The following is a 235,095-nucleotide window of genomic DNA, read 5'->3' on the forward strand; positions in this document are numbered from 1 at the left end:
AACAAACAGTGCGTAAACCGCAAGACTAGAAGAAGCAGGGCTCATGCGTCTCCCGAAATGTGTTTTTAAAGCTGGTTATTTTAACGAACACGCGTTGCTTATACTCAAAAGATAATGAAACTGAACCCAACGTAATGGCCAAGAGAACGAACGCGCCTCCTCACGCAACGCAGGCCTAAAGAGTAAATATCTATGCAGGCCTTAATTTATTCAAGCTACACATTTTTATAGGTTACATGTGATGACCTTTGCTTTGTTAGCCCAATTATCTACAAGTTAAGCTACAAGAATGATACTTGTCTTAATCAAGCTTGTTTTTGTCCTCAGGCTTGTATGATAGAAGGTTGTTCGACCCTAAAACAAGAGGAGATGTGATAAATGCTTTCTCTGGATAGAGACAGATCCTTTCCCCTTTGGCAACTCCTTAATGGAAACATATGTTTAAAAAAAGTCCTGTTGGGTTTGATAAGAGTATCTGCTGTTTTAAAACAAAATGTCTTGTCAGGCTTGTCCAAACAAGAGAGACTGATGCAAATCGAACCCTGTAGTGAGAGATAGCAGCTTTATTTAAAAGATGCTTGATCAAAAGGTATCTGGCGTGGCGTTTGTGGATGTCATCCATTGCACAATAATCTGTCTCGTGTGGGTGGGTTATTTTTCATCTATGTTCTCATTTTCCTTTCCGCATTTGTGACGTGTTTGCAAGCAGGTGCTGCATTCATTCCTAAAATGCGCTTAGTCAAAACATACACATTCGGGTTATCTGTGACACCCAAGAAGGGTTATCTGTGGTTGTGATGGATTTGGGAGGTTTAATGACACTATTGTTTCTTCCAGCTGTCGACCGGAGCTGCTGCGATTGGACCCAGGTGCACACATCCAGACCTGATGACCTATTATTATGGATTCTACTTCCACACTTGAAAGGCTTTCTCTACCACCTCTGTTTGCCCACATACAGGTACTGTAGTGATGGATGTCCCGTATTGTTGTTATGCACGCACTCACGCTCTCAGTGGGAGACATTACACAATGTCTTACACTGACAAGTAAATAGTGACAAGAAGAGAAAAGGGGTTTCTCAAACCCCCGCCCGCAGTCGGTGGTCTCTCTTCACCGCTCCCAGGGGCTCTCTTGGGTCTCGTCAGGCTCTTTGACAGTGAAATACTCCTTCAAGTGTGTTATATATTTTAGAAGTCTGTAGACTGAAGACATCAACTTGAGGCTTAATGTCAGAAGTTAAGGCATTACCCATGATACATCTCTCTTTCTTGTGTGTGATTACAGGTGATAAGATTGGTATTCATGATGTATTGCCTTATCTTGAGAATTTAACACTTTGGTTTGGAAACCTTATAACATCTTGTTCAGTTCAGTACACACAAACACAGTTCCTTTCGCTCTTTTTGCATGTAAGTAAGTACTATAACAACTGTCTGGATTTTGGTAGATTGCATGATAACATCTAAGTCCAGTAATAAAATAAAATAAAATACTGTATATAATCCTATATATAATCTATATATAATATTACCTAATATCTAATCATTTACTGTATACATACAGAAATATTACATGCCAATTTTCAAACGTTTGCCTGTATTTGTCATAACTGCCACATTAGGCATTAAAAATAATTTATTTATTTTCTTTCTTTCTATCTTTTCTTTTTTCTTTTATTTATTTATTTCCTTACAGAAATTGGTATTGGGGTAGAAGGGGGTGTTTAAGATATTGATATAACCCAAAATATATATTCCTGTTGATTCAATGTTGTCTCCCAAGCACAAGCAGATCGTCAATGCATAAATGATACAGTTTTGTTTGTCTTAGTTAGTGCAAAATACCTTCAGGGAGAGCCGGGTGTGTAACTGCATGGGTTCCCTTTTATTCCGGTCCGTATCGATCTCTGTGTCCGAAAACAACACAAAGCAACTTCTTAGTGAACTTCCCTTCCATTCAGGCATTGCACAAAAGTCAACAGGATGGGGCATAGACCAAAAGGTCACATCGTTGCTTCCACTGGATTTTATTGGAACACATACTGTCTGTCTTTCAGAGTTCATGTTTCATTCATGTGTCTTGTATAGAATCGAATAGCATGCCTGATGGTCCGTCTGGGAAAGTGTCCAGCTCGTCCTCATGTTAGTTTATATGTGAGTCTCTAGAGGGCAATGTCGAGTGCCGGTGGCCCTGCGGAACGTGTCCAGCAGTGCCAGACATTCAGTCCTGGCTTCCTTTGGATGCTGATACAAATTAAAGCACAGCATGGAATGTCCGTCACATATCTTATTTATCACCTCAGGTTTTCAGTCACCTTTCTGAATCTTAAAAACTTGAGGAGATTGTATTCATTCTTTGCCATTTACTAGATCATTTTCCAGTCCTTTACGGTACCAAAAAGGACAAACCGTCTGGGCTAAGCCTAAAGGGATTAAATCACAGGTAATTTGATTATAATAAAAACAATAGAAAACAAAGAGAACATTTTTTCACAGTGTAGCAACCACATATTGATGCCCTGGCATTAATCTTCCTATGCAACCAACTACATGCAAAATATCATGTGAGAAAAGATACTGTACTGATTATCTTGTCAAATTGCATCATTATGTCTTAGAGAAGTCAGTAACATAGTACTAGTTGCACATCCTCTTTGTTCAGAAAGACAAAACCTTATATTCTAAATAAAAACCTTAATCTAAAGAAAGGGCTGTTCAATAAAATCTACTATAAGATGCCTGAATGTTACAAATGACACTACAAAAACTGCATAAGAACAATTTACTTGAAACCGGTTTTATTGGCAAATGGCAATGGTTTTGAGTGGACAGAGGTTCAAAGGCAGTGACCTATTCAACAAGATTTAGATTAAGCTGACAAACCGCTCAGAAGTGAAGTAAAGGTCGGAGATAAAGTTTACACAAGGAGAAATAACCTTGGTGTGTTGCGGAGAGAAAGAGAGAGAGATCTTATTTTCTCAGATCAATAGACAGTAGAACAAAGCACATCCAGCCAGGGAAGAAGAGGTTGTGTCCTTGAGGATTTCGGCTGCAAACTTTAAGAATACAACTGAGACTGTGAAAATCTCCACATCCTGCTTCCCGATCTCGTTGTGAGCCGTCAAGGCCGGATACTAACAGAGCTGCCAAGCGGTTTTCACCTGGGCTGAGAGCCCACGTATCCATTGGCATCCGTAGTTCCCTTTACACTTCCTCTTTTTTTACCTTACCATGGTCCATCCTCCTCTCTTCCTGATGAGAGAAATGGTGTGCTGCTGTCTGGCATTTTTTAAGTTTGGCTGTTGTGAGAGAAAGGAAGACCGTAAAAGGAAGTGAGGAAGAAGGGGAAAGATTAAACTGGACAGAAAATCATATACTGTAAATGATCCATTTTATCCCGGAAGAAGAGAATCTCCTTTTAAGATAATTGTAAAGGAGCAGGATCAGCAACAATGACAAAAAAACCCAACTAAAAATGACTTGATTCGCTGATTTTATTTAAAACTTTGTTTAATAGCTTCTTATAGACGCTATTCTATCTTCACTAGACGAAGCTGGGCCCTTCTCGGATCAGTCAATAAAGTGATTTTCTTTAGCCAAGGGATATCTACAGGGCTGCCAACAGATTATATAAACCAATATGTTTCTTTAATTTGGTCTGTATGCAAAAGGCCAGTTCATCTAAAATAATGAAAGTAATGAAATTATGTCAATGTCAAATGTTTTGACAATCACATTACAATTCTGATGCAAGGTTTTAGTTTACAACATTTTGCCATCCCATAAGCCGTAACCCAGCCCCAAATCCTCCGCAACCCACCCGGGCCCAAAAATCTCACTCAAAGCTGAACACAAAAGTTGGCAGCCCTGTATCTATAAACAAGCGTTCTCCAAAAACATTGACTCAATTTGCATTCCAAAGACATAACGAGCCACTCAATATGCCGAATTTAACTTCCTGTTATTGTGAATAAAACTTCAACAGCATGTTTCAAGGTTTATAACTTAAACACCGACACTTTCAAAAATCCCTTCTGTGATCTGTGAGTATTACTTACAACTTTTACAGCATTGACCATTACATTTTGGATAAATGAACATTAGCAAATGTTCGAAGAACAAAAATATCATTACATTAACCATTGTGTATAAATTAACATTAATCCAAAAAATAAATGCTTTATTGTTATGTTACGAGGCCCAATGCATTTCCTAATGCTGCAGAACTGTTGCTTCCTGTAAAGCATACAATGAAAAGTAGCTCTGACATTTCTATCATTTCTTCTTCATTTAAATGTTTTTAAACTTACTTAACACTTTAAAGACGCAATTATGCATATCAGGCGAACCCGAAAGATTAAAGGTTGTTTATAGCAGACAACGTCTGTTTCAACTTCTAAATTATAACGAAAACTTTCACTTCACGTCTTGAAGCTGAAACTACGAACACTTCTGGCACAACTAATCAGGATGGATGTCGTGCTTTGCCGAGGGTCTCATTAGGAACAACTGGTTTTACCCTCATCATAAATCTATGCACAGACTATGAACCCATAAACCAGTCATCCGGCGAATGACCAATAATTGAGTGTAAAATCAAGGCTTTGCGGGTCTAATGGGATTCTGATACTGGGGATCAATCTCTCTCGCTCTTCCTACAGCTCATTAATGCTCATCTTTGCACATTTGGAATGCAGTAAGTATATTCTCTCACCTGCAGGCCATTTCTAGCCTCGCTTGGCTTCTATCAGCCCGCTGTTGAGATGCTGCACACTATGCGACCGCAGTGCTCCTTTATTCTCCACACCCTCGCTGCGTAATTATGAAGACAAGCTGTGCACTTTTAAAAAAATATCAAGCATCTGTCCTGGGGATTTCCCCTCCGGTAGGGAAAACCAGAATGACCATTACGCACCACAGCTGGTTCTGACGGCGCGGATGGAGAGCCGGGTTGTTGAACACTATATTGCATGATGTTGTTTTAGGATAACAAACCCATTTTGTTCACATTACAAGCACATGGTGCATATAATATGAATATAAAATTGTTCAAATTCGAAATGGTGAATTAAAATAAGCAAATAAAAGCATTTAACTTTAACAATAAAACTATCCTTGCCTTGCATAAAAAATATCATTAGGAGCTGAATTTGCAACCAAGTTACATAGTTTAGGTATATTTTTAATGCCAGGCAGAAATCTGAGAAATTTAGGCTTTATAAAAAAAACGTAAGTAACAGTGCTCATCGAAAATAAATAAAAGATGAATTATTATCTATAATAAAAGAATAAGTACAATATTTGAAAATCAACATGTTCATATCCATTTTAAAAGGAAAACAGGAAACAAAAAAGCAATAAAAAGAAAAGAATTACAGGCCCTTTTTTGTATCCTGTTTGTTGAAAGCAAGACTCAATGCTTTCAAAATGCATTCAGCAGATGGTTAAACGGGATCACGCTTATCACTGTCATTCACATACAGAATAGACGATGGTAGAGGATAAAGAATGATCTGAGAAAACTATACAGGAATGAGAGAAAGTGCAGCACAGAACAACGTGTGTGTTTGTGAATTACCTGTACATCTCACTCCTGGGCATCAGTGACAGAGAGATGCGCTTGCTCTGGAATATTAATCATAGGGGGGGAAATCTTTCACATCAAAGTAAGAGGGAAAAAGAGAGGAAGTCTCTTTCTCTCTCTCTCTCTCTCTCCTTTCATCTAGCCTCCGTCACTCCATGCACATGCTTCAATCTGTCTTGTAATGTTTTTGACAAATTCGAGAAATTATAAACAGTGGTGTTTAAAACCCTGTGTAATGTTCATAAATATAAATATTTAAAGGGTACATAACATGTGACACATAACATAACAAGTAAGACCTTAAAAAAATCCTAGTTATGTACTATTTAAGAATCACAGAGTGACATTGATCACATTAACACTTTCGTAAAAAAGCACAATCTACTAAAAATGTTGCAATACTAAATACAAGGACATTTCATGCATTTCAATTTTTAAATTCATCTGTATACCGACAGTTATTTGCAATAACATATTAACTTGACAAGAATGCTAAATAAAAGTGGTCACTGGTGGTTTCAGATTTCTGGATCCCTCTTTTAGACATAATAGTCATAATCTGGTCACTTACTTCTTAAAATTGAAGAAAAGTGTTTTCTAGGAAAGAAATTTGAATATATGGCTTTTATGAACCCCCCAGTGAACAAACTGTAAACAAAAAGCAATGATTCCAAGTATAGATTTACCTTTTCAATTCAGGCCATGAATAGACTTCTTTTCTTATCATTCATGCATTTTATAGGTCTGGGCTGTTCACACCAGCTGCCTCAGGTGTCTTTTAGGCTATACCCAGACCATTCAGTTACTAGGACACAATGCCATAAAATATCAAATCACTGCCAATAACAGACTGTGATGGACAGTCTGAGGGACACAGACAGGAATGTCTGTGAGGATACGTAATAGATAATAAGGACAACATTACTGGACCCAGCAAGACTTAATAGCCTATGCTGGTCAAGATCTATCTTGGTTTTGTTGTATTTGGCACATTGAAGGAACAAGTAAAACTCATGCGTGCAGCAGAGCTTTCAGGCAAAGAAATGTTTTCAAAAGAGTTTTCAAGTTAAATTCAATTTGGTTATGAACATCCACTTAACTTCACTGAAAACAATGTAAAAAAACCTGATTTTTCTACAGCCTTCTATTCATGGGTGTCACGGTTTGCAAAAGGACTCAGATGCAGGTCAGTCAAAACCAGTTTATTTGCACAACGTTAACAGGTTCAAACAATAAATCGGCAGGGCACTCCTGACAGGAACAGAGTAGACACGGCCGTCAATAACCTCCGTGAGAGAGAAGACAGGCAGGGAAATCCAAACCGAAACACAGGTACTCCGTAATATAAGACTCCGTGAGAATAATCCAACTGAAACTGAAAGGAATTTGAGAACCAAAAGAGAGCCGTAAGGGAAAAATAAATCCAAACCGGCTCACAGGATGCCTCGATCCTATGTAGGAATAGAAGAACAGGTAAACTCCAGGTACAAACAGCAAAACACGGTACAAACAATTTACATCCCCACACGGAGAGAATGGCAAAACGAACTGAAATAGAGGGAACACAAATGAGGAGGAGGTGAGGGAAATCAACAACAGTAAGAGCCTAAATGGGGTACCAGACGTGAGACAAAGGCAAAGACAAACACAGCAAACTGGATAAGAATAATCCCAAAATGATATACAACAACAGGCAAAGCCTGACAATGGGCTATTCAATTATGTAGTACATATACAGTAACTATGATATACGATGTCAGCCAAACAAGGCCCAAGCATCGGGTAGCTCACACAAAATACGGATGACTACACTGTTCGCTGCCTTTTTGGGTATAATCAAATCGGCTTTTGAAGTAATTTTATTCAGTTTTTTTATATTAAAAAGGGGTGCGTTGCTGTAATTAATACAAATAAGTTGAAATCACTTATTTTTTAAGTTGGAATAATGTAAAAAGACTGTAAAAAATGATGTTCAAATCACACAAAGTTTATTGTCTCAATTATGACAATAAATCATACCAATAACGAAAACGAAAGGTTGTTTGCACTATAGCTAATGGTTTTAGTAAGAACTAAAACTCTTAAAGAATTTCTATTATTTGTACTCCAATAAAATATTTGCCTCCTTCTCTCAACAGGTATTGGTCTAGCTTTTGTTGAAACTAGTAGCTTAGCACCTATTGTATTATTGCTCCTGGAACTCTCTGTAAGTCGCTTTAGATAAAAGCATCTGCTAAATGACTAAATATAAATTAAAGTCTTATAACTTATAGAAAATTTTGCCTTAGAAATAAACTGAATAAGTAAGCACACTATAACTGGGAAGCTAAAAAGTAAACGAAAACTAAAACTGAAATAAAAACACATCAATGAGAAAAAACAGATGGCAATATTTAAGGAAAGAAAATCACATTAAAAATCACAAAAGAAGATAGCAAACAAATTCCATGAAAACTGCAGATCATAGCAAATTAATTCAAGTCAAGTAGTTTAATTATAATATTAAACAAAAAAATACAAGCATAAGGTTATCCACAGGTGCTAATGATCACAACCCATGGTAGAAGTTAGCAGTGTTCAATTAGTCATGTAAGTCATGTTGTGTAGATGTGATGAGACTTGCTGATGTTTGTGTAATCGATGCATCTGTTTGTGTTAGCAGATCAAGCCCTTCGGGTATTGACCTCAGGCAATGATCTGTGTGGTAGCCAGCTGAAGAGAAACTGCGATGTAGTCTCTCTCCAATCATTGACTTACACCGAGTCACTTTCTGTAAGAAGCTCAGTGTTATCTGCCTCTGAAAACACAAGGTTATCTCAACCTTATGTGTAGATGTATAGTAGGTTATGTGATTAAAATAACAATAATAATTATTAATGTTACCTGAATTAATTTGATATTTTATGAGATTAATGAAATTTGTGATCTAATTACATTAATAAGATTGACATCACAACAAAATAAGAGCAAGAAAACTGTATTCATTAAATATACAATATCTTACAAGCACACACATTTAATAATACAAAAGATTATTTACAAATCAAATTATAAAATTTTAGTTATTTGTTGGTATTACTATTTTTATAAGTGAGTGATTGTTATTGCTTCTCAATTAAATGTATTGTATTAAAGATAAAAACATATTTTATGGGACAAGAAATCGAAAACACTGACTAAAAATAAAATAATTGCACCAAAATAATTCAATGCATTAATAAAAAATGGATTCATTTATTAATTGTATTAATTTACTCTACTCTATCGTCAACCCTAGAAATTCAACCAGAGCGACTATTTCTATAACCACTCACATAACCAATGCAACAAACACAATAATGTACGTACATACTTCCCCCAATTTCAGTCTCTGAGTGGACGAGGTGGCGTCAGTTTCGGGTTGAATTGAGCTCAGTGAAGCGAGAAAAAAAGAGAGAGAAGTGGTAAAACAAGCATGAGTGAAAGATGGAGTCTCACAGTTGTAACGCCTCAGCCTGTGGCCGCACAGACTTAAACACTCTTCAGTGCCAGTAGTGGGTACAACAGTATGTTTGTATGTACACACACAACCAAAAACAAAAATATATTTAAAAGCCTGCAACACTGTTTAAACACAAGCCTTTGAATTGCTTTGAGATTGAAGAATCTCATTTGACATTTGTCTGCGGCGTTAAAGCGCTTGAGAAATATAAATTGTATATGAGGGTTTATGGTGCACTAGACCAAAGTATTATTTTTTTTCCATTAAGTCTGAGGTCTGTTTCAGCAAAAATTACTCACACATTTAGTTCCACTTTATTATTATCAATATCCACCATCTCTCTGTCTGTAAGAATTAAAGAATCTGTCCCCTGCATCAGTTGTGCTCCATAGAGGCGTGCCTCAAACCGTCACTCAAACTGGTTGCAGATGCACTTACACCGTGTCTACACCGGACAATAGAACGAATTAGAATCCATTATAATAAAAACATTGTCCACACTGTATTCAGCAAGGGGGAAATTTCTGTGCTTGATACACTCCACCAGGGATAGTATGGGTTTCAGACAGTTTTTTTCCAACAAGAGATTCCCTTACATAACAACTTATTTTAATCCGTTATTGAAAGATTCTCCTGGAATAGCACGCTCAACTAGCGAAAGCGAGATGATAGAGCATGCCCATGCGTCCACCATAGAGAGAGGGAGAAAGAGCACGCCCATCAATGTGCTCCTTCGTTCGCAAAATTCAGCTGTGTTTGTTTGTCTACTGGATTTGGGTGATGAATGTTATATAAACAGTGGATATAACGCTGGATTCGGAGATCATTTGAAACTGATAGATGGCGCAGTCCCAGCGCTAATGGACGTGCAAGGTAAACAACGCAAACTTATAGGGAATCAACAGTTATGTAGGGATAATGCGATGATCTATTGTGATGTGTGCTCGTTCTTTAGTTGTGCCCCCCCTGAAAGTGTTTGCGGAAAAAATCGTTTAGCTTTCTCTGTCTTTTAATCTGTCATTTAATTGTGATTAAACTAAATAATCTTTGAAGATACAAAGTATGCAGTACTACTGTATGGGTACTCAATATTAATATGAGGTTGGCAGAAACTGTGTGTGTTACTTCCGCTTTGAAAATTGATGATTAACCTTTTCAAATTGAAGGCAAGACGTCCTTTCACAAAAGTTCAAATTTTGCAACATTTACAGTACATAACAATTAAAAAAATTTGATTAAACACGAATTTAAAACAGTTACACAAAGTGGGGGGTACTGGGATGTGAAAGTGTCACAAACTATTACTTTTTAGACTTGGTCGTAACATTACAGAAAAAGTAGACTGCGCTATCTTTTTATTATTTATAATCTTTTGTCAAGCTGTAAAATAGTGTTTTGTTGATATGTAAATCTGGGTGGTTATATTTGTCATTTACTCACTGTCCTTCTTCCAAACGTGTATTAGTTTATTCTTGTCCTGGAACAGAAAATTAGATAATCTTAATAAAAACAAAATTCACCAGAGAGCAAAAATCCATTTTTGAGGTGCAAATGAGAAATATGACAAAATGTTTTTTGAGCAGTCTATGCCCACAAATACCTTCACAGTGGAATATAAACATCCAAGCGATTCTCTGAAGCTTCTCAATTTGTGCTTCATATAGGAAAAAATATCATGAGATTGCAACAAAATGAGGGCGAGTAACTATTTATTTGTAGTCTGAACTATACACTTTAATGATGTGTTTTTGAGCAGATTACCTGAAGCATTTCTTAAAGACGGTGACGGGAGAGTTACATTCTTAATGTTGGAGAATGTCTACATTTAACAAAAGCTGAAAAATTGAGTTTTTGTGATACTGTATGTCCCCTTTAAGCCATCATGAGCATTCTGCTCAAAGCAGTCCAGTGAAAGAACCTGTTCCAAATCTCCTTTCAAAAGAGCAACACTGTGCAATCCAAAGCTTATTTTTCCCCACACACACACTATTGCTAAGGCACCACATCCATACATTCACAACAACACAGTACACAGGTGTCTGTCAGCGTCTCTGTCAATACACCCGACTAATGGGGGCAGTACCACATCAGGGGTAAAAGAATGCGATCAATGGTGCTAATCTATCAGGAGCTGTAAAATGGTAAGAGGATAAATATGTACATTAAGTGTACATTAAGTGAAGGTAACATGCAGTCAATACTGGATTTAAAATGATTCACCCACAGTCGATGAAAGGTTGCAAGAGATGAACTGGGATGAATTATTACCAAAAGATTGAGGGAAAGAGATTTTTTCCTGCCAAACAAATTCTGCCTCCGAGACATGTGGGAAAGATCATGTCTATGTGATGAATGCTGACACAATGTGGGATGATGTTAATTTTATTTTAGTTGTGAATTTTCTTTCTGGAAGTGTGCCAATTTCAGAAGTAAACTTTTATTGGTCATAAAATTGAGAAGGTAATTATATACGAAAAGTTGTTTAGCAAAAACAGATGTTCAAAAGTCATGTTTTTATTGTGCATTCCAGGTTATATAAATCGAACTGCATATCGAAAAACCATGAATAACTTGTAACTGTGGGAATTATGTTGTGGCTAAAATCATCCCAAATAAAGGAAAACTATGTTTTAGTATCTTCAAAGTTGCCAACTTTTAAAATCTGCAAAACCACTTGTCATTTTATACTCTACCTATTGAGGTCTTACCTTGGGAAGCTTTAAAAACAACACTGAAGGTATTGTGGATTCTTATTAGATTATTTTTATTTGGTCCAAGTAATCCATTTCCAAAATATTTTTAGTAAATGTTCGTTTTTTAATGAAAGAAATTATTGTGCTTGTAAAATTATAATTTTGTCTGCAAAAGTCAAAAATTTAAACATTGACCTTCAAATTACTGTGAAAGACCGGTACTGTATGCTGCAGTATTTTCTACGGTCAATACTACAGAATACTACAGGTATGCAAGTTGTTGCACTGCAGTACAATTACCGTAATAGACTGCGGATTTACTACAGTTTAAATGGAACACAGCATAGATATTTAATTCTCTGTTTATATTTATATTTAAATTCGATTTTTGGAAGAAATAAAAGGTCAGCTTTTCAGTAGGACAAATAAATGCGACCTGTGGTAGGTTGAAGGAAGGTGTTCCAGACACACGGCTCATTTCTCTGACTGAGATAAATCTGCTGTCTGAAGTAAACAGATAAAAAGAAATCACAGATTCACTTTGATGGAAGAAAGGTGTGTGTGTTGTAGAGTAACAGTGTGTAAAGGGCACCAATGAGTCGTGAGACCACCGCAATCTGGAGATTCTGCCACCAATGAAGTCAGACAGACAGATGCGAAGCCCAAACCGCACTCTGCCCTACCTGGATTATTTCCGATTCTTGTTTCTCATCTGGTGGTATCTCATACGTCCATTGAATAATACGTGATCACGTTGTTTCTGTCCTGATTCTAATCTATTGAACTAACCCGCCTCCGCCTGCCAATATTCTCTGACCCCCTGAAGTTGTCAGGGTAGGGATCTGTTTGAAGCCTTCGGGGACATACATGGTGTTCCACTTTCGGGGTCTCTGGTTTTATTTAAAGGGACGGCCTGGCTCAGGTCAAGCTTTTGAAAAAGCTGGCAATTTTTCAGGCTGGGTGAGCAAATTGCAGGTGAAGTATTTTCCCCTTGAGCCTAAAGAGCTTTACATGGGTTTTAGACAACTTTTAAAGGAAAAAGTTTTTTTTCGATGATGCCGAAAAATGAAAACAAAATTGTGAATTCTTTAAAGCACCAACATTCTACAAACTTTAGCAATATACTATGATAAAAAACATGTCAGCATGCATTTGAGCCAGATTTAGCATTTTTGATCATCAGTGTGAAACACACCATATTCTTTCTTCTAATATAAAAATGTCAAAAAGCACACATCATCACGTGATACAAGATCAGTTCCAGATGTGCTTCTGCAGTACACAGTGAATGAAGCACACAGAACAAGAAAATAAATGCCCTCCGACCTACCTTTAAGATGTCCTCTCTGGAGGATTTCAAAGCCGTGTTCACCTGCTCGGTTGATCTCTGTGACAGATTGAAAAGGTGTCTGTCAGCAACTCACACTCGCTCAGTCTTAGATGTGGGTGTAGGATTAAGTTGCCCTTGTAGTCCAAGTCTTATCTTCTTCTGCTTTGCTTTGGCATGGCAGATAAGAGGAAGACAGCAGAGATATAGATATAATCAAGGTTAGTACATGATGGACAGTTCCAGCCCGATGGACGTGTGGACAGGTTGAGTTTAGTAATCTATGAAATGACTTGTGTTTTTTATAGACTAATGACAGCACTGCATTCAACTAGGATGCAAATAGTAACAATGTTGAGGATTAATTCACCCAACAAAAAAATGGCCTGTTTACTCACCCCTATATCATCCAAGATGTTCATGTCTGGGGGCACGGTGGCTTAGTGGTTAGCACGTTCGCCTCACACCTCCAGGGTTGGGGGTTCGATTCCCGCTTCCGACTTGTGTGTGTGTGGAGTTTGCATGTTCTCCCCGTGCCTTGGGGGTTTCCTCCGGGTACTCCGGTTTCCTCCCCTGGTCCAAAGACATGCATGGTAGGTTGATTGGCATCTCTGGAAAAATTGTCCGTAGGGTGTGAGTGCGTGAGTGAATGAGTGAGTGTGTGTGCCCTGCGATGGGTTGGCACTCCATCCAGGGTGTATCCTGCCTTGATGCCCGATGACTCCTGAGATAGGCGCAGGCTCCCCGTGACCCGAGGTAGTTCGGATAAGCGGTAGAAAATGGAATGGAATGGAATGTCTTCCTTTTTTCATTCAAAAACAATGTAACAAGGTTCAATAAAAGGAAGGAAGGAGACGGGAACCGGCAAACATTTAAACATTTAATCAAATAATAACAAAGTAAAAAGACCCCTCACGGACGACTGCCGGCAAATAAAACAAACCACAACTAAAATCCAGGCCTGGATTTTATCTCTCATCGATGGTCCGGTTGCTCGTTCTCTTATGCTCCAGATCTCCTCCGTGATACGAGATCGGTGCGCACAGCTGGCGCTCATTAACATTCACCGCCCGATTCACGTTCTGGCTCCGCCTACTCCACTACAAAGAAATAAAGGATTTTTCTTCAGGAAAATCCTGAGGAAATTTGCATTTTGGAGTGAACTAATCCTTTAATCCCATTCATTACTTTATATAATAAACAATTATATTAGAATCATTAATTAATTAATAATATTAAAGTGTAAAATTGTGTTAATGGTTATAGTAAGGCACTCAAAATGAGTTTCTGGCTGTATTTTGCTTGTTATGTGTATACACTGTACTTTAAACAGAAGAAGTGATCGACCAAAAATAAAACTGAAATGGTTTAATTTATATTTCATATTTATGCATCCAAAGCAAGTTGCAGTGCATTAGAGGCGTATACATATTTCTCTGAGACTCAAATATGTGACATAACACTTCCTTTAAAGTTCACCCAAAAATGTTCCCTATTGACTTCTCACAGGAATAAAAATGAATAGTCCTTTAGGCTCCTGAAGCAAAATCAATCTAATCCCATACGTTGCTGTTTTTTTTAAGACAAAAGTCTTATCATACAAGACACCGTGGGTTGACAAACTCGCCATAAAAATGTAGTTAATGCCTATATTTCATGCTTTATCAAACCACACGAAAAATCACTAAAACCGATGATAATTGTTCACTGATAATCTTTATTTTCACTGTAATTCTCGGATCAAATGATGCATCTATGCCGCAGGTAAGCCATCAGTCAAATGTAATCTTTTTTTGAGTGTCTTGTAACCAAATGTCAAGATGTCAGGCCTGCATTGAAAACATCGATTTGAGAGGAACAGCACATAGCAGCCGTTGCATGACTTATAAAGAAAAATTGCAATATGCTTTCTGTTAGATTTGGATGCTGACAGTGCAATTTAACAAGATCCACTTTTCCACTGACACTCAAAGTGAATAATGACAGAATTTCACTAGAATCAGTAGTACAAATGTATTTTCTGTATATATATACAGCCCATTTGCACCAAATGCGTATAAATAACACGCGCTTGTGCATTACCGTATAATACGGAAGCCAAATTGCGATTTTGCGTGCATAAATACGCCTTTTTTTGCGTGCATATGATACGCCAATTAGCGTGTTTGCATATTAAACAGCAATTCTAATTACCCTGTCCCCTAACCCAAACCCTAAACCTAATGTTAGCATCCGTGCATATTATAACCTCTACCCTAACCCAAACCCTAAACCTAACCTTATTATTTTAATTATTTCAGTGTTTCCTCTTCATGTACGTTTTAAAATGGCTGCTCTCCACCCAGGTATAAGCAAACATTGGCGTATCATATGCATGCAAAATCGCAGTTTGGCGTACGTATTAGACGATAATGCAACAGCTTGTTATTTATACGCAATTGGGTGCGATCAGGTAGCAGCATAATATGCAAACAGTATTATCAGTGTTCAAATGTGCTTGTTTAAGTCTATTGTCTAAAAAATCCAATAAAGGTGTTTCATCTACTGTCCTTTTTTGTATTATTACAGGTGCTGTGTGTCATTTTTGGAGGATTAATTGACAGAAATGCAATTTAATATACACAACTATGTCTTCAGAGGTGTATTAAGACATTCCATAATGAAGCGTTATGTTTGTATAACCTTAAAATGAGTTATTTCTCTCTACATACACTGTGGGTCTACTGATGTTTCTACAGTACCTAAACAGACAAAATGCCCTGCAGAGAGCGTTTCATATAAATACTTCTGCAGCAAAGAAGTGAAAACATGACAACATCTTAGTCCTGTGTCAGCCACCATAATGCTTCAAAAGGCGGGGGAGGGGTCAGCAGTGGAGTGAGCCGTTTGCAGCAATTCGCAACTTCACCACTAGATGCTGCTTAAATCTCCACATTGCTCCTTTAAATATCCACATCTTTTTGGCCTCTGAAGAAAATATCAAAACATAAGCTATTATATTGACTTTAATCAAGTGTCGTCATCTGGCTGAAATCACCGCCTCTGGCTCAAAGCCATGAATTCACCGTTGAGCAAAGCTGCACGGTTCGAGTCACCCCAAACCAAACAGCAATTCCTCTCCGTAGCTTCTTCAACTGTTTTGACCTCACAATTGCTCAGTTAATTACCTCTGCAACATTAAAATGCTGAAGTTCAAGACCAACACTGTGTTGTTGTTTATTGTAATGAGCCTGTCCTGGTTTGATGATGTTCCTAAAGCTTTAAACACTTAATGAACTGCAAATTGTGGAAATAAACCCTCGGTTTTCGGCAATTATGCAGGCAGGACTTTATGGAGGAAATCATCAAGCTTGATATAACAGAATATTTGGCTGATTCTTAAGTTTTATTGAACAAAAAAGACAATCAAAGTAAGGTCTGATACAGCATGTTCAACAGGAGGAAGTCATGTCTGTATTACAAGAAAAATTAAAGAGTAAGTAGCATATGATTTTTAAGGTCCTACTTTGGTTTATGGATTGTCAAACAACAAGTTTATGTACATAGAAGGTGTAAAAACACTTATGTCATAATAATAGGTAATTATTCTTACCTTACTTCTTGACTGACTCTCAAATGATTCGTTCCGCGATTCATCCTACTTATCCCCACATATCCGCTAGCCTAGTGTCATGTGATTGGTCAGGTGGTGTAGTCTGGTTTGATTGGTCAAACGTGTTTGTAACGAGCAAGGCGGGACTAGAGTGAGTGATGATAATAAGTGTCAGCTGCGCGTTGCACCGGTATCGCATTTCTTTGGAGGAGATCGGAAGCAAAAAAGGACGAGCGACCTGAGATAGGACCAGGCCTGGATTTTGTGTTGTTTTATTATGTGTGTGTGGCCGGCAGTCGACCGTGCGGGAGCTGCCGGCATTTAACTTTCGTTTTGGGTGTTGTTTAGTATGTGTCATTTGAAAATGAATTGAAACAATTGTTTCCTCAGAAGTTCTTCCTTTGGTAGTTTAAATAAGACGCACTTAGTTTTAGAACGTAGAACACAGGTTTTAGACGGCCACAGTGTTTTGGGGGAGGAGATAGTGAAGTTTAAGTGGCAATCCCAGCAAAACGTAGGCGGGACTATGTCTAGTGACGTAGATACGCAGCGGTTAGAGACACGTCTCGTTTGCATGATTCAGAGTCGACTCCCTTTTTTACAAGCCAATAACTTTTTTATTTATTCACCTTAGGACTTACCACTTGGCAGACTGCTTGCGTTCAAACACGCCAACATAACACACTGCATGAAATTTACTTTTCATGATCTAATGCTACTTACTCTTTAACATTGAAATTATTGTCAACCGCACGAAAACTAGCAAATGTATACCACCATAATATATAATTTTTTTAAATTGTCCATAACATCATTCCGTCGTCTAAAGATTTAAGATAGCTTTGTGTAAGAAACAGACCCAAGTCACATGTATTTAGAAGACTTGCATTTTATATTATATTACAGTACAGTATATTACATAATTTAAACGGTTGTAAATAAGACTAAATAAGATCCCATAAGAATAGACCTGTTAAAAACACTTCATCATACAATCTAGAACAACAGCATACAATTCATAAATAGGAAGTAAGTTATCTGAATTTGATAATAAATGAAATCCAAATGAATCCAAATTTGATAGACTCCTGACTGTGCTCAAAACATGCATTTAATTGTTGACAATAGCGTTGTTGCGTTGCTACTTATTGCAGCATTCTGTGTCTTTAATTGATTGCTTCCGTCACAGACATTCAGAGGCGGCTCAAGGTACCCTTTCCCTGTCAGCGTCTAATGGATTTGTTACTGCTGTTGACAAGAAGAACTTGTGTTTGTGGTTTAAATGCGGCATTTATATCTCTCATGCATTTAAAAACCTATGAGAGCTGACAACTCACAGAGCATTCTAAGACAACACTGGAATGCAGTTGTATAAAAACCTTTAATGCTTTTGAATAGCCTATAAGATACTTTTTAAATTAAAATACAAATATTATTTCTATTACAAATTAAATGAATCATGAAAACTGGGTTTTTTATGCTGGATGTAAAGATAAAATCATTTCAGAGCAGGGTTGCCAGTTCTGCAGTTTTCCCGCAGAGATCCATAAAAATATTGAATACTGTACTGTATAAATATGAAAGTATTTTCTTTAAGTTTTTACATTTTCCATTTTTTGCTTTGTTTACAGTGCATGGGTTAGAAGTGGCAGGATATGTTCATCAGAGGTGCAATTCTGTGAAAATGTCAACCTTACCACAAAAAAACGGCGGTTTTTACTATGGTAACAGAACATATTTTAACATTTGATGGTTCAAATACCCATGTGAGATCTCTCTTCAAATTTGTAAAGCCTTTTTTTATTTTTAGTGCATGATTTTTCATAGTCAGGTAAGCGCCATTGAAACAATTGTCATATCCATGACGTTATATATTCCTCATAAATGAACACATGAAAATTTAAATAAAGTAACTTTTTTATGTTCTATAAAGAGGCATCTACTTCTCCATTCATTGGGTATTGTTGTTTCAGGATTGTGCATTTTATTTTACAGAAATCCTACAAAGTTTATTGTCTCCCTAAAAACGCCTCCTTTTTTGGTCACATCCATACGTTTATTTCCAGTTTTTAAACATATTTTTTTTCATCGACTCAATCAACAAGGGTTCAGTCAAATATAAACAGATGGTTCAATATAAATAACAAATTCATTTTCTGACGATTTTTATGTCACGTTCATGACGCAAAATGTCACGTCAAATGTCACAGGGTCTGTAAAATGTGTATTTAAAGTACATTAGTGGCAATTTTTTAGTTTTGCGATTAGGGACGGGGTCGTTGAGCTAGTTTTGTCACGCAGATCTGGCACCCCTTTATAGAGGTTAAACTTCATATTGTCTGACATTGTGATAACATGCTACATTTACATTACATTTACATTTAGGCATTTGGCAGACGCTTTTATCCAAAGCGACTTACATTGCTTTATCCTATACATTTTAGATAGGTATTTCCAATCCCCTGGAAAACTAGTTTTCTAAAAAGACAAAACTGGTTTTGCAGACAAAATGTCTGTTACTGTATGCTCCAAATTGAATACAACACCATGCAAAAATGAACAAAATTGAATGCGTTTCATCTAGAAAGAGACCAGATGTCAAAAAAGCTATGAAATAGTCACACATAAAACAGGATTTTTATCTTTACTGTAAGTGAACCATACCTTTGAATAATGAAGAATGCTGTACAGATGTCCAGCAGATGCCCAATGGAATATAAAGAGCAGTGTTTTAATGTTAAAGTTGAACGTTTGACCCGGAGGTCTGAACATTCTGCATTGTTCATTTTGGTATCAGGGAGAAAACATTGTCCTCATCTTTAACACTCAGCACACAAAAATACATCAATCTTATACAGAGCTAATAGATAAGAGTAAAGGAGAGTGATGCAGAGATGGAATAAAAGGGTCCCTTCATTTGTAAAAGTGTCATGACTGTGTACATTTAAAGACAAAGTAGAAAAGCGCAGAGGAGCTATCAGAGGAGAACGCAAGTAACCTTTGGTGTACACTTCTTTCTCTGTTTCCTCCTCACGCACACACAAAGAATTATTTTCCCAGCGTCCGCCGAGACGTCCATGTAACTGAAATCTAAATCCCCTGTCAAATTCTAACTATATAGGCCCATCTCAAACACAGCAAACCGCAGTACACCAAAACCAGATTGTTCCTCTAATGATTTTTCCTGAAATCTCATCATCTAGAGTCATATCCATATATCCCCAGTGTGTTTGACTAACGGAAGGTGAGCCTTTCTTATTACATATAAAGTCAGTTTTAAAAGAATTCACCTCATCAGATAGCTGCGGATCAGCATTATTATGAAGAGGAGACTTTTTGAAGGAGCATCTCTGACTCCCTTTAAGAGTTCAATCATAACAATTGTGAAAAAAATCATAAAAACAGACAATACGGTTCATGGTTAAGTCAATTTCTTTCTTATAATCTCTTTTGGTTTGAGTACAAGAGACTTATGGACACACTGTACGGACTGTGTTTGTCTGTGTGTTCCTCACAATGTTTCAAATACTATTTATATAAGCCCAGAAGATTAGAAAATGTATTTTTTGTAGCTCTGGAGGCTTAAAACAAATTCTCTGTAATGTTTGATTTGAGTCTAAACTCTTTTCTCAGAAGTTTATTCGATACAAAAAATAGAAGAAAAAACAGATACGAAAGAGCATGCTGACTTGCAGTAAAAATACACAACAACAAAAACCTCTAAACTTTACAGAATTTGGGTCAAAGCTTCAGAGGTGACACATAAAATTACCTGGAATTTCTTAGAAGAAGCCGTGAGATTTTGTTAAGAGAATTTTTTTGTTCATTTAATCTCATTGATCTCTGTTTAGGAGAAATAACAGAAAGATAAAAGGCTGTTCTCTGTGAAAAAAAGCAAAGTATTTTTTATTCAATGTAGGGTGAAACTAATTGAGGAAAGTAAGTGCACTATACTACACTTAAACTGACTTTAAGTGCCCTTTTTTAAGCAGTAACTTTGCACTTAACATCTTTAGAGACAGTACACCATGAATAATAGAACTACATTTTTTTTGTTTTCAGTACACTCTTAAAAATAAAAGTGCTTAAAAGGTTCTTTACAGCGATGACACAGAAGAACCATCTTTGGTTCCACAAAGAACCATTGAGTTAAAGGTTCTTTAAAGAACCGACTCTATCTTACCTTTTTTTAATCTGAAGAACCTTTTTTCTCCGTTAAGAACCTTTTTTTAATTTAAATTATTGTGTGAAAACAGAGCGCTTTGGGCATATTATGGAAGTGGAAGTGTATAAGTGCTATAACTTATCATTGTATATATCCATCTGTAAATTTCCTGTTTATAGTAATGGCCACCTGTATATTACGGTCATTGTACATACCCCTCTGTAAACTACTTCCATAATATTGTTTTTTTCCTGCACTTATGCAACCGCTGTATATCCTACACTTGCTACTATTGCACTTCTGGTTAGACAAAACTACATTCCGTTGCCTTGTACTTGTACATCTAATCTAATCTAAAGTGTACTTATGTACTTATATTTTAAGAGTGTGCAAAATTAATGTGTATGACGAAAGAGCAATTTAAGTACATTATGGAAGGTACTTTTGTACTTTTTAACATAGGAAAGACCTTTGGGTTGTCCAAGGAGTAAGTTTAAATCACAATAAACATCACTAATATCATGATTATATACGTAGTGTAATATTTGTATATGTTTTTTTCTTTAAATTATGATTATTATTCCTTTTCCTGACTATTTTATTTTTATTGCACCTGCACTAGGAGTACACACTAAATTTTTATGTACATTTACATAACAATGACATTAAAGATGTTAAATACAAATTCAGTTCAATGACACATGTTCAAAAACCAGTGTCACGTTAAATTACAACGATTTCTGCGAGATTGAGTTGATCCAAAGTTTGAACACTGAGGCAATGAATAAAAATGTATATCATTGTGTAAAACTAGAAAAATTAAAACCACACAACATATCATTTTATAAATGATAAAAAGAAGAAGAAGAATACATTTTATTTGTAAGCGCTTTTCTAAATACTCAAAGACACTTTATATAGAATCATAAAAACAGCAAAAACAAAATCAAATAGTAAAAACACATGGAACTAAGCGAAAAATTAAAAGCAATTTTAAAAAGGTGAGTTTACAATGATTTGAAAGTTGAAAGGTCGGTGTAGTCACGGATTTGTTTGGGGAGAGAGTTCCAGAGGGAGGGGGCTGCAACAGAGAAAGCTCTGTCACCCAAGGTTCGGTGCTTGGTCCTGGGTGGTGGAGTCAGGAGGTTAGCTCAGATGAGCGGAGGCTACGAGATGGGTTGTGGCGATGGAGCAGCTCGGTGAGGTAGGAAGGGGCCTGGTTATGGAGGCTTTGTGTGTGAAGAGGAGGATTTTGAATTGAATTTGTTGTGGGACTGGGAGCCAGTGGAGATTCTTGAGGACAGGGGTGATGTGGTCACGGGTGCGGGTGTGAGTGTGAGTGAGCAGCCGAGCAGCAGAGTTTTGGAGATATTGAAGTTTGTTTAAGATTTTGGATGTTGTGCCATACAGGATGCTGTTGCAGTAGTCAATTCTGGAGGTGATGAAGGCGTGGATGAGGGTTTCTGCAGCAGAAAAGGAGATTGATGTGCGGAGTCGGGCAATGTTTTTGAGGTGAAAAAAACATATAAATAATAATATATATAAAACCATATAAAATATAAAAACAAATATCTACAATCTAAAAAAAAAGAGGGCGGAAAGAAGCTGGCCGTGTGTAACGTTTCCGGCAAGGACGTTAAACCATCGGGTGAGACAGAAAGCATTCTGACCCGGAGACGCATCACTAATGAGAGACGAATGACATGGTATCAGAGGCAGCAATCCTATTAGACCCAACAGATGCAGGGTCTGCTCATGAACAGGTGTTTGAGATACCTGCTACTGTGTGATGCAGATGTTCAGGTGACTTTGAGAAAAGCATAAAAGAATCTCGTTCACACCAAGGACTATAACTATAAGGTATTAAAAATCATTAAAAATTGAACAGAATAGCAGCATCCCTACCACAACTACAACAAGCATGGTTAGGGCGGAGGCTTTTTGTTCCTGATGAACGATAAAACTTTGACAGGCAATCAATATCCAGTGCAAAAAAAATTAAATTACAGTTCCCACATAAAGAATGGGCACTAAAAGACTTATCATTATAGTTTATAGTTATCATTCTTGGTGTGAATGGCCCTTAAGCCAGAGAAAGAGAGAGACGAGTAAATGAGAAAGAGGGGACAGAGAGACATAATACGATGTTCTCTGTATTTGTGAGAGAGATTTTAAGTATTTCTCATGGTATAAAGGTTGTTTTAGTTTACTCAAATTAAAACTTGAAAAAATGTCGAAATCCCCTGCGATGGGTTGGCACTCCATCCAGGGTGTATCCTGCCTTGATGCCCGATGACTCCTGAGATAGGCGCAGGCTCCCCGTGACCCGAGGTAGTTCGGATAAGCGGTAGAAAATGGATGGATGGAAAATGTCGAAATCAAATTCATTTGTTTGGAAAAACGTAAACTACACAAAACATTGAAATGTTTTCTTAGAAATAAACAGAAATAAGTTTATGTCACTAAAATTAGGATAAACCAAAACATAAATAAAAGTAATCTTATAAAACGGTCAGTTCTGGTCCTTGATTCGGAATGACTGAGCGGAGTTCTAAGCTGTTATAAAATACCCCGATATATAACGGCTGACCGCACCACATAGCCTAAATATAATTTTATTTACTTTATTCGCATCGTGCCACAAAGCCCTTAGCTGTATTAAAATGCACTGGAACCACTGCTGCTTGGGGCTTATTGCTTTATTATATAGCAAGATAAACAAATAATAAAATGACAAAAGAATATAACAAAATTGCTAAAATCAACATTTAAAAAATCTAAAAATAAAAGCTAATTTGAAATATTAATAAAACAAAATACAACTTCAAACAAAATAAGAACTCAATTTTACTACAAATACTATGGTTGAACTATAGTTGCAAAACCATGGTTAATTTGTGGTTACTATTGTTTTAATATAGTAAACTATTAATATTTTCCTATGGATACAGCCATATCGTATTGAAGTGTGCATAAGCAGGTTCTCATAAAAAACGGTTCACTAAAAAATTGTTGAGAGTCCTGAATTGTTCTGGACAGTCCTGACTGATCATCTTCACCTCCAATTAAAGTTAGTAAAAGTGAGTCAATCACGAAACAAACTCACATAGGCTACTCTAAAACGTTTTCTGGACACAAAAACCTTGTGTTAATTCTAAAGGTCAGAGATAGCAAAAGTCTTTAGGGGAAATTACAAAAAGTCCTAAAAAGTTGACACTAAATGAAGCATTAAGAGACCTGGACTACACAGCACAATAAAACTTAAAGGGAAGAAAAATTATGTACCAGTATGAACCAGATGTCCCAGAGTTTATTAAGACCTAAATTTAAATCTAAATCTAAATGGAAATGAGAGAGAGAGAGAGAGAGAGAGAGAGAGAGAGAGATCTGCACACTAAAGCAACAGCACCTGTCATTGACTTTAGTGTGCGTTTCACTACCTTCACGCTTTGCAGATTGTATAACTCTAAATTAAATGTTTCTCATACAATTTCATTTCACTTCCTGATTCCAAAAGTTTAACCGTCATGCCATGAGAAATCACTTCAATGAAAGTTCTGAATTCAATTCGAAGCACTGTAGCCACATCCGATGGGACTCAAGGAAATGTGATTTGAATAGCAATAGTTCTGAAATCAAGTCTGTAAAATCCGTGAAGTGAATCACTGCTGTTCCACAAGACAATTTATTCACTGTCACATTTAATGGGGTCCAAAAGTTCCAAGCAAATTGTTTGGGAGAGTCGTGGCACCTTATGGTCTAGGTTAAGATCTTACCGAGGAAGGTACAGAACAAACAGGAATTGCACCTGTGGCATCTCTTGAGAGCATATACATACCATAACTGCAAAAGATCAAACTGCATTAACCTTGAGAATTTCTTGTAAAATATTTAAGTCTCAGAGGAAATCAGTCCTCATTATATTTCCGACTTTCATCATTTCTCTCAAAATATTTCAATAAAATCCATCGGCCATAATTTATTTATATTTTTGTTGTTTATTGGTAATAAAAATCACTGCATGTAAAACTGACAAAATATTTTAGTAATTTATTTGGATCTGTTCTTGGCTGGTTATCTTTTTAAGGTTATTGTATGTGAGAACTTAAAATACATAATATTATGTAAGAGATAATGTACAGGCAGCCGGTTGTTATCGCAGAAATAAACCCCAACAGTGTGATCAGTACCCGAAACAGAGCGGAGTGTGATGTCTTGTATCACTTTGGAGGGGCTTATTTCGCGATTAAAGCCGGCTGCTTGTACATTATCCCGCTTATTACATGACTACTCACCACATGAGGAAAAAACCGATAGGAAATGTGAATTTTTAATATTTTATTAGCTAATTTTTACCGAATGCAGACCTTCCGCGAGGAAAAGCCTTTTACTTTCGGTAAGAAACGCCGTTCAGATATAACAAACAGGCAGTTTGATTTAATCATTTGTAAATATAATGTCATATATCTTATTAATAGATACATTTTTATTTATAACTTGGTTACCGTGTGTTAATAGTTTTGAGAGGTTGTTATCTGGGAAAAACAAACCTGCAAATGTATAGACTGGCCAATCAGAATCAAGTATTTCAACGAGTGGTGTCTAAAGAATAATAAAGGTGCTCAAAAGTAAAACAATCGTTCGCATGTTCTTTGCTCAAGTACACAAAATTATTTTTCTACTTGTGGAGCTGTGTTGTGACAATTTTTCCTATTTTATTTTTTATATTAATTTATTTGATATATTTTTATTTCATAACTTATATTATTTCGTATTTTATGTTTTTTTTTTTTTTTTTTTATTCCATTTTAATTTATATCATTTTTTTTTTATTTTATATCAATTTGTATTTGATTTCATTAGATATAATTTTATTTTATGCCCTCTAATTGACCTTTTTGGCAACTAGATGTACATTGCTGTTTAATTTTTGCAGTTCTTTCCAATATGAGGGTTAAGGAGATTCCCCCTTCGATGTAAATCGCTTTGAGTACCCAATAAAGCGATATACATATGTAATGAATTATTATTAATATTATCAAAAAAAGTGGATGAGCCAATAAGAGCTACAGAAATCTGCTTTACATCAATCACATCAGGTTAACAGACTGAAACATTTGGGGATCCCACATTGGGATGTGAAAGTGTTCATTAGCATATAACATTTATGAACATTAGTGTAGTAAATCTGTCTTGGCCAGGGTCACTGGTTACGTGATGTGCCAGCAGATTTTGTTTATTACGATTCTGCGGCTGTTCTCTCGATTCTCTAGATCTCTTTTACCTGCAGTTTAATTGTTGAAACAATGTTTGCCTTGTTGTCAGCACAGCCATGTCAGCATCCACTACGCCTAAGATTTACCTTTCTCGTCTTCATCTCCATCTGCCTACTGCAAATATTTGTACATTATTGGATTGTTGGGCTCGCTCACTCCATATTCACAAACACAAACAGGATTATGTACACGCACATACCTCCCCTAGAACACAATGAACATTTTATCAGTTATAACACCTGTCATTTCGTGCCTGAAACCTTCTGAATGACGAATGTAATTGAATCTATAAATAAAGAGTCAGTTTTCGCCTCTGGGTTTTGTACTACACGGCGCTCCTGTCAATCAATGACTCAGAAATCAATGTTCAAAGATGTTTATTCACCTTGTGGGCATTTAATCCCGACTGAGTGAGTGGATTTGTGTATTTTCGTACCCATCTATTTGTATGCTGCACATACACCTGTGCATTTACGCCTCTCCATCTGCTGTTTACTAGGAGCTCCCATGGTTGTAATTTGTGTGTGATGTTCCGCGGGTGTGTGTTGGTGTATTTGTGTTGCCCCTCTTGTCGGTCGGCTCTCAGGGGTTGAGTGGAAAATCCCTGCCGTTGAGCTGCAGTCGCATTAACATTCTCCACCACGGGCAGCCAGAGCGTTCACGCCGCAGGAGGAGAAATTCTTTAACGCTATCACTGATGCCTTTCTCTCGACATGTCTTTGTCAAAATGTCCATCTTCTCTCTCTCACAAAGACCTGCAGTTCACTTGCAAGCACATGTAACAGTTCTGGACACTGATAAAGAAAGAGGTAACGCCCTTGCACACTCTGTATATGCTATCTAGAAATGACATTGCTACACATGCTCCATTGAGTGGCTTACCGGGAAATATAGTCATTCAGACAAAAAAATGTAAAGTCTGTCACTCACCCACTTGTTGTTCCAAACCCATGACGTTATCCTTGCTGTGGGGATTCTTGAAGGAAATGGCCACTCTTTGTCATATAATGGAAGTTAAATGACGATTGGGGGTATCAAAGTTCAAAATGACAAAAAAGCACATTAAAATATCATAATAGTAGTTCATAGAGCTCATTTACATAAAACAGTATGCATCCACAAATGAGAAACATCACAAACAACACAATCTGCAATACAAACACTTCTATATCTGCAATATCATACTGCCAAAATCAAAGCAAATGGCAAAGATGCTAGAGGAGAAGAAAGAATGTTGACAAAACTAGAGGACACTGGTTGTCCTGAAGGACAAAATCAACACCGGCATTGTCTGTGCACAGTATTCAGTATCTCCTGAAGCCCAGCATTGGGTAAGTTACTACAAAAAAGTTATTTATTACTACTTTAAATTATACTAATTGACTTTTGCTGGTACAATATCTATATCATGTTGCATTTCATGCATTTTTATATGCATATATATTCTTTTAGATGACATATATTCTCTAAAACTTAAATTTTTTAAGAATGATTTTTTGTTAGTTTGTCTTATATTTGTATTTCTATTTTTGTCTTTTAAAGTATAACTCTATATATGTGTGCAAACTGTGGGGAAATCATACTGTACCATGTATAGTTGTGTATGTGACCAATAAACTCGAAACTAACAACACAGACTTATTATTCAAATAAAATTCTTATAAAAAAATCTGTCAACTTCACTTTAAGGTCCAGTGTGTCATTTTTTGGAATCTATTGACAGAAATGCAATATAATATACATAACTGTCTTCAGTGGTGTATAAAGACCTCACATAATGAAGCGTTATGTTTTGTTACCTTAGAATGATTTTCCATGTTGATATGAAATATGGGGGATTGTCCCTTTAAGGGTCCAGAGTATGAAATTTAGCGGCATCTAATGGTGAGGTTGTGAATTGCAACAAAACGATTTTGATATTTTGAGTTCCAGTGACACAAAAATTATTCATTTTTTTATTATATCTTGCAATGGCGTCAGAGTGATTCCCAGCAAGCTTTGTGTGGACTGTATAATGGAAGTAAATCTTGAAAGAAAGTGTTATTTTATGTATTAATGTCAAGATTACAAAGGAGGGCGGCTTATGATTGTTTAGTATTTTGTTCTATTCTGTTATTTAAAGAGTTTTGTAACATTAGTGATATTAAGAGGTTACCATTTTGCCGACGAGTAGAAAATTTGCTTTTGATGAAAAAAGACTCAATTCCAGCTCTTAATTGGTAGATCTGAAGGCATTACCTTGGTTATGCTACAGCTGTAATTGGCTGTTATTCCTTCATGACAACATTGATAATTGTTCAAAGTAAAACTGAAGTAAATGTAAAATGGAATGATGAAAAAATTAAATTGAAGTTGATTAAAAATTAATTATTTTGAGTTTACTGTTCTTATGCGTTTAGTGTTTTTTTACTCAAAAGAATTGAGTTGATCAACCTAAGTTTTGAGGTAATACATTTCCACAAATTTTTGGATTTATCTTAACTTATCGGGGATTGTCTATTTTTCAGTATCGTGACATAACCTGGCCTAGTAAAACAAAAAATGTTGGGCGGAACTTAAAAGGTGAAAGGTGAAATAAAATACTTATATCAAGGAAAAATATATTTCAGTACAGCACGAAGTAAACAATGCTGAAACTACACGATAACCCCAAACTTGTTTTCACTAAAACGGTTAAGCTTAACCTTCAAGTCATTTTTGTTGCTGTACCTGTTAGAACTTCATGTAAACACCCTCTTCACAGCAACAGGATTTAATGATTTCTTCTGATGGTTTATTTGATATATTTGGCTCTGGAGAATATATGCGCTCTATCTGTGGGATCGGCAAGTTATTCTGAAGTGCACCAAGGCATCGAAAAGCACATCATGTGATTCTGAGCTACGTGATGCTCGAGTTAAATCATGCTTGTAAAGCAGAGAGACCCACATAAAAACTGTGTACAGAGAGCTATGCAGAACTCTAAAGAACTGGATTTTCATACCGTATTTCTTAATGAAGTGCTCCTGCATACTTGTAGTATACTCAACTGTCTTTACACGTCATATAGTTTTAAATTCTTGACACAGAATGTTACTGTTTAAAACTGCGTCAACAACATCTGCTGATATTCTCATTCTCTTGGGTTGAAAAATGTCATTCCTATTATGTTTCTCTGGAATAAAGGCGTCTGATTTTACACACCTGACCTTTACAGAGGTGACAGTTTTCTGCATTCTGCACCGCAGCAGGTTCATAATGCTACAGGAGGAAAACAAGAATTTAATACGGAGCATACAAATTCCTGTGACTGATACATTTTAACGCCAATATATCAACATAACCTGAACGCAACTGTCGGGGATATCCTCACAATCTCATCCGCATCCATCAACTTCCTCTGACAAAAACATTTCTACCTACTGGTCCTCCACAAACAGACAAGCTGACATTTCGGACGTCGTAACTCACGATTCATAACGGCTCAATCCTTGACATGTGTAATGTACAACTCAATTCGTACCTTCATTGACCCTTACAAAGGTCTACACCATCAACCACAATCAGTTCCTGTTCTGATCACTCCAAAAGTGCTTTTTACCTGCGTGTGATTTGGAAATATGGCACGATTACGTCACAGACGAGAGGTCATTAGCTTTAAAAGAGTGCTTGAGATGCAACTGAATGATAGATAAAGTGTTCACCAGGACTTTGTTACATTCACGGGCATGTGGGACGCACTAGGTCTCCGGTTGATGGATCAGTAAAAGGTTAATGCAGGTCAGGCCCGAGATCGATTTCAGCGTGGTTCAGATGCAAAAGATACGGCTCATCCACATTGCATTATAACGATACATATCATTTCTCATCGAGTACCAATTAACCTCTGATATGGAACCATTAGGAACCGGTTAAGATCACCTTATATCATATCCAATGTAAACCATTAAATCCCTCTTGATCTTCACATTGTGATCTAATAAAATAATTGGTCATCTGCTAAATATAATGTTGAAAACACCTCTTCTTCATTTGTAATAACAGAATAATTCATCTCTATACTCACATATATGTTAATGTTTTATCAAAAAAATTAAGGGATAGTTTACCGAAAATGAAAATTCACTCATCACTTTCTGGATTCTGCAAAACACAAAAGCAGATATTTTAAAGAATGGCGGTACCCATTCAGTTCTATTGTATGGACACTAAACCAATGCAAGTCAATGGGTAATGCCGTTGCTCGGTTACCAACATTCTTCAAAATATCTTCTTTTGTGATCTGCAGAAGAAAGAAAGTCATTCAGGTTTGAAATGACATAAGGGGGAGTAGATTATAAATAAAGGAAGTGAACTATTTAATGTGGATCAACATCTAGTCTCACAGATTTATATTTATTTTGTAACCGATGTTTATGTGAAAAGAAAACTCGGTGTACATAAATATTTGACAAGTAGGCTACTGTGTGTAACATAAGTCGGTTTCTTTTTGAGATTTCGATTAAATAAAAGTAAAGGAGTAATTCATTCTTCTCGCCCTTGGTGTTGTTCGATAGTCACAATCATAGTCTCCCCAAATCACTAACCTAATAGAGGTGCAGGCAATGCGGTTCACTGCCCCTTTAGATATATTTCTCGCTTCTGAAGAAATGAAAATAATATCAAGCGAATCAAAGAATATAGTACTTTTTTAACCGAGTTAAGGAAAAAAGCCCCGGTTCTAGTTTACGGGCCGTGGAAACGTCGGGGGAAAACCTGTCCACCAGCTCAGCGGAAACATTAAAGGTAATATATTCCAATTAGCATGGGAGGACATTCAACTAGGGTACATTTGCATTCGGTAATGTGCCAACATTTGTGGATAAGAGTATGCGTGTGTGGGTTATAGAGAGAACGAAATCCCTTTTCACCAACAAATACAGCCACAGAAAGCGATAAGAACATAAATTAGCGCACAGCGCTTTGAGTTACCCTTCGAAGTCTCTTTGAGCAACACTTGAAATGATACAACACGTGCTGTTTTTCTGAATCAAATTTTGGATTTGGATAGCTGAATATCCCGTCTGAAAGGAAGCGGAAAGAACGTTTAACAACTTATGAATATCTTTTGATTCCGTTTTATTTGTTTTATTTTTCTGAAAAGCGGACGAACAGTATCATTGTTGAACCACACGCTTCCTTTCTATTGCTACGACATCACAAATACAATATTTTAAAAAGTTATTATTACTTAGCTACATTACTTCATCTAATAAATAAGCTGAAATTCAAAAACAAGGTTTTCACGGCCTGTCATCCACTGCTGTGTGGAAGAAGAGCTCTAACAATTTGAGATCTAGTGGTGGTTTGGAGTGTAATTCAGAATCACAGAGAGTTTAGAGCACAAGCTCTATTGCTACTTTCTGAGGTGGGTGATTAAGTTTCAATTGAATTACAGCCGTAATTGCAAACCACACTGAAGTTTTACCTAGCAGGGCTAAAGACTAGACAGCATGAAATGTGTTTGGTTGGGGCGCACATCTCAATGCTTTCAAAAAATATCCAAACTTTTGTCGGTATTGCATAGTCACTGTAGATATTGTGTTTAACCTGATGCAAATGAAAAAGGAGTTATGAGGGGCACACAGATGGACCATCTGTTTAGTGGGTTGTGCTATTGCATTGCTTTCAAAATACTTTACATTAAAAACAACATATACCCATAAACATGGGCTCAGTGTTATCAACTCTACGACTTTAATGACACCCCTTTAGTGACTTTTCAAAAGAGCACCTATAATTCTAGCAACTAATACTAAGTCATGCTAAGGTACTACTTCCTGCTTGTTCCATTGTCTGACAGTAAAAACAAAAACTATGTAAATGAGAACAACAGATAGCCTACAAAGTGAAGACACCATCCTTATGCAAAGGAAATACATTTTCCTATATATTAATTGTAAATAAAATACAACATTTAATATATTTTTGAAAATATATAGAATAATACATTGTTAATATAATACAATATTATGATATGTTGTATAATGCTTAAGAATTGTCGCTTTTCATGTGATGAAAAATACAAGAACTTGGTTTCAATATACAGTATCTCACAGAAGTGAGTGCACCCCTCACATTTTAGTAAATATTTTATTATATTTTTATTATATGACAACACTGAAGAAATTACACTTTACAATGTAAATTTGTGAGTGTACCTCTTGTATGACTGTGTAAATTTGCTGTCCCTCAAAATTACTCAACACACGACCATTAATGTCTAAACTGCAAGTAAGTGAAAGTAAGTGAAAATGTCCAAATTGGGCCCAAAGTGTCAATATTGTGTGTGGCCACCCTTATTTCCCAGCACTGCCTTATCCCTCTTGGGCATGGACTTTTCCAGAGCTTCACAGGTTGCCACTTTAGTCATCTTCCACTCCTCCATGATGACATCACGGAGCTTGTTCAAAACCTTGCGCAAACCTACTGTATGAGGATGCCCCACAGATGCTCAATAGGGTTTAGGTCTGGAAACATGCTTGGCCTGTCCATCACCTTTACCCTCACCTTCTTTTGGGGACGTTATCATGTTGGAATACTGCCCTGTTACCCAGTCTCCGAAGGGAATTAACATGCTCTGCTTCCGTATGTCACAGTACATGTTGGCATTCATGGTTCCCTCCATGAACTGTGCCGGCAGCACTCATGCAGCCCCAGACCATGACACTCCCACCACCATGCTTGACTGTAGGCAAGACAAACGTGTCTTTGTACTCCTCACCCGGTTGACTCACACACGCTTGACACCATTTGAACCAAATACGTTTATCTTGGTCTCATTAGACCACAGGATATGGTTCTTGTTATCCATGTCTTTAGTCTGCTTGTCTTCAGCAAACTGTTTGCAGGTTTTCTTGTGTATCATCTTTAGAAGAGGCTTCCTTCTGGGACGACAGCCATGCAGACCAATTTGATGCAGTGTGGCATATGGTCTGAGCACTGACAGGCTGACCCTCTACCCCTTTAATCTCTGCAGTAATGCTGGGAGAATTCATACGACTATTTCCCAAAGACAACCTCTGGATATGATGCTGAGCACGTCCCCTCAACTTCTTTGGTCAACCATGGCAAGGCCGTGGAACCTGTCCTGTTAAACCGCTGTATGGTCTTGGTCACCATGCTGAAGCTCAGTTTCAGGGTCTTGGAAATCTTCTTATAGACTGGGCCATCTTTATGTAGAGCAGCAATTCTATTTTCTGAGTTCTTTGCCATTAGGTGCCATGGTGGACTTCCAGTGACCAATATGAGAAAGTGAGGGCGATTAACACACCTGCTCCCCATTCACACCTAAGACCTTGTAACACCAAAGACTCACATGAAACCGGGGAGGGAAAATTGTTAATTGGGCCCAATTTGGACATTTTCACTTAGGGGTGTACTCCCTTTTGTTGCCAGCGGTTTAGACATCAATGCCTGTGTGTTGAGTTATTTTGAGGGGACAGCAAATTTACACTGTTATACAAGCTGTACGCTCACTACTTAATATTGTAGCAAAGTTTAATTTCTTCAGTGTTGTGACATGAAAAGATATAATAAAACATTTACAAAAATGTATATATAGTTCCTCTAGAATCCATTCTTAGGAACTAAAATATCGGGTTCCATTGCTTTTCAGATGACACACAATTATATCTGCCATTGAAACATAAAAAACTCTATAGCGCCACTTTTGTGTTGCCTTGAGGAAATTAAAGCCTGGATGACTGTAAATTTGTATAAATTTAATGAGGACACGTCGGAAGTTATACTGCTCTACCTGTTATACTCCTGACCTATACTTGGGTGTTTAAAACCATTTGTGAAGCCTTCTGTAAAAAACTTGGGTGTTTTAATGGATAATGATTTTAAAACGGACAAACAGATTAATCTGGTAATTAAATATAGTTTTTCCAGCTGAGACAACTTTCCAAGGTTAAATCTTTTCTATCTCTTAAAGAATTTGAAGGATTATACACATTTTTATTTTGTCCCGTCTTTAATACTGCAATGGACTGTATGTAGGCATTAGCCAGGCCTTCCTTACCAGACTGCAGATGGTTCAGAATGTTGCAGCTCGTTTGCTAACGGGAAAACGAAAGTGGGAACATATTAGTCCCATTTTGTCCTCTCTTCATTGGCTTCCTGTTAGGTTCAGAATTGATTTTAAGATTCTTATTCTAGTTTTTAAATCATTAAGTGGCCTGGCACTGTCATACCTGTCAGAATTAGTACAGCCATATACTATGTCGAGGGGACTTAGGTCCGCCGACCTTTCATTGTTAATTGTCCCCCTAGCAAGATTAAAGAATAGGGGTGACCATGCATTTGCAGTGGTGGGGCCTAAAATTTGGAATAGTCTGCATTTACATGTTAGAAATGCCCAAACACTCACTATTTTTAAGTCCAGTTTAAAAACCTGTTTTTATAGCTTGGAGTTTAACTCTTAACTTTTATTTATTATTTATTTATAGAAATTTTATTCTATATTACGCTTATCTTACTTACAAACTTTATAATAGTTCTTCTTTTCATTTTCTTATATTGTACTGCTTATGCTTGTACAGCACTTTGGTAAAAACTTGTTCTTCTTAAAGTGCTTTATAAATAAAGCTTGTCTTGAAATTGTGAGGGGTGTACTCAATTATGTGAGATTCTGTATATTTTGAAGAATTTACAAAAGCGAACCGTTCTGGGGAAGCTTTGACTAGTATTTTTTTTCCCACTATTGTAGTCAATGATGTCCCAGGAATGTTATTTTACCAAATAAAATCGTTTTTGGGTGCAGTATCCATTGCACAACTGGCAACCCCGTACTTCCATGTAGCTTCATTTTTTTCCATGCTGAAACAAACAAAGTGTGGAGTCTAAAGAGATGCATGGACTTACAAACTAACGCTATGTTTAAATGAAAAGAGGTAATGAAAGATTGTGCCGCTTATGAGAGCGTGTTAATCATGCCCGCTTCAAACTCAGCCGCACTAGTCATGCCACTGATAGGCCCTGATGAAACGCTGTAATAATTAAAACCACTCATGTGTTTAAAATAAATGTCAGCCTGTGTCCCTCGGCGGGCAGAGACGCCACTGGGAGCTGATGACAATTACAGTCAATATTTCTAATTTCCACTAAGCTGAAGCGGCAGAGAAGATTTCTCTGTGGTTTTTAACGGAGTATGGGTAAAATGAAATTCATCTGCCAATACGCACAGCAAAATAACTGTTCCAACAACCGTCTCCCAGCTAGCTGCTTTAACATCGCACTGAACGAACATACAGATAGTAAACAATGGTAGACCAGCCGAATGTCACATATGCAATCTGTAACTTTCCTTGGTTAGAAATAAGTCAGTTATTGAGCAAGTACACAAAAAGTAAAACATTCAGTGTTACCACTAGGATTTTGTTGAACTGTGGCACTGGATGACATCACACGCTAATGAACATATTTGTGACGTCATAAAGTAATACAGTGTATTGCCTAATAAAGCCATTGTCGTTGACATATTTTCCGTTTCTCTAGTCAGTTCTGATTTATAACAGAGTCATTGTCTGACATGCCCTTATTAACAGGTTTATATATTCAAACAGTCGATAACAGTGGCAGGTTTTGGAAAGTCAAAATTGTGCACAACACCGGTAAATTCCTACAAAATGAAAGCTAAGCTTTATTAACAAGACACTAGGTTTGTCATTTAACTAAGAGCGTTGGAAAAGCAGCTAAATCTAAAGACTTGCTAATTTACCAACACTGGTGAGATAAATTAGGAATGAATGGGAAACACTGCATTTACCGAGAAGCTATAGCCACAGAGGAATTTTGGTGTGGTGGTGTACAAAATGAATATAGCGGAAACACAGACATTTCCGAATTGTTCTTTTACTAGATATACTGTATATACATAGATGCATCATTATTGACTGTTTCTATAACCCGCTAGACTGGATTATTTCAACCCATTGTTGGGTCACAAATGGTCAAACCCAACCGTTGGGTTGTAAATTAACCTATACTGGGTTGTTTCAAACCCATTGTTGGGTTAAATGTAAACATTATTTGGTTTAATTAAACTCAACAGTTGGGTTTGTCCATTTTTTAACCAAACGATGGGTTGAAATAACCCAACATTTTTTGTGTACACTAAAGTACATTGGGTCGGTCAATGCCGGTCCTTGAACACTCAAAAACAGGTTTACTGTGCGTCTGCAACCATAGCTACATGCATGTATGAATAACAAATGATAACAACTAAAACGCTGACCATTCCAAGATGGTGGATGTGTCTGTGTGTCTAAAGCAAATGTGACAACGTGTACATACTTATGATCCTAGTCCCCGAATACAACTTCAGACTTATCAAGAATCAACAAAAAGCAATGATGATGATTGAAAAAACCGATCAACAGGTAAGAAAGTCAAAAACACACTGTGTTACATAAAATTCAGATAAACAAGATGCTGAATCAGGGTTGACGGGATAATCCCCCGTGACACACACTGACTCTGTGAACGTCTAATTAGGCCTCCGCATACGATGAAAACTGAAAACAAGTGCACACTTATGCATATTCTCTGCACCGGCTCACCATCCCTGCCCTCAGGAGTCTCTGCGGAGCAAGTTACATGTAGTGTGAAGAAACGGAAAATGTAGGTGAATTATAAAATCGTTGGTTTTTCATGCGTTTATTCAATATTAACCGCCAAAGTTTATATTCATTTTCTCAATGGATACGGCACAGTTATTAAAACAAGAGCCCAGACAGCAAGAGACTGGGAGAGAGAGACTCCGCGTGATGATTCTGTGAATCGTGAAAGTCTTACAGATTGCTCTTGTGCAGAATCCAGGTCGAAACTGCCGAGTTCTCCGGCTGGCTCAGGGAAAAGTGGGGCAGACTGTGAGCTTTTTATCCTGTGAGTAAGCGATATGACACACTCTCCCACAGAACGGCTCATCACTAATCATTCCGACAGCAGAGATTTAAGAGAAATAAACACGAAAAGACACTAATGAGAGAAGGAAAGAAAAGAAGGAAGATGATTGAATAAAAAAGCGAAAATATGGAAAAACTGAAGTGAATCAAAGGAGCGAGAAACTTTTAATGTTTGGCTGACAAATCCAAGATTCTAAAACAGTTCCAAGTTTATATACTGTGCGCCTTACAGACAGACAGACAGACAGACAGACAGACGGATATATCTTGGTAGATGCATGAAATCTATTCAGTAACAGTATGCAGCAAACTGCAAATGTACAAAGAAGTCGTAATGACACCACCATCACAACATGACGCGAAAGTGTCTAGTCATGATTAGCACGGACACACAAAAGTGGGCAAACACAGAGCAAGACAGAACACCAAGGATGGAAAAGAAGGCAATGTGACAGAACAGCATGTAAGCTGAGGTTGAGGAGATATAAAGAGAGAGAGAGGAGCTTTTGAAGAAGACAGCACAGCCTCTGAGCGCCCTTTTTACCCATTCATTGTTTAAAAATAGCGAGGTGAAAATACTGACAGGCGATGACATGGTGAGCCCAGTTTCCCGCATTGATGAGACAAGTGCATATGTGATGGCAAAAGCACTATGTTGAGGCAGTTATGAAAGAGAGAGCGGATTATCTGTCTGTGCTGTTTTCCATTCATCTGGCAGATATGATTTTGGGAATTCTGGAAGCTAAAACAAAAACAACGAACAGACAGGAAATCAGACTTGTGTCACTTCCATAGAAGGAACCGCACTGCATCAGTGAAGGAATGAATCACAGTTTCTCACATTGAAGTCCTGAAGTGAGTTGATCGAGGCATGCATCTGTTCAGACATATCTGCCCAGAAAAAACAAACATTAGATTAAGCAATACGGCTGTTCTGAAGCCTGGGGGACAACAACTATAACCAAACTACGCAATCTCCTTATGTCTCCAACAATGTAACGGAAGGTTGCACAAGCCGACAAACACTGCAGCAGTAACTTTACACAGGACATACTTTTCCTGAGCTTCTGAATGTCTTTGGAACAGCTGTGATGATATTAAAGGGACAGTTCACCGAAAAAAATATTTAGAGATTTAAAAAAACGTCTTTGTGTCATATGATATCATCTTTTGTGTAACAAAAAGTCATACAGGTTTGTAATGACATGAGTGAATGGGAATGATGAAGTATTTTTCCTATAGGGTGAACTATACCTTTATTATGTTGCTGATGTTTTACACTGATCGATAACCTGAGGGGTTAGTTTGTCCTGCTTCTGTAAAAGTTGGATTGGATGGGTTAAAAGGGTCTTAAACCCATTTGAAAGGTGTCCCCCAGAGATCATTCTAACAATTCATGGTTCATTTTAATAAATTAAGTTCACATAATAACATGAACAGTGCTACAGAATTATAATATAATGCTTCTGCTCTTAGGCACAACTAATTGCTGAATGGATAATACATTTCTCTCATATACACATGAATATTGAATGAGCTTTCACTAATACACCAGTCAACAGAAAAGCAAAACCCAGCACAGCACAGTATACCAAAATAAACAACAACATTTTGTTTCCCCTGAGATACTAAACAAATGAAAACAGTAGAGATCTGGTATTAATGGTTTGAAAATATATATATTAAAAGTGTAGTTCAGCTAAATATTAATATTTTCTCATGACATACTTGCACTCATGCCCTCCCAGAAGTGTGTGACTTTCTTTCTTGTGTTGAATTTTATATTAAACTTCCATCATTTTATCTACTTAGTTGGGACCCAAAATGTTGACGCTCTTAAAAGCACATAAATCATCAGTGAAGTAATCGAAACAACTCCACTGGGTTAATAAATGATGAAATCATTCATATTTTCATCTAATTTTGCTGAAACTACAAACACGCACATCTGAGAGCTAAATTAAAATAAGGCCACACGTCAATAACTTTGAATATCATTGCTTTCCGTGTCTCAGTATTAATCGTCATATGATATTAACTCATGAGACACGCAAGATCCCAACAACACACAACAATTTTACAGAGAAGTAAACAGACAGAACGACATACTGTAAATAATGTAAGCTTAATAAAACCTGTAAGAAGCCCAAACATACTTCTGTTTTCATTTTAACACAATGTCAACAGTAGAAAGGACACAACGGCCCCGAACGGCTTATTGCTCACAGACCATTTGCCAGCTACAAGCAGGTGTATTGACATATACACAATGTCAGACTCAGAATGCTCAGGTTCTGTATCAGGGTTATGTGATCGGGCTGCTACAATAAATGTTTTCAATCTTTTCCTGTCTAAAGGTACATATATCTAAGCTACAATGTCAATCATGCGTCTGGTGTTTAGAGACTAGATGTACTGTACAGAACAAGCCAGTTGTACTCACTTGAAGGTACAGCCAACCAAAAAAAACATGTATTTTATTTAGCTGCGAATATTTTTGACTCTTTCTTCTGGAACACAAAAGATATTTTGAGAATGAGTATCAACATAAATAAAATACTAGTAACTCTGTCGGAGATCAATAGTTTGAATCAAGTTGGTTTAGCAATCTAGTTGATGATAACACACAGGTGGTAGAGTAATGATATCTACTGATAAATACGTTCAGATCGAATTAATGTCAAATTCTTGTTGTAAATAACATACATTGCATTTTATTTCACGATATTTAATTAATTTAAAATGTCCTCCTATGTTATTCCACACAGGGACTCCCCATGTGCACTTTTCAGACAATGGCGCTTCTATTTATATTATATTAAATTTGAATTTGTATACATTTAGAATGGTGGATATGTAATGCACTACGTGTTGCTTGCTTGCTTTGATCAAAAGCTTGATGCATACAAATCTACATGTCATAATAATAAGGAACTCTAACCACAGCTCTAGACATGTAGTTCCAGCCATGCTAACTTTGCGTTGCTGCTTGTGATTGATCGTTGGATCGAAAGTTTTGGGAAACACTTAAATTGTTGAACTATACTGGAATGACGATACCTGTGACTATTGTTGGCCAACTATGCTTTTGGGAAACGCACACCAGACCAATAATCTAACACAGACCAGAAGCAAGCTTCGGCCCATGCAGGCCTGTGCGTCAGATAAAACTCTCTACACAGTTACATATTGTGTTAAATTGATATCAAGTTAAACTATTTTAGATATTTTGTCACCATATTTTTCTGCAGCCAGTTTTTACCGTAAAACAAGGATGAGAATGTAGATGTAGGATGTAGATGTCAAGGTTACACTATCATGTCATGGTTTATTCTTGTTTTGCTGTGAAGCCATGGCATAGCCTTTAGTTATGTGGTGGGAGAGAGACTATTGTGGCACCTATTTGGCCATACTCTCTCTCTCTCCGGTCTGCGTCATTGTTCCCATCATCTCGTTCCTCGTCAGCCTCTCCTTAGTGCTTAATCCCCAGCACCTGTCGTTTTGTAGTTGTTTGGTGTCTTGTCTTGTCTTGTCTTGCCATGTCCCAGTACCCCGTGTCTAGTAAGTGTTAGTTTAGTGTTCGTTCCAAGTGTTTGTTTTCTTAGTTTATTGAGACTGTGTCTTTGAGTTCACGTTACAACCCATCACGCTCGCTGAGATCTCAAAACTTAGGACTTTTGACAATACCTAGAATAACAAAATCCACCAAAGGTGGACGAGCTTTCTCATACGTAGCACCTAAACTCTGGAATAGCCTTCTTGATACTATTCGAGGGTCAGACTCACTCTCCCAATTTAAATCTAGATTAAAGACACATCTTTTCAGCCAAGCTTTCACTTAATGCATAGTTAATGAACAGCAGCTACGCTAATTATTCTCTTTATTCTCTTTCCGCCTCTTCCTCGTGATGCCCATCCCGAGGTAGGAAGAAGTTCCACCATGTCCAGGCGACCGACAGATGCCCATCCCCAATTTGAGATTACACCAGATACAGCTGCAGACTGACTGACCATCCCAGCTCCATCTAAGGCAATTCCACCAGCTGCCAAGAGAAATATGACCATCGGACCATCCCAGCTCAGACCACTACATCCCCAACCAAGAGCAAAGACGGACTATTTGTCTTATTAATGCTGAAGTTACAATATTTGGTATTAAATGCTAAACCTAACCCACACGTCAGCAGTCTGAGTGCAGCTATGACACGTCAGAGGGGATCTGGCCCTCCCGGTTGAGCCTGGTTTCTCCCGAGGTTTTTTTCTCCATTAATCAATCATTGGAGTTTGGGTTCCTCGCCACAGCAGGGCAGTGTTGGCCTGCTCACCGGGAGACTGCATTCATTTATTTATTTATTTAGAAATTAGATGTTATTTATTAGAATGAACTTACTCGTTGTATAAATACCATGCACTGTGCTGTGTTTTAACTTTTCTGTTTTTCCTGTTTGCCCCTGTAAAGCTGCTTTGAAACAATACACATTGTGAAAAGCGCTATATAAATAAACTTGAATTGAATTGAATTGATTGTTAAAGTTATTTCAGTATTGTTTTCCCCATTGTGGTATTTTGATTTGTTCCTGTTTTCTGTACAATAAAGTATCTGTTAACCCGTCATCCCTGAGTCCTGCCTGCAATTGGGTTCTCCTGACATGTCTTCCCGAGCAAACCATGACAGAATGAACGAGCCTAACAGAACCCAGCAGTCAGTCATGGTGAACTGCTTGCGATCCCACCAGGCACGCCACCTCTGCGGTATCCGCCAAGGAGACGATGACCTGGGGACCTACGTAGATAGGTTCCTGAAAGCCGCAGAGGAGGTTGTCTTTGGGGAGGCGGAGTTGGCGGTGTTGTTCAGCCGCGGCCCCAGGGATCCTCTGTCGCCAGCGGAGATGAGTATGCTGAGAGCGCTGGACTTAGATGTCGTGGGGCGGTATGCCACGAACAGGTCGGAGTCCAGTGTCCCAGTACAATCCTGTTATCCATCTCCGCTGGTTGCTATCCTGGAGGGTCGTACCCTGCAGGTCGGGGTTGTGGGCATCACCGTTCCCTCCGCCTCATCCGCAGCAGCTTCACCACCACCGACTGGTCTCCGTGGCAAGCGGGGGAGGAGAACGTCTCCGGGGTCCTCCTCGAACCAGCTGTGCCCATCACCTCCTTCCTTCAGCCGACCACCAGACGGGTGGCTCGGCTGAAAAAGAAGAGGCAACGGAGGACAGCCAGGAGTCCGGAGGTCCCAGTTCCTGCGGCATCAAGCCCCAAATATTTTTTGGGGGAGCGCCGTGGGGATGTGACGGTCCGAGCGGCCAGCCCGGCCGCAGATTCCCTCCAGCAGCCGGCACCAAGCCCGATCCAGCAACCGGCAACAAGCCCGGTCCAGCAACCGGCACCAAGCCCGGTCCAGCAGCCGGCACCAAGCCCGGTCCAGCAACCAGCACCAAGCCCGGTTCAGCAACCGGCACCAAGCGCTGCCCAACCTCCGTTCCAGCCGGTGTCCAGTCCGGCATTCCAGTCCGTGTCAAGTCCGGCAATCCAGTCCGTGTCAAGTCCGGCATTCCAGCCGGTGTCAAGTCCGGCATTCCAGCCGGTGTCAAGTCCGGCATTCCAGCCGGCCTTCCAGCCATGGTCCGTTCCGGCATTCCAGCCGGGGTCAAGCCCAACAGTCCTACAGGGGACTAGGACAGTTCGCCCCAGGACTTCCCCAGTCAAGCCCCCTGGGGCACAGCGCTCTGGCGGGTCCCCGCGGGCTAGGACTTCCCCTGTTAAAGTTATTTCAGTATTGTTTTCCCAATTGTGGGTTTTTGCTTTGTTCCTGTTTTCTGTACAATAAAGTATCTGTTAACCCCGTCATCACTGAGTCCTGCCTGCAATTGGGTTCTCCTCCCATGTCTTCCCGAGCAAACCATGACAGTACAACTAGAAATCTTCAAGGGATAGTACCCTCAAAAATGAAAATTCTGTCATCATTTACTCAACCTCATGTAATTTGATACCTGTATAAATTACTTTGTTCCGATGAACACATAGAAAGATATTTGGGAGAATGTCACTTTCAGTTCCGAGACATCATTGACTACCATATAGGAATAATTAAATGGCAGTCAAAGATGCCCCAAAACGTTGTTTTCCTAAATTCTTCAAAATATCTCATCATGTGTTCAACAGAACAAAAAAATACAATCTTTTTTTCCCGCACTATAGTTGTTGATGTTGTCCCAAACCTGAAAATTGCTAACGTTCTTCCAATTTTTCGGGGGTGTTCATTGGAACAGGTTTAAAAGGGATGAGTAAATGACAGATTTTTCATTTTGGGATGAACTATCCCTTTAACTGTCACCATCTATTTCTTGTTTACAGTTAAATAAAGTAAAACATGACTATTTTTATCACTATGTGAATCACCGCAGGCTCTAGCCTCAAGGTAGTGAGAGCAACTCTCATATTCTGTACTCACCCAAAAGAATCGCAAAGAGGAGTGTGGTGAGGAAGGCGTGACGAGAGCTGTGAGGCGGCGCCGGTGGCGTGATTGATAGTTGAAAAACAGCTGTGCGCACACCGGTCCCGCATATCTCACAGAGGAAATCGGGAGCATAAGAGGACGAGCGACGTGACTGCTGACGAGAGAGGACCGGGCCCGGACATGTGGTTTTAGTTTGTATGTATGTTCTTGTGACCGGCATTCGACCGTGAGGTGGTTGCCGGTCTTTTACTTCCGTATTATTGTTTGTTTATTTTGATTAAAGTGACTTAAATGTTTGCCGGTTCCCTCCCCCTTCCTTCCTTTTATAGAACCTTGTTACATGGGGATTCACCCATATAAACGAATGCGGCTGTTACTCCCGAAAGCCTGCAGTGTGAACGTGATGCCCTAAAGTTACTGGACCATCAAGACCCCCTAAGTAAAAGAGTGGACAGGCTTCCACGATGGTAAAATAAACAACGTGAAAGACAGAGAGGGACACAGAGAATGAACGAGAGAGGTAAATGATTCTACACCCCCTGACATTTCAACATGCCACATTCAAACACATTCTGTCGCGCAGACTCTATGCTCCCCGTTGATCATCATGTGAAAGGCTCATCGTGATTTCTGCAGGCAGTCCTGTGAGATAACCGTTCTGTCCAATGACGCAACTACAAAATAATACAGGAGTTGAGCGGACGTGAGGGCAAAGCACAATTAAAGCAGAGTGTGACGTTCATACACACACACACACAAACTTCCAGTGAACCTTCATAGCTGTCGAGGGATGTTTGAAAGTCACCGGAACTCATTAAGGCAATTGAAGCAGAGAAACAAGCTACTAGACTCAATGTCATTTATTAGCGTGTCGCAGGTAAACTCTAGAACAAGCACTGACGGGACGGCACCATTCCTCATTCAAGCTTATCTGAAGTTTGTTTTTGCGGAAACACAGCCTCGGAAATTAAGAGACCATTCCACATTTTCCTTTAATTAGCATTCCTATTGTGGGCATTCCGGTCCTGTTGAATTTGAACAAAATCAAACTTTAGGAGTGACAAAGTCATCTGACAGCATGACAAGATGCATGAAAACTGATAAAAATCCAATATCACACAATGCAAAATACGAACTTTTCCTATATATATGTATAAATAATTCTATTGTATAGCTTATAAAAACCTTGCCTTGAAAGACTGCCTTTGCACGGTCCTGGCACTGCTTTTCACAAACTTAAACTATCCGTTTTTCTTTTCAGCTTGGTTCCACCTAAAAACATTTTTTGAACTTCCAAGGTGCCCATCTGCCATTCAATTGACCGATGAGACGCACAGTGACATGCTTGGCTCCTAAGGCATATCCATCTCGATTTTGACAGCCTGTCAATATGCCTGGAACCAGCTGTCAATCAAACTGCCACTCGTCCAGACATTGTATTGAGGAAGGGCAGAAACTGATGAGTGATGGCGCGTGTGTGCGTATAACTTAAGGCTGTGATAATGAGGACTTTGGGAAGTACGATAACATTGAATGGTATAGACATGCGACTGACAATATTAGGCTAGATTGATAACACAAAGTTAGATATATAGTCGTGATTGGAAGTGCATAATAAAAAACTGGCAACAACAGTTTGACTTTGGATATTAAATGGAGTGCAACTCAAACGTCAATGCATCATTTCCCAAACAATTATTACAAATTGAAGGACTGGGAACATTTATTGCAAAGCGCTTTAAATTTAATTTGACATTTAGATCTATTACATGAACAAATTAACTGTGAAACTAAATTAATCATTCATGTTGTAATTAAAATCCCTGTAGCTATTATGTGACAAATATTAATGCATTGTTTTAAGGTTTTTTAAGACGGCTTTCACTAATTTACCAAATGTACGATTATGTCCAGACAGGAAAACGTAATGTGATGGATTTCCGTGTGATCCCAGTGCTGGATACAAGCCTGTCAAACACATCTACACATATAGTATACGCAAAGCAGAATACAGAAATGTTGAACTGGACAAAAAAAACTGTTTGAGTTAAATACAATAAATACCTTATTGATGCTTGTCCCTGCAGTAGTGGATCCCAAAGGTTGGTTGCCAGAGCGTTGATATATAGTTGCCAGAGCATTTTGATTGTGGGTTTCTTTTTCATTTAGGTGTTGCGAGGTGGTTGCAAACAGTAATAAGTCAACACAGCTTACCCCAAAAGTCTCCCTTAAATCTCCTTTAGTTTTCCATGCATAAACTATGTTGGATCAATAAAAAGGTAAACAGCCCTTACAAAGCCACATGATTCAGGAGATTTACGCAACAACATGCAAACAAAGGTAAGGGGTGGTTTTTAAAAGAATATGCTGTAATACTGCAATACAAAAAAATAGCCAAACAGAAATTCAACTTCTTTATTTCTCAGCACAAAAACGTTTTAAAAAATATATTCATTTCTTTAAACATTGTAAAGCATTTCAAGAAAAGTAAACTAAAAGTAAAATACATCAAAAAGTCAATGGCGTTTTGTTTTTCAATAGTATTACTTTCCTTTATACATCACATATTATCATCAAATTCTTCCACGAGGAGTAACCAGCTTTAAAACCGTAACACAATGAGGTTCAATTCAAACTTATGTAAAAGCAAAAATATAAAGTAGCCTTAGCCCGTTTTTACACTTGACTTCTTTTTTGACAAGAAAAGGTTGACAAAGGCGCTGTTCGCTTTGGTTACAAAAAGCAGCCGAACGCCATGACTTCAGAGAATGTGCACAAAGGCAGCCCAGAGAAACAGATAGGCAGCGTAACAGAAGTCTATTTGAATTATAAACTGGGAGCGTCTTTGCAACAACGGATCACATTTTAAAAAACAACAATACTAATTTCTCGATAGAAATGCAATCAGAAGTTGTTGAAAGTGAAAATTAAATATACATTTATACAAAACTATGCTCCAAGGGGCGTTTCGGATTTATTTCTTTAGAGCCAATCAGGTTCCTCGCATGTTGTTATGGAAACGACAGGTCTCTTTCATTGGTTAGCTGTGAAAAAGGAGCTTGATGTAGGTCGTTTTTTTCAGAAAATTAAACCTTTTTTAACCTCCAAAGATGCGCTCAGGATGTTTTTGGAAAACACGGTTTACTCCATAGCATTATAATGTAAAACAGATGCTAGCAGCTTGGAAAAGAAGTCAAGTATGAACACGGCCTAATACATCACAATGGTATAATACCACTGCTTTAGGTCGATTATTCGGACATATCAAATGTGAGTCAAAAATTTGCTATGCAGTCGGAGAAATGAAAGTGAGATTCACAGATGTAGTGTAGGTAGCGTGTGTGCACTTTATGTCCATGTCATGTCTTCATAATAGATTTATGAACGAATTCATTCTTTTCTGCTTGTAGATGAGGGAAAGACCAGTGTCTCTGTAGGTCACGTCGAGACCCTGGTCGTCTCGTGTAAATGTGACATTCTTCATCACCGGAATGTACTAAGTGTAGAGGAATGGGTCACCGCCTGTCAGGATTGACATTTACACATAGAAACGGTTTTGAATGATCCGTTCAGATAGCTATAGCTCTTGGAAGAAAGCCACTCTGGATTTTGTGCTCTGTAGAGTGAGCTGTGAAGACGAAATGAAAAGAGATGAGATGAAAACCACAACTATTAGACATTTACATTAAATCCTGTACATATGGGTTATGTGATCTTTAAAAAAAAACGTATTATACACACCAACTTCAACAACATAAACAAACGTTATGTGGCCCAAACAAGTTTAATTTAATACAATTTATATACAATAAAATATTAATATGATTTAAATATGAAATAACTTATTGTATAGCTTTGTAAACAAATATCGAAATAAAACTATGTATTTCTTAAAATAAGACATAGAAAATATTTGTTTTAATATTTCCGCAGTAAATATCATTCTGACATTAAGATTGCAAACGGATGTTCAATCAGGTTAATGCATTAATAGGGTGTAAATAAATCTCATTAAACATCCTTAATTAATCGTAAAGACACTAAGCAGCTCTAGTTTTAATTCATTTGAGTCAATGTCATAAAAACACAAGACGTGCATGACCTGTTTAACTGAGCCATGAATATCAACTAAAAATGGGCTGTGACTGATATAAGGCGTACAAATAGTGAGAACATGGAAAGGGTGAGAGAGCATAAGTGAGGGAGAGAGAGCTCTGATCATCATACATGCAAGTGCTCAATGACACTGATGTTAGATGACACTTTATAGACAGAAACTGCAGCAAACAAGACACACACAAATCAGACGAGATGCGGAAGAGACACAAATAAGAGAAGATAAAAATGCCAAATTGTATGTATATTTCAGAAAGTTATGTTTAGCTATGAATCATATAAGAGAGATTCACAACAGGGGCACACTAGCGTCTTTTCTTTCCTATTTGCAAGTGAGGAAATCTTAAGGAAGTAGGCCTATAACAACATAATTTATGGGACAAAATACAGCAAATCTTTGGGCCTTTAATATTCAGCAATGGATTTGAGCTGTACAAGTCTTTCTAAATACAGTATATATTTTCAGATGCTGTACAAGAAGCCAATGAAAGGAATATTACAGTCTTTTAAATAACGTTTTAAATCTATATTTAAGCCTCATACACGCTGGGGTGTGTTGAAGTTTTGCACCCAAAACTACTTGGTCAATGTTGATTCTTCATAACCCTGACAAGCTGCAACTTCAACTCAAAAATTCATTAACAAAATCAATCCGAAATACCCAATATCCCAAATATGTTAATCACACTTTCCAGGAGAAAAAAAGGTTAATACATCAAAAACATCAACGCATGGGTCTCTGAGGGGTTCCGATTACAAATAACAAAGGGACTACTTGAACTCTTCTGGACAGTGCACGCAAGTGCTTCGCTGAATATTTTGGTAGATCACCACAGAAACACATTCAGGGAACAGGTGACGCTGTCAGTGTATTAGAATACTCTCTCAGCATCTCTGTCCCTCAGGCTACAGCTAACAGCAGGACACACAAGGGTATGAAGAAAGTCCAGCCGCAGCCATTAATCATTCCACCACTGTGACCTGAAAAGCCAGTCACCCCTGACGCTTTGCTCCAAGGTCCAGTGCATGGCCCACCTGACCGATACTGATTTACAATGAGTCAGACTGTGTGCCGAAACAGGTCTCGCAACTTTGACGAAGAATACAATAGCTGTCGAGGAGGCTAAACAGAAGTGGATTTTCTCGCCTCTGAGAGCCGTTCCCAAAGTGCTCGGCTTAATTCGTTCAACCGCGACTTCAATTAGACAATCACATCAACTCAGATTGACTGAACGTGCGGTGGGCGCACCATCCGTTCGCACGGCCAATAGCGACATGGGAATCAATTATCGTAGCGCTAACGAGACAATTTCACACGTAGACTGCGGAAGCGAATTGTACAGCTGAAATGCAGCTTTTAATCTACCGTTTCATACGGTTTGATGGCAATGTAGCTGAACCTTTCAGAAGCAAGATGAATGAGTTCATTTTGGATTATCGGCACGTGGTTGCGTGACTAACCGTGTCATTAGGATCATATTTCATAGGTACAAATCCTTTAGAGTAATGGCGTTACAGTGCACAGTTTCTAGAGGTGATTCAAGGGGGTAAGGAAGTCTGAAACCTGATTTTCATCTTACACAAATACATGCAGAAAGCAAATGACTTTACATCCACTAAAATTGATCTTGGGACTTTTGGATTGAAAGAATGGAGAACATTGCTTAGAAAAATCTAAATCCTTCAGCAGAAATGCTACTTTTTTATATTTTGCTATGTAATGTCTAATCTAATATCTAATATCTGAAATTGTAAAGTGCAGCTTAACTATCCAAGAATTTGTTGTGGCCCATCTCTAGTTTAGTCATATGAAATGTGCACACGGTTAGTTTAAGTTGTGTAGGTTTACACAACAACAACAGATATTAGAATGATTTAACAGACCTTTTTAAAGTTGCTCTGTTTGCTGGTGCCTTTCTCTGCGTTCTCGTTGTGCAGGATATCCATCGGCGTTTCTCGCTCTTTTAGCTTTAATGACTCAATCTCTGTCTTCAGTTCATTCAGCTGCTCCTGAAGATGTTTGCTCTTCTCCATGTACTCCACCCTGACAAACAGAACACACGCTTCAGCTCCGTTTCAAAACTCTGAGAGCTGACATAGGCAGAGTACTGAGATCATTGCAATGCATTCTGGCATTGCTTTCTCTACAAAGCGTGCATGTTAGGATCAACTAGATTTTGTCCAAAACCAGGTTAAGAAGCTTTGGAGTAACATTACTTTTGCATGTTGAAACTGCCATCAGCAGAGAACCTTAAACCATTTAAAGGGATGTAATTTTTTATCGATCCCAGGTTAAACCGAGAGTTATTTGGGTATGAATTGTTTATTTAGGTATACAAATGATTTTCAGAGAATCACAAAAAACATTCTGCCCCAGACTCCGAATGTAATTTACGAAGAAATATCACTTCTTTTTGCATGTCGGTTGTCTAGTTATCAGACATTGAATGAACAATACATTTGATTAATGAACAAAGACCAAAAGGTTCAGCATCATCATCTCCTTCTTCACAATATTAAACATAATCGAAACAAAACATCAAAACAAAATTAAATTTGCTTCAACTGCTAAAGTAACACAATTTGAGCACTTTAAAACAAAGTCTGTGAATTGAGCAACAGCGGAGAAAACACACTCCGGCTCATCGGCTGCAGTGGGTGAGAGAGCGGTCGGCATGAAGAGAGCAGAGAGATTGATAAGTACAGACTCGACTCACTTCTCTTTCTCGATCTCCATGGACAACCGTTTCATGTCCGTGTCTTTGAAGTCATAACTCAGGTTCTCAGTGCTGAAGTTGAGGTTAGTGCCGTCAGGGGGAAGAGCGTTGGCAGACAGCGGTGCAGGCTGGGGAGAGCAGGAGAGAGAGAACTGATGTCTGTATAGAAAGCAATGTGCATAATGGAATAAAAATTTGAGATGCACCGATTGAAATTTTCTTGGCCGACTCTGGTTTCCGATTTTATTACAAGTGAAACCTGCCGATTTTCTTTCCACTAACTATAATTGACAGTATATATAAGACCTTATACAGCTTTCTTCAAAGCGCTTTTTTCAAAATAACAAATGTTATTTTTGTAAGAGAAATTTTTGAACATTACAATTTCCCCAAATTTCCCTAAATGCAGTTCTCAAAGCTTCATTAAATTGCTGGATCTTCTCTCACCTAAACAACAACTAAATGAAGAACTAGAGAGATGAACTACAGTGCACATTTTTGTCTTTAGGCTACAGTACATGATAAGTGTGCATGCGTGTGCAGTCAGTGTTTATGAGAGATGTGTGTCAGTCAGCAGAGACTTGCAGTACAGTGGACCCACATGCGAGTATAAAAAAGCCGTGAAAAACAGGCTGTTCGCACGCACGCTGACATGTTTACTTGCGCCGTTGTGTGTACTGATGGCTGTGATGTTATAACCTTCCATCGTGGGCAACAGAAAATCGGCTTGGAATCGGCAAAACGACACTGACCGGTTGATCGGTGCACCTCTAATAAAAATACTAAACTGATATGATAACAAAACAAAGAGCATTTGTGAAGCCTTTAAATGGGTCATATGGCACGAATACGTGTTTGTCTGTGTCTTTGGTGTGTTACAGGTTGCCCATGCATGTACTAAACATGTAAAATTGCAAAAATTAATAATAAAAACATATGTTGATCTGATTTCATATCAACCATAACACGTCTACATTCACATTAGGCATAGCACGTCTACATCTGTAGCCTCTGACAGGTCAACCGAACTTGCGATAAATTTCAGCATCTATTATCAAATTCATAAACTGCCTTCATTTGCCTCAGGCAGAAGGGCTTATCTAAACAAAGCCGAGCTCAGGTTTTCTGCACACACAGCAGTATTTTTTCAAAAGACCAAGTTAGACTTCAGCATACGAAAACACTTCAAATTTCTCGGTAAGACATCAATACCGACAGACAGCTGCGATGCTTTGAAATGCCTTTTGGATTTCTAATTGGTCAAACAGATCTAATGTTACCCACCCGTTGAGAGAGCTAATGTTTCAGATGATACGCTGACCTCCGGTCATCCCGTAACTCACGGCGCATACAAAATGTGTGAAAAGACCCCGCATGGGATTTCGACAGCATCTAGGAAGCTTTAAAAGCGAGAGATTAGCTCCCAAGTGCTTAGGTTAATAACCGACCATCAACGGCACTAAAATGTGGTTTCCAGTCTAAAAACAGATTTTCTGACCTTATTTATATCCATTATCCAACACAAAGCTTGAGACAATGCCACAATAACCGTGCGATTGATTCAGATATGAGGAGCACTCACGTGTATTCACCCTGGATATTCACAATGTATTTAATGGAGGTATTCACACTATGCATTCTCTCCAGCAGTTTTCTTCTCAATGCACACACATTCCAAACCCATTTGTAATCCTACGAAAAAACATTTATGCAATGCCACACCATTTTTTAAGCTGGACAGCTAAATATGAGTATAAATATCTCTCCTCGATTGCATTAGGGTGGTTATTGCGAGGCTGAAAAAGTCTCACAGGGCTCTCTGGAAAAGAGCAAAAGCAATGTTCTTGTGAGTAATGGAATGGTCGTCCGATGCAACTTTTGTTTAAATAAATTATCTTGACATTGACGAATGGCCAAGAGGCTAAATCAGACTTGCGTTAAAACCCATAAATGTGCAAACTCTTTTTTTCTTGGAACGACATGGTAATGTCAAGAGTTTAAGAAAAGCAGGCTATGTTCAAAACCTAGTGGAGGCCCCGCTGAGGGGTTTAGGTGAAGAATGGGTGAATACCGAATACGCCGATTTGCTGCTTATCTCCAGCAGTTTGTTTTTGGCTCGGCGTTCCGACTCTCGGGCCTCCTGCAGGTCCTGTTTCAGCTGGTCGGCCTCTTTTGCCCTGCAGTGAATAAATGTTTGATTTAGTTACTCAAGTTCGAACTCTTTGAAGTGGGCACAGAACTGGAATCTCCCAACCACAAATTCAGCTAGAAATGAAAAAATGAAATCTCTGAGAAATGCCAGCAAATCAAACAGCCTGACCTACGACACCAACACTGTGTCATGTATGATCTAGAGACCCCGAGAAAATGGATTTGAGAATAACCACTGGCACAGAACTAGTCGTGAGAGGAAGATTGGTCAAAACTATGTGGCTATCAGTGTCAGAAATTGCCTTTTTTATTAAGGAGCTATATTTCCCTCTGGTGTTACCTCCTCTCAGACTGTTCTGCCATCTTCAGTGCAAGCATCTCCGCCTCGAGCATCTTCTGCGCCATCAGTCGTTTCTCCTCTTCAGTGCGAATCGCCGTCACCTTTCAATAAAATCATTCAAATCATGGTCAGTGGACACAAGTCGTGAAGGATCTGATATTTCCAAGTGGTGTCAGAAGGTTGACATCTCAAACCTTAATACGGTATATCTCCTGCTCTGCCTCGGCTGCTTTCTGTGCCAACAGCTTGGCCTCTTCTTCTGCGATCTGTGCCTTCTCTGCCAACAGGTCAGCCATCTCCTCTGAACGTAACTGAGAGCAAAAGAATAAAGATACACATGGAAGCAAATGGAAAAGCAGGAATGTTTTGCTTCTGCCCTGTGTTTGCATGAGCGCATATTTTCATTTATGAAAGTTTCATGTAATGCCCCGATTGTGAATGTTCTTCAAATAAAACAAGTCTAATGCTGGGTTCACACCAAACGTGAAATAAGCGATTTACGTAAATAAAATACATACAAAGTCAATGCAAAGACGCATAAAGATGCGAACTCATCAATCTCGTCTTCCGCGAATGTGATGATATTTGTCAGATCGCGTCACTCTTTGTAAATATTGCCTAGTTGTGAATGTTGCAAATTTAGTTAATAAAAGTTAATAAAATACTTGAGAAGAGAGAGAGAGAGAGAGAGAGAGAGAGAGAGAGATGTCTGAATCAATATGAAAGCTTAGAAATTGTGCTACTCTAAAATCTGTAATAAGATTGAATCATCTTAATACTTTATAAATAAACGGTACATAAATTTAAACCGACCAGAAGCAAAACAATATGAAGAGTTCATTTGTAAAAACAGATAACTCAATTTTCAAAATCATGTTTTTTTATTGTGCATTCCAAGTAATAATCAAAACAACCCATATGCAGATGTATTGACAAATAATAAATACTAGATTGAAAACATCAAACGAACACAATAAAAACATGATAATATAATTAAAAAAAATCGAAAATGACAAATAACAGTTATCTGTTTTAGCAAATAAGCTTTTCAATCTAAAGTAAGTATCCAAAAAAACAATTAGTAATAAAATAGCAAGACCCACAGCACTGTCTTTGAAGTCTGCATGATAAGCATTAGGTCAAATAATAGCAGAGAAGCCAGTGTAGTGTGTCTGAATTTCTCACCAGTGCTTCATTGGCCATCTGAGCTTCGTCCTGTACCTGCATCAGTCGCCTCTCCAGCTCATCGCGAGCTCTCTCTGCCTCCTCGCGCAACCTTTTCTCTCTTTCCAACGTCTGGCGTTCCATCTGCAGCGAGAGGTGAGAAAGCTCATCCATATTTCACTAAGAGTGCTGCACAGCTAAAGGGGTTTAGTGGATCACAAATCCAGCACCTGGTTAAAGGTGCCTAAGGGTGCAGGGGGAAATCAATGCTCATGGTGGCTATGAAGTCTTAGATTTACTTGTGCAGCGGGCTGGAGGCTAGTCTGTTTGCACTTCCCAAGCTCTCTAAAGCAAGATAATGGTTTCCCAAAAGTGCAGTCATTCCACGGACTCTTGTAAACATAGACTTGAATTACAAGTCAAGTCAGAATCAGGGATGTAAAAGCATATTGATGATAGATATACTAGTTTGGAGAAAACAACAAACACAATATTTTTCTCTTACACTTCAGGCCCATTCACATCAAATTGACATGTAAAGATGAACTCAACGCAAGCTAGTTTACCATTCACACTAAATAATGATTTTTCAAGGCTAACATGCTGCAGTTTTACACGTCAAATGTGTGAGAGTGTCAATTCAAGAGTATTGCCTTTGGCTGTCAATGTTTTATCGTAAGCTTCATAAAAAAACTTTCTGAAAGTGAGCCTTACAATATTGTTCCTCTTTCTTATTGTTGTAGTTGTTTTAAGGACTCCGCTATTCTCTTAAACTGAAAATAATTTGAAAGAATTCATGAACTTTCACACCTGTTTCCGAGCCTTCTCTTCTCTCGCCTGTGCCTTCATCTGCTGGACCTCCAGCGAGTCCACTCTACGTCTCCTCATAAAGAGATCATGGTTCCCAATGCACAGCTGAAGAATCTTCAAATCACAGACAACAAAGTATCTTAACTGATATCTATATTAAAAGTATACAGATTTTCTAAAGCCCTTAAGCGGTGGTCACACTTGAATTTGCGCATGCGTAATTCATTCGGACGGTGCTGTGAAAATGGGGGGGAACAGGATATGAAACGCACAATCACATAAAATTACACGTTTGACTGTTTAACCTTTACCATCCGCTCCTGTTTCCACACTGCCTCCGATATTTTTGTCCGTCATAAAAAATTCAGACCTGGATAGATTTTTTGCATCTTTCTCATCCGTAGCGATTATTTTGAGTGGTCTTTTTTAACAATTCAGAGACAAATGAGAGCCAAATACGAAAAATCGCATAAGAATATTTTGGACTTTTGTGCAAAGAACTTAACCCACTGCTTCTTGGGGCTTATAGCTTCTATAAAATGGTTATTCCATATGCATATAAGGGTTCATGAAATAAAGTAAATGAAGTGCTATTTAAGCTATGTAATGCGATCAGCAGTTATAAGTTATAAATAGTGGTATTTTGTAACAGCTCGGTTCAACCAATCAGAATCAAAGACCGGGACTATTTTATAAAACATCTATCTTCTTTTCCTATAAAATATTAAAACCTCTTCTAAAAGAATTTAATTTTCTTTGTATCTTTACTACATATACTTGAAAAAAGCAAAATTAAAGTATTCATCGATGCATAACGAGAAATTTCTCTGGATGTTTCTCACATGTTTTTGCATGCGGAGGTTTCACTCATACTATTATTTGACATTCTATAATTGACCCTGAACCACAAAACCAGTCATAACGGGTATATTTGAAGAGTTTATTTTCAAAAAGAGATTATGTCTTATGTTATCATGTTTTTATTGAGTTTTATTGTGTCAGTAAGCTTTATTTTTTTAGTTATTATGGCCTAAATCAAAACAAACCAACTGCATTTCAATTGATATTAATTGGAATGCACAATAAAAAAAGGAATTTTTGAAACATTTTAAAGTGCCACGAAAGCGAAGCCTTATTTTTGCCTTCCTGGTTTAAAATCCTAATCTAGCCAACATCAACAGATGTGACGTTGCGATGTACTATAGTGCATCGATGTCTCCTTATTATTGTATGGGTCAAAATGATAGATTTTTTCTTTTATGCCAAAAATCCTTAAAGTCGGCATGAAATAAAAAATGATAATTCTAAATCGTTTTACACTGTGGTGAAGTATTCATTTTTTTATTTATTAATTTACACTTGTTTAATCAAAAACATTAACCTCCTCCCCCTCTCAAAACGACGTTTCCGTTTCATGCCGACTTTAAGTAAAGATCATGTTACATCAAGATATTATGTAAATTACCTACGTTAATATATCAAAATGGTATTTTTGTGAGTGGATGCAGCAAAAGTGACTGATGGACAACATTAAAGCAGATTTTCTCATCATTTTGATTTTCGGATCCTCAGATTCAGTATCTTGGCCAAATATTGTCCTATATCCTAACAAACCATACATCAATGGAGAGCTTATTTATTAAGATTTCAGATCTGAACTTAAAAAAAAAATGGTTTTGTGTTCCAGGCTCATATATAGTATGGAAGCAGGCGTTTTAGACGTAGGGGGATTCATTAAATTGACACTTTTCCAACAGCAACTTACTTCCCAGAGTAAAACAAGAGTTGCTTAGGGCTAAATAATGGCAGATCACAGATCGTCCTTTAGGGGGTTTGAAACAACAATCTTCTGGCTACCCGCCTAGATCTTCAACCACTTTGCAGCACTTCAGTAAGTTTGTGCTTATCAATTCAACACCGTTCACTGCATACATAACGGAACACTCACCAGTTTATTGACCTTCAGTTTTGATGGGTTGAACTTAAACATGTCTGCTTTCTTATCCAAGGGCTTAATGGCAAACTGAAGATGTGGTTGAAAGAAACACGAGAGAAATTAGCAAATGAACAACAGTCCACAGTTGAAAATGACATCGGCCAAGAAAATGTGAAAACCTCTTTATCGCTGTAGGAGATGTTTCTGATCTCATTCCAGGGAAAAGAGATTTTGGGTGTCAGTTTATTCTCGGGTTCATAAATGTGGAGACCCAAAGCATCAACACCTAACAGCAAGTCGGTTCCCTTTTTATTCTTGAAAAGAAAAAAGATATCACCCAGACATGACACATTTGGCGAAACTAAAAGGTAGAAATAATTTCTTGATCTTTCAAGTCTCCGTTATCTCTAATTGTAAAATTATGCAAGGTACAGGACATTAGGTCACCAGTTATGGAAGATTTATTCCTTCAAGCGTTTTGTTGTAATGTCTTTATGTGTCCAAACCCAGAGAGATTCGTTGGCTCAGATCGTACCTACAGCACAGCGTCGGAAACTTTCTTACCCTAATGGAGAAGTAATTGACCCCATACATCTCCAGGTCCTGAGCTATTTTTAAGTACTCCATCTCTGCTTCATCTCTGCAGAACATAATAACAAACAGAAAGGCAGGAGGGAAGATGAAAACCGGAGACAGAGAGAGGGAATAAATTAAGACACGGAATCAAATCTATTCCTCCGCAGGGCTTTAATGAGACTTGACTAACTTGGAGTGCTGAAATTACAGGTCACAGAATATTATTTTTAGAATAACTGCTTCTGGTGACAAACAACAACATTGACACTCATGATAAACAATTAAAGAAATACATCCAAATTGACAACGAATGAGATTTGAAGTTATTGACGTGTCGCCATATTTGTTTTGATTTTGACCAGGAAGCTTTTCGCTTATGAACCCACTGGAGTCATTTGGATAACTTGAATGTCTGTCCTTTTCCACGATTCCCTAATTTTCACTATTTCTTTGGAACTACTCGATGCGTTAATATATTTTTTTATGTGAGATTTCCTGTCCATTTAAAAACTGCAAAACGTAAACGCTTGCAAAAATTCCTAGATGTGTACACGAACAACTTTTGAGGAGATACTGGTCTTGGCAAAACTCTAATAAAACCCCAATAGGATTACATATAACCTAACGCTCAATGTTATTACTCATTTTGCGTAAAGGTACAAAGAGCTTAGTCAATCGCAACAGACATCATTAGCATATAAAACCCTTAAAATACAAACTCCTATGGACTATTTATTTCAGAGAGCCAGAAACGGTTGTTTAAAACAGAATGATGACTGTTTTCAGTGTAAGACATCAGGGGACTTCAGGTGGGAAATACTATACAAGCTATACGATTTAGCTTTAATGAACTGCATCTGTTTAAGTTTGGCAATGTCTCTGGTTTGTGTTCGAATGGTTATAGAAGAAACAAATACTTCAGCCTTTGTGAGAGAAAGAATTGGATGCATTTTATGTATTTCAGACAGCAAGAAGGTGAGGTTGTGTGGAATAAGAAAGTGTCCTACATACATCTAAATGGGATGTGAAACAACCCAAAAAGTCAGTTTCATTATCACAGTGAACAATTACAACCTTATTTTTGAAGAGCAACCGGTTTTAGCAAAATCAGCCACTTTTTATCTTGCGTTGACCTCTCAAAATGCACTCCAAGTCAAAAGCACATCTGTAAGATGGCATTTGTAAACATATTTGATATTTGTCTTGTCCTGACTTATAAGAGCAAGAATGACATAAGACTAACAGGTAAAATTACCTAAACCACTTCTTGACTTGAGGTTTGCTATCAAGGCAAGTAGCAAAAGCTATCATTTACAAATTGTGTATGCAATATCCATCAGATGGTCAATGAATGGTTTGTGGATTGTGTAAGACGAATGTGGACGATACCTGGTTCTGCCCCTGTGCTCAGCATAACAGATTGTGATTCTCTCCTCCCACATTTCTGTGGTCATCTGGTATAGATTAATAACCTGCAAAACAGAAACACACATAGAAATCACTATTATAAACAAAAACTTGTCTGGGAACGCCTTGTGTTCAGTTCAGTTTGTTTTGTGCACGCCAATGATCTTCAGCATATTATGTTTCATAGCCAAATTATAAAAGAGGTGGAATCTGACTCAAGCAACCAAACAAAGTGTGAAAAGGGTTTATAAAATCAGTTAATTGAGTTGTATCGCATTTTCTAATTAAATCCGACTACTTATACTCTTCAGATCGCTTTGCATGCAAGTAGAGTAAACAAACAGTATTCTCAGTATTTACTGACACGAGAGGTTTCGCTACATCTGACGCCCTACGGGAGGCCCCCTGAATGTGTGAAGCTCCATTACCAGCCTCTCAAACTCAATCTGCATAATTCCCGGGGAGTGACGGCCACCTCAACATCACACTTACTCTCTTTGGTAGCAGCTCCTCCTGGGACAGGAAGCCCGGCTTGTGGACACTAGGATCGTAATCACCATACTGTAGAACAAAGACACATAAAAAAACTAATTACTATTCATGTTATGAATATTGAAAGGCATAAATGGAACCAGGCAGTCGTACGAAAGAAAAACAGCAATTAAACACACCTGCTCTTACTTTAACTGATTAAGTAATTCATAGTTGCCTAACACATAAAAGCACTTTCAGATCACAAGTTGATGAAATACAGCTGTGTTTTTATAAGAGGCATTATGGGTGAGATAAGTACAGAGGAGAGGAGTGAAAAAAATATCTGCAAAACCACACGAAACAGCAGTAGTGTAAGGTAACTCGTTGACTGAAACAGCTTTGTGTTTTAAACGTGTTTTGGATCACACTGGGCAATCAGCATCAGTTTTGGCCGTCATGTTAAATTCATCGAGCTCAACTTCAATGAAGCTGGCGAGTAAATGCATTTCCACTTGTGTCTATGATTGGTAGCGAGAGAGCGACCAAAGAGACAGCAGAGTTAGAAAAAGAGGTCCGCACTCAAAATATGGCGAGCGTCCCCCTTCGAGTCTCTCCCTTCTTTTTGCGTTAACCCTTCTTTCCATTTGTTACTCGTCTACGCCTATACTTGTTTTTTTATTCTTTCTGTCTGTTCTCTGACAACATCTCTCTCTCTCTTTGCTTTTACACTCCATAACTTTCCGTCTCTTATAATTTCTAATCTGCACCTGGTGGTTAAAATGTAAGGGGAAATCATGCAGTTATTTATAATTATAAAACAAAATCGGATTGGATAAGCCGGGTTCCAAGGCAAAAGACACACACCTGTCATTCGCATCAAATTCAAGACTCTGCTCCTGGCCTACAAGACTACTACTGGTTCGGCACCACCTTATCTTAAATCGTTAATGCAGACATATGTACCTGCCAGATCCCTACGCTCTGCAAACGAACGACGTCTTGTGGTGCCATCCCATAAAGGTAGAAAATCTCTCTCGCGCACCTTCTCCGGATCTGTTCCACCTATGTGGAATGATCTGCCCACTGCTACAAGATCTGCAGATTCTGTAGCCATCTTTAAGAAACGCCTGAAAACACATCTCTTCCGCCAACATCTGACTGATCTGTTCTGACTCTTTTCTTCTCTACTCTTTTCTTCTCTACTCTTAAAAAAAAAAAAAAATTATGAATGGTTCCGTATACTGTGTTAGGCTATATGAGACTAGTCTTCTTTTTGATTGCACTTATGCTTTTGTTGTACTTATGCTGTCCTAATTGCTTCCATTATCTACCCCACTTGTAAGTCGCTTTGGATAAAAGCGTCTGCTAAATGACTAAATGTAAATGTAAATGTAATGCATATCAAGTGAATTTTGTATTAAACAGATATTTTACGCAAAAAAGTGCCTTTTTTCATCATTAACTCAGCCTCCTGTTATTCCAAACCTGTATTAGAATCAGAAAGAATCGGAAGTATATGTTTGCATATACAAGGAATTTATTTTGGTGACAGGAGCATCCAGTACACAGAAAAAGGAACAACAGTACACAGAGACCATGACTGTCTGTCAGAAAGCTGGTGATCTACTGACAGATAAAACCAGGAACAGATAGCTGGGTTAACTTTGTCTGGAGCAGTGATGGGATGATGGTGTTGAAAGCGTTAATTTATTTAAATTTATTTAATTTATTTAATTTAATAAAAGGTCACTTTATCATTTCTAATTTGTCTCAAATAATTTTGTGAAGAAAAAAACGTATCGTGAGATTAGTATCGTGAATCGTTTTGCATCGTGAGGAAATCGTTACATTCATACGAATTAAAATGAATAAAAATAGAAGAATGTTAGAATCTAACCAGCACTGACCCTCATTGACTCCTATTGTATGGACGCAAAACCTCAAATTTCTCACAATTATCTTCTTTTATGTTTCACAGAAAAAAAGAAGGTCATGCAGGTTTTAAATGTCATGTGTATGAATAAATGAAAGCTGGATTTTTATTTTGGGGTGAACTGTCCTTTTGCTTGACGTACATTGGCAACTGTAAACAGTTAAAAAATGTACAATATTGCATTAAATAATCATTTATTGCAGTGGTTCACAACTAATTAGCCTCATGACCCAAATTTTAGATTGGATATCAAAGAGCCAACAGTCAGTGGAAGTTTTTGACATTTGTACATTTATGTTTCCATCCATCCATCCATCCATCCATCCATTTTCTACCGCTTATCCGAACTACCTCGGGTCACGGGGAGCCTGCGCCTATCTCAGGAGTCATTGGGCATCAAGGCAGGATACACCCTGGAGGGAGTGCCAACCCACCGCAGGGCACACATACTCACTCATTCACTAACGCACTCACACCCTACGGACAATTTTTCCAGAGATGCCAATCAACCTACCATGCATGTCTTTGGACCAGGGGAGGAAACCGGAGTACCCGGAGGAAACCCCCGAGGCACGGGGAGAACATTTATGTTTGTTACAGTAAATTTAGTGCTTTAAATGTTCATATCTATATTTACTAGCTTAATTTTGCATTATTAAAAGAGGAGGAACCAAGTTTGAATAAGGGATGCACCAAAACGAAAATTCTTGGCCGAAGACGAACACAATGTGAAACACTTGGCCGAATAATACCGAACATGTTTTTTGCATTTCTATTCTACTTATGAATCCATTATTTTCACTATTGCACAAACTGAATACTCAAAATATGCTTTTTATAATTTGTCTTGCTTTTCAATAAAATACAATACAACTGAATATAAAATTGAGCAAAACAAAGTACATTAAAACATGAACAGCCTATGTTAATTAGGCCTATAACTGATAGCTAAAATCATTTAGTGACAGTTCATTTAAAAGTGTCATTAGGCCTATAAACTAAAAATACGAATAAACGAAAACTGTTGGATTATTATAGGCTACATTGCAAAATGATTTTAAGTAAAAAAAAACAGTAACACTTTCTTCGAAGCAGGTATGTATAATGGATTGTAAAAGTAGTTAAAGCATTGTAATGCACCTTTTAATGCATTGTGATGTCTTATAAATAATTGTTATTACAGTTGAACATCACATTTTAAATTGGTTATACTTCTTAACAACTACATATAATGCATTACAACACACATTATGAAGAATTATAATGCATTTTACACTTAAATAACTCTTTATAATGCATTATACATACATGCTTCAAGGAAAGTGTTACCAAAAAAACAGCCAATGGAAGCAATTCTGACTGATGCTGACTGACAACCATATCAGTTCAAGTCTCTCCTCCAAACTCCGCCCACAAAAGCTGACTGCATTGTAAATCTTCTCTCTGAGAAGGTGCACTCGTGGCCGGGATGCACAGAACATACTTTGACAAGTTGTTTAAGTACAGGGAATTGTGTGCACGCGACCACCGTCAGACCGCCCGCTTCCGTCTGAAGTAAAGTTACAGATCGGTAAAGATGCTTTCATTCGGAAATTTACTTCCGTGCGGCAAGTCCTGTGCGGTGTTTTTCTGTGACATTTAAAATGCTCCCCACACACACACACTGCCAAAATGTTTGCAGCAGTAATAAAGCGCATGTGTCTCTCTTTCGCTTTTTGCGCTGGTTGCTGCTTGGTCGATCACGAGTCATGTTCGGTAAAAAAGTTGGTGCATCCCTAGTTTAAATGTGCCTTAAGTGTTTCTTTATACACAAAAAAAAATTTTAACACTGATAATCATAATGCACCAAAACATCTGACCATAAATGAATAAAAAGCCCCGAGCTTACAGTAAGCACACCAGCTAGTGTGTGAAGCATACAAACTGCTTTAACAAGGAAAACAAAAGCTGCAGCCACTTCACCATCCAGTTTTAGAGTGAGAGAGAAACCAAGAGAGATTTCTAAATTGGCAAGGTGAGCTGTGTGCAGTTAGCCAAGGCTTTGGGATAAATCGCATTGTTGCCCCTGAGCTGTCAATCAAGCTGACACCTGGTTAATAAAATGCACTTCTTTTTGCAGTGTCGCTGTAATAGAAAAGATGCCGACCTTGAAAGGACGTCAGGGTTTAGCGTTGACATCTTTCTACTTGTCAATAAGAGAGCAGGATTTTTAAAAATGTCTGGTTCAAAGTGTTGCTGACCTTAGCATGGACTGCGTACGAGGCTAACAGCACTGAGGCCTCAGGAGGACAGTAGATCTCCTCTTCAAGAATCTTCCTTTTCACCTATGGGTTTTCAGAACAGAGAGCAAGACATTATTTACAGCCACATATTTGGGTCAATACCATAATAATACGCAATCAAAAGAATATAATTTCTCCATCACCACCGAAGCCTGTATTGCTACAATTAGTATTTTTTTCTGTATAGCAAAACAGATCACCAACTAGCTAACATTCATAGCCAACAGACTTAAAAGCTAGGTGGGTAAATTTCGAACACAAACAATTATCCATTAATAAGCCAGCTGAACCAATTTCTGTCATGGTTCTGCCACTTCTTGTCCGGTTTTTCCAGTCTTGAGGCAGGATCATGACAGTATCACGTGTTTTGTGTGGAGAGAAAAACATTATTGTCGGTAACGAAATAATGTGCTTTCTCTCCGGTCTCGTCTATGTCCCCGCCCTCTTGTTACCTTGTTAATTATCTTATTATGGTTTCATGTGTCAGTGTTATTTTACCCCCATGGGGGATTTGCTTTGTGTTTATCAATAAATTTCAGTTTTCTGCGAACGCTGCCTGCGCCTAGGTTCTGTCCTACCGAAGTCGTGACAGTTTCCTTCCGGGTATATGGACAGCCAAGTCCAGACATCATTTATGGTGAAAGCTACACAGCCAGGACAGAATATTTCAGGTTCATTTCAAGACTTTTAAAGCAGCAGACGGCATAGAGGTTGAGGATACACATTAGTTGACGGAGGGTTGTTGAGTTGAATCCAAAGTGGAGCAGTAGGGAAAAACAGGTGAACTGGTGAACCTGCTCAGAATGCTAACACAGACTCTTGAACCGGGATAAAAGCACTACATGTTTGTTTCGAACAACCCAATTATTCTGTCCATCACCTACAGTGAAATGTGTGTAAATAGATTTGCCTCTTCTAAAAGAACTACCAAAGCTTGCAAAGCAGGATTTAAGAAAAGGTTTAAGATTTTGGTCTTAAATTCTGGATCATATCTCTCAGATTGGGTTTACAAGGTCAATGGAAAAATAAAATATGAGTATCTTAGATGCTGGATTTATCTCGGGGCTATAGTTTGCTTCAGAGTTGATACATTTTCAATGGTGAACATTATATGAAATTTAGATGAGGTTTATGCTTTGAAAGGTCCAAAGAAATATTGCTCAATTGCACTGCAAAAAGTCTCAAGATTTTGCCTTCCTCATAAGAACTGAAGTAGGAATTAACAAATCTGGGTTTCATTTAAGCGTCCAATAAAAATGATAACAACTCGTATCCTTCATTCGGCTATTAGCCTGAAAACAGTCACCAAAAAAGTTGAATAGCATGCAGTAATGTGTCAATGTGTCATTGACCAGGCAGAAAGGTGCTGGCTTTTACTGCTGGCTTTCAATCAGTTTTACAAATGTAATAGCACTTTAAGAGAGCAGTCTGGAAAGGGTGGCCGTTCCTGATAAGAGCTCATCCAGTAGAGCGTTTTCAAACAGGATCTGCACATCCAAACACACAGCGGTAGCCAAGCCTACAGATGAGCAGAAGGTAGAGGGTATGAGAGAACAGACTCATCGTTCTCCAATCTCTTCTCCAAATTCATTAGCAGCTACTGAGAATTCATTACTTTTTTTTTTAAGAGAACATTGCCATTCTGAACAAGCTGCCCAGGGAAGTTACAAGGGAAGATAAGCTACTTAGGTTTTCTCAGAATGTTCATATCTTCATCTCGTGCCCTTTGCAATGTATTCAATCCGTAAGATGGATACAAGTGTTCTAATTTAAAGGGCAAACGCTCCAAATATAATGTCAGTTAACAATCACCACGTTGTAATGTGGACAGGAACCCAGACACGGCCTGCTAAAGCACAGTACGTTGCCAGCATGCAACTTGAAACAAGACCATAAACATGCAAAAAATATCAACTAACGAACAACAGTCATTGCAAAAGAGAGAACTGTTGATGAAACCGTGCTAAATGGTGCCAAGTGTTTGTTTACTGCACGTCATGATAATGAGTTCATAATGACGTTACTGCTTTACAGTCTCTGATCTCGGAGAAAGAATCCTGGCAGGGAGCTGTAAAACAGTGGGAGGTATTCCCCTGGGCTTATAGACAGGAGCCTCGGTGTGGAGCGCACCGATTCCACATGACTGAACACAATCACACCAAACAATGGAGAAGAGCACTGAACCTGCAGACAGCACAGCCCGTAAACCCTCTCTGACAGAGGACCACACTGAGAAACCCAATACGAGAGGTCCGTTCTGCTGCCAACCCCATTAAAATGAAATGGCTTCGAGTTCGGGTCAACAGTGCATCATCACCTGCAGTTGTTTGCAAACAATACTTATAGTCGAATTATAGTGAAAACTTATGCTTAAACCAAATGACCAATAAAACGATTTTCTCTGCGTTAGTTAATCTGTGCAGGAAAATTGTTGTATTTCCTTTGTTGGAAATACAAAAGCAGGAGGTTCCATCCTGAACAGTTGTTAGGGCTGCTGACAAAAGTGCTACAATTTACAGTTGTTTGAATCCAGCTAAACCCACCTGAAGCATTGACTGACCTGTAAAAATAAGAGATGCTGGGTTATGTCCTGCACCAGCTCCTCCTCAGCATTCTCAGGGTAAAACTTAGCCAGGAAATGGAAAACTATTGGCTCCTCTTTGGGCACATCATGGTCCAAAACCTAAGAATAAAAACTTTGGGTTTCAATGGCATTTAAATTGTCTAACTTTAAATTATTTTATAATTAATATAATTATTACTAGGTAAGAACATTAATATGATGTACATCAGACCTTCTGGGCATCTTGCAGTAGTATGCAAATATCATGGTATAGATCAAATAATCAAAGCATAACAGATTTGTCCTCTGATAGCATAACAGAGCAATAACAGTTTATGTTCACATCATAAATAAAACTTTTCACAAACACATGAAACAGTGAAAGAGTGATACATTTTGAAAAAGTGTTCTACCCTCTTATCCATCTTGAGCCATGCGATGGTGTCTTTAACATCATACTGCAGACCAAAGAACCAGCTCTCCCTAAGCCCCAGCGTCCGGCACACGAGTTCAAACAGATCCTTTCCTTTCCACTTCAGCTGTCCAAACAAGATTAAAAAGAAAGGTCAGCAACATGAAGGCTTTTCAACTTTTCAAAAAAATCATGAAATAGCTGGATAAGCACTTTTTTATCCTGTGCTGACACCAGAAGCTGTGGAGAGAAATAATGAAGGGTGCATTCCTTTGCTTCAAAGTTTGGTGTTTGGTTAACATAGAAACAATCTTTTTTAATATTAATTTCCACAAAGTTAAACAATCCTGAGTGCAGGACCCAATATTTGGTGCATTTTCAATATCTGTGAATATCTGTTGAAAGATAAGTGCATCTCCACTCCACTCCACTGTCTTAAAGTACTCTTGCATATGGCTGGCCCTAAAGCTAACAAGCTTCATCTAAAAGACACAAAACTCCAATTCTGATTTTATAGTCTCTAAGGGAAGCAATTTAAAACTCTATTCCCAAGAGACTTATCAATCGAATACAGACTAACCACAAATCTAAACACATGGACAACAGCGAAAAATGTTTCAAGCATCATTACTTATATCAGAAAGTGCATACAAATTTTTAAAGCCCCAATGCAATCCCTTAGAACACGCAGCATTATTTGACATGTTGACATTATTTCAACTGAAAAATGCAGAGACACGAGACATAACGAGTGACCCCGCCGCCTTTAAAAATAACCAATAGCGTTTCATTTATGGCACACAGTCTGACAAAGCTGCATTTAACAGCATGATAGCCACAGTGGTGTAAAAGTTTATCGAAAAGATTATGAAAATCAGTGATGTGTAATTTGAAGCTTGTTATTCACGTTGGTGAATGACACTGGTGTTTGTCTTCTCCTTTACTCATCAAGGCCGCGATGTCCGATCTATAGAGAATGTGATTCTGAAGTCACACCCTATACTGCATGTTGCCGTGGCCCCGACATCTTGGGAGGACAATACTCCACTGCTATTATTGTTTTGATATGTACCTTTACTTGTTTTGTTTGATATATGGAGAAATTGAAAGAGCCCTGGGCTTTTCCTGAACAACTTTGCGTAATGCTTTGCAGGTTTCCTAGTTATATTTCCTAATCAAACAAGAAAAATAAAACTCTGCATTGAACACACTAGCAGCCATCCTCCTAAGATGGCGCAAAATTCAATGCAGCGTAACGTCGATTGAAAAGCTTTATTCCATAGAGCCTCAATATAGGCTGCAACATAAGGTGTATACTTGAAACGGGTCAGATACGTTTTGTTTTCTCAGTGGATTGGCGCGTGAAACCGTTCGCGAGATTAAGACTATAATGTTATTGGTTACACTTTCTGGATCATCTCCCATCTAGTGCATTATGTGTTATTCACCATGTAGGACATATTAAATGTGCAAACAAGTGGCTGATATGAGGCACAGCTTCTGCATCTCTAATGGTGAAGGGGGAGACTCATACTCTAAAGCAGATTTAATTGGACAAGAACTTTGACGAGAGGCTGAAGTGTAACGTGATGTCATGGAATTTCCAGATTGTTTTGAGCGCACATGCCAGACTGTCAGTTTTGAATGCTAATATCTTCTAAATGGGAATTTTGTCAGTGCGAAAGAGCATATCAGTTTATTTACGTCCTTAAAGCGAACTTATTTTTAATAAGAGGAAAAAAGTTCCATTTTGATTTCACTGGGGCTTTTAACATCGTTCATGCTTTCAGAATGTTGATAACGTGACGCAAATATGACAGAAATAGAAGAGGGTAGTGGAGTATGTGTATCAGTGGGTCTTTTTTGCATTAAACTAACTACATTTTCTTTCGTACAATTTCGTCCATCTTGAACAGAATGAATAAAGAACTTACAGAAAAAAGAAACCAACCAAAATCCATTTAGTAACACATAATTCCTGCATAAGGCTGCATCTCTGTAATTCATTTTACCCGTTACAGATGAACTGGAGGGATAAACATGGTCAAATTATTTCTGATAATAGAACTGTTTTTTTAATATCGTCGAAAAACCAGAATTCAAAAAAAGTTTGTAATCAGCAGAATAACAATTACAAAACTCATCTTGCTCATGTTTTCTTGATTTGCCTTGTCATTAACAGAGTCTCCTCGTGTATATGAGCCATCATCTGGACACAGCCATGCTAGATGTTTAATATACTCTTACCTTCTGACACTCTGACTAATAAAGTTAATGACATAGAGGACACAATCTTGCTTTTAAAACTCCGACTGAGAATTGCAAACCTCATCAACATTGCTAACTCTATTACCATAACAGAGACAGGTGCTGTTCAAGGTGCAGTTTCACCCTACCTACCTAATGTTTATGTATGAGTACATATCACAATATGCTGCTGTCACAATATGAGCCCAACCAATTAAAAATGCTGATGCCTCCCCTCCAGGAAGCTGATGGGCTGCCTTCAAGGACAACAGTGCAAACCTTCACAGAGAAATTAGGCATGTCTGTAAAAAGATGTTCACTCCCTCAGCTGAGAAGTTATACATGTATGCCTCTTTAGTGAACCATCCATAAATGTTCCGCCTATGCCACCATAGTAAAGTAATTACAAAACCAGAAACTTCAAAGTAAGCCTCTGTATTTATCTTTATTGTGCTTTGCTTTTAACCAAAACCAGATTATATTGAAGGCGGAATGTCTTGCTACCCATCATGAGATTCGATGATGTGGTCATTTGGAAAAGTCAATAGTGTACTGTGACTGGCTCTCGCTTTTATACATAGAAATAACCTAAAGTATTAGCAAAACAACAAAAAAGTAATTGAAATATCCTTGGAACATAGTTGTAAATTTACATTTATGCATTTGGCAGATGCATGTATTCAAAGCAATTGACATTGCATTACAATATACCCTTAATTTGTTTCTGAGAATGTGGAATCCCTGAGATCGAACCCATGATGTGGGCATCGCAAGCACCACACATAACCATTGAGGTACATGAAATGAAACATGTGAAACATGTACTATAGTACATTATGACACTGATTAAATATCTGTATAAAAATCTTGCATCACGACATTTTCTTGAATTCACTTCCACTGCAAAAACAGGAATATGATATATATGTTTTTCATCTCTAGTTTCAAAAGAGATTGGATCTTGATTGTATTACTCATAACTATCAGGGGACCATTTTCTGTCAAAAAACATCACTGTATACCCAAGGGTTCAAAATAAAGACTGGAATAACAAGTATTGCGGTTTACCTAGATGACTTCAATGTTGTGCTATTATGGGCTATCAATGGTGAGCAATATAATCTCGACATTTGCGCAGAGACTGAGAATGAGGAGGATTTTCCGTTTTGTAAATCCATTCTGCCATCTAGTGGTGCTGTTTAAGAGCATTTAAAGAAGCAACATAAATTCTACAATAAGGATATTTTAGTACACATTTTACAACCCTCAGTAGGGATCATACAACTCTATTTAAGGCTCAACTATGACATCACCTGTAATAAAAATTAGTGAACAGTAAGAAACTGAGTTTAAGCTTGTTTGACTATTAAGGTGTTTCATTGTCTGGGATATGTGTTTATTAACACAAAATATCATTTCAGTTTCGTAAAAAGGAAATATTGTGTAAACAGTAATGCACTTGTATTTGAAGTCTATGTAGCAAAGCATGGCACTCCCATTCCTTTTTTGAAACGCACTAAGGCTGAGAGTGAGATTTATTGTCAGTGGTAACAGACAGAAAGTTGATCTTGTTTTTACAACAAACATTGCATGATAACAGTACCATGACTCTCCTCTGCCCTATACTACTATTTGTCGTGAACCTCATAAACACTTAAGCAATTATTGTTAATAAGTGTTTAAAATCAAAACAGACGAACAGATAGACATACATGTAGGCACAGAGCAGTAGACAGGATCTTGTGGAATGGGAAATCCTTGCCCAGGAGACATTAACTGATGGTCCCCGTCTGTCACACAATTTTCTTACCACCATCTGTTTTCCCTTCATTCAACCACATTCCCTGCAATGATTTCCGTGTAAAAAATAGGGCATATTCATCCACAAGAATATATGATGTGCAAATGAAGTATACTGCAGCATACATACTGCCTGCAGACTTCCCACTGGTATTGCCATTTATAGACAACACCTTTATACTTGGGAAAGATGATTATTGGGATACTGCAAGATACTGGAGCTTGCTTTCAGGATTTGTATGCATGTTCTGGCAGCTTTTTTTTGGAAGACCACCGTCTATGTTTTTCCAATAAAGATACTTAGATAACGGGTCAGACCAAGCAGCATGCTTAAGGGCCATGTTACGAGAGCCGGAGCACAGACATTAAACCGCTGAGAACCTGGTGGTTTCTTGAGGCTTACATGCCCTCAGGTTACCAAAATAAAGCCCTGATCACGGCATCAAAGTCTGTACAGAATTGCCTCTAGGCTACAATAAATGTACGGCTAAATGTGATATAAAGGCGTCGTGTCGACCTACAGAGAAAGCCGAAGACTGAAACAACATTTAGTCATTATTCAGGGAGTTTAAGCTTTGAAATGTAATCCATTTATACTAGTGATGCCACAATACTCAATATAATATTGAACCGTTCAGTACGACCCCCACGGTTCAATATGTGTATGTGAATTGTGGTTTTCTGGTTTTGCATTTAAATTATTTCCGTGCGCTCAATTACACTCTGAACAGTCTCTGTCCATGTTTGTCTGTATCTAATAGCGAGTGATGGTCGGGCGGTGAAGCGTGGCTGCCTGCAACAAGAGAAGCAATGTGCTGTTGAGAGACGCGGGCTGGCTTTATATTATGCCCGTTGTACTAAAGTAATAATCTCCGAATTTGGCACATCGATGTATTTTTTCACTACATACAAAAGCAGCAGGTTCGCATTGCTCACACCAAGCACATGCAGGGAGAGCGTCTACCGCACCATGCCAAAGTCTATTTAATTAAAGTCATGCCACATGGCGACCTTTCAGACAGATATTTACGTCATGGCAAGAGCTCCTCCAAGCAGCTATTTAGCATAGCATTTCTACCCATTTTCTGCAATCCTAGTGGCACACCTTGTTAATTTCAGCCCCGACAAAACGTTGCAAAACGTTTTTTAAATGGAAACGGTGGTGCAGCTGATAGGCCTGTAGCGAAGCGTTGATGACGTCAATGTCATACATAGAAAGTCATATTTTTACGTCGACGCTTCGCGGCAGCTCGCCACACACGTGGGAGAGCAAAACATGGGTATGGGAATACAAATTTAGTCCCAAACGTAAAGGTGTCGTTATTTGCGCTCCTTTCTCTAATGGAGTTGGCATACCTAGCAATGTTGGAGCATCTGAAACGGAGGCACCCCATGGTCACTCGTGAAGGAGACAATAACAAGTACTGTTGTTGGCTAAATTAATTACATGTTTGTGTTGTGTAGCTTGAGCTCTGCGTCCTTCGGTGGTGCTATCTAACTATCTTTGCTCTCCGTGCAGTTTGTTCGTGCTAGGTAGCTACTGGCGCCTAGACATTTAGCTAACGTTAGTTATCGTTTAATGTTGGCTTGAATGGAAGCTAGCTTACGGCTGCAGAACACAGCTATCTATGGTAGCTGACGTTAGCTACTAACCTAGCACGAACAAACTGCACAGAGAGCTAAGATACGTTGGTTAGTTGGTTAGCCTAGCACCACCAAAGTGCACAGCTGCTAGATATCAACGTTAGCATTTAAATAAACTAATCATAGCATAGCACTACAGTGAGGTTAAGAGTAGATTTAAAAATACCCCACAGTCATAGCTGTTGTTCTAATATGCATTGCTTTCATGTTTTCTAGGACAAAGCAAAGAACCTTGGCATCCTATCTTGGGAAAGAGATGTATTGCACGCAAAATATACGCAAAAACAGGAATTTTATATTGTGTTAAACTCTCTCAGGAATACTGAACTGAGTTTTTTTTTTGCACTACAACTTTAGAATTTTTTGAACAAGAGAGTTATGTTGGTACTGATAAGAGTAAACAGGCTGGTCTTTCATTTTGTATAACAGTAAAAAAAAAAATGTGTAAAGCAGAATATTTTTTCCTGTGCAAAACTGTTGTTTAATTAAATATAATATTACGATTTTTTTGGTATTTATTTGAGATACAGTATGCTTTTTATTAATCGAGCAACAGAAAAATAACCGTTAGATTAATCGGCCAATCAGTCGTTAGATTAGTCAACTAATCGATAAAATAATCGTTTAATAAATAATTGTTTACCCCCATCCCTAGCGGTTGAACACCCTGTTGTGATGAAGCAAGTTGCGAGTTGAACAATGGCGGCTGAGATGGCCATTCTTTGTTTTCTTTTTGAAGAATTTTCAAAGTCTGATGAAATCAGTATAAATACATGTTGAATAAATACGTGACACCCCTTTTTATCTCTCTCCACTGGCTACCGGTCGAAGCCATCTGAAGCTTGCCTACAGGACCATCACTGGATCTGCCTAGGCTTACTTTCACACCCTCCTACATTCCTACACCCCATCAAGATCCCTGCGTTCAGCAAACCAGCGGCGTCTTGTATTGCCTTCTCATAAGGACAGTAAATCGCGTTCCCCCAATTCTGGTTCACAAACTTCTTCCTGGTGGAACATTCTTCCTAACTCTGTCCGGTCAACCACATCTCTCACAACATTCAAAAAACTACTTAAAACTCAACTTTTCTGTGAATACCGGACAGACAAATAAAATAAAAAAAAAAAACTAACCCTTTCTCTCAACAGGTAGTGGTCTAGCTTTTGTTGAAACCAGTAACTTTGTATTGAGATCTAATGTATTATGGCTCCTGTATGACATATCGCTTGTTGCTCCTTAACTCTTTGTAAGTCGCTTTGGATAAAAGCGTCTGCTAAATGACTAAATGTAAATGAATACTGCAAAATACAACTATTCTAATGTTTTCAATTGTTGTGTATACTGAGCTGCCGTGGACACATTTAAACGACTTTACTTGAACCTGTGCGAGCTGTCTCTTTAATACCGCATGGGTTATACACATGTTGCTGCTGATTGATTTTTGCTTAAAGATAATAAAATAATTAAAGTTAAATAAAGAGAATTTCAGTAAAATCGTTTTTTCTTAACTTTTTACTGTTCCTGTCACATTAGCGTAGAACAATGAGAAATTGAATGTGCCTTGCCATCAGAATCGCACCGAAAAAACGTTGGAACCGTGGTTCGTATTGAACTGGGGGTGAGCTGTATGGTTGCATCCTAAATTTATACAGTAACGTACATTTTTACAGCAATCACGTAAATGCAGAAGGTTTGCCACTCACCTCGCAGCTGAACTCCAATTCAGAATCCATCGTCACTATTCTGACGTTGAACATTTTGGCTTGTTTCCTTTTGAGGGAACTGAGCCCCATTATGGATGAAAGCACACTTGACATTTTAAATGTAGATGGAAAACCTTCCTCCTCCTCCTTGTTGGAAACTACATATATCTGTTTACTTACAACTTATCTGAATCATTGCTTAAAATAAAATTGGCACCGGTTCATCTTTCCAGTTGCTGTAACAACATTGGGAGAAGTGCACAATCTTCACAGCCAGGAAGTTTTCAAACCGCCTGTTAACTGATAACCTGTGGATGGTTACATACTGTCCCTTTTAGTTCCTCTAAAAGTCTGTGAAGAACATAAAGAATAGAAAAGAAAAAAGAATAACAAAAGATTACTCAAGCTTAAATTATCAGTTGGTAACTACAATACATGTTTAAGATTTATTGACAAACATACTAGTTAAATAGATAACTATTAGCATAGTGAGCTAAGGGGTGACAAACATCAAACAAAGGCTTATGATAAAAAGTACAAGTTTTATGACATTAAGACATTAGAACCTCAAGACTTTACAACTTTTAAAGATTTTATGAATTTAGGCATATGCTAATTTGCGATTTCACGCTTCGAAGTTTTGTTTTGTTGCCAGAGTTGTTGACGGATTCAGCTTGTAAAGCTAACAATATTGTAAACCAGTCGCAAACTCACCAGTCAAGTTGTAAACACAATTGAATTCCTCCTGCACTTTGTGTGATTTACACTTATGACACACTCACACACGCAACTTCTGTTTTGACTCTTTCAGGTCAAAACACCTCTGAAGTCTGAATCTTCTCGTTCGTTTGTTAGTAGGCGGGCGCCCATGCGCACTGGCCCGCACCACCCACCACTGTCATCAGCGCTAAAGTTAAAAGCTTATGGCCCAGTTTCACAGACAAGGTTTGAGGATGGTCCCAGACTAAAACGAATGAGTGACCTGTCTTAACTGAACTTGCCCAGAAATGTCTTAAAATATATCTGTGCCATTGTTTTGTTTTGAGATGCAAACAATGTTTTCTTCTAAGACGTTTCATAAAAGCGACATAAATATCTAAATTTAAGGCATAGTGTTGGTTTAAACTAAGCTGTGTCTGTGAAACCATGACTATATCATAGGCTGGGGATGTCTACATTGCAAATGACCACGCTTAGGTCTATGAAACAAAGGATAGTTATTCATTAATAAAGGTATTAATTATTTTAAACCATAAATAATGATTATTATTATTAGTAGATCCATTCAAAATTAATTTATATAAATAAATATATATATATATATATATATATATATATATATATGTGTGTGTGTGTGTGTGTGTGTGTGTGTGTGTTTCTGAAGTGTTTGGTTTCAAAATGAGATAACTCATACGTTTTTTATTTTTTTCAAAAATCATATATTTTATTATGTTGTCATGTTCTTATTGTGTTTTATTGTTTAAGTGAACTGTATTTTTTAGTTATTATGTCTTAAATCAATGCATACACACACACACACATACATATCTACTATGAAATAAAGTTATATATATAATTAGCAATTACATGTAAATTCATAATATACTTTGCAAAAACTGTGCAAAAGAAGTTTAAAAAAAACTAAAACATCAAATGTTCCGATTAAATACGCAGTATAAACATTAAATGTTCATTTGAATACACTTAATGAGAAACTTTATTCAATGAATAACAAACGTTAAACGCAGATATTTCCCACTGCTTTCAAAGATCAGCCCTCTGCACCAGAAGGGGGCGTGGTACATGGCAGAATTGGGCGGCACTTTGATGACGTCATCGGAGTAAACAGAAAAAATGGCGACGCCATACACAGGAGATCGAGTTTTAGGGACAAACGCGGTCATTTCTGAAAGCTTTGCCAAGCAGCTGACCGATTTACCCGCGGAATTGTTCGAGTATATATTGTGCTTTCCTGTTCTGAACCATTTCGACATTTGCAACGTTTCCTGCACGTGCAAGAGGCTGCGTGACGTGTGCCACTGCAGGGGGAAGGTTTGGGCGCACCAATACAAACTCAGGTGGCATTTGTGAAAAAAACATTTCTAAATTATAACCTCCATTAGCTGCCAGATAAGCTTCGTGCTTGACTTGGACTCGGTCCGTTCATGTTAGATGGTTTAGATGTGTCCTCAATGTTCGGTTTGAGAACTGTCAGGGCGCGTTAACGTTGTGATGATGCATCAGACATGTCCTGCGTGCATACATGCACAGAGATGTAACCTTATATGCGTCGTGTATTAAATGGCATCCCGTATAAGTAGAGGCAACATATGCACATATCATTATTAATTATGCGTAATGACCTTGAACATAGAATAGACAGATAATCTAGTGTCGTAGTTGACCCCTGGCAAACATTTACAAAAAATCCATACAAACAAATTAATTCATCTTAAGTCTTGTTGAAATATCGTATAAAGCTTTCAGGATTCTGGTTGTATTTCATTGCTTAGTTTTATTGTAACCATGGTATTTTGAGTTTATGGTTTTGATAATGAAATCATAGACTGGTGTCACTAAACGGACCATAGTCTTACCATGGTATTTGTAATAAAAGTATGGTAATACAATGGTAATCAGTCTGCCAAAAGTGGTAACTAAACTTTGACCGTAATAACCACGGTTAATTTTACTTGGGATATGGTTAGCATATTTGGTGCTAAATTAACTTTTTACTTCCGGTCTGTGTTTGGTTAATATAACAATTTATTTTCTATTTAGTTTATATTAATATTAATTCATAGTAATATGATTAATTCTTTTAAAAAATCCTTAAAATTCCTTTTAAACTACTCAACAGTCATACTATTTTTCACGGAGGTCTACCAAAAAAAAAGTTTGGGCCACATTACATTTGCTTATGTTGTTGCCGCTGAAACGGTCTATAGTTAGTACATTATTTAGGATGTTAGAATAGATTTGGCCATATTTAGGATTGTCTTTAACGTTATGTTTGTATTCCCTTGTTCGTCAGTCCTGTATAAATGAGTATTTTTATACTTGAGGTTAAACTGATGTGTCTTGGATATTTTAGGTGGCCCAGGCTTCAGAGACTTTATCGACAGAATGAGTCATACGATTGGCTGAAGGAATTTAAAACGCGCCACATGGTTGGTCAACAGATAAGAAGAACAGTAGAATCTATTTCCAAGAGGTTCTTCACAGAAGTTGTAAGTTCATGTGAAGTCCGGCCTACAACGCTGTGACACTTGCAGTTATGATGAATATTTACAGAATTATATTTACATTTTCATGATGTTATCATTACAGAGGGGTTAGATAAGTATAGTCAAGGCAAGCTGGATTTATTTGGTTACTTTACTAACTAACCCAGAGCTCTGTAATGTAGCCTTGCATTGGCCAGGTTCTTGGAGACAGTTTTGCAGAAATAGAATCTCTTGGTGCTCCAGAACACTTTTGTGAAGATGAGCTTATCACCATTTTGAATTCTGACAAAAGGTTAGAGATTATTTTATTTCTATTTTCATTGGATTTTCCCAATACTATTTAATAACCAGATCAAATGTATAATTCTCCCTTCCTTTCTTTCTATGACGGCTTTAGCAAAAGTTTGACACTCAAGTACTATGCAAAGAAAATCCTGTATTTCCTCCGTCAGCAAAACATCTTGAGGAATCTAAAGATTTTCCTTGAACGGCCACCAGAACAGCAATTTGCCCTTGAAGGTAAAAACAGTTCCCTCAAACACAAGAAAGTCTTTTCTTTTCTTCTAAAAAATAACCAACGCCTTCCTTCTTTATAGTAGAACAATGCGTTTTGATTTGTCCATTTTTCAGGGGCTGTTTTGGTTGACCAGTATTGCAACCCGTTGGCTGAAGTCACTCTTGAGAGTATATCTGCCCAGATAGAAGACATCACAGACAAGGTGAAAAAATTCCTGCGAGTGAAAAATGCCACACATCCGTGTCTGCGAGCTACTCAAGGTCAGTCTACAAAAAGAGAGATAGAAAATTTTATTGTTTTCAGAAAGGACCTGTGTAGCCAGTCACACAGGTTTCTCTGTTGTCTGATAAAGGCTTTGCGCATGAAAAATTACGTTTCTCTTAGGTTACTTTTCGACAACAACTTTAATTTGGCAACCGTTAAGTCGTTCTTCACTGTTGTTTTCATAGATGACTATGTTCTGGAAGACTTGGAGTCACAAAGGCAGGTCATATGCGCTCTCAACGTCGTCCTGTATGAGCAGCTGCAGTACAAGGGCAATGACCGCGACTACTACAATCCGCTGAACTCATACATACATCAGGTGCACATGGATAGTGCCTTGTGTCTCATTTACACATTTTATATATAGGGACCTGTGCATTTTTGAGTCACACAAGCTCTATTCCTGATCTAATGAGCTGCCTAACTAGAAAGCATTTTAAGGGACCATGGGCACATACAGTAGTTCTTGCATGCTGTTTCAAAGAATGAGAATAAGATTTTGGTCAAATTACAAAGCAGCATTTTAAAGGGATGCTTCACCCAAAAAGGAAAATTCTGTCATCATTTACTCACATTCGAGTTGTTCCAAATCTGTATAAATTTCTTCTAAGATTACACTGGTGTGATTACACTGGTGTGATTACACTGGTGTGATTACACTGGTGTGATTACACTGGTGTGATTACACTGGTGTGATTACACTGGTGTGATTAGAACATTCAGCGCTTTGGATGGCACTGAGCCAGATACACGCAATTCTGCCACATATCACAACTATGCAGTGCTTTCAACCACAGAATGTTTATTTTAGGCTTCAGACATATACACGTGCCTATAAGCACAAAATAAACAAAAAAGAGTTCGTAAAATACACACACTGATGTCATATAAAATTTAACGGATTTGTTTTATTCACATCAGATACTCAGTATCTGAAATGTAAGCAATTGTTTACATCACTCTATTCTTCTTCCAGTTCACTAGGCACTTACTTGGAAGAATTCACGTGATGTAAATCCGACAGATCTCAGACCACGGCAGAAAGAAATATGGCGGCGCCCACTGAACGCGATCATTATAAATGTGTTTAAATAACAAAACACATTCACATGCACACATTTGACAATCGGAATATCAGATATTTCATTACATAGTTAACAGTTTGTGAAAATTTTGAGTTAAAAGGAAAAATTATGTTAAAGCGAAACGGCTCTGCGGTGTCTCGCACGATAAATAAGCAGTCCTGCGTCGCCATGGAAATGTTAAAGTGATACCTTAGAAAAACTCACGCCAGGGGCTCATTCTAAACGATTTAAACTTATTTGTGAAAGTAAATGGGCTTACGTTTCTCAAATAGTGTAATTGGAGTCTTAATTTAAGTTTGAACAGGTCTTCAATTAAGGAAAGACAGTATTCTGCTGCTGGGGATGTAATCAAAACCTGGAGTGTAGCTAAAGCACGATCCTCTCTCCACTCTAGGCGGTCTGTAATCACTCCGCTCGGAATCCACTCCGGGTTTTATGTAGTGTTTTCTGACTGTAGCGTGTTAATCTTGGTTTTGGAGGAGTGCATGTCAGGCTGCGGCTGAGGTAGATATATGTGAATTGCACATTAGAGACTTTTGCACAAGAAGCACTTTTCTCTTTTTTTCCTGTTAATTTAGAGTTTCGGAAAATATTGCTTGGTTGGTTGATCAATTGGATCAATAAAAACATGCACTGACAAGTTATGTATATGGTTGATTTTTTTGTCAAATATTTTTAATAGATTAAAAATGGCTTTTAAAATATGCAAACTGGCAATATTAAAGCGGTTTAAAACATCTCCCCTAACAACGCTATTGGTCTCGACGTGTCGGTTAAAGGAATATTGGCCTGAAAAATAAGTTTAGTCAGAAGAATTTTTTCACTTTAATCCATGTGGTTCGCACTCAAAAAAAAGTGTTAATTTATGAAATACTTTTATTCTATGATGGGAGGCAGGTTAACTGCCGAAGAATGTAGGACAGCAAACAGTTCTGGGAAAGTTTTGACTACCATTGTATTTTTTCCCAGAATAGTAGTCAATGCCTTCTTCAAAATATCTCTCTCTGTGTTCATCAGAACAAAGAAATTTATACAGATTTAGCACAAAGTAAATGATGATAGAATTTAAATTCGGGTGAAGTATCCCTTTAAGGTAAAGCAATCCCAGAATTCACACCCACAAGCACAGTGAAAGATACCACATAAAGTATAAAAAACGTATAAAATTACAAAATATTTATGTATTTATATAATATGAATAATGAATATAATATGTATTTAATTATGTATGTGCTCTATATTTATTATGCTCATTAACTAGTGCACTTTGTCAGTAACTGAGCAGTTTGAATGCTGACTAAAGGCAAGAGAGTAAAAAAATACAAAAATAATAATATTAAAAAACATAAAATAAAAAATATTTAAAACAGGTATGATGTTGAATTGAAATATAATTTTCTGTTTAGGTGCTGCTCCGTCATACAGGCATTCCCATCAGCCTCTCTGTGCTCTATATGACACTGTCCAGAAAATTAGGAGTACCACTCGAGCCTGTGAACTTCCCCAACCACTTCCTGCTCCGCTGGTGCCAAAATCAAAATAGGTGGGCATTGTTAGCATATCTCCACATTCTAGCTATCTGTTATAATTGCACAGCCCTGAATCCAATACTTTTCCCACGTTTGTGTTTTATGCTAAAGTGCTTTGAAAAAGGCAAAAAATATAACAATGCGCTGTTGAACAGGAGTGGGGACATCTATGACTACATGTACATCGATGCGTTTGGCAACGGCAAACAGCTGGGTGCTAAAGAGTGCGAGTATCTGATCAGACACCAGGTGACAGCAGATTACTACGGTGCTATAAGCACAGGAGAACTACTACTGCGGATGGTGGGAAACCTGCTCAACATTGGCAAGAGAGGGTAAGACAGCATACAGAAAACAGGAGGATGAGGTAATCTTGAGGTATATACTGAGGCAAATTAAAATAAAGATATACTGTACATCCTATTACATCCTTATTGATGAAGAGTTTTGAGCGCTTAGTGGAAACATATATTGTATCTCAAACACGGCAACTCATTGATCCTTTTTAGTTTGCTTCCCAAGCCTCTAGGGAGGTATAGGATGCCATCCTAACTGTTCTGCATTTGCTCCATTTCATAAAGAGAAACCAAAGTCTCTGTTAAAATCTTATTTGTGGTCTTCTCATCATCTCTCCTAATATATAAGCTGGTGTTCTGGAAAGAGAATTTGCAGCTGAAATAAGTTGATTACATGGGTGACTGATTTTCTTGGTCCAGAACCAAGCGGGATAAGTTAGGAGAATCTGTTTCTGATAAAATGATAACCTCGATTGGATCTCCCCAAGGATGTGTGTTTTCTCCTTTACTCTTTATCTTATACACAAATTCTTGTTCAAGTTCTTTCAAAAATATATACATTTTTAAATATGCAGACGATAATGCTTTAGTGAGTCTTTCACATAGGGAGAGGAAGAGCATGGGCCTGTTTTGGACTTGTTTTTAAATTGGTGTGAAAAATCTAATCTTCCTAAATATTTCAAAAACAATTGTATGTATTTATATTTTGTATGGCAACTGTGATTCTTATTAAGTCTGAGTGAGCTCGCTGCAACCTTACTTTCCCTAAGGGGACAAAATAAACTGAACTGAACAGTAGGATTTTTATTGTTAGCAACTTCCCTTTTCAGTAAACTATTTTTTATACCACAATAAATGTGAGATATAATTCATATAGATGTTCTAAAAGATAACACTATCTCTGTGATAGCTCAAAGGCAAAAATGAATATGAGCACCGCCTGTGTGTGTGTTAGTCAATTAGAAAGCATGAAGCGTAGATATTTGGAGAGAGGGCATGTGAGGGCTAAGGAGGTCCTGATATGGGCGAAACCACACAGTTGTGATTTTTTTGTGTGTGTTTCGTTGTTGTTGTCATATGCTTTTGATGAACAAAAGCCTTTGGATTTTTTACACAGTGTTGGTCATTTATAAAAAAAAAAGATTTCCTACATGTTTATTTGAAAGTTTTGACACTCTGATAATGATAATGAAGTAGATGCTGATTTCAGGTTGCATGTGTAGTCATCAATTAACAATCTGGGAAGTGTTTAGTAGGGCGGGGTATCGATTCTGATGTTCCGACTCGATTCCTATTCACAAGCTCTATGCGATTCTCAATTCGGGTCAATGGTTATAGATTTAAAGCAAATCCTATAGATATTTCAAAGAAAAATCAGTAAATATCAGATTACAATGGTCAATATAAACATTTAATGAAGAGCCACAAATCTCTATATTACACTTTAAACACACTGTATATTGAAACAGAACAGTCACATACCTTGATCAAACGGGACAGATTATTTTACATTTAAGATACAGTATAACAAACAAAATTTCACAAATAAGCTGTAAAGAGAGGCTGCAATCATATAAACCACTGCCTTTTATGTGATGGTGATGTTCAATTCCACCGCCATGTTAACTAAGCAATGAATGAACAATATGCTCCTTGAGTGACATCTAGTGGATAGCAATAACATTCACGTTAATGAATGTTCAGTGCTTGCTGAAATACCAGAGAAAAAAAATTACCGCATTTTAAAAACGATTCATCTAGCCCTAGTGACAAGTCTGTGTAAATGAGTTTGTTATGGGTTTTTGGTTGTCAGTGTTTTGTGTGTTTTTTTCTTTCTAGGGAAGGGAACGAGAAATCGTACCAGCTCCTACGGGACTCTCTGGATCTCTACCTCACTATTAATCCTGATAATGTGCAGTATCTTCTGCTGCAGGCCCGCCTCTACTTCCACCTTGGCATCTGGCCGGAGAAAGTAAGCACAGTCACACAAAACATTAAAGTTTACATACCCTTGATTGACATTCAGTTATCAATCATAGTTTAGGTCAGCATGGGGAGGTGTGGCATAAGATCTGGCCTTTTGCGTATCCTCAGGTTACAGCAGAGGGGGGATTGTGCCTGTGCTGTGGATTGTCACGGTCACTTTGGATAAACGCATGTGCTAAATGAGTACTTGCATAATATTAACAGGTGTAGCAAAGTATAAATGTCAAATGCTAAGAATAAACCACTAAGGCAAGTCAAATATCATGATTCAGCAGCAAGTAAATACTAACTCTATATCCTTCATATAAGCCAGGCTGATAATAAAATTATGCTTTTAAATGCTAATATATATATATATGTGTATATACATAAATGGAGTTTATGAATGCTACAGTTACGTATCATTAAAGGCAAATTTTGTCATTGTGTAAACTTTTATAAATTGATAGTCAAATGCTAACCATTCTGTGTACTGTGCATATTAATTTCATATTTACAAACACACACATACATGTATTTTTTTAAGAATGTCTATGTATAACAATATATTAATATATAATATAAATTATATATTTAAATATGCACAAGTAAATATTTCCTTAATGTATATAAATATGTATTTGTTTATAAATACAAACAAATGTATATGCACCGTACACAGACATACTGTATTATTATGTAAACACACTTTTATTCTGGATGCGATTAAAAGCCCTAAAACGAAATATAATTCATATTGTGAAACAACTGGTATGATGTCTTATCTTTTTTGATTTCTGTCTCAGGTGTTGGATATTCTGCAGCGCATTCAGGCTCTGGACCCATCTCAGCACGGCGCTGTGGGATACCTGGTCCAGCACACCCTCGAGCACATCCAACACAAAAGACATCTAGTAGAACCGGAGGTAAAGAGACGCAGTGCGCCAGATCACAGGGACGTGTGGTACTCTGTCGGTCTCATCATGAAGCATAAAAGGTGCGAGTGCGTGACAAACCAAAATAAAAGTGTTTTCCTCTTTGTCCTCAATATGAAATTTTGGTCTCATTATAATAACAAAGAATTGTTATTTAATTCTGAAATTTGAGGAGAGCAAAGGGAACAAATTAACTTCCCTTATAGGTTAGCCTGGTCGTATTCTGTGAAAAAATGGTGTTTTACATAAATAGTTTACTAGAATTGATATTTGACAATATTATTTTGTCATTATTTGTGTTTTTATACTGTCTGATTGTTCTCGTAGGTCAGGCTATAACTGTGTGATTTATGGATGGGATCCCAAATGCACGATGAGTCAGGACTGGATTAACACTATGAGGGTCCATCAGCTGTCTAAGGGGGCCGATCAGCCCTTCTACAATGTCCTAGTTCAGGACGGGACATGTAGATATGCTGCACAGGGTGAGTCGGCCCTGTCGTTGCTTTTTCGTATTACTATATCGTATTGTTGATACATGGGAAATAAAGAGTTCGAATTTGATTTCTGTTAAACTGATTTCCTCAGCATTTTCTCAGCGAAATGGTTGTCAATTGAAGATCGTAATGGTCACGAATCATATTCTCTTTGTTTGCAGAGAACCTTGAACCTCACGCTGCCCCCATGGAGATCGCCCATCCCGAGGTTGGCCGTTACTTCACCGAATTCTCCAACACGCATTACATCGCCAACGAGGAGCTTGAAACGCGCTACTCGGAGGACATGTGCAAGACCCAAAGCACTGTAGAGGAGCTTTACCACAGTCTCACCCCAAACTCAGGGCAGCGGCCGGAACCCACCGCCAATTTCCAGGACCACGATTTATTAGATCCATAAAATTGCCAACACTCGTACCTTCTTCTCCCTTCCCAATCACAAATGTATAAAATCACCCATCTTTACACTAATGTGGGTGTCAGTGATGGTTTGTTTAATAAATGCAAATGTGTTAGATCAACATTGTTTTCATCTTTACAACATCCTGGTCCTAGATCAGTTTCACTCACTCAAACCCAAAGGATGTGGTTAAGTAACGATATTTGTATGGATGCTCGCAAAATGTAATTCAACAATGTGCTAACATATCGAAAAATAGAATTTTCATGAAAGAGGATCCGAATATGTGTATACAGTATATGATCTGTTTCAGGTCCACTTTATTACATTCTCATCTCTAATGAATCCCTGATATAGTCCTGCATATCTCACCGAACTAATGCACTTACCAATGTTACATCTGTTAACAAATATGCACTTGACACGACATGAAACAATGTCTTAACAATTTTGTAATGTTTATTTCCACAAAGAAAAAAGAACTGGGGCACAAGAACTTTGTGTCTCATAATGGTTATGAATATAAGAGTATTGAGAATATAAGAAATAATAACAATAAAAGGAGAACCTCAAAATGTGGTGGTGTAATTATTTTATATCCTTGTTTTATTGATTTATTACTTTATCTGTCACTAAACTTTCATGTTCAAAAAACACGGTGATATGAGGTCTGAACTGTTTGATTTTCCTTTTAATTAACTTTCCTTGCTTTCAGATTTCCGAATCATATTCAAATCAAACATCAAAAACATTTTTGAACAAAACGTACCTTATACCAGGAAGAATTTCTTTATACATATGCATGTTTGAAAATTTAACATAAGCCATATGGCTCCAGGCGCCGTTCCATTTGTAAACAAAACAGTGTGTGTGTTTGACAACTTTAATATGCATCCAAAGCAACTCTACCTCAAATATTTATGATGCAAATATGAGAACCCATAATGCACCAACCATACTACACTAATGGATATGTGCCACTGTTATTATAGAGTTTTATTCCCCAGGCATTTAGATCATAGTATTTTGTCATTGTATTTAATTTTTTATGCAATTTTAATAATCATTTTAATACTATTTAAAATAAAATTAGTACCATGAGGCTCTATTTCATTTACATTTAGGCATTTGGCAGACGCTTTTATCCAAAGCGACTTACATTGCTTTATCCTATACATTTTACATAGGTATTTGCAATCCCCTGGGATCGAACCCACAACCTTGCTTTGTTACAGCAATGCTCTTACCACTGAGCTACAGGAAAGCCATATTTAACATCATATTGGACACAATTTGGTTACAATTTGGCACGACAGATAGCAACATGTGTCATGTGTAAGTAAGGCTAATAAGTATCTGCAAAACTTGTCATAACATATAAAACATATAATGGCATTTTCAGATCCCAGGCTGCTAACAGACTCAAATACAAAACACTTTGCATAGCCTATTTCGCAACAGGGGAGGATCTTTACCCTTACAGTAGGGAACAGGTTAAACCTACTCTCACTTTGTTTCCTCTACTCGTCAGTAAAGCACTTTATCATGGGAGGTTCACAGTCTGACCAAGCGCATAAGTTCCAACATCTCTCTGATAAAACCCGCTGTGAGTAACTAATGTAATGTACAGCTTCTGTGAATTATAGAATGTTTAAAAACTGATATTATCAGTAGTTAAGTTATTAGATGTGGAATATTAAAGCATTTCTATATGTTGCCAGGGGTAAGCAACAAAATAGGTATTTAGTTTTTTATGGTGTGCATGTGTAATATATAAGCAGCGTTGGTATACTAAAGCATTTCTAGGGACCTAGGATGCAAACTAGAGTATGCTACAATGTACAATGCATTTTTTTCAGCTCTTTGGCTAGAGTTATGCTTCTTATACTGTCCAAAATTAAATCAATTAATCAGAAGAAAAAATACAGTATAACTTCATCCTTAAAAATACAAACTATGTACTGTGTTCATGTTTACACAGTGTACACTGGGGTAAGTTTTCACTGGGGTATTTCAATAACTATTTCCTTATAAGTCAAAAGTCCAATTACACTCATTAATCTCAGTCTCTCTAGCAGTGGTATTGTATACTTGTTTTAAAGGCTATTTTGTAATTTCATAAGCTGTGTTTAAAGAAGCGTTTTTACTTACTCTACAAAATACTTGGGTTGTTTTGAGTTTTCATTTAGCTACTGTGTTTTTAATGAACTGTATGCATTTTTGGTTGTCCTTTCATACTTTGTGCTATTTAACCCACATTTGTTTGATTTCTTAACAAACTTCAGGTTTAAACCAAATTAAAATATTTTTGCGAGACGTTGTGGCCCAGAGAAACTTTCATAGTTGCTTGAGTGTTTTGAATGCTTAGTTCACACAACTTTATGTATATTGTGTCATATGCATAAACATTGACTCACCTCACCTGACCTTTAAAATAACATTCAACATTATATTATACACAACATGACAAAACATCAAGTAATGAATTTTCAGAATGTAATGACTCTTCGAATTAGACAGTAATAGTATAATATAAACAGTATATTTATATTTAATTGTACATAAAAATATAACTCTGTTGGTAACTATATAAAACTTGCTAATGAATGAATGGTTATGACCTACTCCTGTATTTTGACAGCTCTGGGCAATTCTAAATAAATCTTAAAATCTACCGAATCTCACTTAGTTGGAATCTTGAACAAGCCCACACACGTAAGGTTTGAGACAATTTGTGTGGGAGAGGTGTTTGTGCGATGGCTTTAAAGTGGCTTTTAGTTTATTTGCTGTAAATGTACAATATTTATTAATAAAAATTACACAAGGTTTTCCAAAAACTAAAACCGATATTGCCTGGCAACACTTTTTGAAACGGTTTGCTCTCCTTAACCTTTTTTTAAACATTCAGAATTGTCAGGTGTAAATTTTAAGAGTAGGTCAACAATTAAAACAATCATTAAAAACCCTGTCTCACACCTTTCTATGCAATAAGACATCCCACAGTACTGTAACACAATCTGATTAAGATTTTGCATTAGAGATAACTATTGTTACTCTAACTCTCTACTGTAGAGAGCAACCTGTTATCTACAGTTTTAATGTTGTATTTTTTGTCTCACACCTCCCCACACATATTCTCTCTCTTTCAGTAGCTAGAATATAATGTCTAACCGCTGACCCCCTTCAGCTGTTAACTATTAAAATAATTTAATACCTGTTAATACCTCACTACCTGTTAAGTCTTTATTTTATGGTCTTTGTATATTTTTTTTTCCCCACTTTAGTTTCCATAGACCAGATAAACAGCCTTCATAAACGATTTATGACCCTCACAGAAAATGAAGGCGTTTTAAGGTACTGTACAAATAATTGATTTATTGATTTATTATTAAGGGATAGTTCACGCAAAAAGAATTTTGCCTTTTTCAGACAAGAACATCTTGAGAATATTATTAATTTGGCTGAGAACCCAATCCGGAGACAGATCATCGGGGCCTTTTTTGATAAAAGGTAGGTAATGATTTGGTTAGGGCAGACCGGCGATAAATGTCACATTAGACGTTTTTTTTCTCACAAGGGACTTTTTTGTTCCAGGAACTTGGGTCAGAATGAGGATGGCTATCTGCAGGAGATTGGATTTGAGGAATTTCTGACTATTCTGGCATTCTTCAAACCACCCAAACAACGCAATAGCGAAGAGGAGAATCAAAATATCAAGAAGGAGAAACTACGCTGTGAGAATAAGTTCAAACTAACTAATTCAAACTAATAACAAACGTATTCAGATTTAAAGGCTAGATCACATTGCTGAAGCAAACACCAGCATCATTGGGTTCGGTTTTATGAGTGGAGAACATTGGTGGTGATGCACTGAATCAGTAAATTAAACAAGTGATGCTTCACTCAAATGAATACATTAAATAGTTTTAAGGTACAAATTAAGTTATATATAAAAACAGAAATTGTGTGTAAATGCATAACAGTGCCTGAGGGAGTTGCGTATTTTGAGTGTTGTCATTGGGTGGGTTTTGTTATGCATATCTGGCAACTTCTGCCATCAACTTCCAAATAAACAGGTACGTGTGTGTGCACGAACGAACGTTGTGGAGCAGGAGAAACAGGACCGTCAACAGTGATTAGCACATTCATCTTTTGTACTTAAAGCAATACTGTTAGATTCATTAACTTAAAAATAAAAGTAAGAACATCATTTAAAGTTAAAGCACAGGGCAGAGCCGCAGAGGTCAAATTAGTTTAAAGTTTGTCGCCCTAAAACTAAAACTAGTTTTTTTCTTATAAATGTCTTAAAAACAAACTAAAAATAAAAAAATCACCACACTTAATTAAGACATTCTTATTTTAAAGATATTTATATCTGCTGTCCTCCAGTGGAATTGCGTCAGCTGTGCACCTGCTTTCCTTGCAGCAGGAAGTAGAGTCGTTAATTTAGCTTTACTGCAAAATGTGTCTGTAGAATTAGCAAATGTATTATTTTATTTAAATAAATCGACTTTTAAGTGTTCACTTGTTCACGAGTGAGGGAAGGATGGAACGGGAGATTGACAGATGGATCGGTGCAGCTTCTGCAGTAATGCGGTTGCTGTACCGCTCTGTAGTGGTGAAGAAGGAGCTGAGCTGCAAGGCGAAGCTACGTTCCTACTCTCACCTATGGTCATGAGCTGTGGGTCATGACCAAAAGGAGAAGATCCCGGATACAGGCGGCCGAAATGAGCTTTCTCTGCAGGGTGGCCGGGCAATCCCTTAGAGATAGGGTGAGAAGCTCGGTCACTAGGGAGGAGCTCAGAGTAGAGCCGCTGCTCCTCCACATCGAGAGGGGCCAGCTGAAGTGGCTCGGGCATCTTTTCCGGATGCCCCCTGGACGCCTTCCTGGGAAGGTGTTCCGGGCATGTCCCACCGGGAGGAGACCCTGGGGAAGACTTAGGACACGCTGGAGGGACTATGTCTCCCGGCTGGCCTGGGAACGCTTCGGTGTCCCCCCGGAAGAGCTGGAGGAAGTGTCTAGGGAGAGGGAAGTCTGGGCATCCCTGCTTAGACTGCTGCCCCCGCGACCCGGCCCAGGATAAGCGGGAAAAAAATGGATGGATGGACTTTTAAGTATTATTGTTTTCCAATTGCTCCTCATTGGTCATCTGTTGCTGTGGCAGACACGAGATTGACCATAGAAAAGTAATGATTATGGCAAATTTGTGTTGTAAAGCCAAGGTTCATTTTTGTAAGAGCCCAGCATATATGCTGATTTGGTATGTTTTGATGCTGGTTTAAATTGGTCATGTCCTGGATTAAGTGCTCATGTGCTGGTCCATTAGCTGTTTTAAGATTGTCAAACCAGCATCAAAACATACATACCCCGGCATAATGCTGTTTTTTTTCAACAGCTAGGGAATAAAATAATTAACATGATTGATAATAACTGATCATTTTATTTTCTTCTCTGCAGTTCTTTTCAACATGCATGACACCGACAATGACGGCTTCATCACATTAGACGAATATAAACGTGTAAGATTCATATCACTTCTTTATTCTTACTGCTGGGATAGGTATGTTTTGATTCTGTGGCCATCTTTAAGAATCGTCTGAAAACATATCTCTTCCGGGACATGACCGATCATTTCTGATTTCTATATCTTTTCTAATACAAAAAATCAGGCTTATTTAAATTTAGATTAACTAAATTTAGCTCGGTACACTGTAGTAGGCTTTGTGAGGCATGTTTTTATTGCACTTATGCTTTTTGTTGTCCTAATGTTGACCCAATTGCTTCCATTGTTTACCCAACTTGTATGTCGCTTTGGATAAAAGCATCTGCTAAATGACTAAATGAAATGTACTTATCATTCACATGACCGTTTCTGATTATAGCTGGTAGAAGAGCTGCTGTCTAGTAACGAAACCATGGAGATGGAAACAGCAAAAGCCATATCAGATGCTGCAATGCTGGAAGTTGCAAGTGTCGCAATGGGTCAGATGGTACAGTATTATTTTCTGTCATTTTGTCTAAATGATATGAATCGAGATTGTTTTACTGCAAAGTGAAAGTTTTGATTTTGTAAACCGTTCTTGCTGATGTTGAAGGGTCCAGATGAGTATTATGAGGGAATCACCTTTGAACATTTCCAGCAGGTTTGATCTCTTCAACGGTCTGTTTGTCATTAGCTTATTGGGTTAATATTAAAATGATGTGTATGCAGTTCGTACCTCACATTTGAATGTCTCTCCCACAGATTTTAAAAGGGATCCAGATCGAGATCAAGATGAACATTAACTTCTGGAACTTGGACACAATTAAAATTCAATGTGGAAAATCAAAGTAGTTTCCTAAAGACTATTTCAACCTTTAGTAATAAAAGTTTAGGATGCGGGTATGAGTGCTGACTGAGTCCAGACTTCATGAATGTACAGAGGACACAAAGTTCTCCCAACAATTTTATAACTTAAATCTAGAGGGCATTTGTCAACCACATGGGGCTATGTTTGTGGGCTCTCAATGCATATGCACTCAAAGATTTAAATTGACCCACGCTTTCATTTATATAATGCTTATATTAAACAGGGATTTTAGCACTGTAGGCTTTTACCAAGCCATATGATTTTGTGCTTGCAAAAATTATATTTGTTCCTTTCTGAATAAAATGCACATTTTGATAAATGGCGAAGTCTTTACATGGTCAACAATCTCGTTTTTATAACAAAGAAGTGCTAACATACTCCACACCCTGAGATAAGAAAACAACAAACCATGTCTTATCAGTTACTTCTGAAACGGGCTGAACTCTAGAGCAAAAAAGGAGCTTTTCCTATGTTGCGCATGTTCGACTGGTTCACTTTATCTGACTGGACCAACCGTTTCATGACAATGAAATGCAAACTATTTGGCAAATATGTATTTATTATGAGGGTTTTATTTTTATACATATTAGGGGGTGTGTAACACGTGGTACTCAAAACATTAAAGTAGATGGACTTATTAATATTTAAGTATGCTTTAATTTATACTCAAAATTATGTATTACACAAATTATTGTTGTTTGAATTCCCCATAGGGTGTAATCTTTTCTTCATATTCAAGACAATCAAATAATCATTGTTTTAGAAAATACATGGATATTCTTATTGTGCTTTTAAAACACTAATTGATATAATATAAAGGTTAGATGGACTCAGAAATACCCATGTATGGAATAATCCACGATTACGAATTTGAATTATTGAAAATGAATGTACTCGTCACTATTTTCTAGCAGTCATTGTAGTAACAACGTTCTCTGTATGAACCAGAAAAAAGAAAGATTTATGGAAACAAAAGTGATTTTTGGAATGAAACAATTAGGCCATGAATTCAGCAGAGAGAAAATCATCCATATAAAACTGAGTCATCGAAATTCAGACGACTTTACAAAGTATGATTTGAATGACTTTTCAGTAAATACCAAAATATGTTTTCTTTGTGAAGCCTGACCCTAAAGAACTGCAAAACAGATGGCAATCTAAAGGCCACTCAATATATCATAAGGCATGGCCAAGCCAATATTAAAGTTGTAACCGGACGACTCGATGTAGTTTGACCTGCAGATGGGCAGAACATGGTCCGGTGCCAATGAGTCCATAGAGAAATCATAGTGACAGATCAGCCCCCTGTGTCTACAGAAACAACACAAATACAACATAAATAGTCTGTCAAACATAAGCAAAGATAACGTAGCAGGCATCTGTAGTCACCTTCGGTGAGCGGTGAGGTCATCGTCTGTGATACAAGCCCCACGAGGCTGCTTCTCATCAGGGATGTTAGCCGTCACTAGTGTGCTGCCGTTAAACTCTATATGTCGAACCGGGTGCCTGTACACACACAGAAGAGAGTGTGATATCCATGTCAATTATACATGAAACTGTATCTGGATTAATTCAATTCAATTTTATTTATAAAGCGCATTTTACAATGTTGAATTGTTTCAAAAACAGACAAAAAGTTTGCATTAATAATAAAATAACAAGGGTGCTCTTGGTTGTTGATGGAGATTGCCTGGAGCTGGGCTGATCAGTCAAGTCCACAGGATCTCACATGAGGACGACAAAAAGAATGACAAATAATATTTAAAACTATAGTCTTTCTTTGTACTAGGGGTGTCACAATATACCGGTATAATTGTGATATTATATTTACATTAGATTTACGCAATTGGCAGACTTTTTTAACCAAAGCGACTTACATTGCATTGTATTCGACATGCATTTGTTTCTGACTATAAGCATCCCCTGGGATCGAACCCATGACTGTGGCTTTGCTTGTGCCACGCTCTAACTAGGGTTGCACGGTGTACCGGTGCTACGGTAGCATCGCAATGCTAAAGCTTCAAAATACCTACGATGCCTCTCTATTTTTAAAACGGTATCATGGTAGTATCGTAGTTTTTGTTGCATATGCGCATTAATATTCATTTGAACACTAACATCTGCCTTTTTGCTGTGTTTATCTCTAAATGAATGTGTGTTTTGAATGAAATTACTGTTTGAAGGAGTTGCTTAAATGATTCACTAATTCCATGGAAAATTGACGCCACCTATTGGCAGTCTTAGTTCTGCATTTAAAGTAAGCCTAATATTTCCCTTTATAAAGACTGCTGTATCAATGAAATTTCTCCCATATTTGAATTGGTTTCCACGTGAAAAATTATCTATTGTACTTTAGTATTTACTACAGTAAACTACTAAAACTCATAGACACTAGTGTTTTTGAGTCTTTCCATAGTAAATATTTAAGTGTACTACAGTATTTGCTACAATTTATCCAATTACTACAGTTTATACAACAACATATTCTAGTGCAAAGTAGAATACAGTTTACTATAGTAAATACAAAATGTTTCATCTAAAGCTGTGTTTTTTTGTATAGATTTGAATTATGAACATTGCACATCATCGTGATACTACTTGGAATCGAGATACTTCAGCTAGTATAGTAAAGTAAGACATGTTTATGGTACCATGACAACCCTAGGTCTAACCACTGAGCCACAGGCCAGTCTTTGATTGACATGTGGTTCTAGTATGTGGTCCTTTTACACCTGTTTAACATTTTGCCTTTAAGGGCTAGTTCATGCAAAAATTAAAAGACAATAATCATTTATTCAACCTCATTTCAGTCATTTGACAAGCGCCTGGATGGAAGATAACTTCCAGTCAGTGTTTGTTTATTGGACTGTCGAGTAGCTAATAATATAACTATTTATATTTAATACATTTAAATATTAAAATAAATGATGTAATTCTTTTATTGTATAATAATTGTATTATATAAATAATTTGTTGAATTTTGTTGTATGTTAATTTGAATAAATATGGGTCATGTAACTGTGACACATTTATAGAAACAATATGGTACATTGACATCTAGCGGTATAGCTTGGTATCGGAATCTAAATTTAAAATCTAAAGGCAATCTTTTCTTTGCGGATGTGTAGCGAAAGTTAAGGGTTGTCCACAAACGCACGCATGCGCAGTAATGTTTGTTAATGTTGTTGCTATGAAACCGTCTGTAGGGTTGCCAGGGTGTTCTGGGTGATTTTGTCGAGTCAAAAGATAACTTAAAAAAGAAACCTTCCAAACTCAAAAAAGTCGAATTACAAAGTCGAGGGTGATTTGGGGTTTGAGGACATGTTAGTATTGGAACAAATAAGCGAGTATTGTTACCTGTTGTGCATTTCCCAGAGTTTGGCTCCTATCCTCATCTCCCACACACTGATCAATCCCTCAGCACCACCACTGACAATCTTCCAATCATCTGCCTGGACGGTGGTCACGCCCATGTGATGGGCATATAGAGACAGAACCGACGAGCCGGTACGCAAGTCAAACACTCTCACACTGAAACAGAAGAACGTTTAAATGTCATTACTTGTACACTGTGCGACATGTCAGTAGCAGAACAACATTTAACAGTTTTGTTTCGTCAGCATGTCCCTGAAGAAGTACAACTTGGTTTTAAAGAACATTTGTAATGTCGGCCAAGTTAACCGTCCCACAATTTCTTCCTCAGTTCTTCAGACTTTATGCCAATATTCTCAAGTTTGGCTATGCAAGACTAATATGTCAGAAAATGACAATACAACAGCTTTATTCCCCTAACAGAACACCAGTGTGAGTTGACATTAGTGGCCAGTACAAAGAAATTACTTTTCCAGACCCAAAGGAGCTCAAATCCATCTGTTCTCTTTAATGGTACCAAAGGCAGCCAAAAGATGACTCCATGCCGGCGCTTTCCAAAAGATAATCGACAAAATTTAATTTTGCTTGGACAGAAAAATCACTTAGAGCACAAAAGATATTAGTCACAATGAATAGTTAATGAATAGGCAGGCAGGATTTAATGTTGTGAGTAATTATGGGGACGTCCATATCTGTTGCTCTTGTTTAATTTTACCGAAGCATTTGTTCTTGTAAAAGGGTGTAATATATCTACCGCCTGGTTGAGGCGGTCATTAATCTAATGCTAAGAGAAGATCTAGTTTTACTGAGCTGTCAGCTGACAGGCTTTTTTTAATTCATCAAGAATATTGGTGTCACGCAGCTAAAGCCCCAACAACTGAATATAACAGGAGAGATGAATTCATGCACGGAGAATGCACATCCAAATCAGACACCAGTGACAGAAATTTACAAAATAAACGTCTTAAAATTAAGAAATGTAAATTAAAATAATATGCACGCAATGTGAAAATATCATTGACTGAACAGGAAAATGATGTTGTGTTTATAATTATTTTCAGTATTTTCTGTTTGCTCTTAGCAGTCAGCAATTCAATGCACAAAACACATTTTCCTCTTAAACAAATTCAATGTGCTATTTTTAGTTAGTAACGTATGTGACCCATTAGTAGGGAAAACAAATACTGTGGTAGTCAATGGGGGATAAGATCTGTTTGTTTACTGACATTCTTCCAAATATCTTCCTTTCTGTGTAGCAGAACAAAGAAATGTGCAAAGAAATGTATACAATTTTAGTGTGAGTAAATGATGACAGAAGTTGAATTATTATTGGGACAATAAAGACATGCTACCCCATAGACATGCTAGTCTATGATTACCTTGCCACTTTATTATTAACCACCTCTCATTCCATTTTGCACATCTTCGTTTTGTTAAAAATAGATGCCTGATACTGAAATGAAGGCAAAAGACGGATACGAACTTGCATCAATAGCTTCACACGTGTCTTTGGTAAAGTACTGTCGTTTTAACAATCTAAATGTTTTTCTTCGACACCCATTAGAAACATTTCGGTGTTTCCAAACTATTGACTGGTACTGTAATTGTACTGTTTCAGAGCAGCTTCTTGAAAATTGTTGGTCCCATTTATCCATAAATGTTTCTTTTTTTATGAGCAAAACACAAGCTCTGTTCTCCCTCTCATTTTCTCTCTCCATGCACAAAGCTGGACACATATCTTATGGCTCCTTCACGCTGTGTAAACTTCCTGTTCAGATGTTAAGCCAGACACAATTCTCTTTTCTTTACAGCCAGATCCAATCAGGCACCAAAACACAAACAGAGCCAACCTTTATCTGTCCTATTCCCCTCTTTCTCTCTCTCTCTCTCCCTCTCTCTCTCTTCACAGCGCAGATGCTGAAAAACCGGAGAGAGCAGAACTGATGCATTAGGTCCTGGCCTTCGGCCACACTTACAAAGGGCAGGACCCAAGTCTCCATTTTCTCTGGGTTGTTTGGTGTTTTGCCCAGCGTTGGATCAGGTGGGGTCAAATTATTTCAGCCAAAATGAGTCTCGAAGGACCATCTCATTTCATTTATCCATCAAAGACGGACAAAAGGTGAGAGTGTTCGCTTTGTCAAAATTGTGGCTAGAAGAAAAACAAGAAGGGATGCTTTAAAAGAGGCCGCAGCTGGCCATAGAAACATCAGGTCCTCATTCTTGGCACTCCATAAAGTATCCAAGCGAAGATGCAGTTGGAATTTATTTACAAAGACCTGCCAAGCAACTCTCCACCTGCCAAAATAGCGCTCCTGCTGTCACGAGTGTCAATGAAATGGCTCTTTATTCAGCGAAGACTAATTGAGACATAGACATCCGATGTGGACGGCGCTCGTGGTTCTGCCGGGCAGATGCACCGCGTCTATTCTAGTCTCCGGCATCTCTTTGTCCACTTAATCAATAGCACTCGGTGATGCCCCACTGACAATAACACAATCCTTTCAAACCGAGAGCTTTTCATCATTACTACCCCCTCTTCTGTAAGTGCCTGAGCTTTTCAGAAGCTCTCTGCGAAATGATTTTCAAGGTAAGCCAAAAATAGTTGAGAGCGAGAATGAGTGCTCACACCGTTTTGACAGGAACGCAGCTGTGAGAAAAAAAGTTCTTCCACTTTGGAAAAGAATGAGACATGTTTCATTTTTTTCTGCTGTAGTCTTGGTTATCGGATGTCCTTTTTTTCATCTATTAAAGAGACAGTTCACCCAAAAAATGAATTCTCTCATTATTTACTCACCCTCCTCTCATCACACAAAAGAAGATATTTTGAAGAATGTCACAACAGCGATTGCGATTAATTTCTATTACAGGGACACAAAACTAATGCAAGTCAATGGGTACCAACACCAAATATCTTCTTTCGTGTTCTGAAGAAGAAAGAAAGTCATATTAATGACAAGAGGGTTGTAACATGATGACAGAATTTTTTTGGGTGAACTTTCACTTTAATGTCTGTCAGAAACAGAAAGTTGACTCCCACAGTAGGAAAAATACTTTTGTTCTGTTGAACACAAAAGAAGACATTTTGAAAAATGCAGTACAGCAAACAATTATTGGGCACTTTTGCCTACCAAAAGTGTCTACCACTTTTTGACTACCACTATCAATAGGGGGCAAAATCTGACAGGTTTTGAGCATTCTTCCAAATATCTTTCTCTGTGTTCATCAGAACAAAGACATTTTGAGATTTGGAACAATCGAAGGTGAGTAAATGATGACAGAATTTTCATTTCTGGGTGAAGTGTCCCTTTAACGCCAGCTGCATTTGTAAATGAGAACGCTACTATATGTCAAACTCTCTCTTTAAGAAATTTACAGTCGCAAGAGGTTTCAGTATGCCAAACAGTTGACAGAAATGTGTGCATGTGTGAACGTAACAGAGATAGATTAGATACACATGTTGTGTCGTACCGCCTGTCTTTGTTTCCACACACCAGCAGGTGAGGGGGGCTGTCTCGCAGGTTGACGCAGGTGAAGTCCCCCGCCGAGTTCCCCACGGTTATCTCCAACTGTCTGGTCTCCAGGCTGTACACCTGAATCTGAAGAGAGAGAGGAAAACTCCTGGTGTGATTGTAAAACTCACAGGATTTTTTGTCAGGCCCACAGTTTGCATCCGCAGATGTCTGCCAACACATTTTCCATGTCTTGGGAACTTTTAACAAAAAAATTCAGGCCGACACAATAAGTTAAAGACAAAAAATAAGCAGTCTATTTAACTTAAACTATATCAAATCATATTTGCAGAAATTTTTATTTGTGCCATTGAATTATTAAGTACTTCAACTTTAGGGCACAATTGCGCCAATTTACTCAATTAACACAAAAGCCATCCCATCGTATACACCGATTTATACTCTTGCTGTTTTTGCGTGCAGTATGCAACAGACGGTCGTCGTGTGGACGTATCGTCTGAAAGTTATTTGAGACCCCAAAGATAAAAGCGAGTTCAACAATCAACGAAATACCCCCATAGAGATACCGTAACCAACCCACATCTCCTCCAGATAATTTAAACATCCGAAGCTCGTGACTAACCCCACTCAAATGAAACGTTTTCTCTGAGGTAATTCAAACCAAAGAGAGATTGGTTAGGTGATTGCATCAGCTGTGAACACTGACTAAAGGAAAGTCAACGGTACGGCCAAATTGGATACAAATTATTGAGGCAACAGATAAAGATGTTAAACAAAAGAGAAGGAGCGCATGATGTCAGGATTGAGCTCGTGCCAGCTGTTTAGTGCCTTCGGTTTGGGCCAGACACGAGTAATTGCGAGCCACCATGTTGCCTGCCAACATCCTTGAGAGAAACCAAAATTACAGCCAATGGGAGTTTATCATCAAGACATCCGAAATATGCCAATATTCTGTAATTATCAAGTTAAACATATCACCGATCTTCTGATTTAAGAAAGTAATATTTATAGGTATGTGTTTAGGTAAAATGTGACATTGGAATTTATGTATAAGATGTATTAATAAGCTTTCCATTGATGTATGGTTTGTTAGGAATATTGAGAAAATCGCCTTTAAAGTTGTCCAAATTAAGTCCTTAGCATAGCATATAAATCACAAAAATAAAGTTTTCAAATATTTATAGTGGGAAATTAACAAAACATCTTCATGGAACATGAAGTGAACTTTTGGCATAAAAGAAAAATCAATCATTTTGACCAATACAACGTGTTTCAGGCTATAATTAAAATGCTCCTGTGCTACTTTAGACTGGTTTTGTGGTCCAGGGTCACAAATGATAATTTTTTATTCATTCTGTGAACTACTTACAATATTTCTCCCAAATTGCAAATAAAAATATTGTTTCTATTTGCATTTATTTGCAGAAAATTAAAACTGGAGAAAGAGGTCAAACTAACAGAAAATATGCTCTGTATATTTTCAGACCTCAAATACTGCAAAGAAAACAAGTTCATATTCACTTTAATCAACACAAAAGTAATGTAAATGTATTTAGAAAAAATTCTAAATGTTTTTTTATGTGATAGCCTCGTTTTTCATCATAGTTTTCATGTGTCTTTCACATTGCTGTTGGACGACTGTATGTCACTCACACACTTGATTTAGATGAAATTCAACAGACACCAAACTGGAAAGGACATAATTCATCTAGAAATGCTGATTTGAAATGAAAATTTGGAATGCTCTCTTAATTTTTTCCATGGTTCTATATGTACTATATATACACTCACCTAAAGGATTATTAGGAACACCTGTTCAATTTCTCATTAATGCAATTATGGTGGTGGTGTAATGGTGTGGGGGGTTTCTTGGCACACTTTAGGCCCCTTAGTGCCAATTGGGCATCGTTTAAATGCCACGGCCTACCTGAGCATTGTTTCTGACCATGTCCATCCCTTTATGACCACCATGTACCCATCCTCTGATGGCTACTTCCAGCAGGATAATGTACCATGTCACAAAGCTCCAATCATTTCAAATTGGTTTCTCGAACATGACAATGACTTCACTGTACTAAAATGGCCCCCGCAGTCACCAGATCTCAACCCAATAGAGCATCTTTGGGATTTGGTGGAACGGGAGCTTCGTGCATCCCACAAATCTCCATCAACTGCAAGATGCTATCCTATCAATATGGGCCAACATTTCTAAAGAATGCTTTCAGCACCTTGTTGAATCAATGCCACAAAGAATTAAGGCAGTTCTGAAGGCGAAAGGGGGTCAAACACAGTATTTGTATGGTGCTCCTAATAATCCTTTAGGTGAGTGTAGGTTCACACAGATCCGACAAACAAATACTAAGAAATAGCAATTAACTTTTTTGGAATTTGTTGGATCACTTTAAATTAGAGCCGTTCTGACCATAAAACAATAATACAATGTGTTAAAATGTATTGTATATATTGATCTATGTTATATATTAGAGCTATGTAAGGTATATAATAATACAGTTATCATCATAAAATATAGCATTACAAAACTTTAATGTGCTGCTTAATTGGGAAAAATCAATCAAACAATTGTGTACAATATGGCTTCTTTTAATGTACTCTTACAAAAATGTACCATGGTGGGTTTACTATAGTAGAGTACACGTATACGAGTGACATGTACGCATTTGGCAGATGCTTTTATCAAAAAAGCCACTGTCATTGCATTGTACTATACATTGAGTATGTGCAATCCCTGGAATTGAACCCATGACCGTGACGTTGCTAGCGCCATGCTCTAACCACTGAGCTACAGTAAAATCACCCTTGTTTTAAAACAGTAATATTTTCTAACAAAACTGTGGTTATAGAAATAAATTGTTCAAAAAAAAACTTTATAAAATGACAAACCCAATTATTGGGTTGCCTATTAACTTATGCTGGGTTATAAACATTTTCTGCGTTGGGTTGGTCCCTTTTACCCAATGCTTGGTTAACTTTTTAGAGTGTAAACTAACTTACTTTTACTGTAGTAAAACCCTTATCATTTTTACAATAAAACCATGATTCATTTTTAAGGGTAAAATGAAAAACGTTGACGAATGAGAGATGTCTCACTGTTGAACTCGTGCTTTTGACAGGTTTTAATGAGGCATACTGTATAACACACACTTTAGATCAGCAGTGTTGGCACTGACACATCTTACCCCCTAGCAATTTGAAAATCATGCCAACATGTAACACTACTGACAGAGACATGACATCAGGCAGACAGGAAAGAGCTAATCATAAATTCGCAAGTTGCACAAGATGGCGCCGGTGAGCTTCTGGGATGCCAGGGTCGGAATAGTAATTTTTCCATCATATAACACTGATTTAAAGGAGGATTTCTAGCTGGCAAATATTGAAAAAAAAGTGTTTTTTAGATAAAAAAGAAGAAAGTAATATAGTAGCAATATGACGGATTGACTTCTTTACATTGTTATACGACTGGAGATTAGTCTGCTGACCCTGGCGTTGCAAAAGCTCACCGGCGCCGACTTGGGCAACTAGCCCATTGGCAGAATGGAAAGATGTAGACCACTGCAGATGTTGAGTTACAACAGGAAAAACAGACAGTATGGTTCCATTCTTATGTGTTACAATATTTAGAAATGAATCCATAAATATTTCATTCCTAAAATATTAGAAGTAAAAAAAAAACAATTAAAAAAAAATTCTGCATCTGTGGGTGAGTATTTGTTTTGAATGGTTATGTTGGGAATTGTAAATCTGAATAATTGATATCTAAAAAATGATAATATTTATAATTTTATGAATATTGTGGTACTGTGGGGGATGTTTTGTGTTCTCCCTAATTTGTAAATTGGAAAAAGTCTTCAGCTATATAAATAAATGTAAAGGTATTTTTTAACATAACCAAGAGCATGATTCAGTTATTTTGCTATATAAATATGATAATCCAACAGCACCATATCTAAAGTACCAAACTTGATTACTGCCTTCCATTAAACAGAGAAACAAGACAATTTTGCTGCAAGCTGACATTGATAAACTGTCTAGTCGTTCACCCTCCCGGTCGGCTCTAAATATCCGTCCCGGTTCGGTTAATGAGAGTGTTTAAAGGGGGTTGATGTCAGTGGACAAGAGCCAAAGTATTGTATTGTACAACAGGACACCATCTGCATCCATCTATCAGGCACTCATCTGATTACTGTCAACATCTCCAGCCGTCGCTTCACTGATTAACTACTACAATTCCTCACGGGACTCAGGCTCCCCCCGAGACCCTCGCTGTCTGTAAACGGCTGGATAAACACTATTGAGAACGGTCCGTTGTGATATGGAGTGGTTTATTTTGATCTCTGTTTCAAGCAATGGTTCACATGATGGCTGATCTTTATATCAGGAGAGGATTGCTCGGGTTTAATCTCAAAGCTCTTGAGAAATTTCACACAGCGCTGTTTCTCAATGTTACGGTCACATCAGTAAGAATTAGTCTAGACTAACCCAGATTTGTGATTCTTTTATTTTATACTTTTCAGATAATAATTATCTTTAATCTCATCGCAATGATTTGATTCATATATATATGATTCATGATACTGGGCTCACCATTACGATTGTATAACATTACTTTAAACCAAATCAAATATTTTGAAACATCATTGAACAGATTAAACAGATTTCCAAACATTAAAAATTGTCAATAACATTTTGACTGTATGTACAACTTTTTAAAGAATTAATTGAACCAAAAGAAAAAATAGTAGGACTGTCAGTGGAACTGAATTTTGAGATAGGAGTTAAGCAAGCTAAACCCTAAAAGATAACTTTTTAAAGCAATGGGTTGGTTGCACAAGATGGCGCCGGTGAGTTTATGAGATGCCAGGGTCGGGAGAATAATTTCCGGTCGTATATCAAGTTGTTTTGGCTTAACAAAGTGCTCAGCAATGTAAAGAGGATCTGCCATATTACATTCTCTTTTATCTGAAAAAACACCCATATTTGCCAGCCGAAAAACCTCCTTTTCCCATACGGTGTTATTCGATCGGCCATTAGTCTGCCGACTCTGGCGTCCCAAAAGTGCACCGGCCCCATCTTGTGCAACTAGCGAATTAATGCACAAAAAACATTAAAACATGTATGTTGACACAGATCACATGTTGGTCAACCAATAGGATTAAACAGACGTTTATAGCGCTATGATACATATTAAAAGTTTTGGTACTGCAATATGTCATGCCACAATATTCTTACACCTCCATATTCTTATACACTTAATTTTGCTATCTTTCTTTTGAAATGACCTAAAATTTCAAAAAATAAATCATTAATTGTCATTTTAATCTATCATTAGTACTTTATAAATAGAACATTTTGTAAATCAAGCATTTTTGTAAGGTGTCTTTCCATATATATGTTTGGCCTCTAGTGGTGAGGTTGTGAATTGCAACAAACGGCTCACTTCCCCCTCTCTTTTGAAGCACTACGGCAGCTCTCACAGGACAAAGATGCTATCACGTTTTCGCGTCTTCGGTGAAGGAGATAACGTATTTACAAAATGCGCTCAGTAGAGCAGTTTGACGGTTTAGGACTACTGTAGAAACAAAAAGGCGAAATCCATGTAAGGGGACCCGCGGTGTATGTAGATATAAAGAGCTCATTCTTAGGTAATAAAAACATAACGCTTCATTATTTAAGGTCTTCATACACCTCTGAAAACATAGTTATGTATGTTATATTGCATTTCTTCAAAAAGATCCTCCTAAAACCTACACACTGGACCTTTAACAAATCTTTTCCAGTCTCCCTGAGGTAGATGTTCCTCCAGTTGGGAATCATTAACCTGAAATTAACTTCTGAGCTTTATGGTGGTTAAGAGAGTAACCAGGGACCGTTTTGAGAGGTTCTGGGACCAAACTTTGGATTCATTAGGTTGCAGGTACATCTCTAAGACAACATGAAGAAAGAAAAACGTTTTGCTTGCATGTAACTTTGGGAATACATCTACTGTACACACCGCTCTACTGGTGAGCTCAATTATCCAAACATCAGAGACTGACCACATGAGATCAACATTCTCCACTTGTTGATAACATGTTGGTGACCGTGTTATGAATTCTTCTGGGAAAAATAAGAGTGTGGGTTTAAACCTCATGGGGATGGTCTATAAAATATCACCACTGTGCCACTGTTAGCCTTAGGTTACTCAAGGGGAATTGTACCTAAAAGCCTACAATCACCCAAAGTTACTTTAAATGAATGCTTATTTTTTTGTAAACTTGAAACATTTCTTTATCATTATTAATGGGGCAGTTCACTTTCATCATTTACTCAGCCTTGTGTCATTCCAAACCTCTATGACTTTCTTTCTTCTGGAGAACACAAAAGAAGATAGTTTGAGGAATGTTAGAAACCAAACAACACTGGCCCCTGTTGACTTCAAGTGTATGAACACAAAACATTTCTGAAAATATCTTCTTTTGTGTTCCACGGAAGAACGAGTCAAATACAGGTTTCGAAACAACATAAATATATATGACAGAATTTTTACTTTTCGGTAAACTACGTGTTTGTGTATTATTAAAGGGATTGTTCAGCCAAAAACTAAAACTTGCCATAATTTACTCACCGTCAGGCCATCCGAGATGTAGGTGACATTTTTTCTTGAGTAGAACCATAAAGAAGATTGTTTGGTAAATCCGTAGCCTTCTATGCTTCATATAAAGGTTTTATATGGTGTCTGCCGTTCTAAGAGCAGCTCATGGTGACGTTTCGGGAAGTGACTCGCTCAATATTTTAATAAATTTGAACGTCATTTTTAATAATATTAGCCATACTGTACAGCCTCAACACTCTCTTTCTGCAGGTGGCGCTAAACGTACCAGACGCTGGTATGCCATCCGTCACCAAATACTACAAGAAGAAGATTGTGTGCAGAGGCTGCATATTATGGCTAATATTATTTAAAATGACGTTCAGTTTTATGAAAATATCAAATGATTCGCTTCACGAAACGTCAACATGTCGCCAGGAGCCGCTTTTTGGAATTATGTGCTTTAGGAACTCTTAAGACAGGTGGACTCCATAGACACCCTTTATATGAAGCAGAGAGGGCTGCGGATTTACCAAACAATCTTCTTTATGGTTCTACTCAAGAAAAAAATGTCACCTACATCTCAGTTGGCCTGAGGGTGAGTGAATAAACGGCAAATTGGAATTTTTGGCTGAACTATCCCTTTAATATATCTGTGTTTGAGCAGCTACCTTGTTTCCGCCATCATTCATCCCCCAACCACAGCTCTTGACCCCCAGAGCAGCTTTGGAGGCCGTCACGTCTACACAGGTGACCGGGTGGCCGTACACAGAATGCAGAACATCTGGTTCCTCTTCCTTCCGTCTGGAATCCAACAGGTAAACACTTTCCCCTGCCCACGCTGTGACCAAAGGGAAGTCCCGCCTCCCCGGTACCACCAGCACTCCATCTACCTGAAAGACACGGGATATCTCAGGATTCTTCACAAGTACTCATTAAATCGACTGATACTGACCGATATTTATATTTTTTCATAATCGATCGTCACTAATTGTAACGATCGATGGCACCATCTTGTGGGTCTCTAAAGAATAAAGCCTCCAAGGTGCATTCAACATAAGACTTAAATGAAGTCAAATCAAGTACGTAAAGAGAATTAAAACAATGGTGTGATTTGTGCAATACTTCCTAAAATATGTAAACATACGTTTTAACATTGATGTCATTATTACATCTCTGTGAAAAATAATGTAATAAGGATAAGATGCAGCAGTTCGAAAAATAAAACATTTACAAATACATATCAGACACTTACATAAATATCCTCTGTGAATACACAAAAAAGTTGAATACACCACTGGCACCATGAAATGTCTCTCTGGTGCAAAAATCACCATAAGTACATTATCTTTTTTTATTAAAATGTTACTTATATGTTTATAAATGTAGGTTGGATATATGAGGGATTCATTAATAATTAAAACTTATAAAGAAATAATAAACGTACAGGTTTGGGTAACTGATTGAGACATTGTGATCTCCAGTAGCCCTGCTCATCTGTAGAGTCCAGGCGAACCTCTGGTCCTGATGCAGAGGCCAATGTTGGACAGTCTGGGCTTAGATCCAGAGCATGAACCCTCTGTAGATGCTGGTACTGATGAATGGGTTCAAGACCAGTTTCAGTGCTCCAAACATCTACACAACCTAAACAAATAACAACAGACACATAAAGTTATCACCTCCAACAGCAACCAAAACTGGAACCATCGAATAATGAAATTCTCCAAACATGGAACCTAATAAATGATCTTGTCCCAGTATAATTTGGATTTGAAAAAAACATCTTTATATATAAAAAATATTTAAGAGGAAATTTAATTTGAATATAAAATTTTAATTATACTTTAAAAGTGGCCTATTTTAGAACATTAAGACTTAAGACTAATTGTTATTTTGTGTTTGTTTGTTTTAAGTGTTTTATCTTTCTATTTTCCAGGTTTAAAACACATTTTTATTTTAAGATTTTAAGGTCCTAAAATTTGAAACTCACTGTCTAAAATGTTACAAAGCCAATTTAAATGTGTTAATTAAGAAGTCTCACCGTTCTCATAAGCAGCTGTGGCTATGGTTTTATTGATTCGTACAAGACTGATGTGAGGTGCTGGACTCTCGTTTCTGATAGAGTGCGTGGAGCGCAGGTAAGACGTGTCCCAGTGAAGTGTGTCCCAGAGACGGACATCACCAGAGGTGTAGCTACAGAACAAGAGGGTGATTACGGTGAGATGACAACTTAATAGAACAAGACAACGGTAGTTAGACAATGGTTTACCGTAGTCAAGTTACGGTACTGTTTAGGGTGTTGATATAATGTTTATATGCTCCCCTGTCACGATTCTGCCAAATCATGTCATGTCTTTCTTGTTCTTGAGGCAGAATCGTGGCAGATCCTTAGGTTTTGTGTGGAGAGAGACATATTAGTGTTATGACATAATATGCGCTCTCTCCAGTCTCGTCTGTGGGCCCGCACCTCTTGTTCCCTCTTTAGCCTTCCATTAGTGTTTCATCCTCTACACCTGTTCCCATTGTTCTGTCCTGTGCTCTTTCGTTTTGCAATGTACCCTGCCTGTTCTCCTTGGCGTGTTGTTTGCCTTGCCCTTGCCTACCCTAAACCGTGTTTGTAAGACGTTGTGTCGTTCTTTGTACCCTAGTTCGTATTTTTTATAGTTTTCCCCATTGTGGGTGTTTTGATTTGTTTAATAAATCTTTGTTAACCCCTTCACTAGTGCTGCATGCAATTGGGTTCTTTCTCCACGTGAATTGTGACACTTTCCTACTTGTAAGCCGCTTTGGACGAAAGCGTCTGCCAAATGAAAAAATGTAACAGATGATTGAAAACATACAGATTTTTCTTATTTTATACCTTGCATGTTCATATGTATTATAGAATATCATACCCAGCAATAACAAGCCCAGCACAGGAACTGACATCACACAACACTTTTCCTAACTCGTACTGTAGGTTGCGAATAGACCCAACACGATTCTGTTGGTAAAAGAGCAAAAACATTTAGTTCAGATGATCATTGTAGAGACAAATGCTTAAAGTCAAGGTTTAACGCATATGGCTGTCCAATAAAATCTTACAAATGTAATTAAATTACTACTAATTATTAGCCTCAATTCGATCTAGTGATGTAGCTTTTTTTAATTTGAAGATGTTCTACCTTCCAGTTTGATTTCACAATGCTCTCAGTGTTGCATGCGTCTCTGAGCATGCTCTTCCAGCAGAGGGAGTCAGAGATACTTGCCCCGCTGTGAAAACCTTCCTTCAGACACAACCTGTGCCACAACACCTCATCCTCAGCCAAAACCTTCCAGGATTTACTAACCTGGAACAAAATTAAGGAAGAAAAGACTGGAATATTAATATCACAAAACATTTTTGATCATTCTGAAGGCTGAAAACAAAAATTGTGTTGCTTTACGGCACTCTAATTCAAAACCCCTGCCCAGAATATCGATATTAGATCAGAATACATAGAGTAGTTAAACAAAAAAGAATAGAACCATCTGTTAATTGAATATATGTAAATGTATAAAGATTATTAAAGAAGAGAAACAGAAATGAACATAATAAACTAAATAGAAAACATCAGAATATAACACAGCTGAATAGAATAAAACTTAACAGAACCGAATTTATTGTAATAGAACAGAAACCAAAAGAACAGAACTGAATAGAATCGAATGAAGAGGAATTTAACTTACTGAACGAAGCAGAATAGAGAAAAAATGAACAGAATATATCTAGATACAGCAGAACGTAGAAAATAAAACTGAATAGAATTTGCATTTATCTGTCTTTATGTATTTACCTGAGCACATCGGCTCAGGTCTCTTCTGCTCAGAAACTGGAAAATCTTCAGTGCCAGTTCATAGGGCAACTCCACATCAAAGAACGGGATGTCATTCACTTCATTCTGAACACATTTCAACACAACAGAAGGACATTAAGACAACCATGACTAAACACCAAAATCCCAGTACATCATCATCAACCACTTACCAAATCCTGAATGAACTGCTCAAGCAGTTTGTGGCATGAGCCGCTCACTTTCTTAGGAGGCGCGCCTTTGTTTATCGCATCGCTCTCGGGTGCGCGCTTCCTGCGCGTCCTCTCCTCCTTGATCCTTTCAAGCAGCGGACTGGTTCTGCCGTCCAACAAACCCTCGGCGATGGACACATACTGCGGCTGATCTTGGTGCCTGGGTTGTGTCTGTTTCTGCCAGTAGCTTGTGTTTTGATCAGATGGGCTTTCCTTACTGTGGTGTCCAAAATATCCCACTTTGTCTTTACTGCTTTTCTCGGTCTTTAATTCATGTTTCCAGCGCTCTCGAAAGGTCGAAAGATCGTCGGCTTCCATTCCAGTTTATACAATAGTCATGTTGTGTTTTCATTCATGTTTCATAATGTCGTATTCGTTTGCGAGACTGAAGGACTACCGCTGTTAACATCAAAACAAACGGCGCTCCGGTGGCGAAATGGGGCCGGGTGGAACATTGCGGGACATTGAGTTCCGCACGCCGCGCGCCTCACCCACCCAAACAAACAATTATTCGAAGCGCGAGACAATGGTTGTGTCAAGAAGGACTTGTGAGATGCCTAGATGCACCGCTTTTTGGAATAATATAGACGCTTTTTCTCCACTTAAGCAGCAAAAGATAATATATAATCATTTACGACATTTATAATACAAAATACCACAAATTAGTTTACCTTTGTAGTAATTCATCCAAAAAGTAGTTCACATTTAATGCACAAAATGCATATGTAAAATAAAATCCCAAAACATGCTTATGCTGTTATTCTTTTCAGTAATACTATGCACATTATGTTTAATATGCCCGTACTCCACATTTATATGTTATTAAACATACACCAATATTATACATATGACATGTTTTTATTCCTATTCTATAATTCTGGTGTTGTATTTCGTTCTGCATTCCAAAGTGAATAAAATAGAAATGAAGCCTAAACGCAGAACGTAGTTACAATGTATAGAAATACACAAAACGACATACCCTCCAAAATGTCATTTTATTTTTATTCATTCAGCCAAAGTTCTGTAATAACGTTTATATCCTTGCGCGCAGATAAAGCCCAGGTTTTATGCACAACACGTTTTAAATTATAGCTACATAAGTCTATGTATATAAAGTCTGTCATGCCATTCATATCAAGAATGCAAGTGAATTGTACGACCACCCCTCGAAAAGACAAAAGCTGTTGATCAGAGAGAAGTGAGGACATTGAAGAGTTAACCATTACCTCTCTCTTAGGGGAGATGGTGATGTAAACCCTAAACCATGTGACACTTTAATAAATAATACAGCCGACAGAAACAAACACACACTGTTCCATCGACAGGCGAACAAAACACGATTCTCTGCATTCAAACCGAGATTTCAGAAAGAAAAGAATAATAGATTATAGACGATGTGCTGTCTGCCGGTGGAGCAGACTCTGAGCGCGCTTGGAGAATCCGTGCGCGCGCACGGATGCGCTCCGCAGCCCTTTGCGCACCGACTGCGCTGGATCGGCGACCAGCTGCAGAAGAGATGGGCTGCAAAAGATAAAATCATCGAGGACGAGCGACGAAGCGACGGGAAAAACATCATCCGAAGCTTGCAGATAGTATGCACGGTCATTCAAGTGACGCTTCTCGTGTTTTTAGTCAAAAAGCGACATCTGTAGGTGAGACGACGCGCATCTGATCTAAAGACAAGCAGCAACAGGTAAGAACGAGCTGATGGGTGAATAACATAATGCATTAAAGAGAAGAGGAGGATTTTAGTGCTATACAGCATGTACAAATTCTTGATAACTCTTAAAATGGACGTTTTTTTAAACATACGTGGAAGTATAATGGATATTATGGTGTGTTAATGTGTCATTTGTAAAATCTTATAAAATATAATACCAGCCAATAAAAATATTTTCTAAGCACGTTTTAAAAGTACAACTAATGATGAAATATGAAACGTGATTTAAGAACGTTGCTGCACTGACAGTGTTAATAAAATGCTCCTTCAGTACTTTTGAAGAACGTTTTGGTAACTTTGGGAGAACTTGTAGAGAACGTTCCGCATTAGCTCTGATGTGACCCACAAATCTAAACATTTCAAATATGTAAAATAAAATTCATCTTATTAAATATGCACAACATTTCTTTTCTTTTTTTTGTGCAATCAACAACTATTATTTGACAAAATATTTTTGGAACATTTCCCTCCTTTTAAGATGCTAAAACAATGTTATCGCAAATATATCTACATTTATTATAAAACATACTGTTAAACAAAATCTCACTTCATTGATGCCAACCAATGATAATATAATAAATAAATGTATGGTGACATGATTCATAAAGAAAATTTAAAACTCATCAACTGGTTTTTGAAAGTTTGGTAGCAAATTGTGAACTGGTTTTAAAATCTTATTTTATATCTGTAGAAGGGACCACACATTGTTTAATATGCTGTTGCTTGTATGAACCAGCAGGGTTTAACAAATATTCACAATGAAACATGAATCGAAATTTAAAAGAACGTTTTTAATATTTAGATTTTTTTCCTGCTCTAGATGAATCTTTGGATTCTCTTGGAATGACCTGCTCCAGATTGAACAGAGAAGAGAAGGCGTCCGTCAGATCTGCACTGTAGAAACTTGTGGAATCATTGGGTTAACATTTTCTCATCCATGTATATCACAACGTTTGTAGTAGTGTTGTAATGGAAACATGCAAACCCCAGACACACCTGTGCTTTACATTACAAGCGCGCCAATTACATTCATACTGTATGACGACCATCGCTCCATCCCCTAGTCTTCTTGATTACTGAAAGTCAACATGCTGATGTCACCTATAGTACACGTTTGTTTGGTAGAACTCTTGAGGTCAGTGTAGTCAAACACAACGTCTCTTGGGAAACTTTTACAAATAAAGGCTGATGTCATTGTCCCCTGGCATTTGCGAGGAAATATTATAGCACTATGGCAATAGGAGACTCGATTCAACTTCGATGACCTTTCATGACAGCTGAGATCTTGTTGTTTTTGCAAGACATCCCAGTAGGGATTGAGGGGGTTTGTGCTTTCGATATGCAAATAAGCAACCATTTGCAAAAGAGTAAAATTTTAAAATATGATTGAAGGTCAAACATCAGAGGAGCACTACCAGAAACACTGTTACCAAATCCTCTCCTCTGCGAAATGCACTGTAACGTTTAGTTATAAGCTACTGTAACTATGCCATTCAATATCGGAGCTGTGATTTTGATTATTTTTTGATGTTTTTATGAGATATTTATTGTCCTAACATTTTACCGCACTATTCTGAACGGAAGACATATTTATACTGTAGAATGATTTCAAGTGTATTTTGACATGGATGACAAACGAAGACGAATCCTTTTTTTAGAACTTTTTATAAAGGGCTTCTGGCTTGATTGTTTGTGACAGTGTTAAATCTAGAAATTTGTCATGAATGAGATTTCATGGGAATTGTGAATCAAAGGGCATGCTACTGATGTTTACATAAGCTACAATCTTTTATAGTTTACGTTACTATCATGTGTTTTAAACATGTTTTACCTCTGCTATTTTGATATTGTGAATTTTGTCATTTATGAAAATAAAAAAGCTTTGAATATATACACAGAGAATAAATGTGATAAATAAAATGGAAAGATCAAATCTGATGTCCTATCCCCATTCAAAGCTGTTGTAAGAGGATACATATGAAGAGTTTATTTGAAGATAACATTGTGTTTTTATGCGTTGGCTGTAGTTCAACCCAACTGCAATCTGAATGATATTAATTAGAATGCATAATAAAAAAAAACATGATTTATGAACATTTGAAAAAACAGAGTTATCTGTTTTTGCAAATTAGCTCTTTAATTATATAAATCTGGCCATGTGTCACTTGAATTTTGATTTATCAGGTTTGAACCGATTTTGTTTGATAAAGAACATGTATTGTTTATAAATCATATTGCTGCCATTAAAAAAAAGCAATAAGATTATTGTGTCACTACAGAAAACAATAAAATGTCTCCTGGCCTTAATAAACAAGTGATGAAAAGAAAACAATAAACCCCAGATAGTTTAATAGCTTCAATAAATAAAAATACATTCCTAAACAGCTGTTGATTATCATGCTTTTAAATAGCTTTAAATGAATATGTTATTATTTACATAACTGATGGATAAATGGTGGAACTTTTTATGCATCATAAACATGTTTAAAATGGACCACAGCATCTTTGTCAATCGACTGTACTCCTGATCAGTATATTTGAAAGTGAGCGGACGTGGTCCCATCCTTCCAGTTACGAAGTGTTTCCACCACTGTTGACCGACAAAGCGGACACGTTCTCTCCCGGTCGAACCACAGACATAAGCACTCTTCACAGAACACATGCTATAGAAATAGTAAACATTTAGGAAAGTTATGGGTTCAATCCCCAGCTAACCAGTCAACACTATGGCCTTTATCAAAATGTTTTGGATATCTACTTACAAAAAAGTAGAAAATGGGTTAAGAACTTCTGTTTTTAAAGTTTCTTACCTGACAAAGCAACGCAATTGGCTCTTTGAATTCAGCCTGGCAGATTGCACACACGTCACCCACCTCATTGCACTGCTGAGCACTGGCTCTTGTACCATAGCTCTGTAAAACACATACATACACACACACACTGGGTGATCTTTCCCACCGCCTTGATGTGTACTACAACAAACAATCCATTGTACATCCCTTAAATGCTGTGTTTTTTTATTAACCTTTGTGTGGTGGTCTAATCTGTAGGACCGCTTTTAACGTTTACTTCAAATTGTGCAAATTGTTGTTTTCTCAACCTCAGACATATTTAAGGTTAAAAAAAATTAAGAGCTGTCAAACAATTAATCACGGCCAGAATAAAATTTGTGTTAACATAATATATGTCTGTGTACTGTGCATATTAATTCTGTATGTACAAAAACATATGTTATATCATGTTAAAAAATGTAAGATATATCAATAAATTAGGGCTGCCAACGTTAAGATAGTGCATCCAGTACTAAGTTCTCTTTCGTGCTTGAATGAACAAAACCACACAAGATTATGCCAGAAAGCCCGTTTGTCTAGCATTTTCGTAAGCGCAGACTTCACCATTTCAAATAAAATCTCAAATGAATGCAAAGAGTTGTGAAAATGGGAAAGGTTTCAGATCTGCATAGTGAGAAAGCTTTTAAAGGGGCCGCAATCTTAAACATGCTGCTGTGACTCCTGTCACTAATGTGAATCAAAGAACAAAAGAAAAGAGCAATTCAATGTGTTTTGTAGCTTTAATGCAGATTCGTTTTTAATTTCGAATTATGCATTAAAGACTGTAAAGTGTTTGAGAACTTCATTAAATTTCTTTATATTTCCTACCCGTAAGACATGATAGCTCTCAATTATACTGTTGAATGACTACATTTACATTTATGTATTTGGCAGACGCTTTTATCCAAAGCGACTTACATTGCATTCTATTATACATTTGTACCTCATTATGTGCAATCCCCTGGGATCGAACCCATGACATTGGCATTGCTAACTACAGGAAAGCTATAAATTACTATAATAAATGTTAAAATAAATAAAAAAGAATTTAATAGAGACATCAGTTGCAATACTGCTATAAAAAGGTATGCCTTCATTCATAAAATGATGCTGTTACAGAAATCTGTTTTCTACATTTATTTGGAGAATAAATGTGAAATTATTAGAATGAAAAAGTATGTTCAAAAACATTAATGATATGTGTGATTAATCGCGTTAATCACAGAAAAATAAAATAAATGAAAATAAATATCTACATTTTAATGAAATATTGATGTGTTTGTGTTTATAATACAAAATGAATATGCAAAGTACACAGATATACATTATGCAAATACTTTTATTTTGGATGCATTAATCGTTTTTTCATAAATGTGATTCAACAAAGGCAACTGACAAATATTCACCTTGTATGTTTCTGTATGTGTTTTTTACATATATTTTTTTGTCTACTTTTTACAAGACCCACAAACATAGGCAAAAACATGAACAAGAGTTAATAAAGTGTGAGCAAGAAGTGAGCAAAACAAAGTATTCTTACAAAAAATAAAGAAATAACGCTAGAAATGATTGGATGTTTCTAAAATGCACTTTTTATGTAAACAATCTTTTGTCTTTGTTTACCTTTTATATGTCAAGACAGGTTACTGCACTCACCTGTGAGCTGCAGAGAATAACAAATGCTCTACGAATGCCAGATATTCTTCCACACAGATCAAACGACTGGAAAAAAAACACACACAAACAACAGCAATAAAAAATTTAAAGTGATAGTTCACCCAAAATTTAATTGTCATTATTTACTCACCTTCAGATTGTTCCAAACCTGTAAAATGTCTTTGTTCTGCTTAACACAAATTACGATATTTGGAAAAATGTCAGTACCCAAACAGATCTCATCCTCCATTGACTCCCATAATATTTATTTTCCCTACTTTGGCAGTAAATGGTGGATGAGATCTGTTTGGTCACTGACATTCTTCCAAATATCTTCCTTTGTGTTAAGCAGAACAAAGAAATGAATACAGATTTGGAACAACCCAAGGTTGAGTAAATGACAGAATTTACATTTGTGGATGAAATGTCTCTTTAACTCCTCTTGCAGAGCCAAGACCATTTTGGGACAACCCCCATACCTTTCTGTATGAATGTTCGGAATTTATGACTATCATGTTTTTAAAAAATAAAGCATTTGAAGTGGTTTACAAAAAATACATAATTCAGGTGATGACATCACCATTGCTACTTTTTAATAGACTGAATCAGATAACTACCTTGCACAGACTGTAGATGATAATCAGCATGGCACCCAGGAAGTAGCTGTTGGAGGGATCTTCTCCCATGATGTACTTGTACCACAGCTGGATGGGAACCAACGCTCTGAATAGCTGACTCAGCTCCTCTATCAACATATAAAACTTCCCCTGCAAAGTCACAAACAGATGCAGACCTCTCATATCTACACACTGATCAAAAGAAACACAAGATTTATGTCATGAAGCAATTCCTTATGGCTTATCACTAATGTTTTGGTCAGATAAACATTTGAAAGTGTGTCGAGTAAGGCATTTTTGTATATTTTCTGATCAACTTCCTCTGATCAACACCGATAAGAGAGATGATGCACGAAAAATATCTATAAAGTTCATGAAATATTTATCATGATTTTTAAAAACTGATCTGAAGATGAAGATTACAGTATTGTGAAATTAGAATGCTGCCATTATTACCATTTCTTTCATTAGAAAACGAGAAGTTTTGATAATTTGGATGGAAAACAGTACAGGAACAGAACCGTGAGACCTCGAGAATCTCCCACCAAAATGTGGGAAAAATGTATTCAAAAGGTACGGAACCGGAGCCTTAACTTCTACATATATAAAAAAAATATATAGAAATCCATATATATATATATATATATATAAACGATATCAATATATATATATCCATCAGAATAGATTATATCATAATAAACATAACAATAAATCTATTACAAACATAAATGTGATATAAATGTTTTATGAGTGTGTGTCATACTCTGTCAAAACAGACATCCAATTACAACCCACTATCTGTTTGAAATGATGAACACCAGGAGTTTGAATAAGCACCGGCAGTCAAAATTCTCATTTATGTTATAAATGTTATTCTCATTTAAAGCAAATGTTGACAAAATATTAAATGCTACTTGTACTTCATTTTATACAAAAGCGTCTTCCAAACGAATACATGTAAATGTAACTAACCCGGCCTTGACAGCCAATCCCTAAATAATCCTTGTACAAAAAGAGCGACAATGTTTTAATATCATCATCTTGTGTCTGTTCTTCAAACCACATATCTTTTGACAAGCTGAATTGGAACCATTTCTCTGTTTCATCTCATCTGTTGGTACTTGGTTCATTAACTGTGAACATCTTACCCTCAAGCTTTAAAGATGCTGTGACATTGGGTGTGGGGGAACATGGCGGCAGTCCAACGCTCTGCTGGCAATTTCACTGCACAGCTAACAAAACTGGCATCAACACAGTACACCTGCTACCAACATTTGACAAGCCCACACAACCCAAACCCTAATCATAACATTAGAAAAGAAGCGGATGAATGCAAAACTCATCTGATTACAGTGTCAAAGGACATCTCTCATAGCTTTACATGCAGCTCTGTCTTTAGCGTGTACACTAAGCAGAGACACAACAAAACTATAATGCTACCAAAATTTACAACCAAGGACGCCAATGCGTAGACTTTAAAGCCTGAATCTATTCGTTGTTCACTGTCCTGAAGAATTTATGGAGCCATTAACAGTTGATTATTTTCTATTACTGTTGATCATATTTAAAGCTGCATATTTAGAGCGATGGGTCTTCTTGCCCTGTTATGCAACAATTAGCTTATAACAATTATTTATCAGTTTAGCTGTTCGGTACATTATAGTCCCGTGTTGGACCTATGTCGCAGGCTGTATGTAGCTCTGCGTAGCCTGACGCGCAGAAAATTGTAACAATGTGTCGATTCGACATGGACTGCAAGCGCTGTGATTGGTCTGCAAGCGCTGTGATTGATCTGCTTGAACCACCCTCAGGTCAAAAAACTTAATTATCTATATTAATTATTTGTTCGTTGATATTTAACAACTCAAGCTGTAACAAGTCACTATTTATTTGCTGCAATCATTGCTTCTCTGTCAGCATAAACAACTAGCTTCTTCTTCAGCTTGATTACACAAGCAACACTAAGGGCGTTTTGACATGACGCGAAGCATAGTGCCTAAAACCCTGTAGCTGTTATAAAATGCACTGTAACACACTGCTTCCTGGGGCTTACTGCTTTTATAAAAAGGTTACTCCATACGCTTAGCAACGTTTCATAAAATAAAGTAAATAAAATTATATTTAGGCTATGTGGTGCGGTCAGCCTTTATATATCGGGGTATTTTATAACGGCTTAGAACTCAGCCAATCAGAATCAAGGACCAGAACTGACAGTATTATAAACACAATTAATAACCACTTTACATATACTTTCAAAGTATACATACATTTCAAATTTAAACTAAAATATCACCTAAATCTAACTTTATATTCTTAACATAAACACATATGCACAAACCTTAAAAATAAATTTTGGCTGAAATAGGAAGATTTAACTGCTACACTAAACTGCAATCGAATGAAAAGCAACTTAATGTAAAACTCTTCAAGTAATCGTGAGATACACGCAGAAAAGCAATGGAGGAATTTCCTGACATGTTTATAAATGAATGGGCTGTGTGAATCAAGTTTATTCAAATTATTTACAAATGACTCCATTTCGGAGTCAATTCTGGCTCACATCTAATTCTAAAGTAGACAATCTTATGTCTTAAGTTGTAATCGGTCGCATCAGATGCTGGCCGCTGCACAGGATGCATAATGACTTGTTGGACTCCACCTGACAGCGATTAATCACCCTGTTGGGGAGCTTGCTAGCTGACTGACAGAGATCTGTAACCTCCGTATGCAAGCAATTCATCTTAGCCAGCGTCCCCGCAGTCCTGCACTCGCTCACACCTACAGCGATTAGACAAACTGGAGCTGGAATCCATCCAGCTACTGAAACACCATCATTTACTCCTAGCACTAACAACCCGTGCGTGTGAATTCCAAATAGCAACGAAAGATCAAATAATTATCGAACACTTGAGGAGGTCCTTTAGGGTGTGAAAGCGTTTGCCGTTTTATTGGTCATCGTTAGAGCGGTTCGCAAATATATTTAGGCCCAGAGCTGCTGTGCTCTGGTTTGAAAACGGCTCTTGTTGTGTATCTATCCTCGCCTCTTCTCTTCATCATTTCCAGACTTTTCATCAAAATTTAGTCATTTTTATTTTTAATAAAAATATTTTTTAATATTTTATGTTTAATTTTTCAATGGGGACATATTTTGAAGTAAACTACTCTACTAAACTCTTCCGTCAAAGTCATATTTACATGATTACAACAAATCACTATATAACCTATGATAGCAGTGGAGACTTGAAATTAATTTTCTCAAAATTCTTTGTGGCACCACATAAAGATCTGAATGTCAATTTGTGTCATTTGTTTTGTGTACAGTGTTCTATTTATAGCTACAATTGAAGTAAAAAAGCTTTTGCCTTTGTCAAGAATGGGAAGAAAAACAAAAATGGACATTGTAGTGGAGTAGGCGGGGCGAGACCGTGGTTCGAGACCGCTGAGTAATTGTTAAAGAGCGCCAGCTGTGTGCGCACTGGGCTCGAATCACGTAGGAGATCGGAAGCATATAAGAGAATGAGCGACCGGACAATCAAAGAGAGAGGACCGGGCCCGTACATGTTTGTATTTGTATTTATTGTTTTGTTCGCCGGCGGTAAGGCCGACCACAGTCCATCCACATGCACTCAAGTGTTATGGACGTTGTGATTACATACAGACATGAAGAGGCTTGTTGCTACGATTATGCAAGAGGTTATACAGACATGTACGGACGCACGTGTATGTGTTGTGATTCTGTATTTGTGGTGATACTGGGCAGGGAAATCAGCGGCAAGCTTGACACATTGACCATGACATCATTCCCTGAAATTGTGCCACCGGGCACGGTGGAAAATGCGTGTTTGTGTGCATGTTTGGCTTTCGTGGGGCGGAGATGATTGGGGTGAAGATAATAGCTGGATGTGGAGAGCAACAGCGGTGGTGAGTTCCTGGAACAGATCTTCAGAGCAACAGAAACTGTGTGGAAGCTTAAATATCCATATCCTGGCAGAGAATAAAGTCAAACAAAGACATGCAGTCGTGTATGTTGAAAGAGTGAAATGTGTTTACAAACCGCCAATACAGAACTAAAGCAACGGTGTCAACGAATGCCATTGTGTGCGTTTGTGCGAGTGTGTGTGTCCCACAGAGAGATGACCTCATCCTAGCCCCACTGGGCCAATGAGCTCACACGCTGCCTTCCATGCAGCCAATCATGCAGGCAGGGTGATGCAGCTCATTATTTTTCGTTTTTTTCGTTTTACTTCCCAGTTGTACCCAGTTTAAACTGGTGTCTTGGAATTGAGTTGCAGGGATATCCTCTAAGCTCATCTTATCTCATCACACTTTATCTGTAAAAGGTGAAGTCTTGGAGATCGAAAAGTGCAGGAAGTTAAAACTGCCATCTAGGCACAAATAAAATAAAACTGCTTTCTAGGCACAAAAGCAAAAAATAATGCATTGCAAAAATGTGGGAGTTTTAAATGTTAAAGAAGCCCCAAGAATTTGCCCTCTCAAAAGCGATTAAGCAACAGTCTTTATCTGTGTACTTTCATCAAAGCAGTATTAAACAAGGCTATGTAACATATAAACATATTTTGTGATGAATTCATCTGCAGATATTTCACCATTTTAGATTGGTCAGGCAAAGCAACTCATGATGAATGCTGTCTTACCCTGGACTTGAAAGCAAGGATCATTTTCGGCAGGAAGAGAATGAGGCATTTGAGCTCGATGGTGAAATATTTCAGCACAAAATCTGTTATCCCTACAACCCAGATCAGGTCAAAGAAATTAAAGCTGTCGATGTTCGGCTTGGCAAAAATAAGGCTGAAAGAAACATAAAATTCATTTGAATACACGATTTCAGCATACAGAGATTAAAAATAGATAACAAAATGACAAAAGAGATAACAAAAGAAATGAATAATGTGAATAAAATAAAAAAAAATTGTGGATTTGTTTAAAATTAATGATTAAAAATGATACTAAATACTCACAAATGCTGCTATACACTAACAAAAAATGAGACATCAATCTGAAAATGACAACATGAAGTAAATGAAAGCTGTTGAAAATATAAAGAAAATAGCAAACTTAAAAATGAATGAATGTTTGAAACTGATCTGATGACATGTGAGTGTCACCTATTGTGAAGTTGTTCAGGGCTGAAAGTGTAGTAGAGATACGCAATGTTGGCAGCAAGAAAGATCATAATCCAGAGGGTTGTAAACACAGACCTCTCCTCCTTAAATACATCCAAACACAATAAGACATAGCAAACAGAACAAACACTCAATATTTATCAAATAAAAACAGTTTAGTTTCCAAAAAACAACGCAAATGTTCAATTACACCAACAAGGATATGAACAGAGGTTCATGAAAAAAACAGCCAATGCAGAACAGCGATTATGCCGTTTGATTTAACGAAGCATTTTAAATCAATTATTAAATTGGACTATACTTGTAATCACCGAACCTCCATATATAAAAAAAAATATCTTACCCGCAATGCAACCTGGTGCTTCAGAGACGAGTTAGCAAAGGCAAATGTGCTGATCATTCCAATGCAAATGGCAATACCTGAAATATATAGAAAAACTATGAAAACTCCCAATTAAAAGATTATGGTACACAAAAGTATGTCCACATCACACTCATATGTGGAACATTTAAATAAATTAACATGTATCTGTCAGAGATATCTGATTAGTTTGTGAGCTCATTGGGGTACAAACCCATGACATTGGCCTTTCCACCAACTACAGGAATAATAATCAACGATATGTACATGTGGGCATGGGCCGAACACCAGTTTCAAGGTATACCACGGTTTGGAAAAGTCATGATTTTAAAACCACTAAAAGTTACTGTTATACCGTTCCGAAGGTATGAGCTGTTTTATCAAAGACGGAAAGGGCAGGAAACCATCAGTTTCTGTGCTATTTTTTTTATTCTTAATTAATTGTGAAAGCTGTTTAAAATATAAAGAAAATACTGAACTTTAAAATGAATGAATGTTTAAAACATCTGATCTGATGACATGTGAGTGTCACCTATTGTGAAGTTGTGCACTTAATTTATATTTATATATGTATGGATGAATGCATGCAAGTTTAATTGCTGGAAATGCATGTAAAAGAAGACTAGAAAGGGGTGCCATCATTTCAAAATGTTGGGTAAGCAGTGATTTAACCTGACATACTGTACATGTTTACCACTGATAGATCTGGATAGAAACATACACTTGTTTATTTCATTTTATTATTCTATTTCATTTATTACAGTATTCATCATATGTATTCATTCATTTATTTTATTATTTACTTCTATTCATATTATTTGTTCCTTACTTTCCTGTTGTTTAACCTCGTTGGGAGTTGTATTGTGTCTTATGCTGATATGAGTATCCGTTGGTCTGCATCTCAAGGTCCATAATAGACAATGTTTTGATACTGTTATCTTGAATGGTTAAAAGCACATATTGAATCTGTTTCTAGTCAGACGAAGTTTGACAGAGCTTGACTGAGCATCAACGCACAACTGAGATTATTCAATAAATCATTTCTCTGTCCTGCCTGCTGTTTTTCCCTTCAACTCTATATCTCCCTGGTGGTTGGGTTAAAGGATTGACTCATAACGGAGTTGATATTTCCATGTTTAATTTGTTCCTGACGGAGAGAGATCTAGTGAAACTGGACTCAAAGTTTAGATCTATAAGATCTACAATCGATATCTCATAGTTGGATCAATCACCACGGTTCCAAATATTTTGTGTTGCTTAAAAATAAAATATATTGTGTTCAATGTTTTTACCCAGACATTTAAAAGAACACATTTTAAAGCTGCAACCGCAATACCATGAAACCGTGATAGTTTGGCTTAAGGTTACCGTCAAAATCGTATACCGGCCCATGCCTATGCACATGTTAGAAAAAGGTGTACCTAGTAGCTAAAATAGCCGGTGTTCATATACTCCTGGACATTTAGTGTGTACTGTTGATCAAGAATAGTTACCGAGCTTGTGCTGGAAGCAGACTTTGGTAAGGAGAATGAGAATGAATGGAAATCCTCTCTGTAGCCATGTGACCACAGATTTGAGTTCAGAGAGAGCAGGAGCAGGGGTGGAGGTATCATCTCCTGAGGGGACAACATCAAATGACAGGCTGTTAGATTTTATAACATCTCAAACAAAACTCAATAAATTTGTTAGTATATTACAATGACACACATTTTCAAAAACTCACTAGAAGTCCACCAGGCATTAAAAAAGTCACAATTACAAAAATTTCAAATATTAAATATAAGTATAATCTGTCATGATGGCCCTGTTTCTAAAACATCTCACCCCCGTCATCCCTGCTCCCGTGCCTCTCAGAGGAGGTTGCCGCATGCAGAAGAGAGGATCGATGTTGGCCGGATTGATGATGATGGTGATGATGATGGTGGTGCTGAGGAGGCCGAGGAAGATAAGGTGGGTTCTCGGTCCGGTGAGAACCTTCCTCCCTCGACGAGGACGCCATTTGGATAAAGACGTCCGGAGGAGAACCCAGAACAATCCCAGCAGCCTGGAAGGGATCCGAAGACACGTTCCCAGCAGAGACCCCCACCAGACCAGAGAAAAGCTGCTGTGGGGATGTAGGAGAGTTTGGCTTCAAACAGTCAAACACGCCACCTTCATCAAGACTGCTCTCAGAACCGAGAGTCTGACTTCTGTTCCTGTAAAAGCAAACAGAAACAACAGTATTTAGTGTCAAATTCAACTCCTGGTCTGACAATGTGTGCCAAGGGTTTTGAGTCTAAGTAAACCTTTCTGGCGGCATGCCCTCCGTGTTGCTGCTGTGGCGTCTTTGCATGGCACCCACTTTATCACCAGGACCTCCAAAACTGAAGAGAAATATGTGAATCTTTGTGAATTATATAACATTCTTCGAAATGAAAAATGAAATCATTTTGGGATCAAATGTGTGAAGCTTGACGTCAAACATAAATACTTCAGATGTGCATAACAAAATAAACAAACTGAACGAATCTGTTTGCTTTAAATGAGTCGTTTAGTGACCAATATAACATGTCTCTCGCTCAAACATCCATCAAATGTCTTTAAAATGATCTTACCTTTGTCATGGCCTAAAACACAACACCACAAATGAGTTTTTCGTCTATGTTTTATTCGTATTTCGCAATCACAAACCCCCAGTAACAAAGAAACACTAATCAATCGACTGGAAAACGAAGACAGGAAGCGACCCGGTCTGTTTCCGGAAGTGCACACGCAGCGCGACCAATCACGACGCGCCGTTCCTACACACTTCCGCATAGAGAAAGCTGTTGGGCTTTCTTATTATTTATACAACTCTTTTTGTTTAAGTCATTTAAGACTTTATTACAATTACTGTCGCGATCGTGACTAGAAGTAGACGCGCATATAACGAACGCTTTGATCAGACAAACGGCTTTATGTTTTTGCGGGCATCTGTCAGTAAAACATCGCAAATCTATTTTTTTGCCACAGTTATTTACATTTCACGCATAAAATGGGTTAAGTGTTGATAAACGTGCTGTTTGTCCAGCTATCGCCTACGAATGATTCGATTGTCGGCCTGTGTCGCATAACGGTAACCTTAATTCCCTCGATCGCTACCAGACAGAGTTAAAGTGACGTACCTGATGCTGTGCTAAGCGGATCTCTCGGTCTGAGATCGGTCACGTTAGTGCTATTTAAATAGTTTGGTCGGAATTACCTGGATCTGGTGCACATCCAGAAGAACGCATCCATGGTGTTGCGCCGGCTTTTGCGCAAGCGTTGGGTCCTGGGGGTCGTGTTCGGCCTGTCTCTCATTTACTTCCTTACCAGCACCCTTAAACAGGTATATTGTGCATGCTATGGGAGATGCTCCTGAATCAATATTAGTGTTGATCCTGGAGAACCTTTTATGTCAGCTAAGATTAGGTTTGGGGTTAATATAGTGGAGTGGACGTGTACATCATTCTTATCAACCTATTATTTCACGTTGATTTTAGGGGTTAGTTATGGCCAGAGTTTAGATTATGGGTGTTGTTTAGGTTAGGACTGTTGACAAAGGACATTCATTTCCCAGGTCCAACAAAAGATTTTTACGTTACTGTGCAAAGTCACACTTGGGTGAACAGATCTAACACGCTATATAAATCTTCAAAATCTAAAATTGTTGTCCACACCAAATCTGCATCTGGTCGTTGACAAAATAAACTGTACATGTGTCCTATGGTGTGACATAGCAAAAATGTAGGAAACAAACTGTTACTAATGCATTATTTTATTTGATTAATATTTATAATATAAAATAGCATAAGAGAGATGTATTTTCATTGAGAGTTTTTTCTTTTTGTTCCTGTCACACCATAGGAGACATTTGCGTTTATTTGTCAGCTAACCATCTGCGGTTTTAGAAAAAATCAGATTTCCTTAAAGACCATTTCTTAAGTAAACACACTTTATACACAGCATGAAACACGTCCAGTTTCATTTTTTAATTCTTACATATATAATTAAGATATTTGTTTTTTGGGGATTGTGTTCAAACGTTTGTGTAATGTTAAAAAACTGAAACTGGAGGTTTTTCTGGTCCAGTGTTGTTTACGTTTTGTGAAGTGATTTAAAATCTACAAATTAATAAATATATTTAAATAATACACTGTATATGATAAAAAAATCTGACTCATTTGTAATAATGCATGTGATGTGTGCTGTATACAGGAGAGCGAACCATCCGTGATCGGACCCTCTGGAGGTGAGGGACTCGGATCACCACATCCAGTGGAATGTCAAGTTCAACCTGGGCAACAGCAGCAGGCAGATTTCACAGTGCAGAAACTCCATTCAGGGAAAAAATCTCCTCACTGATGAACTGGGTAAACATATGGCACCTTCATCTATTCATTATGTAAAGGTCTAGTGTATGAAATTTAGCCGCATACAGCAATGATGTTGTGAATTGCAACCAGCGGCTCACTACACCCCTCCCTTTCTAAGCACTACGGTCGCTGACACGGCGTTAAGATTTCGTCATGTTTTCGCTTCTTTGTCGAAGGAAATAACGTATTTAGAAAACACGTCTGTAGAGCTGTTTGTACGTTTAGGGCTACTGTAGAGAGTAACAACATTTTGAATTCCATGTAAGGGGACCTGCGGTGTATGTAAATAGAATAGCTCATTCTAAGGTATGTAAAATGTTGGACCATAGGGTGTCAATATAAAACAGTCAATGCATTTTATTATCATGACAAAAGTTGTGGCCCTAACACACATTGACACATGACAAGGTATTTAGATGCTAAAGCTGCACTTATAGGCCCTCATTTATCAAACGATCGTACACCAGAAAACTCTGCGTACGCTTGCTTCCACACAAAACTTGGCATTTATCAATATGGACGGTGAACGGTTACTACGATCAAGTCTCAGCTCGTGTTCACAAGTTTTGAAATAAGGTGAAGGATCCGTGTACGCTTTACCTTTTTGACAAATGGAACAATTTAAAAAAAATTCGTTTAGTATAACAAATGTAAAAATAGATTCCAAAGCGATTTCGTATTCTCATAACATTAATAAAGTATTTCTTTTCTATCCTAATTATATGAACATTTAATTTTTTTTAAATACAAGGTTAATGGTTGCTTTGGTTAAAAAACTGATGAGATTTTAGGATACTTCTAAAATAATTTAGCAAAATTAAAAACTACATCAATCAATATAATTACAAGCAATGTGTAAGTCAATCTATTTGCAAGGTGATAGCTTCTTTGTTTGACAAATATGCATTAATGAAAACGGACAACACACTTGCTTTAACGTTTTTTTATTTGTGCAATGAATATTTGTGCTCGGGTGTGTGATAGACACACACTGGGTCACAGCTCATAGTTCCCTGGCTTTGTGTGGCAGGCTCCAGGCTGATTTGTGGGGGAGAAGACTGATGGTCCTGCCCCTGAAAGATCCGAAAGAGAAAAAAAATAATGAAGCAAACATAAAACTCTGTGTACTTGATTTAAGCAGCCTGAAATGCAAGATTAGCAGCATTAGATTTTAAACATCTATCCTCTTTGGAAATGTGCATCTGTCTCCCCTGCCACAGACCATTTTTTCTTCACTTAAAAAAAAGAAAATTTTAAACGCATTGTAATAAATCTCAATAAAATGGAAGGAAGGAGGCGGGAACAGGCAACCATTTAAACAATTAATAAATTAATATAACAGCCGGCGGCCCCTCACGGACGACCGCCGGCGAACAAAACATGAACATAAATACAAACATAACATAAGTTCGGGCCCGGTCCTCTCTCTTCGAAGGTCCGGTCGCTCGTTCCTTTTATGCTCCCATCTCCTACGTGATTCGAGGCCGGTGTGCGCACAGCTGGTGCTAATTCACAATTACTCACCGGACTCGAACCACGGTCTCGCCCCGCCTACTCTACTACATACCCCCATCACCCCTCACAGGCCGGGGGGTACCCCCGCGACTGTTCAAGCTCCCTCCCCCTCCCTCGTGGGGGGGGGTGGGGGGTATGCAGCGACGAGACGAGACAACGGAGACGGGAGCCCTCGGAGCGACCGGAAAGAGAGAGGGGAGAAAAAAAAAAAAAAAAAAATCTGGTTCCCCGACATGCTGCCGCTCGTTCCTCAACCAGCCGGAGTACTCTCCTTCGCGGTGCCTTGCGGTGGCCCTGGGGCTTCGGTGGACGGCCCCCTGGCGGCCGGCGGTGGCTCCTCCTTTATCCGGGAGTCGGGGCGGGTTCCCCGTCCCCTGTTCCTCCCCCTTGGGCGGACGGACGCAGGCTCCGGCCTCTGGCAGGCGGTGGCTCACCCGGCACTTCCGGCCCCTGCTCCTCCCCCTCGGGGGACGGACACAGGCTCCGGCCTCTGGCGGACGGCGGCAACCCCCCCGCTCCCACTTGGACGAAAGCCACCCCACCTCGACCCAGGGGCGCGGCAGCAAAGGTCGCCGTTCCACCGAAGCTTTGACGGTGGCCGCACTGTGCACTTCCGTTTCCCCAGAGCCACCGCTTCGGGCAGCCACTGGCGGACGCCCTTCGTCCGCGCTGCCCGAACTCTCCGGCACCGCGAGGCCAGTCGGCGGCGAGGACTCTCCGACAGCACGTCTCTCCTTCCTCCCGGGTTTTAGGCACCAATGTAATAAATCTCAATAAAATGGAAGGAAGGAGGCGGGAACCGGCAAACATTTAATAAATTAATATAACAGCCGGCGGCCCCTCACGGACGACCGCCGGCGAACAAAACATGAACATAAATATAAATACAAACATAACATAAGTTCGGGCCCGGTCCTCTCTCTTCGACGGTCCGGTCGCTCGTTCCTTTTATGCTCCCTATCTCCTACGTGATTCGAGCCCGGTGTGCGCACAGCTGGCGCTAATTCACAATTACTCACCGGACTCGAACCACGGTCTCGGCCCGCCTACTCTACTACACGCATTTACATATAAACATTTTTCTACATTCGTTTGTAAATTAACACATTAATGCGGGCTAACTCATACAAAATTCTTCAAGATTTAAGTCAGATTATAATTTTGTTTAAATGCAAAAAAAAATTAAAACAACAACACTTTCAGCGTACAAATTATACTGAACAATAATAATTTGCGGTGATATTTACAAAACATACATATCCAATAAAACATGCATACCTGATGAGCTGCAGTTCGGCTCACTACGCCAACTCTGTTGACCGCAGTAGTGATGTCTTTTCAAATGTTTATTTGTTTTTGTAACTTTGATTCCGCTTTTCGAGGCTAAAGAGTCAATTTAGAAAACAGAAAATGTACTCTATTTGGCTGGATTACGTTTCTCCATGTCGCAAAATCTAGGGGTGAGGCATCTACACCCTGAATTTATAAGGGCGTGATATGTAAATTACATTTCGTAATTTAGCAGACGCTTCTATCCAGAGTTCAGGGAGCGATGTAATACAGGAGCAATAATACAATAGGTGCTGATACAAAGTTACAAGTTTAACAAAAGCTAGACCACTACCTGTTGCGAGAAAGAGAGAGGGTTCTTTTTTATTTTTCTGTCTGTCAAGTAAATTCTTTGAATTACGATCGATTTCAGCCGCCGCACTTATCAAGGTACGATTATTCGTACCACGGAATTGGAGTCATTCGAAAGTTTAATGAATTATAAGTGAGCGTTATCGTAAAAAGATTATTTCAGTATGATGTACGCTGTTTTCTCTGTTCGTTTGATAATTGACCATCGGGTGCAGGAATATCATTGCATTGAATGAAATATAATCAAGGCATTTAAAGGCATGGTGGGTGATCCTGTCCAGAAACATATTTTGTCATGTTGGTTGGAAATCTCTTTACATCCTGATAGCAATCAAGAAGTATAGTGGTCAAATAATATTTTTTTACTTATATTTCGTCAATGAAAGGAGTAGAACCAAAAAACGTTTGCTCAATCAAAACGTTCTGGCTGAACTCTGTGACTGGTCATGCATTTATTTTCAGCCAATTCTTTTGCATACCATTAGACATCATACGTCATCAGCGCCGCGGCGTGCTCAAGTCCGTTGTTTCACTGTAGGGATAATGGCGGACAATCAACAACATCAAACTTTCCTGCAGAACCGCCAACGAATAAATCTTCAAAACGAAAGTCAGTTTTTGAAAAAGCAGTGATTAAAAAACGTCTGGAGCATGAAAGAGGAAAAACTCGAATTATCATCAGTTCAGCTTTTACACGACAGAGACAGCTCTGGCAGGCAATGCTTGTTAAAGACAATACCATAGTTGCTCTCTTTCTTTTGGACAGGTATGTACATGGTTCGAGAAGAATTTAATGGATTAAGTTTGTAATTCGTTGTGTAGATTTACGAAATACATTCATGTGTTTGGAGGAGGCGTGGCTTTGGATGGCGAATCGCATAGAGGGCGGGATTATAATTTCAGTCCTAGAAGGCTAAAGGTTAAACCTTTTCAAATCAACCACTCCACCTTTAACCGAATCTCTCTTTTTTCTAATTTAGGTTATGTATGTGAGAGGAAGGACTTACTGGTGAATGGATGTTGTAATGTAAATGCTCCTAGCACAACTCAGTACGTCTGTAAAAGCTGTCTGGCCAATGGCTGCTGTAGTGTCTACGAGTTCTGTGTCTCCTGTTGCCTCCAGCTTGATAAGGTACAGTAGACAACATATCTGTATTGTCTCATCACACAAACCATTTGTAGTGTTTTAATTACATTCATCCAGGAATTTCTGAGGGTGGTACTAGAATGTAATCGAAATCCAGAACGGATCCAAAATGTACATGTCTGTCAATGTCAAATCCAGGTCTTTAAGTCACTTACGGAATCAAACATAATCAAGTCTCTCTTTTAAATGTCACTTCCTTTCAAAAGCTCAAGAATAGGAATGTGTCACTACGTGTTCTGTAGTTGCGATAGGGATGTACCGGTTTAAGGGTTTACCGTGATATCAACGTCCAACGGTTAGAATTACTGCGTCATATGTTAATTACCGTTAAACCGTACCAGTGTTACGGCTTGAAAAAACATGTCCAGCATCAAACAAAGTTATCAAGACTATAACGTAGATGCAACATGAAACGTGAGAACGTCCTAAAGAACAACCTATTTCTCACAACACAGGAGGACGTTGTTTAATCTGAACTAGTAAACTTTTACCTCATGCCCCCAATTTGCCATGTGGAAAATTAACGTTATTTATTTGATGTAAATCAAATAAAAGTGCATTTACAGGTACACTCAATATAAAATATGGTTTACATCAGTATTTTTTTTTACATTTTCAGAACATAATGATAAAATTGTGATAATATTGATAATCAGAATGATGTTGTTCACTATAACCAATATCTGAAATTTTCACATCGTTACATCTCTACCGAGAAAGATGTGTCATGGTTAACAACCGGAGACAAATTTTGCTGAAAATGGAACTTCTAGAAATGCAACACACTCTTTATCTATTATAGATTCTAATCTCTTTGCTTTTGATTTACTCATAACCACTTAAACTTCTAGAAAAAGACAACAACTATAAGCGATAGCTCACCCCCCCAAAAATCGGTCATCATTTATTTACCCTTATGTTATTTAAAACGTGCTTTTGAATATTGCTTCTATGGAACACAAAATAATATATTTTAAGAAATGTCCATACAATGGAAGTCAATAGGGACAATTTTGTTTCGTTACCAACATTCTTCAAAATATCTTCTTTGTGTTCGGCAGAAGAAAGTCATACAGGTTGGAGGATGTGTCAATGATATATTTATATTTTTGAGTTAACTATCCCTTTAACAAAGGTAATAACATTGTTCACTTATGAACATGAACATTTTCAGACTGCATTTATTTATTTATTTATTAATTAGATACTATTTATTAGAATGATCTTGCTTGTTCTATAAACACCATACACTGTGCTGTGTTTACCTTTTCTGTTTTTCCTGTTTGCCCCTGTAAAGCTGCTTTGGAACAATGCACATTGTGAAAAGCGCTATATAAATAAACTTGAAATGAATGTAAGCCATGTGTTTTGTCTGTTTTTGGCATATTTTTGCAATTTTATCGTGCATGTTCACCGAAAGTTAATTTTGAAATATAAATACGGCTGAACTTGTGATTATCACTGCTATAAGTGTTTTATAGCAGTTCATTTTTATGAGGTGACATCATATTGGCGAAAAGAGTGATTAATAAAGACGTTATATTGCCCAATTCACCCCATCTCTGTCACTGACCTGGAATAAAAGAAGTAGTATCATGTTTGGAAACTTCCCTTTAAGAAAGCAATCTCTCCTGTTTCTTTCTCATCAGCAACCTCTTCTGGAGCGATTTTTGAACCGAGCTGCAGAAGGTTTCCAGAATCTCTTCACTGCAGTGGAAGATCATTTTGAGTTATGTCTGGCTAAATGTCGCACATCTTCACAGGTGAGTGTCGTAGAAAAATCTAAATGAATGCTTTTTGTCATTTACGTACTATATAAGTGTCAAGGGCGCAACATGTCATTAACTAATATTACACTGAAGTCTCATGAGTCTTAACTAAAAAAAAAGAGTTGACTTTGAGTTGAACATGATGAAAGCGATGACATGTGGTTCATTGAGCAAGCCTGTGATTTGTTACACCGCTTCAATTCGGTAACTCGAATTCGATTCGTGAGTTGTTTCCCCCAATGCATTATAAATAACCAGCTCATTACACCGCTCAATTCTCCATTCAAACGCTACTGATAAATGACCCGTTTGATTTGTCAATACAGTGAAGTGCTCTGTCTGAACGTGTGTGTGTTGATCATGTTAACATGACCAGAAACAAACAAACAAACATCGGTGTTGTCTGGTTTCAGAGCGTCCAACATGAAAACACTTACAGGAACCCGCAGGCCAAGTACTGCTATGGAGAGAGTCCACCGGAACTGCAGCCTGTCTGACTGTTATCGGAAATTTGGCTGATGTAACGAAGGAGGAGGTCTAGTCAGGGCTCCTGTTGACCTGAAACGAACAATAAATGGATCAACAGGACTTGAAGGACAATGCAGTTCATGCCACATAAGCTTTTCTCAGTTTTACCTCATATATGAACGATTTGAAGATTCCACACTTTTCTGCCTGTTCTAAGATTAAGACTTGTAGGGTGGTCATTTCGCAAGATTTTATTTGGGTTGGATTTCAGCATTGTGTTGTCACACTCATCACCTCAAGACTTTTTCATGATGTTGGCCATCGTTGAGTAGTGTATTAAATGTGAGCTCTTTTAGAACCTGCTTGTAAACTGATATATGTAATTTAATAAAGTCAACGATTTTCAGTAGCTGGAATGTTATACAATTTTCCAATGCAAACGCATGTTCAGGATTTAATACTGTAGTACTGCATCGATGCAGAATCATCCACCCCTGCATCACGATGCTACACACAATCGATTCATTTTGACACCCCTATTTAATACAGGTCAATCTGAATTTGTGATGATAAAAAAAGTTTTTAACTTTTTTAACAAAATTACAAGACTACAAATTTTTGTTAAATCTTTAAATGCAGGACACCGTTTACTTCAAAATTTCACAAATTGTGATTTTTGATAGTAGACTAGGGTGGTAGTTCACACATTATGCCCTTGAGACGGCTTATCCTGCATTAAATGTGTTTTTCCATCACATTAAACAACTCATACTGCGTTTTTATTAGATGCTAAAAGAAGGGACATTTCATCCAAATTTTACATTTCTTTCATCATTTTCTCTCCTTCAAGTTGTTTGTTCCTTTGAACACAAAAGAAGATATTTGGAAGAATGCTTATTTTTCCCCCTGCTATAATAGGCAATAGAGCCTAGAACTGTTTGATTACAAACATTCTTCCAAATATCTGTCTTTGTGCTCAGCACAACAAGAAACTTTATACAAGTTTGGAACAACTTGTGGAGGTAAGTAAATGATGATACAATTTTACTTTTTAGACGAACCATCCCTTTAAATACGATGGATCAACTTTTGAGTAGTCTAAATTAAATACAAGTAATATATAATAAAATATGAATTTGAATGAATATAAATATAAAATAAATTGTTATTTGAAACCAAGCACAGACCGGAAGTTATCTTTGGGCCAGGCACGTGCTGCCGATGAAAGTACCTATCACAGGGAAATAAGAGATTTACAGGAATTGTAATTAAAATATTACTGTATTTGGTAGGACATCTTAAAATGTGAGCACAGAAATGAGGTAATGTATCTTGCATTACATCAGAATGCGTCTCCCGGTTAACCTTCAGCAAAAATAAGTTACATCAGAAAAATCTGAACGTAACTGTACTTGACATCACTATATGAATGATTTATTTTCCTGCAAATAGACGACTGATACATTTGAGAGAAAATAACTTTGAGTTATGCATATTGTTCCATCAAAAGTTTCACTTTACAGTCGATTTCTCAAATTTGTCTGTCTGCCAATGGGCTAAGTAGAAGACTCACTCGGGGATACATGGCCACTATTAAACAATCAATCATCCTGGTTATTTCAAAAGAAAAGAAAACATCTGCATTGAAATTAGAAAATTAACAAGTTTTTTCACGGTCAAGTATGACAGTTTGATTAATTGCAGTCACATGAGACTATTACATTACATTGCTGACGGGGCAGACCACCTGCTTCCCTGCTTTATAGGATCAGTGTCCTCTGAATAATGAATATTAACTTAAATTTTGTTGTTCTACTAGAAAATCATAGCTAAGTGTTGGAGCCGATGGTCGAGTGGTTCGTGCTCCGACAAATGGAGCCGTGCGTCCCAGGCGACCCGAGTTCGAATTCCGGCTCGTGGTCCTTTCCCCGACCCCACCCCACCTCGCTCATCCACTGCGCTTCCTGTCCTCTCCATAAAATCACTGTCTGTCAAATACACGCAAAAATGCCAAAAATAAATCTTGAAAAAGAAAACAAGCAACACAACTGCATTTTATAATCAAATTTGCTTTATTATCAAAATGAGTCACGATACATAGAAAAAACTGCAACATATACACTTGAAAACCATTATGAATAAGTAACACAAGTGTATTTTACTAACAAAATAACTTATTAAATAATAGCAATTTTGTTGCTATACATAAAATAAACGATACAATGTATAAAAATACTCTTCTAAAAGACAACATTACAAAACATGATAAGTTACCAAATGTTTTTTCATAAATAAAAATAGAAGTTCTATGATGTAAAAAATATATTCACAAATAAATCAAAATAATCCACATATTCTCTCAACTAAGGAGGTTATAAAAACTATATTTTATACGTAAATAGATATGCAACGATATAGGCCTACTGGCCAATTCTTGGTATCGATCGATAAAAGCATTTTTTCACACTAACGGCAATCAGACGAATGTTTAAAAACAGCCGATAATCAGGGCTAATGTATCCTGTGTGTGCTCTGTATTTAAAAAAAGTTAAGAAACATCACCAATTCAATGTTCAATATTAATTGCCCTCATATGAATTAATTACCTTTAGAAAGTTAAGGACTTTTCATTTAATCTTTAGAATTTGTATCTGCTAATATCACACTGAATAATCGGCTATGGGTGGAGAAATTTAGTATCGGTGTATCTCATACGATAATACAGGAATAAGAAAGATGTTAATCTCTGTATGGTGCACAAGGTTTACCATATTTGTGACCATGGATGACAAAACCAGTCTTAAGTGGCACGCGAACATTTTTAGTAAAAGACAAAAAAACATCATATGGCTCAAAATGATTGATTTTTCTTGCCAAAAATGAGGATATTAAGTAAAGATCATGTTCCATGAAGATATTTTGTAAATTTCCTACCTTCAATATATAAAACTTTGTTTTTGTGAGTAGATGGCCTGCAACAGAGCCCCTGATTAAAAATTTAACTTAATAAAGGCAATTTTCTGTATCTCAGCCAGATATTGTCCTATTCTTACAACTCGTAAATAGCATACATAGCTTATTTATTCAGCTTTCAAATTATGTAAAATCTCAATTTCAAAAAATTTACCCGTAAGACTGGTTTAGTTGTCACATTTGTGAATAGTGCAACTGTGTCTATGATGAGGGTGTTTGAGGTGTAATCCTAACTGCTCCATAAAAGCGATGGAAGACTTTATAATAGTGAGACCCCATTGCAGACGGCTAAAGGTGTCATCACGATTGAATTCAGGCTTTATTTTATTTCTGCATTGTTCTTTCAAACATTTCTCGTTACGGGACAACTCCTGCTTCATAGTGTTGATTTCATGGAATATCTTGTTTCTTATATCATGTATGTCTCTCTGGTGGTCATATATCAAACCAAGCGCATCTGAAATAAAACTAAATCCACAGACACCTTTCTGGATTTTGTCCTTAGTTGAAAGGGGTGTTTTCAAGTCAAGTTCTGGAATCGGATCTGGCAACAATCCTATGTTTTCTACATTGTTATTGAGCTGTAGTAAAAGGGACAGACACAAAAATGTTATATCATCAAAATAAGCAGCCTTAATAGAATATACTGTATTAATCCATAATAAATATCAAAACAATTTAGTCACAATATAAAACATAAAAAAACCCTTACAAAATTAACTTTATTTAAGCATGTTATTAGTAGACATCTTTTAAAAATATAGTTTTCAGTGTAAGAATATTTGCCCTTTACAATTCTTACATTGCCCTGGGTGTCAAAACTTTAGTTTTGCATTAGTTAATAAAATAAAAAATCTAACTTACATACAAATTTCTTAGATCATCCATTTTGTATTTGGTAAACAATATTCTTGCCGTAACATTGCATCCATGTGTTGGTCTGTATGGCACGACCAGGAACATGATCAAAACCCACAAGCTGAGAAGTCCTAAAACAAGAAAAGTTAAAGTCATTCTGAGCACAGACAATAAAGCAGGAACCTACGGATCTAGTTCATTCTGGAAATAACCAGAATAGACAAAATGATGTTATTTAACAGCCCTACCTTTTTTTGGCTCCATGGAGAAGATTCACAGTATTTTTCTGTCAGTGAAAAGCAAACTCTTCAAAGTATCATACACTGTCATTCATCTCTCTTTTATACCCCTGTATCTGCTTAGTCACGAAAAGGATATTTAAGTCACAGGATTGCTGTTATCTCACAATCATAACGCGAAAAAAATAAAATCATAGCTATCGTCGTTGTGGCTGATTTTGCTCTGATAAGTCTGATTTATCATACTGGGATGTCACATTCATTGACGGAACATGTGTTGTTGGTGAAATGAAGAGCGTTGGCTTGTCTGCAGAAATCTTTATTAATCACTACTAATTTATTAATCACTACTTCCATCTCATGCGATGATCAAATCTTGTGAAACTCCCTGATTTACTTTTAAGTTTATTCTAAGCGTTACATGTAAATTCAAGTTCTATTTTGTTGGATCATCAGACACAAACGTTGGTGTTTCTGTAACTCAATTGATAAAGTATATTGCGTTAGCAGCTCAAAGGTTGTAGGTTGTGGGTTTGAAACCCAAGGAACACGCACACTGACCAAAAAATGCATTCACTGAATGCACAGGCATATGCATGAACGCAAATGCTAAAAGTCCAATTTGAAAGCCTGTGCAAAAGAACACAGATAGATAAAATAAAGATGTCACCATAGTGTCACTGCTCACATGCTTTCTTCTAAATTTTTGTAACTGGGTTTGTCATAATCTGGATGTGATGAAACAAACATGCGTGCATGTTTTCTATGGCCTCTAAGTCATCTTCTATTAATGGTACTATGGTTAATGAGAGATTTCCATACGCGTCTAAAAGAGAATGGCTGACACCATACAGGAGGGAATATCCTGCGGAACGCAGAGCAGATGAAGTGTGATGTGGCCTACAGCACAAAACGACAGTACATAATAAAAAAGTGGAACACATCGCATAAATACACAACATTACATACAATTTCAAATCTTGAATTATTATTCTTTAAGTCACTTTGCATAAAAGTGAGTGATAAGACTGATGGGCTGTTAAAATGGTCTTTAAGCGCTAACGTCCAGAAACCCAAATATGCATCAGATGAATCAAAATACAACATGCCGCTCTGTCTCAAACATTTTATTCTTTTCTGGGGATGATTAGTCACACTCGATTCTGTAAGTCCAATGTTTGGACACACCTATTCATTCCTTATGATTAATATTAAAATCATCACAACAATGTGCCTTTTAAAATCAGAGCTCTCTAATATTTAAGATTCTTTGGAACAGTCACCTTGGCGTGTTATGTAGTGTTTCTGTGATCGATACACTCCCCCAGCGATCGTACAGGTTTCGGAAAGTTTTTTTCGAACACATATAACTGTTTCGGTGTTTGTTTGTTCACTACTTTGAAAGTGACCTATATGTCAGGTATGGTGACCCATACCCGAAATGTGACTTCTGCATTTAACCCATCTAAAGAGTATTGAAAACATGCACAACAAGTCGTGCATCGACCTTGCTTTAGTGCCGGAGGGGCAAGGTGCTTTGGTCAAGGGCACCTCAGTCGTTACCCATCGGCCTCGAGAATCGAACGGGCAACCTTCTGGTCACAAGTCTAACTTTCCACCCATTAGCCCACGACTGCCCCCATGCTCAGATTTCAGATTTTCATGAGAACGAGAACTTTGTCTAAAAAAGTAAGTAGATTATAAGGGTAAATTTAGTCTGTCTAAAAAGCTGATTTTGAAAAACAAATGCATCTCTTCATGACTGCATATGTCTGCATTTTAGTCACATAACGGTCTCATTCATTTCTTTCAAAACTAATATTTATTTACGCCTCAATAAGTTGCTTTGATAAAATGCCAAGAGAACGGGTCAGTACAGTGCTATAACACAACAGAGTTATAATTTGTTTGATTTTCTTTAGTCACACAGCGTAATTGTGTCACACTTGTGTTTATTACTTTAAAACATGAGAAATAATATTAAATAAAGAGCGAGTGACCTTTGACCGGCGATGTGTTTTACTTTCAAAGAAAGCAAAAATGCTATATACAGAGAAATATAAACCACATTCAACACATTTTACCACTTCCCTTTTCTGGGTTCCATGAAATATGGAAAGTGATTCAAGTACCAGATCTTTCATCTGATTTCAGAGCTAACGTCACAGTTTTTCCAACTGGTGTCAAGATTTCTATTAGACATGTGAAATCATTTTCAATCAGATAATCTTCCAAATACACCAAATAATAAAAAAGAATCCACTGTCCAAATTGGGTCGACTGTTTGTTGTCTAATGAAAATGTCTGCTTGTGTTCTTTTAATGTAAAAGAATAAATTAAAAGGCTGATACAGTATAATATAATAACAATGATACACTTGTATCAGTGTGGCCTAAGTGTCTAAATACTTATTTTATTGTGGGCTTTTTTTGCTCGCCATCTGTAGAATGCTTCCCAAGCTGAGCTTCAGCACAATGCAATACGCACATGAAACTTTTAATACAATTTTAATTATAAAAGATACAAAGACGTCACTTTTTGACACTCATGTAATTCACAAGCAGTCAATCCTATTCTTGATCAGGAGAGGATTTTTTCATGATAACAAACTGGCAACATTAAAGATGAACATGACTGATATAAAATAATGACACACCTTCCTCATGATAAAGAAATGCAAACAAGTTGTTGCTTTGAGTAATTTTGGTAAACTGAGGTTATTCTCACTTCCTGCTCACAATCATGTCAGACACTGTCAATCATGTAACTCATTCGGATGGGTAGAGTTGTAATTTCACTGAGTATTAAAACAACCTCAGCACAACTTTTGTGATTTTTAACTTCGTTTCTCGCATGCACCTGTATCTGTAAGACCCGCTTTATAGAAAGTGTTACCAATCATAATTAAATTTACCTCTGCCCTGAATAAAACAAACCAGTTGTTTGTTACTGATGTTTAATGGTAGAGTCAGTGTAAAGGGAGTTTATATTTGATCACACCCTGATAACAGATGAACTCACTGGAATCCTTCCTTTCAAGTCACATCATTCCAGATTCCTTTGGTTTATGATGTTGTGTCAAATTATGACATAACTAAGAAATTCATTGTTTTTACAAGAATGCAACATGTGAACAATCACGTTGTACATATTTTATGCACATGACAGTGTCGAGATCTAGAGCTGATCAACAAGAACATTAAATATTTGTAAAGTTTTACCCATCAAATGCTGAGGATTACTTTGGTTCAATGTTTCTCTAAACCTTACAAACCTTTTGATCTAAAGGCGTGTGCTTACAACTCGAAATTTAGTTTAGTGGACAAAAATATAAGTGTAAGGAGTTTGTTTCATTATAAATGTGGGCTGTCAAGGGTGTCACATCCAGAATAAAAGCTTGTGTTTACATAACATATGTCTGTGTACTGTGCATACTGTGTAAATTTAGTAAATATAAACATAGATGCAAATTGTCACAGGCAGAGCAACGACACGAGAAGTGCAGTTTAAGACATGAAGGGTAATTCTCGTGGGGAGATAAACGTATAGAGTCCTTCAGATGGGGTCTTCTTAAGGCACGAGTCAGACATCCGGCTTCGAGGGAATTGTTGTTTCCAGGTTTGGTAAGTACGGTTTCCTCCAGCTGCTACTCGTCTGAGCCTATGGACAGAAGACAATATCTCTGAGTTATGACTCTCCACTCTGGAGACGTTGCTCACGCTTTGATCTGTCATCCAATGTGCTGCTCTGACTTCTCCCGTCTCCATGGCGACGCTGGCGAGTACTATGTGACCCCAAACTTTTGAAGCATTGTGAATTTGTAGTATATGTTGTAAGCGTATTTAAATGTATATATTTGTGATCAATTTTGAGAAATAATGACATATTTGTCCACTTCAAGGGAGAGTTCAGCCAAAAATAAAAAGTATTTCATAGTTTATTTACTATTGCCATATCAAACATGCATGACTTTCTTTCATTAGCAAAACACAAAGAAAATATTTTGAAGAATGTTCATAATCAAACAACATTGACCCCCATTGACTTCTGTTGTGTGAACACAAAACCACTGGAACATTCCTCAAAATCTTCTATCTTCTTGGAGTTAAACAAAAGGAGTTCTGTACAGATTTTGAAACAACAAAAGGGTGAAAAAAAAAATGAAACATTTGTCTTTGGGTGAATTATTTGTTTTTATTCTTATTTGCTTAGATAGTCCTCTAACTCATTTACTGTTTATTAAATGCAAAATTATGCTCTAGTCATCATGTATAACTGAATTTACGTTTTCATTCAAAAGGTGTAAGAAAAACAGAGTTTTTTTATGGTTATTTATTGAATAAGCAGCACAGTAACAAACACCGTATGCAATACTTTTTTTGACACGTTATAAAATATACAAAAAGTGACTTGAGCCTATTCTAAAAAAACAAAGGATAATACCCTCAGAATTATTAGTATTGACCTTGACAAACCAATGTGCCGATATAGTGAGAGTGAAGACAGAACATGAGATAAAATAAACGTTTGAACAAAAGTCCTCGATGGCACTGGAGTTTCTTTAACAAAGGTTTTACTCTACATGGAAAAGTCTTATATTAGAAATTCTCCGAGAGATCTGCCTTAAGCAGCATTAAGTGCCCTAAAAATAAGGAATCTAAAAAAAAAAACTTGCATAAACATACAGAAACAAAATACAACACTAATGATAAATGAAATATTCTGTATATTTAGCTGTAGTGTGTCTGAATCAAAGCTCTCTGAAAAACAGAGCTTTCCTTGTAACAAAGAGATACTTCCATTGATCTCTTAAAGGAGTTGTATAAATTCACCTGATCGGATTTCTGAATTCATTTTTTGATTGTGCCAACAAGACATTTTCATTCAGTGCATCTCTGCTGGTATCAACAAATTTTCTCAGAAATTCAGAAGCATCTCAATACATCATTTAAAAAAATAATCAAAACATTTTGAAACAACTGTTTCACTGATTACTTCTAAATCTGTCCAAGTGCTTGGTTTACCTATTGTGAAGAAAAACAGTGGATATTAACAGCATAAATCAAACACTGTAAGATACTCTAAGGCAGCAACGGAGCTGGGTTCCGCAAAGGTGTCCCAACACATACTTTTCATTTGAATCTCACTATGCAAATAATGTCATCAAGCCAGTGATTTAAGAATGAATTCACAACACATAATTTCTTTAATTTAAGGGGAAATAAAAGCCAAATCAAAAAATCCAGATTAATTCTACATAATATATTTTTGATGGCCTGTGGACTCAAAAGATTACTGTCGGTGTCGGAAATAAAAAGAGATCTTTCCGCCAATGCATAAATCACACAAAATATCAATTTCATCACAAAATGAGCTTACTTCAATGTACTGACACATGACTTGACCTGACTGTAATGCCTGTGGATACGTCTGCTAAGTTTTGTAATTCCCAGTATTTTAAAGGGAGATTGTAAAGGCAAGACGATCAGGACTAATACTGTTTTAGTGGCTCACCGTCCACTGTATTTCTCGGTTTGTTTTGCTCTTCAAAGTAAAGAGGACGATCAAAACAAGAGCCTCAGCGGGGAACGTCTTTCCTTTGAGCTTGAAGCATCTCCGTCACGCTGACTATATCTTCTTCAGGCACCTGAGAAAAAACCCCAGAAAAGTAGAGAGATGTAAAGCTAAAAGTTAACCATGTCCTGACCAGCCAGCCATTAGTGCAGTGAGTGACATGCAGAAAAATGTAAACATCACGATCAGAAATGCCACTGAAGAGTATTGCTGAATGGATTAGAGTATTAGAATGGGTTTAAATAGAGGGCTAAGATGTCAATTTTCCAAAAATGGAGGTAGTTTTCGGACACTACTGTACAGCTGAATGTATAATATTTGAGATAAGTGATAACTTGCATATTAAGTTTGGACAGGAGAAGGCATTTAAAAAGAATCAAAATCTGTAAATATAAAGCCAGATGCAAACTTATGACGTCAATTAGATGAACATAAGTTTGAGCTGCACAAGAACCATAGGGCACAAAACCAAAATGCAAAATCGTTCCTTTTGGACAATTAAGATTACTTTTAAAAATTTTGGGGCAGTATTTGCCATGATTTATGTGTGCAGATACATTTTTTCAACTTAACGCTGAATGATGTCAGCCATGATTTTACCATCTAGGACATTTTTGGGTTAAGATTTCCCCAGTAAACCAGACCAACTGGCAACAACCAACGTGTTTCCAGGGGACAATAACATAAGATGCTCACGGCAGCATCTCATTGCATCACAACTTCCTCATGCATTCTCATTCTCACCGCAGTTTTCATGGGAAATGGTTTGGTTTGCATCGGAGTGTTACACCATCAACACGTTCTATATATAGCATAGCTATTTCCATGCATCACAAATCTATGAGTGGGTGTGTGTGAAAGATGTGTAAAAAACCCAGACGATACCTTCTCATCTTTCATAATAGTAAGTCATATTTAATAATAGGTCAATAAACAGCAGTTCAAAACACTGCAGTTCCTGCTGTGACGCGTGTTACAGTGAAAAAGAATTAAAAAAAAAGGAAATACAAGATGACCTGGTTATATGACTGATACCAGAGGGGATTTTGTGTGGCCCCATAACGCCAATGCACTATTTCCAGAACGGAAATTTGCAATCTATTTACATCAGACAACAATTTGTCCATATTTACTCGTTTAGTCTGATGTCACATTAAATATCTTAAGGTATGAAATGATTCAGATTAGAAAATACTGAATAATGTATGCAAACTAGAATAAATCAATGTGAAACCTATAGGCAGAGACAAAAAATGTCCTTTTCTTACATGAATAAAACATTTATTGTGATAATTTAAACATTTCTGTACTCGTTTTAAATACTATTTAACACATTTTGAGTAAATATTTATATTATATCTTTATATTTTTATTTTAATAATGCACTTTAAAATGCAGTCAAATTAAAAGATTTAGGACAATTAATGAATTATAAAATGATACATATCGTCGCTGTCCTTCTTAAACCTTGGATGTCCATATTCGATTTGTCAAAGTTGATAAGCACTTTGTAATACATTTTATTGTTTAGATGTTTGCAAAACCCAGTGACAAACATAGAGTGTGACTAATAATATGATGACAAAAAACACCAAATATGGAGATACGAGGTTCCAGAAGGACAACTGCGATATATTATAATGCATTGCAAAACTCATTGAACCAAGCCGTCTGACCTGTATATGAATTCTGTTCAATTATTATTTTGATCACACGGATCAATTCGATAAGTGTCTTTATAAAATACCAGTATAAATTGATCTGCATTATATCTGCCTTCAGTCACCTGACCTTAAGGTTTAAATAAACTACTTAGTTAAAGGAAAAAAACTTACCAGAGCATGATCAAAACTGAAGGTACTAATGTAATAAGCTGATATATCACTGTCTGCGAGAGGCTGTGATATCTGAGCGACTATCCCACATTCATCTGAGACAGAAAAAGACAGACAAAGAGAGTCAATAATTGGGAGCAAGTGTTGTTTTCTGATTAAATCTATTGTGTCTGTTCATTTATCACTCCTGCTAATCAGATTCTAGTAATTAAGATTCAGAACTAATCATTTGATGAGACAGACACATCACTAAAGAGGCTAAAGCTATTGTGTATTTTCTCCTAAAGTCTACTTATAAGCACAGGCTACACAGGCAGCTGCCTTCTAAGGGGACATTAAAAAAAAAAAACGCACAAAAATGCTAATGTTGCAGTAACCTTAAACAAATAAAAGAATCACAACACCAAAATCCGACAGAAATTGAAATAAAATATTCCATTTTAGAATAATTACACCAAAGTATTGATTAAAATATATAATTTAATAATGATTACATTTAATTAGCATTTGTCCGTTATATTCTGTGAAATGCTAAAGATCCTCACCAAAGCCGAGAGGCTGCCCTCCTATTCTCACCATCCTCCAGAGCTCACCGGAAGAGCTGGTGAACAGAAGATCCGCCGGGAATCTAAGAAAAGACAAACACACAACTTTTTTCTGATTTGAGTGGACAACTGAAAAATCACTTTTATTATCAGTTTCCTGTCTCTATGAGGGTCATACTGTCGTTGTGCTTCCGTGTCCATCACCAAAGAAACGTATCCATCGATCAAGGTGAACGAGAAGAATTTGATGCATTCCAGGTCCTGGTTCACACTGGCGCCCTCTCCAGGACTTCAAGGGACATTGCATAATATCAAACAGTTTGTCAGTGAAAATCTTTATGCATTTTGGGAAACACTTTGATTTATATGATTCCTATATGATTTACAGTGCATGTAAGCTATAAGTTATAAAAGAATACTTTTAGCTTTTTATAGCGCTGGTTTCACTTTAGGACCGAGATCTGACTAAATGATTTGGCAATATAAAATACTACAGCATATCAGGGAATATGTGTTTATTATAAAATATGCAAAATATACAAAACAATGACTACAAATTATAGGTTTACTGGAAATTAAGTATACACTGACTACAATTTCGCCACTTATTAGTATTTGTTGAAACTGTTTCAGAGTAAAATTTAGTGTTTTTTCTTCTGGGCTTTAACTTAATAAGTTTTCATATGTTTTGTATCTTTTTGTATGTTTTATTACAGCTAAGCTATAGTTTACACAGTAAAATATGCAAAATGCACAGGAAAATTTTTTAATACACCTTCATTATTCATTTTAAATAAAGAGTGAAGACATTGATTTTCATCTTGTCCTCTACTTTACATTAAACATCTAGTGGCATCATAAAGACACGCAAAGGTTAACTAAAATGTCAGCTAACATGCAGAGAGTGTCAGTTTGTGAGTTCAGGTTTTATACCTGTTTGAGTAAAACAGAACGTCTATGAGCGTCGTGGCGATGGCTGGCAGTGTGTCTGGATCCAAACTCATAACACAGAACTGATTCTCTGGAATCAGCACAGGATGAACTGTCGCTTGCATAACTAAACACACAGAAAACTACTTTCAGTTAATGTGCCTGGCCATGAAAGCCACAGGATAGAGAAACTTATATTTGGTAAGCAAACAGTTGGGTAAAATATTTAATTTATTGTTATTTTTAAAAGCTGAAAATATACCCATGACATGACAATAAAGGCTATATTAAAAGGTTTTGACAGGGGATGTTAAAAGCAGCTACATATCAGCACAAGCTTGTTTAAACATGTAAAAAATCGAAATGTTTTAAAGATGACACGTGTCAACATCGCAAAGTTGAATCTCACCCTCTCTGCCGTTTCTCTGAAGGCCCTTCCAGGCGTCCTGACTCTGAACTGGCACAGACTCGCCCGCCTCCTCTCTGAAAATATTAAACTCCTCCTCCAGAGTCTCCACTACCACTGACAGATCCTTCTCTCGTACCTACAACCATAACAGTGTGTTGACACTTTGACACAGCTACCAAAAAAAATACTTTGGGTTCTGGAGCAAAACTAATATTGAGCCAATATGGACTATACGGACCAAACTGAAATGTTTTGATTCCATTAGAAAAAGGATCTCTACATAAGCATAAAAATAAGTTAGAAAATGTTGCTTTGTGTGAAATTTTGAAGTGCGCACAAGACATATTAAGAGGTATAGTTGTATAAGACATTAGAGCCCATTAGTTAAGGAGATAGGAGTTTCAAAGCTTGCAAATATTAAAAAATACAATGAACAAAGACCTGCCGGCATTACATCACTTTTGTTACATATTTACAAACTTGTTGACTAAAAACCTGTAAAACATTCACAGTTGTATGTGTTTTTGGATGTCAGAATGTGTTTATGATGCATCAGAATTTCCTCAATACATAATGTATTAACCCATTGCTTTGCTTCTGATTTGCTAAGCTTAGCTCAATGTTGACCCACACAACACATGCAAGTTGCTTTCTTTGCTGTGTGCTAGGGCCTGATACTAACCTCATGTACTAGTACTTGTAAAAATGCACCGATACCATGGACTGATACATCATGTGACATAACTGTTTGTGAAAAGCACATCAATTTTTTTTTTCAGAATGTGTTTAAGGTGGAGTTGTTTGATATTAGGAAGCTATTCTTTTTGTGTTAGTCTCACTGTTTTGTGAAACGGTACAGGCATCGTCGGTATCGGCAAGTACACAAAAAACAAATCTGTAATCCTACTCAGTCTTTAAAAAATGGGATCGGTGCATACCTACTTTGAACACTACACTATTACAGAAAAAACAAGTAAATAGATAAATAAATAGATTAAAAATGCGTCATCAATGGGATTCACATATGTACATAATCTTTGACTATATAGATATATTGGTCGTAATATGACATGGGTTTAAATTCAGATTTTAAGGGATAGTTGACACCAAAATAAAAACGAAACAGAAGAAAGAATGACATACAGTTTGGAATAGCCAATAGCCACACATTCGCTTACCAGAATAAAATCTGTCTGGTACGTAGACAGCATAAAAACTGACACATGCTGCTCGGCCAAAGGAGCGATAACGGACTTGGCGATCTTGGTGACGCCTACAGCCTGCGAACTGCTGGAGGCGTTTCCATTAGAGACGACATTGAGCGGGAGCCAGATGGACCCCTCCACCAGTAGATGCTCCGACGGCTGTAGTTCTGGAGGCAGAAAGAGGTGTGATGAAGGTTGAGAGGTCAGCCGTGCTTTGGTGTAACATCCAATAACCCAATCACATTGTTGACTTCCTGAACATAAGTGTAACATTTTTTTGTATTTGCCAAGGAGACCATTGGGGATTTCTCTTTCAGAAAATATCAAATGTACTTGCATTATGACATCCAGCTTCTTAGAATTAGAGATGAAGCCAAAATGCACAACAGGAAGTTAAATGATGATTCTATTAACACCTTAACCAAACACCTTAACCAATCGTGGCAACAACAGGAAGTTTAAGACGCCTTAAGAGTACAACACTAGGAGTTAAGTTAACAGGGTCAAACTATTATAATGACATATATTAACAACTCACATTTATATGAGAGACGAATCAGAGTAGAACCCTGTCAGAATTACAAACTACAACTTGTTTTCTGTTCAGAACACCTGTAAGCTTAAGTACATTCAAAACTCCTTTAGATTGTTAATTTAACCTTCCTGAAGACTTTGACAAGAGGAAAGAGCTGTAGAAGTTTTCTGGGCACTAAGGGAAACAGATGTGTGGGTCAGAGGCAGAAGACTGCGACCTTCTACCATAAGAGCCGTGAACTTTTGTATTTCTCAACCATCCCACCTGAAGGTCAATAATGTTGCTTGTTCAACATTTTTTACATTAAAGGGATATTTCGGCCAAAAAAAATGCTTCATTTAACCTTGTGTCATTTCAAATCTTAATGACATACTATCTTCTGCAGAACACAAAAGAAGATATCTTGAAGGAATACTGTATTTTAAATGATTTTGAGGATGAATAAATGATGACCGATTTGAGAGTTTTGGGTGAACTATCCCTTTAATGGTTGTATGCATAAATATTTTGTTCTATAAATAAAGCACATTAATGTCTAAACCACTGGCAACAAGAACGAGTACATCCCTTGCTGAAAATGTCAAAACTGGGCCCAAAGTATTTTGTCCACCATATGTCCACCATTATTTTCCTTATCCCTCTTGGGCATGCAGTTCACCGGAGCTTCACAGATTGCCACTTAAGTCATCTTCCACTCGTCCATGACGACATCACAGAGCTGGTGGATGTTAGAGATCTTGTGCTCCACCACCTTTTTTTTGAGGATGCCCCTCAGATGCTAAATGGGGTTTACGTCTGGAGACATGCTTTGCCTGTCCATCACATTTACACCCAGCCTCTTTTGGGGTCTTTATCATGTTGGAATACTGCCCTGTGGCCCAGTCTCCGAAGGGAGGAGATCATGCTCTGCTTCAGTATGTCACAGTACATGTTGGCATTCATGGTTCCCTCCATGAACTGTAGCTCTAACTGTAGCTCCCCAATGCCAGACCATGACACTCCCACCACCATACTTTACTGTGGGCAAGACACACTTGTCTTTGTACTCCTCACCTGGTTGACTCACACACGCTTGACACCATCTGAACCAAATAAGTTTATCTTGTTCTCATCAGACAACAGGATATGGTTCCTGTAATCCATCTTCAGCAAACTGTTTGCAGGTTTTCTTGTGTATCATCTTTAGAAGAGGCTTCCTTCTGGGACGACAGCCATGCAGACCAATTTGATGCAGTGTGTGGCATATGGTCTGAGCACTGACAGGCTGACCCTCTACCCCTTTAATCTCTGCAGTAATGCTGGCAGCATTCATACGTCTATTTCCCAAAGACAACCTCTGGATATGACGCTTAACACGTGCACTCAACTTCTTTGGTCGACCATGGCGAGGCCGTGGAACCTGTCCTGTTAAAACCCTGTATGGTCTCTGCCACCATGCTGCAGCTCAGTTTCAGGGTCTTTGCAATCTTCTTATAGCCTAGGCCATCTTTATGTAGAGCAACAATTCTTTTTTTTCAGATCCTCAGAGAGTTCTTTGCCATGAGGTGCCATGTTGACTTCCAGTGAACATTATGCGAGAGTGAGAGCGATAACACCAAATTTAACACACCTGCTCCCCATTCACACCTGAGACCTTTTAACAGTAAAGACTGACATGACACTAGTGAGGGAAAATATCTATTTGGTCCCAATTCGGACATTTTCACTTTTATTGCCAGCGGTTTAGACATTAATGGCATCTGACCATGGTGTTGAGTTATTTTGAGGGAACAGAAAATTTACACTGTTATACAAGCTGTACACTCACTACAAAATATTGTAGCAAAGTTTAATTTCTTCAGTGTTGTCACATGAAAATATATAATAAACTATTTAAAAAATTTGAGGGGTGTACTCACTTCTGTGAGATACTGTATAATAATACTGTTCTAACTTTAATCACAACTACAAATATTAACTGAACAGGTTTTAAACAAGTGACAAAGTGGACCAGACTTAATATCCACTAGAAACTAAATTGTAATGCCTGAAACGAAACAATTTGTTTAGACAATTCAGTGCTTTGATGTTCTAACATATGACCTGTATAAAAACTTTATGTCAGATAATACAATACAATAATACATTCCATTAATGTATTTGAAAGCTTCAAAAACAATGAAAATAAGTTATTTATGAGAATAAATACAAATTTAAGGTTATATCCACAAGTTTCCAGAGGTCACTTCTGTAAAAGTAAATTAGAGTCAATTTTCCGGTGAAGCGCCGGAAATAGAGTTTTGCAGTTTGAATAACTTACTATTTAAAAAAATGATTTAATTATTTAAAAAAAAGTTGAAACTGATGAGCAACACCTGATGTTCGTGGGTTCATTCTCAACCAGGCAGAGCTTTTTTCACATCGTAAAAAAAAGAAGAGCGCTTTACACACTAACATATCTCAAGTTAAGACGCATTGCTCCTATGAGGGACTGTACAGCTTTAAAAGACAAACTTTCAAATGTGGACTGCTTATCTCAAGCAAATAGATAACGAACATTAAACATCTCTTAGACTGAATTTGGAATAGTTTAAAAAGAGTTTGCAGTTTTAAAAGGGAGTTAAAATAGATCAATGTAATCATCAAAACACAATATGGTCTTAAATAAAAATGCGAGACAGTAAACTGGATTTACAAGGATTCTTAACCTTAATTCACTTTTTTTATTTTTTTGATGGAATTTAACATTATGTGGACTACATTTCTCATCTGATATGCTTCGTCAAGGGGCTGAGACACTTGAGGATGTCTTCAGTGGGCTTTTAGAAAGTAGTCTGTGTGGGTTACCTTTAAATCCCTCCTCATCTAGGACGACTGTGTAATTTTCAGGAGTCTCCGTCAGACTGAAAAATTTGCATCTGTGAATAGTGAGAGAGAGACAAAGAGAGATCAGACATTGTATGAACAAAAACAATGCCAGATTGTGGCAGAAAGTGTTTACAGCAGGCAGACAGCGAGAGAGACCACATGGAAGCCACACACACACGAACATGGAGCCAACACACAAAAAATCCATTCATACATTTAATGGCTCAATGGTCAACGTGCATGACAATTTAAGACTGTTTGTGTGAAACGGTTACTTCACGACTGGCTTTGACCCAAATTCTTTAGGTGCCCGTGTAGGAACCCAGCACAACATGTTCCACTTCATTCAGTCTGATTTAAAGCAGCAGCAAGACTCATGGGAAAAAGTTTTGCACAAATGAAACTGAGAAGGAAAATGTTAAAGCAGCCATTCCCGATGGAGGTCAAAAACCTTTTAGAACTATCCCATTTTACTCAAAATACATTATATATATATATATATATATATATATATATATATATATATATATATATAAGGGATAATCAATGGCTAGCCGTGCATTAAAGCATTTTAATGCACAACGTGAAAGCCAAGAACCACCCGACACGAAGCAGAAGATGCAAATGTTTTGTATGTATGTATTGTTTGTGATTATAAAATACTAAATGCGCATGTATAAACATAATCTGTATCACAAACTTTGATTCTGGATGCGATAAATAACATTTAATCTTTGAAGATAATAAAATCTTTGAAAGATAATATTTTTGGGCATTTTTGCCTTAGAACAGTAAGAGGAAGTGACATGAAGCGGGAATTTGACCCGGGTTGCATAACGGCTCCAACAGAAAAGATGATTTTACGCTGTCATAAAAATGCAAAAAAACAAATATACATCAAACATAAGTTTTGTTCATCAAAGTTTTGTCGTCCATCAGCCTTTCAGCAGTTGAGAAAGAACTAAACACTGTCAAGCCGTCGGCTTACCAGCTCTGATCTGACAACAGATAAAAGATTTTATCTGTGACACTATTCCGGCACCCACTTACCAACCAACAGGTCTCATTCACACAGCTGATTCCTGTTCAGTCCACTCAGCAGAATACAACTCAGAGTCTTACGAGGGGAAATAATACATCCCCACCCTCAAGGCTAACTCAGCACCGCGGCATTGTGTGAAGCGGTCTCACACTTCCTAACAACATCTACAGCTACCGGGGTTCAACTTCCTCCTCGCCGTCCAAGGCCTTTCAAAACACAGAAATACACCAACATCCTCCAGGACGGAAGAAAAAGCGAAATGAACACGAGACAGTGATGTGGTTACATTTAAAAGCCTATTTACAGTCATGTAAATTCAAAAGTGTATGCTGTGACTGATTCTGTGTAACACAAAAAACATGTTTCAACTAAATTTTTGTGTAGTGATGGTCCTAATCCGGTTTACCGAACCAAAGCTTTCAGTAGGACTATAAATATGACACAAAGATGTCAAAACACTTGTTTCTCATTTCGGAGTGATGAGAAAAGGAACATTGACTCATTTTGAAAAGAAATTGAGGAAAAAAAACAAGTTCACATAAGGATTCAGGCTTTGAGATGACATGCTAAGTCTAAAATCTGGAACATTGCATTACAAACAATCAGGACCCGTATAAATGAAGCCACTAAGAGTAACATTTTTGATGGAGCAGTTTCGAGCGTCATTGTTTATCTAGAATCGTTTTAAAGGGGTGATTGCCGAAAATATGTGTTTTTCTTTGTCTTTGGTGTGTCATAAGTTCCCCATGCATGTATTAGACACGTAAAATTGCTAAAATTCAAGTTTCGGAACAAAAGATGTATTTTATCTAGAAGCGAATGCTCACCCAGACCTGCCTGAAACGCCTCGTGTAACCACACCCCCGTGTGGAACTCAGTTCATAACACGATTTGACTAAGACCGCCAAAATGTATACGCAAGTAAGGTGGGCGTACCTGTCAGTACAATTGCTTTGGAACCTGATGTTCAAAATATGGTAAAAGGCATCACATTTCTGTGCAATATTCGACCAATCACTACGCACTAGTGAACTGGCCAATCATAGCACACCTCGCTTTTCAGAGCGATGAGCTTTGTAAAATATCAGCACGTTTCAGAGAGGTGGAGCAAAGAGGAGATACAAACATGCACGGTATGTGGAAAATACAGCGTTTTTTATCCTTAAATCGTGTATACACATTGTATTACATCAAAAGCAATGTATGTAGATATAAACAGCTTATTCTAAGGTATTAGAAACATAACAGTTCATTATGTTAGGTCTTTATACACCTCTGAAGAAAAAGTTTTGTATATTATATTGCATTTCTGTCAATAGATCATCCCAAAAATCCTGTATTGTTCCTTTAAGTGTTTCAAAGTTCTAATTAATTAATAAGAGTTATTCATAAAGGTTGTTGTTAAGACTAGATCTCAGCTCCTAAATGATTTAAAAGAGCTGAAGAAGTCTCATAACCTAGTTAAGAGTGAACAGAGGCAGATAGCTTACTGTTGTAAATCAGGGCAGGGAAGGCAGGCAGTTTTCAACATTGATTTTTATGTACTTGCCCAATAACTACATTTTGGTTTATTTTACCCAAATAAGTTTTGGATTGCAGCTCTATATATAAGTTAAGAAAAAATGTATTTCTGAATTAAGTAATGTCTTAATTCAGTCATGAATAAATGGTGCCAAGGTGCAAACACAGTGCCTACACCAGACGCGACAGGCACGCCGCATCCAGTGCGGACAATGTTTGAAATTATAATGGGTTCTAATGCTTGTCTAATGTCTTTATCGTGTCACGCCTGTCGCGTCCGGTGTTGACACGGTTTAAGACTTCACCCTTGCAGGTTCCCTATTGGCTGATTCAGAGGGTCAAGGAGTGCCATTTCATACTTTAATTCATTGTAGTCCTTAATTTACTTAATTTAAGTTACCTTAATTTAAGTTTTATTCATACGGGCCCTGGATTCAAAGTTCGGGAAAGCTCAACAAGATATGGTTGAACAAACCAAATGTAAACCCTCATGTCTACTGTGATCCAAAACTACCTCAATCTTTTCAGTCCTGCCTTCTGGTCTGTGAGATTGACCTCTCTGCCCTCTTTCTGACCATTGACCATCAAGTAAAGAGCAGAAACCATCGTCATCGCTCTTTATGGCACACTAATGTGCGTGAGAGAATAGAATCCCGTTCAGCAGCATTATCCCAATCACAAACCAAGATGGATATTACAATGACTTAAATCAGCCATATTTTATACAACCCTGAACATTTTATAACACAGACATGGGTTAATGTGCCACCATTAGATACAATGAAATGAGAGAGACAAGTAAATAAACTGCATAGGTCCGCCAGTTTATAGAAATCTGAAACATTGTTTGATTTCATCACATAACTTCAACTATGTCTTGTAGACTGTAAGCAACAAAAGTGTCATGGGTAAAATCCAAGACAATTCAAAACTTGGACGCTTAAGACTTACTAAACCTTTAAATATGAACGTTTAAAACCAAAATGAGAAGGTTTTATATGCAAGATTTTGAGAAAATGCTTCAGCATTCTCACAAACTACAGTATGAGAACATTCTGGTTTGGAAACTGTTGTTGTGCAACACTGTTCGAGCAAAGGTGAAGTGCTGGGACATGTCCACCTATAAAACTAAACAAAATAAATTGCTAAACTTAATTTAATATTTTTGCTTGAATCATCTAACACATCTTTAAAAGCAAGCAACATTTCTCAATAAAAAAGACTTCTTTCCGCATAAAACAATATCTTTCTTGATTAGTCCAAAATATTAAAAGAAAAGGGCTATTGCATAGAATTTTTTTTTGCCATTTATCAGTTCCTTCAAAATATTGTGGCATTAAAGTAACTTAAAAATGTAACCAAGTGGCATCTGCTAATCGTGAATGCATCTATTCAGAGAACTAACTTCACTTATGTTGCCTTTTAATGTTCGATGACGTTTGATCCAGGATTACTTTTAATGGATGAAAAGACGTCATTAACCCTAGAACTATGGACATGTTGTGCTAATGTATGACAATCAGCATGTGTCCATATGTTTACTTTATATTTACTTATAAATAAACAAACAAGTTAAGGGTTACATGGGTGGAATGTTTCTTATGATCTTAAAAAGCTTTTGATCTAAAGGGACATGCTTAAATGTTACAATCGTGAGAAAAACATAATTGTGTATTTTTGTTTATTTAATCACACAATTACAACTCTTTTAATAAAAATGTAAATGGGGGACTTTAATGAAGCGATTAGAATGCCAGATTAGATGGGACTCCATAATGAGAATTTGTGTGTGTGTCTAACATGTAGGTGTTTTTGAGGTCTGAATATATGCCAAGTAATGATTGTATCTATGATACTCCAAAACACAGTCTAACTACATTATGAGATACAAGCATGTCACTTCATATTGCAACAGCTTCCGTTGACAAGCATTTACAGTGTGACATAATATTATACAACATTAAAGGGCCATTGCATATGCAGATCATACATTATTTTGCCATTCATCAGTTCTTAAAACTAAGCAAGAACAGGGTGAGGCTGAATCCAATTGCATCAGATGCATGCAATGTTACCATGCATATGCATGCATAAAAAGCGCTTAAAATAAAGGTGTCTGAACTCGAGCAGTGAGATATTACACCCCGTAAACATTTTTGTAAACTCACGCGTTGGGTGTTCTTACCTCGTCCTGTTTCTCAGAAATATCAGTTTGATAAGGGGATGAGTGTAATGTTCCAGTCCAGTTTTGCTGATGGATGTCACCCTTAATCGGTGGTCCAAGATGTGCAGGTCCATTGTATGTAAGACGCGGTCGATTTTCTGCGAGGTAGGTGGGCACGTTAAATAACGCGACGCGAGAAGAGATCCGCATGTGTTTTACATTCATGCGTCTCAAACTCCTGCGCTGGACACGCTGGTACTGGTAGGAGACACTTTTAATGGAACTCAAGTCTAGAGTTGCAATTGGATGGCAAATGTTGCGAAGTAATGCTTACATAGACGCCGCATTGGCCGTTGAATCGTACGTCAACGTCGCCGCCATATTGGTAAGGGCAAGAGTGTTCTATTAACAAATACAAGTGAACGAGACATACGCTTTTCTGTTTGTTTTTCTGAATAGAAAGCCCAAATTGTTTTTTAATTTATCTACATTTCTATTTAATTGGTTTATGTGGAGTACAAAAACGTCTCAATGCATGTACTCAGTGTGAGATTTGTTTTGTCACAAGTATTTATGAAATGAAGCTTGTCAAGATATAAACCCGGGTTATCATTGTCGAGTAAACGTAATCGTGCCTTTTATCCAGAGAAAAACGCAGCTCCTCAGTTCATTTGTATGTCAAAAGTGCGATCTTTCCCTGTCCAATATGGCTGAACCGTTGACTCATCGCAGCAATGTGCGAAGGCGCTCAATGCTGCACGTATGGCTGTTGCATAAACTCGTTCTTCCGCCAGAGGGCTCGGTGTGGCCCTGAAAGACAATCCTCCATTAAATTCCAGTAGCTTTTCGTCTTTTCTAAGTATTCGTGCACTTGAGGGAATCATTTTCTAAATCTATATATTTTAATAATCAGCACCTGAAAAAGAAATTTTTCTAGGTTCTGCTTCAGCAACATAATTTGATGTTCAACGATGAAAAATGTTATTTAGAATCTTCGAATTTGACCAATCAGAGTCAAGCTCCGGGCTGCCATGCACCGCCCATTTTGAATTACTATCAAAGCTACTTTGGCATTCTAGCACTTTTTCTGTTCTTTTTCTGTGGAGTGAAAGGAGATGTCGTGTCACACGCCCCCATATTCTTAAAGTGACAGTGTGTCGATATCCACAGGGACAAACCGATCATTGCTTTTCATCTGATGACTTAAAAATACGTAATTCTATAAAACAACGTATTTCTGTTTTACTCAATAAAGTGGAAGTTATATTTCATCAAACAGTGACATTTATACACAGTAATGTATATTTAATGGATTTGCATGGAATCCTGTAGCACAGTTTTCACCGGTGTCACATTATTTTTACCTTATTTTCAATCCTTTTAATGTCATTTGCATATGTTTTGCAAGTGGATGGACCATAAAGAAATAAAAACGAAACATGATTAACAGCCTATCTCTATCAATAAAATGTAAATAGTTAACCTAATGTTTTCTAGAGGCATGAACATTTTTACAAGATCTTGAAATTAAATTGTACATGATGCACATCATATTACAAAGGTCATTTTATTTATATTTTTACATCTATTATTATACAGCTAAAATTCAACCCGTGCTTTAATCAAGTAAATAAATATTACAGTAAACAATTTAACAACAGTCCTAGACATGAAGACGCCAACAGGGCTTCCACACTGAGTAATGCATTGCAATAGACAACAATGATTAAAGCATTGTATTTCCCTTATTTAAAAAACAAAAGGCACTTTTTCTCCATTTGTACAGAGACAGCTTGTTCTGTTTTCACAGCTCTCAGTTTGGGCTTCACCATTGGCACATTTGCTCTTCATTCATTCAGTGTTCAGTTCCAACTGGAAATGACTGTTGTGTTTATGAGATAATCATAGGTGACACACCTATCATTTTAAGGGTGAATGTTCCATGGGAATCATAATTCTTGATTCCATTTTCTGGATAAGAGGCACTGTCAAAACAAATATAAATTAATACTGTTTGTGAAAAGTCATTTACAAAGCAAAGTTTGAGTTCAGAATTGCATAGTTGCTATACTATACAACTACATCAGCAATATGCAGTATCTGTACCTATGCGCAATGCAAATTTTCTGTATATGCGCAGACCATTTGAATGATTCGTTACTTTTCAAGTACCCAATTGGCAAATGTAATATGTACACATCCCCTGTCCTCATGGATTCTCACCTGTATAATGCACATTAGCATCCCAGCCCTCTTTAAACCAAGCAGTGTTTCTGGTCTCCTGTCTGGACTGCAGGTCTTTATAAGCTGAAACACATCACACATATTAAACATGAAGATTTGACAATGTTTTCTAGTCGTAAAATGCAATGTAAGGCAGGAATATAGTACAGAGGATGCACTTACCCCATAAATGATGAACAACATACAATTCACCAATCTGTGTGAAGAAACCACCCACCGCCTCATTGTTCTCCTGCCTGTATTTGATCGCTCGAGCCCTGTGACATGACCAAAAGGCTCAGATATGCAACACGGTGATAAGATTCTCGTGTTTAAATGCTCAAATCGTATACAAACCTACCAGTTATTTCCCCATTCGATCATTGTACCAGGCTGGAGAAAATTTCATGACAAACAAAACAGAAGAAAGTTCATGTACAGAGAAAACAAGTATGTATGAACTAATATAAAACCGAGCGATGCAATGGGCTTTACATGGAGTCGATAAGATCTCAGTTCGTAAATGCTGGGACCAGTTCTGGGCGCAGGCTCGTTCCAAAAGCTGAATTCCAGAAGAAGTTGGTTCCGATGAGAGAGCAACATTTTACTCCTCTCTTTTCGAAATGCAAGATATGCCTGTAAAGAAAAAAAGCATATATTTGGACTTCTAAGAGAGTCTGAAAAAGGTATAAATGTGTTTGCATTTCTAAAAAAATAAGTAAATATTTAAAAATACAAAATATAATAAAAAATAATAATAATATAATAAAAAGGAAGGCAAAGATACAGACTGATTTAAAGAAATCTTAAAAGCACTGTAAGTCACATGAATGTAATGCAAATGTAAAATATAAAACCAAGTGAAATTAATTTTTAAGAACTGTGGCGCACTTTTCAAGTATAATATAAAAAGACATTTGTTATGTTTAAAATTACAAAACTATATACTTCAAAAAGTACGGTATTTGGACGAGAAGTCTTTGCTTACTTTCTGAATGTTTGTAAAAGGTTTGTGAAATATTGCATATTACTGTAATAAATTACAAATTGTGTAAAACAAATAGCACCCGAAAGTGTCCAAATATTTTGTTTCCGACATTTTACATACATATTGTAAAAAAATGAAATGTGTTAAATACCGTATTGTTGTTCAGTTTGCGTAAACACTCTGTTAGTGCAGGATATCCACCAGAGTACCTCCACAGATGCACTGCCACAATACAACAGCAGGTGTCACTCTACTACCATAACATAATACACAACAATAGCACTAAAAACATTTAAACATTACACATGCAGTGGTGTACATTGAAATGTATGCAGTATATAAAAATACATCTATTAACATTTCCAAGGCGTCAAATCTGATTACTCAAAGCGGCATAAGACTTAAAAAGGACTTGTTTCATTTATGCATCTTTGTTTAGATACTGTATTTCTCATAAAATTCCTTAGCGCAAAAGGAGACTTCGACTTAGATATTGCTTACATACAGCAAGTGTAAAAAGATAAAAACAATGTGGCAAGAATCAGAGTAAATATTTAAGCTGGTATTTTAATGTTAAAACATTTAACCTCTGACAGCAAATTTGAGTTAAGATTACAGAGATCATTTTCTCAAAAGAAGAAAGTCTAAACCAACTGGGCTATTCAAGAGATTTACTTTTTATTCACATTTAGTTTTCCATCTCACCTGCCTGATCCTGTTCCCCATACCAAGTGTTCCAACTTCCAACAACCTCACATGGATAATCTTCATCCTGATGGAGCTCTTTCTGGACCTCAGCTCTTAAATAAAACAGCAATCCTCAGATAGACTTAATGTATTGTTCACATCACATAAAGATGATGAAATAATGCTTAGTTAAATGTATTTCATGGTTTATTAAACATCATCATATTGGTCTGCCAAGTGTCATTTTCTTATTTCTTGTAGCAAGTTAACAAGTTGTATAGTTGCAAAATCAAGAGTGAGCTTACGACAGTTTGTTGTATCCCTCCCAAAATTCTGGCTTCACGTTATGAACTGAAAGAAAAAAAGTACATTTGAAGATGTCAAGAAAGACAAATGGACCAGTGTTGAAATCTCGCCTGGTTAAAAATAGAATATATCACAGCTGGGGTTAACTTTATGTAAAGGATATCAAACACTCAAAATCATTTAAGAGTTTCTCATTCATAGTAGCCATTTCACAAACACAACACCCTCATTTTTCTAAATCCAATTTAAATTGCACAGGTGGTATCTTGACAATGAACGAATTTAACGATTAAACACAGTGGGGCCTGATTTAATAAAACAATTAGTACAGTTTTAGCTGATTTACTGAAGCAGAACCGCAAGAAAGCACATAATCATTTTGGTGTTGGAATATTTTTAGCAATTCTATCAATTGTATTGCATGCACGGTTTCTCTCAAGGCCTAAATGTTTCTTGAAGATTTCAGATGGATGGCTCACACTGTATCTTGTAGAGGTTGCTGGTTTCTTTCTTGGAGAGCAGATTGGAGTGGGCATCCTTTCTGGCATCCGCTTTGTGTGCAAACATGGAACTCAACCAGCCTTCGTCACTTTTATTCGCAAAGCCTCTAAAGATTCACAAGCAAAACTGTTTCGGCAAGTGTTCAATAAATACATAAACGATGCATCACGCACCGAAATACACAAACATCAGAAAGAGATTTATTGACAAGTGTGCTTGGACACACAAGGAATTTGTCTTAGTGACAGAAGCTTCCAGTGCACATACAGGTTAAAAAAGGGACAAGGGACAGGAAACAAACATGAAAAAATACATATGTGAGAGACATTACACATTAGACACAAAGGACAATATTAGACAAAAAAGAAAAATATTAGACAAATATATTTTATATAAACATACAACATGGGGCAGGTTAGAGAGTCGGTCTGCAGTGATAGCTGCCCACTGCTCTGGGTCTACGTGTGTTCACGACTTGCTGTGTGTGGTCATTACTCTCTGGATGGGTTATATGCAGAGGTCCAACTCATGGGCGCCGTAAAGGGGTGGAAGGTTAGGACGATTCTAAGGGCCCAGCCTGATTTAGGGCCCAGAAGAGCAGACCCCCTTTTTATTTTCCTATTTCTTTTCTCTTTTTTTAATACATACATTAAATATGCTAGGGCCCCTCGTGCACTAAATGTGTATTTTGTCCGTTTTGACCATAGATTTAATATTTAAAAAACAAATAATGTATTTACTGTTTCGGTCACAACCCTCCCTGCTCCCTCTCACAATGGTTCATTCCACCTGCGCTCGCTAGTGTAGCGTCTCTTGCTTATTGGACTTGCCGCAGACAGTGACACACGCAGACACGTCACATCAAAAGTCAGGGAAACAAAAACGGAAGGAAAAGAAGTCAAGAGAAGACAGAGAACGCCAAGGTCGACAGTATGTCACACAGTTTTTCAAAAAGAAAGGTAGCTTGCCATATTCCTGTATTCCAAAACTTATTTTTGTTGCTACATGACCTGCTTTTATCTAGCGAGCTTAGTAAAATAATTACTGAATTATGATTTACATCCAACAATAATAACATCTCTGCTGTCTCCGGGACGGGTTATCATGTCTCGTAGACACAGATTCAGCGGCTGCTGCACACCCACGTCCCCGTCTCAGCCGAACAAGGTGAGCCTGAGCGCGAAACTTCGCGAAGATTGAAGCCTCTAAACACGTCTTATCTACTGTGTTCGCCACATGATGATAACTGCGCAAAACAAAAAGTAATCTACACGCTTCAAAAATTACAAAATTAGTTTGCCGTGTCGTGTGTTCTGTGAAGTGACAGTGCGGCTGCTAAGATCGATACTGTCAAACTTGACGTTCTTAATATGAATAAAATGCCCCAGAAAAATAGAATATAAAATTGAATAAAACGTGTCTCTACTGTAGCTGATGTTTCCTGAATGAGCAGTTTGACCCAGCTAAAGCTTGTTCATGTTAAGTATATGTCAATACATAATGTTCTCTTGTGCTTGCAATTGCAATTGAGATAATAAATGTTCTCCCTTTTATGTAAACAAGTACATATTTCAAAAAAAAATTCTTGTTTTTGTAGGCTTTGTACTCATCTTTAGACATTTTAACTATGCAATGTGCTAAGTATCTTTTTTTTAAGTATACAGGGCATGTTTATTGGGTTAAATTTTATCTGTAAAAAATGTAGGGGGCCCAGAAATTTTGGTTTCCATAGGGCCCAGAATTTCTGGCGGCACCCCTGTCCAACTTCGGGTATGGGTCACCAAATAGGTCACTTCTACTTCAACATAGGTTGTTTACATGCATGACATGCATGTGGTTTTAGGACTGTATTGCATCTTAAATAATCTTCATCAGTTATTTGTGTGTGTTTGGTTTTTGACAGTGGTCATAAAGTGCATACTATCATTTCTTTCTGATTATTTTTTTCTTATGTTTGGACATTGCTAATTAAAAAATAAATAAAAAATACATTTGTTACACCAAATGACTATTAAACGGCAAAACATAAAATAAACTCAAAAAGTGAAAATTGTACAATTCTTTACCAGACACAGCAGACATACTGTTTACGCATTCCTGATCTCAATGTATTTTCATAGTAGTTTTGGCAGTCTGTATATCTCGCAATGACAGTTCATGCATCTGTCAGTCGAACTGTCGTTGTGTTACGATTACCTGGCGGTCCATGCTGAAAACACCTTGTTAAATAAACGCTCGTGGCTGTTGAGGAGGTGAAGAGACCGCGTTGTCGCCATTACGCACGGCTGTTGCTTCTCTGCAGTTGTGTGCTAGTGTAAAGGTTTCGTAACACTTTAAAAACACAAGGATTTAGTAAAAACCAACAAGCCACGCCCACAGATCTGACTCGAAACACCAAGGTTTATTGTGAAGCTTGCAGGAGTTGCAACACGCGCACTTTTATAAGTTAATGTTTGACGCGCGTGAACTATTGGACAGTAGTGCATGTAAATGAGACTTTGACTCGTGAGGGATTCATTAATCATGATGATTAATCTATTGATCTGGGTGATTACATTAAGAACACTTACAATTCAACATATAGTAAAAGTCAGGATTTCTACAAACTGATCACTTGATTTAATGCCATTAAAAATAAAGATGTAAACAAATGTAACATAATAAATATTATATTTATTATATATAGGCTGAATATTAAACATGTGCATAAAGTGCACTTTATACGATCTTGTCATGGGTGAAGGATTACTTAAAATTGAGCATAATGACTTTTTCCCTGAATAAAGTAAAGGCATAGTCTTCATTTTAAAGCATATACAGTTATTTGCATTACTTATTTTAGTGGATCTCAACTATTCCACTTCCTTTTCCACAAAAATACTTGATGGCCCATTCACTCACAATTTCCAACCATTTGTAAAATATAACACAGCTTGGCGTAGCCACCTAGAAAAAACACTCTAAGAAATATGTTGTTTTTTTTCTTTAAATAATTGTAAAGTTATTTTCACCCTTGAACGTTTATTGAGCTAGTGGACCCCAGACCTCTGGCTGAGAAAAACTGCAACAATTCTATGTATGATACAATATTGAATTTCAATTAGCAACTTCATCAGTGAGTTTGCATATTAAATGGAACATAAACATTATTTAAAATGCATAGTATAATGAAAATTAATGTTTACAGCTTGTCACAGGTTATATTTAAGTTGTTAAGAGTTTAATATATATTGTCCATGTGGTCAAAGTTGATCATCTAAGTTTTTAGATGTAATAATTAGTTATGAATTACATTTTTTAAGTAATTACCCAGCCAACATTAATAATTTTATCATGGTTATACAGCCATGGAAAATATTAAGAGACCTTTTCAGAGACCAGTTTTCTGATTTAAAATCTACTATTTATAGGTATGTGTTTAGATATTGCCATTTTTGTTTCATACTGTGAACTACTAAAAAATATCCAAAAAAAGTATATTAAAAAAAGAAAAGTTTAGTTTAGTTAAGTTCAATAATATTTTTTTATGTGATAACCTAGATTTTGTTCAAAGTTTTCTTTTGTCTTGTCATGCTGTCAGTCTTTCACATTGCTGTTGGATGACTTTATGTCACTCCTCAGGTCTGATTTTGTTGAGATTCAACAGACACTGAACTGGAATGACCACAACACATCTAGAAATGATGATTTGAAATGAAAAATTGGAATGGTGTCATCATTTTTCCGCTGCTCTATGTCTCTTTCATAGTCTAAGCTTACTCGTGCCATCAAACAAATCATTGTTCCCAAACCAGAAACCAAGACAAACTGTAATCTAATCCTATAATGTGTAGGAATTTGAGGATTAAATCAGAGTCTCAGCTTTATTTGCAACAGATAACAAAATTGTCCATGCTTTCTTAGCCGTTTAGCTCTTTTTAAGCACAGTTTTGATTTCATGTTTCACTTGCAGGTTCGGGATTATCTCTTTGACTGTGTTAAACAAGTCTTCAAATTCTTGATCCACGCAAATGTCCTGAAAGAAAACTCAGGCTAGAAATGAAAAACATTTCAAAGGGAGGGAAGAAAAGTAAGAAAAAAGGGTTAGGGATGCACTTACAGAAAAGTCCAGGAACTCCAAGGCTGATTTTGGGTTTGCCTGCATTGATTTCAGAATGGCAAAGCACCCTGCTGACTGAATTGGATTACGAGACATCTGCATCGAACCAAAAGAAACGACATCAGAAATAATACATGCCATAAATCTCCTGAGAGTACAGCTTTTATCCTAGTTTTGTTTCAATAAATCCCTGCTGTTACTATTTTGATGTTTTGGTTTCACGTGTCGTACTTTGAGTATCCGCAGAGTTGAGTTCACTTTGAGGCCCATTGCCAAATGGATGGCACCTACAGGCGGGATGTTGTTTATGCTAAGAAAGAAAAAGACAATAGTTCAGTGATTGACACAATAAAAACATAGTGTTTTAACAGCAATTTGTCTTGTGTCGGGTACAAAAAAACTGCATTAAGAACATTCAAACCCATTTAGGAGACAAACACTAAACCATTTACACAATGTACCATGCTGCAATAAATCAATGACAACCAGTCAGAACCACCCACCAAACTACACGTGTGTCCTCTCATAAAATAATACATGAGGACGGTGTTGCCTTTAAAACGTTTAATCATGTGTAAGAACACAATTATACCTGATATTCAGATCCTCGAGTATGTTGTTGTGTTTGAGGACTTCCTCTAAAGCTTTGGCTCCCTCTTTACCCAACCCGTTGTATGATAAATCCAACGTCCGCAAGAAGATGTTTGCCTTTAAAATCAACAAAAGAACAACAGAGGTCAAGTGCTTTTAGGTTATACGAATATTTAAGAAAGGCACCTTTTCAAAGATGAAAATATTTTTTGATGAAATGGCCGCTGGTGTCAAAACTAAAGTTGATCAGTTGGAAATTGAGCGAGGGAATCTGGCAGAGCAAGGACATTATGTCTCTTACCTCCAGGCCTTTCACAAATGCAATGGCTCCATTTCCACGAATGCTATTCCAAGCCATATTGAGTGACTTTATTCCTATGTTTTCTGCAATGGCAGCACCCAGAAGTTCCCCTGGGGAGACGAAAAGAAAGAGCCTGTAACGCTAAAATCTGTATTTCTTATTGATAATTATTTATCAAATAGTTTTGTATGTTTGCTTTGTGGTTTAATATGTGATGTGCAATAATAGTTCCTTTTCACAATAGGCAGGATCAAACTAGCTGCCCAATTGTCGGCCGCAAGCTTTTAACCAGCTTGCCACACCAAATTACCACTTTTTCAATACAAATATATACTTTATATATATATTGTTTGTGCCAAAGTTTGCCAAAATTTGTTTAAGTGAAATGCAAATATAACTAAAATACGAAACTCTTGACTCTCGCCATCTCTGTTTAAAATATAAACTGCATGTTATGTGCACCTTCACATGGACTGAAGGCAAATGTGTTAGATGTTAAACTGAAGTTGTAAATCATTATTGTAAAATTTTTAATTGTGAAACAGGGTAAGCTTTTTATTTACTCATCAAAATATTTCTGTTTATTGAAAACAAATAAAATATTGGACAAAAAATTAGTGGACATTTTGAACTGAACGAAAAATGTAAATGTTGTCTCAGAAATAAACTGAAATAAGTTTAAGGAACTAAAATGATAACAATTAAACAAAAATAAAAATAAATTAATCTTATATAGCAAATAATAAACTGATAAAAGCAAATAGCAAAATGCTAAAAATGTAACAAAAATTGACATTAAAACTAAAAATCTAATAAAAAAATCTAATTCAAAATATGAATAAAAACGAATTAAAACTGAAAACAAAAATATTACAAATCTGATAAGGAGACCATTATCAACATTAATAACTGAACAAATCTACTTAACATTTTTGTTTATTTTCAACCCAAAATACTTACAGAATGCAACTTTAAAATTAATATTGTATTTTATAATATTCACAATCATATTGCTTTTTGCATCAAACTGCTTTTTAAGATAATAAGTCTATATTTAATATAGCGAAAACATTCTACCTCCATAACATGTTTGCCAATTCTTTTCTCTTTTCTCTTTTTAGAATATCATGCAACTGTTAGGCTTCATTGACCGCGTTTTCAATGATCACTAGTGCACAATGCCAAGAAGAATCATTGCTGGAGTAGAATTATTGAAAGATAGTGGCACACCATATGTAATGTAAACAAAGATGTGCCAGTAGAATCTGTTAGGGCCGTATGAATCACGGGGGTTATGGTGGAGTTTCTGATTATACGCAATATTTTCCTCTTGGATTATTGAAGTGATTTCCCTGTTTGCCGCACGCTGTCATTCATGTACATATCTCTCTATATCTCTCACTCTCTGATCATTTTAGATCTGAGCCCTTGGGTATCTCACATCCCTGCCAAATAAAGATCATTTGCTGTAGTGTTGTGGCTAAAATAATTTGCATTGCACTAATAAAGACAGCCTTATATATATAATTCACAGGGCTCTTTTCAAGTGTTTTTCTTGAATTTTCATCATTTGTTCACAATCATGTCATTCCAGACCTGTATAATTTTACTTCTTCTGCAGAACACAAAAGAAGAAAGTTTGAAGAATGTTGGTAACTGAACAACATTGCCCACCATTGACTTCCATTGTTTGAACACAAAACCAGTGAAACATTTCTCAAAATATCTTCTTTCATGTGCCACAGAAAGAATCAGATACAGGTTTTGATTCTGAACAACATAAGGGTGAATGAATGATGACAGAATTTATATTTATGGATGAACTATCCCTTTTCTCATGATTCAGCCTCTTCTGGTCAAGTTTTTCTCAGTCTTGTGGCAGGATCATGAAAGACCAATGTGTTTTGTGTGGAAACACATGGTCATTGTTTGTTTATGATGGCTATGCATCCTCCTGTCTCGTCTCTTGATCCCACCAACTCATTTCCTCGTTTAGCTTGCACTCAGTGTTTGATTCCCCACACCTGGCCCTTGTTAATTACCCTCTGTTAGTTCCCATATATAATGCCCTTGTGTCTGCTGTCCTGTGCTGATTCATTATGTTTGCTAAGTATGCTCTGTTTGTCTTGCCGCAGACCGTGTCTTGCCGCAGACCGTGTCTTGCCGCAGACCGTGTCTTGCCGCAGACCGTGTCTTGCCGCAGACCGTGTCTTGCCGCAGACCGTGTCTTGCCGCAGACCGTGTCTTGCCGCAGACCTGTTTCTTGCCGCAGACCTGTTTCTTGCCGCAGACCTGTTTCTTGCCGCAGACCTGTTTCTTGCCGCAGACCTGTTTCTTGCCGCAGACCTGTTTCTTGCCGCAGACCTGTTTCTTGCCGCAGACCTGTTTCTTGCCGCAGACCTGTTTCTTGCCGCAGACCGTGTCTTGCCGCAGACCTGTTTCTTGCCGCAGACCGTGTCTTGTTGGCGTGTTTCTTTAGTATAAGTCCAATTTGTGTTAAGTTATTTATTTACCCATTACCTATTTTATTGTTTTTGTAGTTTAGTATTTTTATTTGTTTTAATATTGGTGCAGTTCTTGTATACCCCATCGTGGGCTTGTTTTGTTTTTAACATTAAAGTCATTGTTTTCCCAATACCTTGCTGCCTGCTATTGGGTTCTTTCTCCAGGTAAAATTTGTGACACCTTTAACATTCTCTTTACAAACAATGTTATTGAATACAATACGTATTTTCATATGTTAAATCTGCAGATGGGAAAAATATGGACAGACTCAACAGGGTTAAATTAACTTAGAAAAAGTTTTGTATTTATTATTTAAAATAGCCTATTTACATATTCATATAAATATTTATTTGAATATTTGAAAATGCATATTTATAAAATAAATATTTACTCAAGTTATGTATTTATCAGCGTATTTGCTCATTGAATCAAAACTGCGTTATCTAAATATTGTGTCTGGACTTTTTTATCATATCATTATTTTGTTTTTAATGCACATCAGATCAAATGGCAAACTTTCATTTCTAGTACTTGTCTAAATGGGCAGAAAACAGCTTTAAGGTGCCTCTAATGCTATGCATTTTTTTAACACCTGTCAAGCCAAAAGCCTTCAATGTCCACTTTAAAAGCTATTAAAGTGATCAAAGTTATTAAATGGGTCAGAAGCTATCTAGATAAACATTATCTTGAAAACCATCAGATTTTCTCACACCTGCGATGTCTCCAAATCTGTTGTGACTCAGGTCGAGATGCTGAAGTTTCTGGTTGCTGACCAGAGCTGGCGCCAGGTGTCTGGCCGCATGCTCGTCCAGATGGCTCCCTGACAGCTTGAGAGACACTAAGGTAGTGTTTTCCAGCAGCATGCTGGACAGAGCCCTGGCTCCATGTTCACCCATGCGGTTTTCAGACAAATCAATTTCTAGGAGGAAATAAGGACAGAGATTGTAAGTGGATCATTTTGAGAGGAAAACGGTACAGCGTTTTATGCTGAGGAATTGACATAATCGAGTACTAAAGAGACCAAAAATTGTTATAAAAATTGTAACGTATAGTTATATTTCACAGTGTAAAATGTTGCAGTTAAGGTGCTCATGGAACATATTGTCAGTTAATTTTATTTCAATTGATTTAAATTAAAACTAGAGTCTATAAAATTTTATTCACATCTGAGACAACTTCTTTATTTAAGTTTGTTTAAGTTTGTTCAACTGATATTATGTCCATTACACATGTTTTATAGAGTCCAATCGATTTAATTCTTAGTTAATACAACTTTAAATTTCTAATGGACTTAACATAATTTAGGTTGATTTCACTTGCTTTCAACTTTATTTTTAGTTAAGACAACTTCACACCTCAAGTTCACAAAACTTAACATTTTAAGGCAGCACGCCACGAACACTTATATTTTCTTGAAACAACTACTTTTTAACTTTTTGAAACAGCTAAATTTTTTGAAATATGGTTCTGAACATTTTGGGGCAAAAATCACAAATATTCAGATACAGCTCAAATCAGAAAAAACCTATGAATATTACTTCTGTTGCATATAACAGTAGCTGACTTTACTATATTTACAACCTCATTTTACTGGAAAAATGTCCAATTACTATTTTTTTTTTTAAAACATTAAATTATTTTTGTAAAAAAATAAGGCAGAATATAATTTTGCATTGCATTGCATTTCTCTGTTATTTAATAAAATAATATGAAAAGTGAAAGCCTAGACAATTGAATTGGGCGATTCCAATGTGTTAATTTTCAACGACAAAATTATAATATTTGATAAAGAAAATGAATCTAATGGAAATCGAGCATTTCAGTATAGAGTCTTAGGAAAATATTATTAATATTTGTGAATTTATGAATGAGTCACATCGAAAAAAATATATGAACAGACAGATTGAGATTGTGTTGGATTGTAAATGTGTCTCATAGTTTGAAAAGAAATGCTGTTTGTGACCATATATAACAACCTGGTAGAGGAACAAAATAACACGCTGAAAGATATCGGTTACTCGTAAAGGTCCGCTTGTCCACACATAGTGTCTGACTGATTAAATTAAACAGACTTTCACAGTTTCAGTAAAACACCAACAAAAACTCAAACACAAAACCCAGAATTGGTAGTGCCAGTGTAGCACACTTTGTTCAAGTCACCTGTGATGTAAGAGTTCTCTTTGAGCATATCAGCCATAGCAGCCCCGCCTATTCCTTCCATCCAATTATCTCGCAAGTTCAGCTTCAGGATGGAGGTGTTAGTTACCAAGGAAACGGCGAGAGCTTTGGTACCCTACAGAGGAGATTTGTTACACATAACAAAATATTGTGTAACATTTGTTTTGTTTGCACTTCATGCAGTATTTCTGTTCTGCATTTCATTTTTCTCTTAACATCTCTTAGTTTGACCTTACCTGCGGGCCCAAGCCACAATGCATCATGTTGAGCTCAGTCTGATTTATATTTCTCAGAAAGCAGGACATCGGGGTTACGCTCAGCATCTTACAGGCCTCTTTGTAGCGGGTTTGACCTGTGGGGTCATATGCCTGCCTTTCATCTGGAATATAAATAAAACATTCTTCTGTTTAAAATGGTTTATAGAAATGATCAGAAGTGTTCAAATGTTCACAGCCAGGAATGGACAAAACCAAGCTTACAGTATTCAAAATCTTGAAAACCTTAACAAAGATTATTATAAAGTTTAATTAATATGTTTTTGTACATTAAAATTTGCATAACTGGTTTTACTACAAATGATTCAACTTACTGTAAACTCTTAGTCCAAGCTAAACATTTGAGGTTTCCAGAATGTTACTAGAATGTTCAGGGAATATTTGTAATGATTTTATTTGGTTCCCAAAAGAATAACCTAATGGGAACCATATGGAACCGTAAGAGGATGGTTGCGTTTGCTCAGGTAACCATATTTTTATTTTGAGTAAAACCAGGGTTAATTTTAACCATGTCAAACATCAATAGGTCTGGTCTTAACATTTCATCTTTCCTATCTACACTTTAAAAAATATACCGTAAAATAAGAGTTTTCCCTGTAAAATACAGGATATAAGGATATATTATAAATAGTTTTTTTTCTTGCAAATTTGCTGTCTTTTTCTATAATTTTTACATGTTTGACCGTATTTCAAAAATAAACTGTAAAATATAAAATCTTGCTAAAAAATGTCATTTTCGCCAGAAATAAACTGTAAAATAAAATTTTCCCAGTAAAATTACATGTTTCCCCGGTCTTTATGTGTAATTTTATGTTTTTGACTGTATTTCAAAAATAAATTAAATAAAAAAAACTCAGAAATGTTGTTTACTTTTTATGTGGAAAAACTGTAAACATAACATAAAAAAATATTTTCAGATATTTTACAGTGTATTCAAAACTGGCAATTCTGAAAGTAAAAGTCTGATTGCTTATAAAAATACCAATGTCAAAAAAACTCAATATTCAAGGAAATGTTTTGAGGAATCTCTAAAGCACAAATGGATACGGACGGGTTACCGCTGAAGTTAATCCCCAACGCTAAGCATAAACAATGTCGCCTAGTCACACATGCAACCCAACGCCTCAATTGAAATAAACTGGTGTCACTTTGTAAACCAAATACAACAACAATATATTGTTGTTACTCATTGAGATAAGCAATTACCATGAATGTGGAAAATTCCCAAACCATTCATTAAACTATGCGGAGGCACACAAATGCAATCTAACAGATGGCTAGTTCTAATAAGATGAATAAACAGGCATCATAGAGAGAGAGTGATGGATTGAGCCGTGCTTATGTATATGTAGAAGAGTGTGTAGGTGTCTCGTATCTGAGGAACAAGCAGGTGAAAAATGAGAGAGAGACAGAGAGAGAGAGAGGTCTGAAATTAAAACCATGACTCATGGCCGTTTGTCTGTTTTATTCCCCGTTGAGTGGTAACATCATATTCTCCGGCCCTTAGCTCTTTGACACCCCCTTCCAAAACGTGCCTCAACCATGTCCCCCCGCCAGCCCACTCGCTCAAGTTCACACTTTTACTTTTAATAAGAAATCTTACTGTGAAAGGCTTCGAGCTCCAGGTCTATGTCATAATCTTCGTCAGCAATGACACAGTCTCTTTCCATCTGCTGTCCATCACATGGGCAGCTACCAGTGTCTTTCTCAAACTCTTCTTCTTTCTGCTCATCTGCATTTTGTTCATCTCGAAGGCTTAATCTTGATCTCGGCACTCTCTGAGACAAAAAACACAAGAGCTGTTACATTGACACATGCAAACATGCAGTATCTGATCAAGTGGCATTTTAAAGACACATAATCAAAGTGTGCACTTCTTTGCAAATTACTTTACAAAATCATTTTAAATGATAAAACCATAAGTGTTATGTTCATAATTATTATAACGTGTCCATAGATAATGCGACTGTATACTACAAACTAACGTTTCACTTGAGTGACATGCTCACCTAAAGGGACCTTACTCACCATTTGATATGGTTTTGCTTTGCTTTTTTAGATAAAAACATAATTTTGCAGATATTAGTTTAATTGAATAATCAGAACCAATGAGTGAGAATTGCGTCAACTCTGTCGACTCCGATGGATGTGTTTCTTCCACAGCAATGGCGGTTCATGAAGCCTCTCAATAGTTCCTGGAAGTTACTAGTAAGGCATGCAGCTGCGGCTAAACAGACTATTAACCCATTTAAAGTCATTTAATGAGAAAAGCATTTAGGGAGAAAACATAAATTCCTGGAACTATCTTAAGGCTCTGTGAATCATGTGACACACAGCAATTTAAAACTTCTGTTGTCACGACTCTCTCTCTCAACGATAATGAAGAAAAGGAAGCCAACAAGAGCCCAAAATAGATGTTAAAAATACAACATCAGAACTTTTTTGTAAATCCTACACTGTGAAGAATTTCATTTTATGGAATATTATTTTACATTACAGATATTTTTAATCCGGAAAAAAACGTCAAATTACAGAAACAGACTGCAAATGTACAAGTTGGGTGAAAAATATAATGAAAACATGTAATTTTACTTTAAAAAAAGTTATTTTGATGTATTTAGCCAGCCCAGCTGCTGGAACATTTTACAGCTTTTTTTACAGCTGGCAAAGGGCGATTACACAGATGATGCTAAAATGCACCTTAGTTTTGATATTTTTTTTTATATCTATACATAGACCACTTTGCAAGATGTTATTGGTATTTATAAAATCGTCCATAATGTTTGTATATTTTATGTTTAACATTTCTAATCGTTTATAATCGTTTACATCATCTGAAGAGGTCTATTATCACAACATAATACCCAAACTACTGAAGTACTACGATTTCAAATGTGGAAAAAAGGATTAAGTGAATAGTGTACATTAGTTTTAAAAAGGTGTTCTTTCTGTAGCCTATGAACTGAGGACACTCACTTTTCCATCCACACTTCCTCTGCTGTACACACTTCTGGGTCTGCTGGCAGGCCTGCTTGCGATTTCTCCTAAAGTCTCATTTTTTTCACCTTCTTCGTCATCTTCACACACTGATGGTAAAATATTTTCTTTCATCATCTTCTCGCTCACTACCTTCTTGTGTTCACAGATCTTTTCATTAAGATTCATGTTGAATTCCCAAGCCAGACAGGATCGATATTCCTAAATGAAATTAAATCTAGAAGAAAACAAATCAGTGCTGTTCAGTGTCTCCTGCTGCCCCAGACTAACACAGGGTCATGTTTGATTGGCATTTACTTTGACTTATTGAAGTGCTGCATGTTTGCACAGCTTGTCCAATCAGCATGGAGTCTGAGCAGAGAGGGCGGGCTATTGCTCAACTGATTTGTTTGTTTACTGGTTGCCGAGGTAACACATTCTGCTAAGCTAACTGCATTTCTGTGTTCGAAATCAAAAGCAACATTAACAACATTATTATTTTTATATTTTAAACGTTTCACTATACGCCATATACTTAAAGATACTTGTTCATAAATGTAATTGTTTTTGTATAATTTATTTTAATTTACAAAATGTTATTTTCAATAGTGAGCATATAGAAACATATGATTGTGTTATTGTCTTTAAACAACTTTAAACTTGGTATTGAGTATAATTGTTATTAGATGTAAAGTCTTTGAAGTACGCCTTCATGCATTAAATGGGTTTGCAATTGTAAATGTATACAATTATAACATCTAGTTGTGGAAGTTTTAATGATTATAAGTAATTTAATTTAATGATGAAAGTAAAAGATTCAGAAAAATAAAAAGACGAAATTTACATAGCAACTGAATCTCACAGAAATAAATGAGACAAATAATAATTCTCATTTTTTCCCTTCCGAGATAAACACCCACTAACCTCAAAAGTGTGTCCTATGCAGCTTTCTTAATTTCTCTTTCAGATTTGTTTCTGATTTTCTAATTTACAGTTCTTCTAAATTACAACATTTGAAAATTATTCAATTAAAAAATAATCAGACAGAAGGACTGAGCAACAACGTGCTTGGAAAAAAGCATGCTTGAAGAACATTTAATTCATCTTCAATTCAAACAGATAAGCAAGAGCATCACATACAAGTTTTGACATAAAAATGTTTTATTAATTAGATGCAAAGTCTTTGCAGTTTATGCATTAAAATGGTAAATGTTTCAACGTTTCAAGAGTTCCACAATAGAGGATTCACAGCGGAGACTGACTGGAACAGTTTCTGTTAGCAGCAGCAAAGAACAAACACAAAAAGAAGAAGAATCCTGCAAGCTCTTGTCCGTCCGGTCACAGAGGACGGATGCGATCACAACATTTAAACTGACAAAGTGCAGGTTCAAGAGAGAAAAACAGAACATGAAACGTCATGCATTCAGATCAACGCCTCAGTTCACCTGAAAACCAATAGGAAAGATAAGACACCATATTCACGTAATATATTGCAAGCAAATCAGAACAAAACAAAAAACAATACCCATAATTAAAATACATTCTTAAAAAGTTCTCATACATATTATATTTAGATATTTACTGTATCTTTAAACATATGCATGTGTGCGTTTGCTTTTTTTGCTGCACTTTTTGTATCACAGAGTTTGAACGGTGCAAAACCCAAATTTGAGGAAGAAAACATTCAGTGTTACCAACATAGAACAAGTCTTACAGAAAGACGACAGAAAATCAAACTCAAATTTGTCATGCCAAAATATGACAAATATTCAAAGCAAATCAAAGGCAAGCTAGACACTAAACTTGTTCACGTCTCTCAAAGAATTCTGAGAAATAAAAAAATCCTCTCACTGCTATTTAAAAAGGCATTTCATGCAAAAAAAAACATGTTGCATTGATTTTTTGCTGTTTGTTAGAATTGGAAATTATTAAAACGACAACAATAACTCTGATAGATTTACAGATTCATCCAGCTTGGATTTGAAAAACAGTTTTCCTCAGGTAAAAGTGCATCTCAGAATTTTTTTAAATAAAGAATTATAATTAAGAGCATCACCCTATATTTTTGTCAATTCATCCTAAATACAGAGGTTCAGAGTTTCAAGGACGATTCATGAAAGACTGTAGCCCAGAGGGATTCTTGTGAATCGTACAGATTCCCCAAAACGTTTCTGATAAATGCATATTAATATTAAGGGATGGCCACTTTAATAGTATCAATCTAAAAAACAAACAAAAAAAGTATCCTAGTGAGATTCAAATAACTATTTTTAACAAATTTACTACTCTTGAATTTAATAAATATGTTCAGAATCCGTGTTTGTGGAACTTAACCTGTCATTCAAACAGCTTTCGGTCGCCATCTGTATGTAGCCCTAGTTAATACTGTGACTTCACAAAAAAATAATAACTTCTGCAATTTATAAAGCAAGGGAATCAGAGATGGGGGAGAGGGAACTTTAAAAGATACATAAATAAAAAATCCTTCAAAAATTCTTGAATGCTCATGTTGCTTGAGTCAAGTGTGACCTGACACATTCTCGAGAGATGTCGATTTAAACCCACTAAAATTTAATCTCAAGCAGGTGTCAGTCGTAAATGCATTTGAACATCGAAGTATATCTTAAATTTCATTACTTTTTATTCCTTGTTGAGGGTTGGTTGTTAACAAGAAAGATATTTAAACTTAGTCTCAAGGGATTCTTAACCACATTTTATGACACCTCGGCATGTTCAGATGCCCGGTCACACTTTGCCGTCATTTAGCACTCTCTCATATATTGAAGCAATAATATACAAAGCGTGATTTTGTACATGTTGAATTAGTCTATCCACCTGGGCATGCTTGATAGATACATTGACGTGAAAAAAAGTTAAATGGCCAAATATTGATAGTGTTTTTATTCAAAAGGTCTGTTGGAACATTTTCAGATTTTGATTTTGAAGACTTTTTTGACTTGGATGGATGTATTGTGAAGTGAAAGTGACCTATTTGTCAGATATGGTGACCCTTTGCTTTTGACCCATCCAGAGAGTGGTGAACACACGCAAAGCAAGTCGTACACCCGGAGCAGTGGGCAGCTATCACTGCAGCGCCCGGAGAGCAAATGGGTGTAAGGTGCCTGGCCCTAAGAATTGAACCGGCAAGCTTCTGGTCAGGAGTCCGACCCTCTAACCATTAGAGTCGTGGCAAAATATTTGTTCACCAAAAAACGAATCATCTACAAAGTAAATCAGGTACATTTTGATTTCATAGGGACTTTAATGTTTGAAGTGGGATAATGTTTGAAGTATGTGATTCTCTGAGCAATGGCATACAGCGCGAGTGGTAAAAATCGTTTTGGTGAATTCTGTTAAAAAAGGAAGAACATAACACGCTACATCTTTAGCAAGGACTCTAATAAAAGACTCAACAGGTGATATGAAAAATAATCTAGTGGATCACAAAACTTCAGGCTAAACCAAATACTTTCTGAGTCTTAACAGTGAGGTCAATACGTTTGCGTAGAACTCCATTTTGTTTTTACGGGTCAGAAAGCACAAAGGCCAGTAATGAGGACCAAAGCATAACACATGAAGTGCATTCAGAAATGAAGAGTACTTATCTTTATTTTGTAGACTTTGATCATAGAAATGCACAAAACATGAGAACTAGTAGAAAACAAAAAAAATCGACAAATTTGGCACAGTTTTGGAATTGGTGGTGGGCGTCTCATGCTTCTGATTGACTGATTGGAGTATCTGAGTAAAAATCTGCGAGATGGATGACAAATGAGACTATGAACAAAATACCCTGTAAAAAAACAGTAGAGAAGACAACAAAGATTAATAATACATTAGTCTTAAAGATTCACAACAGTTAGATTATAATACAGATTTATAAATTGAGATTTTGCGTACGATATTGGGGGAAATGTCTGTTTGACTTCACTGCATCTCTGGTAAAGAGGTTTATAAAAAAGTTTATATATAAAAATGTATTAATTGATTAATTAATTAAATAAACATAAAATAGGTATATATTTATGTAATAATATATTCAGTTTTTAGTAAAAATATATTTGTCTTTTTCAATAAATTAATTATTTGTTTCTATTTTATATATTACTGTGATTTTATTTCAGAAATGACTTGAGTTACTGCTTATGAGTTATCTCATGGAAAGATAAGACAAAGTAAGCTGCAATTTTTGGATTTAAATAGAGATGGCGACAGAGAGACAAAATATAGCCCTTATATTTTTGGTTAAAAAAAAAAAAAAAGTCAAATGAAATAAAAAATATTCTATTTTTACATATAAAATATACCTATTTTGTTAATTTATTTATTTTTATATTTAATAATATATTCATTTGAAAATTGTTTTTTAAATATTTTACCACTATGTATTTATGCTTACTGTATTTTTCATTTATCATTACATTTATTTTTACTAAATTTATATTAATTAACTGAATTTTTATTTATAGATTTCCAAAATTTCGATGCATTTACTTATGTCATTATTTATTTATCTTAGTCAAATGTATTGCATTTTAAAACCCGATTGGAGTGCGTGTTGCATTTTTATTTTAAGGTATCATACATGTTGTGTTTTATTTACTTAATGCCATATTCATATACATCCGCTAGCTTTTCTGAGTATATTTATGCATTGACTGCAACACTTCATGATGCATTTCATTATGTCATGATATTCTATTTAGTTTTGTCCTCTACATACATTTATTAGCAAATGACGCAAGAATGTGAGGTGCCTCTCGTCCTCCACCAGAAGGACTTTCAACAAAAAAACGACAAAAACCTCAAGCGACGCCTCTCACAGGAACCACGCCGAGCGTGCGGCAAACAGTCCGGTTAACGGCGATACGGCTAAAGCACTTCTCCTCCCTCGGCTCTCACGCAGAGTGCGCTATGAACAAGCTCTTATCTGTGAGAGCGCAAACAGAGAGCGCCGTATCTACTCTCTTCTCGCTAATCCTGTTACGCTGCAGCCTCTTCTCAGCCTCCGTCTCTATGGTTACGGCTGGCATTCAGCAATGCCGGTCCAGAGGCTTTATCTACTGTAATCTACAGACCGTGAGGTCCTCCTACGAGCAAGGATAAGTCGTGGCAACTGAGGCGATCGGAGGACACGCTGAGAAAGAGAATGTAGAACTTACTCATCGGTATCCTTCTTGCTTTCTTCGATGAAGGCAATAGATTCCGATCTTAGGCGGTTGGTGACCTCGTAGGTACGTAGAGTGACACCGAAAATGTCCTCATGGTATCGATTCTCATCCTTTCATACATAGAAGAAGAAAAGGCAAACTGTTTGAAAAGCAGTTGTAGGTTCTTTTCCAAACTAACTTTGTTAACATATTACGTAATGCCTGAACATCATGCAACATTTAATGTACTTTGTCTGCTATCAAAACCAATCAGAAGTTAAAGAGTTTTGGACCACAAACTCACATCCAAATCTCAAACCAATTTAGCAAAACGTTTGTAAGATGTGGCGTCTTACCCTCAGTTTGCTGATATAGAAGCCAGCGTCCTCCAGAGACATGTTGCCATGCAGTTTAAAGATCTGCTGGACTGTTTTCAGTACGTCTCCAGCCATGGTGACATCACCACAGACGTATATGTGTCCTCCTTCCTCTCTGAGATGTTTGTAGACACTTTCAGACAGCTGCTCACGAAGAACATCCTGAACGTATTTCTAAGACAAAGACAGAAAGTTTAACAGTTAACAGACAAAAGTCTGTTGTGAGTGATGTTTGACTATGTGTGAGACAAAACATTTAGGTTAGTCCCATTTAGGGTTGGTAAATTCTTCAGAAAGAGCGTTTTGGCTGAACTTCCACTGATAAAAAAAAAGGATGGATTAGAAATATCTTTGATGATTTCTCAGGGTTTTACCTTTGGTTTCCCTGGCTCTCTGGAGTATGCGGTGTAAAGCTCTTTAAACACGCCCTTGTTTCTGGCCTGAATTGTCTCTTCCTTATAAATGTGGTCAATCTGTGACTGCCGGCACCCGAAAACCAAGATCATGGGGCACGCCTTGAGTCCTGTTTAAGAGAAACATGGCAAAATGTGGGTGTAAATCAAAATGTGGGTGTAATAAAAAGTTAGACGCAAAATGTAAATGACCTCTTACATTTTTCAAATTCATGTATAAACAGGATCTCACATATAAACTTGTGTAAATATCTATGCTTTAAGGTTGAGCATACACAGAATCAAAAGAGCATCCAGAAGTGGGGGAAATGTGGGTCAAGTTTATTTTTATAAATCCTGATATGGCCATTTAATGTCCATGTGTGCATACTGTAAATTTGACCCCTGGTCTGCCTTTGTAAAAAAACCATTGTTACATAGTTATTCTTAAACTAGTAAAAAGCAAATATAACCTTTTAATATCCTTATGTGTAAAAATAAAATTAATATAAAATTATATACATTTATATAAAATAAGTTTATTTGTGTATTTGATGTTTAATATAATATTTAATATTATTAAAAAATTAAATATTAAAATGAATTATTCCAGATATTTTATTTATAAAAAAATACTACCCAAATAAATATTTATTGTTTATCTTTACCCTGATTCACAACAGTAAGCTTATAATAATAATAATTTACAATCTGAACAGTTGGCTACAATTTCGCCATTTCGTCGACCCTAGTAAAGTTAAGTGCGTAAGCTATCCTTCAATCCTTCGTTTTAAACGAAGACAATACAAATGCAAACGTTATGGATTGCAGCTTTAAGATTCAACATTCTAAACATCTATAAATATATAACACAAATATTCCTAAATTTCATCTAAATGAAGTAAATTAAGAAATCAAAATCCTACCTTTAGTTTCAATGTCATAAAGTCTCTGTTGCCAGAAGCTTCTAAACGGAGCGATTCCAGTGCCTGGGCCAATCAGAATGCAGGGAACCTGGCTGTCTTTTTGCATACGGAACGTAGGAGCACTAAAACAGAAAAAGGCATCCCATCAAATCTAAATCAAAACAGGCTTCAGTGAGCATATTTAAAGAGTGTGTAAGAGTTTTACCCTCTGACGAAACAGGGCACGGTATCTTCAGCTTCCAGACTGTTGAGCCAGGATGAACACACTCCATGGTGGATGGGACCTTCTCCATCTAACCGAAATAAAACCCATAATCCTCTTACACCCCCTTAGACACGATCTAATGTCTTACAATTTATGACAGCGCCGGGCAGATATCGCTGCCCTCAAATGGACTGAAATTGCTATATTTTAACAGCTAATTATGCCATTACTCACATAATTACATGTTTACAATAAGCTTAAAGTATGAAAATGAATCGGGAGGGCAATTTATCTTTAGAGTAATAAGGCTTTACAGCGAATGGAGACATCTGCTAATCTCCTGCTTCTCAAAACCTCCTCCTGAGAATAAGAATCTAATAACGCTCGTCTCTGGAGATTTGAAAGAGATCTCAATGATGTTTGCACAGATGATCTCAGATAATGCGGCCTTATCTTTTAGTTCGATCCATCAACAACTTTTTTTAAAATTATGGGAAACTTTCGATCAAATTGTTTATTTATGAATTATATAAATATATAGAACAGAAGTATTGAATCAACTTATAACTCAATAAAGCATCATAATGTATGAACTAAGTAAAATCTTGTGTTTTTACCTCTGGCGCGGTAGGACACCACAGCCACAGTGAGGTGAATCTCGCCCGGGTGGAGGTCTGGAGAGGAGCTGATGGAGTAATACCGTGGCTGTAGGAGGGGAAGCTGAGTCAGAAGCAGGGTGGAGGGGATCTGAAGCGAAGGAAACTCCTCAAACATCTCCACAATGGTGGGATTATTGTACCACTTCCACTCCTCATACTCCTGCAGACCCTGAGGGGACAAGAAGAGATGAAATGCTTGTTCAAAAACAATAACTCCATTAGCGTCCACATCAACTGATGAAAGTGTGATGGTTATTCTGAGGTCCTGCGCTGCCGTTTCACATTATGAATGTGTCAGTCCCTTTAGATTGAAATGGATTTTGATTGGTTCCCTATGTTTAGAAAAACAATCACTTTGAAAGTGATCCAAATGATACTGATCCTCTGTATTGTTATAGTTTTACTTGGGGATGCCTATTCTCTTTCATTTTGAATGCTTTTTAAAGTTATGAAATTAAATTAAATTGACATTAAAGGTGACAATTCCAATTGTTTCACACAGTGATGCAGTATTAATTATAAGTAATATATCAGTGCACATCATTCTTTTTGTAAAAATCATTTGCACTTGTTATCTTTAATCAAAAAGGTTAACCACCTCCCCCTTCAAAATGGCTTCACTTTACTTCCTGTCACGGGTAATATCGTGAGGGCGGGTCTCCAATGACTGACAGATAGCAAACTGGCATTAAATCTGCATCCTTTTTGTTGGCAACGGCCATCCAACGATGCAATCACTTTTCAGTAGACGAAATCAAGTCCGCCCTCCCATTTCGGAAGCCCTTTCACTCAGATATACACTCACTTAAAGGATTATTAGGAGCACCATACAAATACTGTGTTTGACCCCCTTTCGCCTTCAGAACTGCCTTAATTCTTCGTGGCATTGATTCAACAAGGTGCTGAAAGCATTCTTTAGAAATGTTGGCTCATATTGATAGGATAGAATCTTGCAGTTGATGGAGATTTGTGGGATGCACGAAGCTCCCGTTCCACCACATCCCAAAGATGCTCTATTGGGTTGAGATCTGGTGACTGTGGGGGCCATTTTAGTACAGTGAACTCATTGTCATGTTCAAGAAACCAATTTGAAGTGATTCGAGCTTTGTGACATGGTGCATTATCCTGCTGGAAGTAGCCATCAGAGGATGGGTACATGGTGGTCATAAAGGGATGGACATGGTCCGAAACAATGCTCAGGTAGGCCGTGGCATTTAAACGATGCCCAATTGGCACTAAGGCGCCTAAAGTGTGCCAAGAAACCCCCCACACCATTACACCACCACCATAATTGCATTAATGAGAAATTGAACAGGTGTTCCTAATAATCCTTTAGGTGAGTGTACGTCACGATACGGAAAAGAATACGATCGTTGATGATATAAAGTCGCACATTATTTGAATGTCAAGATGTATGAAATCAGTGACTAAAAAAAAAAAGATTATTTCATCACACTGCAATACTGCAAGCGTGTGGCTGAAATGTAACGCCTCTTACCATATATTGAACATCAGGTTCCAAAGCAATTGTACTGACATAACACCTACCTTACTTACGTATACATTTGGGCAGTCTTAGTCAAATCATACCACGAACTGACATAGATATGCAGGGGTGTGGTTTCACGAGGCATTTCAGGCAGGTCTGGGTGAGCATTAGCTTTTAGATAGAATGCATCTTTTGGTCAGAACCTTTAATTTTTGCAATTTTATGCGTCTAATACATGCATGTGCAACTTACAACATGCCAAAGTAACTGAAAAACATGTATTCGCGCAGTATGACCCCTTTAAGATTTAAGTGTAAATGTAAGATTGTAATAAAATATGAAATCAGAAGTGCTTCTGGACCAGTGTTTACATCTTACGAAGTGGTCTATAGAACGTATTCATCATCATTCAGAAAGACTTTATTTTCATCCTTCTGTGCCCTGACGAACCAGCAGTAAACTCGACTGAGTGACCTTCTGCAACTCAACGTTCTGTCCATCTCCTCATCTGTCTCCCTCAAATCATGTTAACAAGAAAAAATGACTCACTAACTAAACAAACATTTTTAGCAACATTGCGAAAATTGCGAGTGTTTCAGTGGGAGGTGATGAAAGAGAAATATTCCCGCGTCTCGAGGACAGCTCATGGCGTTGACATCGAGAGGCTTGTGTGAGGGAGAAATACAGACATAGGAGGGGGATAAAAGAACGAGGAAAGGAAGGGGGTTGATTTCCAGAGGTAATACGTAATCAAACTGAGAAAATTACTGCCGATTGGAGACGGAAAAGGCAGAGATGCGTGTGGCGGAGTGATGCGCTTCGTCTCGGCTGATGATGCAAGTAAAAGTCTTGCGTAACTGTGGCATTTCTTACCTTGCTGAGCACCTCCAGTCTTTTTCTCTGTTTCTCATTGGTAGCTAAAGGAGCAAACTGTTGGAGCAGAAGAGGACTGGGGGGCGTGGCAATATCCAGGAAGTATTTGAAAGCCTGATAGATGGTGCACGGCGGGATGCGGATTTCATCCATCCAGTTACTGATCACACCTACAAAATAGAGAGAGATGAATCCAGATCGCTTGTCCTGATTGGTTAAATATGCAAAAATTTCTCTAGATACAGTCCCTAGATACGGTAAGAGCCTTAGATGGAAAACTTACATCTGATTCTTTCATGACAGTGTATTAAAAAATGTGTTTGTTGAAAGAAATAGTCCAGGGTTTGACATTTAGCGGCGTCTAGCAGCTCACTCCACCCCCTTCTACATTTTCATACCAACATTTGTTTGGCAATAACGTTGATACAATATTCTTTTTACATTACTGCAGGAACTTGTGGGTGCTGGAGCTCGACCACATCTATTCCCATTCATGTTTTGTTGTTAAGTATTCTCCTTATGTGTATTTTAACCATTTGTATTATTCGGTTACTATTTCTTTAATCTCTAAATTCAAATAAAGTGAGCGAGGAAATCCAACCACAAAACAAGAAGCTAAGGATGTTTTGAATACAGCATGCATCCCGTCAGGAAGCAGCCATTAGTGGCGGACTGAAAACATACAGTTTTGATGCATTACAACTGTAAAAAAATCTGTCACTGATGTGAGTTAAATAACCTTTTTTATGACACAATGAATAAAACGGCTCAAAGAGAAACTGGGACGGTGCCTTAAGCACAAGAAATAAATCCCAATTAGTGGATGATTGACACATTACAGCATTCAGAGTCAAATAATGGCGAGAGCCTAAGAATCCTGTCATTCACAGCTAAAACAAATCATATGTGCGCTAGCATCCAAACTCGCCCAGATTGATTTAATCTCAATAAAAATTGTCTAATAATAACAGTAACAGTAGCTTCAATAGGAAACCACTTTAGTTCTATGAAGCAAATTTTTTTTTTGTCGGTTTCACATCTGCACAATTTTATGATGATGGGTGAAAAAAAATTGCATATATGTTTGTGTTACCCAATGCCGTGTTTCTCTCATCAAGGAATTCCACTTTCACAATTTGATTGACAGGTGGTGCGTCTTCCAGTTTGTCAATAAGGGTGGTAACTATATCTTCGTTGTTGCCAGGGAAAATGCCTAAATGGTCACCGGGCATGTAATTCAAGCTCTCGTGGTTGTTGGCGTCGAGCCGCACAAATATAGTTGATCGGCTAACAGGCAATAATAAAAAAGATAGATACGATTAAACAGATGTACACAGTAATTACGATTGTAAATGTGAAAAAATATCCCATTTGACAATATGAAGTGAAACATACTTCGATCTGTGGCTTTGTAGGTTCTGTCTCTGCAGAAATTTGGCCCCGTAAACTTTCTTCTTGTGGATGTTGAAAAGCGCTGAGTGTAGACACAAAACCAGATCAGATGTGTTGGGTGAAATTAGTGCATTTGTAATGCAATTCGTCGCCTCTACAAACTCAATTTATTTAAACCTAATGGTATAGTTAAACATCCTATTTCAAGACTGAACTGCAAAAGGGTAAAAAAACAAAATCGCACTACATTCTAAATTCTTTGTTTAGACCAACATAAATTGAACAAACAAGTGTTTACAACTCTCTTGGCAACGCTAACATTGTCGTGAGGGGAACTGTGTCAAGCTAATGAGGCACAAAAATGAAATTCTCTTCAAGAGTCAATTGGCATGCGTCATAAATTTGGAGGCAAATAAAGCTTTGCCATTCAGAGAGTGAGAGATCAAGACTGGCTTAATTTGACAGAAGTTTACTGGCATTGTGAAATGATGACTCATTCCTTGAGAAATGGAAAATACCACAGCAGCGATGTACCTTGTGTTAGCATCGGTGCCTCTGCTGTGTATGTCATCCTGAATTTGCTTTTCTTCCAGCTCCGGTCATTACTAATCAGAGAATTGTTCGCTTTCTCGATATTAACGTCGTCGCCGACACAGAAGACGTCACACGCAGCCTGGGGCGAAGAAAATTGGATGTCAAAACGGGCGAATTTAACTGATGCTTTAAGACAAATGTGTTCAACTTTTTTTATCACATACAGTATAAAGTAAAGCATAAGTGCAGAAGATGTTTTAAAGCAAGCATAAATATTGGTGTTGAAAGCAGATATAAATTAAACCTGACATCATTTTGTGAAAAATGTCAGTCCGAACACAATATGTCATATCATTTTTATGCTGATAATATTCAGATTTATCTCCCCATTCAATCGGGAGGACCGTCTTCTCAGTCATCTTTGTTATCTTGTCTTGAGGAGGTGAAATGCTGGCGAATGCTTAATCGTCTTCAGCTTAATACGACTAAGTCTGAGGTAATTTTATTTGGGTCAAATCAAGTTTACATAGACAATAATGCTCTTTTAGGATCATGGTCTTCTAATGTGCGGTCACAGTTAAGAAATTTAGGAGTCATCTTTGACCCAGCTCTTACTTTCAAAAAGCAGGAGACTTGTGTGGTGAAGAGTTGCTTTTATCGGTTGAGGATTATTGCTAAAATGAAATCTTTCTTATCCAAGGATTTAGAGATAGTGATTCATGCATTTATTTCCTCCCGTCTGGACTATTGTAATGCGCTGTACATTGAAGTAAATCAATCCTTGATTTCTAAGTTGCAAGTGGTCCAGAATGCAGCTGCGAGGATTCTCACTAGCACAAAGAAAATGGAGCATATTACCCCCGTGTTAAAAAACCTGCATTGGCTCCCGATAAGTTATAGGATTCACTATAAGATGTGTTATTTGTTTTTAAAGTTGTTCACGGTATGGCCCCAGAATATATTTTGGAACTGATCCATAGGAACTCGTGTAGAACTCAAAGGTCTTTCAATGTTGTACTTCTTTCTGTCCCAAGAACTCGCTTAAAAACTAAAGGAGATCGTGCATTTTCCGTAGCTGGTCCAAGGCTGTGGAATAGGCTTCCGCCGAATATTAGATCCGCACCCACTATAGGTTTTTTTTTAAAACTCGTTCAAAAACGTATTTATTCCCTATGGCTTTAACTGACTGACCCAACGTTTGTATCATTTGTTTATGTTTTCTTTTTCATTGGTTGTGTTATTTTATTTTATCATTTTATTCATTTTATTTTATCTATTTACAGAGTACAGCCCTTTGGTCTACTGTGTAGTGGAAAGGGCTTCATAAATAAAGTAGACTTGAGACCTCAACACATGGATAGATAAGTACATGATAGTAGCATGCAATTTCATGTTTAAACACAGATGGCGACAGAGAGAAAAAAGCTGTGGATTTCAACTGTCAAGGATGTCGGCCGAACTATATCAGGACAGGAAAATGTTTTTAATTAGTTCTCTGTACACATTATAGAAAATGTTCAGAAACATCACCAGTTTTATGTTCAATATTTATAGTCATTATATGAATTCAGAAAGTTAAGATATTTATTGAATCTGTATCGGCAGCTATCACTCTGAATAATCGGCTATCGTTATCGGTGGAGAAATTTAGCATCGATGCTTCTCTAATTTTGTTCACTTTGGTTAATCTCAGGTTAAAACTATTATACGACAAAAGCATTGACTTTTGACCAAACAAAGTATATTTTTTTTTATAAAAACTAAATTCTTTAATTTCCTTATAGTTCCTAAAGCTGAAAACAAGCTTGTCCATAACATTTTTTAAATATGAAACAACGAAATGCAACCAAGCGTCTGTGTCAACTGCTGGCTTTGGGAACTACCTTAAAAACCTTTATGGCCCACGTTCTGAAAGATTCCTCCTGGCCGCAGAGTTCGTCTCCTTCTCCCATGCGGAGGATTCGTTCCCCGCCAAGCTCTTCGAACAGCGTGTCCACTGCGTGGGCAAACGCACAGAAGTGTGGGTATGCCCGTGAGCCAAGGCCAAACACTGAGAATCTGAACGGAAGAAAACAAGTGACCAAAACACTTAGTACACACAAACAAAGGGCGCACCGCACGAACATGCAGAGGCAAACGGATTAAAAGTGAGGGCTGCATCGGACAGCAGGCCAGAGGCTGTGAGCTTTGATCCTTAAACTGTGAAAACTAAACAGGATGAAATTCAGGGACAGAGCACAAAAAACGTCCGACCGCATAAACGCGAAGCCTACAAGTCAAATCTGACACGGAGACGAGAGTCTGCCAGGGTGAAATTTCTTTTGATTGCTTCTGGACGGGATTTCTTTTCAAACTGAACTAACTATAGATGCTTGTTTTCTGCCCTTTTTATGTTTACTTTTGAAGATGCTGTTTAATTTTATGGCAGAGAAATCACACATCGGACGAAACCTTACAAACATACACAGAGTTAAAGAAAAATATGTTAACATTTTCACTACGTTTTTTACATGCAATCCATGGATGTCACAGGGAAATTTACATTTAGTTTTCCAAATTCACATCTCACACATGACCATGTTTGTTTGCTCATTTGACAGTTTTTTTTCTGTAAGGGACAAACATAAACTTCATAAACTTGTACTACCAATAAACGTGTTAACTGTCTGCTAAATACACAACAAGACAGCACCCTAGTCATTGAAGTTTTAGGGATAGTTCCCCAAAAAACAAAACTACCGTCATCATTTATTCACCCTAATCTCACTTAAAACCTGTGTCTGACTCTTTCATCTGTGAAACACAAATGAAGATATTTTGAGAAATGTCAAAGGGGGTCAGTGTTGTTTGGTTACCAACATTCTTCAAATTATCTTCTTATGCCTTCTGCAGAAGAAAGAAAGAAAGTCATACGGGTTTGGAATGACATGAAGGTGATTTTTGGATTTCCCTTTAAATCATGTTTGAAACGCATTTGTGAACTCAAACAAATTGATGTTACCTGACGTTGGCGAGTGCTCCAGTGCTCTCAAAGTTAGGTTTGGGTTCGGGTTCATCGCTGGAAGATTTGCGAGTGTCAGAGTACGAAGAGACGCTGTTGAAACGCACCTTGTATGTCCTGAAGAAGACAGAAGAAACGCTCTCAATGCTTTATGACTTTGTATTTTGTGTGTACTTCAGCATTTCATTTCAGGGCTGATTTTTGATCCCTGACAAATGTCCCCTCAAATATAGCCAATATCATAACTGTATGTTAATATACACCAATCCACAGTAATACAGCTTTTGAGATCAGCGTGTGTATAAAATATGAACTGCATACAAAATACAGAAGAAATGCAAGCTGTGTGTGTGTGTTGCGTATATGTACGTCTGTGTAGGTGTCAGCGGAGGACACTGAAAAAAATTAATTATGGGAAAGCAGATGGGTAGGAGGAAGGGAACAGAATCAGGCGCTTGCGTCTCCACGCGCACACACACACGCTCACTTACTTTCTGTCCTCCACACTTGTTGTAGGATGTCGCATTTCCATCAGCGCTGCACCAAATTTCTGCACGGCATAAAAGTGAGAAAGAGAAACAGAGTTAGTGGCCCTTCCCACGCTAGTTTACCATCGCAACATCAACCGGGACAGCGCTGACATTCCAGCATAATTCAGCTCATCTATCGCATGTGGGTGAAGTCCTCTCATCAAGATGAAAAGCACATTTTGTTGTGTTGTAAAGTGTTGACGGCTTTGTGCACTCTTATTTTTATTTAGATTATAAATATGTAACGTGTAACACCTCACCTCTCCGTTTTCAGGAGGGTCCCCGTTGCCGAACGTACTGGTTACCACTAACACCAGGGTCTCGTGTTCTAGATCGACGGTGTCATATTCATCCATAGCAATGACCTGCAGAAAAAGATGTGAATTGGTTTTGTGGAACACTTTAGCAACAACATAGCAACACCCTGGCAACTGCTCTTAACATCTCAGCATCACGGCGACACGTTTTGCACAGGTGTGCATCACTTGCGTTGTCGTCAGAAAAAAAACAAGTTTCTTATGTTGTTTGAGATCTTAATCACGTCCTCCAATCTTGATTTCAATTAACCCGTACGCCAGAAGCTAATGATTGTTCATATCATGGTTGCCAAATGTTGTTTCAGTGCTTAGAGATATTTTAGGGAATGTTTGAAACGAAACACATGCATTTGGATGAGAGGCACGTTGTCTCTCCATCCACAAGGGGCGTGACGTTAATGAACACGTCGTAGGATCCTAACGAGCAGCTAATTCATCGAGATACAATTAACAAAAAAGTTGCATCGGTGCGTGTGGCGGGGGGCTCGCCCCCGGGCTGAGACAAGAGAGAGAAAAGTATTATATTAGCATCATCTGCATTTTAATCACGCACGATCAAGATTGATTATTCTCTCCGATAAAATATAACTTAGAATATTACTGCTGCCCCCAGCTAAAAACGTGATCCGTTTTTTAATAGCTCACATAGATTTAAGTTGTACTAATCTTTTCTTAAACTACAACTCTGAGTGCAGGCGATTCAGTTTTAGTGGCAACGCATTGTGGCATCCAAGTTTTTGATTTGCATTTTCGTGGTTATCGTAAGAAAATGGCTCGCTTACATTGCAATCTGTAGCAATGGAGTGGAAGAAGTTGTGTTAAATGTTACTGTCCTTTTGACTTTTTTGTTAAAAAAAGTTCAAATTATTTGAGAGATTCACCTGGATATGAAAAGGATTTAGAAGAGATTATATAATGAGAAATCAAATAAGAGCTTGATGTGTAATGAAGAACAAAAAAAATATATATGGGGTCAGTATTGTGAAATAAACTTTATGGTGTCACAGATATGACATCAACACTTAACCGTCCAGGTTTGCACACCGTAACGTCACAACACCATGTGAACACGCCAAAACACGCTCCCTTGAGTGGCAAACACTCAGCAAAATGGCTGCGTACAATATAAGGAAACGCTACTACGTGCAATATATCACTATATCACACTCAAGGAAACGTGTCCTGGCACTTAAAGGGGCGTGTCCTGGCCGGTTCACGTGGGAAAGTGACATCAGTGCATACCCTCAATTGGTCAATTAGACACTTGACCCTCCTAGTCAGAGTAAAACATATAAGAACCCAATAAAAGTTATGCAAATGGTACCTTTTATGGTTGTCAAGGATTATTTTGTGATCCTGCAAAAATGTCATTTTTGCTTTGCAAAAATGATGGGGAGTTGGGAACAATTTAACATATATAAAGACCTGCAAACTGTGAGCAATAATGGCCTGAGAACAAGTAAGTCACTACTGCAAATTAAACAATTAATATATTATAGTTTCTTAAAGGCGTTGCACAAAATAAGTGAAAAATGGAAACCATAACTATGGAAATAAAAGGACTGTGCAAAATAAATAAAAACAAGATTAAGAATCGGTCACAAACACTTGTCATTTTACCTTGGCGTCAAACGCGTGCTTGAAAATCTCGCAAAGTGTCTTTGCATAATCCTGCGATTTCCCGGTTTCCGTGGCGAACAGGATGGTGGCTTTTACTCTTTTGGCCATGGCCTGTCCCATGAGTTTGGCCGAGAATTTCACAGCCCTGTAAATCGAACACAAAGCGGCAAGAACGAACTCCTTAGAACGTCATCTTTTGCTGTCTCTCAGCGAGACATTAACTAGCTGACAGACGATCACGCCCTCCACTTCCGAGACCACACAATCACGTAAATGTAACTACTTATATCCTGCGGACAATTTCCATAATAGCTGGCAAACTAAACACTGAATGGACGCTGAAAGAAACCCAACTAAGTGAGGCTTGTGCTCAACAGTACATTGCTTTGTGCGCTCTTCAGCCATTATATTCCACTGTAAGAATGGGGAAATACTGTAGAAAAAGCTTTTAAACAGCTATTAACACAACTGATGGTTGTAGTTCTGTGACTATGGATTGTAATTTACAACAAATGACCCTGAAAGTGGAGGCGCTGCAGACAGACGTCCTTCAGAAGCATGGATTTGCACAGCTTAGGTCAAAGAATTGTGCGCTTTGCGCTTCACATTAAAACAAACAATGGAGGGTCAGGACCCTCTGCCCACTCACTTGGCAAGTTTCTTAAAGCCGATCGCTCTCTTCTTAGTGGGTGTTCCATTCACCCCTTTCCACACGTAAGTGTTCCACGGGTCAGTCTGGACAAAAAAAGAGAGAGAGCAATGGTTCAAAGGTCATGGGTTCGATTTCCAGAGAATACAAGTACTGATCCTATATAAAGCCTGAATGCATCCATCGGAAACCGGTTTGGATCATCTGCCAAGCGTATTTGTGAAAATCTTTGACTATGTGTAATCTTTTGTTCAAAAGGTCAGATGTTCTGCTTCTATTGAAACACAAAACTGCTCTTCGAAACATTCTCCAATAATGCTGAAATAACATGGATTATTTAAGGGTTTTGTGGGGGCAATGACAGCTGTCACACTGTCAATAATAGATTTAGGAAATTTGGGATTTCAATTTGACACCATAATTTGCGACTGAACTGTTTGTAGTAAATTAGAGAAGAATGCAAAACAGAAGCATTTTTAAGTCGTTTTGAGGCCTAAAAATACAGTGGTAAAAGTACTCTGAAGGCTAATTTCTCTTTTTTGTTTGGTTTATATAACTTTTTGAATTGTTGGCCACACAAGGATTAAACGTGAATAATTGTGGTATGACTTTAACCCAGTGGTTCTCAAACTGGGGGGCCCCAAGATGGATCCAGGGGGGCCACAGATTTTGTAACATTTTATGAAATATCGAAATTTATCATTTAATTTATGCAATCAAACATCAGAAAAAGAAGACCACCAACCAAAAGAATAGATGTTCCAGCATTGAATAACTCAAGGGGTTTTAGTTTAATAAAAAGTCTAAGTTTAAGATTACAAGTCTTTATTTAATGGGCCCTACTTCGTAAAAGTTTGAGAACCACTGCCCAAACAAAAGAAAAGACAAACCTGGTACTCAAAGGAGGGCGTGAGGCGATAGTTGAGCATTTCCTGATGGAAAACCGGTGTAATGCTTCCTGACATGGGCGGCACTATCCACACCCAATCGCCCGGGCAACCGCCTCTCACCCGGTACTCGTTCTCCATGTGTTTCATGAAGGACTCAGTGGCTGAGTGATGATCTACGATGGTAACCTTTGAGATCTGCATCACAAATGAGGAAAAAATGGCAACTGCATAATTATGCGTCTGAAAAAAAACATACATGCTAAATGTATAAAACGATCTGAAATGAGTATGAAATAATCACTCATCTCTTAATAAAACCCGCCCACTTATTTTTTCAGATTGGCTTGCAATGCTGCATGACTAATTTTCCTAATGGATTGAATTGTTGTCATTGTTTTTCTACATCTGAAATAATATAATATCTACTCTATTTACTCAAGTCGAAACCTGGGGTAAAAGCCTTTTAAAAAGAAACAATGACTTGTGGGTCAACAAACGACAGTATTCAATAAATAACAATTACCGTGATTCTTCTATAATAGAAGGTCTGTTTATTTGCTTTAGGCATTTGTCTATTTTCCAGGTAAAGAATCATAAAATATTCCTGACGCAGGGACTGATGTATAATAATTTATCCAATAAACTGCCCTCTAGAATAAAAACGACCCACCTCCTAACACCACACGCACAAAACTTCAAATCAAAAGTTAAGCAGCGGCCTCACGTTTCATGACAAACTTCCTGTTTTATCAGGATATACAACCAAGAGTATCCCTGCATCTGAAAATTGTGTACTGTGACAGCATCTAATGAATTACATGAAGTACCTACTTGTGTATGCCAACACCATCTCATGGCAAATGAGTAACTATTTTACGTGGTAACTAATTCGTATGAATTCGTATAGTCTCATTCGTACATTTCAGTATGATTTGGTTTCGTGCCAGTGACATTAGGTGTAGGAGCTTTTATTCTAGTAGTCGCACATTTTGTATGATTCACAACGTACGAATTCATATGAATTAACCACCTTCGTAAAAAAGTTACGACCTCCAGTGAGATCAGGTTGTATGTGCGGATGCAGTATGCATTCTACATCTGATATGTTTTTACGGTCACATGACCCGTACGATTGTTCACCTATGATGACGTACAATCAACAACCACAAAAATAATTCACTTGTTGGTAAACAAGTTAAATATTTACTCTTAAGAGAACTCCAAGACTTAGTTTTCTGGTACTTTTATATATTTTTTTATTTGATGGCTCGTCAGGTCCCTTGGCATCATGGGAGAGAAAAGTGATTTTGTACATACTACTCATTTCGCATACTATATAACATACAAGTTGATCATTTCAGGCACCAAATATGGGTTTTCTCGAAGCATGTGTTAGTTAGAAACCCACCTGAAAGCTGTAAAGAACAGCGATGTTGATCTCCACCAGCGCCTGGTCTTTCCACAGGGACGATGTCTTCCTCGTGTCTAGACCCATCATCGTGGCTACTTCCTGAAATTGAAAGGTGTGACTCATACTGTACACAGACGTCTGATTCAACTATATTCTCACCGGGTCTGATCTGAGGTTAATAGAACTGCCATTCACGATCCATCACTGGAGATCTTGAGAAAACGGGGAAGCCAATCTTATCTGACATGAATTTATTTTGAGGGCATCAAGAGAAGTATAACACCTTTTAAATGATATTATGAAAGGGTCTCTCATTGAGTCATTGTCATATCTTTGCTGCATGTATAACCCTCAAAACAAAACTGAAATAATAGAGGCTGTGATAACATCAACCGTTATCAGCTCTTTGCGTTTTTAAAATACACATGCATTAAAATGTATTGCAGGTTGGGCAGACTATGGCAGGGTGTTTAATTTTAAGGAGGCAGGTGAGGCTGTGTACAGTCTGTGGTGTATTTCTGAGACTGATACCTCCAGTATGTTGTATCGTGAGCTGTCACAGAAGTCTCTGACGCCGATCTCAGTGCCCATGTACCAGCCGCTGAATGGACAGGCGGTGAACTCCAGCCCACCGATCTCCAACAGCATGTTAGACACAGCAGGAAGACCGTACCACTTCAGATTCAGGTCCTTAAACCAGTCGAGCCTACAGTACAGAGAGGACAAGCAATTTTGATGGCATTATGTCAAACATGATGTTACAGATTACAGACAGACAGGTGTCAAATAAAGTAAATCACTGAACACCTGCAATGCAACTGGTTTCATTTCTGTAATGACACAAAAATATGTTTTTGAAAGGTTTTATTTTATTTCACACATAATATGTATAAATAAACGATTTTGGACATTGTAGTTTCTTCATGTTCAAGCCAAAGTTTTTTAGTGTTACTGTAAATTGTATTTTAATAATTTGAATTAGATCTTTAGGTTTAAGTTTAATTTTTAGCAATTCTGTATTATATTGCTTATTTTATTATTCATTTATTAATATTGCTGTATACATTTTATTTAATTTTTTTATCTTCATTTTTAGGAAGTCTATCAAATGATTAATCGCGATTACATCGCAAAGCTTTTGTTTACATAATATAGGTCTGCGTACTTTGGATATTAATTTTGTATTTATCAAAAAAAATGCATATATTTAAGAAAATTATCAAATATAAACATTTATATGAAATTTTACAAACAAAGAAACAAGCATGCATGCATGCATACAAATATGTAAATAATTCCTAAATATGTATATGCTTACATTTTTTATAATAATTTTTATTTAAACAATTTTTTTGGTTCTGGATGCAATTAATCACGATTAATCGTTGGACACACCTAGTTTCTATTTATTTAAAGTTAATCATTTTTATACAAAAATATTTCAATCTATTACTAAGTCAACATTTCTCATTTTCATTCAATAAAAAAAAACAGACTAAAATATTTCACACAAAAAAATGTTTTTACAGAATATTTTAATAGTTTTATTTTCCATTAATAACCCTTTTTCTGTTAAGGCTGTTCGGTATGAGGTCAGAAAAGTCGCTTAGGATCATGATGACCAAGTAAACTTCAGAACATCCACTTTTACCTCTTTTATGTAGAACATAAAAAAATTCAAGTATACTTGTCTGGTGATCAGCTGGGATGGCATTGAAAAGTTGCATATATAATGCAGTCGGTATAATTTCTTGGCATATGTAGATGTACCATATTAAGCTTGGAATGCATTTCCGCTTACACTTTTTATTATAATTTCCCAGTAAAAGCGCACACAGTATGCTCTGCCAAAACGATCATTATCTCTAAACACGCACCTGCAGGCTCCTCAGGTGTTGTGCTAAGAGCCCATTTCTACCAACGTCTCTCCTTAATACAGTGAAATTGGGTTCTGGTGGAAAGCTTGATCAATGCAGTAGCATTTTCATCATTATTAAGCTAAATATCGCTGTGCATTAACTTGTAATTGTTGAAGGGTAATACATGCGTGTCTTTGCTAATTAATATGCAAATGCATTCTCCATTAAGATGTTTGCTTGGCTTTTTGGTTCTTTGAGTGTTATAAATCAACATGCAAATAATGAACTAAAGCACTAAGTCCGCCCCTTAACTGTTCGAAATTCACAGTATACCACAGTTTTAAGAGTCTTATTGTTTTTGTATCTAATCATTTTCAGTTTCCTTAATCTATAGACGGATTCTAAGTGAAAAAAAAAGTTACTGCGCATCCGTTCGTGGACCGCCCTTAACTTCCGGTACACAATAGAGTGTCTATAAATTATTTCTGATAACAAGCAGAATAAACAGAGAAAAACCGTTACTTGGCTAAACTTATCACTCCAATATTTTGAATTAAGACTGCAATACCAAGCTTAACCGCAAGATGACAATGTACCATACGGTATTTTCTTGTATAGAGCAAACTACAGGACCAATTCAACAAATTATTTTTTAATAAAATGAACATGCCATAAAATACAACAAATCGTTTATTAAATACAATTATTACACAATAAAAGAATAATATCGATTATTATTAACGAAAGTTAAATAAAACGGTCCAAGTTATATTATTAGACACTAGCCAAACACAGGCCTGAAGTTAGCTGCAGTCCCGGTGCACGCATCTGATAAAACGGCCAATATCTTACTGAAAAAATGTATTCTACATATTTGGCTCTTACTTTGGATGTATGATGGGAACCTCGAGCACGAGATCATCTGGTATCTCAAAGAGCTCAGGATCGTTCCCGTTGGCTTGGAGAAGAAGCGGCAAAACGTCAAAACGGCCTTTTGGAGCCTTCCAGCCTTGCTGAACACAAATCTATACCAATCAAAGTAAAACACAAAATAAAGCATGTTTATATATTTAAAATCATCTGCAGAGAAATGATATTTTGAAAGTAAAACATTGGAAAAATTTATACTTTTTTTAAATAAACATTTTCCAACATTACTCCCAAATGTTGTTCTTCAAAGGCCTGCTGGTCCGTAATGTTGTGTCACAGCTCTCTGAACTCACCTCTGTAAGCTCCAGTGAGGCCGGATCTCCGAGTATGGATCCATCAGGCTGCTTGTAACCAGCATAACGGATCAACTGTCCGTTCCACACACGGAAGTCGTGTTTTCCGTCCGTCCTCTGGGGGAAGATGGTGATAGCCGATCTGCACGTCAGAGTGGAATTGATAAGTATCAGATATTTTTATACCTACGTTCACATACAGATCTCATTAACCTTATATACTCAAAATGGATATTTATATTCTACCGTACTCACGATAACTTGCAAAAAATTGCTAAAATAAGCAGTAGTGTAAATGACAGGCTGATGCCCAGAGAAAATTGTCAGATGTTGGTCAGCTGTTACTTTTACATAGCTCAGGAGATTTGATAGAGTTCTTATTTGGGTTTCATTTAAGTATCAACTTGATCTTAGATGTTTCTGTGAAAAGTAAAAAATATATAAAAGCAAATGAAACGATTGATGGAATTGGTCTAAAATGAATGTAGATTCCAGAGGTAAAATAATCTGAATGAAAAATATTTGAGTTCATATTGCAGACTTTGACACATTCTGGAGATCTCTCCTAAAACTCCAATGGAGACATTTGTGAGATTTCTGACTGGAAATTGTTCTTAATCTGTATACATTTTTTGTTCTAATGAACACCGAGCTAGATATTCAGTTCTTGGTCACAAGTGTCTCCCATAGTAGGAAATAGAAAAAGGGAAGCAAACACTTCTGGGGCACATTTCACTATCATTGTCATTTTTCCTACTATGATAGTCAATGGCGGTTTGGTTACAAGCATTTTTCCAAATATCTTTCTCCGTGTTCATCAAAACAAACAAATTTATTCCGATTTGGAACAACTGGAGGGCAAGAAAACGATGACAGAATTTATATTTTTGCATGAACTGTCAGTTTCCGTTTGCTCTCTATTGAATCGTATTGATATGATATGAAATAACATTATATCAAAGCCATCTCATCTATGATTTTTCTTTCTTTAAATAAGAGAAAATGTATGCGAAACTGGTCAATAAAGCTGTTACAAGTGGTTCTGACACTAAATAATAAATTATATTACAAACTCTTATAATTGGCGTTTTAAGTGATGTTTAACTGCCCCATGTTTCACAAGCGAATAATATCCGAGTGCTGAAAATACATCAGGTTTCACAAAGATTTGTTCATGTGCCTTTACATGTTTACTAACTTCAACAGCACGCTCCGAGCAAAGTGGCAGTTCAATGAATCCAGTGCCGTCACTCTCAAAATACAGCTCTGGATGAAATTTGGGTCACTTGCACGCTCGCAAAAGTAGGGGAATATTTATTTTGTCTACTTGCAGAAAAAGTGTCGAAGACCTCTGACGTTTCTTCTGACAGCTCGTGATGATGCAACAGGCAAGCGAGGGGGCTTCCAATTTTTGAGAGAGCTTCTGAACTAAAGCATTTCCTTTCTGTCTTTAATTTTCCCTCTCTCTCTCTCTCTCTCTCTCTCCCTCTCTCTCTCTCTCTCTCTCTCTCTCAGGCTCTAATCTTTCTGTTAGACTGACATTAATTAAACTGAACAGAGAGTAAGTGTCGGGTGTGATTAGCTTTGCATGGCGGTAGCTGTGCCGGCGCTCGGCGTCGCCGTGGCAGGTGCTTCACCGAGGGCTGTGGAACAAGGTGACACAGAGTGCACAGAAACACACAGTTTGACAGGAGAAAGGAAAATGAGACGCAGGGAAAAGCAAGGCAGAGGCGGTGAACAGCGGGGCCACTCACCTGAGGTTCCCTTTGTTGGTGGCGTATTTGATGTGGTTGCAGATGTAATTAAACATCCCGTGAGCGGTCGTGCAGTCTCGAGCATCAAAAACCTCAATAGAGAGAAAGATTCTTTTATTCATTATCACTGCATTTATATTTGCTCACACTGCATTGTAATGGATATAGCACTGCTGGAGCTTTTGGAAATGGTTTGATGAAGAAAGCATTGTGTAACGCTGTATCTTTTGCATATTATTGTTTTTGTGGGAATTCTACTGCTGGAATGAGAATATTCTTCAGTTTTATATCATCTTAAAAGTTGTTAAAATGTTTTGTTAAATGTTTGTTCAAGTGAAACTTTGATGAAGTTCTACATCACATTTTTTTATTTTGAGGGGCCTTAAAGATGCAAACCATTTTATTTCTGATATATGCAAAATAAACTTTTATGAAAAAGATGTATTTTATCTATTGGGGGAAAGGCTCGTACGGTATCATATTTTTACCACACGGTTATCGTTGAGGCAAGAATTTGCAATGTCGGTATTATCACGGTATCAAATGCTTTCATAAATTAATACAATTTATGATAAACAATGACCGGCAGTAATATTGATTTTACGTTTTCTTTTTAGGCAAATGATTTGCAAATATGAGTAGTTTGTAACTATTGTGGCTCTTAAGGCAAAAGTTTAAACAAATAGCGAATTATCTACGTTATTATCGTAAGTTTGACAATTGCGACACCCCTATTGGGAAAAAAATGGATTGTAAAAAATGGTCTCTATATTAAAGGGAGACAGATTGGCAAATATAAGATAAATAACAAAAGGCATGTAATTGACCCTTTCCCCACCAATGTCAAAACTTTGCCCTAATTTACGACACAATGCTACGCCATTGATATTTCAGTCGTTTCATAATTCTGTCTCTGATCTGGACAAAGTCTTTGAACAAAAAAGCTGGAAATGCTATGTTTTTTTAACAATGAAGCTAGAATTTGTTCAGTTATATTCATACAAGAAAGTTTTCCGAACACCAACAATAATGTTGCCACAGGCTGGAAACTTTTTTCAAAAACGCTGGCGGGGAAAGAGTTGTGTAGCATCAAGGCACACAGCAAATGCAAATTTTCATCTTCTTGTAGGGAAAGTAGATAAGCACCTGTAGTTTGGACCACTGGATGCGTCCCACACAGCGAGCTGCATTCCTCCATGCATGTTTGGCACCATAGATCAGCTCGTTGTCCTTCAGTTGATAGGTTCCTGAAGTTTCAATGTCTTTTTTGATCTCCTCCTTTCTGTCGACATGGGCCTTGGAGGCACATCTGCTCAGAAAGAAGCTGATTGTTGACAATTGAATACAATTGTTTTTAACTGAGAAAGTGAACGATCAGATCTCTGGCCTGCCTTTTGATCGATGTGTAGTACTGGTCGATGAAATCTGTAGCCAGCGACAGCAGTTCCTCTTTCGTTCGCACTTCATCTGGTTTGCGACTGTGCTGGTTTGGCGTCATAATAGAACCTATACACACACTCTCGGTGCAGATCGGCACCTATAAACAAGAGAATGTATTTTAATAAGCAAACAGCACACAAAAGTAAAAATGATTCAACACGTGTGAAAAAGGCTGCCGACATTATGCAACATGACAGGTTGGTTAAATCCAGGGATTGAGTGATAATTAAAAACATATTCTAATCTTATTCTCCGTTCAGATAGGGAGCCAGTTGTTTTAAACTGCAAGCTTCAGTGTTCTTTGTAATGTGTTTATTTACAACGATCATACTATTGTAATATACTGCTGTTGAGAAGACTTCAATGGCAGACTTCATCAAAGCTAAGAAAAGGAATGAAGGGTCAGGCGGAAGCTGTTCATCGCCTGGAGGAATATACTCATATGTTCAGTGTAATATTGGATTTGAAATGAACTGTAGATGCTAATACGTGCACTGGATTAGAGGCGGAAAAACAAAGGCCTGGTCTCCCGGACAAGGTTTAAGGATAGTCCCAGACTCAAATATATGTTTGACATTGCTTAACTGAATATTACTTGCCCAGAAATATCTTAAAATATCTTAGTGCCATTGCAATGTCTCAAGATGCACACCGGTAATGTTTTCTTCAAAGTAATTATTATAAAAGCAACTAAATATCATAATTCCACTGAGGAAAAGGGGCATATTTGAAATGCAACTACACTACTATCATTTCCACCCCAAAAATGATGGCGGGAATATTCATGACATTCCAGGAAGACAATATAGCCTGCAATGCATATAAAGTATCTACTCGGGACACCGTTAGAGGAAAAATTAAAAGTACTACCAAGACTGTGTATTTTTTAATAAAAGAAGTGGCAGTGGCTCAAGAAATACCCTTACAGTAATGGTGCTCAAGAAACCAATGTTAAAAATAAAAAGATTTTTGTTCGCTTTTTCGCATCCCCCCGCCATAAGGCAGATAGAATTCAGTCTTGCAGCTGCCACATTCAGTAGAGTTGGGGATGCGATTAAAAAAAATCCTTCAGAATGTGATATATTATAAATCACAGCAGCTGTAATTAGCATCAATTAGCATGCAAAGGCAGTCACTCATGAAACTTTGTAACCCTCTCTTACCAGGATGAATCAGATTTAGAGAGAACGTCGAGAGCTCTGTAACCATGACTTTGTGTCTACAGTGAGAGGCACAGGCTAATTTTAATCCTCAATTTGTATATGACATATGGAGGCTATGGGAGCAAACCTCAGCTATAGTTCTTATGTCATGTTGGAATTACCATAATTATGAGATTGCGAAATCTTTCTGCGAACTAGTAAGTTTTCTTAATTTCTCAATGTGACGTCACTTAAAAAAAGCAACATGCCTGCCAAGACTGCATTCTCAAAAAAGATGTGATAAATAGTAGCACATTTTTTGTGTTAAGGAAGTTTGTTTCTGTAATTAATATAATTCTTAAAAAAATTAAATAACCTTATCTTGTCCCATTTCTAAGACATTGAGGTAAAAGTGACACAAAATGTGTTTTCCTTTAGTACACACAGAGATGTGTTCAGTTAAGAACAAATTGTGTTTAACACAACTGTTTTTAATTGTAGCAACATTACCTGTATGAGCTGCTAACAGTCAACAATACCTGTTGTGCTTTATTTACAAAAATTAACCACGAATGTACCATCAATAAAAAAAGTTTACTTTTTACAGATTAACCAGGATTATACTATAGTATCCATAATCTAACTATGGTATTCGCAAAACATACATACAAATTGTAATCGATTAACCAAAAACCTGGTTACTACATTTACTTGGCTATAATAAAACTATGGTCAATTTTCAGGGTTTCATGGATCTTCAATATTCGGCAAGAGGTGAATAAATTAAGTGATTAATATAGTTTTGCAGTCCATATCAACAAAGCCACACATCCATTTAGCAGTAACATGCATTGCCATAGAAACCAATCTGAGATGTGAACAGAAGTACGATCTTTGAATTATCAACTAGTATTTCTAACAGTATCTATGAAGCATAAAAACCGAACCCTAAACAAATTCCGACTGCGTATTAATTGATATCAGTATATATGGAAATAATTTCACAACATGTAAAAATGAAGTATTGTTTTACTTTCACCTTGTTGTAAAAAACAATGGAAACCATTATAGAAGTTATAATGGTTTTAAAGGTATTTGTATTTGTTTCAATGGAAACTGCTATGGTTCTACTAGTATGTGATGAATTATATTGGTGGGATGTTAAATCCTACAGGAATAATGCCCAAAACGCACTACAAACAGGAATTTTGTAATGGTTTTAATGGAAAAAGTTAATGGTTCATACTGGTTTAATGTTAACCATTAGAATTTCTGTAATGGTTCCTATCTTTTTTTTCAGCAGGGATAGAAATTATATTGTTTTAGAGTGAATGTCAACGTGTCATCTTCAGACCTACCTTGTCGGAGTTGTTGTGTAAAACATCGTTGTAAACCACTCCAGTTTCCCAGTTCTTCATCTTCATAAATCTTGGACATTTCGAGGGACTTCCGTTCTGCAGAGTCTCAGTGGGAGAAACTCTTCTTTGCGATTCTTGCTGTGATGGGATAAACATCAAATCTTATTAAACTGCAAACTTATTCAAATCATCATTTAGCCAACACTTGACCCAACGTACACTTTTCAACACCCCAAAACACTTTTTAGTCCGCCGGTGTTACTGATAGAAATACTTTCCCAACTTTCAGCACATGCTTGTAGAACAGAAGTAAAGTTGTGTGGTTATTCTGCCCTCTATCAATCAAAAAACGACAAACCGAAAACCTTCAGACAAGACCAGGACTATTAGTTGAAGCCCTAAATGATCTTTGATTGGTGAGAGCGTGGGATTCTCCCATTGAATTCTCCATTCAAAGAAGACTGTAAATTGCTCCATGCAATAATCTATGAGCACCGACTCGGACGGGAATCAATTTGGGGGCCATTACAGTTCCTTTCAAAAGAAAGAGTTAACAGACCGATTGAGGCAGTTTAATATGAATACAAATCTGAATATCAATCTTGGTCCCTTACGCCTGCTGTGCCCTGGAAGAAAAGTGGGCCCTTGTTCTCAATCGATTCAATCCTCCACAGAAATAGTGATACATCAGTCAGTCTCGTTCCACAGCATCCTCTCTCAGATTCGACGACACATGCAACATACACGATCATTATCTACGATACACCCTTAAACATTCAAGTGTGCAGTGACAGGACGCCAGCATGGTTTGATGAAGGTGTAAAATTGAAAAACTTCATACAATTGAAGTGTTTTGTGTAAGGATTTTGTGTATAAGACAGCGTCACCCAGGGCAATAACAGAAATATATACGACATGGATGTTAATTGACAACATCATTTCGTGATCACTTACCCACACAAAGCACATATGAGAAGAGCATGAAAAACAAGAAACCAGCGTCATGTCATAATCACACCAGAATCCAGATTCCCACCTGCACGTTTATTTGTGCTGAATAACATTAACTGCAGACTGTATTATGCAACACAAGCTGATTTGTCAAAATAACCTTATGAGCTACCAATAAACAACAAAAAAAAATATTAAAGGAGGAATGTGGAGATTGTAGCGGCATCTAGTGGTGAGGTTGCGAATTGCAACCAATGGCTCACTCCACACCCTCTTTCAAAGCACTACGGCGGCTGACACAGAACTGAGATGTCATCACGTTTTTGCTTCTTTGCAGAAAATATGTATTTAAATTATTTAAATATATGAAAAGCTGCTACATTGCAAAAATTAGAAAAGCGCAATATAAACAAAAATTTAGGTTGACTCAGGTCATTATAATTTGTGCAGGAAAGAATTAATGGATGCTTCATGGGCGTTGCATTAACATAATAAATAACCATAAATGATCAAAATTAAAAATTAAAGTAAAGATAATTTACAAAGGATGTTGCCAGCTCTGCTTCGAATCACTCCCTTTGAGCGATCGTGTCTTATTAGAGTGTAAATTTTGCAGGGCGCTGTTGCTCAACCTGGACAACTTTACAAATCCTATACCATCATTAGATGTTTCGAAGGGTGATTATCAACTCAAACATTTTAGTTCCTCCCACCCGTGTGGCTTTGGTGGGTTTGCAGTCACTAAAGCAATGAGAAGCACGTTCTGTTAAAGTGTCTGCAAGGTTAGTTTCGCATAGCACAGATGTTTCTGTCAAAAAACAAAGTCTCATTTAAAGCTTCACGCAGAAATGTAAAACAAACTGATTTTCTGTAACAACCTGATAAGAACTTGTAGACCAAAGAGCAACGTGGTACCCGGATCAACTGCACTGTTTAGCAGGCTGGGAAGTGTTCATCCATGACTTCGCAGTTTTTTTTTTCATTTATTGAAAGATTCGTTGGAGAACAATAATCGCTGTTCTAAAGCATCACTGAGAAGAACCCAGCACATATATTAAAAAAAAAAAATTGAAATTTTTTGTCCCCCTCTCATTCTCTCCCTTGCTCAACTCCACTCCGCCCTGCCCCGTTTTACGCACTGCCGATTAATCATCCACCCGACTCTACATTATGAGAAAGGGAAAGAGACAACAACTCATTTTCTCTGTTCTGTAGGACCACACAGCTGCACTCATTCATTCCCTTGCTTTCCTGGACCGACTCCATCCATCCGGTTTCTTTCAGACGAACGGTGCGTCACAAGAGGCCAGATGAGACATGTGCCGGAGTGAAATGTAAGCACCGCTACCCCCACAGCCAGCAAATCAGAAACACATGGTACCAGCGTCGGCCGGCGGGTACTGAAGTCCATGTGACAGATGCTACATAGCGACATCATTTTGCTGTATGTTACTGTGCTCACAGAGTTACGTCCATTCACATTTATAAACGTCAAAGAAACGGACAAATGTTATGTGTATGTAAAACGTAAGGATGCATGCAGAACCATCAAGAAAAGAAATCTTTTAACTTTATTTTATTTAGAGTTATCTGTCATTCTATACATCGACAGTAATGGGAAAAAAGTAATAGATGTTACATCACAGGTTCTTTAGAGCAGTGATTTTCAATCCTGAGCCTGGGGACCCACCACTCTAAAGATTTTGTATATCTCTTTTTAATTACACAGTTAGTTCAATTCATGGATGTCTCACTTAATGAGCTGATGATTTGAGTCAGGTGTGCGACCCAACACAGAGTATGTTTATTAACACATAAAACGGCTTTCTTTTATCGGGGAAAGCTTATAAACGGCGTGAGCAAAATCCACTCGGCAGAAGTTGTTTTTTGCCAATTACTCAAATTTTGCGCTGCATGTAGACGCCTTAACCGGTTTTCTCTCAGTTTGGTTTATGTGCAAATGTCTGACGGCGCAATAGTAAAACTCCCAAATGGAAGTAATTGTTAAATAACGCATAAAAGTCCACTCTCGAATCATGCAGTTGATGTGGAATCGTCAAAGTGATGAACTATTATTGCATGTGCAGGTACTGCAGACATTAGAAGCGATATAAAAACACAGCTTCTGACCGTTTTCCTGCTGCATTTTTAAACGCTAAACAGACTATCGCCGGTGATGTCACTACACGCGAGAAGCCCGGCAAGTCTCAAACTTCCATGTAAACGCGGTTTTATGCGTAGCCGGTTTATTACTATGCATGTAAACATGTGAAAACCGGTTTCTTTTTCAGCAGATTCTTTGTAGATATCCATTAAGTTTGTGAAAGAAAATCATTTTTACGCATTTACATGATTTACACATTATCAGCTTATTAAGCATAATCGGAGTAAGAGTGTGCATGTAAACCCACTCACTGTCCAAAAGAAAACTAAAATGTCTCTAAATGATGACAGAATTTTTATTTAAGAGAATTCTACCTTTATTCACAATCAAGTTGTTCAAAACCTGCATATGATACTTTTCTTCTGCTGAACACAAACAACAATTTGAAAAAGCCTTCTTTTTCATCAATGGATTTTAATGTTGTTTGGTTAACAACGTTCTTCAAAATATGTTTTGTGTTCTGCCAAAGAAAGAAAGTCAAACAGGTTTGGAATGACATGAGGGTGAATAAATTAAAGAATTTTCATTTTTGAGTCAATCATCCGGTCACGGGTGCTGGTAGACAAGAGCATCCAAACAACGGGTATTCCAAAACAGCTACTTTAATCTTAAACAAAAAAGGCAAACAGGGAACCACGAATACAACACTTGGTAACATTCACAATAGTAGCCAAGGACTACAATCAAGGGGAGAACTTGAATGCAACAGATAACGAGGGATTAACAGGTTCTGGGGATAAACTAATAATGAGACACAGGTGAAAACTAATGAACTAATAATGAAATTAACCAGGGGAGGAAAAAAACAAACAAAACATAAACAACTGTGACACATCCCTTCCAAATGAAACACAGAGATTCACTAACACTGTCTAGTCGTTTGTCTAAGAATTATGACATTATGAGTTTGGTTTTTAAATGTGCTTTAAATTTTAGTTTCATGCTCTCAGTAGCCAATAATTCACCTCAAACAAACCACGTTTAGCGTTCCAAGTGAACATATATTTACAGTATTTCTACAGTTTAACTATTTTTATCGTTGCAAAGCAACTGTGCAGAAAACACACTGTAGAAAAAACAATAGAGACAGAGACATAAGAAAAATCGAAACAGAAATAATTGACCTTACTCATGCTTTTCAAGGACCCAACCTGTCACCCAATCTGCCCACGCGAGAATCTACTGTAGCATCTACAAACTGAAATATAAATCTGCACCAAATACAGTTTGATAGGAGGCACAGCTTCTGATGTCGACCAAAAAAAGATCAGGCAAGTGTTAGAGCCTCTCTCTTGAAAGCAGATAAACTCACAAGTTATGCATAAATATATGCACACAAATCTAAATTATTTTTATTTAGAATTAATTTATTTTTAATTGTTTTTCGGAATTTACTAATTATAGGTATGTTCAGGTAAAATTATCATCATAGTTTCATTCTTTGAAATTTGGGAGAGATATTGTTAGTGGTTCAAAATACAAATATTGTTTATTTTAGCATTTATTTGCAGAAAATGAAAACTTCTCTGTATTCTGTCAGACCTCATATACTGCAAAGAAAACAAGTTCATATTCACTTTTAAGCAAGACAACAGCAAGTTTTTATGTGATAACCTAGATTTTCATCACAGTTTGCATGTGTCTTGTCATACTCTCAATCTTTCACATTGCTCTTGAATGTTTTCATGTCACTCCTGAGGTTAGATTTTGTTGAAATTTAACAAAAACTGAACTGATATGAACAGAATACATCTAGAAATGATGATTAAATGAATTTTTGCAGCTGTATTATTCATCATATTATTCTCCTACTGTCTGGTGACCTGAATAGACCTGTGACCCAAAGACCCACAAGTTGGGCACCTATGCTTTGGAGCATCTTAAAGTAGTTTATCTAGAGCAATTGAAACTAAATTACATTTGTGTAATCTAAAAGGCTCTCTCCACTAACATCAAGCTTTAGACTTTTCTAGAATATTACTAGAATATTTACTTTAAAGAGTAAGTAGCATATGATTTTTAAGGTCTCACTTTGGTTTATGGAGTGTCCAACACCAAGTTTATGTACATAGAAGGTGTAAAACACTATTATGTCATAATAATAGGTAATTATTCTTACCTTACTTCTTGACTGACTCTCAAATGATTCGTTCCGCGATTCATTCGTCTAATCCCCTGCTATCCGCTAGCCTAGTTTCATGGGATTGGTCAGAGGGTGTAGTCTGCTGTGATTGGTCAAATGCGTTTGTAACGAGCAAGGCGGGACTAGAGTGAGTGATGATAATGAGTGTCAGCTGGTCAACGGGTATCGCATCTCTTTGGAGGAGATCGGAAGCATAAAAGGACGAGCGACCAGAATGTACGGCAAGAGAGGACAAGACCTAGATTTTATATTATGTTTTATGTTTGTGTGGACGGCAGTCGACCGTGCGGGAGCTTCCGGCATTTTACATTCATTTGTGGTTTGTTTATTTTTTTATTAAAAGTTGTTGAACGTTCGCCAGTTCCCGCCTCCTCCTTCCCATTCCTTGAATTTGTTACAGCATTCATCATGTGTCGCAAATGGAACGCCTACCATCATTGCTGGATTACCGTTTACAGGTACTATAGTATATACAGTGTATAGATTGAGATGGCGTGGATTTCACCTTACCAGTTTGAGCCCGAGTCTGACGAAGAAACATCCGAAAACGATAGTAGATAATAGATCGACGATAATAGATTAAACACTTAAAATAGGCGAGTTCATAGATAGATAAACAAACTGTAATACACCAGTTTTAACGGTACATGTTAACGTTAGCGTTAAATGCATTAGCTAAACACAGACATAAGGTACACAAATATTTCTTGAAGTTCAGACAAAAATAAATAGTAACACTTACAGGTTGTGATTCGGTGGAGCTTACAGGTCCAAATAAGTTTGGTATTTCCCCCTCTTTCAAGGATAGTCTTTTAACATATCCTGCAGTGAACGTGCCAGGATCGTTGAAGCAATATCTGGTTAAATGATACGCTCACAGTAAAACCCTGGGGTGATACTCCTTTGCTGTCATTTGAAAATGAATTGAAACCATTGTTTCCACAGAAGTTTTTCCTTTGGTAGTTTAAATAAGACGCACTTAGTTTCACAACGTAGAACAGGTTTTAGACTGCACACGCATCACGAATGAGTGATATTGTTTTGGGGAGGAGAGAGTGAAGTTTTCGCGGCAGTCCCAGCAAAGTGACTTAGATAAGCAGTGGTTAGAGACATGTCTCGTTTGCAAGATTCAGAGTCGACTCCCTTTTTTACAAGTCAATAACTTTTATTTATTCACCTTAGGACTTACAACTTGGAAGAATGCTTAGTTTCAAACACGGCAACATAACACACTGCATGAAATGTAATTTTCATGATCGCATGCTACTTACAGTTGTGTTCAAAATTATTCAACCCCCACTGAAATTGATTGTTCTGGTCGGTTTGACATTGATTATGATCATTCAGTCATCCTGCTTACAATTAAATCAAAGAGGCACGTGTAGGTTAGACAAATATAACATAACATTTATAATGAAATAACCACAAATGTCTTTTCTGAGCTCACATCATTATCAGTTTTATTCAACCCCCAAGTGACATTCAATCTTAGTACTTAGTACAACATCCTTTTACAGTTATAACAGCTTTTAAACGTGAAGCATAGCTTGACACAAGTGTCTTGCAGCGATCTACGGGTATCTTCGCCCATTCATCGTGGGCAAAAGCCTCCAGTTCAGTCACATTCTTAGGCTTGCGCACTGCAACTGCTTTCTTTAAGTCCCACCAGAGGTTCTCAATCGGATTTAAGTCTGGTGACTGCGATGGCCACTTCAAAATGTTCCAGCCTTTAATCTGCAACCATGCTCTAGTGGACTTGGAGGTATGCTTGGGATCATTGTCCTGTTGAAAGGTCCAACGTCTTCCAAGCCTCAGGTTTGTGACGGACTGCATCACATTGTCATCCAATATCTCCTGGTACTGAAGAGAATTCATGGTACCTTGCACACGCTGAATCTTCCCAGTACCTGCAGAAGCAAAACAGCCCCAAAGCATGATTGACCCCCCCGCCATGCTTCACAGTAGGCAAGGTGTTCTTTTCTTCATAGGCCTTGTTCTTCCTCCTCCAAACATAGCGTTGATCCATGGGCCCAAACAGTTCTAATTTTGTTTCATCAGTCCACAGAACACTATCCCAAAACTTATGTGGTTTGTCCACATGATTTTTGGCATACTGCAGTCGACTCTTCTTATTCTTTGGGGACAGCAAGGGGGTGCGCCTGGGAGTTCTGGCATGGAGGCCTTCATTACGCAGGGTGCGCCGTATTGTCTGAGCAGAAACTTCAGTACCCACATCTGACAAATCTTTTCTCAGTTCCTCGGCAGTCAGACGGGGACTTTTCTCCACTCTACGCTTCAGGTAGCGCACAGCAGTCGAAGTCAGCATCTTCTTTCTGCCATGACCAGGTAGCGTTTCAACAGTGCCCTTTGCCTTGAATTTGCAAATGATTCTTCCTATGGTGTCTCTTGGTATGTTTAACATCTTTGCAATCTTCTTATAGCCATTGCCCTTCCTGTGAAGAGTAATCACCTGTTCTCTTGTCTTCCTGGACCATTCTCTTGACCTCACCATGTTTGTAACCACACCAGTAAATGTCTAGAAGGAGCTGAGTATCACAGTCATTTTAAAGCTGCATAATTGGTGCTTATTAGGCTTTATTGCTGCTCCCTGATATCCACAGGTGTTTTCAAAACCTGATTGAAAACACTTCATTGAACCTCTGTTCTTCAGAGTGGTAGTCTTTAAGGGGTTGAATAATTATGTCAATGAAGAATTCACAAAAGAAACATTTACCACTGTATTACAAAACTAATTGATGTCATTTTAGTTGCATATGGTTCTTTAAGAAGTCCTTGTACGATTTCATTCTGAATACAATTACAAATGTACACTAAATTCCCTAAAACCATTTACAGCATTGGGGGTTGAATAATTTTGAACACAACTGTACTCTTTAAAGCGTAGGACACAGCCTTGGCAGGTAAGGCACAATTTACATTAAGTGTAGTAAGTGCAATATTTCTGAACTCACACTTTTAAAACTGGGAAACAAGTAATGATAGACTACTGAATGAACTCAAAGCCACGTGTGATGGCATTTAGACCATGCTTACCTTGTCTCTCTCAGAGTAAGGGTTGTTAAGCACTGTAGGCATGTTGTCCTTTCTCCAGAGGTCATCAAACACTCTGTCATTATCCAACGCCAGCTGGGCATTCTGTCCGTTTCCCAAATCAAGGTCTCTGAAAGTCACAAACACTTTTGCTTATCAGCCAAAAGAAAAAAAATGCATGAACACCCACCCCAAACACATTCCTTTTTATGTGAAGCAAGCTAACCATGGAATGATATCTTTCCTCTTTTTACAATATAGAAAAATTATTTTATTTGATAAAATTATACAGCATAACTTATATTAAATGTGGAATACTTTCTTACTGTAAAAGACTCGTTATCAAAGTCAGGGGAAATGTTAACAAAACTTTTTTGGTCATTTTAATTTCCTTCATTTCTATATAATAATGGCAACAAGGAAAGAAAAAAAGTTTCAATAATGTAGCTCTAAAATTGTTCAGATATTCCTTAAATGTAAACCATATGTCAGATGTATAGATGCAATTAAAAATGTTATGTAAACACCTTTTTCTAGCGGACATTGGAATGAATGATGGGATTGATAGTAACACACATAGCACAAATGTCAGAAGAGGGAGAAAAGCGTTATGAGCTAAACACAGACATCAGTTAAGAAGCACAAGGTCTGGAGATAATCAGTTTTGTGTAATCAGGTTTAGACAGACTGGATGTTTCTTAGGTTTTTACAATCCTGTTAGGTCAACTGAAGAAGTCAGTGACTCTCATGCACTTAAACACCCTTTAGCGGCCAAATAAATAAGATAAGTACTGCTTTGTATTTATTAGAACAATCCTGGTGCACTTGTAAGTAAGTGGCTGTGTGACTTCTCTGGGTCATTATAACAAAGAATTTAGGTTAATCTGACCGTGAGAAATCTCGGGTGTTTTTGATCTCAAAATTACATTATTATGCATGTCTATCTTTATCTGTACTATATTTAATGTTGCTAGAAGCTTCTCAAACTGCCTGTTAGTACTTCCGGATCACTAAAGCGTGATATGAACATTCAACGCAAGAGTAATCTCAGAGCCTGAACTGAATAAATACACACTGAAGTAAGACGCAAAAACACACACCAAGAATTTGCATTTCAGGATATACATGTCATTCTTTAAAAAAATTATAATATCTCGATATAAGCCGGGCTTTTCAGAAATCAAAGTTCTAATTAATTAATGTGAGAGACCAAGGCTAGGTTTAATGTTGAAAGCAAGCGGGGGCAAGTTGTCACACAAGTGCTGGTCTACATCAACTGCGCTTCTATTTCTAATTTCTTTTTCTTTTGCTCTTATTCTCTTTGTATATACACTCACATTTTAATCAATTTTATTGTGGTTTTATTGTTTCTTAAAATCTAAAGTATTTGTGATCTTAAATCATTTGCATTTTAAAGATATGTCATATATCATCTCACTTGCACACCAGGAACATTACACTGAATGCTCATTTGCACTAATGGACTACTTTCATAACTGCATTAACTCATCTACTGCACTGTAACTTTCATAACTGCATTAACTCATCTACTTCACTGTAACCTTAATAACTGCATTAACTCATCTACTGCACTGTAACTTTAATAACTGCACTAACTCACCTACTGCACTGTAACTCATCTATTGCATTATTGCATCTATCGCATAACTAACTGCATCTACTCATCTATTGCACTATAACTTCAATAACTGCATTAACTCATCTACTGCACTGTGACTGTATATCTGCATCTACTCATGTATTGCACCGTACCTTTAATAACCACATTAACTCATCTACTGCACTGTAACTTTAATAACTGCATTAACTCATCTACTGCACTGTAACTGTATATCTGCATCTACTCATGTATTGCACCGTACCTTTAATAACCACATTAACTCATCTACTGCACTGTAACTTTAATAGCTAATGTCTGTAACTAATGCACACTCAAGTCACTTGCACTATTGTATAGTCTATATTGTTATCTGTTCATAACCTCCTGTACATTAATGTTCACAGTATATAGCCTTCTGTATATATTGTTCATAGTACATACCGATTGTCATATTTTCATAGTACATGCCCAACGTAAATTATTTCCCTAATATTGTATTCTGTATTTATTCACACTGTATATCTGCACTTGCTAATTGCACTTCTGGTTAGACCTAAACTACATTTCGTTACACTGTACCTGTATATGTGTAATGACAATAAAGTTGAATCTAATCTAATCTAATCTAATATTTCTCTCTGTCAATAATTTTATGTAAAGCACTTTGAATTGCCCTTGTGTATGAAATGTGCTATATAAATAAACTTGCCATGCCTTGCCTTGTCTTAGTGCTTTAACAGAAACTGGTTATAAAATAAACGTATCATTCGAAATATTATCCAGAGTAAAAGAAGTGTGACAACAAGCCCCAGCCTTCCCCTACATGTTGCAAAAAAAATTATTATAATTTTTTTTAACATCAATTTGCATTAAATGGAGGATAATTACTCGTATTTTAATCGCCTCCCACAATTAATTCTGCATAATCGTCACGGTATTAAAATGCTAACAGCAAACAAAAAAACATCACCATGACTGTTTTATAAATGGACGTTGTACTACCGTAACCCAATGTGTCTAAATACACAGTTTTTCAGGAATTGGAAAAAACATTGTACTTTTAAAATTGACAGGCACATTAATACTGTTTATTGGTTAGATACAGTATTTGCAAAAACCGAGTGACAAACATAAAGGATGACTAATAATATGATTTATGGTAGGCTAAAATAGAAAATTACCAAATATGGAGATACAAGGTTTCAGAAGCAGCAGCAGCAATATACTAATACATAACATGTATTCATTTGATGTAACGTGTAATACAAATGCTGAAATTAAGTATAAAGTGACAGGATAATCGAATAATAGTCATTTTACCCATTATCATGCAGCACTAAACGCAGGCATACATTTGCAAAAAGATAAATTCTGTAAACTGAATGTCTTTTGGTTTGTGTGGTTTACAATTGTAATTACAGATGTAATTTCCTGTTGTCTTCCTCAGTCACACACCACCACAAAGGGCAGGTTAAAAAAGCAGGTCAGTGGCCTCTTACTGATGTTTCCTCAAAAACGTTAACAAAAACCATGTTCAGCTTCAAACGGTGTGGATTTGTGGTAATGCAAGTGCTTTACTGATTTCTGAAGCAATGACTCACTCCCCGGGGAAGAGGATGAATGCGTTGTGAAACTTTTCGCCTGCGATTAGTTTGGGTGCCTGGGATTATTTTGAGTTAAATACCCAAATCAGATTCCTATCTGCAGAGCACACTGTATGATTAAACTAAGTGATCTCACAACAGACACCAGAGGATAAAATCATAAATGGAAAATGACTACTGTACCTCGTGGCTTTATTTTACGTAAATTCATGCATTTCACATTATATCCAGACAGACATACAGTGCACTGAAGGTGAACAGTTATCAGTTTTTGGCCTGGGAATTGAACCCATTACCATGTTGCTTGCAACTACAGCAACACCTGTTTCTTAATTATTTCCAAAATGTCAATCTGACTTAAAAACTATTCATATAAAATAGGTAATAGAAATGAAATTAAAGTAGCTGTAAACATAGTCTAAAGTTTGGAATTTGTTGAGCAAAATACACTGCAAATTGAATTTCTATTTCTATTTTTTTCTTGTTTTACAGTACAAATATTTTCAATCAAAACACATTTACATCAGAATGAAAGTGACCTAAGCTATAAGTCTTGCTGTCTTAAGCGAGTTTAGGCTTGACAAAATATTTGACAATGGGGTGCAAAAGAGAAACTTGCACTATATAAAAAGGTAAATATGAATCAAAGTTTATTTTTGGCAGATTAGTTTGTGTTCTATGCAATAACTCAATTGTTTTGGCTTTTATCTTTTAGAATAAACAAGACTTCATATCTTGGCCATTGAAATGCTGATATCACTTTGTCATTGGGTTGCTTGAATAAAATGTAAATACAGAATTCATAGATATTTGAAATAAAATGAAAAAATGTGTTGTACTGAAAAATACAAAAATGTTAAGAAAGATTTTTTCAGTGTATTGTCTTCAATGTATCTACAGACTGTTGCCCACAGAACATCACACAATGTGTCTAGACTTTGTCTTAAGAATTGATGTCTAATAAAGTGCTTACATTAAACCAGCCAATCAGATTACAGATTTTAGTGTGTAATATACATCAGTGGTCAGTGAATGGACTGTGGGCCATGGTGTGTATCTATCGTCACTCACCTCTCCACCTGCACCTCAGCATCCTTCCTCTCTACGACTCTCTGACCGTCTCCATTGATGTCTTTTTTGCTGTTCTTGATGAGTTTCAGCACTGGCTCGATCTCCTTCAGCAGGTCGTTGTTGTCTTCCAGCCCGTTGAGGAGAAGGGTGGAATGGCCTCCCTCTTTGAGCAGAGAGTCCTGGGCCAGCAGTGGAATGAGCGGTTTGCTCTCTTTTTTGGTGTCTGATGAAAGGTTCTCGATAACCCTGAGCTCTTTGGTCATGTCGGGCGAGCATCGTTCGCAGGGCCTGCACGGAGGGGGGTTGATTGGCCTGGTGACGCGAACCGTCCTGGGTTTCCCGTCTGTGCTAAGCGTGGTCTCCAGGTGAGTGGTAAAGCCCTCCGGTCCTCGGAGTATCAGCACGGCGTGAGTTTCTGGCGACACATTCTTCAGGGTTTCCAGCGCCAGCTCGTAGCTCATGTCCACCAAAGGCTTGTTGTTGACGGCCAGGATGATGTCACCGACTTGGACCAGCCCGCATTCCTCGGCGGCTCCGCCCCGAATGAGGTCAGAGATTATTATGGGCGGTTTGCACACCCGCTGTTTGACCAGGAAGCCCAGCCCACCTATCTTTCTTTTGAAGAGGCGAACAGAGATGATGTTGGGCTGCAGCTGACACACGCTGGGCTCAGATTCCTGCATTGTGGCGTACTGTGCGTCAGCGCTGATCTGTAATGGAGTTGAATGTGACAAAGAAAAGTGTCTATCAAAGGCAGGCAGAGACATGCAGTCTACATCTCGAAGCAAAGACAATTCAATGCAGGTAAAAGAAATCCTCGTTCTGAATCCAATAATGCCATTCTTTGACATTTAAGGAAAAATCCAGACAACAATTATGAACAAGAACCAGGCTGACATAAAACCCAGCAAGCAGCGATTATTGGCAAGAAGACATTCGGCTTGACTTCATCACAATATTGTTTTTCAATAATTTCAATGATTCTGTGGTGACTCATATCACCGTGTACTAGCTGTAGACTTCAATTCATTCATTCCTCTCCGTTGACAGCCCAATAACATTTCCTCTGTGTGCATCTCTCTCGCTTAATCTTAACGAAATGTTCATCTAAAGCTACACTTGTAATTTACAACCCCCTGCATCTGGCCTTTCTTGGCAGCACAAAACGCATATGGCCTCGTGTGAACAATAATTGTCCAATTCCGTCAAAGAGCGACATTACTTATTCAGTTCTGGGGTCCTGGAGAGAAACATTACAACTACCGGGGCCTTTACATAACGAAATACAACAAAGGGCACAAGCAAAACTCGCAATTGCAAAGCATGTTGTAAGAGTGGACCTGGAAACTTTGTGTGAAGTCTAATCAATCATTAAATTTCAAGAACGGAGCAAATCTATTTATGCTTAAATATCTAACAACAAAATTATATTTCTCTTCGAGAAAATTATGCATGCATTGTGCATGATGAATATATAAACTCTCAGGGAAGACATGAGTTGATATTTTGTTGTTTAATGCAACAGGACTAAGTTGCAGCAGCTATTTATTAACTATTTAGGGTAAGATCTCGTAAAATGCTGTACCGTTTCTTTTTGTACAGTTTATATAATCTTTAGACTAATTACATATATGCAACATATGAAGAGTTAAGTTCCAACATGAGAGAACTCCGTTTTTAAAATTGTTCTAAAATCATATTTTGTTATTATGTCATCATGTTTTTATTGCGTGTTATTTTACAAGTAAGCTGTATTTTTTATGTATTATGGCTTAAATCAAAACAAACCAACTGCAGTTTGATTGTTATTAATTGGAATGCACAATAAAAAAAACATGATTTCTTGATTTTTTTTTTAAATGGAGCAATCTCACTTTGGAACCAAACTCTTCATATATTCAACTTGCAAACCAAAGTTTCACGAGTTCGCCTCGCAGATAATAAGTACGGATAATACCCTATGCGTAGCCTATTTGGCGTGCTGTCCCGTGCAGAGGGTAACAACCAGCTGATGGTGAGGAGTTGGGGTGGAAAATGTAGATAGAATGAGGGAAAGGCGTCTCTATATGTAGGGGTCTCTCGAGCTAAAAGGATGATTGGTGAGATTGGTCATGGAAAGCAAGTGTAACGGGATAATTATCTCATTGGTCATATCAAGCCAGCCGGGTAAACTGACTGCACGTGCTCCTCCCGAACTTTGTTAATGAAACATAATTGAATAACAACGCCAATAAATCCAAACAGTTAAGAAGTAATGATGCCTCTTAAGAAGCACTGATAACATTCTAAACCATCACACCACATATTCTATACCAATACACAACAAAACGAGGGTTTCCAGCTCCAGTTGCTTTGCACGTCATGCAATCATAAATAAAAAAGACGACAAAATTCATTATAAGAATGCGAAGAACAGATAAGTCTCATGTGCAGACGAAACAGCAACTGTGGTTTAACTTTAACACAATCCCGTAGAAAAAAAACTTCTATGTATTTAAAAATAAGCAAAATCTAAAATCTCTAAATCCATACATTCACGTCTAACACGTAATTTGATCTTTTGGACATTTCGCGTTGTTTTTAATAATACAAGAAAGTGCCACAGCCATTCGTAAAACTACCTTAAAACTGCTTTTCCTACCACAATATACAGATTGGCACTTCTCTAAATCAACCGACATCTGCGTTGACACGTGCATTAAATGTTTTCTAAATATATGATTTGTCGATGAAAAACGTGCACTTTCTATCCAGGTAATCACAAGCTACAGTCATGCGACGCGCAACAGCATCCATGCATTATCCTCAGTGAGCATCATAACACACCAGTTGCTCCCGAGATGAAGACAGGCACGCGTTATACATTCTTGCCATCATTAACTCCAGAAGCCCATTTCATAAATGTGTGCATTTCACAGAAATGTGCAGTCAATAAATAAAATGCACTTTTGCAACTTACCTTTCCACTTTCGAAAGCTATAAAATCAGCTGTTATCCCTTTGGCAATACTCCGAAGGCAGAGTCAGAGTTTTCTCGTGAAGTCCCACTCAGAAGGTGCGTGGCATGTCCGCGCGAGTCGCTGTATAAACGCGCGGCGCTTGAGAGAATGCTCTGCGCTCCGGTGCGCGAGCATTTATTCCGCGCGCCCTCGCGACGCACTGCCTCCCTCGGTGGGTGGGTTTTACAAACACTGTGAAGGGTGTCTGTAAGAGTGAATAATATTTGAAGAAAAATATTTGCGCATCTTCTGTACGTGCGTCTGTGCGCTAGCATGCATCAGTCGCCTTTTATGAAAATGATGCATGGTTTAACTAGTTATCGACGTTTTATGGTTTTATTTGTAACAAAACTGCAGTAAAGACAGTTTTTCTATGGTCTAACCAAAAAAACCTAGTTTAACAACAGTATTTGTGGTTAAACTATGGCAATACAAATGGCACCCTATCTGCCAAATAAACATGGTTACTTCACTTTAACCAAAACAAAACCAAGGTTAGTTTTCCTAAAGCCAGAGTACATGCAAGGCAGGACAGTCCCACTGTTTAAGAAAAAACGTGATAATAATGCAAGAGTACTTAAAAAAAGGAACTAAAACATCAATCAAGTTGTTAATATTGATTTAATATTAAATCTCTCTTTTCGGCCAGCAAGAATATTAACTTGATCAAAAGTGTGGATTTGTTGTCTCAGATAAAAAAGGGTTTGGCATACACTACTATTGCTACATTAAAAATATTATTTACAGGTATTATTTAAGATTAGAAAGCATCCGTCTGGTGAACCTTGTGACATTAAAAGTTCCAGCAAGCAAAATATAAAAGGTTCCACCAAATTCTGTATTGATTTTTTTAGAAACTGTTGTTGAAAACTTTTGCTTCAAAAACATTTCTAATAACAACCACACAAACAACTTGCTGTTTTTTATCAAACAATATTTCTGCTTTTACTGGGCATGATTATCATTCCGGATTAAAGCTACATGAGGGAGAGTAAACGATGACCAAATTGTAATATCTGGCTTGAACGGGCCCTTCAAGCTTGAAAGCTTGGTAAATTCCCCTTAAAGACGTTAATATGCAATATAAACACAAGGACTAAAATATGGGAACGGCACGAGACTATCAATCTGTGACGTGAACAAATGCGAACACACACACACAGTTCGTCCACCATGGTCGAGCCATTATTTCAGTCACTTCCGACTTGAGTGCCATCTGCCCCCCTAATGAAACCATGCATTGTGACACATCTCACTATCTCTCTCTGAAACACACACTCACCCTCCATCAGCAACAAAGCCCTTAAACGCATGTCTCTCATTGAAAGTTGCCAAAACTCAAGATGTTAGCGAAAATTACAAATGTTTCTATTTATGCATTTCTTTTTATAGCCATCTTTTCAATTTGCGGGGGATTGTGGGTAGTGTTACATTGCAACACATTGCCATGTTTCCTGTTTGCATAAAGCTGAAATACATAAATTTAGAAGTAGAACATGCACACATCATAAATTCCCATGAAATGCAATTTCGTCTCAATTTGTGTCATATTTAAGCTATTGTGATCACTGGGTACTCACACAAACTGATATTTTAATTGGTCAGGTATGACAAAAACACTTAATTCTGTATGCATTTTTCCCCTGGTTGCCATGGAAACTTTTTCCACTGTTGCTGATGTCGGTCTTTTCCATTCAGAGCCAATCTTCAGGCCAGCAGTTTTTGCTCTTGTGAGCAAGAAAATCTGAAAAAAGTTGGTCAATATCGCAATATTTCATTAGACATCCAGTGCAGTATCGAAAACAATTTCATTCTTTTCAATGTCCAAGTACACAAATAATTTCTAGCAATCTGACTGAAGGGATGTTGAAAGGTTTCTGAATGTGTATTCCATCATTTCACGAGGCAAATTTATGCTGTCGTCTGACGTGGTACCCAACATATTATTGGCAAATCTGAATGACGTCAGCTAGACTTGCGAGAGGTCAGCTGGAATTCAGGTGGATAACAGTAGGTTTCAGATAGGTGTGACAGATGTTACTTGTAATAATAGTCTGGATGGCATGTGAGGCATGAGAGTGAGTTTTTGTGCAGGACATGGACCGTTCAAGTCAGAAAATATTACAATTTTTGACCTGATCGCATAGTTTGTGGAAAGAGATTCTTATGCATCGGTTCACTGGAGGGCAACAGTAGCCGTGTATATGCATCACAGTTTATCTGCTCTTGGATGAAATCTTTAACAAAATTTATGGACCACAATGTCATGACTCTTATGCAATAATTTAGTTCTGAAGCATTTCATCTTTATATCATAATATATTTTTTATACACCACACCTGACCAGAGATGCATCATGGGTCTTTGAAAGTAATGATTATTTTCCAAACAGAGAAATACCCACGTCCCCCCCAAAAATAAAGAAAATGTTTTCCAGTAATGATTTACACTGATGTTAACCACCAACATGAATGAATAAGAGATGTCCTTGTACAGTATATTCGCTTTTATTCCTCAACACACAGCGGTGGTCTGGTAGAATTATTAACATTTCCTGAAAAAGCATGTACTTAAGGGCATAAAGTTTATAATAATAGTACATAATTACATTAGAATAAAAGGACCACAAATCTACAAAGCAGCTACGGTGTTCTTGCATTGAGTCTGTAAAAGGTTGGATAAATCATAGACAAACCTAAAAGTAGGTGTAAATTAGCCCATATTTTACCCAGCCACAGGTTAAAACAACCCATCTTATTTTTAAAGAGTGTGAGTTACTGTACTGATATGATGTACATGATATACATACTGTACTGATAAAATGCATGCGTTAAATGCACTGCAAAGTGCTTTGGGGAAAGTGTCTACCAATAATGCACATAAGCTACTGTAACGAGGTTCATTAAAAGGAAGGAAGGAGGCGGGAACCGGCAGACATTTAAATAAAGTTTTAATAAAATAAACAAACAAAAACACGGAAGTAAAATGACGGCAGCCTCCTCACGGTGGACCGCCGGCCACAAGAACATTAATACAAACGTAAAACATGTCCGGGCCCGGTCCTCTCTCGTCAACAGTCCGGTCGCTCGTTCTCTTATGCTACCAATCTCCCCAGTGAGATGCGGGACCGGTGTGCCCACAGCTGATTCAAACAATCAATCACGCCACCGGCCACGCCTCACGGCTCTCGTCCATCTTCCTGACCATCAGCCATACCTTAATTTAAACCTGCACCACATTGCTTTTAGGGCAACCCGTCATTTAGAAACTGAGAAACACCCCAAGCAGTCGGCCTGAAACAAGTGACATCTCAGGAATGCATTAACTCATATCTATAGTGACCATCAGGGTAGCATGCAGGACTTTAGAATATGATCTGAAACCTGATCACAACCTCAATCACCACAACACCATCAGTAAAAATATGAACATGCGCGAGTCCAGTTTAGACACACATCTTTGTCATTTCTATTGTGGAGAGCCAAATAATCACAAATCAACAGAACACAATAGATGGGCTAATTCTTCTAACTAACACTGCAGATAATGCTAAGTGGGTAAGTGCTAAAGAATACTTATGCTAAGTCAAAGAATACTTATGCAGGTCTTCGGTTTGTATGATGCCTACCATGACCAGCAATGGTTTTCTGAAGTATTTGAACTAAATCACAAAACCATTCAGAGCATTCTACATATTTTGAGCAATTTGGGAAAAGAACAGACTCAAAAAGAGATTCCTACACAAACTGGATTCAATACGGATGATCTTAAAAAAACTAAATGAAAGAGATTGAAATAAATTCAGAGATCTAAGTAAGATTTAGTTAAATATCTCTGGTAGTGTGCCATTAGTTGTAAAAGTTACCGAAAGGTCAAATGACCCCGAACCGTCATCACAGTATCCTTGAACAAAACATTCATCATCATAGATATTCAGGGTGATGGTCCGTGTGAACTGTCTGCAAGTAAGATAAAAGCAAAATTTTTTACTCTCAAAACAATGTCTAAATGTTCAAAATTGTGACAATTACAGGTCAGCAGAGATGTATGGTTGAACCATTACAAGTAGAAGAACGTCTTAAGTGATTTTGCTCAAGGCTTTGTTGAGTAACGATGCAACATATACACTTAAAAATTTGGCAGACGCTTTTATCCAAAGGCGACTTACATTGCTATACCCTATACATTTATACATAGGTATGTGCAATCCCCTGTGATCGAACCATGCGTTGTTAACGCAATGCTCTTACCACTGAGCTACAGTGGCCCATGGTAAACAAATTGCATCTGGTTAATACAAAATACATCTGGATTCTGGTTTCTCTCCGTGAAGGATTAATACACACACATTAAATTACTTTCAAACAAACTACTTTGGAGCAACACATATTAAATTGAATTGTTTTAAACAAAAAATAAGGGATGGCTTCGTTAAAATATGAAGCTTGATTTGTTATCAGCACTCCTGTTTTATCAATATGCAGAGAGCCAGAGCTCTTCATCATCAGTTCAGTATGACATGTGGCCTTTCGGTTTGAAGGGTCTCGTGCTTCAACCCCCACTGCACATACAGATAATGGACGCAACTGTCATCTATCCCAGCTCAAAAGGGCAACCCTACCATTTGCTGTAATACATGTTACGGAAAAGAAATGATGCTAGTCTTGGACTTTAAAAATAGGGGTTGTTCAGATAAACTGGACACATCGAACATGTCAGATTAATGCTAAATTTATGAGACATTCAATGGACCGATTCTTCTGGTGGCAAAGCCTGTTTACCAGAAAAAGAGAACTGCTTGTAATGTCAGAAAACCGAACATCCTAAACATTTATGTAAAATACACATTACAGTTCCCGTGTTTAGGGTCACTTGAGAATTTAACTTCTTATCTGAGGTGAATGCTTTAATATATCAAATTAGTCAAAAGTATAAATGTGCAAATGTACTGTTTTTTTGTTACAAAACATAATCTTCTGTGTTGTTTTTTAATGACATCCCAAAATAGATGAAAACTTCAATACTAACTAGGAAGTATCTCAGGGTGAGACCTCTAACTGCTTAATGGCAATAAAACTCGTTTCTGCTAACTCTAGGCAAAGAGAGTGACACATTAAGGAAATGCTCATTCGTTTAATACGGTTAGAATACAGATAGGACTGCATTACATATAATTAATTATAATCATAATTAATAACTATGATTTAAAGCTGAAAAAATATTTGAAACAGTTACCTCATAAGCGCTCGCAACAACATATTGCAACACTCCTGACGATCCGTTTCCGGTTATCGCGTGCTCTTCTGCCACTGAAATGTTTGTCGTTTACGATGATTCAAGGAACATAGCGAGTAATGAACAGCTTTGTTGTAATTTTGTACCATAACAGACTTTTTTACAGTATAATCGTAATGATAAATTCTTCTGGGGAAGTTCATGTACACGTTTTTAAATCCTAATAACTATGGATGGATACCGAGAACCGTTACTTTTTTGGACCGGTAAATTACATAATTGGGTCGATACCACAGTATCGATAAGCTTCATTACAAACGTTGCGGCTATCGATACTTGCGTTGTTTTATCTCTGTGAATTTGGGTGTTAAATGGCAAATTAGAGGCTGCTGCCTGTCATCCCTGAATGTTGTCCGAATGGCCGACGTTTGCGTGACGTATATGTGTGATATCTAGGGCCTTATGATTTCCGCGATGTATTTGTAATCTGTTTGTTTAGCGTGTTTATGAATGAAAGAGTGGCATGGTTACGCTTGTGGAGCTTTCGACGTCCGCGTTTCACAACGATGAAGCTTCCGTCAAACACCCCTTTGCGGCAACCCGTCAAAATAAAAGTCCTTTATTTGCGAAACAATTATAACATTATTTTTAATTATTCGGCCACGGATTATATTTACTTACTTTAGGTAATTGAAGTAAATGTGCTAGTAAAATTATAAAAAAAAAATTACTTGCGTAGAAAATAGTACTTACAGTTTATGTGGACCTTAAAGGGGTCATTTCATGAAAAACAGACTTTTCCCATGTTTAAATGCTTAAATAGGGTCTCTAGTGCACCTGCCAACTCCGAAAATGTGAAAAAAGACACATCTGAATGTGTCCACCCATTGCGCCACCGCCATTGTTGTTTTCACATGTGTGAAATTCCAACACCACAACAAGAGAGCGATGGATTACTTAATTTTCAATGGAAATCATCCACACTGGACTAGGCAAAGCTGCAAATAAAGACATTGTAAGTACCGGTATTTTTTAAGTAAAACCCCAGGGACCTGCGGTAACTGAAAAGTAAATAAAATGTCACTGTGACACGTTTGTCCGTTCAGTATTAGAAAGCAATGTGTGTGGCTTGTAAACACGCGACAGGATTGTTCTGTGTAACGTTAATTTGATTTAGAGAAATAGCGATGCGTTTGTCTTGAGTATCTTCACTTCAGAAAACTGTGGGATTGGTTTGTAAACACGCGACGCGCTTCTCTCTCCCAACAGGCACCGGAGGGGCTTCGTGAATGGCCCCGGGGGAAACGGGTGTACTTATCGAAAACAATGTGTTTGGTGTTTAAGGACGAGAACTTGTGTCTCGTTCGCTTTATGTGACCATATTTCATTGTTTTGTCGCTGGAAGCACAGGCTCACACAGCACGTTTTCTGCTGAAAAGGGGGCGGAGACTAGCAGCTATCTTGCATTTAAAGAGACACACACACCAAAACAGCGCGTTTCTCCTCACATGCAAAAGTGGGCATGTAGCGCATGGTATATTAAAAGATCTGTGGTGTTTTTTTAGCTAACACTTCACAAACACACTCCGTGGACACCAGAGACTTATTTAACATCTAATGAAACCATTCGAACAACCTCTCCTTTAAAACACAAAGGAAAAAGAAATACGGTCTACTAGCCAAATAACCATAGTGATGTAAAATAAATATGTTGGATTACATTATGATGTGCTCCTATGCACATACTTACTGCCGCAAATGCTGTGCTAAGGAACACACACACGTTTTCTGTTTTTACATTTTTAAACTGCAGTTCTAAGGGTCAGCTGTAATAAAGAAACTCAAAATGTTTAACATCTTTTCACATCATGTGTTTATGCATCAAACTATAGAGCGCAGTATCGATAACAGTATTGATAAGTACCGGCATCGATAAGTCGATTTCGATAATATCTTAACGATCCCCATCCCTAGCCTAGTTTTTACAACATCAGGTGCCTTCATGTCCGTTTGTTCGTGGCAAGATGGCGTTGTTGCTTTTCTGATTGAAAATACAAATGGCCTATATTTAAATTTGTACAATTGTTACAAATATAGCGCCCCTCCTTGAACTGCCACCTTACCGTGGTGGAGGGGTTTGAGTACCCGAAAGACCCTAGGAGCTATATTGTCCAGGGCTATATGCCCCTGGTAGGGTCTCCCAAGGCAAACAGGTCCTAGGCGACGGGTCAGACCAAGAGCGGTTCAAAAACCCATATGATGATTACAATTTCGAGGACCGTGACGTCGCCCGGTATGGCGCAGCCGGGGCCCCACCCTGGAGCCAGGCCCGGGGTTGGGGCTCGTATGCGAGCGCCTGGTGGTCGGACCTTCCCCCATGGGGTCCGGCCGGGCTCAGCCCGAAGGAGCGACGTGGGACCACCCTCCCGTGGATTCACCACCTACAGGAGGGACCGTAAGGGGCCGGTGCAAAGTGGAACGGGTGGTAGTCGAAGGCGGGGGCCTCGACAACCCGATCCCTGGACGCGGAATCTAGCTCTAGGGACATGGAACGTCACCTCTCTGACGGGGAAGGAGCCGGAGCTTGTGCGTGAGGTTCAGAGATTCCGACTAGAGATAGTCGGGATTACCTCTACGCACAGCTTGGGCTCTGGAACCACACTCCTCGAGGGAGGATGGACTCTTTACCACTCTGGAGTTGCCAAGGGTGAGAGGCGGCGGGCTGGTGTGGGTTTGCTTATAGCCCCCCAGCTCAGCCGCCATGTGTTGGAGTTTACCCCGGTGAACGAGAGGGTCGCGTCCCTGCGCCTCCGGGTCGGGGATAAGTCTCTCACTGTCGTTTGCGCCTATGGGCCAAATGGCAGTGTAGAGTACCCGGCCTTCTTGGAGTCTCTGGGAGGGGTGCTGGAAAGCGCCCCGACTGGGGACTCCGTCGTTCTGCTGGGTGACTTCAACGCCCACGTGGGCAGCGACAGTGACACCTGGAGGGGCGTGATTGGGAGGAACGGCCCCCCTGATCTGAACCCGAGTGGTGTTCTGTTATTGGACTTCTGTGCTAGTAACAGTTTGGCCATAACGAACACCATGTTCAAGCATAAGGGTGTCCATCAGTGCACATGGCACCAGGACACCCTTGGCCGGAGGTCAATGATCGACTTTGTTGTTGTTTCATCTGACCTACGGCCGTATGTCTTGGACACTCGGGTGAAGAGAGGGGCGGAGCTGTCAACCGATCACCACCTGGTGGTGAGTTGGATCCGATGGCGGGGGAGGAAGCTGGACAGACTCGGCAGACCCAAACGTACTGTGAGGGTCTGTTGGGAACGTTTGGCCGAATCGCCTGTCAGAAAGATCTTCAACTTCCACCTCCGGCAGAGCTTCGACCAGATCCCGAGGGAGTCTGGAGATATTGAGTCCGAGTGGACCATGTTCTCCACCTCCATTGTCAACGCAGCCACTCGGAGCTGTGGCCGTAAGGTCTCCGGTGCCTGTCGAGGCGGCAATCCCCGAACCCGGTGGTGGACACCGGAAGTAAGGGATGCCGTCAAGCTGAAGAAGGAGTCCTATCGGGCCTGGCTGGCTTGTGGGACTCCCGAGGCAGCTGACAGGTACCGACAGGCCAAGCGGACTGCAGCCCGGGTGGTTGGGGAGGCAAAAACTCGGGCCTGGGAGGAGTTCGGCGAGGCCATGGAGAAAGACTATCGGTCGGCCTCGAAGAGATTCTGGCAAACGGTCCGACGCCTCAGGAGGGGGAAGCAATGCCCCACCAACGCTGTTTACAGTGGAGGGGGGCAGCTGTTGACCTCGACCGGGGATATCATCGGGCGGTGGAAGGAATACTTCGAGGATCTCCTCAATCCCGCCGTCACGTCTTCCATTGAGGAAGTAGAGGCCGAGGGCTCAGAGGCGGACTCGCCCATCACCCGGGATGAAGTCACCGAGGTAGTCAAGAAACTCCTCGGTGGCAGGGCACCGGGGGTGGATGAGATCCGTCCTGAGTACCTCAAGTCTCTGGATGTTGTGGGGCTGTCTTGGCTGACACGCCTCTGCAGCATCACGTGGCGGTCGGGGACAGTGCCCTTGGACTGGCAGACCGGGGTGGTGGTCCCTCTTTTTAAGAAGGGGGACCGGAGGGTGTGCTCCAACTACCGGGGATCACACTTCTCAGCCTCCCCGGGAAAGTCTATGCCAGGGTACTGGAGAGGAGAATCCGGCCGATAGTAGAACCTCGGATTCAGGAGGAACAGTGTGGTTTCCGTCCCGGTCGTGGAACACTGGACCAGCTCTATACCCTCTTCAGGGTGCTGGAGGGTTCATGGGAGTTTGCCCAACCAATCCACATGTGTTTTGTGGATCTGGAGAAGGCATTCGACTGTGTCCCGCGCAGCATCTTGTGGAGGGTGCTCCGGGAGTATGGGATTCGGGACCCTTTGCTAAGGGCCATCCAGTCCCTCTACGACCGGAGCAGGAGCTTGGTTCGCATTGCCGGCAGTAAGTCAGACTTGTTTCCGGTGCATGTTGGACTCCGGCAGGGCTGCCCTTTGTCGCCGGTTCTGTTCATAATTTTTATGGACAGAATTTCTAGGCGCAGCCAGGGGCCGGAGGGCGTCGGGTTTGGTGACCACACGATCACATCTCTGCTCTTTGCGGATGATGTCATCGTGCTGGCCCCATCAGACCAGGACCTTCAGCATGCACTGGGACGGTTTGCAGCCGAGTGTGAAGCGGCGGGGATGAGAATCAGCACCTCCAAATCTGAGGCCATGGTTCTCAGCCGGAAAAGGGTGGCTTGCTCACTTCAGGTAGGTGGAGAGTTCCTGTCTCAAGTGGAGGAGTTCAAGTATCTGGGGGTCTTGTTCACGAGTGAGGGAAGGATGGAGCGGGAGATTGACAGACGGATCGGTGCAGCTTCTGCAGTAATGCAGTCGCTGTACCGGTCTGTCGTGGTGAAGAAGGAGCTGAGCCGCAAAGCGAAGCTCTCGATTTACCGGTCAATCTACGTTCCTACTCTCACCTATGGTCATGAGCTGTGGGTCATGACCGAAAGAACAAGATCCCGGATACAGGCGGCCGAAATGAGCTTTCTCCGCAGGGTGGCTGGGCGATCCCTTAGAGATAGGGTGAGAAGCTCGGTCACTCGGGAGGAGCTCAGAGTAGATCCGCTACTCCTCCACATCGAGAGGGGCCAGCTGAGGTGGCTCGGGCATCTTTTCCGGATGCCCCCTGGACGCCTTCCCGGTAAGGTGTTCCGGGCATGTCCCACCGGGAGAAGACCCCGGGGAAGACCTAGGACACGCTGGAGGGACTATGTCTCCCGGCTGGCCTGGGAACGCCTCGGTGTCCCCCCGGAAGAGCTGGAGGAAGTGGCTAGGGAGAGGGAAGTCTGGGCATCCCTGCTTAGACTGCTGCCCCCGCGACCCGGCCCCGGATAAGCGGTAGAAAATGGATGGATGGATGGATGGACAAATATAGCGTAAGAAAAATATCTTGCGTCCTTCGATGCAGTTTTCTCAATTAAACAATTCGCCATTTGCGCCCTCTATTGTTGGATGTCTGTGTAGGCGTTTTCTGAACACAGTGGAGTAGGGAATGAATTAATTGGGAATCTCTTCTTAATTAATGAATTAATAACCTTAACTTGATCTCGTTTTTGAATGAATTATATTATAATCGTTTTTTTTTTCAATTTAATTGTATTATCTCACTATGTCACACATTACTGTGTTCCAGGTATATCAATCAATCAATCAATCAAAACTTCGTGTAAGTAGCAACCTCATACCGTCATTATATGCCACATTAAGTTTTTGCGTACTGCTCTTTCTATATCCCCACCACAAATGGGCCGTGTAGATAGGGGTACAATATGCCTTAAATAGTGTAGTCTTCACAGGACCTGAACACATATTAAAGGTCATATGAACTGTGCGTGTTTATTGTTTTATACTGTTATATGAGGTCTACTAATGACGTTCGCGTGTTTTTTTTTAAATTCAAAAACATAAAAATCAAGAAGTAAAAGGCTATTTTCTACATGTGTTTTGAGGCCAGCTCTGCAAACACTCGGTTTTAATGGGCATGCCCCATTGGAGACTTTATAAGTAAACGCCCACCGCTTCGATTGGATAAAAGTTTGCGTAGTTAGAGCCTTCTGTGAATTTGGTTGGAGACGTAACGTAGGCTATACATTAGCACCATGCACAGTTTTCGCAGGGCCATAGTATTACCTGGAGACATCGTGTGATTTATAAATGACCTCTCCACATCAGTATTTCATGTGACGCAATCGCACGGAATGATTTTACTCAAATTTACGGACTTATTTCCCGGATGTGATGGCATGGCTTTGCATATAGTTTGTATAGCCTATAGTTGTATGCAGTGTTGGGTGTAACTAGCTACTAAGTAATTAGTTACTGTATTTTAATTACTTTTCCCTTGAAGAAGTAAAGTAAGGGATTACTCATATGTTTTCTGTAATTTAATTACAGTTAGTTTTGATGTACTTAAACTAAATACTTTGTGAAATATATGCGTGTGCAATAGTGTAATTGACTTCAAAATTCAAAGTCTTACTTTAAAATCTGTGCTCACATTTGTAATACTTTGGTCAGTTAATAATATTATTTATTTGAATGAATTAAATAAGCCGTTTCATGTCTATCCTTGAATCACTTAACTAATCAAGGTTGATGTAGGATATAGAAAGTAATTAGTAATGAGTAACTAAATACTTTTTGGACAGAGTAATTTGGACAGTAATCTAATTACAATATTGAATATGTAATGAGTAACTAGTAATTAATTACTTTTTCAGAGTAACTTACCCAACACTGGTTGTATGCCGTTTAGTGATAAATGACCGTCCCTGTCTGCATTGGAGACCCGTGATCGCGAACCTGAAAAAAGATAACCCCGATCGTGGGTCTCAAACATTACAAGAGTTTCCATGACAAATAAAAAAACGGGAGACTCCCGGTGACTTATGGATATCACTGCCTCTGCATATATAAGTTTTCAGCCTGTTCCTTTTTAACAGCTTTGATAAATGATTCATATAAATATTAAAATGAAAACGCGACAAATGCTTCCCTGCCTGATGTCATTTAACACATTAAAAGGTTCAGATACATGATTACCCCATTTTACATACATTAACTAGTGATCATTCCAAAAACCCAGAATTCTTACCAGAGATTTAGGAATCCCTCTATTATATAGCTTGTAAAACAGTTTTTCCAGAAATCATTTTCATTATTCGTTTGCAATCTATTTTCAAGTGAATCAGCCCTCATTGTATTTTCGTTCCTCTTAATGAACGGTATGGGATATTTAAAGTTTGCATTTGCCTTTTTCTTATACTCAAAAAATGGCCCGTCTGTCTACCTGACTCAACCCACACTTTAAAAGCCCTTCTAGCCTCAGCATGGAACTCTTCAACATATTCATTTCAACCTGGCTTAGCTTTTTATGTCTTGATCTTGTACAATGGCCTCCTTGAGGCGAGTAAGGACTCCACAATATTATCATACAAGGAACACAAGTCACTGCTATGTTGTGGATTCTTACAGTTTAGATCCCTACAAAACAGCTGCATCTTTGGCAAATCAGTATTACTCAGACGCATATCTGACTGTTTACTGTATACTTTAAAATCCTCCTCCGTCAGGTTAGACCAATCGATTTGATCTACATACAGAAATCAAAGGCAAAAGTGTAGGTAATCTACCTATATTCACAGTTATAGATAATGGCACATGATCAGTATAGCAAATTAAAATTTAATCCTCATAGCATCTAGTAAATCATGTGTCTTCTGTGCATTGATCTAGCCTTGAGGTAGGATGCCACGCATCACTAATATAAGTATAACTGCATCCCTTTATCAGAGCAAAAATGCATTAAATAGTTAGCAAATAAAGAGCAATCATCAGAAATATCTGCATTCAGGTCACCCACAATAAAAAAAACATGTAGATGCATGATCCTATATAAAAGACTATAATGTGTATAAGCCAAATAATGTGTATAAGCCAACCTATTAAGGTATATTTATCCTCATAATGGGAACTCTCATAAGGTGTATAGATATTCAAATAATGAGCTTTGTTCCACCACTGTTAAACTCAATACCAATAGCCCAGTCAAATTCAAGTCTGACCACATTCACGTTGATCAAACTTTAGTGCCATATTATGGTTACACCTCCAGATATTCTGCTATGTGCTATTTTAGCACTTAAGTCTGTGGTAGATTCACCGGCCCCATAAAAGTTCTTATGTAAGGAATTCAAACCTTCAAGATCCTGCTTCGGCAAGAACGTCTCTTGAACACACAGAACACGTGTTCCAAACGGCGTGATTTATCTGCTTCACTGTGTCCAACACGCAGGCCTTGGGCATTAAAAGACACGATATTGATCTTTTTTTTTTTAATACACTCTCCTGTAGTGCGGCAGGTGTAATAACAGACACCAAACAGTGCTGTGCCAAATCTTCACCCTATTCTGATCCTTGAGCCAAGCTACTAAAATTAGCTCTTAATTTACGAACCTCAAAAAAACGGCGTAAATAGATAGACTGAAATATAGTTAATCGTTTCCAAATTCTCTCACAAAACATATACTGCACCTAAATGATGCCTTTATTTTACAGTAACTGTAATTAAAATGGCATGACAAGCAGTCTAGCACTATTGAATAGTACAATGATAGCTTTGTGTTTAAGTGTGTGATTTACAGTGATTGTGGGTAACACGGCTTGTTCCAGAGTCCAGACTGAAGGTAAGTTTCAATGGTAAATCTAATAATGATGTGACTCTGGTCTCTCAAAACTCTTCAGGTTGGCACTGCATTGCATCACTATGAGCATCATAATGTTATGAGAGCATAAAGTCACAAGTTAATCATAACATTCTGAATTTTACATTCAGTGACTCAGAGTGACAAAATGCATAAAATTAAAATTTGGAAAAAATGAGTTTTCTATTCTATCCAATTACTTCGCTCTAAACCCAAGTGATGTGTACTATATACAACCTGATGCCAAATTCAGTATTATATTTCATAGGCCTATAGTTTTTTTATATATTACAAAAAAGCATTTGGATGCTAAAGTCACTTAAAATGCTGTTACATTAAATAAATATCAGATTTATTATTGTGAAATGCCTAATGTCAAGTATGTATCAGAACTTAAAAACTTCTCAGTGTAAAAAGAGTATTTATTAAAACCAAGTATGCATACTTTATACTTGGTTCCTGCATCTGGTCATTTTCAAGGGAATACTAATGCATTTATCATCTAATTTCAACATCAGAACAATGGCGGAAATTTGGGAGATTAATAAAACTTATTATGACTAACACTAGCAAATTTTTTATCCTCTTTCATCTTTTCTCTTTTATCAAAAGTAACTCCTTACAGACTTCATGTGATGTATATGAAAATAAATAAGGGGCCGAATAAAGTTTAAAAAGCTTTAAAGGTTTCTGGCTTTTGCCAGGCCACTGATATGATTAGAGGCCATACCCAATTTTGTCAAAAGTTTTTTGGTTGCTAAATATTTCAAATATTTAAGTGGAAAAATGTCGAGCAAAGTTACCTTACGCATGAAACAGTTTGAACATAAATAACTTGAACACATTTAATGGTTCTTATTTGAAAAGTTTACATAAGTGCACAAACATGATTACACGTCACATATTTTTTCTATAAATAAGTCTTTATTTTCAAAACAAAAGTAGAGTCTGAGCCAAAGCAGCACACATAAACAAAAACATTTGTTAACAAGACCCGCAGTGTTCCAGAACTGACATTCAATGACAGCTGTTGTTATAAATACTGTCTGTAGAAAAATTAGATAGAAATATCACTTTACAAAATCTACACAGACATTACTCCTTGTTTTTTTCTTTCATGTTTTACAAAGAAAAATCCATTAGGAGGAAAAACGTGTACAGAAATGCAACAGTTTGATTGTGTAGACTTTGAGATTAAATATATTTTTATGCATGACATAACATTTATACAATGCTGTTAAATTCTGTTATATTATATGTGTAAATATTTTTGTACATTATTTTATTCTTTAGACATTCCAAATGCCAATCTGTGAACATTTTATCTACAAAAGTATGCTGCATTTATCAGATAAACCTTATCACACCTTGATTTTATAGCCATAGCAAAAAAGCATGTTTTAAACACAAATATGTAAAGAGTTGCATCAATTTATGTATAGATTCAGGAGTCTTCTTTAATTGCACATTTATTAAAAAATATCTAAAATATAATGAATAGTGAAATGAGCATTTTGTTTATAGCCCAGTGTGTGGTATTGACCAGACTGCAATGATGTTGATTTATTATTTAGATATAGCTGTTCAACAGCACTGAGAATTCTGGGATTTATTTGAGGGACTACTGGCTACTGTTCTCTCAACCTCAAGCAAATGTGACTTTGTTAACCGGCCACAGACTTCAGGTAAACCACAAAATATGGAAAAATAAATGTTTCAGAGAGAGAAATCAAGGGAGTAATTCTATGGCTTAGATTAAATGACGTTTATGCAGCAAAAAATATGCAGCAGAAAACAAAGTTTCTCCAAACAAAAATTCGAAGAGACACCCATAAATCTCATCGGAGTATGATGATATTCTAAACATCTTAAAAATGAGCAGTGTGAGAGAGGCAGAATGTGTGATATGCCTTTCAAACGGAGCATCAGATTAGAAGATTTAATGAATTCTCTTGCTCAAAGGGTTGTTTGGTCTAATTATCCGAAAATGTGAATTATTTGGTAATTATCAAAGATGTGAATCATTCGCCTACGTTGAAAACGACATAAAAACAAGCCTGCGTTGAAAAATTAACAATGGCGTGTTTAAGCACTTGTAGAATTATGAAATTAGCCAATATTTGTGGAGGGGGGGATTTTATGGAAAGGTGTGATTGTAAACACGTTGCGTCATGAGTAATTAAATTATTCGTATTTTTTATGAGATGCCGTTAATAATGCAGGGCAGGTGCAGGTTATTGTCGGTGATGTGCTTTCATTTACTGCTACACAACTTAATCAGACAGCCTTCCTGCCCTCAAAATGCTTATAAAGAACACACACGCACGGCAAAGAAAGAGAAAGAAAAGAACTGGCGTTAACAACATTAAAAATATAATTTTTTGACATATCGTAGGTTATATCTATTTGTTGTGATTGCAATTTTTGGCCATAAATCATTTTTATTAAACACCCTTTACAGGTTTTTGAATATACTTCATAATGTCATGAAACCTTTTTAGGTTTAAATTATGGCTGTCACAAAAAAACGGTTTTGATAATAATAATCATGATTATTGCTATTTAGGCTATGTATTAATATTATGTCATGTGCTTTTTATTTATTTGTTAAGAGGACAACATTGTAAATCATTTTGCATGGTCGATACTTGGTTCTGGGCAACATTTCACTTTAAGAGCTCTCTCTCAAGGATTCATTGTCCAAAAAGGAGAAAACACAAAATAAACCAAATTTAATAGAAATTCACAAAAGAATTGCAGTCATATTGTTATTGTGAATTATTTTGTACACCATCATTATGTCATTTAATTCTGATATTGTGACAAACCAAATTCTATAATTGAATTTACATCAATGTCTGAACTGTTCAGGTGAAGATCATGTTATCAAGTAAACATGTTTCTGGATCAACATCCCTTCTGGTCTTCTAACAACATTTCTATCAACCAATCACACATGACTCATAAGTTTTACAGAAAAAAAATTCAGACTCTCAGGCAACGAAAGAGATGCAGAGAGAAAAAGAGAATGGACAATGCATACACATTTTCCCTCTAGAGAGTCACAGACATGCATACAATTAAGCATACGCCATTTGTCTTGACCATTCTTGCCCCGCGTATGACTAATTCAATCATTTATTATGCTGAAAGTTAAGATTCAACTAGCACAACATCTGTTCAACGGGCAAAAAATGTCAATGAGATCATTGTACTGTCCTGAGCCCAGAGTTTTTTAATGAAATCAGCATACCTCAACATCTCTGAATCATCAGACAATATACACACCATTGTCTTTGTGTGCATATTTGAGTTTCACATTACAAAAGATTAATTTGGGTATTGAAGTAATGCACTAAAGGAAACAGAGATATTATTATGAAGTGTGTCATTTCACTAAATGGGAAAATAAGTGGATTTGTTACATTCCCAGAAGAAATGAGTGATGACTTGAGTCAAAATTTGACATGTTGGGTGTCTTAAATGAAGCAGAGCGATGTTTAGAAAGAGTAACAGGGTTACGCCTGTTAGAAAAATCAACTTGCGAATGATGTCTCTGCGCATTAAATTGCAAAAGGAAAAAGTGTTTTAATATTTAAAAAAAGTACATTTTATTTTTAACAAATCATGAATGTCATGGAATGGCTGTGATGTTGACTGTACATATTTTTGGTTAAAGGGATAGTCCAGCCAAAAATGAGCGGTGGCAGCCATTGACTTCTATTGTATGGAAACAAAACCAATGCAAGTGAATGGCTGCCATCGCTGTTTGGACAACAACATTTTAGTGTTCTGCAGAAGAAAGAAAGTGAGTCATTTTTGGGTGAACTATCACTTTAAGAGGCAACCACCTTATGTAAAAAAAAACATCAGGGTCAGTCTGTAAAGACACACACAAACAAAGGCTGAATTCTGTCCATTGTCCCCAAGGTGAAGATTTTCTGTCATGTGACTAGTTGTTCTCCAAAAGGGGGCTAATGGGAGATACAGCAAGGCCGAAGAACAGGAACCCGTCACTGTCACAGCCTATGAAAAGAAAAACAGATAATGTTGAACCAGCATGAGGGATTATGACGCTTCCGAACAGAACGAAAAATCCCAGATGAGATTACTTTAATATCTCAATTATTTATTTTAGACATCAATGAGATATTTTTGCATACAGTAAGTGTCCTGCGTCTCAGATATTTCTCTTGAGAGAAAAAGCTGTCAATAGAGTTTCAAAAGAGATCTCAACATGTCTCAAACTGAGCTCAGATTTGTCAAGTCTGCAATCAAAAATCAATATTATTGAAGAGCTCAATATGAACTCAAACATTATCCAATTTAGCCAAATCCAGATTATTTCACCTCTACGATCTACATGAATGTAGATTGTAGACATGTTACATACA

At 37.5% G+C, this 235,095-nt stretch overlaps 10 protein-coding genes and 1 long non-coding RNA gene across 16 annotated transcripts; 4 read left to right on the forward strand and 7 right to left on the reverse strand.

Moving 5' to 3' along the window:
• Positions 1–43,536: 43,536 nt before the first annotated feature.
• Positions 43,537–45,195, forward strand: LOC130420118 (uncharacterized). Its single transcript, XR_008906579.1, has 3 exons — positions 43,537–43,700; positions 43,835–44,025; positions 44,767–45,195. It is a non-coding gene; the product is annotated as an uncharacterized LOC130420118 (long non-coding RNA).
• Positions 45,196–45,906: 711 nt separating this feature from the next.
• nf2a (NF2, moesin-ezrin-radixin like (MERLIN) tumor suppressor a) lies at positions 45,907–74,641 on the reverse strand. Its single transcript, XM_056745768.1, has 18 exons — positions 74,496–74,641; positions 73,782–74,132; positions 66,388–66,513; positions 65,972–66,094; positions 63,370–63,453; positions 59,215–59,283; positions 58,705–58,787; positions 57,304–57,379; positions 56,919–57,053; positions 56,752–56,826; positions 54,804–54,917; positions 54,015–54,137; positions 53,024–53,140; positions 52,830–52,930; positions 52,410–52,515; positions 50,339–50,466; positions 49,506–49,665; positions 45,907–47,133 (listed from the first exon to the last, which is right to left on the reverse strand). Exons 2-18 carry the CDS (start codon positions 73,893–73,895, stop codon positions 47,083–47,085), a joined length of 1,785 nt encoding a protein of 594 aa, XP_056601746.1. The 5' UTR covers positions 73,896–74,132; positions 74,496–74,641; the 3' UTR covers positions 45,907–47,082.
• A 962-nt stretch (positions 74,642–75,603) lies between these two features.
• On the forward strand, positions 75,604–85,065 carry fbxo21 (F-box protein 21). The gene is made up of 12 exons (XM_056746900.1): positions 75,604–75,859; positions 76,876–77,011; positions 77,191–77,300; positions 77,406–77,527; positions 77,639–77,785; positions 77,975–78,108; positions 80,281–80,417; positions 80,559–80,738; positions 82,539–82,671; positions 83,471–83,661; positions 83,927–84,084; positions 84,258–85,065. Exons 1-12 carry the CDS (start codon positions 75,636–75,638, stop codon positions 84,494–84,496), a joined length of 1,911 nt encoding a protein of 636 aa, XP_056602878.1. The 5' UTR covers positions 75,604–75,635; the 3' UTR covers positions 84,497–85,065.
• Positions 85,066–85,977: 912 nt separating this feature from the next.
• On the forward strand, positions 85,978–91,180 carry tesca (tescalcin a). Of its 2 annotated transcripts, none has more exons than XM_056746269.1 (8): positions 85,978–86,102; positions 87,781–87,850; positions 87,926–88,006; positions 88,091–88,230; positions 89,955–90,016; positions 90,380–90,487; positions 90,593–90,657; positions 90,742–91,180. In XM_056746269.1, the coding sequence occupies exons 1-7, from the start codon at positions 86,042–86,044 to the stop codon at positions 90,644–90,646; spliced, it is 576 nt and encodes a 191-aa protein (XP_056602247.1). In that variant the 5' UTR covers positions 85,978–86,041; the 3' UTR covers positions 90,647–90,657; positions 90,742–91,180. The 2 variants fall into 2 exon arrangements, with proteins under 2 accessions (XP_056602247.1, XP_056602246.1); XM_056746268.1 differs by having other exon boundaries at positions 90,593–90,640.
• A 208-nt stretch (positions 91,181–91,388) lies between these two features.
• fbxw8 (F-box and WD repeat domain containing 8) lies at positions 91,389–108,906 on the reverse strand. The gene is made up of 11 exons (XM_056747148.1): positions 108,285–108,906; positions 108,094–108,198; positions 107,443–107,607; positions 107,173–107,261; positions 106,320–106,471; positions 105,726–105,922; positions 104,950–105,171; positions 97,688–97,815; positions 94,205–94,378; positions 92,237–92,353; positions 91,389–92,158 (listed from the first exon to the last, which is right to left on the reverse strand). Exons 1-11 carry the CDS (start codon positions 108,639–108,641, stop codon positions 92,005–92,007), a joined length of 1,860 nt encoding a protein of 619 aa, XP_056603126.1. The 5' UTR covers positions 108,642–108,906; the 3' UTR covers positions 91,389–92,004.
• A 3,471-nt stretch (positions 108,907–112,377) lies between these two features.
• Positions 112,378–124,556, reverse strand: rnft2 (ring finger protein, transmembrane 2). 2 transcript variants are annotated; one of them, XM_056746409.1, is made up of 11 exons: positions 123,873–124,556; positions 122,938–123,015; positions 122,477–122,847; positions 122,146–122,268; positions 120,635–120,711; positions 120,274–120,374; positions 119,803–119,956; positions 115,148–115,297; positions 114,531–114,596; positions 112,854–112,955; positions 112,378–112,706 (listed from the first exon to the last, which is right to left on the reverse strand). In XM_056746409.1, exons 1-11 carry the CDS (start codon positions 123,968–123,970, stop codon positions 112,572–112,574), a joined length of 1,455 nt encoding a protein of 484 aa, XP_056602387.1. In that variant the 5' UTR covers positions 123,971–124,556; the 3' UTR covers positions 112,378–112,571. The 2 variants fall into 2 exon arrangements, with proteins under 2 accessions (XP_056602387.1, XP_056602388.1); XM_056746410.1 differs by having other exon boundaries at positions 123,247–124,009.
• Positions 124,557–124,886: 330 nt separating this feature from the next.
• Positions 124,887–131,974, forward strand: spring1 (SREBF pathway regulator in golgi 1; the record flags this gene model as incomplete). Its single annotated transcript, XM_056747040.1, has 4 exons — positions 124,887–125,022; positions 129,162–129,313; positions 130,978–131,091; positions 131,511–131,974. Coding segments are annotated over 4 exons (486 nt in total), but the record flags the coding sequence as incomplete, so codon positions are not given.
• Positions 131,975–138,298: 6,324 nt separating this feature from the next.
• Positions 138,299–154,534, reverse strand: castor1 (cytosolic arginine sensor for mTORC1 subunit 1). Of its 2 annotated transcripts, XR_008906566.1 has the most exons (10): positions 154,264–154,534; positions 149,495–149,565; positions 146,107–146,300; positions 144,929–145,064; positions 144,523–144,646; positions 143,768–143,878; positions 143,590–143,672; positions 143,045–143,139; positions 141,150–141,282; positions 138,299–139,295 (listed from the first exon to the last, which is right to left on the reverse strand). XR_008906566.1 is itself a non-coding variant. In XM_056746988.1 (9 exons), the coding sequence occupies exons 1-9, from the start codon at positions 154,374–154,376 to the stop codon at positions 141,214–141,216; spliced, it is 996 nt and encodes a 331-aa protein (XP_056602966.1). In that variant the 5' UTR covers positions 154,377–154,534; the 3' UTR covers positions 139,690–141,213. The 2 variants fall into 2 exon arrangements, 1 of the variants encoding a protein (XP_056602966.1); XM_056746988.1 differs by lacking the exon at positions 138,299–139,295 and having other exon boundaries at positions 139,690–141,282.
• A 1,259-nt stretch (positions 154,535–155,793) lies between these two features.
• Positions 155,794–162,644, reverse strand: nipsnap1 (nipsnap homolog 1 (C. elegans)). Its single transcript, XM_056747020.1, has 10 exons — positions 161,144–162,644; positions 158,926–159,053; positions 158,446–158,491; positions 158,159–158,253; positions 157,605–157,675; positions 156,961–157,101; positions 156,827–156,858; positions 156,649–156,743; positions 156,466–156,549; positions 155,794–156,227 (listed from the first exon to the last, which is right to left on the reverse strand). Exons 1-10 carry the CDS (start codon positions 161,221–161,223, stop codon positions 156,163–156,165), a joined length of 837 nt encoding a protein of 278 aa, XP_056602998.1. The 5' UTR covers positions 161,224–162,644; the 3' UTR covers positions 155,794–156,162.
• Positions 162,645–162,796: 152 nt separating this feature from the next.
• On the reverse strand, positions 162,797–172,157 carry lrrc74b (leucine rich repeat containing 74B). The gene is made up of 10 exons (XM_056747019.1): positions 171,873–172,157; positions 170,500–170,674; positions 168,858–169,000; positions 168,604–168,736; positions 167,156–167,362; positions 163,939–164,048; positions 163,639–163,754; positions 163,278–163,356; positions 163,047–163,142; positions 162,797–162,962 (listed from the first exon to the last, which is right to left on the reverse strand). The coding sequence occupies exons 1-10, from the start codon at positions 172,059–172,061 to the stop codon at positions 162,855–162,857; spliced, it is 1,356 nt and encodes a 451-aa protein (XP_056602997.1). The 5' UTR covers positions 172,062–172,157; the 3' UTR covers positions 162,797–162,854.
• Positions 172,158–175,463: 3,306 nt separating this feature from the next.
• On the reverse strand, positions 175,464–221,957 carry nos1 (nitric oxide synthase 1 (neuronal)). Of its 3 annotated transcripts, none has more exons than XM_056747006.1 (29): positions 221,902–221,957; positions 213,669–214,378; positions 209,376–209,502; positions 201,064–201,201; positions 198,515–198,660; positions 198,270–198,432; positions 197,124–197,215; positions 195,370–195,511; positions 195,032–195,171; positions 192,819–192,993; positions 192,285–192,386; positions 190,877–191,071; positions 189,987–190,072; positions 189,338–189,482; positions 187,661–187,765; positions 187,362–187,420; positions 186,871–186,987; positions 185,753–185,927; positions 183,870–184,008; positions 183,339–183,417; positions 183,037–183,230; positions 181,944–182,113; positions 179,540–179,750; positions 178,923–179,010; positions 178,718–178,839; positions 177,774–177,922; positions 177,379–177,573; positions 177,035–177,153; positions 175,464–175,665 (listed from the first exon to the last, which is right to left on the reverse strand). In XM_056747006.1, the coding sequence occupies exons 2-29, from the start codon at positions 214,349–214,351 to the stop codon at positions 175,650–175,652; spliced, it is 4,272 nt and encodes a 1,423-aa protein (XP_056602984.1). In that variant the 5' UTR covers positions 214,352–214,378; positions 221,902–221,957; the 3' UTR covers positions 175,464–175,649. The 3 variants fall into 3 exon arrangements, with proteins under 3 accessions (XP_056602984.1, XP_056602982.1, XP_056602981.1); XM_056747004.1 differs by lacking the exon at positions 221,902–221,957 and adding an exon at positions 216,628–216,760; XM_056747003.1 differs by lacking the exon at positions 221,902–221,957 and adding an exon at positions 216,290–216,371.
• Between the last annotated feature and the right edge of the window lie 13,138 nt (positions 221,958–235,095).

The sequence above is a fragment of the Triplophysa dalaica genome, chromosome 4 (genome assembly GCF_015846415.1).
Source record: "Triplophysa dalaica isolate WHDGS20190420 chromosome 4, ASM1584641v1, whole genome shotgun sequence".
NCBI lineage: Eukaryota > Metazoa > Chordata > Actinopteri > Cypriniformes > Nemacheilidae > Triplophysa > Triplophysa dalaica.

Bases quoted from the DNA above. Each gene is read 5' to 3' on its own strand.
- nf2a (XM_056745768.1), bottom strand. From the start codon at position 73,895: ATGTCAAGTGTGCTTTCATCCATAATGGGGCTCAGTTCCCTCAAAAGG. The intron at 52,516-52,829 runs GTAACACCAGAG...TATTCACTGCAG, and splicing joins GCAGAACAGTCTGAGAGGAG to GGCAAAAGAGGCCGACCAGC. The intron at 50,467-52,409 runs GTATTCACCCAT...TGCTCTCCCCAG, and splicing joins GCAGCAAATCGGCGTATTCG to CCTGCACCGCTGTCTGCCAA.
- fbxo21 (XM_056746900.1), top strand. From the start codon at position 75,636: ATGGCGACGCCATACACAGGAGATCGAGTTTTAGGGACAAACGCGGTC. The intron at 80,739-82,538 runs GTAAGACAGCAT...TTTTCTTTCTAG, and splicing joins CTCAACATTGGCAAGAGAGG to GGAAGGGAACGAGAAATCGT. The intron at 83,662-83,926 runs GTGCGAGTGCGT...TTGTTCTCGTAG, and splicing joins CTCATCATGAAGCATAAAAG to GTCAGGCTATAACTGTGTGA.
- tesca (XM_056746268.1), top strand. From the start codon at position 86,042: ATGGGAGGTTCACAGTCTGACCAAGCGCATAAGTTCCAACATCTCTCT. The intron at 88,007-88,090 runs GTAGGTAATGAT...TTTTTGTTCCAG, and splicing joins GGGGCCTTTTTTGATAAAAG to GAACTTGGGTCAGAATGAGG. The intron at 90,488-90,592 runs GTACAGTATTAT...CTGATGTTGAAG, and splicing joins GTGTCGCAATGGGTCAGATG to GGTCCAGATGAGTATTATGA.
- fbxw8 (XM_056747148.1), bottom strand. From the start codon at position 108,641: ATGGAAGCCGACGATCTTTCGACCTTTCGAGAGCGCTGGAAACATGAA. The intron at 105,923-106,319 runs GTGAGACTTCTT...TTATTTGTTTAG, and splicing joins CACAGCTGCTTATGAGAACG to GTTGTGTAGATGTTTGGAGC. The intron at 105,172-105,725 runs GTACGTTTATTA...CGTGTCTTTCAG, and splicing joins TCAATCAGTTACCCAAACCT to GTAGATGGAGTGCTGGTGGT.
- rnft2 (XM_056746409.1), bottom strand. From the start codon at position 123,970: ATGAGAGACAGGCCGAACACGACCCCCAGGACCCAACGCTTGCGCAAA. The intron at 122,848-122,937 runs GTTTACTTAGAC...TTGCTTTTACAG, and splicing joins GAGGGCATGCCGCCAGAAAG to GAACAGAAGTCAGACTCTCG. The intron at 120,712-122,145 runs GTAACTATTCTT...TATATATTTCAG, and splicing joins CTGCTTCCAGCACAAGCTCG to GTATTGCCATTTGCATTGGA.
- castor1 (XM_056746988.1), bottom strand. From the start codon at position 154,376: ATGGACCTGCACATCTTGGACCACCGATTAAGGGTGACATCCATCAGC. The intron at 145,065-146,106 runs GTAAGCGAATGT...TTATGGTTGTAG, and splicing joins ACCAGACAGATTTTATTCTG to GTACGAGAGAAGGATCTGTC. The intron at 144,647-144,928 runs GTGAGATTCAAC...CTGTGTGTTTAG, and splicing joins TCAGAGAAACGGCAGAGAGG to TTATGCAAGCGACAGTTCAT.
- nipsnap1 (XM_056747020.1), bottom strand. From the start codon at position 161,223: ATGGCGACAACGCGGTCTCTTCACCTCCTCAACAGCCACGAGCGTTTA. The intron at 158,492-158,925 runs GTGAGCCATCCA...TTTTTCTTTCAG, and splicing joins CAACCTCTACAAGATACAGT to TTCATAACGTGAAGCCAGAA. The intron at 156,550-156,648 runs GTAAGTGCATCC...GATGTGTTTCAG, and splicing joins TGTTGTTCATCATTTATGGG to CTTATAAAGACCTGCAGTCC.
- lrrc74b (XM_056747019.1), bottom strand. From the start codon at position 172,061: ATGAATCTTAATGAAAAGATCTGTGAACACAAGAAGGTAGTGAGCGAG. The intron at 169,001-170,499 runs GTAAGATTTCTT...TTTATATTCCAG, and splicing joins GGAGCTCGAAGCCTTTCACA to ATGAAAGGCAGGCATATGAC. The intron at 163,143-163,277 runs GTACGACACGTG...GGTTCGATGCAG, and splicing joins CAACTCTGCGGATACTCAAA to ATGTCTCGTAATCCAATTCA.
- nos1 (XM_056747003.1), bottom strand. From the start codon at position 216,367: ATGCACGTGTCAACGCAGATGTCGGTTGATTTAGAGAAGTGCCAATCT. The intron at 214,379-216,289 runs GTAGTTTTACGA...ACTCCATTACAG, and splicing joins GTAGGAAAAGCAGTTTTAAG to ATCAGCGCTGACGCACAGTA. The intron at 198,661-201,063 runs GTAGGTCTGAAG...TCTTGTTTATAG, and splicing joins TACACAACAACTCCGACAAG to GTGCCGATCTGCACCGAGAG.